The sequence below is a fragment of the Somniosus microcephalus genome, unplaced genomic scaffold (assembly GCF_052327205.1).
Source record: "Somniosus microcephalus isolate GS21.2 unplaced genomic scaffold, FLI_Smic_1.0 unresolved_chr7, whole genome shotgun sequence".
NCBI classification, from domain to species: Eukaryota; Metazoa; Chordata; class Chondrichthyes; order Squaliformes; family Somniosidae; genus Somniosus; species Somniosus microcephalus.
This window is the reverse complement of record NW_028225185.1, coordinates 831,918-1,096,982: the sequence shown is the minus strand read 5'-3', so window position 1 is coordinate 1,096,982 and position 265,065 is coordinate 831,918. Positions and strand designations below refer to the sequence as shown.

Sequence of the window (265,065 nt, the reverse complement as noted above, 5' to 3'; positions counted from 1 at the left end):
GTTTTATCTGTTCTGTTCGTGTTTAGTTAAAGTGTGAAAACACAACTGTCTTTTTCGATCAGGAAAGTTTTTTTTAAATTTACGTGAAGTGATGAAATTACGCCTGATAATGTTTTGCTCCACCTTCCACCTCCCTTTCCACTGACAGCTGTTTAAGTTCATCAAGCAACAACTTTAGTATGAAATTTAAAGATATGGGACATTATTAAATTTAAGTTTCTTAATTTTAAGTTAATATTTCCCCACAGTGAGAGAAGGAAAATTATGATTTGATAAATGGAAGTTATCTTGTAAACTAATTGCATGATAATGTGCAGCATGAACTTGTACTGGTAGTGCTAGATTGAGAGTGTAAGATTGAAACTGGAGAATTACACTACTGAATGAGAACTTGCAAAATGCTCTCAGGCAGTTTAAAAGAGCGGAAACAAAGCTGAAAAAAAAATCAGTCTGAACTCGATGATCTGAAACAAGAAGAAAATAATTTGAACGACCGTTTACTAAATCTCCAGGTAGATTGCCAGACCAAGGAAGAACTGGTTTCAGACTTGGAGAATAAATTAATGAAGTCAAAGCAGAATGAAAATTCTCTTGCCTCCCTTCTAGCTGAGAAGGAAGATGCTTTACTTGAAAAAGTTGACAGGTTAAAGCAGTTTTTGGAAAACATTGAGAAAAGTCAGGCAACAATAGAGACCGTGGAAAAAGAAAAGTTGAATCTTGAGAATAACTTTAAGCAACAGATTATGCTTTAAGAGAGCCTAATAGCTGAGAAAACCACATTAGTGAAAGCACAACTACAGGAAAGAGCACTTCAGGAGAAAGAAATGGAAGAGATTAATGTAGAGCTAGTTACTGCTAAAAATCAGCTTGAAATCAAGCAGGCTGAAGTGGCCAGATTACAGGCAGAGGGCCAAGAGCTCAGGTCAAAGCTTAAATAGCAGCAAGTAAGACCTTGAAGAAGTATTCAGCCATTAGACGACTACAATCTTTCGATACGATACCTGAAAGCCCGAGAAAGGCTTGTATCGGACGGCATGTGTGGCATGATATTGAGATACCGGTATGAGTGTGTAACTGTGATTTGTTACGTATGAAGTAATTACCATCCAGGAATGTATGGTGAATTTACACTGAAGAATGGGTCTCAGACATGCTCAGTTACTTGACAACAGCAAAACATGAAATGGTTAATGTGGCTCAGGAGAGCGAGACAACTTTTAAAGCATTGACACATACTCCATCGAGAAACTATCTAATTGATGAAACAATCAGAATAGAGTTAAACACACTGGTACCTGCTAGAGGGATTGACATTGAAGTTGAAGTGGAGAGTTACATGGAATCTGGATTGGGACAATTGAGGGCTAAGGAGAAATCATGTTTAGTAAGAATTATCCACAAGATGGATACGAGTAAAAGAGATCTGGAGAATCTTTTAAATCCATGATATGTTGATTAGATGTTAAACTGTAATGTCGCTTGAAATGATTGTAAGACTGAATTTAACTGTGACTGTAATAATTGTGTTTTGTAGGTAACAGAGCGTGGGAAAAACCAGTACGAATCCAGTATGAGGTGGTTTTGGTGGTGCCTCCTGTGTCACTACTACTGCAATCACCATGCCCTTGAAGAATCTTGACAAAACACTCCTCAGAAAGATAAGAGGGAGGCCTTGTACAATAGGATGGGGATCAAATTGTGTGTTTCTGTTGATTAAATGTGCTTGCCACCAGGCGGCTGCTGCCCCGCGGGCAAGATGCCTTGCAGGTCGCCGCAGACCGTTTGTACATCTTAAAGGGGCATGTTATATTTAGCTGCTAGATCGGTTTGTACCTTTTCTACTTTTTATAATTTTTCTACCTTTTCACTTTTTAATTTTTACTTGAATGTATTTTTCAAAGCCATAAGCTATGGGGAGCTCCTCCCACTTTTTAAGATGCACTAATTAATTTAAGATCATGAAATCAATTAACTTATTAAAACCAGGCTTTTACTGTGGCCAAGTAAAATCCTGGTTGATGTAAATTTGTGCAGAGCCACTGATCCGGACAGTGGCAAAGCACAGCAGTAATTGATTATATTTTTAATCTCTTTATTTTTATGATTCAATTTTTGAAAGAATCAAAGGGGGGAGTGTTAGGGAATATATATATATATATATATATATATATTTTAATAACATAGATTTTAATGTGATTAAAATCTAATGATTTAAAGAAATCAGATTATGCTTAAGCTGACCACATGCCAAAGGATGGTGTGATGTATCAGATCCAATCACAGCTGGTAACGTCACATCGGCTGACTTAGAAACTGAGAACAATGAAAATGCTGATTTAGCTTAAACTGTGAAAGTGCTGATCTTAGCTTAAAACTGAAGGTGATGATTCTGCTTAACTAGAGAACAAAGGAATAATTGATGTATCAGAGATCCAATCAGTGTGATGTAGTTGAACCAACCATAGCTCTGCATGCATGCTGCTGAGCCAATGGTAATAAAGGGGATGGGTACATCTGCTGCTGTATAAAAACCAGCCATTTTGAATATGATGTTAGTCGGATGAAGGAAGTCAAACAGTGTAAATCAAGTGATGCAATAAATCGACTATTTAAAACTTACCACCAGATTCGCAAACTTTGATTTTAGTGTGTTGACCTCAAATCAGTGTGGTCCACTGAAATTAACTGATCTAACAGGTCCTGAGATTGGGGTGATAATGAGGTGTAGGCTCCTGTGATTGGGGTGATAATGGGGTGTAGGGTCCTGAGATTGGGGTGATAATGAGGTGTAGGCTCCTGTGATTGGGGTGATAATGGGGTGTAGGGTCCTGAGATTGGGGTGATAATGAGGTGTAGGCTCCTGTGATTGGGGTGATAATGGGGTGTAGGGTCCTGAGATTGGGGTGATAATGGGGTGTAGGGTCCTGAGATTGGGGTGATAATGGGGTGTAGGGTCCTGAGATTGGGGTGATAATGAGGTGTAGGCTCCTGTGATTGGGGTGATAATGGGGTGTAGGGTCCTGAGATTGGGGTGATAATGAGGTGTAGGCTCCTGTGATTGGGGTGATAATGGGGTGTAGGGTCCTGAGATTGGGCTGACGATATTATGTGTGTTGCACACGGCAATGGCGGGTACAGATATTCAATCCAACGGCAGCTACACTATATTTTGATTGAATACATGTTGATTGGGGCTGTACTTGCATTTATGAGAGTCTATTTTAAATTTCCTTTGTCCTACTCATTTTTTAATTATATCTCAGCCTGTCTTGTTCCAATTCAGTAGCCATTCTAGACCTGCCAGAGGTTGTGGACAGCCAAAGGGCCTCTAGGGACGAGGAGCAGTGAACTGTCCAAGATTTGGGCATTGACCTTACGTCAAGTCCAGTTCACATTGCAGGAGACAATGTTCTATCTTCCAAGGAGGGGTAGTAACCAATGTCAATCTACTCTGTCATTGCGACTGTTCACTTATCCATTTACTACTTCATAAATCTTTATACCCAACTCATGGTCTAGTGCAGGTTCAGAAGATCATGTGAGACTGTGCAATATAACCAGTGAGGCAAAGTAACGTGATGAGCATCTCAGGGTTCGTACAGCTTACCCAAATACTGGGCAGGTAAACGCAGACTCACCTAGGAGAGTCTGAATAGCTCTTGTTCAATCGCCCCTCCCCAGTGTTCAATTCTCCCACTAATTCAACCTCCTTGGCCCCTCATCCAACGCTCTAGCTCCCATCTACCATCTCCTCACTCTCCCTCTTTGAGTTGCCCCGAGTGTGTCAGTGTGCTCACTCACAGGGATGGGAAATAGCCACCTTCCTCCCAATAAGACGCAAGAGCGAAGATCCAGACACTAACTGATTACTGTGGAGCCCAACCATGTCCGGTGAGGCTTCCATCTGCCCCATGGCCTGAGCTCACCTGCATCCGTGCATATGCCCTGTGACCAGTCCGTATATCGACCGTCTCCGCCTCCTCTGGGGGAATGTTGGCCATGGCTGGAAGCCCCACACTGGAGTCCACCTGTCTGCAGTCAACGTACAGTTCCACAGTGATCATGTCACGCTGGAGCCCGCTGATCCTCAGGATGATGGAGTGAGGCTTCCCGTCCGACAGGTTTGCGTTCTGTAGGTTCACGGACTGGGTTTTCCCATCTTCTCTCAAGTAACGGACAAGCACTGTGTAAAAGTGACAATCATCAGCTTGGAACAGCTGTTCTCTCTTCCCTTTCCCTGTCCCTTCCCTGTCTCTCCTTCTCCCCACCCCACCTTCCCTATCTCCTCCCAATCTCCGCTCCTCTCCTCTCCTCCCCTCCCCATCTCCTACCCATCCCCTCTCCTCACCCTTTTCCCTGTCCCTCCCCTCCCTTTTATCCCTATCACCTCCCTCCCACCTCCTCCCCACCCCTCGTCCCCATCCCTCCCCTGGGAATCAGAGTCCCTGCATCAACTGCGAGGACCTGAGATGCAAATCTTCAGACACAGCGACAGGGCGTTACAATCAGACTCAGTGGGCGTGAAATTCATCTTGGCTGGTAACGCAAAACGGACGAAAGCAAAACATCTGCCCACAATCACCCTGGTAATCCCATCGCCCTGGTAACCCTGAACGCCCTGGTAACCCCCGTCGCCCTGGTAACCCCTATCGCCCTGGTAACCCCTATCGCCCTGGTAACCGCTCTCATGGTGCTGTCACAATGCCTGCCCCCTACCTCTGTTGATTTTTCCCATCACGGCCACCTCCAGGTATCGCATGTTGTCTCTCTTGGCGTAGAAACCCAGCAGAATGCCACCCTGTCTGGGCGGTAGCCTGAACACAGACGTCACGAAGAGTTCATTCACCGTCAAAATCTCCGTGGCCAGTTTCTCCACGACTGTGGCCTCCTGTTTCACATTGTGCGCAGATCCAAAATCAATCACTGCCAGGAAAGAGAGAGGGGGAACAGTCAAAGTCAGAAAGACACTGAATGTTGGAAATCTGAAATAAAAACAGAAAGTTATGGAAATGTACAGCATCTGAACGATAGATGACAATAAAAGTACAGACCCTGACTGAGGTGAACCCAGTCCTACAGGGCTTATTAACCAGAGATAATGTTTCACACAGCACCTCCCTGACCCAAGCCCCCATAGCCTACAGGGGAAAACACCTGAGATTTTCACCAGAAATTGATGCACAAGAGCGGCGGTTAGTGCCAGGATTCCAACAAACACAGAAACAATGCAGTCTCCTCCCATGGATCTATAACCCCCGCCAATCGTCCGGCGCTGCGCCCCCTCGTCCGGCGCTGCGCCCCCTCGTCCGGCGCTGCGCCCCCACGTCCGGCGCTGCGCTCCCTCGTCCGGCGCTGCGCCCCCACGTCCGGCGTTGTGCCCCCACGTCCGGCGCTGTGCCGCTCGTCCGGCGCTGTGCCCCCTCGTCCGGCGCTGTGCCCCCTCACTATATCCCACATGAACGGCAAGTTGGGGAGATCTGACAGGTCATGATTCGCCCGGGGGGGGGGGGGGTCGGGGTCCTGGGTTTAGGATCCAGGGGTCAAGGTTCAGGGTCCCGGGGTTCAGTGTCCCAGGGATCAAGGTTCAGGGTCCCGGGGTTCACACACAGCAAGTAACGGAAAGAATTCCCAAAGTCGGGATGCTCCCACTGAAACTTCCCCAAACAGACAGACTTTAACCAAACTCCGGGGTCCGCGCTCACTCACTCTCTTACCTTGCATCCCCTGCCGGGCGGCACCGAGTCCGCAAAGCGCCAGAAACAGGACGGTGAACAAACCGGGAGCGGGAGCCATGGCCGGGATATCGCTGGGGTAGACTGGGAGATGGAGCCGGGAGTTGGGACCGGGAGCGGGGAGCTGGATGGAGCGGGTGATCCCCGAGCGGCCACTCTGTGTCTGGCTCCGGCTCCCGGGCTCGGTCAGTCTGTCAATCAGCCGCGTCACCCGCAGCCCCAGCCTCCAGAACCCAGGGAGCGGCCCCCAGACTCACTCCTGGTCTGCACCTGGTCTAAACCCGGCCCCCAGACACACTGCTGGTCTAAAGCCGGCCCCCAGACTCACTGCTGGTCTAAACCCGGCCACAGACTCACTCCGGGTGTAAACCCAGCCCACAGACTCACTCCTGGTCTGCACCTGGTCGAAACCCGGCCCCCAGACTCACTGCTGGTCTAAACCCGGCCCCAGACTCACTGCTGGTCTAAACCCGGCCCCCAGACTCACTGCTGGTCTAAACCCGGCCCCCAGACTCACTCCTGGTCTAAACCCGGCCCCCAGATTCACTCCTGGTCTAAACACGGCCCCCAGACTCATTCTGGGTGTAAACCCGGTCTGAACCCAGCCCCCAGACTCACTCCGGGTGTAAACCCGGTCTGAACCCGGCCCCCAGACTCACTGCTGGTCTAAACCCGGCCACCAGACTCACTCCTGGTCTAAACCCGGCCCCCAGACTCACTCACGGTCTAAACCCGGCCCCCAGACTCACTCCCGGTCTAAACCCAGCCACCAGACTCACTCCCGGTCTAAACCCAGCCCCCAGACTCACTGCTGCTCTAAACCCGGCCCCCAGACTCACTCCGGGTCTAAACCCGGCCCCCAGACTCACTGCTGGTCTAAACCCGGCCCCCAGACTCACTGCTGGTCTAAACCCGGCCCCCAGACTCACTCTTGCTCTGCACCCGGCCCCCAGACTCACTCCCGGTCTAAACCCAGCCACCAGACTCACTCCCGGTCTAAACCCAGCCCCCAGACTCACTCCGGGTCTAAACCCGGCCCCCAGACTCACTGCTGGTCTAAACCCGGCCCCCAGACTCACTCCCAGTCTAAACCCAGCCACCAGACTCACTGCTGCTCTAAACCCGGCCCCCAGACTCACTCCCAGTCTAAACCCAGCCACCAGACTCACTGCTGCTCTAAACCCGGCCCCCAGACTCACTCCTGGTCTGCACCTGGTCTAAACCCGGCCCCCAGACACACTGCTGGTCTAAACCCGGCCCCCAGACTCACTGCTGGTCTAAACCCGGCCCCCAGACTCACTGCTGGTCTAAACACAGCCCCCAGACTCACTCCTGGTCCAAACCCGGCCCCCAGACTCACTCCTGGTCTAAACCCGGCCCCCAGACTCACTGCTGGTCTAAACCCGGCCCCCAGACTCACTCCGGGTCCAAACCCGGCCCCCAGACTCACTCCTGGTCGAAACACAGCCCCCAGACTCACTCCTGGTCTAAACCCGGCCCCCAGACTCACTCCTGGTCTAAACCCGGCCCCCAGACTCACTCCTGGTCTAAACACAGCCCCCAGACTCACTCCTGGTCTAAACCCGGCCCCCAGACTCACTCCTGGTCTAAACCCGGCCCCCAGACTCACTGCTGGTCTAAACCCGACCCCAGACTCACTCCGGGTCTAAACCCGGCCCCCAGACTCACTCCTGGTCCAAACCCGGCCCCCAGACTCACTCCGGGTCTAAACCCGGCCCCCAGACTCACTCCGGGTCCAAACCCGGCCCCCAGACCCACTCCGGGTCTAAACCCGGCCCCCAGACTCACTCCTGGTCCAAACCCGGCCCCCAGACTCACTCCGGGTCCAAACCCGGCCCCCAGACTCACTCCGGGTCCAAACGCGGCCCCCAGACTCACTCCGGGTCTAAACCCGGCCCCCAGACTCACTCCTGGTCTAAACCCGGCCCCCAGACTCACTGCTGGTCTAAACCCGGCCCCCAGACTCACTCCGGGTGTAAACCCGGCCCCCAGACTCACTCCGGGTGTAAACCCAGCCCCCAGACTCACTGCTGGTCTAAACCCGGCCCCCAGACTCACTCCGGGTCTAAACCCGGCCCCCAGACTCACTGCTGGTCTAAACCCGGCCCCCAGACTCACTGCTGGTCTAAACCCGGCCCCCAGACTCACTGCTGGTCTGAACCCGGCCCCCAGACTCACTGCTGGTCTAAACCCGGCCCCCAGACTCACTGCTGGTCTAAACCCGGCCCCCAGACTCATTCCAGGTCAAAACCCGGCCCCCAGACTCACTCCTGGTCTGCACCCGGCCCCCAGACTCACTCCTGGTCTAAACCCGGCCCCCAGACTCACTGCTGGTCTAAACCCGGCTCCCAGACTCACTCCTGGTCTAGACCCGGCCCCCAGACTCACTGCTGGTCTAAACCCGGCCCCCAGACTCACTCCGGGTGTAAACCCGGCCCCCAGACTCACTGCTGGTCTAAACCCGGCCCCCAGACTTACGCCGGGTCTAAACCCGGCCCCCAGACTCACTCCGGGTGTAAACCCAGCCCCCAGACTCACTCCTGGTCTAAACCCGGCCCCCAGACTCACTCCCGGTCTAAACCCGGCCCCCAGACTCACTCCGGGTGTAAACCCAGCCCCCAGACTCACTCCTGGTCTAAACCCAGACCCCAGACTCACTCCTGGTCTAAACCCGGCCCCCAGACTCACTGCTGGTCTAAACCCGGCTCCCAAACTCACTGCTGGTCTAAACCCGGCCCCCAGACTCACTGCTGGTCTAAACCCGGCCCCCAGACTCACTGCTGGTCTAAACCCGGTCCCCAGACTCACTCCGGGTGTAAACCCGGCCCCCAGACTCACTCCTGGTCTAAAGCCGGCCCCCAGACTCACTCCTGGTCTAAACCCGGCCCCCAGACTCACTCCGGGTCTAAACCTGGCCCCCAGACTCACTCCGGGTCTAAACCCGGCCCCCAGACTCACTCCTGGTCTGCACCTGGTCTAAACCCGGCCCCCAGACTCACTGCTGGTCTAAACCCAGCCCCCAGACTCACTGCTGGTCTAAACCCGGCCCCCAGACTCACTCCTGGTCTAAACCCGGCCCCCAGAATCACTGCTGGTCTAAGCCCGGCCTCCAGACTCACTCCGGGTCTAAACCCGGCCCCCAGACTCACTGCTGGTCTAAGTCCGGCCCCCAGACTCACTCCTGGTCTAAACCCGGCCCCCAGACTCAGTCCTGGTGTACACCCGGCCCCCAGACTCAGTCCTGGTGTAAACCCGGCCCCCAGTCTCACTGCTGGTGTAAACCCGGCCCCCAGACTCACTGCTGGTCTAAACCCGGCCCCCAGACTCACTGCTGGTCTAAACCCGGCCCCCAGACTCACTCCTGGTCTAAACCCGGCCCCCAGACTCACTCCTGGTCTAAACCCGGCCCCCAGACTCACTGCTGGTTTAAACCCGGCCCCCAGACTCACTCCTGATCTAAACCCGGCCCCCAGACTCACTCCTGGTCTGCATCCGGTCTAAACCCAGCCACCAGACTCACTCCTGGTCTAAACACGGCCCCCAGACTCATTCTGGGTGTAAACCCGGTCTGAACCCGGCCCCCAGACTCACTGCTGGTCTAAACCCGGCCCCCAGACTCACTCACGGTCTAAACCCGGCCCCCAGACTCACTCCCGGTCAAAACCCAGCCACCAGACTCACTCACGGTCTAAACCCGGGCCCAGACTCACTCCCGGTCTAAACCCAGCCACCAGACTCACTCCCGGTCCAAACCCGGCCCCCAGACTCACTCCGGGTCTAAACCCGGCCCCCAGACTCACTCACGGTCTAAACCCGGCCCCCAGACTCACTCCCGGTCTAAACCCAGCCCCCAGACTCACTGCTGGTCTAAACCCGGCCCCCAGACTCACTGCTGGTCTAAACCTGGCTCCCAGACTCACTGCTGGTCTAAACCCGGCCCCCAGACTCACTGCTGATCTAAACCCGGCCCCCAGACTCACTCCCAGTCTAAATCCAGCCACCAGACTCACTCCCGGTCTAAACCCAGCCCCCAGACTCACTCCCGGTCTAAACCCAGCCACCAGACTCACTGCTGGTCTAAACCCGGCCCCCAGACTCACTCCTGGTCTAAACCCGGCCCCCAGACTCACTTCTGGTCTAAACCCGGCCCCCAGACTCACTGCTGGTCTAAACCCGGCTCCCAGACTCACTGCTGGTCTAAACCTGGCCCCCGGACACACTCCTGGTCTAAACCCGGCCCCCAGACTCACTGCTGGTCTAAACCCGGCCCCCAGACTCACTCCTGGTCTAAACCCGGCCCCCAGACTCAGTCCTGGTGTAAACCCGGCCCCCAGACTCACTCCTGGTCTGCACCCGGCCCCCAGACTCACTGCTGGTATAAACCCGGCCCCCAGACTCACTCCTGATCTAAACCCGGCCCCCAGACTCACTCCTGGTCTGCATCCGGTCTAAACCCAGCCACCAGACTCACTCCTGGTCTAAACACGGCCCCCAGACTCATTCTGGGTGTAAACCCGGTCTGAACCCGGCCCCCAGACTCACTGCTGGTCTAAACCCGGCCACCAGACTCACTCCTGGTCTAAACCCGGCCCCCAGACTCACTCACGGTCTAAACCCGGCCCCCAGACTCACTCCCGGTCTAAACCCAGCCACCAGACTCACTCACGGTCTAAACCCGGCCCCCAGACTCACTCCCGGTCTAAACCCAGCCACCAGACTCACTCCCGGTCTAAACCCGGCCCCCAGACTCACTCCGGGTCTAAACCCGGCCCCCAGACTCACTCACGGTCTAAACCCGACCCCAGACTTACTCCCGGTCTAAACCCAGCCCCCAGACTCACTGCTGGTCTAAACCCGGCCCCCAGACTCACTGCTGGTCTAAACCCGGCCCCCAGACTCACTGCTGATCGAAACCCGGCCCCCAGACTCACTCCCGGTCTAAATCCAGCCACCAGACTCACTCCCGGTCTAAACCCAGCCCCCAGACTCACTCCCGGTCTAAACCCAGCCACCAGACTCACTGCTGGTCTAAACCCGGCCCCCAGACTCACTGCTGGTCTAAACCCGGCCCCCTGACTCACTCCTGGTCTAAACCCGGCCCCCAGACTCACTCCTGGTCTAAACCCGGCCCCCAGACTCACTGCTGGTCTAAACCCGGCTCCCAGACTCACTGCTGGTCTAAACCTGGCCCCCGGACTCACTCCTGGTCTAAACCCGGCCCCCAGACTCACTGCTGGTCTAAACCCGGCCCCCAGACTCACTCCTGGTCTAAACCCGGCCCCCAGACTCACTCCAGGTCGAAACCCGGCCCCCAGACTCACTGCTGGTCTAAACCCGGCCCCCAGACTCACTGCTGGTCTAAACCCGGCCCCCAGACTCACTCCTGGTCTAAACCCGGCCCCCAGACTCACTCCTGCTCTGCACCCGGCCCCCAGACTCACTCCGGGTCCAAACCCGGCCCCCAGACTCACTCCGGGTCTAAACCCGGCCCCCAGACTCACTCCGGGTCTAAACCCGGCCCCCAGACTCACTCCTGGTCTAAACCCGGCCCCCAGACTCACTCCGGGTCTGAACCCGGCCCCCAGACTCACTCCGGGTCCAAACCCGGCACCCAGACTCACTCCGGGTCTAAACCCGGCCCCCAGACTCACTCCTGGTCCAAACCCGGCCCCCAGACTCACTCCGGGTCCAAACCCGGCCCCCAGACTCACTCCGGGTCCAAACGCGGCCCCCAGACTCACTCCGGGTCTAAACCCGGCCCCCAGACTCACTCCGGGTCTAAACCCGGCCCCCAGACTCACTCCTGGTCTGCACCCGGACCCCAAACTCACTCCTGGTCTGCACCCGGACCCCAGACTCACTCTGGGTCCAAACTCGGCCCCCAGACTCGCTCCAGGTCAAACCCGGCCCCCAGACTCATTCCATGTCTAAACCCGGCCCCCAGACTCACTGCTGGTCTAAACCCGGCCCCCAGACTCACTCCGGGTGTAAACCCGGCCCCCAGACTCACTGCTGGTCTAAACCCGGCCCCCAGACTTACGCCGGGTCTAAACCCGGCCCCCAGACTCACTCCGGGTGTAAACCCAGCCCCCAGACTCACTGCTGGTCTAAACCCGGCCCCCAGAATCACTCCTGGTCTAAACCCGGCCCCCAGACTCACTCCCGGTCTAAACCCGGCCCCCAGACTCACTCCGGGTGTAAACCCAGCCCCCAGAATCACTCCTGGTCTAAACCCAGACCCCAGACTCACTCCTGGTCTAAACCCGGCCCCCAGACTCACTGCTGGTTTAAACCCGGCTCCCAAACTCACTGCTGGTCTAAACCTGGCCCCCGGACTCACTGCTGGTCTAAACCCGGCCCCCAGACACACTGCTGGTCTAAACCCGGCCCCCAGACTCACTCCTGGTCTAAACCCGGCCCCCAGACTCACTCCTGGTCTAAACCCGGCCGCCAGACTCACTGCTGGTCTAAACCCGGTCCCCAGACTCACTCCGGGTGTAAACCCGGCCCCCAGACTCACTCCTGGTCTAAAGCCGGCACCCAGACTCACTCCTGGTCTAAACCCGGCCCCCAGACTCACTCTTGGTCTAAACCCGGCCCCCAGACTCACTCCGGGTCTAAACCCGGCCCCCAGACTCACTCCGGGTCTAAACCCGGCCCCCAGACTCACTCCTGGTCTGCACCTGGTCTAAACCCGGCCCCCAGACTCACTCATGATCTAAACCCGGCCCCCAGAATCACTGCTGGTCTAAACCCGGCCCCCAGACTCACTCCGGGTCTAAACCCGGCCCCCAGACTCACTGCTGGTCTAAACCCGGCCCCCAGACTCACTCCTGGTCTAAACCCGGCCCCCAGACTCAGTCCTGGTGTAAACCCGGCCCCCAGACTCACTGCTGGTGTAAACCCGGCCCCCAGACTCACTGCTGGTCGAAACCCGGCCCCCAGACTCACTGCTGGTCTAAACCCGGCCCCCAGACTCACTCCTGGTCTGCACCCGGCCCCCAGACTCACTCCTGGTCTAAACACGGCCCCCAGACTCATTCTGGGTGTAAACCCAGTCTGAACGCGGCCCCCAGACTCACTGCTGGTCTAAACCCGGCCACCAGACTCACTCCTGGTCTAAACCCGGCCCCCAGACTCACTCACGGTCTAAACCCGGCCCCCAGACTCACTCCCGGTCTAAACCCAGCCACCAGACTCACTCACGGTCTAAACCCGGCCCCCAGACTCACTCCCGGTCGAAACTCAGCCACCAGACTCACTCCCGGTCTAAACCCGGCCCCCAGACTCACTCCGGGTCTAAACCCGGCCCCCAGACTCACTCACGGTCTAAACCCGGCCCCCAGACTCACTCCCGGTCTAAACCCGGCCCCCAGACTCACTGCTGGTCTAAACCTGGCTCCCAGACTCACTCCCGGTCTAAACCCAGCCCCCAGACTCACTCCCGGTCTAAACCCAGCCACCAGACTCACTGCTGGTCTAAACCCGGCCCCCAGACTCACTCCTGGTCTGCACCTGGTCTAAACCCGGCCCCCAGACTCACTGCCGGTCTAAACCCGGCCCCCAGACTCACTGCTGGTCTAAACCCGGCCCCCAGACTCACTGCTGGTCTAAACCCGGCCCCCTGACTCACTCCTGGTCTAAACCCGGCCCCCAGACTCACTCCTGGTCTAAACCCGGCCCCCAGACTCACTGCTGGTCTAAACCCGGCTCCCAGACTCACTGCTGGTCTAAACCTGGCCCCCGGACTCACTCCTGGTCTAAACCCGGCCCCCAGACTCACTGCTGGTCTAAACCCGGCCCCCAGACTCACTCCTGGTCTAAACCCGGCCCCCAGACTCACTCCGGGTCTAAACCCGGCCCCCAGACTCACTGCTGGTCTAAACCCGGCCCCCAGACTCACTGCTGGTCTAAACCCGGCCCCCAGACTCACTCCTGGTCTAAACCCGGCCCCCAGACTCACTCCTGCTCTGCACCCGGCCCCCAGACTCACTCGGGTCCAAACCCGGCCCCCAGACTCACTCCGGGTCTAAACCCGGCCCCCAGACTCACTCCAGGTCTAAACCCGGCCCCCAGACTCACTCCGGGTCTGAACCCGGCCCCCAGACTCACTCCGGGTCCAAACCCGGCACCCAGACTCACTCCGGGTCTAAACCCGGCCCCCAGACTCACTCCTGGTCCAAACCCGGCCCCCAGACTCACTCCGGGTCCAAACCCGGCCCCCAGACTCACTCCGGGTCCAAACGCGGCCCCCAGACTCACTCCGGGTCTAAACCCGGCCCCCAGACTCACTCCTGGTCTGCACCCGGACCCCAGACTCACTCCTGGTCTGCACCCGGACCCCAGACTCACTCTGGGTCCAAACTCGGCCCCCAGACTCGCTCCAGCTCAAACCCGGCCCCCAGACTCATTCCAGGTCTAAACCCGGCACCCAGACTCATTCCAGGTCTAAACCCAGACCCTAGACTCACTCCGGGTCTAAACCCGGCTCCAGACTCACTCCAGATCTAAACCCGGCCCCCAGACTCAGTCCGGGTCTAAACCTGGCCCCCAGACTCACTCCGGGTCTAAACCCGGCCCCAGACTCACTCCGGGTCTAAACCCGACCCCCAGACTCACTCCGGGTCTAAACCTGGCCCCCAGACTCACTCCGGGTCTAAACCCGGCCCCCAGACTCACACCGGGTCTAAACCCGGCCCTCAGACTCATTCCAGGTCTAAACCCAGCCCCCAGACTCACTCCTGGCCTGCATCTGGTCTAAACTCGGCCCCAGACTCACTCCAGGTCTAAACCCGGCCCCAGACGTACTCCAGATCTAAACCCAGCCCACTAGACTCACTCCTGGCCTGCATCTGGTCTAAACCCGGCCCCAGACTCACTCCAGGTCTAAACCGGGCCCCCAGACTCACTCCTGGTCTGCATCCGGTCTAAACCCGGCCCCCAGACTCACTCCGGGTCTAAACTCGGCCCCCAGACTCGCTCCAGGTCAAACCCGGCCCCCAGACTCACTCCTGGTCTGCATCCGGTCTAAACCCGGCCCCCAGACTCACTCCGGGTCTAAACCCGGCCTCGGACTCACTCCGGGTCTAAACCCGGCCCCGGACTCACTCCGGGTCTAAACCCGGCCCCAGACTCACTCCGGGTCTAAATCCGGCCCCCAGACTCACTCCAGGTCTACACCCGGTCTAAACCTGGCCCCCAGACTCACTCCAGGTCTGCATCCGGTCTAAACCTGGCCCCCAGACTCACTCCAGGTCTGCACCTGGTCTAAACCCGGACCCAGAGCTCAATCCAGGTCTACACCCGGTCTAAACCTGGCCCCCAGACTCACTCCAGGTCTGCACCCGGTCTGAAACTGGCCCCCAGACTCACTCTGGGTCTGCACCTGGTCTAAAACCGGACCCAGTGTGCACTCCAGGTCTGCATCCAGTCTAAACCTGGCCCCCAGACTCACTCCAGGTCTGCACCCAGTCTAAACACGGCCCCCAGACTCACTCCGGGACTACACCCGGTCTAACCCCAGCCCCCAGACTCACTCCGGGTCTGCATCTGGTCTAAACCTGGCCCCCAGACTCACTCCAGGTCTACACCCAGCCCCCAGGCTCACTCCGGGTCTGCATCCGGTCTAAACCCGGCCCCCAGACTCACTCCGGGTCTACGTCCAGACCCAGAGCTCACTCCTGGACTAAACTCCGAGCCCAGAGCTCACTCCCGGATTAAACCCCGAGCCCAGAGCTCACTCCGAGTTTAAACCCCGAGCCCAGAGCTTACTCCGGGTTTAAACCCCTAGCCCAGAGCTCACTCCGGGTTTAAACCCCGAGCCCAGAGCTCACTCCCGGATTAAACCCTGAGCCCCGAGCTCACTCCGGGTTTAAACTCCGAGCCCAGAGCTCACTCCGGGTTTAAACTCCGAGCCCCGAGCTCACTCCGGGTTTAAACCCCGAGCCCAGAGCTCACTCCGAGTTTAAACCCCGAGCCCCGAGCTCACTCCGGGTTTAAACTCCGAGCCCAGAGCTCACTCCGAGTTTAAACCCCGAGCCCCGAGCTCACTCCGGGTTTAAACTCCGAGCCCAGAGCTCACTCCCGGATTAAACCCCGAGCCCAGAGCTCACTCCGAGTTTAAACCCCGAGCCCAGAGCTTACTCCGGGTTTAAACCCCTAGCCCAGAGCTCACTCCGGGTTTAAGCCCAGAGCTCACTCCAGGGTACTGGCACTAGTGGAGGTGATTATTTGCCTGTATAGGTATTCTGTACGGCCCCCCCATGGGTACTGGCACTGACTGCAATCGACCTCTAGGTCACAAAGGGGAAAATTAGCTCTGGTTCCTGCTCCCGATCACTCACTAGTGACCAGTGACCTCCCCTGGAAGGTTCTGTGCAGCTCACACATGAGGACTGGCCTCTTCGGTCAGGTACCAGTGAGGAGCTGGTGCCTAAGGATCTGCACCTCAGTAAGAGGAGAGAGCCGGGTAAGAAACTGTGTGAGCAGCAATTATCAGCCCTGCCCGCCATGTGGTACGGTGTCTGGGACTGGATAATAAGCAGGCTCTGTTACTGGCCCACGCACAATTGATGCAGTCTGTGAGGTTTCACGCCAGTCTGTTATGTGATGATAGCTGACTGGCACTGACTGTGTCTTCCATGTGACATACAGCACTCCTGAACTAAGACAACACCAACTGCAAAAGACAGATGGCATTTTAAGTGAGGAATCCACAAACAGTTTGGTCTTGAAGTTTACTTGTGTTTTATTATTTCTGTACTGTTCATACTTTATGTGTACAAGAGAAAACCTAATCTTTGTCCTAAACAGGCCACGAATTTGGGGACAGGGCCGATTAATGGCAAAAGAATTTCATAAGCTGTCCACGATGGAATAGACATGACTACTACCCCCCTCCCATCTCTGTGGCCAGAGGGTATAGGGTCTTCACTCTCATTTCCTTTTGGTACCAAGGGACAGAACATGACCTTCCAATTATTCTATCAGTGTTTGTTCCTTTCTCGCTCAGGGTGATCTATTTCACTAGTGTGAGTTTTAATTTTCTGCCTTTCATCACCAATCATCCAAAAATAAACTTTCATCTTCTAACGGAGTGTGACAGAGGTGAGTGTTGATAGCATTCGGCTTATGCACACCCTGAGCTATACACCACAACACAAAACAGCCAGTGTGCTGCTGGATTGAAGTATCACAACCTTTCAGCACGTCCGCCTGGATCACGCTTCACCTCGTTCATCTCTGTCACGCTGGGTTCACTTAGTCTTGGCGCCGATCTGTTACTGAAGCACATCATTCACACAGACTGCTGCCAATACAAAGTGGAGACACCCATCATACCTGCGCTTAATTCTGAATTCAACAGTCCTGATCACACACTCAGACTCCATCAGGACCTCCTTGATGGACATAATGTCAAACTCTTGCCAACTTCCCATCACCGGCTCAATCCATTCGTGCGTTGTAAATACAAAAAAATGCCTGGTTTCCTCATCAATAAACAACACATTCCCCAATCCTCTCAATAGTGGCATCCAGCGTGTCCTGTCAACAGGAAGATCAGTCAGACAGATGGATTCCTGGAAAAACTTCTCACTCCCATGATTAGATTATCACATGTTTGGTGACTATTTCTGATCCTCAAGTTGGAATATGTTAGGGCTGAAGAATGGATCAGGTTTCCATTATTTGCTCCTAGTGTCAGCATCAAGCGATCCCAGGGCAGCTACACCACGTGTTAGATGCAGAGTAAAGCTCCCTCTACACTGTCCCATCAAACACTCCCAGGTCAGGGACAGCACGGGTTAGATACAGAGTAAAGCTCCCTCTACACTGTCCCATCAAACACTCCCAGGTCAGGGACAGCACGGGTTAGATACAGAGTAAAGCTCCCTCTACACTGTCCCTTCAAACACTCCCAGGGCAGGTACAACACAGGTTAGATGCAGAGTAAAGCACCCTCTACACTGTCCCATCAAACACTTCCAGGGCAGGTACAGCACGGGTTAGATACAGAGTAAAGTTCCCTTTACACTGTCCCATCAAACACTCCAAGGGCAGGTACAGCACGGGTTTGATGGAGAGTAAAGCTCCCTCTGCGCTGTCCCCATCAAACACTCCCAGGGCAGGTAAAGCACGGGTTAGATACAGAGTAAAGCTCCCTCTACACTGTCCCAACAAACACTCCCAGGGCAGGTACAGCACGGGTTAGATACAGTGTAAAGCTCCCTCTACACTGTCCCATCAAACACTCCCAGGGCAGGTACAGCAAGGGTGAGATACAGAGTAAAGCTCCCTCTACACTGTCCCCATCAAACACTCCCAGGGCAGGTACAACACAGGTTAGATGCAGAGTAAAGCTCCCTCTACACTGTCCCATCAAACACTCCCAGGGCAGGTACAGCACGGGTTAGATACAGAGTAAAGCTCCCTCTACACTGTCCCAACAAACACTCCCAGGGCAGGTACAGCACGGGTTAGATACAGTGTAAAGCTCCCTCTACACTGTCCCATCAAACACTCCCAGGGCAGGTACAGCACGGGTTAGATACAGAGTAAAGCTCCCTCTACACTGTCCCATCAAACACTCCCAGGGCAGGTACAACACAGGTTAGATGCAGAGTAAAGCTCCCTCTACACTGTCCCATCAAACACTCCCAGGGCAGGTACAGCACGGGTTAGATACAGAGTAAAGCTCCCTCTACACTGTCCCATCAAACACTCCCAGGGCAGGTACAGCACGGGTTAGATACAGAGTAAAGCTCCCTCTACACTGTCCCATCAAACACTCCCAGGGCAGGTACAGCAAGGGTGAGATACAGAGTAAAGCTCCCTCTACACTGTCCCCATCAAACACTCCCAGGGCACGTACAACACAGGTTAGATGCAGAGTAAAGCTCCCTCTGCACTGTCCCATCAAACACTCTCAGGGCAGGTACAGCACGGTTTAGATACAGAGTAAAGTTCCCTTTACACTGTCCCATCAAACACTCCCAGGGCAGGTACAGCATGGGTTAGATGCAGAGTAAAGCTCCCCCTATGCTGTCCCCATCAAACACTCCCAGGGCAGGTAAAGCACGGGTTAGATACAGAGTAAAGCTCCCTCTACACTGTCCCAACAAACACTCCCAGGGCAGGTACAGCACGGGTTAGATACAGAGTAAAGCTCCCTCTACACTGTCCCATCAAACACTCCCAGGGCAGGTACAGCATGGGTTAGATACAGATTAAAGCTTCCGCTACACTGTCCCATCAAACACTCCCAGGGCAGATACAGCACGGGGTTAGATACAGAGTAAAGCTCCCTCTACACTGTCCCATCAAACACTCCCAGGGCAGGGACAGCAAGGGTTAGATACAGAGTAAAGCTCCCTCTACACTGTCCCCATCAAACACTCCCAGGGCAGGTACAACACAGGTTAGATGCAGAGTAAAGCACCCTCTACATTGTCGCATCAAACACTTCCAGGGCAGGTACAGCACGGGTTAGATACAGAGTAAAGTTCCCTTTACACTGTCCCATCAAACACTCCCAGGGCAGGTACAGCACGGGTTTGATGCAGAGTAAAGCTCCCTCTGCGCTGTCCCCATCAAACACTCCCAGGGCAGGTAAAGCACGGGTTAGATACAGAGTAAAGCTCCCTCTACACTGTCCCAACAAACACTCCCAGGGCAGGTACAGCACGGGTTAGATACAGTGTAAAGCTCCCTCTACACTGTCCCATCAAACACTCCCAGGGCAGGTACAGCAAGGGTGAGATACAGAGTAAAGCTCCCTCTACACTGTCCCCATCAAACACTCCCAGGGCAGGTACAACACAGGTTAGATGCAGAGTAAAGCTCCCTCTACACTGTCCCATCAAACACTCCCAGGGCAGGTACAGCACGGGTTAGATACAGAGTAAAGCTCCCTCTACACTGTCCCATCAAACACTCCCAGGGCAGGTACAGCACAGGTTAGATACAGAGTAAAGCTCCCTCTACACTGTCCCATCAAACACTCCCAGGGCAGGTACAGCACGGGTTAGATACAGAGTAAAGCTCCCTCTACACTGTCCCATCAAACACTCCCAGGGCAGGTACAGCACGGGGTTAGATGCAAAGTAAAGCTCCCTCTACACTGTCCCATCAGCGAGTGGTCAGTGCTGTGGATGGGATTACATCCATCCTGATTAGGCGCGCATGGACACAGCGGCTTTGTCTCTCCCGAGACTGAGCGTTTTCACCCTCTTTCTGAGTCTCTTCTGGACTCTGCTGATACGGGAATTGAGGGCAGACCTACTGTACAGCCGGCAGACGCTCCTCGACATCGGTTCCGACTGCGTGCGGCTCACACTCGGCGCCATCGATCTGCCTCCCGACATCGCCCGACCCCCGGGACCAGCATGGCGTCCTTCCCCAGCCGGAAGTCGGCGCAGACCACTCAGAGAACGCAAGCAGAAGCGGGGTAAGAGGGCCGGAATCCAAAATAGGCTGAAGAGGGCCCCACACAAACCCGCCCTCCCAAGTATTTTCCTGGCCAACGTCAGGTCACTGGAAAATAAAATGGATGAGATCAAACTTGATCTCTCCTCACAGAAAAGGACAAAGGAATGCTGCGCCATGATCTTCACAGAGACCTGGTTGAACAACGGCATCCCTGACACCACCATTCAGCTAGAAGGACGCACGGTCTTCCGCGCCGACAGAACTGCAGACTCTGGTAAGAGCAAGGGAGGCGGTTTGTGCATTTACACTAACAATGCCTGGTGCACTAACACTGACATAATCGATAGATCCTGTTCGGCTGATTTGGAATTCCTCATGGTAAGGTGCAGACCCTTCTACCTGCCTCGGGAATTCACGGCTGTTATCATCACTGCGGTCTACATCCCACCACACGCCAATGCCAAACTAGCACTGAAGGACCTCTGCAGGGCCATCAGCGAACAACAAACTGCGCACCCAGACGGAGCTTTTATCATCGCGGGGGACTTCAATCACATAAACCTAAAAACTGTACTACCGAAATTCCACCAGAATGTTTCCTGCCCCACAAGAGGGGAGAACACACTGGATCAAGTCTACACGAGCATTGTAGCTGCATATAAGGCCATTCCCTGCCCCCACCTTGGGAAGTCTGACCACCTCTCCCTGTTTCTAGCCCCGGCATACAAACCGCTCATCAAAAGAGTGAGAACATCAGTAAGATCAGTGAAAGTATGGCCAGAGGGGGCAGTCTCGGAGCTTCAGGATTGCTTCGAACGCACTGATTGGGGCATGTTTGCCCATAATGACATCGAGGAATACGCATCCACAGTGCTATTCTACATTAACAGTTGCGTCGAGGTCGTCATGACCCATAAAAATATCAGGACATACCCCAACCAGAAACCCTGGATGAATGGAGAGGTCCGCTCGCTGTTGAAAGCACGCGACGCAGCATTTAAATCTGGCGACGCGGCGGCTTACAGTGCAGCTAGGACCAACCTAAAAAAGGGTATCAGGACTGCCAAAAGGAAACAGACACTGCGGATAGAGGATCATTTCCACAACAACTCGGACCCCCGGCGCATGTGGCAAGGCATCCAGTCCATCACTGACTACAAGAGCAAAAACACCAGCCCCCCGGTTAGCAATGCCTCCCTTCCGGAGGAGCTTAACAACTTCTATGCTCGCTTCGACAGGGACAACAGGGAGCCGGCTACCAAAGCCTTGCCACCTCCGGAAGACCAGGTGCTCACTCTGTCGACCTCCGACGTAAGGGGTGCTCTACGTGGAGTGAACACACGAAAGGCTGCTGGACCGGATAGCATCCCTGGACGGGTACTCAAGGAATGTGCTGATCAGCTAGCTGATGTCTTCACCGCCATCTTCAATCTGTCATTGGCCCAGGCAGTAGTCCCTGCATGCTTCAAGACCGCTACCGTTATTCCTGTGCCAAAACAAATGGCTGTGACGTGCCTGAACGACTATCGACCTGTCGCACTCACACCCATCATAATGAAGTGTTTCGAGAGACTGGTCCTGGCTCACATCAAAGCCAGTGTTCCCGCCTCTCTTGACCAACACCAGTTTGCCTATCGTGCAAACAGATCAACGGAGGATGCAATCACAACTGCTCTACACTCTGCACTGAATCACTTAGATGGTAAAGAGGCCTACATCAGAATGCTGTTCATAGACTACAGCTCAGCATTCAACACTATCGTCCCCAACAAGCTGGCCACCAAACTCCACACTCTTGGCCTGAACACTTCCCTCTGCAACTTGACCCTGGACTTCCTAACAAACAGACCCCAGTCTGTCAAATTAGGTAACCACACCTCCCCCCCCTGACCCTGAACACGGGGGCCCCACAAGGATGTGTGCTGAGCCCCCTCCTCTACTCCCTCTTCACCCACGACTGTGTGGCTGTTCATGGTTCCAACACCATCATCAAGTTTGCGGATGATACCACAGTAGTAGGCCAGATCACCAACAACAATGAGTCAGCCTACAGGGAGGAGGTCCAGCATCTCGTGAAGTGGTGCGCCGATAACAACCTGGCCCTTAACATCAAGAAAACCAAAGAAATCATTGTGGACTTCAGGAAGTCGAAAGGCGGAAGTCACACCCCCATCCACATCAATGGGGCTGTGGTGGAAAGGGTGGACAGCTTTAAGTTCCTCGGAGTCCACATCACGGAAGACCTCTCCTGGTCCCTCAATACCTCCTCTCTGGTGAAGAAGGCCCAGCAGCGCCTATATTTCCTAAGGAGGCTGAAGGAATGTAACCTGTCACCCCTGATCCTCTCTAACTTTTACCGCTGCACAATAGAGAGCATCCTGACGAACTGTATCACAGTATGGTATGGCAGCTGTAGCTCCTATGACCGGAAAGCCCTGCAGCGGGTAGTCAAAACTGCCCAACGCATTACCGGCACCCGGCTACCGACCATCGAGCACATATACCAGAAACGCTGTCTACGGAGGTCACGGACCATCATCAAAGACCCTACCAACCCCAGCCACAATCTGTTCGCCCTCCTGCCATCTGGGAGACGCTACAGATGCATTCGCACCCGAACGACCAGATTTAGGAACAGCTTCTTTCCCAGGGCTGTCATCCTACTGAACTCCACAAATAAACTCTAAAGCCTGCACATCTGCCAATACACTTTATTATGGTTATGTTTATGTTAATGTATTACAAGCCAAATGTATGTTGAATGTTTAAATGTCTTAATCTAAATGTACACTCTCGGGAGCCGCAAGCCTACATTTCGTTGTACTGCACTTGTGCACTAACAATGACAATAAAGTTGATTATATGATTATGATTATTATGACTAGTTTGAGTGGCTACATTTAAGTGTGACTGAATATCTGAAGTTAAACATTTCCTCACCTGTGCAGGTTGTGGAAATGAATTTCTCAGACACAGCAGTAACGGGGATAAGAGGCTTGTTTCAAACCGTACTGCAGAGAGATGTAACACTCCACATTTCAGCTCGGACTCTTGGCCTAGGATCAGTGCAGATTCACTGCTTTAGTAATCTGAGAGTCTGAGGGAATCCCAGCAGTCGAATCAGCACATGTTTCCTTTCCAGTGGCGGGGGGTGGGGAGAACGAGACACAGTGTGATTCATGTCTGTAGGCAGGTCAGGCTTAGACTCAGACACGTCACTGAAATACCAGCCTCTGTACTTCAGGAAGCTCTTAAAGAGTAAAAGTGTAACATATGATCTCAGAAAAGAGCAATGAAGGAATTCACCCTCTCAGGCCAACGGGAACAGGATATCTGCTGCACGCCTCTCCCAATCAGCCTACCTTGGAACAAGCTAAGTAGCAATGGAAACTCAACATTTCAAACCCATTTTAAAAGTATCTTCACCCCTGGTAATCACATCACTTCACCTCAAACTGCTCTCCAACTGTCCCTTCGTCTCCCAAAGGTGCTGACGTCTCCTGGGGGATAGGGTCCACGGCCATTCCTCAGGTGTGAACTGAGTTAGTGGCCCTGATTTTAATTCCCCCTGCCTGACGGAAATTGGGTATGGGTTGGCCGGAAGATGTGGGCAGGTAAGAGTTGGACTGGAAGGTGAGGGCAGGTAAATGACCTGATTCTGTATTTTGATGTGTTTCCGAGATCTCTGCGCTCCTCCAACTCTTGCCTCTTGCACATCCCTGATTTCTATTGTCCTACCATTGGCAGGCGTGTTTTCAGCTGCCCAGGCCCTAAGTTCTGGAATTCACTCCCTAAACCTTTCTTTCCTTTTAAGACACTCCTTAAAACCTAGCTCTTTGACCAAGCTTTTGGTTACCTGGCCTAATATCTCTATGAGGTTCGGTGTCAAATATTTGCTTGATTACGCACCTTTAGTGCCTTGGGGCGTTTTATTTATATTAAAGGCGCTATAAAAATGCATGTTGTTGTTGGTTAAGGGATAAATATTGGCCAGGACAATCTTATCTTCATCAAATAGTGCCATGGGATCCTGAGAGAGCAGACTTGGGCCTCCTTTTAATGCCTCATCTGAAAGACGGCCCCTCCGACAGTGCGGCGCTCCCTCAGTACTGCCCCTCCGACAGTGCTGCGCTCCCTCGGTACTGCCCCTCCGACAGTGCGGCGCTCCCGCAGTACTGCCCCTCCGACAGTGCAGCGCTCCCTCAGTACTGCCCCTCCGAGAGTGTTGCACTCCCTCAGTACTGCCCCTCCGACAGTGCGGCGCTCCCTCAGTACTGCCCCTCCGACAGCGCAGCGCTCCCTCGGTACTGCCCCTCCGACAGCGCGGCGCTCCCTCGGTACTGCCCCTCCGACAGCGCGGCGCTCCCTCGGTACTGCCCCTCCGACAGTGCGGCGCTCCCTCGGTACTGCCCCTCCGACAGTGCGGCGCTCCCTCGGTACTGCCCCTCCGACAGTGCGGCGCTCCCTCGGTACTGCCCCTCCGACAGTGCGGCGCTCCCTCGGTACTGCCCCTCCGACAGTGCGGCGCTCCCTCGGTACTGCCCCTCCGACAGTGCGGCGCTCCCTCGGTACTGCCCCTCCGACAGTGCGGCGCTCCCTCGGTACTGCCCCTCCGACAGTGCGGCGCTCCCTCGGTACTGCCCCTCTGACAGTGCTGCGCTCCCTCGGTACTGCCCCTCCGACAGTGCAGCACTCCCTCGGTACTGCCCTCCGACAGTGCGGCGCTCCCTCAGTACTGCCTCTCCGACAGTGCGGCGCTCCCTCAGTACTGCCCCTCCGACAGTGCGGCGCTCCCTCAGTACTGCCCCTCCGACAGTGCGGCGCTCCCTCAGTACTGCCCCTTCGACAGTGCGGCGCTCCCTCAGTACTGCCCCTCCGACAGTGCAGCACTGTATATAATCTCTGTATATAATACCATACATAATCACTCTAAATAATCTCTTTCTTTATTTGTGGACATCGCTGGCAAGGCCAGCATTTATTGCCCATCCCTAATTGCCCTTGAGAAGGTGGTGATAAGCCGCCTTCTTGAACCGCTGAAGGTGCTCCCACAGTGCTGTTAGGGAGTTCTAGGATTTTGAGCCAATGGCAATGAAGGAACGGCGATATATTTCCAAGTCGGGATAGTGTGTGACTTGGAGGTGGAACTTGGAGGTGGTGGTGTTTCCATGCCCCTGCTGCCCTTGTCCTTCTAGGTGGTAGAGATCGTGGGTTTGGGAGGTGCTGTCGAAGAAGCCTTAGTGAGTTGCTGCAGTGCATCTTGTGGATGATACATACTGCAGACACGGTACGCCGGTGGTGGAGGGAGTGAATGTTTAAGGTGGTGGATGGGGTGCCAATCAAATGGGCTGCTTTGTCCTGGATGGTGTCGAGCTTCTCGAGTGTTGTTGGAGCTGCACTCATCCAGGCAAGTGGAGAGTATTCCATCACACTCCTGACTTGTGCCTTGTAGATGGTGGAAAGGCTTTGGGGAGTCAGGAGATGAGACACTCACCGCAGGATACACAGCCTCTGACCTGCTCTTGTAGCCACAGTATTTATGTGGCTGGTCCAGTTAAGTTTCTGGTCAATGGTGACCCCCAGGATGTTGATGGTGGGGGATTCAGCGATGGTAATGTCGTTGAATGTCAAGGGGTGGTAGTTACACTCTCGCTTATTGGAGATAGTCATTGCCTGGCACTTGTGTGGTATGAATGTTACCTGCCACTTATCAGCCCAAGCCTCAATGTCATCCAAGTCATGCTGCATGCGGGCATAAGAACATAAGAACATAAGAAGTAGGAGCAGGAGTAGGCCATACGGCCCCTCGAGCCTGCTCCGCCATTCAATAGGATCATGGCTGATCCGAACTTAGACTCATGTCCACTTCCCTGCCCTCTCCCCGTAACCCCTAATTCCCTTATCAGCTAGGAAACTGTCTGTCTCCGTTTTAAATTTATTTAATGTCGCAGCTTCCACAACTCTCTGAGGTAGCAAATTCCATAGATTTACGACCCTCTGAGTGAAGAAGTTTCTCCTCATCTCAGTTTTGAAAGGGCAGCCCCTTATTCTAAGATTATGCCCCCTAGTTCTAGTCTCACCCATCAGTGGAAACATCCTCCCCGCATCCACCCGATCAAGCCCCCTCACAATCTTATATGTTTCGATAAGATTGCCTCTCATTCTTCTGAATTCCAATGAGTAGAGGCCCAACCTAGTCAACCTTTCCTCATAAGTCAACCCCCTCATCTTCGGAATCAACCGAGTGAACCTTAGAGTCATAGGCCTAGAAATTCAGTGGGCTTTGCGCCCAGTTACCGCCCAAATAGGGTTTCTGCGCCAGTGTAAGAGGGTGCGCTGATATTCAGCGCTGCGGTAATGGCGGCGGTAGCCGATAGCGCTGCGCCGACACCGATGACATCATCGGTGTGCGCAGTGCCCCGGTTCCGCCCCGCTTCCGGCCCAAACCCCATATTCAGTTGCGGCCGCCTCTTCTGCAGCGGCCGCAAACAGCGCTGGAAAAACGGGGCCGTACTGCTGCGCTACTGGGGCGCTTTTTCGGCGGCCGCCTGCCCGCACCTCCTTCCCCGGCCTCCTCCACCCCCTCCCCGCGGCATTGCCGGCTGCTTTCCGCGAGCCCGGCACTTCTCCGTGGTGCCGGGCTCATTTGCCGGCACAATCCAGCGGCGATCTCGCTGTTGCAGGCACCTCCCCCTTAAGAGAAGGAGGAGGCCTGCAGTACCGCAGCCTGCCGCTCCGCAGCGGGTGGCGCTGCGGCACCTAGCGCGCCGATATTCAGTTTCATCGCCCCAAGCGGGGGCGCCGAAACCCTTGAATAGCGGCCGCCTTCGAGTTGGGGCGCTGAAACTGAATTTCCGGCGGGCGCAAGTGGCTCCGCGCGCAGCGCTAACTTTTGGGCGTTAGCCTGCTGGCGGGCCTTAACTGAATTTCTAGGCCATAGAGTCATAGAGTTATACAGCACAGATAGAGGCCCTTCGGCCCATCGTGTCCGCGCCGGCCATCAAGCCCTGTCTAATCTAATCCCATATTCCAGCATTTGGTCCATAGCCTTGTATGTTATGGCATTTCAAGTGCTTATCCAAATGCTTCTTAAATGTTGTGAGGGTTCCTGCCTCCACAACCCTTTCAGGCAGTGAGTTCCAGACTCCAACCACCCTTTGGGTGAAAAAGTTCTTTCTCAAATCTCCTCTAAACCTCCCGCCCTTTACCTTGAATCTATGCCCCCTAGTTATTGACCCTTCTACTAAGGGAAAAAGCTCCTTAGTATCCATCCTATCTGTAGTGTATGTAACTGTTCTACCTTTAAGAGAACTATTGTATGTAACCGTCCACCTTTAAGAGAACTATTTTAGGTGTGGCACTACTTTATCTTGGCTGCTGTATACTGTAATACCGACGGTGACCACACCGGTATATAAGTGCTGTGTCAGGATTTATTGGGCAGATTCGCCCTGACCTTCGAATAGTAAAGTCCTGTTAAAGTTACTCTTGTAGTCTGTGTATTAATTCGCCATAATACCTACAGACTTTACACTATCTATTCCCCTCATAATTTTGTACACCTCAATCATGTCCCCCCTCAGCCTCCTCTGCTCCAAGGAAAACAAACCCAATCTGCCCAGTCTCTCTTCATAGCTGAAGCGCTCCAGCCCTGGTAACATCCTGGTGAATCTCCTCTGCACCCTCTCCAAAGCGATCACATCCTTCCTGTAGTGTGGCGACCAGAACTGCACACAGTATTCCAGCTGTGGCCTAACCAGTGTTTTATACAGCTCCATCATAACCTCCTTGCTCTTATATTCTATGCCTCGGCTAATGAAGGCAAGTATCCCATATGCCTTTTTTACCACTTTATCCACCTGTTCCGCCGCCTTCAGGGATCTGTGTACTTGCACACCCAGATCCCTCTGACCCTCCGTCTTGCCTAGGGTCTTACCATTCATTGTGTATTCCCTTGCCTTGTTAGTCCCCCCCAAAGTGCATCACCTCGCACTTTTCCAGGTTAAATTCCATTTGTCACTGTTCCGCCCATCTGACCAACCCATCTATATCGTCCTGCAGACTGAGACTACCCTCCTCGCTATTTACCACCCTACCAATTTTTGTATCATCCGCGAACTTACTGATCATACCTTTTACATTCATATCCAAGTCATTAATGTAGACCACAAACAGCAAGGGACCCAGCACCGATCCCTGTGGTACCCCACTGGCCACACGCTTCCAGTCACAAAAACAACCTTCGACCATCACCCTCTGCCTTCTGCCACTGAGCCAGTTTTGTATCCAATGTGCCAAGGCACCCTGGATTCCATGGGCTCTTACCTTCTTGACCAGTCTCCTGTGTGGGACTTTATCGAAGGCCTTACTGAAATCCATGTATACCACATCCACTGCGTTACCCTCATCCACACACCTAGTCACCCCCTCAAAAAATTCAATCAAATTAGTCAGACATGATCTTCCCTTGACAAAGCCATGTTGACTATCCCTGATTAATCCTTGTCTCTCCAAGTGGAGACTAATTTTGTCCCTCAGAATTTTTTCCAATAATTTTCCTACCACTGATGTTAGGCTCACTGGCCTTCTCTGAACTGCCTCGAGAGCAAGTATATCTTTTCTTAAATATGGAAACCAAAACTGTATGCAGTATTCCAGGTGTGGCCTCACCAGTACCCTGTATAACTGCAGCAAGACTTCCCTGCTTTTATACTCCATCCCCCTTGCAATAAAAGCCAAGATTCCATTGGCCTTCCTGATCACCTGCTGCACCTGCATACTAACCTTCGGTGTTTCATGCACCAAGACCCCCAGATGCCTTTGTACTGTAACACTTTGCAGTTTCTCTCCATTTAGATAATAACTTGCTCTTTGATTTTTTCTGCCAAAGTGCATAACCTCACACTTTCCAACATTATATTCCATCTGCCAAATTTTTGCCCACTCACCCAGCCTGTCTATGTCCTTTTGCAGGTTTTTTATGTCCTCCTCACTCACTGCTTTCCCTCCTATCTTTGTATCGTTGGCAAACTTGGATACGTTGCACTCGGTCCCTTCCTCCAAATCGTTAATATAGATTGTAAAGAGTTGGGGTCCCAGCACTGACCCCTGCGGAACACCCCTAGTTACTGATTGCCAGCCCGAAAATGAACCATTTATCCCAACTCATGGACTGCTTCATTATCTGAGGATAATAGCAAAATACTGCGGATGCTGGAAATCTGAAACAACAACAGAAAATGCTGGAAATACTCAGCAGGCCAGGCAGCATCCGTGGAGAGAGAATTCTGATGAAGGGTCCCAGACCTGAAACGTTAACTCTGTTTCTCTCTCCACGGATGCTGCCTGGCCTGCTGAGTATTTCCAGCATTTTCTGTTGTTATTTCATTATCTGAGGAGTTGTGAATGGCACTGAACATTGTGCAGTCATCAGCGAACATCCCCACTTCTGACCTTATGATGGAGGGAAGGTCATTGATGAAGCAGCTGAAGATGGTTGGGCCTAGGTCACTGCCCTGAGGAACTCCTACAAGCCTCCAACAACTGCAACTGTTAGGGAATATATATATATATATATATATATTTTAATAACATAGATTTTAATATGATTAAAATCTAATGATTTAAAGAAATCAGATTATGCTTAAGCTGACCACATGCCAAAGGATGGTGTGATGTATCAGATCCAATCACAGCTGGTAACGTCACATCGGCTGACTTAAAAACTGAGAACAATGAAAATGCTGATTTAGCTTAAACTGTGAAAGTGCTGATCTTAGCTTAAAACTGAAAGTGATGATTCTGCTTAACTAGAGAACAAAGGAATGATTGATGTATCAGAGATCCAATCAGTGTGATGTAGTTGAACCAACCATAGCTCTGCATGCATGCTGCTGAGCCAATGGTAATAAAGGGGGTGGGTACATCTGCTGCTGTATAAAAACCAGCCATTTTGAATATGATGTTAGTCGGATGAAGGAAGTCAAACAGTGTAAATCAAGTGATGCAATAAATCGACTATTTAAAACTTACCACCGGACTCGCAAACTTTAATTTTAGTGTGTTGACCTCAGATCAGTGTGGTCCACTGAAATTAATTACCTCAATCTAAATTTGGCGCTGCGAGCAGGGTTGCTGAAGGAAGAGACTGAATCTAAGACACCAGACCTATATTGGAGGTAAGGACTCCTCGTTATAAAAGTCCTCGGTTGGTTGTCTAGTCATCGCCCCTCCACGCAACTCCGCAAACCTCCCGGGTAGCGGACCCTCCGGGTGGTAAGATGGCTCGAGGTCCAATATAGAGCTCTAACTTACTGACTCGGCTGAAAAGCCTTCGACTTGAGACCCCCAAGTAAAGTAATCGATATTATGGCATCACTCGATAAACCTACAACTATTAAAGGGGGGCGTGCCCCACCTGAGATTTCAGAAGATGAAATTCTGTGGGAGTTGAAAGACTATATAGAATTACAGTTTGACTTACCTAAAACCTGGTTCGAAATCGAACAAAAGTACAGTACCTCCTCCGGACAATGGTCTTTGGATGACATAAAAAGGGTCTGGGGAAAAACGACCCGTATGAAAGATAAAAGACGGATCAGATGGTCCTTGGCACTTATCACAGAATCACAGAAACCCCACAGTGCAGATAGAGGCCATTTCGGCCCATCGAGCCTGCACCGACACATATCCCACCCGATCCCCGTAACCCCTACACCAACACATATCCCACCCTATCCCTGTAACCCCACGTATTTAATCCCCCTAACACTAAGGGTCAATTTATCATAGCCAATCAACCTAACCCGCACATCTTTGGACTGTGGGAGGAAACCGGAGCACCCGGAGAAAACCCACGCAAACACGGGGAGAATGTGCAAACTCCACACAGACAGTCGCCCGAGGCCAGATCCGACGGCGAAATGAGATTAAGACAAACTCCCAACACGATCACGACTTGACCAATGCAAAAGAGCAGAAAGATGCGATTTATGAACAATTGAAAAAGAAAACAAATGAGCTTGAAAAGTCAGAAGTGGAAGTTAAAAAACTTAAAGATGAGCTTGAAAAGTCAAAAGTGGAAGTTAAAAAACTTAAAGATGAAGTTAAGGACTGTAAAAAACAATTGGATAAACAACCGATAGTCCCGGTAGTTGAAGAAAAGGGAAAATGTGTCGGGACCTGGAAGGGTTACCCAGATCTAAATGAAATAAAGGAGGAAGGTCGTGGGAGACAAAGACAAGAAGCAGGTCAAGAGACTGACTCAGAATCCTCTAGTAATGTCAGTGAAAGTGAAGAAGAGAAAACAGGACCCCATTTGGCCCCGTTGAGACAGAAAAGGAAAAGAGTAGAAAAGGAGTATGAGAAGAAAGAAGATGGGGAAGAAAGGGCGAAGTACCAACTCCACCCTTGTGACGGAGTCCAAATTCCGATTGTAATGATACCCAGGAGAGAGGGAAATAAGTTACACAGCAAAGTAAAGACTAGCCTGGGAAATGATGAGCAAGAATTAGATGCCGGATGGGATGCGATCCAACAGTGGTTACAAGTGATTAGCCCTGCAAAAACGGATTGGGGAAAGATCATAAGAAATATGACGTAATTTACTGTTTTCTGCAAGAATGTGCTATTTTGTTTTGTTTTATCTGTTCTGTTCGTGTTTAGTTAAAGTGTGAAAACACAACTGTCTTTTTCGATCAGGAAAGTTTTTTTAAATTTACGTGAAGTGACGCAATTGCGCCTGATAAGGTTTCGCTCCACCTTCTTAAAATCCTGCAAAGGAGTTAACCCTTTCCACTGACAGCTGTTTAAGTTCACCAAGCAACAACTTTAGTATGAAATTTAAAGATATGGGACATTATTAAATTTAAGTTTCTTAATTTGAAGTTAATATATCCCCACAGTGATAGAAGGAAAATTATGATTTGATACATGGAAGTTATCTTGTAAACTAATTGCATGATAATGTACAACATGAACTTGTACTGGTGGTGCTAGATTTAACCGATACGGCTTTACCTACGTGGTGTTCTAAGAAAACTCACTACTGAATGGGCTTCTAGGGCTGGTATTGGTAATACCGTAATGGCACCCCAAGCCCAAGGCACTACTGAATGGGCTCCTAGGGTTGGTATTGGTAATACCGTAATGGCACCCCAAGCCCAAGGCACTACTGAATGGGCTCCTAGGGTTGGTATTGGTAATACCGTAATGGCACCCCAAGCCCAAGGCACTACTGAATGGGCTCCTAGGGTTGGTATTGGTAATACCGTAATGGCACCCCAAGCCCAAGGACGAGAGGTGTACCGAATACAGAATATTGGGGTAGTGAAGGATGGAATGCACATATCCCACATGTAATTAAAGGAAAGTGATTGAGAGTGTAAGATTGAAACAGGAGAATTACACTACTGAATGAGAACTTGCAAAAAGCTCTCAGGCAGTTTAAAAGAGCAGAAACAAAACTGGAAAAAAAAAATCAGTCTGAACTCGATGATCTGAAACCAGAAGAAAATAATTTGAACGACCGTTTACTAAATCTCCAGGTAGATTGCCAGACCAAGGAAGAACTGGTTTCAGACTTGGAGAATAAATTAATGAAGTCAAAGCAGAATGAAAATTCTCTTGCCTCCCTTTTAGCTGAGAAGGAAGATGCTTTACTTGAAAAAGTTGACAGGTTAAAGCAGTTTTCAGAAAACATTGAGAAAAGTCAGGCAACAATAGAGACCGTGGAAAAAGAAAAGTTGAATCTTGAGAATAACTTTAAGCAACAGATTATGCTTTAAGAGAGCCTAATAGCTGAGAAAACCGCATTAGTGAAAGCACAACTACAGGAAAGAGCACTTCAGGAGAAAGAAATGGAAGAGATTAATGTAGAGCTAGTTACTGCTAAAAATCAGCTTGAAATCAAGCAGGCTGAAGTGGCCAGATTACAGGCAGAGGGCCAAGAGCTCAGGTCAAAGCTTAAATAGCAGCAAGTAAGACCCTGAAGAAGTATTCAGCCATTAGACGACTACAATCTTTTGATACGATACCTGAAAGCCCGAGAAAGGCTTGTATCGGATGGCATGTGTGGCATGATATTGAGATACCGGTATGAGTGTGCAAATGTGATTTGTTACGTATGAAGTAATTACCATCCAGGAATGTATGGTGAATTTGCACTGAAGAATGGGTCTCAGGCATGCTCAGTTACTTGACAACAGCAAAACATGACATGGTTAATGTGGCTCAGGAGAGCGAGACAACTTTTAAAGCATTGACACATACTCCATCGAGAAACTATCTAATTAATGAAACAATCAGAATAGAGTTAAACACACTGGTACCTGCTAGAGGGATTGAAATTGAAGTTGAAGTGGAGAGTTACATGGAATCTGGATTGGGACAATTGAGGGCTAAGGAGAAATCATGTTTAGTAAGAATTATCCACAAGATGGATACGAGTAAAAGAGATCTGGAGAATCTTTTAAATCCATGATTTGTTGATTAGATGTTAAACTGTAATGTCGCTTGAAATGATTGTAAGACTGAATTTAACTGTGACTGTAATAATTGTGTTTTGTAGGTAACAGAGCGTGGGAAAAACCAGTACGAATCCAGTATGAGGTGGTTTTAGTGGCGCCTCCTGTGTCACTACTACTGCAATCACCATGCTTTACGGGTCTAACAGGACCTGTCCCATCAACCAACACATTTTTAAGTATGAGCTACACAATTATGTGGCACAATTCAGATACTCGGATATGACATTCCCCTGTTGTTTGTGGGTTTCAGTGAGCTCATGATGTGACTGAACTCCTCCCTAAAGCATTTTTATGTTTTGGAGCAAGACAACTCGAGAATAGATATTGAAATTGACAGCATAGGGGACAACTCACATTGGTGGGATATTGGGCTTAATACATCAGCGCACCCTTAGGTTCGTATTATTTCACATGCTCTGGTAGCTATCCAACTTGTAATGATAATGTATTTGATATATGTAACGTGTGTAGTAAGACTTTGATACATAAGCCAATTGGGTACTCATGCCCATGACTGACAAGCACTAACAAATTAATTGAGCACACCGAAAGAGAAGATCCGAAGTAATGTAGAGGAGACCCCAGGCGGGGTAACATCAGGAAAGATAGAAGAAACAGAGGATGTCCCAGGCGGGGCAGAATTGGAACACCGGAACAGTGAATTGAATTTGAGTAAGGGGTCAGAGGTTGCTCCTCCCCCTCAAAGGAATGGACTGTAAGGAAGGGAGAAATCTTTAAGACTCCCTACTAACTAACGCCCAAGTTGAGAGTGCAATAAGAGCTAGCTAGATTAGTCAAGAGCCGATTGTGAGAAATCAATAAGGATATTTCCTTCTCAAAGAAGGGAACTGTAAGAAATAGCTGTTAGATTCAAAGATGGGTTTTAATTCTTAGACCAGGGACTGACAACAGGCAAGCGGAAAAAGATAGCATATATGCCAGCAAGGTCGAATATCAAGCATCAAAAGACAAATAGAAATGATAAGGGAATGGTAAAATGCAAGGAAACAGGGAGGATAGCACCTGCTAGATAACAAGGAGCCACGAAGCCATAAAATGCCGTTGAAGAATCTTGACAAAACACTCCTCAGAAAGATAAGAGGGAGGCCTTGTACAATAGGATGGGGATCAAATTGTGTGTTTCTGTTGATTAAATGTGCTTGCCACCAGGCGGCTGCTGCCCCGCGGCCAAGACGCCTTGCAGGTCGCCGCAGACCATTTTTGTTAAATCTGTGAGTTGTTCAAGTAATTAATACTCAGACTTAATCAGTAACAATAAAACAGGTCTTTACTGGTTGGAGGTAGGGACTATATGTAGGTCTTTACTTCATGCCCACAGGCGGGAACTGAGGGGAGATCAGTACCCACAGTACTATTTATACCCCTATGGCCAGGAGTGGTACTGCGTATCACTACGCCCAACAAGTAGTGCAGTCCTGTCCATAGGTTCAAAGTAGCACACATATTACATACACAACATTCCTCCCTTCCTAGCTTTACAGTCATCTCCCCATTTAACATAACGTAATAACATATATACATATATAACTTCAGGTTTACATAACAGAATAACATAGATACATAGATAACTTCATGTCAAAACAGATCACAGATTCAGTCTCTGCGGAAAACAGTTCACAGATTCAATCTCTGTGGTGGAGTCGGTTCACGTTGCTGGAGTGACTCATTCAATAGTCCTTCCATGGATTTAACAGTTTGAACTTCCGAACTGAATTGGCTCCGTTCGGAGGGACCACGTGTGTGATCTGGTAGAGGTAATAATGGTTCAGATGGGTCATCTTCTGTTTCGACTTTTCCTTTTCTGCTTCTTGGAGACTCTCTGGGCTCCACTGTCAGCTGCCAGCTGCATGCGCAGTTCCTCCTTCTCTCCCTCCTTTTTCCGTAGTAGAGCCACCTTCTCCCGATGTTCCGTAGACTTTCGGTGCTCCTCCATGATTTCTGTATGGTGGGAGTCGAAGTTACAAGTTGGGCAGGACAGGACATAGTAATATTCGGTGTCGTCCTGATCTAGGCCAACGAGAGGGTCTTCTATTTCCTCCATACCCAGCTGGGCGTTAGCCAGCTTTTGTTCCAAGTCCAGACATCTTTCCTGAAGAGACTTCTTCATGCGTACCTCTTCATCCAGCTTTTTCTGGGCTTTCAGCAAGTCGTTTACTAATGACCTCATTTGAGATTTTACTACTTCAACTTCTTTTGGAGATTGATTGATCGGACTATTCAATCCCTCTACCGGAGCAGCTGTTTCAGCGGTCTGTTGTTCTACGTTGACGTGAGTCAGCGTACTTTTGGCATCCAAGGGCTGCTCTGTTGCAGTCATCTCAGTCTGTGTTGCCACCTCAGCTCTTCCAATAACCTTTGAGAGCTCCGAACCCCTTTCGTTTGAATATTGAAGTTCGTGTTCAAGTTTTTCCCATTTCAGAGTCCTGTCCTTCAGCATATGCAGGAGTTGGCTGACCGTTAACTCCTCTGACGTCAGACGTTTTGTGTGCTCCTGCTCCATTTTCTCCATCAGCTGCTTCTGTTGTCTTTCCAGATTCTCCAACTCTATATCAAAGAACTCTTTCGTTGCATTCAACTCTTGCTCACAACGGCGAAGCATTTGTTCTAATTGCTGTTGTAGTTTGAAATGGAGTTGAGTTCGAGCCCGGTGTCCCTCAGAAATGGGCACATCAGTAGACTTGCCAGACTCAGAATCCACAGTTAAACTATGTTGTTGTTGCTCAGTGGAATTCTGTGCTGAAACTTTGTCTTTTGCACCTGAGTTGGGCTTACCATCATCCGTTCCAGAGTCTGGGCCGACTATCTTCACCGAGTTCTCACTCGTTATTGTTTGTAGGAAATGCCAGTCCATATTCATTTTCCTAATCCACTCCCGTCCTAGTAGTGGAGGACCTCCTTCAGATATCACATATAAGTCCATTATTTGACTGTCTTCGCCCTTGTGGACCACTGCAACCTCTATTTTCCCAATGGGGTACACTCTTTGCCCCGTGTATGTTTCCAATATAATCCCCGTATCCTGTAGGGGAATATGTTGGAATAACTTTCCGTAATCTTTCTTATTTATGACCGTCAATGCCGATCCAGTGTCCAATTCCAGTTTTACTTGGACTCCTTCTATCTGAAGAGTGACCCAAATTGTCTGGAGGTCTGCACCCTTACCAGCGTTGAGTACTCTTAAGCTAGCCAGTTCATTACTGCTAGCATCTGAATCGGACTCCTGTTCGGTCACCTTGTGTACCTTTGCGTATTTTCCTTGCGGTGACTTCTTGTTGCTGGTCTTCTTCGCTGACCTGCATACTCTAGCTATATGTCCAAGCCTACCACAAGTTCTACATTCTTGGTTTTTAAACCAACACTGGTTCTGATCATGCGTTGTCTTTCCACAACGATAACATTTGCCAGAACTCACACCCAATTTGTGTGCACTGAGCTCCGGTGACCGTAGCTGCATTACTGCCGTGCCTCTCGCTGCGGCTTCGTGTGCTGCTGCCATAGTGACCGCCTTCTCAAGCGTCAGCTCATTCTCCTCGAGCAGTCGCTTTTGTGTATCCTGTTTAAATAAACCACACACAAATTTGTCTCGAAGTGCCTCTGTCAGTCCCGTTCCAAACTGACAATATTTCGCTAATTTACGCAATTCCAGCAAATAATCAGCATTGCTTTCATGCTGTAGCTGCCTTCTGTCGTAAAATTTAAATCGTTCCGCTAGCATCAGCGGCGTGGGGTTTAGATGATCTTTCAGGACAGTAACAATCTCATCGAACGTCTTATCCGCCGGTTCATCTGGTGATAACAGGTGTTTCAATTGCCCGTATGTCTTCGCACCCATTAAATTTAATAATGTTAGTGCTTTATCAGCCTCATGAATTTTATTGGCCTTACAATAATTTTTAACTCGTTCAACATATATGGCCCAATCTTCGATGTCACTATCAAAGGTGCTAATATTCCCGTGTTTAGGCATTGTAGTACTTTATCAGATTTGCAATTTCTCAGATTTTTTTTTTTACTGCTATCCAAGATGGCGGCTTCCCGCTCTTGCCGTCGTCCTCCGCCCACAAAATGGCGGTTTTCCCGCGCTTGGCGGTCTTCACCCGTCCCCCAACGCCGTCTCCCTTCAGCCCCCGAGTGCGGCCCTTATCTTCGCCGCGATCGCCCGAGTGCGGCCCTTATCAGCGGATGCGATCGCTGGATCGCGAAGCGGCTCTCGGCTCTTATCAGGAGATGCGATCGCTCTGCTGAAACGCCTCCCGCTCGAAGCGGCTCTCGCGCCCTATTCCTCCAGCTCCCCCAGCCCCGTTCGTGCGGCCAACGCGGTCGACTGCCTGTCGCGTCGCTGCCCGGCTCAGACAACGGCTTACCCACCACCAAGCTGGAGAAGAAGCTGACGGTCGCTGATGGAGGCTCCGAGGTCAGGATGTCTTCCAGTGGGGTGGAGAGGGTGGAAACCTCTCTGCAACGTCCTGGCTGTGGATGAAGCTGCCGTGGAGTGACTGCCGCAGGGTCCGAATCAGACTCGTCGCCAGTGTTAAATCTGTGAGTTGTTCAAGTAATTAATACTCAGACTTAATCAGTAACAATAAAACAGGTCTTTACTGGTTGGAGGTAGGGACTATACGTAGGTCTTTACTTCATGCCCACAGGCGGGAACTGAGGGGAGATCAGTACCCACAGTACTATTTATACCCCTATGGCCAGGAGTGGTACTGCGTATCACTACGCCCAACAAGTAGTGCAGTCCTGTCCATAGGTTCAAAGTAGCACACATATTACATGCACAACAATTTTTACATCTTAAAGGGGCATGTTATATTTAGTTGCTAGATTGTTTTGTACCTTTTTACTTTTTAATTTTTACCTGAATGTATTTTTCAAAGCCATAAGCTGAGGGGAGCTCCTCCCACTTTTTAAGATGCACTAATTAATTTAAGATCATGAAATCAATTAACTTATTAAAACCAGGCTTTTACTGTGGCCAAGTAAAATCCTGGTTGATGTAAATTTGTGCAGAGCCGGACAGTGGCAAAACACAGCAATGATTGATTATATTTTTAATCTGACTCTTTATTTTTATGATTCAATTTTTGAAAGAATCAAAGGGGGGAGTGTTAGGGAATATATATATATATATATATATATTTTAATAACATAGATTTTAATATGATTAAAATCTAATGATTTAAAGAAATCAGATTATGCTTAAGCTGACCACATGCCAAAGGATGGTGTGATGTATCAGATCCAATCACAGCTGGTAACGTCACATCGGCTGACTTAAAAACTGAGAACAATGAAAATGCTGATTTAGCTTAAACTGTGAAAGTGCTGATCTTAGCTTAAAACTGAAAGTGATGATTCTGCTTAACTAGAGAACAAAGGAATGATTGATGTATCAGAGATCCAATCAGTGTGATGTAGTTGAACCAACCATAGCTCTGCATGCATGCTGCTGAGCCAATGGTAATAAAGGGGGTGGGTACATCTGCTGCTGTATAAAAACCAGCCATTTTGAATATGATGTTAGTCGGATGAAGGAAGTCAAACAGTGTAAATCAAGTGATGCAATAAATCGACTATTTAAAACTTACCACCGGACTCGCAAACTTTAATTTTAGTGTGTTGACCTCAGATCAGTGTGGTCCACTGAAATTAATTACCTCAATCTAACATCTTCCTTTGTGCTTGGTATGACTCCAGCCAGTGGAGAGTTTGCCCCCGGACTCCCATCGACTTCAATTTTACTGGGGCTCTTTGATGTCACACTTGGTCAAATGCTGCCTTGATGTCAAGGGCAGTCACTCTCATCTCACCTCTGAAATTCAGCTCTTTTGTCCATGTTTGGACCAAGGCTGTAATGAGGTCTGGAGCCGAGTGGTCCTGGTTGAACCCAAACTGAGCATCGGTAAGCAGATTATTGGTGAGCAAGTGCCACTTGATAGCAATGTCACTGATACCTTCCATCACTTTGCTGATGATTGAGAGTAGATGGGGTGGTAACTGGCCAGATTGGATGTCCTGCTCTTTGTGCACAGGACATACCCGGGCAGCTTTCCACATTGTCGGGTAGATGCCAGTGTTGTAGCTGTACTGGAACAGCTTGGCTAGAGGCGCTAGTTCTGGAGCACAAGTCTTCGGCACGATAGCCGGGATGTTGTCAGGGCCCATAGGGCCAGAAATTCAGTGGGCTTTGCGCCCAGTTACCGCCCAAAGAGGGCTTCTGCGCCAGTAGAGGAGTTTGCGCTGATATTCAGCGCAGCGGTAATGGCGGCGGTAGCCGGTAGCGCTGCACCGGCACCGATGACGTCATCGGTGTGCGCAGTGCCCCGGTTCCGCCCCGCTACCGGCCCGACCCCCATATTTAGTTGCGGCCGCCTCTTCCGCAGCGGCCGCAAACAACGATGTGAAGACCGGGCCGTGCTGCAGCCTTAGTGGCGCTAATTAAGGCGGAGGTGCGGCCGGCTGCTTTTTCGGCGGCCGCCTGCCCGCACCTCCTTCCCCGGCCTCCTCCAGCCCCCCCCCCCCGCGGCATTGCCGGCTGCTTTCCGCGAGCCCGGCACTTCTCCGTGGTGCCAGGCTCATTTGCCGGCACTATCAAGCGGCGAGCTCCCCGTTGCAGGCACCTCCCCCTTAAGAGAAGGAGGAGGCCTGCAGTACCGCAGCCTGCCGCTCCGCAGCGGGTGGCGCAGCGGCACCTACAGCGCTGAAATTCAGTTTCAGCGCCCAAGCGGGGGCGGGCACACCCTGGAATAGCGCCCGGTTCCGACTTGGAGCGCAAAAACTGAATTTCTGACGGGCGCAACTGGCTCCGCGCCCAGCGGTAACTTTTGGGCGCAAGCCAGCTGGCGGGGCCTTACTGAATTTCTAGGCCATAGCCTTTGCTGTATCCAGTGCACTCAGTCGTTTCTTGATATCACATGGAGTGAATCAAATTAGCTGAAGACTGGCTTCTGTGATGGCAGGGACCTCAGGAGGAGGCCGAGATGAATCATCTACTCGGCACTTCTGGCTAAAGGTGGTTGCAAACACTTCAGCCTTATCTTTTGCCCTCGCGTGCTGGGCTCCTCCATCACTGAGGATGGGGATATTCATGGAGCCTCCTCCTCCCCCCGTTAGTTGTTTAATTGTCCACCACCTCACGACTGGATGTGGCAGGGCTGCAGAGCTTTGATCTAATCCGTTGGTTGTGGAATCGTTTAGCTCTGTCTATAGCATGCTGCTTCTGCTGTTTAGCATGCATGTAGTCCTGTGTTGCAGCTTCCCCAGGTTGGCAACTCATTTTTAGGTACTCTTGGTGCTGCTCCTGGCACGCTCTTCTGCACTCTTCATTAGACCAGGGTTGGTCTCCTGGCTTTATGGTAATGGTAGAGTGAGGGATATGCCGGGCCATGAGGTTACAGATTGTGGTGGAATACAATTCTGCTGCTGCTGATGGCCCACAACGCCTCATGGATGCCCAGTTTAGAACTTTTAGATCTGTTCTGAATCTATCCTATTTAGCAAGGTGGTAAAGAAAGAAAGAAAGAAAGAAAGACTTGCATTTATATAGCGCCTTTCACAACCACTTTACAGTCAATGAAGTATTTTTTTGAAGTGTAGTCACTGTTGTAATGTAGTGCCACACATGATGGAGGGTGTCCTCAGCTTGAAGACGAGACTTCATGTCCACAAGGACTGTGCGTTGGTCACTGCTACCAATACTGTCATGGGCAGATGCATCTGTGACAGGTAGATTGGTGAGGATGAGGTCAAGTAGGTTTTTCCCTCGTGTTGGTTCTCTTACCACCTGCCGCAGGTCCAGTCTGGCAGCTATGTCGTTCAGGACTCGGCCAGCTCGGTCAGTGGTGGTGCTACCGAGCCACTCTTGGTGATGGACATTGAAGTTCCCCAACCAGGGTACATTCTGTGCTACCCTCAGTCCTTCTGCCAAGTGATGTTCAGCATGCCGGAGTACTGATTCATCAGCTGAGGGAGGGTGGTAGGTGGTAATCAGCAGGAGGTTTCCTTGCCCATGCTTGACCCGAAGCCATGAGACTTCGTGGGGTCCAGAGTCAAAGTTGAGCACTCCCAGGGCCACCCCCTCCCGACTGTATACCACTGTGCCGCCACCCCTGGTGGGACAGAACAGACCCAGGGATGGTGATGGAGGAGTCTGGGACATTGGCTGAAAGGTATGATTCTGTGAGTATGACTATGTCAGTCTGTTGCTTGACTAGTCGGTGGGACAGCTCTCCCAATTTTGGCACAAGTCCCCAGATGTTAGTGAGGAGGACTTTGCAGAGTCGACTGGGCTGGGTGTGCCGTTGTCGTGCCGGTGCCTAGGTCGATGCTGGGTGGTCCGTCTGGTTTTATTCTTATTATTGTTTCTTGTAGCGGAGGGTAGTTAAGAGTCAACTACTTTACAGTGGGTCTGGAGTCACATATAGGCCAGTCCGGGAAAGGACAGCATTTTTCCTTCCCTATTGGACATTATTGAACCAGATGGGATTTTATGACAATCCGGTAGTTTCATGGTCACCATTACAGATACGAGCTTTTTATTCCAGATTTATTTAATTAATTGAGTTAATTGGTGGGATTTGAACTGATGTTCCGGGATCATTAGTCCCGACCTCTGGATTATTAGTCCAGTAGCATAACGACGATGCTATTCTACCCTAATCGCTAAAGAATTACTGTGAATAATCACAGTAAATAGTTACTGTAAATAGTCACTGTAGAGAATCACAGTAATTAATCAGAGTACTAAATAGTCACAGCAAATATTCACTGTAGAGAATCACTGTAAATAATCACAGTAAATAGTCACTGTAGAGAATCACTGTAGAGAATCATTGTAAATAGTCACTGTAGAGAATCACTGTAGAGAATCATTGTAAATAGTCACTGTAGAGAATCACTGTAGAGAATCATTGTAAATAGTCACTGTAGAGAATCACAGTAATTAATCAGAGTACTAAATAGTCACAGCAAATATTCACTGTAGAGAATCACTGTAAATAATCACAGTAAATAGTCACTGTAGAGAATCACTGTAGAGAATCATTGTAAATAGTCACTGTAGAGAATCGCTGTAGAGAATCATTGTAAATAGTCACTGTAGAGAATCGCTGTAGAGAATCATTGTAAATAGTCACTGTAGAGAATCACTGTAGAGAATCATTGTAAATAGTCACTGTAGAGAATCACAGTAAATAATCACAGTACTAAATAGTCACAGTAAATATTCACTGTAGAGAATCACTGTAAATTATCACAGTAAATAGTCACTGTAGAGAATCATTGTAAATGGTCACTGTAGAGAATCATTGTAAATAGTCACTGTAGAGAACCATTGTAAATAGTCACTGTAGAGAATCATTGTAAATAGTCACGGAGGGAGTGCAGCACTGTCGGAGATGCCGTCTTTCGGATGAGATGTTAAACCGAGGCCGTGTCTGTTCTCTCAGGTGGATGTAAAAGATCCCATGGCAATATTTTGAAGAAGAGTAGGGGAGTTATCCCCGGTGTCCTGGCCAATATTTCGCCCTGAACCAACATAACAAAACAAACAGATTACCTGGTCATTCTCACACTGCTGTTTGTAGGAGTTGCTGTGTGCAAATTGGCTGCCGCGACTCCACTTCAAAAGTACTTCAATGGTTGTAAAGCACTTTGAGACGTCCAGTGAAAGGCGCTATATAAATGCAAGTCTTTCTTTCTTTAAATAGTCACTGTAAATAGTCACTGTAGAGAAACGCAGTAAATAATCACTGTAAATAATCACAGTAAATAGTCGCTGTAAATAGTCACTGTCCAGAATCATTGTAAAGAGTCACAGTAAATAGTCATTGTAGAGAATCACTGTAAATAATCACAGTAAATAGTCACTGTAGTGAATCACAGTAAATAGTCATTGTAGAGAAACACAGTAAATAATCACAGTAAATAATCACAGTAAATAATCACTGTAGAGAATCGCTGTAAATAGTCAAAGTAAATATCACAGTAAATAGTCACTGTAGAGAATCACTGTAAATAGTCACTGTAGAGAATCACTGTAAATAGTCACTGTAGAGAATCACTGTAAATAGTCACTGTAGAGAATCACTGTAAATAATCACTGTAGAGAATCGTTGTAGTCACAGTAAATATCACAGTAGAGAATTGCTGTCGTCACAGTCGTCACAGTAAATAGTCACAGTAAATCGTCACAGTAAATAGTCATAGTAAATAATCACAGTAAATAATCACAGTAAATAGTCACAGTAAATAGTCACAGTAAATAGTCACAGTAAATAATCACAGTAAATAGTCACAGTAAATAGTCACAGTAATTAGTCACAGTAAATAATCACAGTAAATAGTCACAGTAAATAGTCACAGTAATTAGTCACAGTAAATAGTCACTGTAAAAAGTCACTGTAAATAATCACAGTAAATAGTCACTGTAGATAATCACAGTAAATAGTCACTGTAGAGAATCACTGTAAATAGTCATAGTAAATAGTCACTGTAAATAGTCACAGTAAATAGTCACTGTAAATAGTCACCCTATAGAATCACAGTAAATAGTCACTGTAGAGAATCACTGTAAATAGTCACTGCAGAGAATCGTTGTAGTCACAGTGAATATCACAGCAGAGAATCGCTGTAGTCACAGTAGTCACAGTAAATAGTCACAGTAAATCGTCAAAGTAAATCGTCACAGTAAATAATCACTGTAAATAATCACAGTAAATAATCACAGTAAATAGTCACAGTAAATAATCACAGTAAATAGTCACAGTAAATAGTCACAGTAATTAGTCACAGTAAATAGTCACTGTAAAATGTCACTGTAAATAATCAAAGTAAATAGTCACTGTAGATAATCACAGTAAATAGTCACTAGAGAATCACTGTAAATAGTCATAGTAAATAATCACAGTAAATAGTCACAGTAAATAGTCACTGTAGATAATCACAGTAAATAGTCACAGTAAATAGTCACAGTAAATAATCACTCTATAGAATCACAGTAAATAGTCACAATAAATAGTCACTCTATAGAATCACAGTAAATAATCACAGTAAATAGTCACTGTAAATAGTCACTGTAAATAGTCACTCTATAGAATCACAGTAAATAGTCACTGTAAATAGTCACTGTAAATAGTCACCATAGACTCACAGTAAATAGTCACGGTAAATAGTCACTCTATAGAATCACAGTAAATAGTCACAGTAAATAGTCACTGTAAATAGTCACTCTATATAATCACAGTAAATAATCACAGTAAATAGTCACTGTAAATAGTCACTCTATATAATCACAGTAAATAGTCACAGTAAATAGTCACTGTAAATAGTCACTCTATAGAATCACAGTAAATAGTCACAGTAAATAGTTACAGTAAATAGTCACTGTAAATAATCACTCTATAGAATCACAGTAAATAGTCACAATAAATAGTCACTCTATAGAATCACAGTAAATAATCACAGTAAATAGTCACTGTAAATAGTCACTGTAAATAGTCACTCTATAGAATCACAGTAAATAGTCACTGTTAATAGTCACTGTAAATAGTCACTCTATAGAATCACAGTAAATAGTCACTGTAAATAGTCACTGTAAATAGTCACTCTATAGAATCACAGTAAATAGTCACTGTAAATAGTCACTGTAAATAGTCACCATAGACTCACAGTAAATAGTCACGGTAAATAGTCACTCTATAGAATCACAGTAAATAGTCACAGTAAATAGTCACAGTAAATAGTCACCATACACTCACAGTAAATAGTCACAGTAAATAGTCACTCTATAGAATCACAGTAAATAGTCACTTTATAGAATCACAGTAAATAGTCACTGTAAATAGTCACAGTAAATAGTCACCATAGACTCACAGTAAATAGTCACAGTAAATAGTCACTCTATAGAATCACAGTAGTCAATCTATAGAATCACAGTAAATAGTCACAGTAAATAGTCACTCTATAGAATCACAGTAAATAGTCACAGCAAATAGTCACTCTATAGAATCACAGTATATAGTCACTATAGAATCACAGTAAATAGTCACTGTAGAGAGTCACAGTAAATAGTCACTCTATAGAATCACAGTAAATAGTCACAGTAAATAGTCACTGCAGAGAATCGCTGTAAAAAGTCACTGTAGAGAATCACTGTAAATAGTCACAGTAAATAGTTGCTGCAGAGAATCACTGTAAATTGTCACTGTAGAGAATCACTGTAAATTGTCACTGTAGAGAATCACTGTAAATAGTCACTACAGATAATTACTTTAAATAGTCACTGTAGAGAATCATTGTAAATAGTCACTGCAGGGAATCACTGTAAATAGTCACTGTAGAGAATCACTGTAAATAGTCACTGCAGAGAATCATTGTAAATAGTCACTTCAGAGAATCACAGTAAATAGTCACTGTAGAGAATCACAGTAAATAGTCACTTCAGAGAATCACAGTAAATAGTCACTGTAGAGAATCACTGTAAATAGTCACTGCAGAGAATCACAGTAAATAGTCACTGCAGAGAATCACAGTAAATAGTCACTGTAGAGAATCACAGTAAATAGTCACTGCAGAGAATCACAGTAAATAGTCACTGTAGAGAATCACAGTAAACAGTCACTTCAGAGAATCACAGTAAATAGTCACTGTAGAGAATCACTGTAAATAGTCACTGTAGAGAATCACAGTAAATAGTCACTGTAGAGAATCACAGTAAATAGTCACTGTAGAGAATCACAGTAAATAGTCACTGCAGAGAATCATTGTAAATAGTCACTGCAGAGAATCACAGTAAATAGTCACTGCAGAGAATCACTGTAAATAGTCACTGTAGAGAATCACTGTAAATAGTCACTGCAGAGAATCATTTTAAATAGTCACCGCAGAGAATCACTGTAAATAGTCACTGCAGAGAATCATTGTAAATAGTCACTGCAGGGAATCACTGTAAATAGTCACTGCAGAGAATCATTGTAAATAGTCACAGTAGTCACTGCAGAGAATCACTGCAAATAGTCACAGTAAATAGTCACTGCAGAGAATCACTGTAAATAGTCACTGCAGAGAATCACTGTAAATAGTCACTGTAGAGAATCACAGTAAATAGTCACTGCAGAGAATCATTTTAAATAGTCACCGCAGAGAATCACTGTAAATAGTCACTGCAGAGAATCATTGTAAATAGTCACTGCAGAGAATCACTGTAAATAGTCACTGCAGAGAATCATTGTAAATAGTCACAGTAAATAGTCACTGCAGAGAATCACTGCAAATAGTCACAGTAAATAGTCACTGCAGAGAATCATTGTAAATATTCACTGCAGAGAATCACTGTAAATAGTCACTGCAGAGAATCACTGTAAATAGTCACTGTAGAGAATCGCTGTAAATAGTCACTGCAGAGAATCACTGTAAATAGTCACTGCAGAGAATCACAGTAAATAGTCACTGCAGAGAATCACTGTAGTCACTGCAGAGAATCACAGTAGTCACTGCAGAGAATCACTGTAGTCACTGCAGAGAATCACTGTAAATAGTCACTGCAGAGAATCACTGTAAATCGTCACTGCAGAGAATCACAGTAAATAGTCACTGCAGAGAATCACTGTAAATAGTCACTGCAGAGAATCACTGTAAATAGTCACAGTAAATACTCACTGCAGAGAAACATTGTAAATATTCACTGCAGAGAGTCATCGTAAATAGTCACTGTAGAGAATCATTGTAAATAGTCACTGTAGAGAATCACTGTAAATAGTCACTGTAGAGAATCACTGTAAATAGTCACTGTAGAGAATCACTGTAGAGTCACTGCAGAGAATCACTGTAGTCACTGCAGAGAATCGCTGTAAATAGTCCCTGCAGAGAATCGCTGTAAATAGTCACTGTAGAGAATCGCTGTAAATAGTCACTGTAGAGAATCACTGTAGTCACTGCAGGGAATCACTGTAAATAGTCACTGTAGAGAATCACTGCAGAGAGTCACTGTAAATAGTCACTGTAGAGAATCACTGTAAATAGTCACTGCAGAGAATCACTGTAAATAGTCACTGTAGAGAATCACTGTAAATAGTTACTGCAGAGAATCACTGTAAATAGTCACTGCAGAGAATCACTGTAAATAGTCACTGTAGAGAATCACTGTAAATAGTCACTGCAGAGAATCACAGTAAATAGTCACTGTAGAGAATCACTGTAAATAGTCACTGCAGAACATCACTGTAAATAGTCACTGTAGAGAATCACTGTAAATAGTCACTGTAGAGAATCACTGTAAATAGTCACTGCAGAGAATCACTGTAAATAGTCACTGTAGAGAATCACTGTAAATAGTCACTGTAGAGAATCAGTGTAAATAGTCACTGTAGAGAATCACTATAAATAGTCACTGTAGAGAATCACTGTAAATAGTCACTGTAGAGAATCACTGCAGAGAATCACTGTAAATAGTCACTGTAGAGAATCACTGTAAATAGTCACTGCAGAGAATCACTGTAAATAGTCACAGTAGAGAATCACTGTAGTCACTGCAGAGAATCGCTGTAAATAGTCACTGTAGAGAATCGCTGTAAATAGTCACTGCAGAGAATCAGTGTAAATAGTCACTGCAGAGAATCACAGTAAATAGTCACTGTAGAGAATCACTGTAGAGTCACTGCAGAGAATCACAGTAGTCACTGCAGAGAATCACTGTAGTCACTGCAGAGAATCAATGTAAATAGTCACTGCAGAGAATCACTGTAAATAGTCACTGCAGAGAATCACTGTAAATAGTCACTGCAGAGAATCACTGCAAATAGTCACTGCAGAGAATCGCTGTAGTCACTGTAGAGAATCACTGTAAATAGTCACTGCAGAGAATCACTGTAAATAGTCACTGCAGAGAATCACTGTAGAGAATCTCTGTAAATAATCACTGCAGGGAATCACAGTAGTCACTGTAGAGAATCACTGTAAATAGTCACTGCAGAGAATCACTGTAAATAGTCACTGCAGAGAATCACTGTAAATAGTCACTGCAGAGAATCACTGTAAATAGTCACTGTAGAGAATCACTGTAGTCACTGCAGGGAATCACTGTAAATAGTCACTGCAGAGAATCACTGTAAATAGTCACTGCAGAGAATCACTGTAAATAGTCACTGCAGAGAATCACTGTAAATAGTCACTGTAGAGAATCACTGTAGTCACTGCAGGGAATCACTGTAAATAGTCACTGTAGAGAATCACTGCAGAGAGTCACTGTAAATAGTCACTGTAGAGAATCACTGTAAATAGTCACTGCAGAGAATCACTGTAAATAGTCACTGTAGAGAATCACTGTAAATAGTTACTGCAGAGAATCACTGTAAATAGTCACTGCAGAGAATCACTGTAAACAGTCACTGCAGAGAATCACTGTAAATAGTCACTGCAGAGAATCACATTAAATAGTCACTGTAGAGAATCACTGTAAATAGTCACTGCAGAGCATCACTGTAAATAGTCACTGCAGAGAATCACTGTAAATAGTCACTGTAGAGAATCACTGTAAATAGTCACAGTAAATAGTCACTGCAGAGCATCACTGTAAATAGTCACTGTAGAGAATCACTGTAAATAGTCACTGTAGAGAATCACTGTAAATAGTCACTGTAGAGAATCACTGTAAATAGTCACTGCAGAGAATCACAGTAAATAGTCACTGCAGAGAATCCCTGTAAATAGTCACTGTAGAGAATCACTGTAAATAGTCACTGCAGAGAATCACTGTAAATAGTCACTGTAGAGAATCACTGTAAATAGTCACTGTAGAGAATCAGTGTAAATAGTCACTGTAGAGAATCACTATAAATAGTCACTGTAGAGAATCACTGTAAATAGTCACTGTAGAGAATCACTGCAGAGAATCACTGTAAATAGTCACTGTAGAGAATCACTGTAAAAATCACTGCAGAGAATCACTGTAAATAGTCACAGTAGAGAATCACTGTAGTCACTGCAGAGAATTGCTGTAAATAGTCACTGTAGAGAATCGCTGTAAATAGTCACTGCAGAGAATCAGTGTAAATAGTCACTGCAGAGAATCACAGTAAATAGTCACTGTAGAGAATCACTGTCGAGTCACTGCAGAGAATCACAGTAGTCACTGCAGAGAATCAATGTAAATAGTCACTGCAGAGAATCACTGTAAATAGTCACTGCAGAGAATCACTGCAAATAGTCACTGCAGAGAATCGCTGTAGTCACTGTAGAGAATCACTGTAAATAGTCACTGCAGAGAATCACTGTAAATAGTCACTGCAGAGAATCACTGTAGAGAATCACTGTAAATAATCACTGCAGGGAATCACAGTAGTCACTGTAGAGAATCACTGTAAATAGTCACTGCAGAGAATCACTGTAAATAGTCACTGCAGAGAATCACTGTAAATAGTCACTGCAGAGAATCGCTGTAGTCACTGTAGACAATCACTGTAAATAGTCACTGCAGAGAATCACTGTAAATAGTCACTGCAGAGAATCACTGTAAATAGTCACTGCAGAGAATCACTGTAAATAGTCACTGTAGAGAATCACTGTAGTCACTGCAGGGAATCACTGTAAATAGTCACTGTAGAGAATCACTGCAGAGAATCACTGTAAATAGTCACTGCAGAGAATCACTGTAAACAGTCACTGTAGAGAATCACTGTAAATAGTCACTGCAGAGAATCACAGTAAATAGTCACTGTAGAGAATCACTGTAAATAGTCACTGCAGAGCATCACTGTAAATAGTCACTGTAGAGAATCACTGTAAATAGTCACTGTAGAGAATCACTGTAAATAGTCACAGTAAATAGTCACTGCAGAGCATCACTGTAAATAGTCACTGCAGAGAATCACTGTAAATAGTCACTGTAGAGAATCACTGTAAATAGTCACCGTAGAGAATCACTGTAAATAGTCACTGCAGAGAATCACAGTAAATAGTCACTGCAGAGAATCCCTGTAAATAGTCACTGTAGAGAATCACTGTAAATAGTCACTGCAGAGAATCACTGTAAATAGTCACTGTAGAGAATCACTGTAGTCACTGTAGAGAATCAGTGTAAATAGTCACTGTAGAGAATCACTATAAATAGTCACTGTAGAGAATCACTGTAAATAGTCACTGTAGAGAATCACTGCAGAGAATCACTGTAAATAGTCACTGTAGAGAATCACTGTAAATAGTCACTGCAGAGAATCACTGTAAATAGTCACAGTAGAGAATCACTGTAGTCACTGCAGAGAATCGCTGTAAATAGTCACTGTAGAGAATCGCTGTAAATAGTCACTGCAGAGAATCAGTGTAAATAGTCACTGCAGAGAATCACAGTAAATAGTCACTGTAGAGAATCACTGTAGTCACTGCAGAGAATCACAGTAGTCACTGCAGAGAATCACTGTAGTCACTGCAGAGAATCAATGTAAATAGTCACTGCAGAGAATCACTGTAAATAGTCACTGCAGAGAATCACTGTAAATAGTCACTGCAGAGAATCACTGTAAATAGTCATTGCAGAGAATCGCTGTAGTCACTGTAGAGAATCACTGTAAATAGTCACTGCAGAGAATCACTGTAGTCACTGCAGAGAATCACTGTAGTCACTGCAGAGAATCAATGTAAATAGTCACTGTAGAGAATCACTGTAAATAGTCACTGCAGAGAATCACTGTAAATAGTCACTGCAGAGAATCACTGTAGTCACTGCAGAGAATCGCTGTAGTCACTGCAGAGAATCGCTGTAAATAGTCACTGCAGAGAATCACTGTAAATAGTCACTGCAGAGAATCACTGTAAATAGTCACTGCAGAGAATCACTGTAAATAATCACTGTAGAGAATCACTGTAGTCACTGTAGAGAATCACTGTAAATAGTCACTGTAGAGAATCACAGTAAATAGTCACTGCAGAGAATCACTGTAAATAGTCACAGTAGAGAATCACTGTCGTCACTGCAGAGAATCGCTGTAAATTGTCACTGTAGAGAATCACTGTAAATAGTCACTGTAGAGAATCACTGTAAATAGTCACTGTAGAGAATCACTGTAAATAGTCACTGCAGAGAATCACAGTAAATAGTCACTGCAGAGAATCCCTGTAAATAGTCACTGTAGAGAATCACTGTAAATAGTCACTGCAGAGAATCACTGTAAATAGTCACTGTAGAGAATCACTGTAAATAGTCACTGTAGAGAATCAGTGTAAATAGTCACTGTAGAGAATCACTATAAATAGTCACTGTAGAGAATCACTGTAAATAGTCACTGTAGAGAATCACTGCAGAGAATCACTGTAAATAGTCACTGTAGAGAATCACTGTAAAAATCACTGCAGAGAATCACTGTAAATAGTCACAGTAGAGAATCACTGTAGTCACTGCAGAGAATTGCTGTAAATAGTCACTGTAGAGAATCGCTGTAAATAGTCACTGCAGAGAATCAGTGTAAATAGTCACTGCAGAGAATCACAGTAAATAGTCACTGTAGAGAATCACTGTCGAGTCACTGCAGAGAATCACAGTAGTCACTGCAGAGAATCAATGTAAATAGTCACTGCAGAGAATCACTGTAAATAGTCACTGCAGAGAATCACTGCAAATAGTCACTGCAGAGAATCGCTGTAGTCACTGTAGAGAATCACTGTAAATAGTCACTGCAGAGAATCACTGTAAATAGTCACTGCAGAGAATCACTGTAGAGAATCACTGTAAATAATCACTGCAGGGAATCACAGTAGTCACTGTAGAGAATCACTGTAAATAGTCACTGCAGAGAATCACTGTAAATAGTCACTGCAGAGAATCACTGTAAATAGTCACTGCAGAGAATCGCTGTAGTCACTGTAGACAATCACTGTAAATAGTCACTGAAGAGAATCACTGTAAATAGTCACTGCAGAGAATCACTGTAAATAGTCACTGCAGAGAATCACTGTAAATAGTCACTGTAGAGAATCACTGTAGTCACTGCAGGGAATCACTGTAAATAGTCACTGTAGAGAATCACTGCAGAGAATCACTGTAAATAGTCACTGCAGAGAATCACTGTAAACAGTCACTGTAGAGAATCACTGTAAATAGTCACTGCAGAGAATCACAGTAAATAATCACTGTAGAGAATCACTGTAAATAGTCACTGCAGAGCATCACTGTAAATAGTCACTGTAGAGAATCACTGTAAATAGTCACTGTAGAGAATCACTGTAAATAGTCACAGTAAATAGTCACTGCAGAGCATCACTGTAAATAGTCACTGTAGAGAATCACTGTAAATAGTCACTGTAGAGAATCACTGTAAATAGTCACTGTAGAGAATCACTGTAAATAGTCACCGTAGAGAATCACTGTAAATAGTCACTGCAGAGAATCACAGTAAATAGTCACTGCAGAGAATCCCTGTAAATAGTCACTGTAGAGAATCACTGTAAATAGTCACTGCAGAGAATCACTGTAAATAGTCACTGTAGAGAATCACTGTAGTCACTGTAGAGAATCAGTGTAAATAGTCACTGTAGAGAATCACTATAAATAGTCACTGTAGAGAATCACTGTAAATAGTCACTGTAGAGAATCACTGCAGAGAATCACTGTAAATAGTCACTGTAGAGAATCACTGTAAATAGTCACTGCAGAGAATCACTGTAAATAGTCACAGTAGAGAATCACTGTAGTCACTGCAGAGAATCGCTGTAAATAGTCACTGTAGAGAATCGCTGTAAATAGTCACTGCAGAGAATCAGTGTAAATAGTCACTGCAGAGAATCACAGTAAATAGTCACTGTAGAGAATCACTGTAGTCACTGCAGAGAATCACAGTAGTCACTGCAGAGAATCACTGTAGTCACTGCAGAGAATCAATGTAAATAGTCACTGCAGAGAATCACTGTAAATAGTCACTGCAGAGAATCACTGTAAATAGTCACTGCAGAGAATCACTGTAAATAGTCATTGCAGAGAATCGCTGTAGTCACTGTAGAGAATCACTGTAAATAGTCACTGCAGAGAATCACTGTAAATAGTCACTGCAGAGAATCACTGTAGTCACTGCAGAGAATCGCTGTAGTCACTGCAGAGAATCGCTGTAAATAGTCACTGCAGAGAATCACTGTAAATAGTCACTGCAGAGAATCACTGTAAATAGTCACTGCAGAGAATCACTGTAGAGAATCACTGTAGTCACTGTAGAGAATCACTGTAAATAGTCACTGTAGAGAATCACAGTAAATAGTCACTGCAGAGAATCACTGTAAATAGTCACAGTAGAGAATCACTGTCGTCACTGCAGAGAATCGCTGTAAATTGTCACTGTAGAGAATCACTGCAAATAGTCACTGTAGAGAATCACTGTAAATAGTCACTGTAGAGAATCACTGCAGAGAATCACTATAAATAGTCACTGCAGAGAATCACTGTAATAGTCACTGTAGAGAATCATTGTAAATAGTCACTGTAGAGAATCACTGTAAATAGTCACAGTAAATGGTCACTGCAGAGAATCCCTGTAAATAGTCACTGTAGAGAATCACTGTAAATAGTCACTGTAGAGAATCACTGTAAATAGTCACGAGAGAATCACTGTAAACAGTCAATGCAGAGAATCACAGTAAAGTCACTGGAGAATCACTGTAAATAGTCACTGCAGAGAATCACTGTCAATTGTCACTGCAGAGAATCACTGTAGAGAGTCACTGCAGAGAATCACTGTCGTCACTGCAGAGAATTACTGTAGTCACTGCAGAGAATCACTGTAGTCACTGCAGAGAATCACTGTAAATAGTCACTGTAGAGAATCACTGTAAATAGTCACTGCAGAGAAGCACTGTAAATAGTCACTGTAGAGAATCACTGTAAATAGTCACTGTAGAGAATCACTGTAAATAGTCACTGCAGAGAATCACTGTAAATAGTCACTGCAGAGAATCACTGTAGTCACTGCAGAGAATCACTGTAGTCACTGCAGAGAATCGCTGTAGTCACTGCAGAGAATCACTGTAGTCACTGTAGAGAATCACTGCAGAGAACCACTGTAAATAGTCACTGTAGAGAATCACTGTAAATAGTCACTGTAGAGAATCACTGTAACTAGTCACTGCAGAGAATCACTGCAGAGAATCACTGTAAATAGTCACAGTAAATAGTAGCTGCAGAGAATCACTGTAAATAGTCACTGTAGAGAATCATTGTAAATAGTCACTGTAGAGAATCACTGTAAATAGTCACTGCAGAGAATCACTGTAAATAGTCACAGTAAATAGTCTCTGTAGAGAATCACTGTAAATAGTCACTGTAGAGAATCATTGTAAATAGTCACTGTAGAGAATCACTGTAAATAGTCACTGCAGAGAATCACTGTAAATAGTCACTGTAGAGAATCACTGTAAATAGTCACTGTAAATAGTCACTGCAGAGAATCACTGTAAATAGTCACTGTAGAGAATCACTAAATAGTCACTGTAGAGAATCAGTGTAAATATTCACTGTAGAGAATCACTGTAAATAGTCACAGTAAATAGTCACTGCAGAGAATCACTGTAAATAGTCACTGTAGAGAATCACTGCAGAGAATCACTGTAAATAGTCACTGTAGAGAATCACTGTAAATAGTCACTGCAGAAAATCACAGTAAATAGTCACTGCAGAGAATCCCTGTAAATAGTCACTGTAGAGAATCACTGTAAATAGTCACTGCAGAGAATCACTGTAAATAGTCACTGTAGAGAATCACTGTAAATAGTCACTGTAGAGAATCAGTGTAAATAGTCACTGTAGAGAATCACTATAAATAGTCACTGTAGAGAATCACTGTAAATAGTCACTGTAGAGAATCACTGCAGAGAATCACTGTAAATAGTCACTGTAGAGAATCACTGTAAAAATCACTGCAGAGAATCACTGTAAATAGTCACAGTAGAGAATCACTGTAGTCACTGCAGAGAATTGCTGTAAATAGTCACTGTAGAGAATCGCTGTAAATAGTCACTGCAGAGAATCAGTGTAAATAGTCACTGTAGAGAATCACTGTAGTCACTGCAGGGAATCACTGTAAATAGTCACTGTAGAGAATCACTGCAGAGAATCACTGTAAATAGTCACTGCAGAGAATCACTGTAAACAGTCACTGTAGAGAATCACTGTAAATAGTCACTGCAGAGAATCACAGTAAATAGTCACTGTAGAGAATCACTGTAAATAGTCACTGCAGAGCATCACTGTAAATAGTCACTGTAGAGAATCACTGTAAATAGTCACTGTAGAGAATCACTGTAAATAGTCACAGTAAATAGTCACTGCAGAGCATCACTGTAAATAGTCACTGTAGAGAATCACTGTAAATAGTCACTGTAGAGAATCACTGTAAATAGTCACCGTAGAGAATCACTGTAAATAGTCACTGCAGAGAATCACAGTAAATAGTCACTGCAGAGAATCCCTGTAAATAGTCACTGTAGAGAATCACTGTAAATAGTCACTGCAGAGAATCACTGTAAATAGTCACTGTAGAGAATCACTGTAGTCACTGTAGAGAATCAGTGTAAATAGTCACTGTAGAGAATCACTATAAATAGTCACTGTAGAGAATCACTGTAAATAGTCACTGTAGAGAATCACTGCAGAGAATCACTGTAAATAGTCACTGTAGAGAATCACTGTAAATAGTCACTGCAGAGAATCACTGTAAATAGTCACAGTAGAGAATCACTGTAGTCACTGCAGAGAATCGCTGTAAATAGTCACTGTAGAGAATCGCTGTAAATAGTCACTGCAGAGAATCAGTGTAAATAGTCACTGCAGAGAATCACAGTAAATAGTCACTGTAGAGAATCACTGTAGTCACTGCAGAGAATCACAGTAGTCACTGCAGAGAATCACTGTAGTCACTGCAGAGAATCAATGTAATAGTCACTGCAGAGAATCACTGTAAATAGTCACTGCAGAGAATCACTGTAAATAGTCCCTGCAGAGAATCACTGTAAATAGTCATTGCAGAGAATCGCTGTAGTCACTGTAGAGAATCACTGTAAATAGTCACTGCAGAGAATCACTGTAAATAGTCACTGCAGAGAATCACTGTAGTCACTGCAGAGAATCGCTGTAGTCACTGCAGAGAATCGCTGTAAATAGTCACTGCAGAGAATCACTGTAAATAGTCACTGCAGAGAATCACTGTAAATAGTCACTGCAGAGAATCACTGTAAATAATCACTGTAGAGAATCACTGTAGTCACTGTAGAGAATCACTGTAAATAGTCACTGTAGAGAATCACAGTAAATAGTCACTGCAGAGAATCACTGTAAATAGTCACAGTAGAGAATCACTGTAGTCACTGCAGAGAATCGCTGTAAATAGTCACTGTAGAGAATCACTGCAAATAGTCACTGTAGAGAATCACTGTAAATAGTCACTGTAGAGAATCACTGCAGAGAATCACTATAAATAGTCACTGCAGAGAATCACTGTAATAGTCACTGTAGAGAATCATTGTAAATAGTCACTGTAGAGAATCACTGTAAATAGTCACAGTAAATGGTCACTGCAGAGAATCCCTGTAAATAGTCACTGTAGAGAATCACTGTAAATAGTCACTGTAGAGAATCACTGTAAATAGTCACTAGAGAATCACTGTAAACAGTCAATGCAGAGAATCACAGTAAAGTCACTAGAGAATCACTGTAAATAGTCACTGCAGAGAATCACTGTCAATTGTCACTGCAGAGAATCACTGTAGAGAGTCACTGCAGAGAATCACTGTCGTCACTGCAGAGAATTACTGTAGTCACTGCAGAGAATCACTGTAGTCACTGCAGAGAATCACTGTAAATAGTCACTGTAGAGAATCACTGTAAATAGTCACTGTAGAGAATCACTGTAAATAGTCACTGCAGAGAATCACTGTAAATAGTCACTGCAGAGAATCACTGTAGTCACTGCAGAGAATCACTGTAGTCACTGCAGAGAATCGCTGTAGTCACTGCAGAGAATCACTGTAGTCACTGTAGAGAATCACTGCAGAGAACCACTGTAAATAGTCACTGTAGAGAATCACTGTAAATAGTCACTGTAGAGAATCACTGTAACTAGTCACTGTAGAGAATCACTGCAGAGAATCACTGTAAATAGTCACAGTAAATAGTAGCTGCAGAGAATCACTGTAAATAGTCACTGTAGAGAATCATTGTAAATAGTCACTGTAGAGAATCACTGTAAATAGTCACTGCAGAGAATCACTGTAAATAGTCACAGTAAATAGTCTCTGTAGAGAATCACTGTAAATAGTCACTGTAGAGAATCATTGTAAATAGTCACTGTAGAGAATCACTGTAAATAGTCACTGCAGAGAATCACTGTAAATAGTCACTGTAGAGAATCACTGTAAATAGTCACTGTAAATAGTCACTGCAGAGAATCACTGTAAATAGTCACTGTAGAGAATCACTAAATAGTCACTGTAGAGAATCAGTGTAAATATTCACTGTAGAGAATCACTGTAAATAGTCACAGTAAATAGTCACTGCAGAGAATCACTGTAAATAGTCACTGTAGAGAATCACTGCAGAGAATCACTGTAAATAGTCACTGCAGAGAATCACTGTAATAGTCACTGTAGAGAATCATTGTAAATAGTCACGGTAGAGAATCACTGTAGTCACAGTAAATGGTCACTGCAGAGAATCACTGTAATAGTCACTGTAGAGAATCATTGTAAATAGTCACTGTAGAGAATCACTAAATAGTCACTGCAGACAATCACTGCAGAGAATCACTGTAAATAGTCACTGCAGAGAATCACTGTAATAGTCACTGTAGAGAATCATTGTAAATAGTCACTGTAGAGAATCACTGGCCTAGAAATTCAGTGCCCTTAGCGCCGATTTTGCGGCGCTAGAGGGCCTAGCGCTGCAATTGGCGCCGGCGCCGAAATTGCCTGGGGCCCTTCCGCCGCGGTAGACCGGTAGCGCTGCGCCGGCACCGATGACGTCATCGGTGTGCGCAGCGTCCCGGTTGCCATGCCGACGGGCCCCAGCGCCGAAATTCAGTTGCGGCCGCCTCGCCCGTGGCAGCCGCAACTAAGACTCTGGCAACAGAGTCTTACATGACTTTGCGCCGGCGCATTAAAGGCACCGCGGCGGCCGGCCGCTTTCCCGCTTTCCCGCCTGGCCGCAGCTCCCTCCCCGGACTTCCCCCCCCCCCCCGGAACAGAAGCAAGCCCGGCACTTGTCCGAGGTGCCGGGCTCATTTTTAAAAAGATTTTCGCGGGCCGCGGCCGGGTGCAGGCAGCTCCTCCTTAAGGGAAGGAGGAGGCCTGCACTTCCCGAACCTGCCGCACCGCAGCGGGCGCCGCAGCGCCGGAATAGCGCCGATATTCAGCGCGTAGCGCCAGGTTTCAGGCGCAAACAGCTCTCAGCAGCGCCGGCAGCCGTTTGGGCGCAGAACTGGTGAATTTTGGGCCCGACCAGCGCGACTTAGCTCCGGCACTAACTTCCGGCGCTAAAGCCCTGGCTGCGCCAAAACTCAATTTCTAGGCCACTGTAAATAGTCACAGTAAATGGTCACTGCTGAGAATCACTGTAATAGTCACTGTAGAGAATCATTGTAAATAGTCACTGTAGAGAATCCCTGTAAATAGTCACTGTAGAGAATCACTGTAGTCACTAGAGAATCACTGTAAATAGTCACTGCAGAGAATCACAGTAAATAGTCACTGCAGAGAATCACTGTAAATAGTCACTGCAGAGAATCACTGTAGAGAGTCACTGCAGAGAATCACTGTCGTCACTGCAGAGAATTACTGTAGTCACTGCAGAGAATCACTGTAAATAGTCACTGCAGAGAATCACTGTAAATAGTCACTGTAGAGAATCACTGTAAATAGTCACTGCAGAGAATCACTGCAAATAGTCACTGTAGAGAATCACTGTAGAGAATCACTGTAAATAGTCACTGCAGAGAATCACAGTTAATAGTCACTGCAGAGAATCACTGTAAATAGTCACTGCAGAGAATCACTGTAGAGAGTCACTGCAGAGAATCACTGTCGTCACTGCAGAGAATTACTGTAGTCACTGCAGAGAATCACTGTAAATAGTCACTGCAGAGAATCACTGTAAATAGTCACTGTAGAGAATCACTGTAAATAGTCACTGCAGAGAATCACTGCAAATAGTCACTGTAGAGAATCACTGTAGAGAATCACTGTAAATAGTCACTGCAGAGAATCACTGTAAATAGTCACTGCAGAGAATCGCTGTAGTCACTGCAGAGAATCGCTGTAGTCACTGCAGAGAATCACTGTAGTCACTGTAGAGAATCACTGCAGAGAACCACTGTAAATAGTCACTGTAGAGAATCACTGTAAATAGTCACTGTAGAGAATCACTGTAACTAGTCACTGTAGAGAATCACTGCAGAGAATCACTGTAAATAGTCACAGTAAATAGTAGCTGCAGAGAATCACTGTAAATAGTCACTGTAGAGAATCATTGTAAATAGTCACTGTAGAGAATCACTGTAAATAGTCACTGCAGAGAATCACTGTAAATAGTCACAGTAAATAGTCTCTGTAGAGAATCACTGTAAATAGTCACTGTAGAGAATCATTGTAAATAGTCACTGTAGAGAATCACTGTAAATAGTCACTGCAGAGAATCACTGTAAATAGTCACTGTAGAGAATCACTGTAAATAGTCACTGTAAATAGTCACTGCAGAGAATCACTGTAAATAGTCACTGTAGAGAATCACTAAATAGTCACTGTAGAGAATCAGTGTAAATATTCACTGTAGAGAATCACTGTAAATAGTCACAGTAAATAGTCACTGCAGAGAATCACTGTAAATAGTCACTGTAGAGAATCACTGCAGAGAATCACTGTAAATAGTCACTGCAGAGAATCACTGTAATAGTCACTGTAGAGAATCATTGTAAATAGTCACGGTAGAGAATCACTGTAGTCACAGTAAATGGTCACTGCAGAGAATCACTGTAATAGTCACTGTAGAGAATCATTGTAAATAGTCACTGTAGAGAATCACTAAATAGTCACTGCAGACAATCACTGCAGAGAATCACTGTAAATAGTCACTGCAGAGAATCACTGTAATAGTCACTGTAGAGAATCATTGTAAATAGTCACTGTAGAGAATCACTGGCCTAGAAATTCAGTGCCCTTAGCGCCGATTTTGCGGCGCTAGAGGGCCTAGCGCTGCAATTGGCGCCGGCGCCGAAATTGCCTGGGGCCCTTCCGCCGCGGTAGACCGGTAGCGCTGCGCCGGCACCGATGACGTCATCGGTGTGCGCAGCGTCCCGGTTGCCATGCCGACGGGCCCCAGCGCCGAAATTCAGTTGCGGCCGCCTCGCCCGTGGCAGCCGCAACTAAGACTCTGGCAACAGAGTCTTACATGACTTTGCGCCGGCGCATTAAAGGCACCGCGGCGGCCGGCCGCTTTCCCGCTTTCCCGCCTGGCCGCAGCTCCCTCCCCGGACTTCCCCCCCCCCCCCGGAACAGAAGCAAGCCCGGCACTTGTCCGAGGTGCCGGGCTCATTTTTAAAAAGATTTTCGCGGGCCGCGGCCGGGTGCAGGCAGCTCCTCCTTAAGGGAAGGAGGAGGCCTGCACTTCCCGAACCTGCCGCACCGCAGCGGGCGCCGCAGCGCCGGAATAGCGCCGATATTCAGCGCGTAGCGCCAGGTTTCAGGTGCAAACAGCTCTCAGCAGCGCCGGCAGCCGTTTGGGCGCAGAACTGGTGAATTTTGGGCCCGACCAGCGCGACTTAGCTCCGGCACTAACTTCCGGCGCTAAAGCCCTGGCTGCGCCAAAACTCAATTTCTAGGCCACTGTAAATAGTCACAGTAAATGGTCACTGCTGAGAATCACTGTAATAGTCACTGTAGAGAATCATTGTAAATAGTCACTGTAGAGAATCCCTGTAAATAGTCACTGTAGAGAATCACTGTAGTCACTAGAGAATCACTGTAAATAGTCACTGCAGAGAATCACAGTAAATAGTCACTGCAGAGAATCACTGTAAATAGTCACTGCAGAGAATCACTGTAGAGAGTCACTGCAGAGAATCACTGTCGTCACTGCAGAGAATTACTGTAGTCACTGCAGAGAATCACTGTAAATAGTCACTGCAGAGAATCACTGTAAATAGTCACTGTAGAGAATCACTGTAAATAGTCACTGCAGAGAATCACTGCAAATAGTCACTGTAGAGAATCACTGTAGAGAATCACTGTAAATAGTCACTGCAGAGAATCACTGTAAATAGTCACTGCAGAGAATCACAGTAAATAGTCACTGCAGAGAATCCCTGTAAATAGTCACTGTAGAGAATCACTGTAAATAGTCACTGCAGAGAATCACTGTAAATAGTCACTGTAGAGAATCACTGTAGTCACTGTAGAGAATCAGTGTAAATAGTCACTGTAGAGAATCACTATAAATAGTCACTGTAGAGAATCACTGTAAATAGTCACTGTAGAGAATCACTGCAGAGAATCACTGTAAATAGTCACTGTAGAGAATCACTGTAAATAGTCACTGCAGAGAATCACTGTAAATAGTCACAGTAGAGAATCACTGTAGTCACTGCAGAGAATCGCTGTAAATAGTCACTGTAGAGAATCGCTGTAAATAGTCACTGCAGAGAATCAGTGTAAATAGTCACTGCAGAGAATCACAGTAAATAGTCACTGTAGAGAATCACTGTAGTCACTGCAGAGAATCACAGTAGTCACTGCAGAGAATCACTGTAGTCACTGCAGAGAATCAATGTAAATAGTCACTGCAGAGAATCACTGTAAATAGTCACTGCAGAGAATCACTGTAAATAGTCACTGCAGAGAATCACTGTAAATAGTCATTGCAGAGAATCGCTGTAGTCACTGTAGAGAATCACTGTAAATAGTCACTGCAGAGAAACACTGTAAATAGTCACTGCAGAGAATCACTGTAGTCACTGCAGAGAATCGCTGTAGTCACTGCAGAGAATCGCTGTAAATAGTCACTGCAGAGAATCACTGTAAATAGTCACTGCAGAGAATCACTGTAAATAGTCACTGCACAGAATCACTGTAAATAATCACTGTAGAGAATCACTGTAGTCACTGTAGAGAATCACTGTAAATAGTCACTGTAGAGAATCACAGTAAATAGTCACTGCAGAGAATCACTGTAAATAGTCACAGTAGAGAATCACTGTCGTCACTGCAGAGAATCGCTGTAAATTGTCACTGTAGAGAATCACTGCAAATAGTCACTGTAGAGAATCACTGTAAATAGTCACTGTAGAGAATCACTGCAGAGAATCACTATAAATAGTCACTGCAGAGAATCACTGTAATAGTCACTGTAGAGAATCATTGTAAATAGTCACTGTAGAGAATCACTGTAAATAGTCACAGTAAATGGTCACTGCAGAGAATCCCTGTAAATAGTCACTGTAGAGAATCACTGTAAATAGTCACTGTAGAGAATCACTGTAAATAGTCACGAGAGAATCACTGTAAACAGTCAATGCAGAGAATCACAGTAAAGTCACTGGAGAATCACTGTAAATAGTCACTGCAGAGAATCACTGTCAATTGTCACTGCAGAGAATCACTGTAGAGAGTCACTGCAGAGAATCACTGTCGTCACTGCAGAGAATTACTGTAGTCACTGCAGAGAATCACTGTAGTCACTGCAGAGAATCACTGTAAATAGTCACTGTAGAGAATCACTGTAAATAGTCACTGCAGAGAAGCACTGTAAATAGTCACTGTAGAGAATCACTGTAAATAGTCACTGTAGAGAATCACTGTAAATAGTCACTGCAGAGAATCACTGTAAATAGTCACTGCAGAGAATCACTGTAGTCACTGCAGAGAATCACTGTAGTCACTGCAGAGAATCGCTGTAGTCACTGCAGAGAATCACTGTAGTCACTGTAGAGAATCACTGCAGAGAACCACTGTAAATAGTCACTGTAGAGAATCACTGTAAATAGTCACTGTAGAGAATCACTGTAACTAGTCACTGCAGAGAATCACTGCAGAGAATCACTGTAAATAGTCACAGTAAATAGTAGCTGCAGAGAATCACTGTAAATAGTCACTGTAGAGAATCATTGTAAATAGTCACTGTAGAGAATCACTGTAAATAGTCACTGCAGAGAATCACTGTAAATAGTCACAGTAAATAGTCTCTGTAGAGAATCACTGTAAATAGTCACTGTAGAGAATCATTGTAAATAGTCACTGTAGAGAATCACTGTAAATAGTCACTGCAGAGAATCACTGTAAATAGTCACTGTAGAGAATCACTGTAAATAGTCACTGTAAATAGTCACTGCAGAGAATCACTGTAAATAGTCACTGTAGAGAATCACTAAATAGTCACTGTAGAGAATCAGTGTAAATATTCACTGTAGAGAATCACTGTAAATAGTCACAGTAAATAGTCACTGCAGAGAATCACTGTAAATAGTCACTGTAGAGAATCACTGCAGAGAATCACTGTAAATAGTCACTGTAGAGAATCACTGTAAATAGTCACTGCAGAGAATCACAGTAAATAGTCACTGCAGAGAATCCCTGTAAATAGTCACTGTAGAGAATCACTGTAAATAGTCACTGCAGAGAATCACTGTAAATAGTCACTGTAGAGAATCACTGTAAATAGTCACTGTAGAGAATCAGTGTAAATAGTCACTGTAGAGAATCACTATAAATAGTCACTGTAGAGAATCACTGTAAATAGTCACTGTAGAGAATCACTGCAGAGAATCACTGTAAATAGTCACTGTAGAGAATCACTGTAAAAATCACTGCAGAGAATCACTGTAAATAGTCACAGTAGAGAATCACTGTAGTCACTGCAGAGAATTGCTGTAAATAGTCACTGTAGAGAATCGCTGTAAATAGTCACTGCAGAGAATCAGTGTAAATAGTCACTGTAGAGAATCACTGTAGTCACTGCAGGGAATCACTGTAAATAGTCACTGTAGAGAATCACTGCAGAGAATCACTGTAAATAGTCACTGCAGAGAATCACTGTAAACAGTCACTGTAGAGAATCACTGTAAATAGTCACTGCAGAGAATCACAGTAAATAGTCACTGTAGAGAATCACTGTAAATAGTCACTGCAGAGCATCACTGTAAATAGTCACTGTAGAGAATCACTGTAAATAGTCACTGTAGAGAATCACTGTAAATAGTCACAGTAAATAGTCACTGCAGAGCATCACTGTAAATAGTCACTGTAGAGAATCACTGTAAATAGTCACTGTAGAGAATCACTGTAAATAGTCACCGTAGAGAATCACTGTAAATAGTCACTGCAGAGAATCACAGTAAATAGTCACTGCAGAGAATCCCTGTAAATAGTCACTGTAGAGAATCACTGTAAATAGTCACTGCAGAGAATCACTGTAAATAGTCACTGTAGAGAATCACTGTAGTCACTGTAGAGAATCAGTGTAAATAGTCACTGTAGAGAATCACTATAAATAGTCACTGTAGAGAATCACTGTAAATAGTCACTGTAGAGAATCACTGCAGAGAATCACTGTAAATAGTCACTGTAGAGAATCACTGTAAATAGTCACTGCAGAGAATCACTGTAAATAGTCACAGTAGAGAATCACTGTAGTCACTGCAGAGAATCGCTGTAAATAGTCACTGTAGAGAATCGCTGTAAATAGTCACTGCAGAGAATCAGTGTAAATAGTCACTGCAGAGAATCACAGTAAATAGTCACTGTAGAGAATCACTGTAGTCACTGCAGAGAATCACAGTAGTCACTGCAGAGAATCACTGTAGTCACTGCAGAGAATCAATGTAAATAGTCACTGCAGAGAATCACTGTAAATAGTCACTGCAGAGAATCACTGTAAATAGTCCCTGCAGAGAATCACTGTAAATAGTCATTGCAGAGAATCGCTGTAGTCACTGTAGAGAATCACTGTAAATAGTCACTGCAGAGAATCACTGTAAATAGTCACTGCAGAGAATCACTGTAGTCACTGCAGAGAATCGCTGTAGTCACTGCAGAGAATCGCTGTAAATAGTCACTGCAGAGAATCACTGTAAATAGTCACTGCAGAGAATCACTGTAAATAGTCACTGCAGAGAATCACTGTAAATAATCACTGTAGAGAATCACTGTAGTCACTGTAGAGAATCACTGTAAATAGTCACTGTAGAGAATCACAGTAAATAGTCACTGCAGAGAATCACTGTAAATAGTCACAGTAGAGAATCACTGTAGTCACTGCAGAGAATCGCTGTAAATAGTCACTGTAGAGAATCACTGCAAATAGTCACTGTAGAGAATCACTGTAAATAGTCACTGTAGAGAATCACTGCAGAGAATCACTATAAATAGTCACTGCAGAGAATCACTGTAATAGTCACTGTAGAGAATCATTGTAAATAGTCACTGTAGAGAATCACTGTAAATAGTCACAGTAAATGGTCACTGCAGAGAATCCCTGTAAATAGTCACTGTAGAGAATCACTGTAAATAGTCACTGTAGAGAATCACTGTAAATAGTCACTAGAGAATCACTGTAAACAGTCAATGCAGAGAATCACAGTAAAGTCACTAGAGAATCACTGTAAATAGTCACTGCAGAGAATCACTGTCAATTGTCACTGCAGAGAATCACTGTAGAGAGTCACTGCAGAGAATCACTGTCGTCACTGCAGAGAATTACTGTAGTCACTGCAGAGAATCACTGTAGTCACTGCAGAGAATCACTGTAAATAGTCACTGTAGAGAATCACTGTAAATAGTCACTGTAGAGAATCACTGTAAATAGTCACTGCAGAGAATCACTGTAAATAGTCACTGCAGAGAATCACTGTAGTCACTGCAGAGAATCACTGTAGTCACTGCAGAGAATCGCTGTAGTCACTGCAGAGAATCACTGTAGTCACTGTAGAGAATCACTGCAGAGAACCACTGTAAATAGTCACTGTAGAGAATCACTGTAAATAGTCACTGTAGAGAATCACTGTAACTAGTCACTGTAGAGAATCACTGCAGAGAATCACTGTAAATAGTCACAGTAAATAGTAGCTGCAGAGAATCACTGTAAATAGTCACTGTAGAGAATCATTGTAAATAGTCACTGTAGAGAATCACTGTAAATAGTCACTGCAGAGAATCACTGTAAATAGTCACAGTAAATAGTCTCTGTAGAGAATCACTGTAAATAGTCACTGTAGAGAATCATTGTAAATAGTCACTGTAGAGAATCACTGTAAATAGTCACTGCAGAGAATCACTGTAAATAGTCACTGTAGAGAATCACTGTAAATAGTCACTGTAAATAGTCACTGCAGAGAATCACTGTAAATAGTCACTGTAGAGAATCACTAAATAGTCACTGTAGAGAATCAGTGTAAATATTCACTGTAGAGAATCACTGTAAATAGTCACAGTAAATAGTCACTGCAGAGAATCACTGTAAATAGTCACTGTAGAGAATCACTGCAGAGAATCACTGTAAATAGTCACTGCAGAGAATCACTGTAATAGTCACTGTAGAGAATCATTGTAAATAGTCACGGTAGAGAATCACTGTAGTCACAGTAAATGGTCACTGCAGAGAATCACTGTAATAGTCACTGTAGAGAATCATTGTAAATAGTCACTGTAGAGAATCACTAAATAGTCACTGCAGACAATCACTGCAGAGAATCACTGTAAATAGTCACTGCAGAGAATCACTGTAATAGTCACTGTAGAGAATCATTGTAAATAGTCACTGTAGAGAATCACTGGCCTAGAAATTCAGTGCCCTTAGCGCCGATTTTGCGGCGCTAGAGGGCCTAGCGCTGCAATTGGCGCCGGCGCCGAAATTGCCTGGGGCCCTTCCGCCGCGGTAGACCGGTAGCGCTGCGCCGGCACCGATGACGTCATCGGTGTGCGCAGCGTCCCGGTTGCCATGCCGACGGGCCCCAGCGCCGAAATTCAGTTGCGGCCGCCTCGCCCGTGGCAGCCGCAACTAAGACTCTGGCAACAGAGTCTTACATGACTTTGCGCCGGCGCATTAAAGGCACCGCGGCGGCCGGCCGCTTTCCCGCTTTCCCGCCTGGCCGCAGCTCCCTCCCCGGACTTCCCCCCCCCCCCCCCCGGAACAGAAGCAAGCCCGGCACTTGTCCGAGGTGCCGGGCTCATTTTTAAAAAGATTTTCGCGGGCCGCGGCCGGGTGCAGGCAGCTCCTCCTTAAGGGAAGGAGGAGGCCTGCACTTCCCGAACCTGCCGCACCGCAGCGGGCGCCGCAGCGCCGGAATAGCGCCGATATTCAGCGCGTAGCGCCAGGTTTCAGGCGCAAACAGCTCTCAGCAGCGCCGGCAGCCGTTTGGGCGCAGAACTGGTGAATTTTGGGCCCGACCAGCGCGACTTAGCTCCGGCACTAACTTCCGGCGCTAAAGCCCTGGCTGCGCCAAAACTCAATTTCTAGGCCACTGTAAATAGTCACAGTAAATGGTCACTGCTGAGAATCACTGTAATAGTCACTGTAGAGAATCATTGTAAATAGTCACTGTAGAGAATCCCTGTAAATAGTCACTGTAGAGAATCACTGTAGTCACTAGAGAATCACTGTAAATAGTCACTGCAGAGAATCACAGTAAATAGTCACTGCAGAGAATCACTGTAAATAGTCACTGCAGAGAATCACTGTAGAGAGTCACTGCAGAGAATCACTGTCGTCACTGCAGAGAATTACTGTAGTCACTGCAGAGAATCACTGTAAATAGTCACTGCAGAGAATCACTGTAAATAGTCACTGTAGAGAATCACTGTAAATAGTCACTGCAGAGAATCACTGCAAATAGTCACTGTAGAGAATCACTGTAGAGAATCACTGTAAATAGTCACTGCAGAGAATCACAGTTAATAGTCACTGCAGAGAATCACTGTAAATAGTCACTGCAGAGAATCACTGTAGAGAGTCACTGCAGAGAATCACTGTCGTCACTGCAGAGAATTACTGTAGTCACTGCAGAGAATCACTGTAAATAGTCACTGCAGAGAATCACTGTAAATAGTCACTGTAGAGAATCACTGTAAATAGTCACTGCAGAGAATCACTGCAAATAGTCACTGTAGAGAATCACTGTAGAGAATCACTGTAAATAGTCACTGCAGAGAATCACTGTAAATAGTCACTGCAGAGAATCGCTGTAGTCACTGCAGAGAATCACTGTAAATAGTAGCTGCAAAGAATCACTGTAGTCACTGTAGAGAATCACTGTAAATAGTCACTGTAGAGAATCACTGTAAATAGTCACTGTAGAGAATCACTGTAAATAGTCACAGTAAATAGTCACTGCAGAGCATCACTGTAAATAGTCACTGTAGAGAATCACTGTAAATAGTCACTGTAGAGAATCACTGTAAATAGTCACCGTAGAGAATCACTGTAAATAGTCACTGCAGAGAATCACAGTAAATAGTCACTGCAGAGAATCCCTGTAAATAGTCACTGTAGAGAATCACTGTAAATAGTCACTGCAGAGAATCACTGTAAATAGTCACTGTAGAGAATCACTGTAGTCACTGTAGAGAATCAGTGTAAATAGTCACTGTAGAGAATCACTATAAATAGTCACTGTAGAGAATCACTGTAAATAGTCACTGTAGAGAATCACTGCAGAGAATCACTGTAAATAGTCACTGTAGAGAATCACTGTAAATAGTCACTGCAGAGAATCACTGTAAATAGTCACAGTAGAGAATCACTGTAGTCACTGCAGAGAATCGCTGTAAATAGTCACTGTAGAGAATCGCTGTAAATAGTCACTGCAGAGAATCAGTGTAAATAGTCACTGCAGAGAATCACAGTAAATAGTCACTGTAGAGAATCACTGTAGTCACTGCAGAGAATCACAGTAGTCACTGCAGAGAATCACTGTAGTCACTGCAGAGAATCAATGTAAATAGTCACTGCAGAGAATCACTGTAAATAGTCACTGCAGAGAATCACTGTAAATAGTCACTGCAGAGAATCACTGTAAATAGTCATTGCAGAGAATCGCTGTAGTCACTGTAGAGAATCACTGTAAATAGTCACTGCAGAGAATCACTGTAAATAGTCACTGCAGAGAATCACTGTAGTCACTGCAGAGAATCGCTGTAGTCACTGCAGAGAATCGCTGTAAATAGTCACTGCAGAGAATCACTGTAAATAGTCACTGCAGAGAATCACTGTAAATAGTCACTGCAGAGAATCACTGTAAATAATCACTGTAGAGAATCACTGTAGTCACTGTAGAGAATCACTGTAAATAGTCACTGTAGAGAATCACAGTAAATAGTCACTGCAGAGAATCACTGTAAATAGTCACAGTAGAGAATCACTGTCGTCACTGCAGAGAATCGCTGTAAATTGTCACTGTAGAGAATCACTGTAAATAGTCACTGTAGAGAATCACTGTAAATAGTCACTGTAGAGAATCACTGTAAATAGTCACTGCAGAGAATCACAGTAAATAGTCACTGCAGAGAATCCCTGTAAATAGTCACTGTAGAGAATCACTGTAAATAGTCACTGCAGAGAATCACTGTAAATAGTCACTGTAGAGAATCACTGTAAATAGTCACTGTAGAGAATCAGTGTAAATAGTCACTGTAGAGAATCACTATAAATAGTCACTGTAGAGAATCACTGTAAATAGTCACTGTAGAGAATCACTGCAGAGAATCACTGTAAATAGTCACTGTAGAGAATCACTGTAAAAATCACTGCAGAGAATCACTGTAAATAGTCACAGTAGAGAATCACTGTAGTCACTGCAGAGAATTGCTGTAAATAGTCACTGTAGAGAATCGCTGTAAATAGTCACTGCAGAGAATCAGTGTAAATAGTCACTGCAGAGAATCACAGTAAATAGTCACTGTAGAGAATCACTGTCGAGTCACTGCAGAGAATCACAGTAGTCACTGCAGAGAATCAATGTAAATAGTCACTGCAGAGAATCACTGTAAATAGTCACTGCAGAGAATCACTGCAAATAGTCACTGCAGAGAATCGCTGTAGTCACTGTAGAGAATCACTGTAAATAGTCACTGCAGAGAATCACTGTAAATAGTCACTGCAGAGAATCACTGTAGAGAATCACTGTAAATAATCACTGCAGGGAATCACAGTAGTCACTGTAGAGAATCACTGTAAATAGTCACTGCAGAGAATCACTGTAAATAGTCACTGCAGAGAATCACTGTAAATAGTCACTGCAGAGAATCGCTGTAGTCACTGTAGACAATCACTGTAAATAGTCACTGAAGAGAATCACTGTAAATAGTCACTGCAGAGAATCACTGTAAATAGTCACTGCAGAGAATCACTGTAAATAGTCACTGTAGAGAATCACTGTAGTCACTGCAGGGAATCACTGTAAATAGTCACTGTAGAGAATCACTGCAGAGAATCACTGTAAATAGTCACTGCAGAGAATCACTGTAAACAGTCACTGTAGAGAATCACTGTAAATAGTCACTGCAGAGAATCACAGTAAATAATCACTGTAGAGAATCACTGTAAATAGTCACTGCAGAGCATCACTGTAAATAGTCACTGTAGAGAATCACTGTAAATAGTCACTGTAGAGAATCACTGTAAATAGTCACAGTAAATAGTCACTGCAGAGCATCACTGTAAATAGTCACTGTAGAGAATCACTGTAAATAGTCACTGTAGAGAATCACTGTAAATAGTCACCGTAGAGAATCACTGTAAATAGTCACTGCAGAGAATCACAGTAAATAGTCACTGCAGAGAATCCCTGTAAATAGTCACTGTAGAGAATCACTGTAAATAGTCACTGCAGAGAATCACTGTAAATAGTCACTGTAGAGAATCACTGTAGTCACTGTAGAGAATCAGTGTAAATAGTCACTGTAGAGAATCACTATAAATAGTCACTGTAGAGAATCACTGTAAATAGTCACTGTAGAGAATCACTGCAGAGAATCACTGTAAATAGTCACTGTAGAGAATCACTGTAAATAGTCACTGCAGAGAATCACTGTAAATAGTCACAGTAGAGAATCACTGTAGTCACTGCAGAGAATCGCTGTAAATAGTCACTGTAGAGAATCGCTGTAAATAGTCACTGCAGAGAATCAGTGTAAATAGTCACTGCAGAGAATCACAGTAAATAGTCACTGTAGAGAATCACTGTAGTCACTGCAGAGAATCACAGTAGTCACTGCAGAGAATCACTGTAGTCACTGCAGAGAATCAATGTAAATAGTCACTGCAGAGAATCACTGTAAATAGTCACTGCAGAGAATCACTGTAAATAGTCCCTGCAGAGAATCACTGTAAATAGTCATTGCAGAGAATCGCTGTAGTCACTGTAGAGAATCACTGTAAATAGTCACTGCAGAGAATCACTGTAAATAGTCACTGCAGAGAATCACTGTAGTCACTGCAGAGAATCGCTGTAGTCACTGCAGAGAATCGCTGTAAATAGTCACTGCAGAGAATCACTGTAAATAGTCACTGCAGAGAATCACTGTAGTCACTGCAGAGAATCACTGTAAATAATCACTGTAGAGAATCACTGTAGTCACTGTAGAGAATCACTGTAAATAGTCACTGTAGAGAATCACAGTAAATAGTCACTGCAGAGAATCACTGTAAATAGTCACAGTAGAGAATCACTGTAGTCACTGCAGAGAATCGCTGTAAATAGTCACTGTAGAGAATCACTGCAAATAGTCACTGTAGAGAATCACTGTAAATAGTCACTGTAGAGAATCACTGCAGAGAATCACTATAAATAGTCACTGCAGAGAATCACTGTAATAGTCACTGTAGAGAATCATTGTAAATAGTCACTGTAGAGAATCACTGTAAATAGTCACAGTAAATGGTCACTGCAGAGAATCCCTGTAAATAGTCACTGTAGAGAATCACTGTAAATAGTCACTGTAGAGAATCACTGTAAATAGTCACTAGAGAATCACTGTAAACAGTCAATGCAGAGAATCACAGTAAAGTCACTAGAGAATCACTGTAAATAGTCACTGCAGAGAATCACTGTCAATTGTCACTGCAGAGAATCACTGTAGAGAGTCACTGCAGAGAATCACTGTTGTCACTGCAGAGAATTACTGTAGTCACTGCAGAGAATCACTGTAGTCACTGCAGAGAATCACTGTAAATAGTCACTGTAGAGAATCACTGTAAATAGTCACTGCAGAGAAGCACTGTAAATAGTCACTGTAGAGAATCACTGTAAATAGTCACTGTAGAGAATCACTGTAAATAGTCACTGCAGAGAATCACTGTAAATAGTCACTGCAGAGAATCACTGTAGTCACTGCAGAGAATCACTGTAGTCACTGCAGAGAATCGCTGTAGTCACTGCAGAGAATCACTGTAGTCACTGTAGAGAATCACTGCAGAGAACCACTGTAAATAGTCACTGTAGAGAATCACTGTAAATAGTCACTGTAGAGAATCACTGTAACTAGTCACTGTAGAGAATCACTGCAGAGAATCACTGTAAATAGTCACAGTAAATAGTAGCTGCAGAGAATCACTGTAAATAGTCACTGTAGAGAATCATTGTAAATAGTCACTGTAGAGAATCACTGTAAATAGTCACTGCAGAGAATCACTGTAAATAGTCACAGTAAATAGTCTCTGTAGAGAATCACTGTAAATAGTCACTGTAGAGAATCATTGTAAATAGTCACTGTAGAGAATCACTGTAAATAGTCACTGCAGAGAATCACTGTAAATAGTCACTGTAGAGAATCACTGTAAATAGTCACTGTAAATAGTCACTGCAGAGAATCACTGTAAATAGTCACTGTAGAGAATCACTAAATAGTCACTGTAGAGAATCAGTGTAAATATTCACTGTAGAGAATCACTGTAAATAGTCACAGTAAATAGTCACTGCAGAGAATCACTGTAAATAGTCACTGTAGAGAATCACTGCAGAGAATCACTGTAAATAGTCACTGCAGAGAATCACTGTAATAGTCACTGTAGAGAATCATTGTAAATAGTCACGGTAGAGAATCACTGTAGTCACAGTAAATGGTCACTGCAGAGAATCACTGTAATAGTCACTGTAGAGAATCATTGTAAATAGTCACTGTAGAGAATCACTAAATAGTCACTGCAGACAATCACTGCAGAGAATCACTGTAAATAGTCACTGCAGAGAATCACTGTAATAGTCACTGTAGAGAATCATTGTAAATAGTCACTGTAGAGAATCACTGGCCTAGAAATTCAGTGCCCTTAGCGCCGATTTTGCGGCGCTAGAGGGCCTAGCGCTGCAATTGGCGCCGGCGCCGAAATTGCCTGGGGCCCTTCCGCCGCGGTAGACCGGTAGCGCTGCGCCGGCACCGATGACGTCATCGGTGTGCGCAGCGTCCCGGTTGCCATGCCGACGGGCCCCAGCGCCGAAATTCAGTTGCGGCCGCCTCGCCCGTGGCAGCCGCAACTAAGACTCTGGCAACAGAGTCTTACATGACTTTGCGCCGGCGCATTAAAGGCACCGCGGCGGCCGGCCGCTTTCCCGCTTTCCCGCCTGGCCGCAGCTCCCTCCCCGGACTTCCCCCCCCCCCCCCGGAACAGAAGCAAGCCCGGCACTTGTCCGAGGTGCCGGGCTCATTTTTAAAAAGATTTTCGCGGGCCGCGGCCGGGTGCAGGCAGCTCCTCCTTAAGGGAAGGAGGAGGCCTGCACTTCCCGAACCTGCCGCACCGCAGCGGGCGCCGCAGCGCCGGAATAGCGCCGATATTCAGCGCGTAGCGCCAGGTTTCAGGCGCAAACAGCTCTCAGCAGCGCCGGCAGCCGTTTGGGCGCAGAACTGGTGAATTTTGGGCCCGACCAGCGCGACTTAGCTCCGGCACTAACTTCCGGCGCTAAAGCCCTGGCTGCGCCAAAACTCAATTTCTAGGCCACTGTAAATAGTCACAGTAAATGGTCACTGCTGAGAATCACTGTAATAGTCACTGTAGAGAATCATTGTAAATAGTCACTGTAGAGAATCCCTGTAAATAGTCACTGTAGAGAATCACTGTAGTCACTAGAGAATCACTGTAAATAGTCACTGCAGAGAATCACAGTAAATAGTCACTGCAGAGAATCACTGTAAATAGTCACTGCAGAGAATCACTGTAGAGAGTCACTGCAGAGAATCACTGTCGTCACTGCAGAGAATTACTGTAGTCACTGCAGAGAATCACTGTAAATAGTCACTGCAGAGAATCACTGTAAATAGTCACTGTAGAGAATCACTGTAAATAGTCACTGCAGAGAATCACTGCAAATAGTCACTGTAGAGAATCACTGTAGAGAATCACTGTAAATAGTCACTGCAGAGAATCACAGTTAATAGTCACTGCAGAGAATCACTGTAAATAGTCACTGCAGAGAATCACTGTAGAGAGTCACTGCAGAGAATCACTGTCGTCACTGCAGAGAATTACTGTAGTCACTGCAGAGAATCACTGTAAATAGTCACTGCAGAGAATCACTGTAAATAGTCACTGTAGAGAATCACTGTAAATAGTCACTGCAGAGAATCACTGCAAATAGTCACTGTAGAGAATCACTGTAGAGAATCACTGTAAATAGTCACTGCAGAGAATCACTGTAAATAGTCACTGCAGAGAATCGCTGTAGTCACTGCAGAGAATCACTGTAAATAGTAGCTGCAAAGAATCACTGTAGTCACTGTAGAGAATCACTGTAAATAGTCACTGTAGAGAATCATTGTAAATAGTCACTGTAGAGAATCACTGTAAATAGTCACTGCAGAGAATCACTGTAAATAGTCACAGTAAATAGTCACTGCAGAGAATCACTGTAAATAGTCACAGTAAATAGTCTCTGTAGAGAATCACTGTAAATAGTCACTGTAGAGAATCACTGTAAATAGTCACTGTAGAGAATCATTGTAAATAGTCACTGTGGAGAATCACTGTAAATAGTCACTGTAGAGAATCACTGTAAATAGTCACTGCAGAGAATCACTGTAAATAGTCACTGTAGAGAATCACTGTAAATAGTCACTGTAGAGAATCAGTGTAAATATTCACTGTAGAGAATCACCGTAAATAGTCACAGTAAAGTCCCTGCAGAGAATCACTGTAAATAGTCACTGTAGAGAATCACTGCAGAGAATCACTGTAAATAGTCACTGCAGAGAATCACTGTAATAGTCACTGTAGAGAATCATTGTAAATAGTCACGGTAGAGAATCACTGTAAATAGTCACAGTAAATGGTCACTGCAGAGAATCACTGTAATAGTCACTGTAGAGAATCATTGTAAATAGTCACTGTAGAGAATCACTGTAAATAGTCACTGTAGAGAATCACTGCAGAATCACTGTAAATAGTCACTGCAGAGAATCACTGTCATAGTCACTGTAGAGAATCAATGTAAATAGTCACTGTAGAGAATCATTGTAAATAGTCACTGTACAGAATCACTGTAAATAGTCACAGTAAATGGTCACTGCAGAGAATCACTGTAATAGTCACTGTAGAGAGTCATTGTAAATAGTCACTGTAGAGAATCATTGTAAATAGTCACTGTAGAGAATCACTGTAAATAGTCACAGTAAATGGTCACTGCGGAGAATCACTGTAGAAGTCACTGTAGAGAATCATTGTAAATAGTCACTGTAGAGAATCCCTGTAGTCACTGTAGAGAATCACTGTAGTCACTGTAGAGAATCACTGTAAATAGTCACTAGAGAATCACTGTAAATAGTCACTGTAGAGAATCACTGTAAATAGTCACTGCAGAGAATCACTGTAAATAGTCACTGTCGAGAATCACTGTAAATAGTCACTGTAGAGAATCACTGTAAATAGTCACTGCAGAGAATCACTGTAAATAGTCACTGCAGAGAATCGCTGTAGTCACTGCAGAGAATCACTGTAGTCACTATACAGAATCACTGTAAATAGTCACAGTAAATGGTCACTGCAGAGAATCACTGTAATAGTCACTGTAGAGAGTCATTGTAAATAGTCACTGTAGAGAATCACTGTAAATAGTCACAGTAAATGGTCACTGCGGAGAATCACTGTAATAGTCACTGTAGAGAATCATTGTAAATAGTCACTGTAGAGAATCCCTGTAGTCACTGTAGAGAATCACTGTAAATAGTCACTGTAGAGAATCACTGTAAATAGTCACTAGAGAATCACTGTAAATAGTCACTGCAGAGAATCACAGTAAATAGTCACTGCAGAGAATCACTGTAAATAGTCACTGCAGAGAATCACTGTAGAGAGTCACTGCAGAGAATCACTGTCGTCACTGCAGAGAATTACTGTAGTCACTGCAGAGAATCACTGTAAATAGTCACTGCAGAGAATCACTGTAAATAGTCACTGTAGAGAATCACTGTAAATAGTCACTGCAGAGAATCACTGTAAATAGTCACTGTCGAGAATCACTGTAAATAGTCACTGTAGAGAATCACTGTAAATAGTCACTGCAGAGAATCACTGTAAATAGTCACTGCAGAGAATCGCTGTAGTCACTGCAGAGAATCACTGTAAATAGTCACTGTAGCGAATCACTGCAGAGAATCACTGTAAATAGTCACTGTAGAGAATCACTGTAAACAGTCACTGTCGAGAATCACTGTAACTAGTCACTGTAGAGAATCACTGCAGAGAATCATTGTAGTCACTGTAAATAGTAGCTGCAGAGAATCACTGTAAATAGTCACTGTAGAGAATCACTGTAAATAGTCACTGTAGAGAATCATTGTAAATAGTCACTGTAGAGAATCACTGTAAATAGTCACTGCAGAGAATCACTGTAAATAGTCACAGTAAATAGTCACTGCAGAGAATCACTGTAAATAGTCACTGTAGAGAATCATTGTAAATAGTCACTGTAGAGAATCACTGTAAATAGTCACTGCAGAGAATCACTGTAAATAGTCACAGTAAATAGTCTCTATAGAGAATCACTGTAAATAGTCACTGTAGAGAATCATTGTAAATAGTCACTGTAGAGAATCACTGTAGTCACTGCAGAGAATCACTGTAGTCACTGTAGAGAATCACTGTAAATAGTCACTGTAGAGAATCACTGTAAATAGTCACTGCAGAGAATCACTGTAAATAGTCACTGTAGAGAATCACTGCAGAGAATCACTGTAAATAGTCACTGTAATTAGTCACTGTAGAGAATCACAGTAAATAGTCACTGTAGAGAATCGCTGTAAATAAGCAGTAAATTTCTGGGGAATCTGTTGCTAGGGGCGAGTCTGTGTTGCTAAGGGCAGTCCGGGTTGTTTCCGGGTCGGGCCGTTCAGTTCCGGTTGGTGGAGCAGCGATGGCGGCCCCCCTGGAGCTGTTCTGCTGGAAAGGGGACTGGGGCCTGCCGTCCGTGGACAGCGAGAGCCTGACGGTGCTGGTAGGCGGGGGGCCGGAGACAGCGAGAGCCTGTCGGTGCTGGTAGGCGGGGGGCCGGAGACAGCGAGAGCCTGTCGGTGCTGGTAGGCGGGGGGCCGGAGACAGCGAGAGCCTGTCGGTGCTGGTAGGCGGGGGGCCGGGGACAGCGAGAGAGTGACGGTGCTGGTAGGCGGGGGGCCGGGGACAGCGAGAGAGTGACGGTGCTGGTAGGCGGGGGGCCGGGGACAGCGAGAGAGTGACGGTGCTGGTAGGCGGGGGGCCGGGGACAGCGAGAGAGTGACGGTGCTGGTAGGCGGGGGGCCGGGGACAGCGAGAGAGTGACGGTGCTGGTAGGCGGGGGGGCCGGGGACAGCGAGAGAGTGACGGTGCTGGTAGGCGGGGGGCCGGGGACAGCGAGAGAGTGACGGTGTTGGTAGGCGGGGGGCCGGAGACAGCGAGAGAGTGACGGTGTTGGTAGGCGGGGGGGCCGGGGACAGCGAGAGAGTGACGGTGCTGGTAGGCGGGGGGCCGGAGACAGCGAGAGAGTGACGGTGCTGGTAGGCGGGGGGCCGGGGACAGCGAGAGAGTGACGGTGCTGGTAGGCGGGGGGGCTGGGGACAGCGAGAGAGTGACGGTGCTAGTAGGCGGGGGGCCGGGGACAGCGAGAGAGTGACGGTGCTGGTAGGCGGGGGGGCTGGGGACAGCGAGAGAGTGACGGTGCTAGTAGGCGGGGGGCCGGGGACAGCGAGAGCCTGACGGTGCTGGTAGGCGGGGGGCCGGAGACAGCGAGAGAGTGACGGTGCTGGTAGGCGGGGGGCCGGAGACAGCGAGAGAGTGACGGTGCTGGTAGGCGGGGGGCCGGAGACAGCGAGAGAGTGACGGTGCTGGTAGGCGGGGGGCCGGAGACAGCGAGAGAGTGACGGTGCTGGTAGGCGGGGGGCCGGAGACAGCGAGAGAGTGACGGTGCTGGTAGGCGGGGGGCCGGAGACAGCGAGAGAGTGACGGTGCTGGTAGGCGGGGGGGCCGGGGACAGCGAGAGAGTGACGGTGCTAGTAGGCGGGGGGGCCGGGGACAGCGAGAGCCTGACGGTGCTGGTAGGCGGGGGGGCCGGGGACAGCGAGAGAGTGACGGTGCTGGTAGGCGGGGGGGCCGGGGACAGCGAGAGAGTGACGGTGCTGGTAGGCGGGGGGCCGGGGACAGCGAGAGAGTGACGGTGCTGGTAGGCGGGGGGCCGGGGACAGCGAGAGAGTGACGGTGCTGGTAGGCGGGGGGCCGGGGACAGCGAGAGAGTGACGGTGCTGGTAGGCGGGGGGCCGGGGACAGCGAGAGAGTGACGGTGCTGGTAGGCGGGGGGGCCGGGGACAGCGAGAGCCTGACGGTGCTGGTAGGTGGGGGGCCGGGGACAGCGAGAGAGTGACGGTGCTGGTAGGCGGGGGGGCCGGGGACAGCGAGAGCCTGACGGTGCTGGTAGGCGGGGGGGCCGGGGACAGCGAGAGAGTGACGGTGCTGGTAGGCGGGGGGCCGGGGACAGCGAGAGAGTGACGGTGCTGGTAGGCGGGGGGCTGGGGACAGCGAGAGCCTGACGGTGCTAGTAGGCGGGGGGGCCGGGGACAGCGAGAGCCTGACGGTGCTAGTAGGCGGGGGGGCCGGGGACAGCGAGAGAGTGACGGTGCTGGTAGGCGCGGGGCCGGGGACAGCGAGAGAGTGACGGTGCTGGTAGGCGGGGGGCCGGGGACAGCGAGAGAGTGACGGTGCTGGTAGGCGGGGGGCTGGGGACAGCGAGAGCCTGACGGTGCTAGTAGGCGGGGGGGCCGGGGACAGCGAGAGCCTGACGGTGCTGGTAGGCGGGGGGCCGGGGACAGCGAGAGCCTGACGGTGCTAGTAGGCGGGGGGCTGGGGACAGCGAGAGAGTGACGGTGCTGGTAGGCGGGGGGCCGGGGACAGGCAGCGGACACCCATCCCTCGGTCACCTCAGGGCAAAGACCGGCAGCAACTGCAAACTCACAAATATTCCCAATTATATTTGAAGGGATAGAGAATAACAGATACCCGGGAGTGAGTTACAGGCTGGAATCTAATCGAGGGGTTCGGGGGGTTTATATATAGAATAACAGATACCCGGGAGTGAGTTACAGGCTGGAATCTAATCGAGGAGTTCGGGGGTTTATATATAGAATAACTGATACCCGGGAGTGAGTTACAGGCTGGAATCTAATCGAGGGGTTCGGGGGGTTTATATATAGAATAACAGATACCCACGAGTGAGTTACAGGCTGGAATCTAATCGAGGGGTTCGGGGGTTTATATATAGAATAACAGATACCCGGGAGTGAGTTACAGGCTGGAATCTAATCGAGGGGTTCGGGGGGTTTATATATTGAATAACAGATACCTGGGAGTGAGTTACAGGCTGGAATCTAATCGAGGGGTTCGGGTGATTTATATACAGAATGGTGCCGAGTAATAACCTCCCAGAGATGTCGGGGAACATAGGGTCTAATGAGAGGGAGGAACTGAAAGAAATCAGTATTTGTAGGGAAATGGTGTTAGGGAAATTGATGGGATTGAAGGCCGATAAATCCCCAGGGCCTGATAATCTACATCCTAGGGTACTTAAGGAAGTGGCCCTAGAAATAGTAGATGCATTGCTGATCATCTTCCAACATTCGATGGAATCTGGAACAGTACCCATGGATTGGAGGGTAGCTAATGTTACCCCACTATTCAAAAAAGGTGGTAGAGAGAAAACGGGGAATTATAGACCGGTAAGCCTGACATCGGTAGTGGGGAAAATGCTAGAGTCCATTATAAAAGATGTAATAGCAGAGCACTTGGAAAACAGTGACAGGATCGAACAAAGTCAACATGGATTTACAAAAGGTAAATCGTGCTTGACTAAACTACTGGAATTTTTTGAGGATGTAACTGATAGAATAGATAAGGGAGAACCAGTGGATGTGGTGTATTTGGACTTTCAGAAGGCTTTCGATAAGGTTCCGCATAAGAGATTAGCGTGTAAAGTTAAGGCTCATGGGATTGGGGGCAAGGTACTGACTTGGATAGAGAACTGGTTGGCAGACAGGAAGCAAAGAGTTGGAACATAAGAAGTAGGAGCAGGAGTAGGCCATATGGCCCCTCGGGCCTGCTCCGCCATTCAATAGGATCATGGCTGATCGGAACTTAGACTCACGTCCACTTCCCTGCCTTCTCCCCGTAACCCCTTATTCCCTTATCAGCTAGGAAACTGTCTATCTCTGTTTTAAGTTTATTTAATGTCGCAGCTTCCACAACTCTCTGAGGTAGTAAATTCCATAGATCTACTACTCTCTCAGTGAAGAAGTTTCTCCTCATCTCAGTTTTGAAAGGGCAGCCCCTTATTCTAAGATTATGCCCCCTAGTTCTAGTCTCACCCATCAGTGGAAACATCCTCACCGCATCCACCCGATCAAGCCCCCTCACAATCTTATATGTTTTGATAAGATCGCCTCTCATTCTTCTGAATTCCAATGAGTAGAGGCCCAACCTACTCAACCTTTCCTCATAAGTCAACCCCCCATCTCCAGAATCAACCGAGTGAACCTTCTCTGAACTGCCTCGAGAGCAAGTATATCTTTTCTTAAATATGTAAACCAAAACTGTACGCAGTATTCCAGGTGTGGCCTCACCAGTACCCTGTATAACTGCAGCAAGACTTCCCTGCTTTTATACTCCATCCCCCATAAACGGGTCTTTTTCCGAGTGGCAGGCAGTGACTAGTGGGGTACTGCAGGGATCGGTCCTGGGACCCCTGCTATTCACAATATATATTAATGATCTAGACGAGGGAACTAGATGTAATATCTCCAGGTTTGCAGACGACACAAAGCTGGGTGGGCATGTGTGCTGTGAGGATGATGCCGAGAAACTCCAGTATGATTTGGACAGGTTGGGTGATTGGGCAGATGCATGGCAGATGCAGTATAATGTGGATAAATGCGAGGTTATCCACTTTGGTGGCAAAAACAGGAAGGCAGATTATTATCTGAACGGCAATAGATTGGGAGAAGGGGAAGTGCAACGAGACCTGGGTGTCCTTGTGCACCAGTCGCTGAAGGTAAGCATGCAGGTGCAGCAGGTGGTTAAGAAGGCAAATGGTATGTTGGCCTTCGTAACGAGAGGGTTCGAGTACAGGAACAAGGATGTCTTGCTGCAGTTGTACAGGGCCTTGGTGAGACCACACCTTGAGTATTGTGTGCAGTTTGGTCGTCTTATCTGAGGAAGGATGTTCTTGCCATGGAGGGAGTGCAGCGAAGATTCACCAGACTGATACCTGGGATGGCAGGAATGACGTATGAGGAGAGATTGGGTCGATTGGGCTTATACTCGCTGGAGTTTAGAAGAATGAGAGGGGATCTCATTGAAACTTATAAAATTCTAACTGGACTAGACGGATTAGATGCAGGAAGGATGTTTCCGATGGTGGGGGAGTCCAAACCAGGGGTCACAGTCTAAGGATAAGGGGTAAGCCATTTAGGACAGAGATGAGGAGGAATTTCTTCACCCAGAGAGTGGTGAACCTGTGGAATTCTCTACCACAGAAGGCAGTGGAGGCCAATTCATCAAATATATTCAAGAAGGAGTTAGATATATTTCTTAAGGCTAAAGGGATCAAGGGATATGGGGAGAAGGCAGGGACAGGGTACTGAATTTGGATGATCAGCCATGATCTCATTGAATGGCGGAGCAGGCTCGAGGGGCCGAATGGCCTACTCCTGCTCCTATCTTCTATGTATGGGATAGCGACACATTGGTACATTGTTGTGTGATTCATTGATTAGGGCAATGTGTTCTCCTGTACGCCCTGATCCTTTTATCTTCTGTCTGCTCCCCCTCATTAACGAGTGAGGATTTATCGAGTTGATCTGCGTCTCTCTGACCTGTTTGTGAAAGCAGCTGAATCAGTTTTATATCTTGTGGTCGTGCTCTTTTGGCCATGTGCGAACAAACAGGACGAATGGTTTGTGGTTCGTAGTTATATTTTCCAAATCCCATGCCTGATGGGTTGGGGCTGCAGTCGACTGTCTGACTCTGATTCCATTACATCATCTGTCCTTGGTGCTTGGATGGAACTCTGGTTTGGCTCCTGGCTACTCTCACTGAAAGAATTACAGTGAAGCTGTTGTGCATGAGCCAGCTGTTGCTGAAGTGCTGCTGACAATCCCCAGTGAAGGGCGGAGGCCCCGTGGCCGGGCACCTGAATGCAGGGCGATACTCGGCCCGGGGGAGGGGCACTGAGTGCCGTCTTGGGGAGGCTTTGTTTGGGCAAAAGCCAAACGTTCAATATTTCTGCTCACTGCCCCATCAAGCACCGATAGGTCAGTTATAGCATGGGTTGGGAGTAAGCTGTCCATCTGCTCTTTTGGAGTACGTTGTACTGAAGAGTGTTGATTGGTGCCGTACTGAGCCCTACAGACCAGTTCTGCATTGCAAAGGAGAATTCGGTGTTCCATCGCTGTTTACTCCTGTGTTGGCCGCTCTCCCTCCGGCTCCGGGACCGGGATCGGCTCTGGGACCGGCACCCGCTCCGGGATCGGCTGCGGGACCGGCACCCGCTCCGGGATCGGCTGCGGGACCGGCTCCAGGACCGGGACCGGCTCCGGGACCGGCACCCACTCCGGGACCGGCTCCGGGACCGGCTCCGGGACTGGCACCCGCTCCGGGACCGGCTCCGGCACCCGCTCCGGGACCGGCTCCGGCACCCGCTCCGGCTCCCTGACCTGCTCAGGATCACTATCCAGTGACTCCTGCTGGAAAGTTGATTGTGCAAAACTGGGATCAGCTGTGCTGCCTTCCATGTTGGAATAGCTGGCCAATACGCTGTCCCTAAAGCCAAAACCCCAGCACGGTAGGCAGCAGAGCGGGCTGCATGGTGCCCGGGGGTGGGGGGTGGAGGCGGCGGGTTGACTACATCATCCTCCAACACCTCTCCATCGTCGTCCAGCTGGGTAGGACTGCACTCGCCTGGTTCTATTCTTATCTATCCAGTCGTAGCCAGACAATCACCTGCAATGGCTTCTCTTGTTCCCGCACCGTTACCTCTGGAGTCCCCAAGGTTCTATCCTTGGCCCCCTCCTATTTCTCATCTACATGCTGCCACTCGGTGTCATCATCTGAAAAATAGCGTCGGTTTCCCACCTCGCTCGACCCCTCCACGGTCTCTAAATTGTCAGACTGTCTGACATCCAGGATGAGCAGAAATTTCCTCCAACTAAATATCGGGAAGACCGAAGTCATTGTCTCGAACTCCGTTCCCTAGCCACTGACTCACTCTCTCTCTCTCTGTAGCAGCTGTCTGAGGCTGAACCAGACTGTTCGCAACCTTGGTGTAAAATGAGCTTCCGACCACACATCCGCGCCATAACAAGACCGCCTATTTCTACCTCCGTAACATCGTCTATCTCCGCCTCTGCCTCAGCTCATGCGCTGCTGAAACCCTTATCCAGGCCTTTGTTCCTCTAGACTTGACTATTCCAACACACTCCTGGCTGGTCTCCCACATTCTACCCTACGTAAACTTGAGGTCATCCAAAACTCGGCTGCCCGTTTCCTAACTCGCACCAAGTCCTGTTCATCCATCACCCCTGTGCTCACTGACCTACACTGGCTCCCAGTTAAGCAACACCTTGATTTTAAAATTCTCATCCTTGTTTTCAAATCCCTCCATGGCCTCGCCCCTCCCCGTCTCTAATCTCTTCCAGCTCCACAACCCCACGAGCGAATTTGGCTAGGACAAATAAAATTAGAGAGTTAAATGCGTGGCTCAAAGACTGATGTGGGAGAAATGGGTTTTGCTTCCTGGGACACTGGCACCAGTACTGGGGCCGGATCCGGGGAGCTGTTCCGTTGGGACGGGCTTCACTTGGCCAGTGCTGGGACTAGAGTCCTGGCGGATCATATAACTAGGGCTGTAGAGAGGGCTTTAAACTAACTAGTGGGGGGGAGATTCCTAGAGAGCAAACAATAAAAATGACAACAGAGAAGGTCATAGACTTAGGTAGCAGTGGGGAAATTAAAAACCAGAGCGTGTCAGGAAGGGGCAGAAGGTATGGAGTAAAAGGTAAAGTAATAAAAAGGGCAAAAGCAGGAACTAAGTGTCACAAAACATCTTTGAAAGTTCTCCATCTGAATGCACGTAGCATTCGTAACAAAATAGACGAGTTAATGGCACAAATAACTACATATGGGTATGATCTTGTGGCCATTACAGAAACATGGCTGCAGGGTGACAATGCCTGGGAATTAAACATACCAGGTTATTTAACGATCAGGAAGGACAGGCAGGAAGGAAGGGGAGGTGGGGTGGCTATGTTAATAAAGGAAGGAATCACTGTAATACAGAGAAATGATATTGGGTCAAAAGATCAGGATAATGAAACAGTTTGGGTGGAGGTAAGGAATAATAAGGGGAAAAAAACATTCGTGGGCGTAGTCTATAGGCCTCCGAACGGTGGCAACTCTGTTGGACGGAGTATCAATCAGGAAATAGTTGAGGCTTGTAATAAGGGAACATCTATAATTATGGGGGATTTTAACTATCACATTAATTGGACAAATCAAATTGGGCAGGGCTGCCTTGAGGATGAGTTCATTGAGTGTATTAGGGATGGGTTTCTTGAGCAGTATGTAACTGAACCGACCAGGGGGCAAGCAACCTTAGATCTGGTCCTGTGTAACGAGACAGGATTAATTAAAAATGTCCTAGTAAAGGATCCCCTTGGAATGAGTGACCATAACATGGTTGAATTCCATATTCAATTAGAGGGTGAGAAGGTTGGATCTCAAACAAGCGTGCTAAGCTTGAATAAAGGAGACTATGAAGGTATGAGAGCGGAATTGAGTAGAGTGGATTGGGAAAATAGATTAAAGGGTAAGACAATACGTGATCAGTGGTGTACATTTAAGGAGTTATTTTACAACTTCCAAAAAATATATATTCCACTGAGAAGAAAAGGGTGTAAAAGAAAAGACAGCCATCCGTGGCTAAGTAAAGAAATTAAGGATAGTATTCGACTAAAAACAAGGGCATATAAGGTAGCCAAATCTAGTGGGAGGATAGAGGATTGGGAAAACTTTAAAAGACAGCAAAAAGTAACAAAAAGATTGATTTAAGAAAGGGAAGATAGATTATGAAAGTAAATTAGCAAAAAATATAAAAACATCACAGAAACCCCACAGTGCAGATAGAGGCCATTTCGGCCCATCGAGCCTGCACTGACACATATCCCACCTGATCCCTGTAACCCCACGCATTTAATCCCCCTAACACGAAGGGTCAATTTATCACAGCCAATCATCCTAACCCGCACATCTTTGGACTGTGGGAGGAAACCGGAGCACCCGGAGAAAACCCACGCAAACACGGGGAGAACGTGCAAACTCCACACAGACAGTCACCGGATTCGAACCTGTGTCCCTGGCGCTGTGAGGCAACAGTGCTAACCATTATGCCACCGTGCTGCCCCCTATAGTAAGAGTTTTTATAGTTATATAAAAAGAAAAAGAAAAAGGGTGGCTAAAGTAAATGTTGGTCCCTTAGAGGATGAGACCGGGAAATTAATGGTGGGAAATATGGAGATGGCAAAAACACTGAATGAATATTTTATATCAGTCTTTACAGTAGAAGACACTAAGAATATCCCAACACTGGACAAACAGGGGGCTAAAGGGGGGGGAGGAGCTAAACACGATCAAAATCACTAAGGAAGTGGTACTCGGTAAAATAATGGGACTCAAGGCGGATAAATCACCTGGACCTGATGGCTTACATCCTAGGGTCTTGAGGGAAGTGGCGGTCGGGACTGTGGATGCATTGGTAATCATTTTCCAAAACTCCCTGGACTCGGCAAAGGTCCCGGCAGACTGGAAAACTGCTAATGTAACACCCTTATTTAAAAAGGGCAGTAGACAGAAGGCTGGAAACTATAGACCGGTTAGCCTAACATCTGTGGTAGGTAAAATTTTGGAGTTCATTATTAAGGAGACAGTAACAGGATATTTGGATAATCATAATTTAATAGGACAAAGTCAGCATGGTTTTATGAAGGGGAAGTCATGTTTGACAAATTTGCTGGAGTTCTTTGAGGAAGTAACATATAGGGTGGATAAAGGGGAACCAGTGGACGTAGTGTATTTAGACTTCCAAAGGCATTTGACAAGGTGCCACACAAAAGATTATTACTTAAGATAAAAAATCACGGGATTGGGGGTAATATTCTGGCATGGATAGAGGACTGGCTATCTAACAGAAGGCAGAGAGTTGGGATAAATGGTTCATTCTCAGACTGGCAATCAGTAACTAGTGGTGTTCCGCAGGGGTCAGTGCTGGGTCCCCAACTCTTTACAATCTATATTAACGATTTGGAGGAGGGGACCGAGTGTAACATATCAAAGTTTGCAGATGATACTAAGATGGGAGGGAAAGTAGTGAGTGAGGAGGACATAAAAAACCTGCAAGGGGACATAGACAGGCTAAGTAAGTGGGCAGAGATTTGGCAGATGGAATACAATACTGGAAAGTGTGAGGTTATGCACTTTGGCAGGAAAAATCGTAGAGCAAGTTATTATCTTAATGGCAAGAAACTGGAAAGTACTGAAGTACAAAGGGATCTGGGGGTCCTGGTGCACGAAACTCAAAAGGTTAGTATGCAGGTGCAGCAAGTGATTAAGAAGGCCAATGGAATGTTGGCTTTCATTGCTAGGGGGATAGAATATAAAAATAGGGAGGTATTGCTTCAGTTGTACAAGGTATTGGTGAGACCGCACCTGGAATACTGCATACAGTTTTGGTGTCCATACTTAAGAAAAGACATACTTGCTCTCGAGTCAGTACAAAGAAGGTTCACTCGGTTAATCCCGGGGATGAGGGGATGGACATATGAGGAGAGGTTGAGTAGATTGGGACTCTACTCATTGGAGTTCAGAAGAATGAGAGGCGATCTTATTGAAACATATAAGATTGTGAAGGGGTTGGATCGGGTGGATGCGGGGAGGATGTTCCCGATGATGGGTGAAACTAGAACTAGGGGGCATAGTCTTAGAATAAGGGGCTGCTCTTTCAAAACTGAGATGAGGAGGAACTACTTCACTCAGAGGGTGGTAGGTCCATGGAATATGCTGCCCCAAAAAGCTGTCGAAGCTACATCATTACATAAATTTAAAACAGAAATAGACAGTTTCCTAGAAGTAAAGGGAATTAAGGGTTACGGGGAGCGGGCAGGAATTTGGACATGAGTCTAGGTTCGGATCGGTCATGGCCATGTGGGTAGTGGAGCGGGCCCAGGGGCCGTGTAGCCTGATCCTGCTCCTATTTCATGTCTAATTCTGTTAGATTCAGGAGATGGTTCTGTGATAGTGGATTGGCGGTTAGGATCAGATCAGCCATGATCTTATTGAATGGCGGAGCAGGCTCGAGGGGCCGATTGGCCTACTCCTGCTCCTATTTCTTATGTTCTTATATCTGCGCTCCTCCAATTCTGCCCTCTTGAGCATCCCTGATTATAATTGCTCAACCATCGGTGGCCGTGCCTTCAGCTGCCTGGGCCCTAAACTCTGGAATTCCCTGCCTAAACCTCTCCGCCTCGCTACCTCTCTTTCCTCCTTTAAGACGCTCCTTAAAACCTACCTCTTTCACCAAGCTTTTGGTCACCTGCCCTAATCTCTCCTTATGTAGCTCGGTATCAAATGTTTGATAACGCTCCTGTGAAGCGCCTTGGGATTTTTTACTATGTTAAAGGCACTACATAAATACAAGTTGTTATTATTTGTGGTGATCCTGGGTGTAAGAGGGAAAGTTGCCTCTGGTCAGTGATGAATTTGAGCCAACTGGTGTCCGTTACCGGGCAGTGGGGCATCTCTGTCCCAGGAATACATTTACACGTTAACAAGTTTCATTGTAAAGAACTTGAAACAAGGTGATTGAGAGTTGGAACACTCTGTACTTGTTGCTGGGATCTGGGTTTGAATCGACTCCAGGTGGGGAGGGTGAGGATCCTTCTCCTGGCGGAGAAATGATCAGTTTTAGCCCTGGAGGAGACAGATTCCCTCTCCCATTTTAACACAGTTTGAGCACTCTCACTTAGAGAGGCTGAAGAAGGAATGCAGTGTAGAACATAACTCTTTATCTAACCCGGGCTGTACCTGCCCTGGGAGTGTTTGATGGGACAGTGTAGAGGGAGCTTTACTCTGTATCTAACCCGTGCTGTACCTGCCCTGGGAGTGTTTGATGGGGACAGTGTAGAGGGAGCTTTACTCTGTATCTAACCCGTGCTGTACCTGCCCTGGGAGTGTTTGATGGGGACAGTGTAGAGGGAGCTTTACTCTGTATCTAACCCATGCTGTACCTGCCCTGGGAGTGTTTGATGGGACAGTGTAGAGTGAGCTTTACTCTGTATCTAACCCGTGCTGTACCTGCCCTGGGAGTGTTTGATGGGGACAGTGCAGAGGGAGCTTTACTCTGTATCTAACCCGTGCTGTACCTGCCCTGGGAGTGTTTGATGGGACAGTGTAGAGGGAGCTTTACTCTGTATCTAACCCGTGCTGTACCTGCCCTGGGAGTGTTTGATGGGGACAGTGCAGAGGGAGCTTTACTCTGTATCTAACCCGTGCTGTACCTGCCCTGGGAGTGTTTGATGGGACAGTGTAGAGGGAGCTTTACTCTGTATCTAACCCGTGCTGTACCTGCCCTGGGAGTGTTTGATGGGACAGTGTAGAGGGAGCTTTACTCTGTATCTAACCTGTGCTGTACCTGCCCTGGGAGTGTTTGATGGGACAGTGTAGAGGGAGCTTTACTCTGTATCTAACCCGTGCTGTACCTGCCCTGGGAGTGTTTGATGGGACAGTGTAGAGGGAGCTTTACTCTGTATCTAACCCGTGCTGTACCTGCCCTGGGAGTGTTTGATGGGACAGTGTAGAGGGAGCTTTACTCTGTATCTAACCCGTGCTGTACCTGCCCTGGGAGTGTTTGATGGGTCTGTGTAGAGGGAGCTTTACTCTGTAGCTAACCTGTGCTGTACCTGCCCTGGGAGTGTTTGATGGGACAGTGTAGAGGGAGCTTTACTCTGTATCTAACCCGTGCTGTACCTGCCCTGGGAGTGTTTGATGGGGACAGTGCAGAGGGAGCTTTACTCTGTATCTAACCCGTGCTGTACCTGCCCTGGGAGTGTGTGATGGGGACAGTGCAGAGGGAGCTTTACTCTGTATCTAACCCGTGCTGTACCTGCCCTGGGAGTGTTTGATGGGGACAGTGCAGAGGGAGCTTTACTCTGTATCTAACCTGTGCTGTACCTGCCCTGGGAGTGTTTGATGGGACAGTGTAGAGGGAGCTTTACTCTGTATCTAACCCGTGCTGTACCTGCCCTGGGAGTGTTTGATGGGACAGTGTAGAGGGAGCTTTACTCTGTATCTAACCCGTGCTGTACCTGCCCTGGGAGTGTTTGATGGGACAGTGTAGAGGGAGCTTTACTCTGTATCTAACCCGTGCTGTACCTGCCCTGGGAGTGTTTGATGGGTCTGTGTAGAGGGAGCTTTACTCTGTAGCTAACCTGTGCTGTACCTGCCCTGGGAGTGTTTGATGGGACAGTGTAGAGGGAGCTTTACTCTGTATCTAACCCGTGCTGTACCTGCCCTGGGAGTGTTTGATGGGGACAGTGCAGAGGGAGCTTTACTCTGTATCTAACCCGTGCTGTACCTGCCCTGGGAGTGTGTGATGGGGACAGTGCAGAGGGAGCTTTACTCTGTATCTAACCCGTGCTGTACCTGCCCTGGGAGTGTTTGATGGGACAGTGTAGAGGGAGCTTTACTCTGTAGCTAACCCGTGCTGTACCTGCCCTGGGAGTGTTTGATGGGACAGTGTAGAGGGAGCTTTACTCTGTAGCTAACCCGTGCTGTACCTGCCCTGGGAGTGTTTGATGGGACAGTGTAGAGGGAGCTTTACTCTGTAGCTAAACTGTGCTGTACCTGCCCTGGGAGTGTGTGATGGGGACAGTGCAGAGGGAGCTTTACTCTGTATCTAACCCGTGCTGTACCTGCCCTGGGAGTGTTTGATGGGACAGTGCAGAGGGAGCTTTACTCTGTATCTAACCCCGTGCTGTACCTGCCCTGGGAGTGTTTGATGGGACAGTGTAGAGGGAGCTTTACTCTGTATCTAACCCGTGCTGTACCTGCCCTGGGAGTGTTTGATGGGACAGTGTAGAGGGAGCTTTACTCTGTATCTAACCCGTGCTGTACCTGCCCTGGGAGTGTTTGATGGGACAGTGTAGAGGGAGTTTTACTCTGTATCTAACCCGTGCTGTACCTGCCCTGGGAGTGTTTGACGGGACAGTGTAGAGGGAGCTTTACTCTGTATCTAACCCGTGCTGTACCTGCCCTGGAAGTGTTTGATGGTGACGACAGTTTCAGAAAGTAGATTTGACAATTGTTTAACTTTTACTAACTGGATATTTTCTGTGTCAGGCTTATGCCCGATTTTCAGGAGCCCCCCTCAGAGTGCACAAGCTCAGCAACCCCTGGAGAAGCCCCTCGGGTAAGGCTACACGTAGAGCTGGTATGGTTCAAGTCACAATTCTAAATGCAGGCTTTCTCTCTGGGTCCCATGTTCCGTAGGAACAGGAGAAGGCCATTCAGCCCCTCGAGCCTGTTCAGCCATTTAATTAGATCGTGGCAGATCTGTATCTGAACTCCATTTACCCGCCTTGGTTCCACAACCCTTAAATTAGTAACCTTACCTAACAAAAATCTATCTATCTAAGTCAGTTTTGAAATTTTCAATTTACCCCCAGCATCAACAGCTTTTTGTGGGGGAGAGTTCCAGATTTTCCCTATCCTTTGTGTGAAGAAGTGCTTCCTGACATCACCCCTGAACGGCTTCGCTCTAGTTTTAAGATTATGCCTCCTTGTTCTGGACTCCCCCCACCAGATAGGAAATACCTTATCAAATCGTTTAATCATCTCAAACACCTCAATTAGATCACACATTAATCTTGTAAACTCAAGGAAATACAAGCCTAGTCTATGCAACCTTTCCCTCATAATTTAACCTTTTTAGCCCCGATAGTCTGGTGAATCTGCTCTGCACCCCCTCCAAGGCCAATATATCCTTCCTAAGGTGCGTTGCCCAGAACTGAACACAGTGCTCCAGATGGGGTCTAACCTGAGCGTTACACAACTAATATAACTTCCACCCCTTTGCATTCCAGACACTTCCATTAACCTTTTAAATTATTTTTTGTACCTGTCCACTAGCTTTTAGTGATTTCTGCACCTGGACCCCTAAATCTCTGTTCCTAACTTCTCACCATTTAGAAAATACTCTGAGAGAATACTCTGGTACCCGCCAGGGTCCTGTGATGGGGGATGTCCTCAAGGTTGAATAGCTTGTAGGTTGACGTTTGAAGAAGAGCCATCTGGTGTGTGGGGACGTATGAAGCCAAACTGCAAGTGGAGTGAAGGTGAGGAGGGGTATCGGTCTACGTAAGAACACAAGAAATAGGAGCAGGAGTAGACCGTACAGCCCCTCGAGCCTGCTCCACCATTCAATACGATCATGGCTGAACTTGTACATCAACTCCACTTTCCCGCCCTATCCCTACATCCCTCGATTCCCCGAGAGTCCAAAAATCGCTCTCAAGTCTTGAATATACTCAACGACTGAGCATCAACAGCCCTTTGGGGTAGAGAATTTCAAAGATTCACAACCCTCTGAGTGAAGACATTTCTCATCTCGGTCCTAAATGGCTGACCCCTTATCCTGAGACTTTGACCCCTGGTTCTAGACTCTCCAGCCAGGGGAAACTGCCTCTTGGCATTTACCCTGTCAAGCTGTAAGAATTTTCAATGAGATCACCTCTCAATCTTCTAAACCCCGTTCTACTCAATCTCTCCTTGTAGGACAGCCCTCTCATTATCAATCTAGTGAACCTTCGTTGCACCCCCTCTTGGGTTGGGAGACCAAAACTGTGCACAGTACTCCAGGTGTGGTGTCACCAAAGCCCTGTACAATTGCAGCGAGACTTTGTTACTCTTATACTCCAACCCCTTGTAATAAAGGCTAACATACCATTTGCCTTCCTAATTGCTTGCTTTACCTGCATATTAACTTTCTGTGATTTGTTAACCGGGGAAAGTGTCTGTGCTGCTCTCCAGAATCTGTTTCCAGTTCTGTCAGGTTCTGATGAAATAGTAATTGGGGAACTAACTTTTCCCTTCAGATTGAAGCAGCTTAAAAGCTGTTGTGTGGTTGGAAGCCTCCCTGCTCAGTGATATGAGCTGTGAGCTCGAGTTTAACCCTCTGTTCACACTGTGGTGATATCCGCTTTAGCTGGGAGTGCTTCTACCAATTGGTTAGCAGCAGTACAATCACAGAGGTTTGGAAGTGCTGAAAGGAGTCGAAGGGGGCAGCGAATTAGTGAATCCAAGGCAGATTACCATGGGCATCTCGCCTCCAGGGTTGGTGTCTAGTTACTGGGTTTTATTTCTGTTTGATCCAGTTTGTTCAGGATTTGCACTTGGTATAAATGGTGACCCACTTGTAGTGGATTCTCGTCAGAGGTGATCTCGCCCCAGACATCATCAAGACGTCTGCACCAGGTGCCCAGTCTGTCCCACTCGGACATTGCTTCCTCTATTGTGCAGAGTTTCCAAGCCAGTAGTTACCCCACAGTTTGAGCTGCTCTAGATGTGCAGCAGTTGTCCCACATTTGCTGTTTTGCTCAGCGTTAGTGTTGAATTTAGTGAAGTTGAGAACAACTGGATGCTGTTAAACTTGTGTTTCCCTGGTGGGGCCAACTGCTGCAGGCTGGACACAGCTTCTGGAGAGCAGCACAGCCACTTTCCCTGGTTAATGGACACAAGAGCTTGGTGATGTCAGGAAAGGGAATGACAAAGGAAACAATCTGGCCCCAATAGCTCCTTGGGTAAAGGCCTGGTGTAACAAGCCACATAGACAAGGAGGGGCCCAGTGCCCATCCTTGATCTCAGCTGGGGCATTAATAATTGGCCTCAGTGTCCCAGGCTTGTGAGGGGGAAATCAGGCTGCTGGAATGTGAGGGTGGCTGGAGAATGAGTGAGGATCGGATTTGGCTGGACTCTGATTCCTTGCGATTGAATTCTGTTGACCCTCTCACTGTCCAGGCTTTTGCATGAAGAATGGCCCTTTGGGTGAGGGGTCTCCAGCATCAATGCAGTCTGTGCCCTCAGCTTTCACGAGGGGAGAGAGAAATTGGGGCCTAAAATGAACCTGTTTCTTCTGTTTTATTGGCAGGGGTTTTGCCAGCACTGAAGACTGAGAAAGATGTTGTGTCGCAGCCTCTCCAGATCCTTGCGTACCTCAGGAAACAGGTGCACCTCGAATTTTGTTTCTAATTGCATCTCACTGGAGTTTGGTAATTCGTGTTATGATGTTGCTAGACAGATTAGACTTGCAAAGTGTTAACTCCCAACAGAACATTTTTTCACCTAATATTTAAAGCCTTTTAAAACTTTAATTAGTGCGGTTCCTAGCTGGGAATCACAGATAGAACAGCCAACATGCTGTATTACTTTTGTATGTTCCGTTAGCTTTGAAAAAATAAGGTTCATTAGGTTTGGACCTAGGTATTTCTCACTGTGATAGAATGGCTTTCATTCCATGAGCCCAGTGGGAGACTTCGCTTAACACGTGTACAGGTGCTGCAGGCTCCCACGTTAAGTGGTGGGATTTCATTCAAGGTGCTAACTTTGATTAGCAGCTCAGTGAGCCAATCCTCAGGACACAGTCGAGGAGGGAGGGGCGGGCCAGAGAACGATTTGTCTCTCTCTGAACCTAAACGAATAGCCTAGTGCTGACTGTACGACTTCTAACTCTCGAATGAAGAGTCAGGGCCTTCAGAAGAGGGCAGTGGGTGCCTAGATTGATGTTCTTCTGGCTGTGGCACATCCTATGCCATGTTTTGGTGGTGTGGAGAATCTGACAGTACCTCTGCGTGTGGTAACACGGTGCCCTGTACGGTCGAGCTGCAGTATAGAGGGTAACAGCCCCGAATTTCTAACGCCCAGAAATTGCTGGGTAATCAAGTGGGGTTATAGTAAATTTAGCTACAGTGGAACTTGTACAACGATTTAGCAATACTGAAGGGAATGGGCAAGTTCAGCCACCATGGCCTTCTTTGACCTCACAAAGGCCTTCGACACTCAACCGTGAGGGATTATGGAGTGTCCTCCTCAAATTCGGCTGCCCTCAAAAGTTTGTCACCATCCTCCGCCTGCTTCACGACGACATGCAAGCCGTGATCCTGACCAACGGTTCCACCACAGACCCAATTCACGTATGAACCGGGGTCAAGCAAGGCTGTGTCATCGCACCAACGCTCTTCTCAATCTTCCTTGCTGCAATGCTCCATCTCACCCGCAGTAAGCTCCCCACTGGAGTGGAACTAATTTACAGAACAAACAGGAAACTGTCGCACTTCAGCCCAGTTCCAAGGTCGTCCCATCCTCTGTTGTCGAATTACAGTATGCAGACGACGCTTGCGTCTGCGCTCACTCAGAGGTCGAACTCCAAACCATCGTCAACACCTTCACCGAAGCGTACGAAAGCATGGGCCTTACACTAAACATCCGTAAGACAAAACGTCCTCTACCAACCTGCACCCACCGCACAGTACTGCCCCCCGATTATCAAAATCGACGACAAGGCCTTGGACAACGTGGGCCACTTTCCATACCTCGGGAGCCTACTGTCAACAAGGGCAGATGTCGATGACGAAGTCCAACTCTGTGTGCCAGTACAGCCTTCAGTTGCCTGAGGAAGAGAGTGTTTGAAGATCAGGACCTCAAACCCAGCACTAAGCTCATGGTCTGCAGGGCAGCAGTGATACCCACCCTGCTGTATGCCTCAGAGACATGGACCATGTACAGCAGGCACCTCAATGCACTGGAGAGGTACCACCAACGCTGCCTCCGCAAGATCCTGCAAATCCATTGGCAGGATAGGCGCACCAACGTCAGTGTTCTTGCTCAGGCCAACATCCCCAGCATTGAAGCCTTGACCACGCTCGATCAGCTCCGATGGACAGGTCACATCGTCTGCATGCCCGATACGAGACTCCTCAAAAAAGCACTCTACTCGGAGCTCCGGCACAGCAAGAGCCCCAGGTGGGCAGAGCAAACGCTTCAAGGACACCCTCAAAGCCTCCTTGGAAAAGTGCAACATCCCCACCGACACCTGGGAATCACTGGCCCAAGACCGCACAAAGTGGAGGAAGGCGCCGAGCACCTAGAGTCTCTTTGCCGGAAGCCAAGCGCAAACAGCGGAAGGAGCGCATGTTAACTCAAGCACCTCGCCCACCCGCCCCTTCAACCACCATCTGCCCCCCTGTGACAGAGACTGTAGGTCCCGCATTGGACTCATCAGTCACCTGAGAACTCATTTTTAATGTGGAAGCAAGTCATCCTCGGTTCCGAGGGACTGCCTAAGATGATCGGTCACTGCTTCCTTCACTAATGAGAGATGATGCTTTCCCCTCTTTTCTCACTGGGATATGGTTCCAAGCACAAAGCATTCTCCAGCATCTTGGCTAAATTGCCACTTGTAATGTATGAGCCCAGACAGTGAGGATCAGCAAGATATTTAACCAGGGGAGACATCACAATGAAGCCCGATCCTGACACGGCCAAAATCCACACTTGCACCAGCACCAGGGGACACTGGAAGGGCCAGTGGATGTGCCCTTGTACCAGCACCAGGGGACACTGGCGGGGCCAGTGGATGTGCCCTTGCACCAGGGGACACTGGAAGGGCCAGTGGACGTAGTCTTGCACCAGGGGACACTGGAAGGGCCAGTGGACATACCTTACAGCCCATCCTAGCTGAGATCAGGACAGACAGGGCGGTGTGGTCTGGCCTGTGTGACTCAGCTCCAGGCTGCCTGTAACTCACTCCCATCACCAGAAGCCTGGTAAATCTGGTGTAGCACTAGTAACTATGGCAACCTACTCATTACACAAACAGGGCAGGAATGTGAGGCCTTCCACAGGGAATTCCTTCATTACTTAAATACTTCCAAATTGCAGATGGTGATGGGAATCAATCAATGTCAGTTGGGAAGGGGCCATTTTCATATGTCCTGCTTTTGGCTGAAAGCATAACCGTTTAACTGCTTACAGACTCTGAAGTGACTATTTAACTGTTGACAAAATAAAAATATCTATTGAACTGTCGTATATAAACTCACTCCCGGGTATCTATTCTATATATAAACCCCCCGAACCCCTCGATTAGATTCCAGCCTGTAACTCACTCCCGGGTATCTGTTGTATAAACCCCCCGAAGCCCTCGATTAGATTCCAGCCTGTAACTCACTCCCGGGTATCTGTTATTCTATATATAAACCCCCGAACCCCTCGATTAGATTCCAGCCTGTAACTCACTCCCGGGTATCTGTTATTCTATATATAAACCCCCCGAACCCCTCGATTAGATTCCAGCCTGTAACTCACTCCCGGGTATCTGTTATTCAATATATAAACCCCCCCCGAACCCCTCGATTAGACTCCAGCCTGTAACTCACTCCCGGGTATCCGTTATTCAATATATAAACCCCCCCCGAACCCCTCGATTAGACTCCAGCCTGTAACTCACTCCCGGGTATCTGTTATTCAATATATAAACCCCCCCCGAACCCCTCGATTAGACTCCAGCCTGTAACTCACTCCCGGGTATCCGTTATTCAATATATAAACCCCCCCCGAACCCCTCGATTAGATTCCAGCCTGTAACTCACTCCCGGGTATCCGTTATTCAATATATAAACCCCCCGAACCCCTCGATTAGACTCCAGCCTGTAACTCACTCCCGGGTATCTGTTATTCTATATATAAACCCCCCCCGAACCCCTCGATTAGATTCCAGCCTGTAACTCACTCCCGGGTATCTGTTATTCTATATATAAACCCCCGAACCCCTCGATTAGACTCCAGCCTGTAACTCACTCCCGGGTATCTGTTATTCTATATATAAACCCCCCCGAAGCCCTCGATTAGATTCCAGCCTGTAACTCACTCCCGAGTATCTATTCTATATATAAACCCCCGAAGCCCTCGATTAGATTCCAGCCTGTAACTCACTCCCGGGTATCTGTTATTCTATATATAAACCCCCCGAACCCCTCGATTAGATTCCAGCCTGTAACTCACTCCCAGGTATCTGTTATTCTATATATAACCCCCCCCGAACCCCTCGATTAGATACAGCCTGTAACTCACTCCCGGGTATCTGTTCTATATATAAACCCCCCGAACCCCTCGATTAGATTCCAGCCTGTAACTCACTCCCGGGTATCTGTTATTCTGTATATAAACCCCCCGAAGCCCTCGATTAGATTCCAGCCTGTAACTCACTCCCGGGTATCTGTTATTCTATATATAAACCCCCCGAACCCCTCGATTAGATTCCAGCCTGTAACTCACTCCCAGGTATCTGTTATTCTATATATAACCCCCCCCGAACCCCTCGATTAGATACAGCCTGTAACTCACTCCCGGGTATCTGTTATTCTATATATAAACCCCCCGAACCCCTCGATTAGATTCCAGCCTGTAACTCACTCCCGGGTATCTGTTATTCTATATATAAACCCCCCGAACCCCTCGATTAGATTCCAGCCTGTAACTCACTCCCGGGTATCTGTTATTCTATATACGAACCCCCCGATTAGATTGCAGCCTGTAACTCACTCCCGGGTATCTGTTATTCTATATATAAACCCCTCAATTAGATTGCAGCCTGTAACTCACTCCCGGGTATCTGTTCTATATATAAACCCCCCGAACCCCTCGATTAGATTCCAGCCTGTAACTCACTCCCGGGTATCTGTTATTCTATATATAAACCCCCCGAACCCCTCGATTAGATTCCAGCCTGCAACTCACTCCCGGGTATCTGTTATTCTATATATAAACCCCTCGATTAGATTCCAGCCTGTAACTCTCTCTTCGTTATACCATAAACTATTTGGATGCCAAGGGTGTTGCAATAAGCCTGTTGAACTCCTATTTACTGATCTTGCTGTCTCCCTTTCTCTTTCTAGAAGTACAATGCAGACTACGGGCTATCAGCAACACAGGGGGCTGACACACTGGCCTTCAGCTCTCTGATTGAGGAGAAGTTACTCCCCGCGCTGGTGAGTGCTGCACCGTCTCTGATCACCAGTTGCCCTCTGCTTCATTTGTTAATTGGGAGCTCGTATCTGTCTAGAATGTTCTGTGCTGAGCTTAATTTTCGTGTGTTTTTTGGTCAGATCTACATGTTTTGGGTTGACTCCAAGAATTACGTATCGTTCACACGGCCCTGGTACGGAGAGGCCATCCCATTCCCGCTCAACTTCTTCCTCCCAAACCGCATGCACATGCGCTCCCTGGAGCGTCTTCGCCTAATCCGAGGCGGCCAATGGCACGACAATGAGGAGGAGGCAGAGACTGAGGTGAGTGGAACGGCTCCAGCAACTGTGGCTGGTGAGATTCAGGAGAATCGTTTAGGATTGTCTCTGGCACTAATTTACTTGTAAAAACTTTTATAAGTACAAGTAGAAACTTTTTCTTGACTGCACTAAGGTTTTTAGTTACTACACTGGATGTTTGATCCCCGCAGCTCATCCTGTGACCGTCACACATTTGCTCCTTCATTGTCACAAGGTTGCTGATGTAACTGCATCACCGTGTGATACTGAGCCATACAGCCCCCGATTCCGTATCCAGCCTGTGCTGATCTCAGTAACACAGGCTAGATTTGGCCTCTGCATCCCCGGATTAGAGAGAAGAGAAATGAGCCAGAATTCCTGCTCCTGGTCATTGTCCAGTGATCCTTGCTGGGATTGGCCTGGCTCTGGTCACATAACTTGCTGCCACTCACCGTTTAGTGTCACTGCTGAAGAATGACTGGTTTGCTGGAGATGGTAACGCCACTCAGACCAGCTGTCCAGTGAGATTCAGTGCCAGGAGGGAGAGAGATGGGAAGGAGGGAATGGAGAGGAGGAGGAGGGGGGAAAGTGAGGAGGGGGGGGAAGGGAGGGGGTGAGGAGGGGGGGAAGGAAGGGGGTGAGGGGGCGAGGAGGAGGGGGAAGGGGGCGAGGAGAGGAGGAGGAGGGGGGAAGGGGGCGAGGAGAGGAGGAGGGGGGAAGGGGGCGAGGAGAGGAGGAGGGGGGAAGGGGGGCGAGGGGAGGAGGAGGGGGGTAAGGGGGCGAGGGGAGGAGGAGGGGGGTAAGGGGGCGAGGAGAGGAGGGGGGAAGGGGGGCGAGGGGAGGAGGAGGGGGAAGGGGGCGAGGGGAAGGGGGCGAGGGGAGGAGGAGGGGGGAAGGGGGCGAGGGGAGGAGGAGGGGGGTAAGGGGGCGAGGGGAGGAGGAGGGGGGTAAGGGGGCGAGGGGAGGAGGAGGGGGGTAAGGGGGCGAGGGGGCGAAGGGAGGAGGAGGGGGGAAGGGGGCGAGGGGAGGAGGAGGGGGGGAGGGGGCGAGGGGAGGAGGAGGGGGCGAGGGGAGGAGGAGGGGGCGAGGGGAGGAGGAGGGGGGGAAGGGGGCGAGGGGAGGAGGAGGGGGGCGAGGGGAGGAGGAGGGGGGAGGGGGGCGAGGGGAGGAGGAGGGGGGAAGGGGGCGAGGGGAGGAGGAGGGGGGGAAGGGGGGGCGAGGGGAGGAGGAGGGGGGGAAGGGGGGGCGAGGGGAGGAGGGGGGGAAGGGGGAGGAGGAGGGGGGAAGGGGAGGGGGAAGGGGAGGAGGAGGGGGGAAGGGGGCGAGGGGAGGAGGAGGAGGAGGGGGGGAAGGGGAGGAGGAGGGGGGAAGGGGCGAGGGGAGGAGGAGGGGGAAGGGGGCGAGGAGGAGGAGGGGGGGAAGGGGAGGAGGAGGGGGGGGAGGGGGGCGAGGGGAGGAGGAGGGGGGCGAGGGGAGGAGGAGGGGGGGCGAGGGGAGGAGGAGGGGGGGGGAAGGGGGCGAGGGGAGGAGGAGGGGGGGAAGGGGAGGAGGAGGGGGCGAGGGGAGGAGGAGGGGGGAAGGGGGCGAGGGGAGGAGGAGGGGGGGAAGGGGGCGAGGGGAGGAGGAGGGGGGAAGGGGGGGAGGAGGGGGGAAGGGTGAGGGGGGGAGGAGGAGAGGGGAGGAGGGGGGAAGGGGGCGAGGGGAGGAGGGGGGAAGGGGGTGAGGGGAGGAGGAGGAGGGGGGAAGGGGAGGAGGAGGAGGGGGGAAGGGGGTGAGGGGAGGAGGGGGAAGGGGGTGAGGGGAGGAGGGGGAAGGGGGTGAGGGGAGGAGGGGGGAAGGGGGTGAGGGGAGGAGGAGGAGGGGGAAGGGGAGGAGGAGGGGGAAGGAGGAGGAGGGGGGAAGGGGAGGAGAAGGGGGGGGAGGAGGAGGAGGAGGGGGGAAGGGGGTGAGGGGAGGAGGAGGGGGGTGAGGAGGTGAGGTGAGGGGAGGAGGAGGGGGAGAGGAGAGGGGGTGAGTAAAGGGGAGGCGGTGTGGAAAGGGGAGGGGGTGAGGAAAGAGGAGGGGGAAGGAGGAGGAGGGGGGAAAAGGAGGAGAGGGAGAAAAGGGGGGAGGAGGGGGGAAAGGGGGGAGGAGGGGGAAAGGGTGGAGGAGGGGTGGTGGGCCTTCAATAACCGCAAAACTCGAAGTTATAGACTTAAACAAGTTGGCTTTTAATCACTAAGATCAGAGCTAACATCTCAACACGCCGACTGGTTCACAGGAATGAGTCAGACAGATCCTGGGCTCTTTATGTAAGAGAAGTCAGGGGCGGAGCCAAGAGCCAAGACCTGGAACCTCCCAGGTTAGTCGGGAAAGAGGAAGTGAAACTATACACAGTGGGGGAGGGTAATATACATGAGTGCAAAATGAATACAGGATCAAGACAAACAGATTTCATTACAAGGGGGGAGGAGGGGGGAAAAGGAGGGGGGAGGAGGAGGGGGAAAAGGAGGGGGAAAGAGGGAGGAGAGGAGTAGGGGGAAAGGGGGGAGGAGAGGAGGAGGGGGAAAGGGGGGAGGAGAGGGGGGAAAGGGGGGAGGAGGGGAAGGGGAGGAGGGAAAGGGGGGAGGAGAGAAGGGGGAAAGTGGGGAGGAGGTGGGGGATGAGAGAAGGGGAAAGGGGGGAGGAGGTGAGGGAGGAAAGGGGGGAGGAGGTGAGGGAGGGGGTGAGGGGGAGAGGAGAGTGGGTGAGGAAAGGGGAGGGGGTGAGGAGAGGGGAAATGGGGGAGGGGTGAGGAGGAGGGGGGAAAGGGGAGGGGGTGAGGAAAGGGGAGGGGGTGAGGGGAAGGGGAGGGGGTGAGGAGGGAAGGGCAGGGGGTGAGGAGAGGCGGGGAGGGGGTGAGGAGAGGAGGGGGAAGGAGAGGAGAGGAGGAGGGGGGAAAGGAGGAAAGAGGGAGGAGAGGAGGAGGGAGGAGAGGAGGGGGAAAGGGGGGAGGAGAGGAGGAGGGGGAAAGGAGGGAGGAGAGGAGGGGGAAAGGGGGGAGGAGAGGAGGAGGGGAAAGGGAGGAGGAGGGGGAAAGGGGGGAGGAGGGGGAAAGGGGGGAGGAGGGGGAAAGGGGGGGAGGAGAGGAGGATGGGGGAAATGGGAGAGGGGGAAGGGGGGAGGAGGGGAAAGGGGGGAGGAGGGGGAAAGGGGGGAGGAGGGGGGGGAGGGGGAAATGGGAGAGGAGAGGGGGAAGGGGGGAGGAGGGGAAAGGGGGGAGGAGGGGGAAAGGGGGGAGGAGAGGAGGATGGGGGAAATGGGGGAGGGGGTGAGGAGAGGGGGCAGGGGGGAGATGCTGTAGCAGTTCTCACAAATTGACTTTGTTTTCAGATCTACAAAGAGGCGCGCGAATGCCTGACGCTGCTGTCTCAGAGGCTGGGGTCAGACAAATTCTTTTTCGGAGACTCGTAAGTGGTTTAATCTTTCTCTGCCTTGGAGATGGTGAAGGGGCAGTTTTTTCTTGTTATTGATGCTGGTAGAGTGCGAGCCCGGCCACGGGTGGGGACGACGGCATGTGGGGACCCGGGAGGCGGGTGGGCCCGGTCACGGGTTTCTAGGCCTGTCGAGCGCGAGCTAGCCTTACGAGTCTGATTGCGGAGAAGGTGAAAGAGGAGCTTTGAAGGAAAATGGAAATTTAAATGAAAGCGAGACGCACTCTTTCCTCTCTGACTTGTGCCAAATCAAATATTTAAATCTCTGAGTTCCTTAAACATAAAAGGAGCTGTCAGTGCCCAGGCTGGGAAGCTGGGATCTGGCACCGCTCGACCCGCACACCTTTCAGTTGCCAAGAATGTTGTGATTGTGGAGCAGGACCCTACGTGGCTCGGAGTTCAGGAGGGAACGTTGCTGTTCTGGTGGCTTCACCACAAAGTAATTTATGGTTGCATCAAAATCTAATAAAGGCAGAAAAAGCTTTGAGAAGAAATTTTGACCAGCAACTTTTACAATAATGCAGTTTTTTTTGCCTTATCTGTAGTTGGGATTGCTCCCATCCCCCAGGAAACCTCATGCAGTTGGATCGGAAGCTGCTCCCGGGGCCAGCTGGGAATGGGTGAAAGTAACGAATGACTGATTCAGGCCCTACATTCACAACATGAAGCTGCAATTGGATTTGGATGAATTGGCCGATTAATGTGTTGCTGGTTGTACTCCTGCAGTGGGTATTTGCAGGGATACCCCGTGCAGTCTGGTACAACACGGCCCTTTCATCTTTGAGACAAGATCAGAAAGTGAAAGGATGGTGTGCTGTAACTGAGCAAGGAGCTCCTGTCTCTGGGACCCAAGGACAAGTCCAGCTGATTATTTTACAGCCGCTGTTACGTGGCTGCTCATTGCTACCAACGCTTAGTCTGCAACACAACAAGCTAACAACATCTCAAAGGATTGGCCTACCCTCAGAAAAGGGGATTCAGAGCTGGGCTCATCTTCCCATATCGCTCCTGGGTTTTGGTATTGGGAGAGTTAACCTACTTTGTAAAGCTTCATACAGACTCCAGAGCCCACTAACCACTGCCATCCAGGCCCTATTCCACTTCCCATCCCAACTCAGGACTCTGAGGAGAAACACGTATCGAACACAACAGAATTACGTTTTTCCCCTCCTGAAGGTGCTGACTCTCCCTGGGGTACGGGTCCCCTCCCCTCCTGAAGGTGCTGACTCTCACTGGGGTACAGGTCCCCTCCTCTCCTGAAGCTGCAGACTCTAACTGGGGTACAGGTCCCCTCCTCTCCTGAAGGCGCTGACTCTCACTGGGGTACGGGTCCCCTCCTCTCCTGAAGGTGCTGACTCTCACTGGGGTACAGGTCCCCTCCTCTCCTGAAGGCGCTGACTCTCACTGGGGTACGGGTCCCCTCCTCTCCTGATGGTGCTGACTCTCACTGGGGTACGGGTCCCCTCCTCTCCTGAAGGCGCTGACTCTCACTGGGGTACGGGTCCCCTCCTCTCCTGAAGGTGCTGACTCTCACTAGGGTACGGGTCCCCTCCTCTCCTGAAGGTGCTGACTCTCACTGGGGTACGGGTCCCCTCCTCTCCTGAAGGTGCTGACTCTCACTGGGGTACGGGTCCCCTCCTCTCCTGAAGGTGCTGACTCTCACTGGGGTACGGGTCCCCTCCTCTCCTGAAGGTGTTGACTCTCACTGGGGTACGGGTCCCCTCCTCTCCTGAAGGTGCTGACTCTCACTGGGGTACGGGTCCCCTCCTCTCCTGAAGGTGCTGACTCTCACTGGGGTACGGGTCCCCTCCTCTCCTGAAGGTGCTGACTCTCACTGGGATACGGGTCCCCTCTCCTCTCCTGAAGGTGCCGACTCTCACTGGGGTACGGGTCCCCTCCTCTCCTGAAGGTGCTGACTCTCACTGGGGTACGGGTCCCCTCCTCTCCTGAAGGTGCTGACTCTCACTGGGGTACGGGTCCCCTCCTCTCCTGAAGGTGCTGACTCTCACTGGGGTACGGGCCCCCTCCTCTCCTGAAGGTGCTGACTCTCACTGGGGTACAGGTCCACTCCTCTCCTGAAGGTGCTGACTCTCACTGGGGTACGGGTCCCCTCCTCTCCTGAAGGTGCTGACTCTCACTGGGGTACGGGTCCCCTCCTCTCCTGAAGGTGCTGACTCTCACTGGGGTACGGGTCCCCTCCTCTCCTGAAGGTGCTGACTCTCACTGGGGTACGGGTCCCCTCCTCTCCTGAAGGTGTTGACTCTCACTGGGGTACGGGTCCCCTCCTCTCCTGAAGGTGCTGACTCTCACTGGGGTACGGGTCCCCTCCTCTCCTGAGGGTGCTGACTCTCACTGGGGTACGGGTCCCCTCCTCTCCTGAAGGTGCTGACTCTCACTGGGGTATGGGTCCCCCTCCTCTCCTGAAGGTGCTGACTCTCACTGGGGTACAGGTCCACTCCTTTCCTGAAGGTGCTTACTGACTGGGATTTAGTTTGACTTGGACATATATCGGTTGTTCCTTCATCGTCGCTGGGTCAAATTTCTGGGACTCCCTCCCTAACAGCACTGTGGGAGCACCTTCACCACACGGACTGCAAAGGTTCAGAATGGCAGCTCACTATCACCTTTTCAAGGACAATTGGGGCTGGGCAATAAATGCTGGCCTTGCCAGCGACACCCACATGCTGTGAATTAAAAATTAAATGATGAAAAGGCCCGCGGCCCAGCAGGATCAGTAACTTAGCACAGACGGATAGAATGTGGAAGCCTCCTGGTCTCGGTAGCTCGACATTCTGGCATTTCCGGCAGAACGCTAAGTTGATAGGGTTGCATTATTCTCTGGGACAAAATCCGTGTTGTCTGCAATGTGTGCCGTTTCCCCGCAGTCTTTCGTCCATGTATCAGTGCTGAATGACATGTCTTCCATTATGTATTAGGCCCAGCTCCTTAGATGCCATCGTGTTTGGACACTTGGCGCCACTTCTGAAGGCAAAACTGCCCAACAACAAACTGCAGCAACACCTGCGCTCGCTCGACAACCTGTGCACACACTGCACATCCATCCTTGGTCTCTACTTCCCAAACGATGACTCAGGTAATCCAGGATCCACACCCAGGGCCAACTTTGTTGAGGCCTACCGCACTGCCTCATTTGTTGTTTGTGGGATCTTGCTGTACATACATTTGCTGCCACGCTTGCCTATGTAATGGCAATAACTGCCACTTCTTGTAAAGCGCCGTGAGTTGTTGTGAGGACACAAAGGCGCTACACTAATGTACATACTTCCCTGCCTTTCTTTGTTCCTCACATTCTTGTTTTGTTTCAGACTCTGAATGCAGCTCAAAGAAAATTCCCCGGAATAACTCATCAGATTCCGATGAAGATCCTCACAAGAGACGCAACCAGATCCTATCGGTGATGGTGGGGTTCTCAGCCATGATCGGTTACGCCTTCCTTAGTGGCATCCTCTCCATCCAGCGGGTATCGACACACAACGCACTGAGGCAGCCCTCCCCGCTGGAAGATGATGATGTTGAGGGGGTGGTGAGTGAGGGGGCCACGGGGGGCAGTGAGTGAGGGGGCCACTGGGGGCGGTGAGTGAGGGGGGCAGTGAGTCGAGGTGGGCAGTGAGTGGGGGCGGTGAGTGAGTGGGAGGGGGCCACTGGGGGCGGTGAGTGAGGGGGGCGGTGAATGAGTGGGGGTGGGCAGCGAGTGGGGGCGGTGAGTGAGGGGGGCAGGGCAGCGAGTGGGGGCGGTGAGTGAGGGGGCCACTGGGGGCGGTGAGTGAGGGGGCCACTGGGGGCGGTGAGTGAGTGGGGGGGGGGCAGTGAGTGAGGGGGGCGGTGAGTGAGGGGGGCAGTGGGGGTGGTGAGTGAGGGGGGCAGTGAGTGAGGGGGCCACTGGGGGGCGGTGAGTGAGGGGGCCACTGGGGGCGGTGAGTGAGGGGGGCAGTGAGTGAGGGGGCCACTGGGAGCCGTGAGTGAGGGGGGCCGGTGAGTGAGGGGGGGGGTGGGCAGCGAGTGGGGTGGGGGCAGCGAGTGGGGTGGGGGCGGTGAGAGTGGGGGCGGTGAGTGAGGGGGGCAGTGAGTGAGGGGGGCCACGGGGGGCAGAGAGTGAGGGGGCCGGTGAGTGAGGGGGGGTGGGCAGCGAGTGGGGGGGCAGTGGGGGCGGTGAGTGAGGGGGGCAGTAAGTGAGGGGGGCCACGGGGGGCGGTGAGTGAGGAGGGGAGCAGTGAGTGAGCGGGTCGCGGGCGGGGTGGGGTAGCTGCGAGTAGAAGGGACCATTTCTGCTAGCACATTGCCCCCAAGCCTGGGCAAGTGCAAATTGTCCGGCCTGAAGATGAATTATGAGTAGATTCTGGATCGCAATGTTAGCGTTTGTTTTCTGCAAGTCTAGATAAGCTCAGGGTCTTAAACCCTGCAGCACAGATCACGGCCAAGAGAAATAATAGTTCAAAATTCCTCAACTCAAAAAGAATATTGAAATGTTACAGCAGCAGTTTATTAGCACGTAGATTACTGTGGCCATTGGGTGCACTGCAGGAGACACTGAGTGCACTGTGGCCAGTGGGGGGACACTGGGTGCATTGTGGCCAGTGGGGGGGACACTGGGTGCGCTGTGGCCAGTGGGGGGGACACTGGGTGCATTGTGGCCAGTGGGGGGGACACTGGGTGCACTGTGGCCAGTGGGGGGGGGACACTGGGTGCACTGTGGCCAGTGGGGGGACACTGGGTGCACTGTGGCCACTGAGGGGGACACTGGGTGCACTGTGGCCAGTGGGGGGGGGGGACACTGGGTGCACTGTGGCCAGTGGGGGGGGGGACACTGGGTGCACTGTGGCCAGTGGGGGGGGACACTGGGTGCACTGTGGCCAGTGGGGGGGGGACACTGGGTGCACTGTGGCCAGTGGGGGGGGGACACTGGGTGCACTGTGGCCAGTGGGGGGGGACACTGGGTGCACTGTGGCCAGTGGGGGGGGGACACTGGGTGCACTGTGGCCAGTGGGGGGGGACACTGGGTGCACTGTGGCCAGTGGGGGGGGACACTGGGTGCACTGTGGCCAGTGGGGGGGGACACTGGGTGCACTGTGGCCAGTGGGGGGAGACACTGGGTGCACTGTGGCCAGTGGGGGGGACACTGAGTGCACTGTGGCCAGTGGGGGGGACACTGGGTGCGGCTGCACTGTAATACTTAGCTGACGGGCACTACCTCGCTGTTTTGACAATTCATGTCCAGACATCATAAAGTAAAAGTCATTTGCTGATTGTGAGGTTTACTGACTGGAATGGGATACTGTAGCCTTACGGGATTTCTAATTGGCTGTCGTCTGTGTAACGCACAATAAACGCACGGTTTGATTCTGTTTTGGAACTGGGCTAAGTTATGGTGAGGTTTGCGAGCTCGAGCTACCACATGGGAATAAATGTACAAATTCTTAAAAATGAAATATCTCCATCTGATGCTCATTAACTCAAAAGCTTTAGTTTGGGCTGCAACTGCTCTCCCATTCGCTGCTGCCACGAGTTATGGGCCCTGAATATTCTCCATTCTACTGTCTTGTCCCAATCTGCATGTTCCCATGTCCATTGAGATGAAGTAAGATGATCTGTTGGTCCTGGTCTGTGAATGTGCTGTTCAGGAAACAGGTTCTCACTTTCTGAAATGTGTTTCTTTGCATCTTGACCGGTTTCTACCAAGAACGTGTTGAAGTTTCTCAAATAAACCAGTTTGTATCAGGTATTCAGCTTCTGCATCTGCTCGATTTTTCCAGGGGATGATACGTGAACAGGGAGGAGTAGGAGCTGTGTGTGTGTGATTGACCGTGGCGGGGGAATAGTAGGAGCTGTGTGTGGGTGATTGACCGTGGCGGGGGAATAGTACGAGCTGTGTGTGGGTGATTGACCGTGGCGGGGGAATAGTAGGAGCTGTGTGTGTGTGATTGACCGTGGCGGGGGAATAGTAGGAGCTGTGTGCGGGTGATTGACCCTGGCGGGGGAATAGTACGAGCTGTGTGTGGGTGATTGACCGTGGCGGGGGAATAGTACGAGCTGTGTGCAGGTGATTGACCGTGGTGGGGGAATAGTACGAGCTGTGTGCGGGTGATTGACCGTGGTGGGGGAATAGTACGAGCTGTGTGTGTGTGATTGACCCTGGCGTGGGAATAGTACGAGCTGTGTGTGAGTGATTGACTGTGGCGGGGGAATAGTACGAGCTATGTGTGGGTGATTGACCGTGGCGGGAGAATAGTACGAGCTGTGTGTGTGTGATTGACCCTGGCGGGGGAATAGTATGAGCTGTGTGTGTGTGATTGACCCTGGCGGGGGAATAGTACGAGCTGTGTGTGTGATTGACCGTGGCGGGGGAATAGTACGAGCTGTGTGCGGGTGATTGACCCTGGCGGGGGAATAGTACGAGCTGTGTGTGGGTGATTGACCGTGGCGGGGGAATAGTACGAGCTGTGTGTGTGTGATTGACCGTGGCGGGGGAATAGTACGAGCTGTGTGTGTGTGATTGACCCTGGCGGGGGAATAGAACGAGCTGTGTGCGGGTGATTGACCGTGGCGGGGGAATAGTACGAGCTGTGTGTGGGTGATTGACCGTGGCGGGGGAATAGTACGAGCTGTGTGTGGGTGATTGACGGTGGCGGGGGAATAGTACGAGCTGTGTGTGTGTGATTGACCGTGGTGGGGGAATAGTACAAGCTGTGTGTGTGTGATTGACCGTGGTGGGGGAATAGTACGAGCTGTGTGTGTGTGATTGACCCTGGCGGGGGAATAGTACGAGCTGTGTGTGGGTGATTGACCGTGGCGGGGGAATAGTACGAGCTGTGTGCGGGTGATTGACCGTGGCGGGGGAATAGTACGAGCTGTGTGTGGGGGAATAGAACGAGCTGTGTGCGGGTGATTGACCGTGGCGGGGGAATAGAACGGGCTGTGTGTGTGTGATTGATCATGGCGGGGGAATAGTGCGAGCTGTGTGAACAGAAGAAATAGGAGGAGTAGGCCATACAGCATTTTGAGCCTGTTCAGCCATTCAATAAGATCATGGCTGATCTTCAACCTCGACTCCACTTTCCCACCTGATCCCCATATCGCTTGATTCCCCGAGAGTCCAAAAATCAAAACAGCACAGTCTTGAATATGCTCAACAACTCAGCGTTCACAACCCTTTTGAGGTAGAGAATTCCAAAGATTCACCACCCTCTGAGTGAAGAAATTCCTCCTCATCTCGGTCTTAAATGGCTGAGCCCTTATCCGGAGACTGTGACCCCTGGTTCTAGACTCTCCAGCCAGGGGAAAACAAAACAACCCCTCAGAATCTGATATGTTTCAATGAGATCAACTCCTCTTCTTCTAAACTCCAGAGTATAGGCCCAATCGACTCAATTTCCCCTCATAGGTCAACCCTCCCACCCCAGGGATCAGTGTAGTGAACCTTTGTGCACTGCCTCCAAAGCATGCATGCCCTTTCTCAGATAAGGAGACCAAAAGTGTGATCTCACCAAAGCCCTGTACAATTCTTTTTATTGGTTCATGGGATGTGGGCAGTGCTGGCAAGGCCAGCATTTATTGCCCATCCCTAATTGCCTTTGAGAAGGTAGTGGTGAGCTGCTGCAGTCCGTGTGGTGAGGGTACTCCCACAGTGCTTAGGGAGTTCCAGAATTCTGACCCAGCGACGATGAAGGAACAGCGATATGCTTCCAAGTCAGGATGGTGTGTGATTTGGAGGGGTACTTGGAGGCGGTGGTGTTCCCATGCGCCTTGTTCTTCTAGGTGGAAGAGGTCACAAGTTTGGGAGGTGCTGCCGAAGAAGCCTTGGCGAGTTGCTGCAGTGCATCTTGTAGATGGTACACACTGCAGCCACGGTGCGCCGGTGGTGGAGGGAGTGAATGTTTAAGGTGGTGGATGGGGTGCCAATCAAGCGGGCTGCTTTGTCCTGGATGGTGTCGAGCTTCTTGAGTGTTGTTGGAGCTGCATTAATCCAGGCAAGTGGAGAGTATTCCATCACACTCCTGACTTGTGCCCTGTAGATGGTGGAAAGGCTTTGGGGAATCAGGAGGTGAGACACTCACCGCAGAATACCCAGCCTCTGACCTGCTCTTGTTGCCACATTATTTATGTGGCTGGTCCAGTTAAATTTCTGGTTAACGGTGACCCCCAAGGATATTGATGGTGGGGTAATTCGGCGATGGTAATGCTGTTGAATGTCAAGGGGCGGTGGTTAGATTCTCACTTGTTGGAGATGGTGATTGCCTGCCACTTATCAGACCAAGCCTGAACGTTGTCCAGGTCTTGTTGCATGGGGACATGGACTGCTTCATTATCTTGGAGTTACGAATGGCATTGAACACTGTGCAGTCATCGGCGAACATCCCCATTACTCACCTTACATTGAAGCAGCTGAAGATGGCTGGGCCTAGGACACTGCCCTGAGGATCTCCTGCAGCGATGTACAATTGGACCAAGACTTCCTTACTCTTGTGGGTGCAGGGGACGGTACGAGCTGTGTGCGGGTGATTGACCGTGGCGGGGGAATAGAACGAGCTGTGTGTGTGTGTGATTGACCGTGGCGGGGGAATAGAACAAGCTGTGTGTGGGTGATTGACCGTGGCGAGCTGTGTGTGGGTGATTGACCGTGGCAGGGTAATAGAACGAGCTGTGTGCGGGTGATTGACCGTGGCGGGGGAATAGAACGAGCTGTGTGCGGGTGATTGACCGTGGCAGGGGAATAGTACGAGCTGTGTGCGGGTGATTGAGCAGGGCGGGGGGCGGTACGAGATGTGTGCGGGTGATTGACCGTGGCAGGGGAATAGTACGAGCTGTGTGCGGGTGATTGAGCAGGGCGGGGGGCGGTACGAGATGTGTGCGGGTGATTGACCAGGGCAGGGGACAGTACGAGATGTGTGCGGGCGATGACCAGGGCGGGGGGCGGTACGAGCTGTGTGTGAGCGATTGCCCAGGGCAGGGGACGGTACGAGATGTGTGCGGGTGATTGACCAGGGCGGGGGACGGTACGAGCTGTGTGCGGGTGATTGCCCAGGGCAGGGGACGGTACGAGATGCGTGCGGGTGATTGACCAGGGCGGTAGACGGTACGAGATGTGTGCGGGTGATTGCCCAGGGCAGGGGGCGGTACGAGATGTGTGCGGGTGATTGACCAGGGCGGGGGACGGTACGAGATGTGTGCGGGTGATTGCCCAGGGCAGGGGGCGGTACGAGATGCGGGTGAGTGACCAGGGACGGTACGAGATGTGTGCGGGTGATTGACCAGGGCAGGGGACGGTGCGGGTGATTGACCAGGGCGGGGGACGGTACGAGATGTGTGCGGGTGATTGACCAGGGCGGGGGACGGTACGAGCTGTGTGCGGGTGATTGACCAGGGCGAGGGACGGTACGAGATGCGTGCGGGTGATTGACCAGGGCGAGGGACGGTACGAGATGCGTGCGGGTGATTGACCAGGGCGAGGGACGGTACGAGATGTGTGCGGGTGATTGACCAGGGCAGGGGACGGTGCGGGTGATTGACCAGGGCGGGGGACGGTACGAGATGTGTGCGGGTGATTGACCAGGGCGGGGGACGGTACGAGCTGTGTGCGGGTGATTGACCAGGGCGAGGGACGGTACGAGATGCGTGCGGGTGATTGACCAGGGCGAGGGACGGTACGAGATGCGTGCGGGTGATTGACCAGGGCGAGGGACGGTACGAGATGCGTGCGGGTGATTGACCAGGGCAGGGGACGGTGCGGGTGATTGACCAGGGCGGGGGACGGTACGAGATGTGTGCGGGTGATTGACCAGGGCAGGGGACGGTACGAGATGCGTGCGGGTGATTGACCAGGGCGGGGGACGGTACGAGATGCGTGCGGGTGATTGACCAGGGCGAGGGACGGTACGAGATGCGTGCGGGTGATTGACCAGGGCAGGGGACGGTGCGGGTGATTGACCAGGGCGGGGGACGGTACGAGATGCGTGCGGGTGATTGACCAGGGCGGGGGACGGTACGAGATGCGTGCGGGTGATTGACCAGGGCGGGGGGGCGGTACGAGATGCGTGCGGGTGATTGACCAGGGCGAGGGACGGTACGAGATGCGTGCGGGTGATTGACCAGGGCGAGGGACGGTACGAGATGTGTGCGGGTGATTGACCAGGGCGAGGGACGGTACGAGATGTGTGCGGGTGATTGGGCGGGGGACGGTACGAGATGTGTGCGGGTGATTGACCAGGGCGGGGGACGGTACGAGATGTGTGCGGGTGATTGACCAGGGCGGGGGACGGTACGAGATGTGTGCGGGTGATTGACCAGGGCGGGGGGCGGTACGAGATGTGTGCGGGTGATTGACCAGGGCGGGGGACGGTACGAGATGTGTGCGGGTGATTGACCAGGGCGGGGGACGGTACGAGATGTGTGCGGGTGATTGACCAGGGCGGTACGAGATGTGTGCGGGCGATGACGATGACACAGCCTAGTAGTTTTACAACTAAGCACAATCCTTTCCTCACTGGTACTTTCTAGCAGGAATCACTGTACGATGTCACTGGAGGATGTCCCTGCTCGCGAGACTCACTCAGTAACCCAAAATAATAATACTTTTGGTGACTCTAACTGGTGTTTGGCTGAGTTGGGAGTCATGTTCCTGTGAGATTTAGGACCTCACTAGTGTCTGATATAAAAATATTCTTTCATTTACTGACAGGCTAGGTGCCAGTTCTCTAGTATTTAAGGATGATTATAATTTAACCAACCTGCCCCCGCCACACAGTACTGGCCCCCTGATTATCAAAATCCACGATGAGGCCTTGGACAACTTTCCATACCTCGGGAGCCTACTGTCAACAAGGGCAGACGTCGATGATAAAGTCCAACACCGCCTTCAGTGTGCCAGTGCAGCCTGAGAAGGAGAGTTTGAAGACCAGGACCTTAAACCCAGCACTAAGCTCATGGTCTACAGGGCAGCAGTAATACCCGCCCTGCTGTATGCCTCAGAGACATGGACCATGTACAGCAGGCACCTCAATGCACTGGAGAGGTACCACCTCCGCAAGATCCTGCAAATCCATTGGCAGGATAGGCGCACCAACGTCAGTGTTCTCGCTCAGGCCAACATCCCCAGCATCGAAGCTTTGACCACGCTCGATCAGCTCCGATGGACGGGTCACATCGTTCGCATACCCGATACAAGACTCCCAAAACAAGCACTCTACTCAAAGCTCTGACACGGCAAGAGAGCCCCAGGTGGGCGGAGGAAACGCTTCAAGGACACCCTCAAAGCCTCCTTGAAAAAGTGCAACATCCCCACCGACACCTGGGAATCCCTGGCTCAAGACCGCACAAAGTAGAGAAGCATCCGGGAAGGTGCCGAACACCTCGAGTCTCTTTGCTGGGAGCAAGCGGAAGCCAAGTGCAAGGAGCGCACGTCCACCCAAGCACCCCACCCACCCGCCCCTTCAACCACCTGTGACAAGAGACTGTAGGTCCTGCATTGGACTCATCAGTCACCTAAGAACTCATTTTTAATGTGGAAGCAAGTCATCCTCGGTTCCGAGGGACTGCCTAAGAGAGAGCGAATACGCTTCTCAGGCGCATGTTTTTCAGGGACATGAAGTTCTATTTTGAACTGTAGAAAATGTAACAGCAGCTTTGACCAATGAATAAATTGAATGTTCAAGAGCAAAATGTGTCCAAAAAATCCTTTAATTTTCATGATTGGTGCAAGGATGGTGGTGATGGAATACATGTGCACAGTGCCGTTCCAGACTCTTCAGCCCTTCTCTCTCTCCCACACTGGAGAGGAAGTTGGCGAGCAGGCTCATCACTAGCTACAGCACCTTGACCGTGACCACAGCCAGTGTGTGGGTTGTTAATGGGAAGATCTGTTGTCATGTTGGGCATGGGAATTGGATATATCGTCTTAGGTAGAACAAATTATTCTGTTACCAGGCAACTATGTTTAATATGGCCTGCCCCTTTAAGGCCTCACATCCTGAGCTTCATTTGTTGGTTGGAATATGAGTTTCTTCAGTGCTACAGCACCACCACTTGTAGGAGTATATAATTACAGTGTGACAAGTTTACATAGGCAAATTCCATCATAAATGTAGACATAGAATTTATAACAGGAGAAAAGTTGACACAGAAGTGTGGCAAGTGAAATGTTTTCTAGACTGGGTGCATATGGACATAGATTATATTGTGTGAGCATTGGGCCTATTGGCATAAGAACTACAGCTATGTCACTAAGCTGAGGGTGGACTCCATGTGCTGCTAATATCCGCTCTGAGGGAGAGCTCTGTTCAAATGATTTCTCCCTTGATCGCTATGTAGCTCCCCCTGTTTATTCCTTCCTCCTGTTGTACAGCACCTGCCCATAATGATCCCTACCTATTTAGGAGAAAAACACATGGGTACTTATCCAGGCACTGCCCCTGGGGATCAGGAACCAGACATCCTATTCTGGCCCCTGCTCTCCTGGCTGACCTTTCACCCTCCGTAACTTCAGCTCATCCAAAGCTCTGCTGGCCGTATCCTAACTCGCATCAATGCCCTTTCATCCATCACCAGTATTGGCTCCCAGTACGGCAATACCTTTCATTTAAATTTCTCATTCTTGTTTTCAAATTCTCTCTGTGGCTTCGCCCCATCCTATCTCTGTATCCTCCTCCAGTCCTACAACACTCTGCGCTCCTCCAATTCTGGCCTCTTGCGCATCCCTGATTTTAATCGCTCCACCACTGGCAGTCGTGCCTTCCGCTGCCTAGAACCTAAGCTCTGGAATTCCCTCACTAAACCTCTCCCCTCCTTTAAGACACTCCTTAAAACCAAGCTTTTGGTCTCCTGTCCAAATATCTCGGTGTCAAATTTTGTTTGATAATGCTCCGGTGAAGCACCTTGGGATGATTTACTAAGTTAAAGGCGGTCTATAAATGCAAATTGTTGTTGCAGTGCAGACTGGAGGCAAAATCTCAATTGTAACCTTTACAATTTCCCTCTGTAATTTATGCTCCACAGGCCCTTTCCATCTGTATTCCTTGCCACAAAGAACTTGTGCAATGTGAGTTACAGTGTCAAGTGGATTCTGTTCAAACTTCGTCTCAAATTTTGCCAGGAAGGGGTCAGCCTGCCCACTGCTGGTACCCATTCCCAACAGTATTTTTCTCTCCTAAACTCAGCAGGTGAGTTGTAACTTTTTATAAATCACTCTTGCGTCCAAATTCAGCCAACTCCCTCCCCGAGTGAAAGCAAAGCTCAAATCTTGATTTCTGTAATCCCCGCTGTGCTGCTCAGTGGGTACAGGACAGTAGTTGGACGACTCTCTCAATTAGAGTCTAGTAATAAACCACTACTCTTGTCAAATAAACATTAAACGTGGAATGTGAGGAAAGCTCACAATGGTTCAGAGAAGCTAGTTTCTGTTTGCAGTTCTCTCCCTTCCCAGCCTGTGAAAAATCTTAAGCGGCAAACACAGGGCAGGTAATTCGCATTGCGGTGCTGGGCTCGATCCCAGCCCTGACCCTTCAGGCAGTGGGTTTGGTTAATAAAAGAGTGCATCAGCAAAAGTGACCTATACATCGCCGAGAGAATAAACTGAATCGATTGGGCTCGAGCCCTGTGGTAAACCACTGTTTGTATTCCATTGTGTACGTGCCTGGACATGCCTCGGCTGACTCCTCCCACAAGTCCTAGTATAAAGGTGACTGCTCCCCAGCCCTTTGTATTTCTGGACCGGTCGACCACTCGAGGCAGACCTTCATTCTTTTGTTAATAAAAGCCTTTAGTTACTCTCAACTCTCAGTCTTTTATGAGTAATTGATAGCGCATCAATTTTATTAACAAAATTTTTATAATGGAGAAGATCCTCACACCAGCATGCCTGGACTTAGATCATCGGGAGGCGGACTCATCCACCAAGTTTACTCACTGGCTTAAGTGTTTCGAAAAATTCCTGACCGCCTCCGAAGCAATCAAATCGGACGAGGACAAACTGGATGTCCTGACCTCCAAAGTGAACCACCGAGTGTACTCGGTCATCCAAGACGCGACCTCGTACGCGGACGCTATCAAGCTCCTCAAGGACCAGTACACGCGCCCAGTGAACGAAGTGTACGCCAGGCACCTTCTGGGGAGTCGTAAACAACCTGGGGAATCGACCGTGGAATACCTTCAGGCACTGTCTGTGCTTGGCCGGGCCTGTGGTTGTAAGGATGTAAAGGCCGCCGTGTACACAGAGGAACTTATCCGGGACGCTTTTGTAGCGGGCCACAGATCCAATTACACCCGACAGCGACTGTTGGAGCAGAGTGACCTCGACCTCAACAAGGCCTCTGAACTCGCACTATCATTGGATGCAGCCTACCGGGGCATGGATGCCTACTCCTCTGCACCGTGGACGCCGCGGTGAATGACAGCCTGGGACACGGTAGGACCGCCTCATAGCGCCGTGCCACCCCAGCAACGGCCCAACTACCGCAGCAGTGTCCCAAGGCCAGACAGCAGTGCCCCAAGGCCAGAAATGCTACTTCTGTGGCCAGGCAAAACACCCCAGAGCGCGCTGCCCGGCGAAAAACGCGATCTGCTCGGGCTGCGGGAAGAAGGGACACTACGCTAGCGTCTGCAGGGCCAAAGCCACCCCGAACCCCAGCAGCGCCGCGTGTGGGCCATGCGGGCCGCCATCTTGGGCCTCCCCGGCCATGTGCGAACCACCGGTACAGCAGCCATTTTGACGCCTCCAGCCACATGGGGATCATGGACGCCGCCATCTTGGACGACAGCCGGAACGCAGCAGGCCCCCAACACCGCCTCATCTGATACCCGCAGCGACACACCGACCCCTACGCTGGCATCCGTTACACTGGACCAAGCGAGACCGCACCAGCTGGCCAGTTCCACAATGGACATTAAGGTAAATGGTCACGATACAATCTGCCTTTTTGACTCTGGGAGCACGGAGAACTTCATCCACCCCGACACGGTGCGGCGTTGCTCTCTCCCAGTCCTGCCTGCGCACCAGCGGATTTCTATGGCCTCCGAGTCCCAGTCGGCGGACATCGGCGGCTACTGCGTGGTGACACTCGTAGTAGACGGGACTGTGTACGATCATTTTAAACTTCTGGTCCTGCCCGACCTCTGCGCTGCCGTCCTGCTGGGGTTAGATTTTCAGTGCCACCTTAAAAGTGTTACGATGGCGTACGGTGGACCCCTACCCCCACTCACAGTCCGCAGCCAGCAGCTTCCAAATTGCCCGCCGCGCACCAGGTGCAACCTCTCCACACTCAGAGTCACCCCCCCACTACTGTTTGCTAACCTCACCCCCGACTGTAAGCCCATCGCCACAAAGAGCAGGTGATACAGTGCCGGGGACAGGGTTTTCATTAAAACCGAAGTGGAGCGGCTCCTGAAGGAAGGGATTATTGAGGGCAGCACCAGCCCCTGGCGAGCCCAGGTTGTGGTCGTTAAGACCGGCGAGAAGCAGCGCCTGGTCATCGACTACAGCCAGACAATAAATCGCTACACCCTGCTGGACGCCTACCCACTCCCCCGCATAGCTGATATGGTCAACCAGATCGCGCAGTACCGCGTCTTCTCGACCATTGACCTGAAATCAGCGTACCACCAGCTCCCTATCCGCCCTGAGGACCGCCAGTATACTGCCTTTGAGGCAAACGGCCGCCTCTACCACTTCCTTAGGGTTCCCTTTGGCGTCACCAACGGGGTCTCCGTCTTCCAAAGGGAGATGGACCGGATGGTAGATCAAAATGCGTTGCAGGCCACTTTCCCATATCTGGACAATGTGACCATCTGCGGCCGTGACTTGCAGGACCATGACGCAAACCTCGAAAAATTCCTCCGCACCGCCCAACTCCTGAACCTGACATATAACAAGGAGAAGTGTATATTCCGCACAAACCGCCTCGCCATCCTTGGCTGTGTTGTGGAACACGGAGTCATCGGCCCCGACCGGATGCGTCCCCTTATGGAACCCCCACTGCCTCAAGGCCCTGAAGAGGTGCCTAGGGTTTTTCTCCTATTACGCCCAGTGGGTCCCCTACTATGCGGACAAGGCCCGTCCGCTGATCAAGTCCACCTCTTTTCCCTTGACGGCAGAGGCCCGCTTAGCCTTCCACCGTATCAAGGAGGACATTGCCAAAGCCACCATGCACGCAGTGGACGAATCCATCCCCTTCCAGGTGGAAAGCGACGCGTCCGACTTTGCCGCTACCCTCAATCAGGCGGGGAGACCCGTGGCCTTTTCACGAACCCTCCAAGGCCCGGAGACCAGACACTCAGCTGTTGAGAAGGAGGCCCAGGCGATTGTGGAGGCTGTGCGTCATTGGAGGCACTACCTGGCCGGAAAACGATTTACCCTGCTCACTGACCAGCGTTCAGTTGCTTTCATGTTTAACAACAAGCAGAGGGGCAAAATCAAAAATGACAAGATCTTGAGGTGGAGAATCGAACTTTCCACCTACAATTACGAGATCTTGTACCGGCCCGGGAAGCTCAATGAACCCCCGGATGCGCTATCGCGTGGCACCTGCGCCAGCGCGCAGATCGATAGACTGCGGGCCCTCCACAATGACCTCTGCCACCCGGGGGTCACCAGGTTCTTCCACTTCATCAAGGCCCGCAACCTGCCTTACTCTATTGAGGAGGTCAGGACCATGACCAGGAACTGCCAAGTCTGCGCTGAGTGCAAACCGCACTTTTATAGACCAGACAGGGCCCACCTGATAAAAGCCACTCGCCCCTTCGAGCGCCTGAGCGTTGATTTTAAAGGGCCTCTCCCCTCCTCCGACCGCAATGTGTACTTCCTCAATATTATTGATGAGTACTCCCGTTTCCCGTTCTCCATCCCCTGCCCGGACATGACCAGTGCCACGGTCATTAAATGTCTGAACGACCTCTTCACCCTGTTCGGTTTCCCCAGCTATATCCATAGCGACCGGGGCTCATCATTTATGAGCGACGAACTCCGTCAGTACCTGCTAACTAGGGGTATTGCCACAAGCAGGACCACCAGTTACAACCCCCGGGGGAACGGACAAGTGGAAAGAGAAAATGCGACAGTTTGGAAGGCCGCCCTGCTAGCCTTAAAGTCTAGGGGCCTTCCAACCTCCCGCTGGCAGGATGTGCTCCCCGATGCGCTCCACTCTATTCGGTCACTGCTCTGCACTGCCACTAACGCCACCCCTCATGAGAAAATGTTTGTCTTCCCAAGGAAGTCCACATCGGGGACATCGCTACCGCCATGGCTGACGTCCCCAGGGCCGGTCCTACTGAGAAGACACGTGAGGACCCATAAAACGGACCCCCTGGTCGAGAGGGTCGACCTCCTCCACGCCAACCCCCAGTATGCTTACATTGCATACCCGGACGGGCGGGAGGACACAGTCTCCATAAGAGACCTTGCACCCTCGGGGGCCGCAGTAACCCACTACTCACTACCACCACCCCCCCACGATCCGATATCCAGCCCCAGCAGACGGCAGGCCTGGGCCCCGCGACCCGCTCAACATCTACGAGGACGACACGCCTGTGCCACAGCCTACGCAGGACTCGAGGCCGGAAGCTCCACTACCCCTGCCGTCGCCACGCCGATCACAGCGGCAGACAAGACCTCCAGAGAGACTCCAATACCCAGCCCTTTGTATTTCTGGACCGGTCGACCACTCGAGGCAGACCTTCATTCTTTTGTTAATAAAAGCCTTTAGTTACTCTCAACTCTCAGTCTTTTATGAGTAATTGATAGCGCATCAAGCCCCCAGCAGCCCAGGCCTGTGCTTGCTTTTCTCTGTTGGGAATGGGCTCGATTTCCCCAGCAGCCCAGGCCAGTGTTTGCTTTTCTCTGTTGGGAATGGGCTCGATTTCCCCAGCAGTCTAGGCCAGTGCTTGCTTTTCTCTGTTGGGAATGGGCTCGATTTCCCCAGCAGCCCAGGCCTGTGTTTGCTTTTCTCTGTTGGGAATGGGCTCGATTTCCCCAGCAGCCCAGGCCAGTGTTTGCTTTTCTCTGTTGGGAATGGGCTCGATTTCCCCAGCAGTCTAGGCCAGTGCTTGCTTTTCTCTGTTGGGAATGGGCTCGATTTCCCCAGCAGTCTAGGCCAGTGTTTGCTTTTCTCTGTTGGGAATGGGCTCGATTTCCCCAGCAGCCCAGGCCAGTGTTTGCTTTTCTCTGTTGGGAATGGGCTCGAGCCCCCAGCAGTCTAGGCCAGTGTTTGCTTTTCTCTGTTGGGAATGGGCTCGATTTCCCCAGCAGTCTGGGCCAGTGTTTGCTTTTCTCTGTTGGGAATGGGCTCGATTTCCCCAGCAGTCTAGGCCTCTGCTTTTCTCTGTTGGGAATGGGCTCGATTTCCCCAGCAGTCTAGGCCAGTGTTTGCTTTTCTCTGTTGGGAATGGGCTCGATTTCCCCAGCAGTCTGTGCCAGTGTTTGCTTTTCTCTGTTGGGAATGGGCTCGATTTCCCCAGCAGTCTGGGACAGTGTTTGCTTTTCTCTGTTGGGAATGGGCTCGATTTCCCCAGCAGTCTGGGCCAGTGTTTGCTTTTCTCTGTTGGGAATGGGCTCGATTTCCCCAGCAGCCCAGGCCAGTGTTTGCTTTTCTCTGTTGGGAATGGGCTCGATTTCCCCAGCAGTCTGGGCCAGTGTTTGCTTTTCTCTGTTGGGAATGGGCTCGATTTCCCCAGCAGTCTGGGCCAGTGTTTGCTTTCCTCTGTTGGGAATGGGCTCGATTTCCCCAGCAGTCTGGGCGAGTGTGATACGCTTATCAATTACTCCATAAAAGACGATGAATCAGGAAGGCGATGAAAAGGCTTTTATTAACTAGAGAACAGAGCATGCCTCTCGTGGGTGACTGGCTCCAAGAAGGAAGTGAGTCGGCGAAACCCCCACCTTTATACCTGGTCATGTGGGCGGAGTCAGCTGAGGCATGCCTTGGTACACAGCGCCACCCAGAGGTAACAATATACAATAACAGTGGTTTACCACACAGTGTTTGCTTTCACCAGGAGTCTTCCCACCACCCCCCTCCCCCGCCACCTTTCTCCCGTTTTCAGAATTCTTGTTCTACCTGGACAACCTCCCTCTGGCCTCTTACCCTCTCTAGATCTTTTCGTTGCATCTTGCTGGCGTGATATTGGCCGTTTCAATTTCTCTGCTCCCCTCACTCACTCCAACCTACCTCACTCTGAACTTGCAGCACTCCGTTCTCTCAGAACCAACCCCAGCCTCGTCATTAAACCTGCTGACAAGGGTGGCGCTGTTGTTGTTCGGCGAACCGACCTCTACCTAGTGGAGGCTGAACGCCAACTCTCTGACACCTCCTCCTACCTCCCCCTGGACCATGACCCCACGACTGAACATCAGGCCATCGTTTCCAAGACTGTCACTGACCTCATCTCCTCTGGCGATCTTCCCCCCACGGCCGCCAACCTCATAGTCCCCCCAATCCCGCACAGCCCACTTCTACCTCCTTCCCAAGATCCACAAACAGGACTGCCCTGGTAGACCCATCATTTCAGCTTGTTCTTGCCCCACGGAACAGATTTCTTCCTATCTCAACTCTATTTTTTCTCCCCTTGTCTAGTCTCTTCCCCCCCCACCTAAATCTTCGACTCTTCTGACGCCCTCCGCCACTAACAGTTTCCTAGCCCCAACCGCCTCCTTTTCACCATGGACGTACAATCCCTCTACACCTCCACCCTCCACCAGGATGGCCTGAGGGCGCTCCGCTTCTTCCTTGAACAGAGGCCCGACCAGTCTCCATCCACCACCACCCTCCTCCATCTGGCTGAACTTGTTCTCACACTGAACAACTTCCCCTTTGACTCCACTCACTTCCTCCAAATTAAAGGTGTTGCTATGGGAATCCGCATGGGTCCTAGCTATGCCTACCTTTTCGTGGGATATGTGGGACATGCTTTGTTCCAGTCCTACTCAGGTCTCCTCCCTCACCTCTTTTTCCGGTACACTGATGACTGTATCGGTGCCGTTTCCTGCTCTCGTCCTGAACTAGAAAATTTCATTCACGTTGCTTCCAATTTCCACCCTTCCCTCACCTTCACATGGTCCATCTCCGACTCTTCCCTTCCTCGATTTCTCTGTCGATCGCCTGTCCCCAGAAATGGTGACAAACATCCACTATAAGCCCACTGACTCCCACAGCTACCTGGACTACACTTCCTCCCACCCTGCTTCCTGTAAAGATTCTATTCCATTCTCCCAGTTTCTCCATCACATCTGTTCTGACGACACCACCTTCCCTACTAGTGCTTCCGATACGTCTTCCTTTTTCCTCTACCGAGGATTCACCTCTACCATGGTTAACACGGCCCTCGACCGTGTCCGTTCCATTTCCCGCACTTCTGCTCTCATCCCTTCCCCTCCCTCCCAGAACCATGATAGAGTTCCTTTGTCCTCACCAGCCTCCACATTCAACGGATCATCCTCCGCCATTTCCAAACACATCTTCCCCACCCCTTTCAGTATTTCGAAGGGACCGTTCCCTCCGAGACACCCCCAACACCTGCCCTTTTACCTCCTCCCTTCCCACTACCCAGAGCCCCAAACACTCCTTCCAGGTGAAACAGCAATTTACTTGTATTTTTTGCAATTTAGTTTACTGTATTCACTGCTCACGGTGCGGTCTCCTCTACATGGGGGAGACTAAACGCAGATTGGGTGACCATCCTGCGAAACACCTCCGTTCACTCTGTAAACGTGACCCTGAGCTTCCGATCGCCTGTCACTTTAACTCTCCGCTCCACTTCTACTCTGTCCTCCACCTCTTACACTGTTCCAACGACGTTCAATGTAAGCTCGAGGAACAGCACCTCATCTTTCGATCAGGCACTTTAGAGCCTTCTGGACTCAACATCGAGTTCAACAATTTCAGACCATAACCTCGGCCCCTATTTTTCCACATGGCAGTTGGTGATGTTTCTGCCATTCCCATTTACACCTCTTGTTGGCTCATCTTTTGTTTCTTTACTTGTCCCATTACCATCTCATACAAAAAGAAAATACTGCAGATGCTGGAAATCTGAAATAAAAACAGAAAATGTTGGGAATACTCAGCAGGTCAGGCAGTATCTGTGGAGAAACAGAGTTAACGTTTCAGGTCGATGACCTGTCAGAACTGGCTAGACCTGCTGAGTATCTCCAGCATTTTCTGTTTATTTCTCATTACCATCTCCTTTTGCTTTGTAATATCATCCCTTTTGTCATTTAATCTCTCCTGCCTCCCCGCCCCCCTTTTCCTGCCTCTGTACTTGCTTAAAATCTGTTATATCTCTAACTTTATCCAGTTCTGACAAAAGGTCATCGACCTGAAACGTTAACTCCGTTTCTCTCTCCGCATATGCTGCCTGACCTGCTGGGAATGGGAATGGGCCCGAGGCCTCAGCAGCCCAGACCAGTGCCTGCTTTTACCTGCTGGGAATGGGCCCGAGGCCTCAGCAGCCCAGACCAGTGCCTGCTTTTACCTGCTGGGAATGGGCCCCAGCAGCCCAGGCCTGTATCTGCTTTTACCGGCTGGGAATGGGCCCCAGCAGCCCAGGCCTGTATCTGCTTTTCAGAATCACAGAAACCCCACAGTGCAGATAGAGGCCATTTCGGCCCATCGAGCCTGCACCGACACATATCCCACCCGATCCCCGTAACCCCTACACCAACACATATCCCACCCTATCCCCGTAACCCCACGTATTTAATCCCCCTAACACTAAGGGTCAATTTATCATAGCCAATCAACCTAACCCGCACATCTTTGGACCTGCTGGGAATGGCCCCGAGGCCCCTGGGTAATCTCACTGTCCCCGAGGGGGTGCCGGCACCTTAAGGGGAGGGTGGAAGAGAGTCGAGGCAGGAGGTTGGTGGAGAGTTATGGAGAAGTTAAACAGTAAGTGTGGATAAAGTGTCAGCTCCGTGCCACAGTTTGGCGGATTGCAGCGTCAGTGAGCAGTGAATCCCCGACAATCTGCACCGCGGGAGGGGCGTTTCTCAAAGATCTGAGGAGGAGTCCGTGGAGGAACAGCGCACATCGAGTAACTAAAGCAAATCTAAAGAAATGTTTCTGTACGTTATCGCGGGGGTTGCTACCAAAATTAACTCCATCAAGGCAAGCGTAAGCACGCAAAGATGTGGAGGAGGAGAGCTGTCTGAGCTACACACACAATAAATGTATCATAGAATCATTCGGCCCACCGTGCCTGTGCCAGCTCTCTGGTACAGCTATCCAATTAGTCCCACTCCCTCCCCATAGCCCTGCAAATTCCTCTTTTTCAATTATTTATCCAATTCCCTTTTTGAAAATTACTATTGAATCTGCATTTCATATCTAGCATAAAAAGGGGGAAAAAATCCAAAAATGTAACAACATTTGACACAAACCTGTGCTCGCTGGGCTTATCTCACTGCGAGTTGTTAATAAAGTTATTTTTTGGGGGGGAAAAGGTTAAATTTTTTCAGTCTTTTAAATATAAATACACGTGCACCAATGGTCGAAAATGCACGCAATGGTTTCACTTATTTTGAGGATTTTGGGGTCTAGCTGGCTGCAGTTACTCATCCTGTTCATCACTGCAGGCCAAGCCTGTGGAGACTGATCAGATCCACCAGCATTTCAGTGTGAGCCATGAACGTATGAAAGAGAGAAAATGAGAGACAGAGAGGGGGCAGAGGACAGAGGGAAGGAGAGAGATAGGGACAGAGAGACAAACAAAGTGTGACAGGGGAAAAGAGTGTCCATGTGTGCAGATTGAGGAAGGCGTTTGATCTTGGGCTTGTCAAAGATACCACACAGAAACCGCTGGCAGGGGAGGGGAACAATGATGGAGGAGGGGTCAGTCACCCCTAGGGCTGTTCTTTCATGCACCCATTCAAGACTTGTGTTGGCTGAAGCCCATGAGCAGATTTCATTTCAAACCCCCTCCACCAGTGGCAGGGCTTCAGGGCAGAAACACAAGTGCAGATTGACAAAATTAATTTAAAATTCCAGAGGACCCTGATGGAGTTGTCGACCAGCTCCTGACGCACCTTAGTGGAGAACCCGATTCTGGCATCATGTGAACAGAAACTGCAGCATTACCTGGGTGTTTGGCATCAGTCAGCATGTTCCCCGTCTTGCTCTCGAGTCTTTTATCAGCCTTGTTGGTTTCATTAAAAAAATTAACGACCCTTCTCTGGTAGCACCAGTTGGGTCCATTGTGTCACAGTACATCGCACTGCACACACAAACCACCGAGGTCCCCCCAAAACACGGCATCACACGGTTTACCAGCTAAAAATGCAAGAGAAACACAAACTGTTACAGTAGCTTTTCATCCCATTTTCACCTCTCCTGAAGGTGCCGACTCTTACTGGAGTACAGTTCCATGGGCACTAGCTGCCCTCCAGCGCCTCCCCTACGAAAGGAGAAAATAGAAGAACATCTAGAAACCAAAAATATAATAATGAATAGTCAACATGGATTTCAAAAGGGAAAGTCTTGCTTGACCAACCTCATTGAATTTTTTGAAGAGGTAACAGAGAGAATAGACAAGGGTAATGCAGTAGATGTAATTTATCTAGATTTTCAAAAGGCCTTCGATAAGGTGCCCCATAATAGACTGATGGACAAGGTCAGAGAATGTGGAGTCAGGGGACAAGTAGCAGAATGGATTGCTGGCTGGCTTCAAAACAGAAAGCAGAGAGTAGGGGTAAAGGGTAGCTATTCACAGTGGCAGAAGGTAGGTAGTGGTGTTCCACAAGGATCAGTGCTGGGACCACTGCTGTTCACAATTTACATTAACGATTTAGACTTAGAAATCAAAACACCATTTCTAAATTTGCAGATGACACCGAATTGGGGAGGAGTCAATACCGAGGAGGGCATTAATAAACTTGCAGAAAGGGCATATACTTGGCAAATGAAGTTCAACACAGATAAATGTGAGGTATTACATTTTGGTAGGAAGAATAGGGAGGTCACATCACTTGGAGGGTGCGAGTCTAGGTGGGGTAGAGGAACAAAGGGATCTCGGAGTACTAATACACAAATCACTAAAAGTTGCGGCACAGGTTAGCAAGGCCATAAAAAAAGCAAACCGAGCACTCGGGTTTATTTCTAGAGGGATAGAATTGAAAAGTTATGCTAAACCTGTATCGAACCTTGGTTAGACCACACTTAAGAGTACTGCGTACAGTTCTGGTCACCATATTATAAAAAGGATATCGAGGCACTGGAGAGGGTGCAGAGAAATTTACAAGGATGATACCAGAAATGCGAGGGTATACATAATCAGGAAAGGATGAACAGGCTGGGTCTATTTTCTCTTGAAAAAAGGCTGAGGGGTGACCTAATAGAGGTCTTTAAAATTATGAAAATTTTTGATAAAGTAGATACAGAGAGAATGTTTCCACTTGTGGGGAAGAGCATAACTAGAGGCCATCAATATAAGATAGTCACCAAGAAATCTAATAGGGAAGTCAGAAGAAACTTCTTTACCCAAAGAATGGTCAGAATGTGGAACTCGCTACCACAGGGAGTGGTTGAAGTGAATAGTATAGATGCATTTAAGGGGAGGCTAGACAAGCATATGAGGGAGAAGGGAATAGAGGGTTATGCTGATAGATTTAAATGAGGAAAGACGGGAGGAGGCTTGTGTGGAGCATAAACGCCGGCACGGACTGTTTCTGTGCCAAATATCCTATGTCATCATCCACGTGCCCATTCTTTTATGCATTGGAATAGACAGTGAATGTCAGCAAAGTGTCTCAGCTACACGATCACTTTCCCGGCGGAACTGCCAATTGTGATCAGAGCAGGAAGCCCAGAGGTACTGAACCCAATCGCACTGTCCCTACTCCTTCGCCAGTGGAGAACAGCTAACACAGCACAATGTTAAAATATTCAGTTGCTCAGACTTTATTGCAAGACTGCAACATATGGCTTCTGACAGTAGAGGGCAGGATGTACGTTTGTAACTGAGAGGATAAACATAGCTGTCATCCACCCTGTAATTGGCAACTGACCCCAGGGTTGGATTTATGCTCGGACTAATTTGAAGGCAGCAGAATGTGACCGTCCCAACATAAACACCAATTTATTGATTGCTTGCAGCAGCCAACCCTTGGGGTAAGATCAGTCAGCCCTAGGTACTATTCTATGATTTGAGCGGACTGAAAATATCCACGCGTTGACTCCATTTAAGTGACAACATTTCACCTGTGACTGGATTGCCAGACTGTTTCCTTAATCATTAACAAAATAAAAAGCAAGTCAAAACATCATAGTGTCAAACAATATAACCAGAGAAGAGATAGCAAGATTGGAAATGTTGCTTTTAAAGTTTCCATTTTCTTCCCATCTCTCCTGATGGCTCCAATTCTTGCTGGGCTCCATTGACACTTGACACCCTACGGTGCCTCTTCATGTGAAAGCCTGGACAGTCAGTGTCAGCAGTCTATTCAACTGTAGGCTCATCACAACTGAGCCCGAACTGGTCCTCATGCGCAGGTTGCAATAGAAGTCACTGGCCACAGTCCCCCTGTATTGCCTACCTGCAAATGTAGCAAGTTTTAAGAACAGCTCCGACATTCTCAGTGGTCATGAGACTATTTGTAACTGTGGATAGTACATGGCCTTGAGACTGCCAGTTTGATTGACGATGGATATTGCGGCCAGTGGGAGAGGCGCCTATCAAGCGAGCTGCTCTGTCCTGGATGTTGTTGAGCTTCTTGAGTGTTGGTGCAGCTGCACCCATCTAGGCAAGCGGAGAGTATTCCATCACACTCCTGACGTGAGCCTTGCAGGTGCTGGAGAGGATTTGAGGGTCAGGAGGTGAGCCACTCACTGCAGAATACCCAGCCATGTCCTGCTCTTGTAACCATGGTGTTCACATCCAGTTAAACTTTTGGTCAGTAGCAACTTCCAAGTTGCTGATGGCGGGGCACTTGGCAATGGTGATGCCACGGAAGGACAGGGGAAGGTGATTGGGACTTTAATTGTTGGAGCTAGTTTTTACTTGGTATTTATGTGAAGCAAAGGACAAGTCCATGCTTGGATATTATCCAGGTCTTGCTGCAGGCTGGCACGAGTTGCTTCATTATCAGAGGAGTTGTGAATGGAGCTGAACACTGGAGAATTGTAAGTGAACAACCAGACTCCTGCCCTTACAGTGGAGGGAAGTTCATTGATGAAGCAGCTGAAGATGGTTGGCTGAGGACACTGCCCTGAGGAACTTCTGCAGCAATGTCCTGCAGTTGAAACAATTGGCCTCCAACAGGTACGATCATCTTCATTTGTGGCAGGTAGGACTCCAGCTACTGAGAATTTTTCCCTTAACCTCCAATGACCTCCGTTTCACTTGATGCCACACTCAGTTGAATGTACAAAATGGCAGCTAAAATTTCAGTAATGAACGAACCCTAGCAGACGACAGTTGGGACATTGTGCTGGAGCGCATGATTTCAACCTACAATAAATTAAAAGTTGATTTGAAATTAATCTCAGGGCATACCACACCTCTGTCTACCTGTGCAGATGGAACCCAGAATCAAGGGAGGATGTTGGAGAAACTGTAATGAGGAGGCACAATCCTTCATGTTTTCTCATCACATCCAAACATCCCACCTCATGTAGAAACTGCCATATGACAACCATAAAATCACAAAGTACCCCAGACTTGGGAAACAACCACAACCTCCTGGGTCTCCCCAAAGTGACCCCCACTGGATCCGCACATGCCCAAGGTCATGGGTTTCATCCTAACTGCATTCTATTGAAGTGACAGGAGGAACCTCCCTCCAACCTGATCATGTGGATTAAAGCACAATGCAAGACCACCCAGAAAAACAGGTGTTCCCTGAGGTTGAATAAAGAGAAAATATTTTCCTTGTCCTGAACCATTACCAGTGGCTGGCCAGTATATCAACAGCACCCTCCACACAAGTTTCCTAGCAAGCACCTGGTGTCCACCGCACCCACCCACCCAATCAGGGTAATCATCAAAGTCCTTGTAGCAATCCACACCCACCCCACCGGGGCAGCAGAGACTTTCATGCAGCTGCCACTGACTGGAATGATTCCCCAGGCCCATCTATAACTTCAGCCACTCAGTAATGCTCACTCACTACCAGAATGCTCCATATGTTAACATGTTGTGGCCAAAAAACAACCTTAATAAAAGGGGATAAAAAGTCTCAATTAATTACCATCCCATTTCCTTGAAGACTCACGAGTACAAGTTGTCTGGACCAGGTATTCTGTTGAAGTTAAGATTATCGGACATGTACTTGACCATGCTGTCGAGCTCCATCTCCTGCTCCTGGAAATTCAGTATGTGTCTCCGGTCACCACCTCTCTTCTTGATACAGACAGATTTGAACAACTATTTCATTATTTCTTTGTCCGAGTCTAATGTCCCACCACAAACATTTTTAATACGAGCCTTCGTCTTCTTACTTAACCACGTTGGGTTTGTTGCCCTTTAATCTGTTTCAATTTGGCAGGAATAAATTTTGATTGAAAGCCACGTGAACGTTAGATACCCTCCACTTCCCACAAAATGTTTTACAGCCTTTATTTGTGCTCTAATTAACATTTAAAAAATCATTTTGCTTTCCTTTGAAGTTTGCTTTTTAAAGTTCAATATTTCTGTACTGCTGTCCATATTGCCCGCAATTAAGTTTTAATATACTCGCTGAACCCGAGATGCTCCCAAACTTCCACCATATGTACCATCATTTCAGAATAGTTATCGACCACAGTCTTCAACAAACTGAGGAAGGGGACCTCAGCAGCATCTCGAGAAATAAGCACAGGTGAGAATACAAAATAGGGCTAGATCTGGTCCACCCAGCCTGTCCAATCGAGACATGGTGCAGCCTACGTGCATCAGCCCACCCCTCAGTCATGGAAAAAAGTAAAACCTTATGCCAAGCTAGACAAAAACTCTTGGGAAATTCCTCTCAACCCACCCGAAGATGATCAAGTAAGCACCAGGAGACCACATAAATTGATAAACACTGGCCGCACCTACCTTCCAAAACTCCAGGTGTCTTCCACTCGCAGAAACTCGTCCGGCTTCCTTTTGAAGGTCCGTCACAAATCCATACTCAGCGCATCAATTCTTGCCAACTTTGGCCCCATCAGCCACAGGCTTCCCACTGTTTGTTCTGCAGCCGTACTGACTTTTTAAAGTCTCTATACACATCACAAGCGGAGAAACGGGTCTGCGCTACAACAAACATGTCAGCCATGAGAAACAAAGAGAAGTCGAGATAATAAATAGCAAAAGTGATGTCAGGGAATATACAAAGAGATACAAGGACATAAAAGTAGATGAGAGACATGGGGGGGGGGGGGAGGAGACAGAAAGAAGGGACAGATTCAAGTAACACATGAAACAAACCACTCCAACAGGCAAATTATGCATAAAGATAGAGAGACAGAGATGGCAGCGAGGCAGAGCAGCTCAAAGAAAAACAAAGAGACAGAGAGCAAATCGTAATATCGGAGACATAGGCAACGCAGAACATGCAGCTATCAATAGAGCATCTGGAACACACATCAGACAAAAAGGAATCTATTGGGAGTCTCTCCAAATTATCATGAACACCACCATGGGGAATCCTCCAGGAACATATTAAGAGTCTTGCAAATAGTGCACACTTGCTGCAAGTGTCTCACTTATTTTCTGTAACTGTCCCCATCACTATTTATTGATAAATTCACTATTATTAAACAGCACCTCCCCCAACTCACCACGAGCAATATTTGCTTAAAATATTTGGAAATACAAAGTAATTGTAATGAAACAAGGCAAATAGAAACATAAAAGTTAGTAGAAATAACAGAAGATAAAAGATACCGATAGAGGTAGAACTGGGTGTGATGGTTAACTGCGTTATGACACCCAGTTCTGCCGCTGGATTCCAAGGCTGCTGCTGTACTTTCTGACATCAGGTTCTGATGAGTGAACATTTCTTTCCTTCAGGTCAAATGAAGCCATTCTGTTCAGCTCCCAGCAATGCCGAGGTGCCTCTGGTCCCGATTCCATCAAACTCCCAGCTACCCACTCTGGCAAATCTCAACACACTGTTCGATCCTGATCACAGCTTTTTATTCTAATATCTGGTTCAACACCGGTATGGCATTTCTCCAACGCCACCACATTGCCCACTCGCCAAGCTTTCTCTCAAGGATGGATTTCTTCAATCAGTTCTCTTCCTGCAGCTGAAGGTGGTGATTCTGGGCTGTAGTCAGGTCCGAAAGGGGAGAGTGCCCAGAGCTCATCCACCTGTTTTTCAGGTGTAAGGCCGCCAGCTTTCAAATAACTAATTGGAAAATCCAGCCTTCAATGGCTGCAGGCTTCACACCATGGAGTATCCCAATGTGGTCCCTACCTCACGCCCACATGTACTTTCCAGCTGGACTGACTGAATAGTGATCAGCAGCAGCTGTACCCCGCACACCGCTACTAGCCCAAGAGTGCCAAGATCAACTGCCCAGGCGGAGATCAGCAAACTCTATGCATTAATCCTGGGACCTTCCTTTGGTCCGTATGGCTCAGAACCACAGCAGGTAGCACACTGAACCCTCGGGCAGGAGAAATAATGAGATGATGGTGGAGCAACTGGTTACAATAGACAGGTTGTCTTATACACCTCGCAAAAGGCAAAAAAAAAACACGGATTTGTGACAAAAGATTTTATACAGGTGATCAGGGCAGTTTAAACCTCTTCTATACACACAGCACATTCCAACAATTGCCTACAACTGCTTGCCAGGAAATATTACACATACAACAGGGTCTGGATAAAACGGCACATCAGAAACAGCCCACCTGCACTCATTTGTACCACAGCCTGTCATTTTAATTGTTTACTCAGTAACTGAGTATAAATAGAAATAGAAGACAAATCTTTACCATAAAATGTAATTAGAAGTACAGGTGTTACTGTATCTGATTACAGGTGCTGGGGTAGTTTATATCCTGATCAAGGACTCTACATTAATATGGAATGTTTCAGTACCGGGGAATTTTCTGTGTGCAATTCCTCAGTGAAATCTTAAGAACTAACTCCCACAGGCCAGGATTTTTAGAACAGAACAGATCCTCTGCCCCAAGCATGTGCTGCTGCAAGAGGAAGGAGGGAGTGGAGTGCCGGCAACCTGGGCAAGTGTTTCATTAGGGATATGTTTGTACGCTCATCTTCCCACAAGGAGTTTTCCTATTTGACACCACATTTGGGGAGGTGGGGGGAGGAGGATAACGGTTATGTAGCGTCAACTGACTTCTGGGTGATCAATAATGACTCACACATAATCAACTGCTTTCCACCCTTGCAACACAAGGCTACAGATAGCAATGAGGTACAACTGCACACCCAGCCACAGCTGGCCAGGTGCAACTGCACACCCAGCCACAGCTGGCCAGGTGCAACTGCACATCCCAGTCACAGCTGGCCAGGTGCAACTGCACACCCAGTCACAGCTGGCCAGGTACAACTGCACACCCAGCCACAGCTGGCCAGGTACAACTGCACACCCAGCCACAGCTGGCCAGGTACAACTGCACACCCAACCACAGCTGGCCAGGTACAACTGCACACCCAGTCACAGCTGGCCACGTACAACTGCACATCCAGTCACAGCTGGCCAGGTGTAACTGCGCAACCCAGTCACAGCTGGCCAGGTGCAACTGCACACCCAGTCACAGCTGGCCAGGTACAACTGCACACCCAGTCACAGCTGGCCAGGTACAACTGCACATCCCAGTCACAGCTGGCCAGGTACAACTGCACACCCAGCCACAGCTGGCCAGGTACAACTGCACACCCAACCACAGCTGGCCAGGTACAACTGCACACCCAGTCACAGCTGGCCAGGTATAACTGCACACCCAGTCACAGCTGGCCAGGTACAACTGCACACCCATTCACAGCTGGCCAGGTGCAACTGCACACCCAGTCAGGTATCTGTAGAAGAATACAACTCATGCCAAAGCATTTTCCAACAAGCCCTGAAGAATGTCTGGAAGCCACAAACTGCTGTAATTGCTTTTGATCTTTGGCGATGTTCTATTGCTACCTTGTTTAGGGGTGGAGGACAGACAGATGATTAACAATCAACCTCCACCACAACCTGTGCCTCAGGTGAGACTTGGATTTGCATCTTAAAATACAGAATTTAAAAATTAAATTGACTTAGAAAATCCACTTGAGTTCATCACAAATTTATGACACATAACTTAAAATATTCTTAGTTACTATAGCTTAACATGCTTCCTGCAACACGGGGTTCAGGCCACTGAAGCATGGCTGCACACCTCGGGCACAGGAGGCATCAGGGTATATGCCTCGGGGGCACGGGGGATGGGCAGGGTCAGGGTACACATCTCAGGGGGCCGGGGGGGTGGGGGGGGGGGGGGGGGGGAGTTCCGGGATCCTGGTGCCAGACCAGAACTGGCGAAATCCTTCACATATCAGTAACTAGCACAAAGTGAAGCTTACAATAAGCGACCCATTCTCCTTCTCCCAAACCAGTCATAGCTCGATTCAGAGACCACTGCAAGAGGTTGACAGAAGCAGAATATGAGCAGGCCTGGGTAGAGCACAGCACGGTAGGTCTGATCAAATCCGGTAAAATGATTTTTGTTGGGGGGGGGGGGGGGGGAAAGAGGTGGGGATGGCTATGATTTCTTATTGTGCCCATCTGGATGAGGTAACTGAAGAATACTACAGCATTGCCAGTACACCTCAAGTGAAAACCCTTCCTTTACACTGCCCCATTAGGCACAGCATAGATTAGATAGAGTAACACTCCTAAATTTGTCACATTCAGTACTCCTAGCTCAGGTACAGCGTGTGTTAGATGCAGCGTAAAGCTCCCACTACACTGTCCAAACAGTAGGAAATCATAGAAATATCACAATTAAAATCCTTTGCCATTTGTGTAATATAACTTGTGTATTTGCTCTGTGGTCAATGAGCAAGAGCAGCACGGGGTAGATGAGAAGACCGAGCTTGCTCATTCCTCCAATTCAACGTGTCTGGTGTTATCCTTTGTAACCAGTCTTCCAAGGGTACAAGCTGTGTAAAAGACAGGGCACTTCATACAAATCGAATGTTTATCATAACCAAGAGAATCCTCAGCCATATATAGGCTGTGTTTGCTGCATGCCGTTGCTAGAGTCTATTTTAGTGTTTTTGCTCATTTCCCGCCCCCTTATCCTGACGGCACCAGCTCTTGCTGGGGTCTGGATCTATCGGCCTCTGGTTCCTCTGCCAGGCAACAATCTTCATATGTGAACCTAGACAGCAAGTGTCAGCACGGTAGTTGACAGTAGAGAGTGTCAGAACTGAGCCCAATCCTGCTCTCATCTGATCTGCAGAGGGAATCACTGCATGGTGATGAGGAGCAGGAAGTGTGGCTCTGGGTGAAACTGGAAACGGGAGGAATCTACCTCATTTGATTTAAACACACAAGACTCTGGGCTGCATGCAGTGCTGACATGGAATGGTGAAACGGTGATGCTATTACAAGGAGGCAGGCAGCAGATGAGAAGTCTGTACTGGCCACAGCGGTGCACCTCCTGGTCGCATTAGCATGAATACATCACAAAGGACACGTCTTAACTATTGGTGCAATTAAGGAACCAAACTTGAACTGAATCCAGACAGATGCAAGACCAGCTTGCCATAACTTTGTGTGGACAGCTACATTTTTGTTACTGCACTTGGGTAAGATATCGGATCTAAATTGTTATACGCCATAGTCATGGAAGTTACAATGTCACACCAGCATCCGGTAACTCAGTGTTCAGTCCAGTAGAAGCACTATTTTCTTTTTGGAGTCCCCACATTGTCCGGTGAAAGGTGATGTGAGTTATAATTAAATCATCAGATGATGTTATGTATTGTAACCTGTTGAAACCTTTTGCAGGCCCAAGCTACAGGGTGAGAGGAGGAAGATTGCTAGGTCTTATAAAGAATCTGTAAAGCTTCAACTCACAGTCATGCATGATCCAATAGAATCTAAATGAAAATCACTGTGGCTGATGGTTAAACATTCCTCTTTTACAAGAAGCTAGACCCCAGAACTGTGCTCCTCGCAGTGAGGCATTCATGGTATTTCAGGCTTTGGGACAAGCAGAGTGTGCGGACTCACTGGAGCTCTACTGCAGGGGTAATGGACACTATCCGGCCAAACATCTTTTCAAGTCTATCCTTGAATCTGGAATTCCACATATCAAAAGTGAAGGAGAAAGAGCTCAGTCCCTCCCACTGCCATGTCTTGCAGAGGTGGAAGGGACAAGCGGCAGTGAACAATCGGATTGTTAAAAGGTACAAGGCAATGGGCTGCTTTCAAACTGTCCATCCTCAGTCTGCTCTGTAAGTTCACTACGCCTTGTAACACCTTTACCTGGCCATGTAGAAACTTCATTCAGATAAAAAAAAGCAGCACATGATGTTGGACTATATTATTTGATTGGATAGTTAAAACAGATCTCAGAATTTTCACCTCTAGTTTAGGCTAAGTTGTTCCACGATATAGTGACATCTAGCAATAGTAGAACAGGGCTTAAATTCCCTTTAACAAAACAAAGAGTAAAATAAAAATCACTCAGAGCGTCTATTGCTCAGGTAGAAATCTAAAAACAGTTTGAAGATTCTTGTCCTGATAAACCGGTTACACAGGAAATCCAAAGTCAGAGCAAGCAAATCCTGATCCAATTCCGCACTGGGAATTGAACTAGAACCACATGATCCGTTGCTGGGCTATTTGCTGCAAATCCTAATCAGAAGACCAAATAAATACATTGTGCAGAGACAAGGGGGGCAAGTTCCGCAAACATCTCCATCGTGATTGTAGTGTGAATTTTTCATGACCGTGCTTTTACGCACATGGTAAATAAGCAATAAGATAAAACTTATATAAAAATAAAGTTATGTTGTATCAGTCTGACGTGACTGCAGAGGTCCCCAGATTCAATTGATCAGTTTACAAGTCTGACATAATTGGGTAGGTGAAGGGAACAAAGGGAGGAAGGCAGCCAGTGTCAGTTAACGGATCCTGGGTCGGTGATGGGCATGGTGTGCAGAACCTCGTCCAGGAGCTGCAGTGCCCGGTGGAGGTGGACCTCGATCCAGCAGGGTGTGTGTTTGATGCTCTGCCGTGGATAGTCTGGTCCCCAACCCTTTACAAAGCTCAGCCGGAGGATGCAGAGACGCCTCAGGTCATCAACTCCAATCCCCGCAGCTGCAGAAAGACCTGAAACAATAAAGAGGCTTCAGCAGTGCAGGATGTCGGCAACAGTGGAAGACAAAGCACAAAGCCACAAAGACCCTCACATCAGGCAGTGGAGTGCGACAGGCTGGTGCTACATGCAAGATGACACAACCTCGCTACGTAAGTCACGACACAACCATCTGATCTTGTTAAAGTTGTCTGCAAAGGTGCTTCACTTGAAGAAGGAACCCGAGTGGTTGATTCACAGTCAGAGAACTGCTTGTAAGCACCAAACAGACAATTTTTTCCCCAAATGGAGACAAGCAAAATCCTATTCATATTTCATTTGCAGAGTGGGACAGTGGGGTTGGGGGGGGAGGGGGGGGAAGAGAAAGAGAAGGTTGAAATGCTGTAAGTTTAGCTAAACCAAGTTATTCATATTGTAATTAGAATAGCCTCAGAGGCTTAAAGATAAAGGTGACACCTTAATATTCATCTCTGTCCTTCACAACACAAGTTCGAACAGTTTACACCGGAGGAATCGAATGGTGTGCTTCCCACTGTCAAAGGCACATTGCTTCACAGCTGTCAATCTTCACATTCAAGCTTTGGTGATCAGTTAAAAAAAAATTTTTTTACAGCATTAAAATTTGCTATTTCCCCATTACTCAGCAGAGAGGTATACAGTGTGGCTACGGGTGACCTCCCTGTCCTTATCTGTGAGATAGCATCGCATTTCAGGACAGCGTTGAAACTGGCAAGACTATGAATCACAAAGATAGACGGTGTTGTGCAGAACCAAGCTGGCACTGACATCGCCAATGGAGAATACTCTGAGCGCACGTGACCACACACTCCCCACTAAGCGGAGCATTGGAGAAGGATTTCCCCAGCCTTAGTTTCACATAAAAGGGCTATTAAAGGATTGGCTGGAATAAGTGGGTTTGCATACCATGGTTGTCCAATCCCCATAACAGTACCAAACTGGCATTGTAAATGTCAATTTATTACAGATGGTCCTTTTAAGGATACCTTGCCACTTTAGAAGCTGGTAGAGGGAAATGTCCAAAGACCTTGGTACTCTGCTATTTAATCCCCTGCCCCCCACATGCCATTTTGCTTTAGGGTGGCACAGATGAACTGGCATCAGTACCTAACTGAATATAGAGTATGAGACATTGATGTAAAGAACAAACAATCTTGCATTTATACAGAACCTCTCACAACTTTAGGTCGTCCCAAAGTGCTTCACAGCCAATGAAGTACTTTTTTTTTTTAAGTTTAGTCACTGTAGGGAAACTTGGCAGCCAATTTGTGCACAGCAAGCTCCCACAAACAGCAATGAGGTATATGACCAGAAAAATCTGTTTTTTATTGATGTTGGTTGAGGGATAAATATTGGCCCCAGGACACCGGGGAGAACTCCCCTGCTCTTCTTCAAATAGTGGCCGTGGGATCTTTTACATCCACCCGAGAGGGCAGACGGGGCCTCGGTTTAAATTCTCAGCCGGAAGATGTAGATTTTGGGAATTATTTTGTGATGACTCTGCAGAGACAGACTATAAGTGCGAGGCCGAATGGGCCCCGAATGTACTCCTACTTACTAACAGCAGGTGCGATGCCTCCCACAGACCCAGGGCCCGGAATGTTCCCTGCCACGGCTGCGGCCTGCGCTGCCGCTGCTGCTTGTGCGGTAGCTGCTTGTTGCTGCATCTGCCGGTGACACTGACGTAAATCAAACACCTGCATAGAAAAAAAGGACAGTGAAAAGCAAGAACATAAGAAATAGGAGCAGGAGTCGGCCATTCGGCTCTTCGAGCCTGCTCCGCCATTTCATAAGTTCATGGCTGATCTTTTACCTCAACTAGCCCCATATACCTTGGATTTCCTTACTACCCAAAAATCTATCGATCTCTGTCTTGAATATACTCCACAACCATTTCAAACAATAAATATACTGCTCCTTACCTTGAAGTGTGAAGTGGACAGGAGCAGGTGAAAGAGGAGCTCAGGGGAATATGCTGAAGGTATGGCTGAAGAGAGATGGGTGTTCAGACGGCTTCTGAAGGCAAGGAGGGAGGTAACAAGGTAAAGTGGAGTTGGCAGAGGATTATGGGGCAGGGCATAATGGATTGGATTGGTCTCCGAGACACAGGAAACAAACAGTAACTGGGGACATGTGTTTGGAGGATGATGACAGGAGTGTCTGGCTGAAGATCACTTAAATAGGACAGAGAAAGTCTGTGCAGCGATAACCTGGAAACTTTATGCTACAACAAGGGGCGCCCGACGCCGGGAGGCCGAAGGGGCGCCCGACGCCGGGAGGCCGAAGGGGCGCCCGACGCCGGGAGGCCGAAGGGGCGCCCGATGCCGGGAGGCCGAAGGGGCGCCAGACTCCAAGGCTGCACGTTGATCTGTTACGTTTACCATTCAGGACACTTTCCATTACATTTTTTAAAAGTTTTGCCGCATTAAGGTGAGGAACGTTGATGCTGGCTGTTGGAATTTTTCACATTTCAGTGTCAGCATCAATCACTCCCGGGTCAGACAGAGTGTATCCAGATGCAGAGTTTCTGCTCTAGCCTTCAGAGAGCACTCCAAATCCCAACAGTGTAGCAATATTTCCTGTCTCGACACCACTCACCCTGTGGTGTCGAGTGAGACTGCCGATTAGCTTGCACTTTGGGGCTGTTTTGTGCTGTGGGCGCATGAAGAGAAACTGCATTGAGATTGCCCAAGCTTTCACATAGGAATCTTGCAGCCAGAGAGGGAGACTCATCTCCTGGCTGGCCTGAGAGGCGAGAGGTCACTGTCTAACCCACTGCGCCATCCAGCGATGCTCATTATGTCAGCTCCCATAGGCTATGAACTAAAGCTAGACTGTATGTGTAAAATAGCGGAGACATCAGGCGCTGTAACAATGAACCCTGTTACTGTCAGCATATGCGTAGAAATACTTTGCCGTATTACAATACCCTCCTGAGCTCTTCAAACTGGCACACACACACACACACACACACACACACACACACACATTGATGGGCTGTGTAGTTCAGACTAAACTGCTAATCATGGTAACACAGAAGCTAACACAGTTTCAATAGATTAGATTGTTTCACCATCCCTGAACATCTCCTATGTCTCAGCCATTCTCTTAAATAACTTTCAACTATGGAGAGATTGAGTAGACTAGACCTATATTCCCTACAGTTTAGAAGAATGAGAGATGATCTAATTGAAACATATAAAATTCTTAAGGGGCTTCACAGGGTTAATGCTGGGAAAATGTTTCCCCTGGTTGGGGAATCTAGAACACGGGGTCACAGTCTCAGAATAAGGGGTCGGCCATTTAGGACTGAGAGGAGGAGGAATTTCTTCACTCCGAGGGTGGTGAACCTGTGGAATTCTCTACCCCAGAGGGCTGTAGATGCGGAGTCTTAGTAAGTAGCAACAAAAACCTTTTAGAATGGGTTTGGCTAAAATTAATATAGAACGGTAATAACTTGCATTTATATATTACCTTTAATAATGGAAAAAAAGGGATCAAAAGCTCTTCACAGACAAAAATCAGACAAGGAGCCAAAGGAGGTCTTCGGATAGTGAGCAAAAGCTTGGAGAGAATTCCAGGACCTGGGGCACGGCCGCCAATGGTGGCGTGAACGGAGGGTGGGGGGGGGAGAAATGCACTAAAGGCCAGAATCAGAGGGAGAGTTCTGGGGTTGAGGGGGGTAGAGCTGGAGGGGGTTAGAGAGATAACATAAGAACATAAGAAATAGGAGCACTTAAAACCGGCGGGTTCAGCAGAGGCGGGACCACATCAACAGCAGAGGAGAGAGGTAAAAAGTAATCAGAGTGTGACGTCACCAGGGAGCAGGTAAGTGATTGGTTGGTGAGTATTTCTCTTTTTTAAACTTAAACTCTGTAGTTTATAGTTACTAGGGTCTTTTCTGGTGTAGCAGGGACTGTTGGTAGACTATACAAGCGCCTTAGAGATATTTTTAATTGGTGATAGTAAATTAATTTAAATTAAGTAAAGGGAAGGTCATGCCAGGTGAGCCCAGCCCCGTGATATGCTCCTCTTGCTCTATGTGGGAATTCAGGGACACTGCCGGTGCCCCTGATGACCACGTGTGCCAGAGATGCATCCATCTGCAGCTACGAGCAAACCGCATTGAGGCGCTGGAGCTGCGGGTGGATGGGTTGTTGAGCATTCACGATGCTGAGAGGTTCGTGGATAACACGTTTAGTGAGTTGGTCACACCGCAGGGAAGGGCTGCACAGGAAGATAGGAAATGGGTGACCACCAGGAGGAGCAATAGAAGCAGGCAGGTAGTGCAGGAGACCCCTGTGACCATTCCCCTCTCAAACAGGTATGCCGCTTTGGATACTGTTGAGGGGGATGACTCACCAGGGGAAGGCAGCAGCAGCCAACTTCCTGGCACTGGGGGTGCTCCTGCTGCCCAGGAAGGGGGGAAAAAGAGTGGGAGAGCAATAGTGGTAGGGGATTCTATAGTAAGGGGAACAGATAGGCGTTTCTGTGGCCGTAGACGTGAATCCAGGATGGTTTGTTGCCTCCCTGGTGCCAGGGTCAAGGATATCACTGAGCGGCTGCAGGGCATTCTGGAGGGGGAGGGTGAACAGCCAGAGGTCGTGGTCCACATTGGTACCAACGACATAGGTAAAAAGAGGGATGAGGTCCTGCAGCAAGAATTTAGGGAGCTAGGTGAAGGATTAAAGAGCAGGACCTCAAAGGTTGTAATCTCTGGATTACTCCCGGTGCCACGTGCTAGTGAGTATAGGAATGGGAAGATAGAACAGATGAATGCGTGGCTAAAGGGATGGTGCAGGAGGGAGGGCTTTAGTTTCCTGGATCACTGGGTCTGCTTCTGGGAAAGGTGGGACTTGTACAAGTCGGACGGTTTACACCTGAACCAGAGGGGAACCAATATCCTTGCGGGGAGGTTTGCTAGCACTGCTGGGGGGGGTTTAAACTAACTTGGCAGGGGGATGGGGTACAGAGTGGAGCTATAGCAGGGGGTGATTTACAGCCAAATACAGAGAAAAAAACAAGGCAGAGCAAATATGCGAAGGCAAAAGGGAATATGGCAGGGCTGGAAGGCATTTATTTTAATGCAAGGAGTCCTGCAAATAAGGTGGACGAACTGAAGTTGTTGTTGAATACATGGGAGTACGATATTGTTGCTATCACGGAGACATGGTTGAGGGAGGGTCAGGACTGGCAGCTCAATATTCCGGGGTATAGAATCTTCAGGCGAGACAGAGGGGGGTGTAAAAGGGGAGGGGGTGTTGCAATATTAATTAAGGAGTCAATTACTGCTGTAAGGAGGGATGATATATTAGCGGGTTCCTCTAATGAGGCCATATGGGTAGAACTTAAAAACAAAAAGGGGGCAAGCACTTTGCTGGGAGTGTACTATAGGCCCCCAAACAGTCAGGGGGAGATAGAGGAACAGATATGTAGGCAAATCTCAGAAAAGTGCGAAAATAATAGGGTAATAATAGTGGGGGATTTCAACTTCCCCAATATAAATTGGGATAGTCAGAGTGTGAAAGGCTTAGAGGGTGCAGAATTCTTAAAGTGCATCCAGGAGAGCTTTTTGAGCCAACATGTAGAAAGTCCTACAAGAGAGGGGGCGATACTGGACCTAATTCTGGGGAATGTAGCCGGGCAAGTGGTGGAAGTGTCAGTAGGAGAGCATTTTGGCGATAGTGACCATAATTCGGTGAGATTTAAGGTGGTCATGGAAAAAGACAAAGACGGCCCGGAAATAAGGGTTCTAAATTGGGGGAAGGCCGATTTTAATATGATAAGGCAGGATCTGGCCAAAGTGGACTGGGAGCAGCTACTTATAGGAAAATCCACATCAAGACAGTGGGAGACTTTCAGAAGGGAAATAGAGAGAGTACAACGCCAACATGTTCCTGTAAAGGTCAAGGGTGGGACCAACAAGCAAAGGGAACCTTGGATGACAAGGGATATACAAAAATGCATTAGAAATAAAAGGGGGGCTTTTGGCAGTTACAAAAGACTAAAGACGGAAGAAGCCCTAGAGGAGTATAAAAAGTGCAGGGGCATACTTAAAAAAGAAATTAGGAGGGCGAGGAGGGGCCATGAAATAACACTGGCGAGCAAAATAAAGGAAAATCCTAAGATGTTTTATAAGTATATTAAGGGCAAGAGGATAACCAGGGAAAGGGTAGGGCCCATTAGGGACCAAAGTGGCAATCTGTGTGTAGAACCAGATGATGTAGGCGGGGTTTTAAATGAATTTTTTGCATCTGTGTTCACTATGGAGAGAGACGATGCAGACACAGAAATCGGGCAAGGGGACTGTGACATACTTGAACATATTAGCATCGAGAGGGAGGAGGTGCTAGCGGTTTTAGCAGGCCAAAAAGTGGATAAATCCCCAGGCCCGGACGAGATGTATCCCAGGCTGCTGTGGGAGGCAAAGGAGGAGATTGCAGGGGCTCTGACACAAATTTTCAGAACCTCTCTGGCCACAGGGGATGTACCAGAGGACTGGAGAACAGCTAATGTAGTACCACTATACAAGAAGGGTAGCAGGGATAAACCAGGGAATTACAGGCCAGTGAGCCTAACATCTGTGGTAGGGAAATTATTGGAAAAAATTCTGAGGGACAAAATTAATCTCCACTTGGAGAGGCAAGGATTAATCGGGGATAGTCAGCATGGCTTTGTCAAGGGTAAATCATGTCTGACAAATCTGATTGAATTTTTCGAGGGGGTGACTAGGGGGGTGGATGAGGGAAATGCTGTGGATGTGGTTTACATGGACTTCAGTAAAGCTTTTGACAAAGTCCCACATAGGAGACTGGTCAAGAAGGTAAGAGCCCATGGGATCCAGGGTGCCTTGGCGCGTTGGATCCTAAACTGGCTGAGTGGCAGGAGGCAGAGGGTGATGGTCGAAGGATGCTTTTGTGACTGGAAGCCTGTGTCCAGTGGGGTACCTCAGGGATCGGTGCTGGGTCCCTTGTTGTTTGTGATCTACATAAATGATTTGGATGAGAATGTAAAAGGTATGATCAGTAAGTTCGCAGATGACACGAAAATTGGTGGGGTGGTAAATTGCGAGGAGGAAAGCCTCAGGCTACAGGACGATATAAACGGGTTGGTCAGATGGGCGGAAAAGTGGCAAATGGAATTTAACCCTGAAAAGTGCGAGGTGATGCATTTTGGACGGACAAATAAGGCAAGGGAATACACAATGAGTGGTAGGACCCTAGGAAGTACAGAGGGTCAGAGGGACCTTGGTGTACATGTACATAGATCTCTGAAGGCAGCGGAACAGGTAGATAAGGTGGTTAAAAAGGCATATGGGATACTTGCCTTCATTAGCCGAGGCATAGAATATAAGAGCAGGGAGGTTATGATGGAGCTGTACAAAACGCTGGTGAGGCCACAGCTGGAGTACTGTGTGCAGTTCTGGTCGCCTCACTATAGGAAGGATGTGATTGCTTTGGAGAGGGTGCAGAGAAGATTCACCAGGATGTTACCTGGGATGGAGCGCCTCAGCTATGAAGAAAGACTAAACAGGCTGGGGTTGTTTTCCTTAGAGCAAAGAAGGCTGAGGGGGGACCTGATTGAGGTGTACAAAATGATGAGGGGCATAGATAGGGTAGATAAAGAGGAACTTTTCCCCTTAGTAGGGGGGTCAATAACAAGGGGGCATAGATTCAGGGTAAGGGGCAGGAGATTTAGAGGGGATTTGAGGAGGAACTTTTTCACCCAGAGGGTGGTTGGAATCTGGAACTCACTGCCTGAAAGGGTGGTAGAGGCAGGAACCCTCACAACATTCAAGAAGCATTTGGATGAGCACTTGAAATGCCATTGCATACAAGGCTATGGACCAAATGCTGGAAAATGGGATTAGACAGGACAGGGGTGGATGGGCGGCGCGGACACGATGGGCCGAAGGGCCTCTTTCTGTGCTGTAAAACTCTATGACTCTATGAGTAGGCCAATCGGCCCCTCGAGCCTGCTCCGCCATTCAACAAGATCATGGCTGATCTGATCCTAACCGCCAATCCACTATCACAGAACCATCTCCTGAATCTAACAGAATTAGACACGAAATAGGAGCAGGATCAGGCTACACGGCCCCTGGGCCCGCTCCGCTACCCACAGGGCCATGACCGATCCGAACCTAGACTCATGTCCAAATTCCTGTCTGCTCCCCATAACCCTTAATTCCCTTTACTTCTGGGAAACTGTCTATTTCTGTGTTAAATTTATGTAATGATGTAGCTTCTACAGCTTTTTGGGGCAGCACATTCCATGGACCTACCACCCTCTGAGTGAAGTTGTTCCTCCTCATCTCAGTTTTGAAAGAGCAGTCCCTTATTCTAAGACTATGCCCGCTAGTTCTAGTTTCACCCATCATCGGGAACATCCTCCCCGCATCCACCCGATCCAACCCCGTCACAATCTTATATGTTTCAATAAGATCGCCTCTCATTCTTCTGAACTCCAATGAGTAGAGTCCCAATCTACTCAACCTCTCCTCATATGTCCATCCCCTCATCCCCGGGATTAACCGAGTGAACCTTCTTTGTACTGACTCGAGAGCAAGTATGTCTTTTCTTAAGTATGGACACCAAAGCTGTATGCAGTATTCCAGGTGCGGTCTCACCAATACCTTGTACAACTGAAGCAATACCTCCCTATTTTTATATTCTATCCCCCTAGCAATGAAAGCCAACATTCCATTGGCCTTCTTAATCACTTGCTGCACCTGCATACTAACCTTTTGAGTTTCGTGCACCAGGACCCCCAGATCCCTTTGTACTTCAGTACTTTCCAGTTTCTTGCCATTAAGATAATAACTTGCTCTACGATTTTTCCTGCCAAAGTGCATAACCTCACACTTTCCAGTATTGTCTTCCATCTGCCAAATCTCTGCCCACTTACTTAGCCTGTCTATGTCCCCTTGCAGGTTTTTTATGTCCTCCTCACTCACTACTTTCCCTCCCATCTTAGTATCATCTGCAAACTGTGATATGTTACACTCGGTCCCCTCCTCCAAATCGTTAATATAGATTGTAAAGAGTTGGGGACCCAGCACTGACCCCTGTGGAACACCACTAGTTACTGATTGCCAGTCCGAGAATGAACCATTTATCCCAACTCTCTGCCTTCTGTTAGATAGCCAATCCTCTATCCATGCCAGAATATTACCCCCAATCCCGTGATTTTTTATCTTAAGCAATAATCTTGTGTGGCACCTTGTCAAATGTCTTTTGGAAGTCTAAATACACTACGTCCACTGGTTCTCCTTTATCCACCCTATATGTTACTTCCTCAAAGAACTCCAGCAAATTTGTCAAACATGACTTCCCCTTCATAAAACCATGCTGACTTTGTCCTATTAAATTATGATTATCCAAATGTCCTGTTACTGTCTCCTTAATAATGGACTCCAATATTTTACCTACCACAGATGTTAGGCTAACCAGTCTATAGTTTCCAGCCTTCTGTCTACTGCCCTTTTTAAATAAGGGCGTTACATTAGCAGTTTTCCAGTCTGCCGGGACCTTTGCTGATTCCACGGAGTTTTGGAAAATTATTACCAATGCATCCACAATCCCTACCGCCACTTCCCTCAAGACCCTAGGATGTAAGCCATCAGGTCCAGGTGATTTATCTGCCTTGAGTCCCATTATTTTACCGAGTACCACTTCCTTAGTGATTTTGATCGTGTTTAGCTCCTCCCACCCTATAGCCCCCTGTTTGTCCAGTGTTGGGATATTCTTAGTGTCTTCTACTGTAAAGACTGATACAAAATATTCATTGTGTTTTTGCCATCTCCATATTTCCCACCATTAATTTCCCGGTCTCATCCTCTAAGGGACCAACATTTACTTTAGCCACCCTTTTTCTTTTTATATAACTATAAAAACTCTTACTATCTGTTTTTATATTTTTTGCTAATTTACTTTCATAATCTATCTTCCCTTTCTTAATCAATCTTTTTGTTACTTTTTGCTGTCTTTTAAAGTTTTCCCAATCCTCTATCCTCCCACTAGATTTGGCTACCTTATATGCCCTTGTTTTTAGTCGAATACTATCCTTAATTTCTTTACTTAGCCACGGATGGCTGTCTTTTCTTTTATACCCTTTTCTTCTCAGTGGAATATTTTTTTTTTGGAAGTTGTAAAATAACTCCTTAAATGTACACCACTGATCATGTATCGTCTTACCCTTTAATCTATTTTCCCAATCCACTTTACTCAATTCCGCTCTCATACCTTCATAGTCTCCTTTATTCAAGCTTAGCACGCTTGTTTGAGATCCAACCTTCTCACCCTCTAATTGAATATGGAATTCAACCATGTTATGGTCACTCATTCCAAGGGGATCCTTTACTAGGACATTTTTAATTAATCCTGTCTCGTTACACAGGACCAGATCTAAGGTTGCTTGCCCCCTGGTCGGTTCAGTTACATACTGCTCAAGAAACCCATCCCTAATACACTCAATGAACTCATCCTCAAGGCAGCCCTGCCCAATTTGATTTGTCCAATTAATATGATAGTTAAAATCCCCCATAATTATAGATGTTCCCTTATTACAAGGCTCAACTATTTCCTGATTGATACTCCGTCCAACAGAGTTGCAACTGTTCGGAGGCCTATAGACTACGCCCACTCGTGTTTTTTTTCCCCTTATTATTCCTTACCTCCACCCAAACTGTTTCATTATCCTGATCTTTTGACCCAATATCATTTCTCTGTATTACAGTGGTTCCTTCTTTTATTAAGAGCCACCCCACCTTCCCTTCCTTCCTGCCTGTCCTTCCTGATCGTTAAATAACCTGGTATGTTTAATTCCCAGGCATTGTCACCCTGCAGCCATGTTTCTGTAATGGCCACAAGATCATACCCATATGTAGTTATTTGTGCCATTAACTCGTCTATTTTGTTACGAATGCTACGTGCATTCAGATAGAGAACTTTCAAATATGTTTTGTGACACTTAGTTCCTGCTTTTGCCCTTTCTATTACTTCACCTTTAATCCATACCTTCTGCCCCTTCCTGACGCACTCTGGTTTTTAATTTCCCCACTGCTACCTAAGTCTATGACCTTCTCTGTTGTCATGTTTATTATTTGCTTTCTAGGAACCTCCCTCCCACTAGTTAGTTTAAAGCCCTCTCTACAGCCCTAGTTATATGATCCGCCAGGACTCTAGTCCCAGCACTGGCCAAGTGAAGCCCGTCCCAACGGAACAGCTCCCTCCGGCCCCAGTACTGGTGCCAGTGTCCCAGGAAGCAAAGCCCATTTCTCCCACATCAGTCTTTGAGCCACGCATTTAACTCTCTAATTTTATTTGTCCTAGCCAAATTCGCTCATGGCTCAGGTAATAATCCAGAGATTATTACCCTTGAGGTTCTGTTTTTTAATTTGACCCCTAGCTGCTCATACTCCTTTAACAGAACCGGCTTCCTAGTCCTATCTACGTCGTTTGTACCAACATGGACCACGACAACTGGATCCACCCCCTCCCACTGCAAGTTTCTTTCCAGCCCAGAGGCGATGTCCTTAACCCTGGCACCGGGTAGGCAACACAGCCTTCGGAACTCTCGCTCTCGGCTGCAGAGAACTCTATCTATCCCCCTAATAATACTATCCCCTACCACTACAACTTTTCTATTTACTTCCCCCTCTTGAATGGCCCCCCGTTCCACGGTGCTGTGGCCAGGTTGCTCATCCTCCCTGCAGTCCCTGCTCCTGTCCCCACAGGGAGTAAGAACCTCGAACCTGTTGGTCAAGAGCAAGGGCTGCGGCTCCTCCAGCTCTACCTCCTGGATAGGGAGGGACAAGGCCATGAAGTGATATAAACATGAGGATAAGAATTTTAAATTGGAGGTATTGGGGTAATCAGGAGCCAATGTAGGTCAGCAAGGACATGGGTGATGGGTGAGCGGGACAGGATACGGACAGCAGAGATTTGCATGAACTGAAGTTTACAGAGAATGGAGAATTAGAATAAAATGAAGAATTTAAGAAGTTAAAAAGTTTGGATCCTTGGACACATTCTGGTGTGTGAGTCATTTAATATTTAAATCAGCTATAGGACATTTATAAAAAAAATCAAAAACAAGCAAATTAAGCCTAAGCTTTGTCATAGCTGCTGTATGCGCAAGAACCTGGGCGCCTCGCCCTCCCTTCCATCTCCTTTGGCACCACAGAATCACAGAAACCCCACAGTGCAGATAGAGGCCATTTCGGCCCATCGAGCCTGCACCGACACATATCCCACCTGATCCCCGTAACCCCACATATTTAATCCCCCTAACACTAAGGGTCAATTTATCATAGCCAATCAACCTAACCCGCACATCTTTGGACTGTGGGAGTGATGCGCCATCAATTACTCAAAAGACTGAAGTTGAGCGAGTAACAACCAGGCTTTTATTAACTAAAGAATGAAGGTCTTGTCTCGAGTGGTCGACCCGTCCAGAATACTAAGGGACTGGGAGGTAGTCACTTATATACCTGGAATAGTGGGAGGAGTCAGCCGAGGCATGTCCAGACCTGTACCTAGTGGAATACACATACAGACACAGACAGGTATGACAGTGGTTTACCACATTCACCCCTTGTTTAAAAATGAGTCCGGCGGGGTGAAGTGTATTTAAAAGTTCGTGTATTGGAGTCTCTCCGGAGGTCTTGTCTGCCGCTGTGATCGACGTGGCGACGGCAGGGGTGGTGGAGCTTCCGGCGTCGCGTCCCGTGTAGGCTGGGGCCCTGGAGTGTAGTCCTCGTGGGTGACGGGCTCAGGCGTGCCGGCTGCTGGGGTTGGATATCGGGTCGTGGGGGGGGGGTGGTAATGGGTAGTGGGTTACAGCGGTCCCCGAGGGTGCGAGGTCTCGTATGGAGACTGTGTCCTCCCGCCCGTCCGGGTACGCAATGTAAGCGTACTGGGGGTTGGCGTGGAGGAGGTCGACCCTCTCGACCAGGGGGTCCGTTTTATTGGCCCTCACGTGTCTTCTCAGTAGTACCGGCCCTGGGGACGTCAGCCATGGCGGTAGCGATGTCCCCGATGTGGACTTCCTTGGGAAGACAAACATTTTCTCGTGAGGGGTGGCATTGGTGGCAGTGCAGAGAAGTGACCGAATCGAGTGGAGCGCATCGGGGAGCACCTCCTGCCAGCGGGAGGTCGGAAGGCCCCTAGACTTTAAGGCTAGTAGGGCGGCCTTCCAAACAGTTGCATTCTCTCTTTCCACCTGTCCGTTCCCCCGGGGGTTGTAACTGGTGGTCCTGCTTGTGGCTATACCCCTAGCGAGCAGGTACTGGCGGAGTTCGTCGCTCATAAACGATGAGCCCCGGTCGCTATGGATATAGCTGGGGAAACCGAACAGGGTGAAGAGGCTGTTCAGAGATTTAATGACCGTGGCACTGGTCATGTCCGGGCAGGGGATAGCGAACGGGAACCGGGAGTACTCGTCAATGATGTTGAGGAAGTACACATTGCGGTCGGTGGAGGGGAGAGGCCCTTTGAAATCGACGCTCAGGCGTTCGAAAGGGCGAGTGGCTTTTATCAGGTGGGCTCTGTCTGGTCTATAAAAGTGCGGTTTGCACTCAGCGCAGACTTGGCAGTTCTTGGTCATGGTCCTGACCTCCTCGATGGAGTAAGGCAGGTTGCGGGCCTTGATGAAGTGGAAGAACCTGGTGACCCCCGGGTGGCAGAGGTCATTGTGGAGGGCCCTCAGCCTATCGATCTGCGCGCTGGCGCAGGTGCCACGCGATAGGGCATCTGGGGGTTCATTGAGCTTCCCAGGCCGGTACAAGATCTCGTAATTGTAGGTGGAAAGTTCGATTCTCCACCTCAAGATCTTGTCATTTTTGATTTTGCCCCTCTGCTTGTTGTTGAACATAAAAGCAACTGAACGCTGGTCAGTGAGCAGGGTAAATCGTTTTCCGGCCAGGTAGTGCCTCCAATGACGCACAGCCTCCACGATAGCCTGGGCCTCCTTCTCGACCGCGGAGTGTCTGGTCTCTGGGCCCTGGAGGGTTCGTGAGAAGAATGCCACAGGTCTCCCCGCCTGATTAAGGGTGGCGGCCAGAGCGAAGTCGGACGCATCGCTTTCCACCTGGAAGGGGATGGATTCGTCCACTGCGTGCATGGTGGCTTTGGCAATGTCTTCCTTGATACGGTGGAAGGCTAAGCGGGCCTCTGCCGTCACGGGAAAAGAGGTGGACTTGATCAGCGGACGGGCTTTGTCTGCATAGTAGGGGACCCACTGAGCGTAGTAGGAAAAAAACCCTAGGCACCTCTTCAGAGCTTTTAGGCAGTGGGGCAGTGGGAGTTCCATAAGGGGACGCATCCGGTCCGGGTCGGGACCGATGACCCCGTGTTCTACAACACAGCCAAGGATGGCGAGGCGGTCTGTGCGGAATATGCACTTCTCCTTGTTATATGTCAGGTTCAGGAGTTGGGCGGTGCGGAGGAATTTCTCGAGGTTTGCGTCATGGTCCTGCAAGTCATGGCCGCAGATGGTCACATTATCTAGGTAAGGGAAAGTGGCCTGCAGCTCGTTTTGATCGACCATCCGGTCCATCTCCCTTTGGAAGACGGAGACCCCGTTGGTAACGCCGAAGGGAACCCTAAGGAAGTGATAGAGGCGGCCGTTTGCCTCAAAAGCAGTATACTGGCGGTCTTCAGGGCTGATGGGGAGCTGGTGGTACGCTGATTTCAGGTCAATGGTCGAAAAGACGCGGTACTGCGCGATCTGGTTGACCATGTCAGCTATGCGGGGGAGTGGGTAGGCGTCCAGCAGGGTGTAGCGGTTTATTGTTTGGCTGTAGTCGATGACCAGGCGTTGTTTCTCGCCGGTCTTAACGACCACAACCTGGGCTCGCCAGGGGCTGGAGCTGCCCTCAATAATCCCCTCCTTCAGGAGCCGTTCCACTTCGGTTTTGATGAAAACCCTGTCCCCGGCACTGTATCGCCTGCTCTTTGTGGCGATGGGCTTACAGTCGGGGGTGAGGTTAGCAAACAGTGGGGGGGGTGGGACTCTGAGTGTGGAGAGGTTGCATCTGGTGCGCGGCGGGCAATTTGGAGGCTGCTGGCTGCGGACTGTGAGTGGGGGGAGGGGGCCACCGTATGCCATCGTAACGCTTTTGAGGTGGCACTGGAAATCCAACCCCAGTAGAACGGCAGCGCAGAGGTCGGGCAGGACCAGGAGTTTAAAATTATTGAACACAGTCCCGTCTACTACTAGTGTCACCACGCAGTAGCCGCCAATGTCCGCTGATTGGGACTCGGAGGCCATAGAAATCCGCTGGTGCGCAGGCAGGACTGGGAGAGAGCAACGCCGCACCGTGTCGGGGTGGATGAAGCTCTCTGTGCTCCCGGAGTCAAAAAGGCAGTTTATTGCATGGCCGTTTACCTTAACGTCCATTTTGGACCGAGCTAGCTGGTGCGGTCTCGTTTGGTCCAGCGTCACAGAGGCCAGCGTAGGGGTCGGTGTGTTGCTGCGAGTATCAGATGGGGGGGGGTTGGCAGTCTGCTGCGTCCCGGCTGGTGTCCAAGATGGTGGTGTCCATGATTCCCATGTGGCTGGAGTCGTCCAAGATGGCTGCTGCTGCGGTGGTTCGCACATGGCTGGGGTTGCCCAAGATGGCGGCTCGCACGGCCCACACGCGGCGCTGCTGGCGTTCGGGGTGGCTTTGGCCTTGCAGACGCTGGCGTAGTGTCCCTTTTTCCCGCAGCCCGAGCAGGTCGCATTCTTCGCCGGGCAGCGCGCTCTGGGGTGTTTGGCCTGGCCACAGAAGTAGCATTTCTGGCCTTGGGATACTGCTGTCTGGCTTTGGGACACTGCTGCGGTAGTTGGGCCGTTGTTGGGCTGTGGCTGGGGTGGCACGGTGCTATGGGGCTGTCCTACCGTGTCCCAGGTTGTCGTTCCCCGCGGCGTCCACGGTGCAGAGGAGTAGGCATCCATGCCCCGGAAGGCTGCGTCCAGCGTTAGTGCGATGTCGGAGGCTTTGTCGAGGGTGAGGTCACTCTGCTCCAGCAGTCGCTGTCGGGTGTAGTTGGACCTGTGGCCCGCTACGAAGGCATCCCGGATCAGTTCCTCCGTGTACTTAGTGGGCGTTACCGCCTTACACCCACAGGCCCGGCCAAGCACGGACAGTGCTTGGAGGTATTCCTCAGTCGATTCCCCAGGTTGTTGCTTGCGACTCCCCAGAAGGTGCCTAGCATATACTTCGTTCACAGGGCGCGTGTACTGGGTCTTGAGGAGCTGGAGGGCGGCTGTGTACGAGGTCGCGTCCCGGATGACTGAGTACACTCGGTGGTTCACCTTGGAGAACAGGACAGACAGTTTGTCCGCATCCGTTTCGACCGCAGTGGAGGCAGTCAGGAATGTCTCGAAGCACGTGAGCCAGTGAGCAAACTTGGTGGAAGCGTCCGCTTCCCGACTGTCCAGGTCCAGGCATGCTGGTGTGAGGATCTTCTCCATTATAAAAAATTTAGTTAATAAAATTGATGCGCCATCAATTACTCAAAAGACTGAAGTTGAGAGAGTAACAACCAGGCTTTTATTAACTAAAGAATGAAGGTCTTGTCTCGAGTGGTCGACCCGTCCAGAATACTAAGGGACTGGGAGGTAGTCACTTATATACCTGGAATAGTGGGAGGAGTCAGCCGAGGCATGTCCAGACCTGTACCTAGTGGAATACACATACAGACACAGACAGGTATGACAGTGGTTTACCACAGGGAGGAAACCGGAGCACCCGGAGGAAACCCACGCAAACACGGGGAGAATGTGCAAACTCCACACAGACAGTCGCCCGAGGCCGGATTCGAACCCGGGTCCCTGGTGCTGTGAGGCAACAGTGCTAACCACTATGCCACCGTGTCAGTCCTCCGACTCAGCAACATGGCTGACATGGAGAACGGAGTGACTGCATTCCATGCTGGTCTCAATAGGAAATGAAAAATTCATCCTCACCTTGATGTATGCACCTGGGTAAATTTTATGTACAGCATCTCCGGGCGCCCGGCCTGCCTCTCGGTCCAGGTAGTAGCTTTGCACAAACACAGCATGGTCACTGAGGCATCGCATCCAGACATCACCCTCACCCCGACACTCCAGCTGGATGCCCTTCCCAATGTGCAACCTGCAACACCACAAACAAGCTCAGAAGCTGTTCTTTAATTCCCATCTATAGCCTCACCTCTGCACTTTTAAACACATTGCATGCACTCGCACTGGTCATAGCCGGACATAAAGGGGGATCGGATGGTGCAGAGGGTAATACAGAGCTCATTCACTTGAGAACTGTGCTAGAATCCAGGACAAAAGTGAAGTGATCTCGCTGACAACCCCTTCTTCACTCCTGCAGCCCAGGGGAAAATTAGAAGCAAAATTAATCTGGGCATTCTCAATGCGGAATGGTTGCATCGTGGTAATATTGCTGGACTGGACAAGTACTGGACTACAGAGGCCTGGACTAATAATCTGGTGACAAGAATTCAAATCTCACTACGGCAGCTGGAGAATTTAAATTCAGTTAATTAAATAAAAATCTGGAATAAAAAGCTAGCATCAGTAATGGTGACCATGAAACTATCAGTGATTGTCGTAAAAACCCATCTGGTTCACTAATGTCCTTTAGGGAAGGAAATCTGCCGTCCTTACCTGGTTTGGCCTATATGTGACTCCAGACCCACAGCAATGTGGTTGACTCTTAACTGCCCTGTGAAATGGCCTAGCGAGTCACTCAAGGGTAATTAGGGATGGTCAATAAATGCTGGCCTGGCCAGCGATGCCCACGTCCCTCGAACGAATAAAAAAAATCCAGTTCTTAGTATGTGCCAGTCCACAGCACAATACTGCAAAAATACAGTATTCAATCGTCAGTCCTCTCAGAGAGGGTTGTGTGAGAAATAGAAGTGGCCTAGAGTCCTCGAAGGGTGTAGTGAGCATTTTCCATATCCTGGATTATGTGCATATAATGCAGTGATTTGGGTAAAGCTGCAGTGCTAGACTGGCCTCACTCGTTTTTATCCCCTTCTCCCCATTTGCTCCTTTCTAAAAAACGTGCTGTGCCTTGGGAAGGTATATTTTCCACAGGTGCCAGATGTGTAGTCATTTGTGACGTGCAAACCTAGACAGTGAACATTGACAGGCCATGTATCTGTGTGTAGGGGGGGGGGGCATCACAGCTGAGCTCCATCCTATCCTGAGCCATGTCCACACACATGCACTTTCCTAGATGGAGTCCCTGCATAGTGAGCAAGAGCAAGAATCCTGGCCGACTTTTCTCCTCTCCAGTGCAGGCTATTCTGGCGGGGTCAGCATCGTCAGCAAGGAATGGCGATGGAACTTGGGACCCACTGCTCTCCATGGCTTAGCACCACACTTGGTGGCTCATTTACCCACTGAGGTATGGGAGGAATCCAAGAGTAAAAGTTTCTGCTTTAGGAACATCCACGGTGGCACAGGCTCACAGCTCGCAAGTCAAACTCTCGGGGCACAAACTTAAAAGCTTGAGGCAAAGATCCTGAGACATTGCTTCTGATATCCAGCCCAAGCAGAAACAGGCAGCAGGCTGGGAACAAATATCTTCCATCATCTCAAGGGAGCACAATATTTGTGAGGGCAGAGGAGTGAAAGAGTATAAACGGCTGTTGGACAGCAACAGCACCAGTCAGCCACACAGTCTCTTACACCAGGTTTTACAGTATCGTCCTTCACACTAACCTGGCCTTCTCACTGGCATCAGTCCTATGTACATTTGAAAGCTGGCCAAGGCAGAAACGATCTCCTCCTGATGGATCCACATAGCCATCGACTGTCACTATCGGGCAGCTAGAGGGAACTTTGAACATCTCCCCCACCTGCACGTCCATCTCGAAGTATGTGATCGAACACCAGAACTCAGGTCCTGCAGAAGAGGAGACAGATGGGGCAGACAGAGCAAGGAAGAAGTGAGCAAAGTAATGGCAAGAGAAAAAACTTATCAGAACAGAGCCGACACTTGTACAAACACCATTACTACACACAGAGTACAGGAAACGTTGTGCTATCCGGCACCGACGGGACCGAGCTGTTGCCATCCCATCAAAACTGCCGGACAAACCAGCGCTAATGTTGAAACATACGGAGATTTTGAGCTCCGTATCTGGCAACAAACCCTGTTGCTTAGCAACAGCTTCTAAACAGTCGGCCGTACCTTGCAAGCGTCTCTGTAGCTTAGCAACAGCTTCAGCGAGACCTTGCAGAGCCTGACTGGTGAAAAAAAAGCAACGAAAAGAAAAAAAAAAAACTAACGAAACGGCTCCTGATTTTTGCCGGTGGCTCGAGCATTCCGGACAGTTAACCTCCGGATAAACCAAAGTTTCCTGTACTGTGCACCGTTCTGGTCTCCATATTATAAAAGGGATAGAGGCACTGGAGAAGGTGCAATTTTTTTTTTTACTACTGTAGAATGATGCCAGAACCGAGAGGTTATTACCTAGCAAGAAAGATTGAACATGCTGGGGCTCTTTTCTATAGAAAAGAGAAGACTGAAGGGTAACCTGATAGAGGTCTTTAAGATTATGAAAACGTTGGGATAGGATAGATGTAGAGAAGATGTTTCCACTTGTGGGGTAGACCAGCACTAGGAGTTATAAATATAAGATAGTGACTAATAAATCCAATAGGGAATTCAGGAGACACGTCTTTACCCAGAGAGTGGTGAGAATGTGGAACTCACTGCCACAAGGAGTAGTTGAGGCGAATAGTATCGATGCATTTAAGGGGAAGCTAGGTAAGAACATGAGGAAGAAAGGAATAGAAAGATCTGCTGATAGGGTTAGATGAAGAGGGGTGGGAGGAGGCTCGTGTGGACGGCATGAACCAGTTGGGCCAAATGGCCTGTTTCTGTGCTGTTGACTCGATATAATTCTATGTACATTTGGAAAGGTCATTACCTGGATGGTTGGAAATTGGCTGCTGATAGGATGCCCCATTGTGATGTGAAGACCCTGGAGGCACAAATTAACTGTGTTATAAAGCCCAGCAATAAGAACAAAAATCAGATGCGCTCCACTGAGTTTAACAGGTATTCTCAGCACTTGGTTAAGATATATCAAAGAGTTCATTCTGAATTAGATGCTTTTCAGTATGAAATTCATATAAATGCAAATAATAACCTTTAACAACACAACTGATAGGCTTCTGATGAAAAGTGAATGTCATGCAAATGAATTAAAACTAAATACAGTAAACAGGGGGTGATTATCAAAAGCCCTCGAGAAGGTTACAGATCTGGAACCTCCCCTCCACACAGTATGATTGAGGCTACTGCTTTATTGACCCCAGCTTTGTTCTGCACCTAACCTTGCTCCTTCTCCAGCCCTCACCATCCCACTGTCGTCTGGCCCACCATAGCTCCTTCCTCAGCCCGGTCCCACTTAGCGTTTATGGCATGCCTATCTTCAGCACTTTGGCAGTATGGCCTTCCTCGTTGTCCCCCCAGCCCCCACCCCGCTCCTCACAGCCTCCCCCCCACCCCCGCTTGCTCACTGCCTCCATCTCCCCCTCTCCTCGCGCTCACTGTCTGTCTGTCTCTGTGCCTTCCCATGATTTCTCTAACCTATTGCAGCTTTCTCCCATGATCGACCTCCCTCCAATTCCTGGCCTCCCTGATGTTCATCTCTCTGATCTGTGTCAACTGATCTTTCTCTTGCTGGATCCGTCTCTGTTGCCCCAATCTTTTTCTCGCTCTCTAGTGGTCTGACTTGTTTTTCCCATGACCTTTGTCTGTGAACTCCTGATTTCTGTTATCCATGATCTTTCTTTCCTGCTGATTTCTGCCTCTATATTTGCTTACTGCTCTTCTTTATTTCTAGAAATCTTGCTGGCTCCCAGATGTTTGTCCCTGCCAGTGAATGCTAAAAATAAGTTCCAATTCTCAGCTTGGAGTTGAAGAGTGGGGAAAGGTGCTGGGGTGAGGGAAAGGCCAGGCTAAAGAAGACAGGAAAGGGGAAAAAGGAGAAAGTTAATTCAACAAGCAGACGGAGCAACACTGATGGTGTGACGTGGCTGAAAGAGCAGATGTGACAAATAAGGGCAGCGGACAAGATAGAATAGCAGTGGGACGTAGTGAGGGGGTTCTATAGTAGCATGCAACATGGGGGGATGCACTATAGAAGATGCAGACACCAGCAGGTGTGGCAAGGAGGAGTGGGATGGGAGGTGACGGAGTGAAGGCAGAGAGTACGACAAGCTCTGTGACTGAGGAAGCAAATGTGGGACAAGGTGGTTGTGGCACTTGCACATTTACATTTACATTTTATTTTGTTGCTGCCATTTCCCGCCTTGGTCCTCGCCCCAAACTATCCAGATTCCTCCCCCAGTCACTGACCATACCCGCTACCAACAAAATAGAAAGAAAGGAAAGACAACACAAAATAAAACCACAAAAGCAAACAGAGACACAGAAGCAAAAGATCACACACAGGTGATAAAAGAACACTAGTGTGCGGTCCTCCATTTCACACTCCCTTGTATTACTTCCCTCACTGCTCACATTGGCCACTTCAATAGTCCTGATGTGAATCCACCCAGCTGCAGCATTAGGGCATCCTCCCATTGCATTACACCTGGCTAACTTAGTCTTCACTCCAAATAATCAATAACTTACTAAATTAATAAAATTACTCCATAACTAAATTTCTCACTTAATTATTATTTACTCACTAAATAAACCTTTACTTTCTCTAACCCCCCCCCCCCGGTTATGGCCCCCACCTTCACGCCCTCAAGTCCGCACCGTGCAGGTGTATCTGGCACAAAAAAATTGGTTTTGCCATCCCACAGATCTAGTTCGATCATATCAAGCGCTCGCTCTCCTCTGCCAAAACTGCACACTACTCCAGGATCGTCCAAGAGAGCAAAGATAATCTCCAGCTTTTCTCCATCAACGGTCTCCTTAAAACCTCCACCCCCTCCCCTGCACCAACACCTCCAATAAATGCGAGGAGCTCGTGGATTAAGACTGAGACCATCAGATAGTTGCCTCTGCTGCTTTCCCCCTTCCTCTTGCCCACCAGGTCAAACCTTCCCCAGGCTCCCCACTGTCCGACCCTAATCCTGCATTGTAGAACAGGAGGAGGCTATTCAGCCCCTCGAGCCTGTTCTGCCATTCAATGAGATCATGGCTGATCTGTGACCTAACTCCTTCTCTAGTTTCTCTCCCATCATAGGAAGAACAGAGGATCAGAGGGACCTTGGTGTGCATGTACATAGATCCCTGAAGGCAGGAGGACAGGTAGATAAGGTGGTTAAAAAGGCATATGGGATACTTATATTCTATGCCTCGGCTAATGAAGGCAAGAGCAGGGAGGTTATGATGGAACTGTACAAAACGCTAGTTAGGCCACAGCTGGAATACTGTGTGCAGTTCTGGTCGCCACACTATAGGAAGGATGTGATTGCATTGGAGAGGGTGCAGAGGAGATTCACCAGGAGGTTACCTGGGCTGGAGCGCTTCAGCTATGAAGAGAGACTGGATAGGCTGGGGTTGTTTTCCTTAGAGCAGAGAAGGCTGAGGGGGGACCTGATTGAGGTGTACAAAATTATGAAGGACATAGATAGGGTAGATAGAAAGGAACTTTTCCCTAGTAGAGGGGTCAATAACCGGGGGGGGGGCATAGTTTCAAGGTAAGGGGCAGGAGGTTTAGAGGGGATTGGAGGAAGAACTTTTTCACCCAGAGGGTGGTTGGAATCTGGAACTCACTGCTTGAAAGGGTGGTAGAGGCAGGAACCCTCACAACATTCAAGAAGCATTTAGATGAGCACTTGAAACGCCATAGCATACAAGGCTACGGACCAAGTGCTGGAAAATGGGATTAGAATAGACAGGGCTTGATGGCCGGCGCGGACACGATGGGCCGAAGGGCCTCTTTCTGTGCTGTATAACTCGATGACTCTCCGAGCTCATCCTGTCCATGAGACCCACCTCCTGCTCTCTCCACCCTATTCCCACTAAGCTGCTGACCACCCAACTTCCCTTCCTGGCCCCCACGTTAGCTGATACTGTAAACGGTGCCCTCTCTCTACTGTCCCGCTCCCTTTCAAAACAGCCGTCATCACTCCCCTCCTCAAAAAAACTCTTTTCTTCTTAGGCAGTCCCTCGGAACCGAGGATGACTTGCTTCCACATGAAAAAGTGAGTTCGCAGGTGACTGAGTCCAATGCGGGACCTATAGTCTCTGTCACAGGTGGGGCAGATGGTGGTTGAAGGGGTGGGTAGGAGGGGTGCTTGGGTTAACCTACCCTTCACCCCACTGTCCTTGCAAACTACCGCCCCATCTCCTACCTTACTCTCCTCTCCGAAGATCTCGAATGTGGTGTCGCCTCCAAATCAGTGCCAGTGCACTATATAAATGCAAGTCTCTTTCTTTATTGGCTTCTGGACCCAAACGCTTCAAATTTAAAATTTTAATCTTGTGTTTAAATCCCTTCATGGCCTTGCCTCTCCCCATCTCTAACCTTCTCCAGCACTGCATCCCCACCCCGGAACACTCTACGTTCCTTTGACGCTAGCCCTTTGTGCATCCTCTCCCCCTTTGCGCCATTGGCAGCCATGTCCTCAGCCTTCTACCCCCTATACTCTGGAATATCCTCCCTAAGCCCTTACACCTCCCTCTTCTCCTTTAAGACTCTCCTTAAAACCCATCTATTTCCCTCCCCTAATATCTCCATCTTTTTCCTATGTTAAAGGCATTCCATAAATGCAAGTTATTGTTGTTACATGCAGTTACCACACTTGAACATATACAATACGTCTTTTCATCAAATCACTTTCTTACACTAATAATAAAAAGTCCATCAATTTCATTTATAAGGTCACCACACTTTTTATTACAAACCTGCCCATTTTGCCCATGCAACTGCAATGGAGATCAACTAAGGATATACATATATATACTTTGAATGATTTTAAAAAGACAGGATAAAATGTACTCACCGTTATGCGTCGTGCGCGGTTGTGAGGTTGAGACAGTGTGACGCAAGAGAAATGGTATCACAGCCGATTGGGACGTCTGACCTGAAGGGCACATGATCATGTGACTGTATGTATTTTAAAACAATTTATTAACGAGTAGTGTACGTTTATAGCCAAATAATTCACATGGTAGTTACGAACAGTTACTTTCCCAATATTCCCTTCCTTCCTGCAGGTAATGTGCCCATCTTCAGCATGATCACCCAGATCACAGCATACAAGTGTAAGGAAAGGGTTATCGTGCTCCTGCTTTCTCTTTACTGTATATTGTAGTAATAGTAACCGTTAAACTTCTCTGCCTAACAGGCAAAGGCTAAGTCAAGTTAAAGTACCATTGGGCTATTGAGCCAGGGCTGACCTTAAAGCAACGGTCAGTTTGGTTATTTTAGTCAACCTACTGATAGGACCTGCCAGTGCACACCGATTCAGATATTTCAGAGAACTGTTATCAGTTGATAACAAGCGCAGGCAAAGCAGTTAGTTCTGCAAAGGAAACATCTGGGTTGACTGGTACGAAATCAAAGACAGACTTATAATTAATAGTTAGACTTGGCGGAATAGCAATTATATGTAACAAGAGTGAAACTATCGATAAGATAACAAAGTAGAGGAATAAAAGATAAAACTAAAGTTACTAATAAAAGGATGTCAACTGAATTCTCCTGATATGGAGTTATAATTATGCAATGTAGAATTGTGGGTCGTCAGGTGGAGGGAGTAAGTTAAATGTATAAAATTAGATGTCTGTAATGAGTATTTGAATTTGTAAAGGCCCAAGATACTGAGCTCAGAAATGTAACACGTTTGAATCCCCAACCAAACCCAGGTCTATTTGTAAGTATTACCATTTTAGGTGTATGTTTACGTACTATGACAGACACTGTATGCTTAATAAGTGCGTGATACCCGATATTCCATGGATTGATTTGAGCAGTAAATTATATAAGAACACCTCTCCTCGGACACAAGGAAATGCAGGTAGCTCCACTGCGCCACCAGCTGCCACCCGAGATAAAAACACCCCATGAGCCTAATAGAGGCAAGAGTGCAACAAGAGGCTGGGAAAGGAGAAATCAGGTGTGTCCGGCCACCTTGGGGATACACTGCCTATCCATGCCCAGATAGATAGTCCTACAATCTGTCTGAGTGTACCTCGTCTCTCTCTCACACACACACACCGCAGGATGTACTTACAGTAATGGCTAGGGTGGTGGAGTGGCGGCTGGTGATGCCCATGTCCATTTTGCTGGGGGACTATGTTTGGTGTATAAGCAGTTGTGCTGCTACCTGTCCAAGTCGCTGTAGCATCTGTGGAAGGGGAAAAATATCTTTAATACTGTTGTAACTGAATATCACACCTCCAGAATTACAGCTTTCTGTTCACTATTTCATAAAACAAGTGAGAAAACAAAGGCTTAACGAGTGAATCAAATGAAAAATACTGCGGATGCTGGAAATCTCAAATAAGAACAGAAAATGCTGGAAATACTCAGCAGGTCAGGCAGCATCTACGGAGAGAGAAACAGAGTAACGTTTCGGCTCAATAACCATTTGTCAAAACTGATAAAAAGGTAATTGAGCCAAAACATTAACTCGGTTTCCCTCTCCACAGGTGCTGCCTGACCTGCTGAGTGTTGCCAGCATTTTCTGTTTTTACTTAAGAATGAATGCCTGGACAAAGCTCGGATCACTGCAGCTGCCATGTGCTGCCTCAGAAGGCATGAACAAATCTGCTCCTGAAAGAGTTGGCTCACAATTAACAAATCATCAGAACTGTAAATTCCAACTGTTGGCACATTTCAAAATCTAGAGAAACAGTCTTTTACTGTCAACGGCTTTTCAGTTGCATGGCATTTCCACATTTATAAAGAGCCCTATGAAGCTACAGCCACTTACTGTGGTACGGCTGTTTCGGTGGTGGGTATCCGTTTTGCTGAGATAGATGAGGTGGGGCAGGAGGAGGAGGAGGAGGAGGGGGGGTTGGGGGAGGTGCCATCTGCTGCAGCGGTGGGGCAATCTGTAACAAGCTCTCACTGTGATTCATGGGAATGAGAGAACTGTTGGCAGCTGAGAGAAAAAGAGAGTTAAAGAATTAAGTTTATATTTAGTAATTCTTCAATCAAAATACTTGAAATGCTTTATACCCATTCACACTGATCCCATGGAGGAGGGAGAGAAAAAGGATACAGAGACATAGACAGAGGAGAGCGAGCGGGGAGGCGGAGGGCAAGAGAAGACGGCGAGAAAGAGAGACACACAGACAGTGAGAGAGTGAGAGACAGAAGAGAGAAAGACAGCGAGACAGAGAGATACACACAGAGAGGCAGACAGAGAGGAGAGTGAGAGAGTTCCAGTCCCAATGTACCATTTTAGAACATTTCTTCTTTTGGAAACAAACATAACAGAAATATCCCATAATAAGGTGCACAGGAGAGAGTCTGGACCGAACGTTTATACCATTTTAAGTCCCAGTGCCATTAACTTCAATGGTACAAAGCTACAGAATCTATCCAACTGTAAAGCCAGCATAAGCAATCTGCCAGAAAATCCGACACAGACATCAGCAATAAGCATTACATTCAGAACCTCAGCTGGCTCTGGTTTTCCAGACGCAGCCGGTCTAGACGGCTCGCTATGGAGGCTCTCAGCAGCTACGTAGCTGTGACATACCAAGTTATCACACAAACTAGACAGAGCCTTTATAAAGCATTGCTGCAGGATTTTCACCCATGCCATTTAACCCATTAGCACTGGAGCCAAATAGTTTGGGAATTATTCACAGAGTTGAGTGTTTGGTAAAACATGCTGTACTCACGAGGAGGCGACATAGGAATGTTGGGATAGCTGTGCACAGTTGCTCTGGGCGTCTCTGGTAAGGGAAGTATTGGTGGTGGTAGAGGCTGGGCGTAGCTCTCAGAGGGTGGTCGTGTGCTAGTTGGATGTTTCACTGACTGAAGCCCATGTTCTTCAGAATGTGGCATGACTTGTGGTCCATCCAGCTGCACACACTCGTGGACAAATTCATCCTTCACCAAACGGCTGGGTGGAGCTAACACACACACAGGAACAACTCAGATTACATTCAGTTGGTGATCAGACTAATGATAAAACCAGAAGGAAACAATCCCCCATGACTGAAGACACGTGTGACAAATTGGAGTTCTGTCACAATTTAAAGCACAACAGTATCAGTATTTTTGGGGGGCGGCTAACCACTTCATACGAGTTGTGTTGCCGGCCCACTGCTGAATTGGGTATAATCCACATCCTGTATGTGTGACTCATGGCACTCCACAGTGGACATGTGTACAAGGTGCATGTCTGGATGACTTCACCAGGTTAATGCATTTTAATTACAAAGCCATCAGCATTCACCTCATCAGAAGCGCGTCCTGAGAACCTCCTGTATAATTATCACTGACTGTGGAAGATTGGTAGTTTGTCACCTTGCCTGGTCGGAGGTGGAGGGGCTGGTGACGGGGGCATGGGGTTCTGGCCTTGTGAGTAACGGCTGTATTTGTTTCTGTAAACACAATTTCCAGTCCTAACGCTTGAACTCAAGTAATCCAACTAGTTATCAAAGTAGGGGGGAGGGGGGGGGCAAGAGTCCAAAAGGGTGTCCCTCGAGGAGGATTGACGGCCAACTCAATGCCCAGGCAAAGATGTGTCTTGAGTCACTGATGTAGCAGTGAGACACCACAAATCGTCAAGTGTAAGAGTTACAGTCCCGGTGCAGTGTGATCAGTAGAGTTAGTGGCCTATTGCTTCTTGTTATTTTCATACCAGAGGAGGAAACTGCTTTTAAAAGTTCTGTAAACTCGTACTAACTTTCAATGACAGATTCCTTCCTGCCACTGCCCAGTCGTTGTAAAAGCATAGAAATTTACAGCACAGAAGGAGTCCATGCCAGCTGACAAAGAGCTGTACACCTTAATCCCACATTCCAGCATTTGGTCTGTAGCCCTGTAGGTTACGGCACTTAAAAAGTGCATATCCAAGTACAGGAAACTTTGTTATCCGGAGGCGAACCGTCCGGCAAGCTCGAGCCACCGGCAAAAATCAGGAGCCGTTTTTTATTCTTTTCGTTTCGTTTCTTTGCTTTTTTTTGAACAGTCAAGCTCTGCAACGTCTGTAGCTAAGCAACAGCTTCAGCTAGAGACGCTGGCCGACTGTTTAGAGGCTGTTGCTAAGCAACAGGGTTTGTTGATTCATACGGAGATGAAAATCTCCGTATGTTTCAACATTAGCTCTGGAGTGTCCGGCAGTTTTGAGGGAACGGCAGCAGTTCGGTCCCGTCGGTGCCGGAGAGCACAACGTTTCCTGTACTTTTTAAATGTGATGAGGGTTTCTGCCTCTACCAGCCGTTCAGGCAGTGAGCTCCAGACCCCCACCACCCTCTGGGTGAAAAAAGATCTCCTCAAAATCCCCTCTAAATCTCCGACCAATTGCTTTAAATCTATGCCTCCTGGTTATCGAGCCTTCTGCTCAGGGAAAAAGGTCCTTCCTATCCACTCTATCTAGGCCCCTCATAATTTTATATACCTCAATTAAATCTCCCCTCAGCCTCCTCTGTTGCAAAGAAAACAACCCCAGTCTATCCAATCTTTCCTCATAGCTAAAATTCACCAGCACAGGCAACATCCCCGTAAATCTCCTCTGCACCCTCTGTAGTGCAATCACATCTTTCCTGTAATGTGGTGTCTAGAACTGCACACAGTATTCTAGCTGAGGCCTAACTAGTGTTTTATACAGGTCAAGCATAACCTCCCTGCTCTTGTATTCTATGCCTCGGTTAATAAAGGCAAGTATCCCGTATGCCTTCTTAACCACCTTATCCTGAAGGTGCTGACTCTCACTGGGGTACGGGTCCCCTCCTCTCCTGAAGGTGCTGACTCTCACTGGGGTACGGGCCCCCTCCTCTCCTGAAGGTGCTGACTCTCACTGGGGTACGGGTCCCCTCCTCTCCTGAAGGTGCTGACTCTCACTGGGGTACGGGTCCACTCCTCTCCTGAAGGTGCTGACTCTCACTGGGGTACGGGTCCCCTCCTCTCCTGAAGGTGCTGACTCTCACTGGGGTACGGGTCCCCTCCTCTCCTGAAGGTGCTGACTCTCACTGGGGTATGGGTCCCCCTCCTCTCCTGAAGGTGCTGACTCTCACTGGGGTACGGGTCCCCCTCCTCTCCTGAAGGTGCTGACTCTCACTGGGGTACGGGTCCCCTCCTCTCCTGAAGGTGCTGACTCTCACTGGGGTACGGGTCCCCCCCTCTCCTGAAGGTGCCGACTCTCACTGGGGTACGGGTCCCCTCCTCTCCTGAAGGTGCTGACTCTCACTGGGGTACGGGTCCCCTCCTCTCCTGAAGGTGCTGACTCTCACAGGGGTACGGGTCCCCTCCTCTCCTGAAGGTGCTGACTCTCACTGGGGTACGGGTCCCCCTCCTCTCCTGAAGGTGCTGACACTCACTGGGGTACCGGTCCCCTCCTCTCCTGAAGGTGCTGACTCTCACTGGGGTATGGGTCCCCTCCTCTCCTGAAGGTGCTGACTCTCACTGGGGTACGGGTCCCCTCCTCTCCTGATGGTGCTGACTCTCACTGGGGTACGGGTCCCCTCCTCTCCTGAAGGTGCTGACTCTCACTGGGGTACGGGTCCCCTCCTCTCCTGATGGTGCTGACTCTCACTGGGGTACGGGTCCCCTCCTCTCCTGATGGTGCTGACTCTCACTGGGGTACAGGTCCCCTCCTCTCCTGAAGGTGCTGACTCTCACTGGGGTATGGGTCCCCTCCTCTCCTGAAGGTGCTGACTCTCACTGGGGTATGGGTCCCCTCCTCTCCTGAAGGTGCTGACTCTCACTGGGGTACGGGTCCCCTCCTCTCCTGATGGTGCTGACTCTCACTGGGGTACGGGTCCCCTCCTCTCCTGATGGTGCTGACTCTCACTGGGGTACAGGTCCCCTCCTCTCCTGAAGGTGCTGACTCTCACTGGGGTATGGGTCCCCTCCTCTCCTGAAGGTGCTGACTCTCACTGGGGTATGGGTCCCCTCCTCTCCTGAAGGTGCTGACTCTCACTGGGGTACGGGTCCCCTCCTCTCCTGAAGGTGCTGACTCTCACTGGGGTACGGGTCCCCTCCTCTCCTGATGGTGCTGACTCTCACTGGGGTACAGGTCCCCTCCTCTCCTGAAGGTGCTGACTCTCACTGGGGTACGGGTCCCCTCCTCTCCTGAAGGCGCTGACTCTCACTGGGGTACGGGTCCCCTCCTCTCCTGAAGGTGCTGACTCTCACTGGGGTACGGGTCCCCTCCTCTCCTGATGGTGCTGACTCTCACTGGGGTACGGGTCCCCTCCTCTCCTGATGGTGCTGACTCTCACTGGGGTACGGGTCCCCTCCTCTCCTGAAGGTGCTGACTCTCACTGGGGTACGGGTCCCCTCCTCTCCTGATGGTGCGGACTCTCACTGGGGTACAGGTCCCCTCCTCTCCTGAAGGTGCTGACTCTCACTGGGGTACGGGTCCCCTCCTCTCCTGATGGTGCGGACTCTCACTAGGGTACGGGTCCCCTCCTCTCCTGAAGGTGCTGACTCTCACTGGGGTACGGGTCCCCTCCTCTCCTGAAGGTGCGGACTCTCACTGGATGATTGTAGCTGCCCCCAGCACCTCATGTGTGAGCCTAGACACTTACTGTACATTACTCTTCTGAAGTGATTTAACGTAAGAGAACTGCACCTCTCTGGACAAAAACAGACCACCCACGTTTATTTAGATTACTGCTTTGAATTCACCATCATTTTCTGGGATTTTTGATGTTGTTTTGATGGAAAAGAATGAATTATGTTTAAGTGTTGTATTTTAAAACAAAAAGTGAATTTGTACAGGTTTAAAAAGCCACTGGCTGCAGACATTGAAGATGTGCATTAAAGTTAGATGAGCCAATTTGTGGAACATTGCTGCTCACAGTCCACTCAGAACAAAGACAACGAAAGAGTCAACTGACGCATCACAGACTCATTAAGCCATAATGGCCCGTCTCTATTCAGTTTGAGAATAGCTGAAGATCGTATCTTAAAACCCATACCTCGGGAGAACGAGAAATAGCCAGTTTTATTAACAGGCCCATTGGCAAATCACTGAATGGGGAAGCCAGAAGGACAGACTTCTCATTTGTATATGACCTCCTCTCATTTAAGCTTTTCAGTCCACCTTGGGAAAGATTGGAGTAGTGCACAATCACAAGGGGTTCTTATTGTTACACCCCCAGGTTACGCTATCGTACAACATAGTTATCGGGCAGCACAGGTCCACTGCGCAGACTGCTATACCCAAGAGAATATTCAAGGCAGACCCGAACCTGTAGCATTCACTTCCTGGTACCCATTACACTCGATAATTATAAATAATTTCACATGGAGAAAATGTCTCCTTGCTAACCAACCATTTCTGGCTAGCAACAACTGTTATTGCATTTGGTGTCCTTTGATTTGCGAGGTCATTTCAGGCGGTTAAATAGAAATCCATAGAAGTTACAACACGGAAATAGGCTATTACCCCCCAACCTGCCTGTGTCTCATTTACCCTCTGCCCAGCCATGAATCTAGGTTTACTGAGCAATAATCCACTGCACAGAGATTCCACTGTCAGTAAAGACACAGTGCAAGCCTCCTCAGTACAGCAACAGGGCTTTGAAGAGGTGGGTGTCTCAATAATGAAAGTAAGGACACAGTTAAACATTTTCAGGATCAGACAAGTAATTTGAAATACTAACCTGTGTTCTGGAGACTGAGACCTGTAGAAGAGAAAAACAAAGACTGTTTAATGTTTGCCGTGCTCAGGAGGAAGAGACAACACAGCAGCGAGAGGGGGGAGGAGAGCAGTTGCGTGCCTCTAGTTACCCAGCATCTTTTTGTGGGTAACTGCAGAAAAGCACCGCTGTGAGCCACGAACAGAGACGGTCAATGGCCTATCCATCTCACTGGACTTCAAGCAGCTACCGATGGGCAGAAAGCAAAAATAATAACATTACTGAGCTGAAAGTCAATCTCTCAAAACTGTTTTCTCTGGGTAGGGCTGAATAAAATTTATGGCACTGAAGTTTAAAAACCATTTCAAGCAATTGTTAGAAAACACATCATTAGAATCCCTGACTGAGAATCAACTGAGGAACTAATTCCACAGCTAACCAGCTGCTCCACGTGCCCCTGACATTGCAAATGACTGGGATTCTCCTCCAGTGGGAACACCCTGGTGCCCTCCTGCACACTGTTCGAGGCCAACCGTGGCTGGTTGGACCTGGCATCCCATAAAAGCTACTGGGAGGGGGAAGCGTGCATTGCCAAACTTATCCCAGCCAAGGTGGTCTCTTTCGTTTCCCTTACTTACAATTCACATTTCCTTCCTAAAAACATGCTGGTTCTCACCCTATCACTAAGAAAGGTAAACCCTCTTACCCCTTCAAATATTACATACTGCTCTTTTACATCTACAGCCGATAAAATTCCCCCTCAGAGAGTTCTGGCCCATCCCATGGTCACCACTATGATTTTTAGTGTGCTTATTTCATTGGTGACCTTGTTCCGTATTCACACTTCTGGAAGTCTGCCCTTGAACACTTTGATGAATCATCTGCATCACCTGGGAAACTCCAAAGCCTTTGCTGGGTCTAGCACCAGGCATTTTTAAACAATCCATAGCCATGGCTATCCAATTCTCTCTCAAATCACTATCTGTGCTGTGGTGTCTCATCAGCTTGGCGGTTCCCCACCTCCTCCACTCGAACCCAATCTGATCTACTCTTTCAGTGATGATTTCACTCTACATTCATCAAAATTCTGTACAATCTTTTGCTCTGGCTCATTCTCAGAAGCTGAAAGCTGTGAAACTCTCATTTACCTTACATTCCTCCTACAAGCTTCAAGTTTTTAAAATCCAAACTAAATGATTGCTTCTCGACTTATCTGGTCTTCTGACTTATTTATTAAAGCGTTGAATGCTTAGAGCGAGACATTTTCATAAAATGAGAGCATCAGTGTGTCCCCAACAATTTTCTTTCCAAATGCACAAACTCACTGGAGACACTTGAAGGATACCAGCGCTGGAACATTTATGGGATGGGAGCGAATGAGAACGGAGGCCAACAATCTTAAAACTCTTGTGCATTTCTGCTCATCAAGAAATCTGCTAAAATTAATAATAAACACTTCACCACTCACCAATCCCGGGCGATACGACCCTCTCGTAATGGTATGGGTTGACACAGACACTGTCATACTTTAAGTCAAATGCAAACTGGCAGAACTTGGCATGTTTCAGCTCGTTCTTGTGCAAGTCCGGCCATCGCCAGAGTCGGGCATAGATCACATGCGGAAAACCTTTCCTTCCAGCGACCTGAAATACAGGCACATTTAGAATTTTCTCAACTCCTAATGTATTTACCATAATAATGCTTTAAGACATTTACAGCAGGGCTGAACCATTAATTCACCAAGAGGGGTAAACCCAGCACCTTCAGTATAAACCTTGCACTAAGATTGTATTATACTGATGGTTCTAGTCATCTTGGCTCTCTGCTAATGCACGTGCAGTTTCTGAGAATTACTCTTTATTTGTTGTCCGCCAAATCGTCTTCAATATCTGCAGGTCTGAATGAATCTTCCAGTACAGCAAAGAGAATCAACTTGCATTTTTATAGTGCCCGATCTCATCCTCAAAACACCCCAAAGTGCTTGACAATCAATTCATTCCTAAGGATGTGCACAATGTCAGATGTGCTATCCTTCAGAAAATAGCATCTTACAGAAGAGAGAGACCCCATTTGGCCAATCGTGCCGGCTCTTTGAAAGAGCGATCCAATACGTTCCACTCCTCCGTTCTTTTCCCATAGCCCTGCAAACTTCTCCTTTTTCAAGTATTTATCCAGTTCCCTTTTAAAGGTGCTATTGAATCTGCTTCCACCACATTTTCAGGTGGTGCATTATGTAATTATGATGATATAGGCAGCCAATTTACACACAGCAAAGTCCCACAAACTTAAATGAGATGACTGACCAGTAAATGTGTTTCTGATGGTGTTGGCCAAGCAAGAAGTGAACACGTGGACAATTCCCAGCTCTTCTTCAAATAGAATCAAGGGATCACTTACATCTACCCGAAAAGGCAGGTGTGGCTCGGTTTAATGTCTTGTCAGAAAGACAGCACTCCCTCACTAGAGCACTGAGGTATCAGCCTAGATTATAAGTTCAAATCTTGGATTAATCCAGCAACCTTCCAACTCGGGTGAGAATCATAACTGCTGAGCCGAGCTGCCACGGTTCGAGATCCCGCAGCACTAAGTGAAGAGGAACAGAGAGCTCTTCCAACGTCTCGGCCAACATTCCTCCCAGAGAAAGAACCAACTTGCATTTAGATGCATTCAGGACATCTCAAAGGGCTATATAGAGCTTATCTATTTTGAAGTGAAGTCACTGTTGTATTGTAGGCTCACCTAAAAATAAATTAACTGGTAATCTATCAAAAAATAAAAAGTAACTGATGATTCATTCCATCACTATTTATAGGATCTCGCTATACACCGTGGCAAATGGCCAGAAGCCAAATGTTGCCCGTTGAATCACACCCCAGCAAGAGTCAGCACCTTCAGAAATATAGCAAGTGTTGACAATAATGCAAAAATTGGCTGAAGAAATACGGATCTCAACAATGCGAAGGAGCTGATCAACATCAATCGATAGCCATTAACTACGGGCTGTTTAAGAAATAATTCTATTTTAATTGTGTGCATGTTAATCCAGCTCCTATGTGCGGTCAGGCTCAGTAATTCTCCCAAAAAGCGCCCTGGGTTACTGACTATCTCTACTGATGTTTAATCCAGCTCACTCAGTAACCCCTCCCAGCCACCAGTCTTGATAGATGGGAGGGGAGATCAGCGTCGCTTCCGCAGACGCAGTTCACAAGCCCAGGAATGAGGAAGGGAGCTGAGTGAGAAGAGTAACATCCCCACGTGGAAAGTGATTTCACAGCAAACGGTTATAGTTGGCAGCTGTCACAGGCCTGATGGAAGATTGCCTGCCTGCCCTTTGAAGAGAACTTAGGAACAGGAGGCCATTCAGCCTCACGAGCCTGTTCCGCCATTCAATTAGATCATGGCTGATCTGTGTCCTAACTCTATCTACCCGCCTTGGTTCTGTAACTCTTAATACCCTTACCAAACAAAAATTTATCACTCTCCAATTTGAAATTTTCAATTGAACCCCAGCCTCAACAGCTTTTTGGGGAGAGAGATCTAGATTTCTACTACCCTTTGTGTGAAGAAGTGCTTCCTGATGTCAACCTTGAATGGGCCGGCTCTAATTTTAAGGTTATGTCCCCTTGTTCTGGACTCCCCGACCAGAGGAAAGAGTTTCTCTCGATCTACCCTCTCCAATCCTTTAATAATCTTAAACACCTCGATTAGGTCACCCCTTAATCTTCTATATTCACAGGAATGCAAGCCTAGCCTCTGCAATCCGTCCTCATAATTTAACCCATTTAGCCCCAGTATCACCCCGGTGAACTGCACTGCACCCCCCCCTGGTGAACTGCACTGCACCCCCCCTGGTGAACTGCACTGCACCCCCCCCCCCCCCTGGTGAACTGCACTGCACCCCCCCTGGTGAACTGCACTGCACCCCCCCCTGGTGAACTGCACCACACCTGGTGAACTGCACTGCACCCCCCCCGGTGAACTGCACCGCACCCCCCCCTGGTGAACTGCACCGCACCTGGTGAACTGCACTGCACCCCCCCTGGTGAACTGCACTGCACCCCCCCCTGGTGAACTGCACTGCACCCCCCCTGGTGAACTGCACTGCACCCCCCCTGGTGAACTGCACTGCACCCCCCCCCCCTGGTGAACTGCACTGCACCCCCCCTGGTGAACTGCACCGCACCTGGTGAACTGCACTGCACCCCCCCCTGGTGAACTGCACTGCACCGCCCCTGGTGAACAGCACCGCACCTGGTGAACTGCACTGCACCCCCCCCTGGTGAACTGCACTGCACCGCCCCTGGTGAACTGCACCGCACCTGGTGAACTGCACCGCACCTGGTGAACTGCACTGCACCCCCCCCCCTGGTGAACTGCACCGCACCTGGTGAACTGCACCGCACCCCCCCCTGGTGAACTGCACTGCACCCCCCCCCCCTGGTGAACTGCACTGCACCCCCCCTGGTGAACTGCACCGCACCCCCCCCCCTGGTGAACTGCACCGCACCTGGTGAACTGCACTGCACCCCCCCCCCCTGGTGAACTGCACTGCACCCCCCCTGGTGAACTGCACCGCACCTGGTGAACTGCACTGCACCCCCCCCCTGGTGAACTGCACTGCACCCCCCCTGGTGAACTGCACCGTCCCTGGTGAACTGCACTGCACCCCCCCCCCTGGTGAACTGCACCGCACCTGGTGAACTGCACTGCACCCCCCCCCTGGTGAACTGCACCGTCCCTGGTGAACTGCACTGCACCGCCCCTGGTGAACTGCACTGCACCCCCCCTGGTGAACTGCACTGCACCACCCCCCCCCCCCCGGTGAACTGCACTGCACCCCCCCCTGGTGAACTGCACTGCACCCCCCCTGGTGAACTGCACTGCACCCCCCCTGGTGAACTGCACTGCACCCCCCCTGGTGAACTGCACTGCACCCCCCCCCCCGGTGAACTGCACTGCACCCCCCCTGGTGAACTGCACTGCACCCCCCCTGGTGAACTGCACCCCCCCTGGTGAACTGCACTGCACCCCCCCTGGTGAACTGCACTGCACCACCCCCCCCCCCCGCCCCCGGTGAACTGCACTGCACCCCCCCCTGGTGAACTGCACTGCACCCCCCCTGGTGAACTGCACTGCACCCCCCCCCAGTGAACTGCACTGCACCCCCCCTGGTGAACTGCACTGCACCCCCCCCCCCGGTGAACTGCACTGCACCCCCCCCCGGTGAACTGCACTGCACCCCCCCCCCCCCGGTGAACTGCACTGCACCCCCCCTGGTGAACTGCACCCCCCCCCCCCCCCCGGTGAACTGCACTGCACCCCCCCTGGTGAACTGCACCCCCCCTGGTGAACTGCACTGCACCCCCCCTGGTGAACTGCACTGCACCCCCCCTGGTGAACTGCACCCCCCCCCCGGTGAACTGCACTGCACCCCCCCTGGTGAACTGCACCCCCCCTGGTGAACTGCACTGCACCCCCCCTGGTGAACTGCACCCCCCCCCCCCCCCCCCCGGTGAACTGCACTGCACCCCCCCTGGTGAACTGCACTGCACCCCCTCCAAAGCCAATACAGTAGACTCTTGGTGCCCAGAACTGAATGCAGGGCTCCAGGTGGGCTCTAACCAGAGTTCTGTACAGTTGTAACATTACTTCCACCCCTTTGGAGATAAAAGGCCAACAATTCCGTTAGTCTTTTAAATTATTTTTGACCCTGTCCACCAGTTTTTAGTGATTTCTGTACCTGGACCCCTCAATCTCTCGGCTCCTCCACAGTTCCCAGCTTCTCACCATTCTCACCTGTCTTTCTTAGGTCCAAAGTGGATGACCTCGCACTTTCCTACACTGAACTCCATCTACTACCGTTTTGTCCACTTAATCAGTCAATATCCCTTTGCAACTTTCTGCTCCATCTACACTAGTTACTGTGCCACCTAACTTCGTGTCGTCAGCAAACTTTGATATCCAGCTCTCTATTCCTTCATCCAAATCATTTATAAACATAGTGAAAAGCTGTGGCCCCAGTACAGATCCCTGGGGGACACCAGCAGTCACACCCTGCCAATGTGAAGACATACCCGTTATCCCTACTCTCTGTCTTCTACTTTCTAACCAATTCCCTATCTAAGCCAACAGGTTGCCTCCAATTCCATGCGCTCAGTTTTGATAACAGTCTCTTATATGGAACCTTGTCGAATGCCTTCCGGAAGAAAATGGTTAAAATAAAAAAAAATGACATGTTTGAATCTGCACTCAGTGTTTAGGAGTGACCATAGAGTACACAATATAAACAGAAAATGCTGGAAATACTCAGGTCAGGCAACATCTGTAGAGAGAGAGAAAGAGAGTTATAATATACAAGATGGGAGAAGGAGGAGCCAGAACTTTTCCTTCACTTGTTTTGTAAACACATCCTTTTGAAGACATGGTCACGTTTATTTTAGATGCAGGTGACATATTTCCTAAATTAAGAAAAATGGGGTAACGAATCTTCTAAAAAGAGAATGCGCGAAGCGAGAGAGATCTGGCCGTTGGGAAGCAGCTGGCTGTCATCGACACCGTGTTTGAGAGATGAGGCCAACTGTAAGGAAATGACAGCCTTCATCAGAGATTACATCAACGGGAGAGCAGCAGCAAGAGACTGCGTCAAGCTCACTACATTCAAATATCTAGGTCAGCCGTTATCAAAAATGGAGACCTCTTCAGGTTGATCAAGGGGAGGGATGTCAGGACTGGGAATGTCAAATTTATTATCATCCACAGCCAATTCACATTCCAATCCATTGCAGAGTAATGCGATTTTTAAACCTGCCATCAAGCACTACCAGGTTAGGTACAACACAAGTTAGGTACACTGCGGTATCACTGCACTTGCAGGTCAGGTACGGCATGTGTTAGATACACTGCCCTCCCAGGTTAGGTACAACACAGGTTAGGTACAACACAGGTTGGATACAACACAGGTTGGATACAACACAGGTTGGATACAACACAGGTTGGATACAACACAGGTTGGATACAACACAGGTTGGATACAACACAGGTTGGATACAACACAGGTTGGATACAACACAGGTTGGATACAACACAGGTTGGATACAACACAGGTTAGATACAACACAGGTTAGATACAACACAGGTTAGATACAACACAGGTTAGATACACTGCCCTCCCAGGTTAGGTACGGCAGGAGTTAGATACAGAGTGAAGCTCCATCCACTCTGCCTGCATAAAGTATCTCAACTCAAACCCCTAAAGAGCACCTCCAACTACACTGATGTAAAATGTCAGTTCCCCCAGAAACTATCCCCAAGGACTCAGACGCAGATCATTCAGCACCACATTGCTGTGGCCTCAGTCACCAGGAGTTGGGTCAAGACTGTCCAAAGCTAAACACGAGTAGATGCGAATACAACAGTTGGGACAGGGGTGCAATGCTGGGTCTGACGCACTCCTAAACTGCCACAGACCTGAGAAGGTGCGGAGTCCTCAATGCTGCACATATCAATAGCAGCGTTACTCAGTATTACAGTTGTGCAATAGCCCATTACAAAATCTACCTGCCTGGTTTTATCTCAGCAATAAGAGACAGAAAGAGGAAATTTAAAAAACAAAGTTGGTTTCTCCCTTCAATTGTGCGACCTCGTGATCCTTTCCTGGGTAGCATCTTGATCAAGAGGTAGCCCTCCCTTTGAAGGGCAGACATGATGTTAATTCGATTTGAGGCAACTAACTTCTTAAACTGATCACAGGGCAGGTCAGCTGACCCTCCGGACCGGGGGGGAGCTTGGCGTTTTTCTTGATGTTACAGAAAACACAAGAGGACCAATTTTTAACTTTGGCCCCTTAATTTTTTAATAGACACACAACTATATGACACATTTCACAGGCACCCATCAGCATTAATGACAGCAGGAAATGAGCTTTAGAAAATTCAGAAGTTCCTTGGTGATTAAGTGACATGGGTCAAAGGGAAAATCCTTCCGGTGGCTGAAGTCATACAACGGAAGATGGTTGTGGTTGTCAAAGGCCAATCATTGCAGCCCCAGGACTTTCTGTCAGGGAAGTAACCTTGGTCCAAGCATCTTCATCAGATTCATCACTGCCCTTCCCTCCATCATACGGTGAGGAGTGGGGCTGTTCACTGGTGATTCCAGTGTTCAGCTCCATTCACAACTCCTCTGATAATGAAGCAGCCCATGCCAGCCTACAGCAGGATGTGAACAATATCCAGACTTGGGCTGACAAGTGGCAGGTAACATTTGTGTCACGTGAATGCTGGGTAATGACCCCCTGGAACAAGAGCAAGGTCAGCCATCTACCTTTGTCTTTCCAACAGCACCACCATTAATCAGAACTGGACTAATCAGAGCAGGACGGAGGTTGGGTACTCTGCGATGAGTGGCTCACCTCCTGACCAATGTTCCCCCTAATCGGGAGGTCCCGCACAGGCCGCTAACCAGCGGCTGCCGCTTGAAGATACCGCGCACCTCGACCACAAATTAGAGGGAACATTACAAACCTCTCCACCGTCTGCAAGCATCAAGTCAGGAGTGTGATGGAACACTTGCCACATCAACACTGAAGTTTGCCACCATCCAGCTAGTTCTAACTGTTTGATTTCATTGGCCCAGTATATACAATCTACAGGATGCACTGCAGCAATCATCTAAAGTTATTTTAACAGCACCTCCCTCTCCTGTGACCTCTCCTACTGGGAAGAACAGTAACAGCAATGTCATGGGAACACAATCATCTCCAAGTCATACACCATCCCGAATTGTGACATGCCATTACTCCACTGTTGCCGGGTCAATATCCTGAAATTCCCTACTATGGCCCATTGTGGGAGCACTATCGCCATGAGGACTGCAGCAGTTCAATAAGAAGGCCTGCCAACTTCCCCACCACCATCTTACAAGGGCAGCTAGGAGTGGGCAATAACTGTGGCCTTGCCAGCCTCACCCACCTCCCAAGGATTGTTGTTTAGCCAATGATGGACTGAGCCATTCAGACCAGTCGTTCCCAGATTCCATTCTCAGCCTGTGTTGAGTTCGCTGATCTAAGCTAAGGTGATAGTTAGAGTGCTCCAATTGTCTGCAGTGCCCATGGGTTAATGAGAGGAAAGCTGGGATTGCTATCCTGCTGGAAAGTATGTGTACTTGCAAGTGTTGAGCAAGAACAGGATCAGGCTTGACTGATGCCCCTCGTCATCAAATATGCTTTTGACATTCTTTGTCTTGGTTGATACCTGAAGGAATGGCCACTTGGGCAAGGTAATGGAGGGCAGCAGTGCTCACAGAACCCAGAGTCGAGTAAGAAGCAGCACATTCAGGGCACAAGGGGAGAAAAGAGAAAGGAAAAATAAAGATTTCATTTATCTCAACTTTTCAAAGTTCATTAAATTTATACAATCAGAAACCAAAAATCACCGTATTTGTTGTATCACATTTAAAAGTGGCAAATGGACATTGTCAGGGTACATAAACACAACAGAAGATAATAAAACTCCGGAAAATAGGCAAGGGATTCAACTAGCTTCAAGCAAATCAGCATGGCAAGAGTTAACAATGACATGAAGAAGAAAAAGATCCCAGCTGATTATTTCAGCATGTTAATGACAGGGAACTTCGGGCCCGAACATTCCTTCAGCCAGTCTCCACTCTGAAATGTGACACCCGCTCTTCATCTTCACTGACCCCAGTCACCCTGCTCAGGGCTTTTTGTTTATTCCATTGTGGTGAAATGTCAAAACTTATCGAGTCACGCCGGCTGCACTGGCGCCACTGTGCAATGTACACCGGCTCCATCCCATCAGCACATTTTATCAAGAGAACAAAACCCCCACACAGACACTGCTCCCACTGTTCACAAGCACAATCTTACTAGCATATTTTATCAGGGCCACACCGAACACATGCAAACAAAAATCTACTTGGACTCGACGCTGGGAAGATCCCATCTTTCCTGGAGATTCCATGTCGATGGAAGATGCAGCACATCTTTATAATAAATTAAAATACCATGATTGCAAGGACAAGGGTAAATCACAATTACCAATCTTTAAGAGCAGTTTAATGCTTGCAGTCTCTTTCTTCCTTCATCATTATTCACCTTTTGCTAAATTCCTCTCTCCATCCCCCCACCCCGCCCTCCTTCCCCCTCCCTCCTCCCCCCGCCCCTCCCCCCTCGCCCTCCTCCCCGCCCCTCCTCCTCCTGCCCCTCCTCCCCCCTTCTCCATCCTCCCCCCTTGTCCCTCCTCCCCCTCCCCCTCCCCCCTTGTCCCTCCTCCCCCTCGTCCCTCCTCCCCCTCCCCCCTTGTCCCTCCTCCCCCTCCCCCCTTGTCCCTCCTCCCCCTCCCCCCCGTCCCTCCTCCCCCCCCGTCCCTCCTCCCCCTCCCCCCTTGTCCCTCCTCCCCCTCCCCCCCGTCCCTCCTCCCCCTCCCCCCTTGTCCCTCCTCCCCCCTTGTCCCTCCTCCTCCTCCTCCCCCTCCCCCCTTGTCCCTCCTCCCCCTCCCCCCTTGTCCCTCCTCCTCCTCCCCCTCGTCCCCCCTCCCCCCCTCCCCCTCCCCCCCTCCCCCTCCCCCTCCCCCCTTGTCCCTCCTCCCCCTCCCCCCTTGTCCCTCCTCCCCCTCCCCCCTTGTCCCTCCTCCCCCGTCCCTCCTCCCTTCCCCCGTCCCTCCTCCCCCGTCCCTCCTCCCCCCGTCCCTCCACCCCCTCCCCCCATCCCCGTCCCTCCTCCCCCTCCCCTCCTCCCCCTCCCCCCTTCCCTCCTCCCCCTCCCCCCGTCCCTCCTCCCCTCCCCCCCGTCCCTCCTCCCCCTCCCCCCCTCCTCCTCCCTTGTCCCTCCTCCCCCCTTCCCCCCTGTCCCTCCTCCCTCCTTGTCCCTCCTCCCCCCCTGTCCCTCCTCACCCCCTTCCCCCGTCCCTCCTCCCCCCTTCCCCCCCCTTCCCCCTTATCCCTCCTCCCCCCTTCCCCCCCCTTCCCCCTTATCCCTCCTCCCCCCTTCCCCCGTCCCTCCTCCCCCTCCCCCCCCTCCTCCTCCCCCCCGTCCCTCCTCCCCCCTTGTCCCTCCTCCCCCCGTCTCTCCTCCCCCCTTCCCCCTTGTCCCTCCTCCCCCCTTCCCCCGTCCCTCCTCCCCCCTTCCCCCCCGTCCCTCCTCCCCCCTTGTCCCTCCATCCCCGTCCCTCCTCCCCCTCCCCTCCTCCCCCGTCCCTCCTCCCCCCCGTCCCTCCTCCCCTCCCCCCTTCCCCCCCCTTCCCCCGTCCCTCCTCCCCCCCTCCTCCTCCCCCCCTCCTCCTCCCCCCGTCCCTCCTCCCTCCTTGTCCCTCCTCCACCCTTCCCCCGTCCCTCCTTCCCCCGTCCCTCCTCCCTCCTTCCCCGTCCCTCCTCCCCTTCCCCCCCTCCCCCTTCCCCCGTCCCTCCTCCCCCCTTCCCCCCGTCCCTCCTCCCCCCTTCCCCCCGTCCCTCCCCCCCTCCCCTCCTCCCTTCCCCCGTCCCTCCTCCCCCCCGTCCCTCCTCCCCTCCCCCCTTCCCCCCCCTTCCCCCGTCCCTCCTCCCCCCCTCCTCCTCCCCCCGTCCCTCCTCCCTCCTTGTCCCTCCTCCACCCTTCCCCCGTCCCTCCTTCCCCCGTCCCTCCTTCCCCCGTCCCTCCTCCCTCCTTCCCCGTCCCTCCTCCCCTTCCCCCCCTCCCCCTTCCCCCGTCCCTCCTCCCCCCTTCCCCCCGTCCCTCCTCCCCCCTTCCCCCCCTGTCCCTCCCCCCCTCCCCTTCCCCCTCCCCCGTCCCTCTTCCCCCTGTCCCTCCTCCCCCTCCCCCCCGTCCCTCTTCCCCGTCCCTCCTCCCCCTCCCCCCCCTGTCCCTCTTCCCCCTGTCCCTCCTCCCCCTCCCCTCCTCCCCTCCCCCCCCCCGTCCCCCCGTCCCTCCCCCCTTCCCCCGTCCCTCCTCCCCCTCCTCCTCCCCCCCTCCTCCTCCCCCCGTCCCTCCTCCCCCCTCCCTCCTTGTCCCTCCTCCCCCCTTCCCCCGTCCCTCCTTCCCCCGTCCCTCCTCCCTCCTTCCCCCCTCCCCCTTCCCCCTGTCCCTCCTCCCCCCCCCTTCCCCCCTGTCCCCCCCCTGTCCCTCCCCCCCTTCCCCCGTCCCTCCTCCCCTTCCCCCTCCCCCGTCCCTCTTCCCCCTGTCCCTCCTCCCCTTCCCCCCCGTCCCTCTTCCCCCTGTCCCTCCTCCGCCTCCCCCCCGTCCCTCTTCCCCGTCCCTCCTCCCCCTCCCCCCCCTGTCCCTCTTCCCCCTGTCCCTCCTCCCCCTCCCCCCCTGTCCCTCCTCCCCCCTTCCCCCGTCCCTCCTCCCCTTCCCCCTCCCCGTCCCTCTTCCCCCTGTCCCTCCTCCCCCCCGTCCCTCTTCCCCCTGTCCCTCCTCCCCCCCGTCCCTCTTCCCCCTGTCCCTCCTCCCCCCTTTCCCCCGTCCCCCGTCCCTCTTCCCCCCTGTCCCTCTTCCCCCTCCCCCCGTCCCTCTTCCCCCTCCCTCTTCCCCCGTCCCCCTGTCCCTCTTCCCCCTCCCCCCATCCCTCTTCCCCCCCTCCCTCTTCCCCCCCTCCCCCCTCCCCCCGTCCCTCTTCCCCCCTTTCCCTCCTCCCCGTCCCTCCTCCCCCTCCCTCCTCCCCGCCCCTCCCCCCTCCTGCCCCTCCCCCCGTCCCTCCTCCCCCGTCCCTCCTCCCCCCGTCCCTCTTCCCCCTCCCTCCTCCCCGCCCCTCCCCCATCCTGCCCCTCCTCCCCCGTCCCTCCTCCCCCGTCCCTCCTCCCCCTCCCCCTTCCCCGTCCCTCCTCCCCCTCCCCCCTTTCCCCCGTCCCCTGTCCCTCTTCCCCCCTGTCCCTCTTCCCCGTCCCTCTTCCCCCTCCCCCCGTCCCTCTTCCCCCTCTCTTCCCCCGTCCCTCTTCCCCCTCCCCCTGTCCCTCTTCCCCCTTCCCCGTCCCCCCTTCCCTCTTCCCCCTGTCCCTCTTCCCCCTCCCCATTTTCCCTCCTCCCCGTCCCTCCCCCCTTCCCCGTCCCTCCTCCCCCCCCCCTCCTGCCCCTCCCCCCCGTCCCTCCTCCCCCCTCCTGCCCCTCCCCCGTCCCTCCTCCCCCCTCCTGCCCCTCCCCCGTCCCTCCTCCCCCCTCCCCCCTGCCCCTCCCCCCTGCCCTCCTGCCCCTCCTCCCCCCGCCCTCCTCCGCCCCTCCCCCCTCCTGCCCCCCTCCTCCCCCCCCGCCCTCCTTCCCCCCTCCTCCCTCCCCCCCCGCCCTCCTTCCCCCCTCCATATTTCTTTCGCCTCCGCTTTTGGCTCCTCCACCCCCCTTTTCCCCCCCTTCCTCTCACCAGTTTCCCGCTCCCGTTCTCCCTCTTTCTCAGCATCTTCCCATCTGAGAAATACCCCTTTGTAAAGCAACTTTCTTCCCTTCTCACCTGGATTTTATCCAATTTATCTAAAAAGTGGCCCAATATCATTCTTGTCCTACTCTCTTCGCGCGACCCTTTAAGCTCCATCTGCACTCCACTGTGGGGAATCACGTTCGGGCAAGGCTTTACCTACAGTGCAGAGGACGACGGTTCTGAACCTGTGTGTATGGAGCGAAGGCACTGTGGGGAATCACGTTAGGGCAAGGCTTTACCTACAGTGCAGAGGACGACTGTTCTGAACCTGTGTGTATGGAGCGAAGGCACTGTGGGGAATCACGTTAGGGCAAGGCTTTACCTACAGTGCAGAGGACGACTGTTCTGAACCGGTGTGTATGGAGCGAAGGCACTGTGGGGAATCACATTCGGGCAAGGCTTTACCTACAGTGCAGAGGACGACTGTTCTGAACCTGTGTGTATGGAGCGAAGGCACTGTGGGGAATCACGTTCGGGCAAGGCTTTACCTACAGTGCAGAGGACGACTGTTCTGAACCTGTGTGTATGGAGCGAAGGCACTGTGGGGAATCACGTTCGGGCAAGGCTTTACCTACAGTGCAGAGGACGACGGTTCTGAACCTGTGTGTATGGAGCGAAGGCACTGTGGGGAATCACGTTAGGGCAAGGCTTTACCTACAGTGCAGAGGACGACTGTTCTGAACCTGTGTGTATGGAGCGAAGGCACTGTGGGGAATCACGTTAGGGCAAGGCTTTACCTACAGTGCAGAGGACGACTGTTCTGAACCGGTGTGTATGGAGAGAAGGCACTGTGGGGAATCACGTTCGGGCAAGGCTTTACCTACAGTGCAGAGGACGACTGTTCTGAACCTGTGTGTATGGAGCGAAGGCACTGTGGGGAATCACGTTAGGGCAAGGCTTTACCTACAGTGCAGAGGACGACTGTTCTGAACCGGTGTGTATGGAGAGAAGGCACTGTGGGGAATCACGTTCGGGCAAGGCTTTACCTACAGTGCAGAGGACGACTGTTCTGAACCTGTGTGTATGGAGAGAAGGCACTGTGGGGAATCACGTTCGGGCAAGGCTTCACCTACAGTGCAGAGGACGACTGTTCTGAACCTGTGTGTATGGAGAGAAGGCACTGTGGGGAATCACGTTAGGGCAAGGCTTTACCTACAGTGCAGAGGACGACGGTTCTGAACCTGTGTGTATGGAGAGAAGGCACTGTGGGGAATCACGTTAGGGCAAGGCTTTACCTACAGTGCAGAGGACGACTGTTCTGAACCTGTGTGTATGGAGCGAAGGCACTGTGGGGAATCACGTTCGGGCAAGGCTTTACCTACAGTGCAGAGGACGACGGTTCTGAACCTGTGTGTATGGAGAGAAGGCACTGTGGGGAATCACGTTAGGGCAAGGCTTTACCTACAGTGCAGAGGACGACTGTTCTGAACCTGTGTGTATGGAGAGAAGGCACTGTGGGGAATCACGTTAGGGCAAGGCTTTACCTACAGTGCAGAGGACGACTGTTCTGAACCTGTGTGTATGGAGAGAAGGCACTGTGGGGAATCACGTTCGGGCAAGGCTTTACCTACAGTGCAGAGGACGACTGTTCTGAACCTGTGTGTATGGAGAGAAGGCACTGTGGGGAATCACGTTCGGGCAAGGCTTTACCTACAGTGCAGAGGACGACTGTTCTGAACCTGTGTGTATGGAGAGAAGGCACTGTGGGGAATCACGTTAGGGCAAGGCTTTACCTACAGTGCAGAGGACGACGGTTCTGAACCTGTGTGTATGGAGAGAAGGCACTGTGGGGAATCACGTTCGGGCAAGGCTTTACCTACAGTGCAGAGGACGACGGTTCTGAACCTGTGTGTATGGAGCGAAGGCACTGTGGGGAATCACGTTCGGGCAAGGCTTTACCTACAGTGCAGAGGACGACTGTTCTAAACCTGTGTGTATGGAGCGAAGGCACTGTGGGGAATCACGTTCGGGCAAGGCTTTACCTACAGTGCAGAGGACGACTGTTCTGAACCGGTGTGTATGGAGCGAAGGCACTGTGGGGAATCACGTTCGGGCAAGGCTTTACCTACAGTGCAGAGGACGACTGTTCTGAACCGGTGTGTATGGAGAGAAGGCACTGTGGGGCAGGCTCGATGTACCAGCTGCTCTTTTTCTGCCCATCATAGAATCATACTGAGAATGAAAGGTTCATCATTGGGAAGAAAGGTGCAAGATATTGGCATTTTCTTACTGGAACAGAATAGGTTAAGGGGAAATTGAAGAGGCGTTCAAAGTTATGAAAGGTTTTGCATGGGTAAACAGTGAATTTTTTTCAGCTGATTTGCTAGTCGACAGTGAGGCATAAATGCATCACTAGAGGAATGGGGAGAAGGAGTGAAGAAATTTATCACACAAAAGTTATGAAATGCTTCACCACAAGCGGCTATTCAAGCAGAAGACTATGCAATTCCCTTTTGAGTGATGCTTTAGATATTAGAAAAGGAAGAATATGGAGAAAGGGCAGCTCCAATTGAAGAGCTAGCACCAGAACAAAGACAATTACTCAAAATAACAACAGAAAATGCTGGAAAAACTCAGCAGGTCAGGCAACATCCGTGGAGAGAAATGAGAGTTAACGTTTCGGGTCGAAACCCCTTTTCAAAACAATGTCTTGCACAAATGCCAGTATCTTGCACCTTTCTTCCCAATGATGAACCTTTCTGTTGTTATTTCGGATTTCCAGCATCTGCAGTATTTTGCCAAAGACAATTACTCACCTGGTGAGTGCGTCTCACTGCAGTGGATGCTGCAGTTACTCACCAAGACGTCAGGGGAAGGCAATTTTTACACTATCAATGTTTCATTCTCAGAACTGGCACCCAATCAAGACACAGATTACTCTGCTTTCATGTGCCATTGTAACTTGGCACAGAAATAAATAGTGAGCAGCCCACGTCATCAGGACTGCAGAAGTGAGGGAGCTGCTTTGACGAGGCTACAACTTTACTGCTTTTTCACTTCCATTCGGGTCATTGAACCTGAAACTCCCTTTAATCCCACCAGATCCATGCTGCCTTTTGAAAAGCTTTGTGTTCTGTCAGCTCCTCCCTGAAGGACTGGACGCCACACTGCTCCAGACAAAACAGTCTTCCCCTCTCAGCTGGTTCCCAACACAAGGCCGGCGGAATTGATTCCACTCTCACATGCAACAAGCTGGGGGGGGCGGGGGGGGGAAACCGTGCCCAGCTACAAAAATCTCCTGATACAAGGTCAGAACAGTAAAAACCACAAGCAAGCTTAACCCTCCAGTCATACAGACCAGAGAATGCCGTTTGTCATATTAGGCATAGCTAAACCCCAGTAAAATGCACTATTTTCCTTAGTAAAGGTTAAACTTGGATCAGGACTTGGCACCAGGAGAAGTAAATAGGAATTGCATTTCCCATTGCAAGCCTGGTTCCAGGTGTCCACCTTAAGCTTCCTATGGGGAGGAGGGAACTGGTGAAGCAGAAACTATCTCAGCACTAATCCAGACACACTGCAGAGCTGCAAACACGTTGCACATTTTATGGTCTCAAATGCCACAAATTCTAAAGCAATTCACTTGACTCACTTACCAATCAATGAAGGGTTTGCTCAGCTGACTTCACTAAACCACAGTTCTGATCAATTTTCACAACAAACAGTCTGTCTCCAGTGCAAGGACTGTGGGGCTGACGGAGCGTCGATCAGCTCAGGGACTGTGGGGCTGACGGAGCGTCGATCAGTGCAGGGACTGTGGGGCTGAGGGAGCGTCGATCAGCTCAGGGACTGTGGGGCTGAGGGAGCTTCGATCAGTGCAGGGACTGTGGGGCTGACGGAGCTTCGATCAGTGCAGGGACTGTGGGGCTGACGGAGCGTCGATCAGTGCAGGGACTGTGGGGCTGACGGAGCTTCGATCAGTGCAGGGACTGTGGGGCTGAGGGAGCTTCGATCAGTGCAGGGACTGTGGGGCTGACGGAGCTTCGATCAGTGCAGGGACTGTGGGGCTGAGGGAGCGTCGATCAGTGCAGGGACTGTGGGGCTGACGGAGCTTCGATCAGTGCAGGGACTGTGGGGCTGAGGGAGCTTCGATCAGTGCAGGGACTGTGGGGTGAGGGAGCTTCGATCAGTGCAGGGACTGTGGGGCTGACGGAGCTTCGATCAGTGCAGGGACTGTGGGGCTGACGGAGCTTCGATCAGTTCAGGGACTGTGGGGCTGACGGAGCGTCGATCAGTGCAGGGACTGTGGGGCTGACGGAGCTTCGATCAGTGCAGGGACTGTGGGGCTGAGGGAGCGTCGATCAGTGCAGGGACTGTGGGGCTGAGGGAGCTTCGATCAGTGCAGGGACTGTGGGGCTGACGGAGCTTCGATCAGTGCAGGGACTGTGGGGCTGACGGAGCTTCGATCAGTGCAGGGACTGTGGGGCTGACGGAGCTTCGATCAGTGCAGGGACTTTGGGGCTGAGGGAGCTTCGATCAGTGCAGGGACTGTGGGGCTGACGGAGCTTCGATCAGTGCCGGGACTGTGGGGTGACGGAGCTTCGATCAGTGCAGGGACTGTGGGGCTGACGGAGCTTCGATCAGTGCAGGGACTGTGGGGCTGAGGGAGCTTCGATCAGTTCAGGGACTGTGGGGCTGATGGAGCTTCGATCAGTGCAGGGACTGTGGGGCTGACGGAGCTTCGATCAGTGCAGGGACTGTGGGGCTGACGGAGCTTCGATCAGTGCAGGGACTGTGGGGCTGAGGGAGCTTCGATCAGCTCAGGGACTGTGGGGCTGAGGGAGCTTCGATCAGTGCAGGGACTGTGGGGCTGAGGGAGCTTCGATCAGTGCAGGGACTGTGGGGCTGACGGAGCTTCGATCAGTTCAGGGACTGTGGGGCTGAGGGAGCTTCGATCAGTGCAGGGACTGTGGGGCTGACGGAGCTTCGATCAGTGCAGGGACTGTGGGGCTGACGGAGCTTCGATCAGTGCAGGGACTGTGGGGCTGACGGAGCTTCGATCAGTTCAGGGACTGTGGGGCTGACGGAGCTTCGATCAGTTCAGGGGCTGTGGGGCTGACGGAGCTTCGATCAGTTCAGGGACTGTGGGGCTGACGGAGCTTCGATCAGTGCAGGGACTGTGGGGCTGACGGAGCTTCGATCAGTGCAGGGACTGTGGGGCTGACGGAGCTTCGATCAGTGCCGGGACTGTGGGGCTGACGGAGCGTCGATCAGTTCAGGGACTGTGGGGCTGACGGAGCTTCGATCAGTGCAGGGACTGTGGGGCTGACGGAGCTTCGATCAGTGCAGGGACTGTGGGGCTGACGGAGCTTCGATCAGTGCAGGGACTGTGGGGCTGACGGAGCGTCGATCAGTTCAGGGACTGTGGGGCTGACGGAGCTTCGATCAGTTCAGGGACTGTGGGGCTGACGGAGCTTCGATCAGTGCAGGGACTGTGGGGCTGACGGAGCTTCGATCAGTGCAGGGACTGTGGGGCTGACGGAGCTTCGATCAGTGCAGGGACTGTGGGGCTGACGGAGCGTCGATCAGTTCAGGGACTGTGGGGCTGACGGAGCGTCGATCAGTTCAGGGACTGTGGGGCTGACGGAGCTTCGATCAGTTCAGGGACTGTGGGGCTGACGGAGCTTCGATCAGTGCAGGGACTGTGGGGCTGACGGAGCTTCGATCAGTGCAGGGACTGTGGGGCTGACGGAGCTTCGATCAGTTCAGGGACTGTGGGGCTGACGGAGCGTCGATCAGTGCAGGGACTGTGGGGCTGACGGAGCTTCGATCAGTTCAGGGACTGTGGGGCTGACGGAGCTTCGATCAGTGCAGGGACTGTGGGGCTGACGGAGCTTCGATCAGTGCAGGGACTGTGGGGCTGACGGAGCGTCGATCAGTGCAGGGACTGTGGGGCTGACGGAGCTTCGATCAGTTCAGGGACTGTGGGGCTGACGGAGCTTCGATCAGTGCAGGGACTGTGGGGCTGACGGAGCTTCGATCAGTGCAGTGACTGTGGGGCTGACGGAGCTTCGATCAGTGCAGGGACTGTGGGGCTGACGGAGCTTCGATCAGTGCAGGGACTGTGGGGCTGACGGAGCGTCGATCAGTGCAGGGACTGTGGGGCTGAGCTTCGATCAGTGCAGGGACTGTGGGGCTGACGGAGCGTCGATCAGTGCAGGGACTGTGGGGCTGACGGAGCTTCGATCAGTTCAGGGACTGTGGGGCTGACGGAGCTTCGATCAGTTCAGGGACTGTGGGGCTGACGGAGCTTCGATCAGTGCAGGGACTGTGGGGCTGACGGAGCTTCGATCAGTGCAGGGACTGTGGGGCTGACGGAGCTTCGATCAGTGCTGGGACTGTGGGGCTGACGGAGCTTCGATCAGTTCAGGGACTGTGGGGCTGACGGAGCTTCGATCAGTTCAGGGACTGTGGGGCTGACGGAGCGTCGATCAGTGCAGGGAGTGTGGGGCTGAGCTTCAATCAGTTCAGGGACTGTGGGGCTGATGGAGCTTCGATCAGTGCAGGGACTGTGGGGCTGACGGAGCTTCGATCAGTGCAGGGACTGTGGGGCAGACGGAGCGTCGATCAGTGCAGGGACTGTTGGGCTGAGCTTCAATCAGTTCAGGGACTGTGGGGCTGACGGAGCTTCGATCAGTGCAGGGACTGTGGGGCTGACGGAGCTTCGATCAGTGCAGGGACTGTGGGGCTGACGGAGCGTCGATCAGTGCAGGGACTGTGGGGCTGAGCTTCGATCAGTGCAGGGACTGTGGGGCTGACGGAGCGTCGATCAGTGCAGGGACTGTGGGGCTGACGGAGCTTCGATCAGTTCAGGGACTGTGGGGCTGACGGAGCTTCGATCAGTTCAGGGACTGTGGGGCTGACGGAGCTTCGATCAGTGCAGGGACTGTGGGGCTGACGGAGCTTCGATCAGTGCAGGGACTGTGGGGCTGACGGAGCTTCGATCAGTGCTGGGACTGTGGGGCTGACGGAGCTTCGATCAGTTCAGGGACTGTGGGGCTGACGGAGCTTCGATCAGTGCAGGGACTGTGGGGCTGACGGAGCTTCGATCAGTGCAGGGACTGTGGGGCTGACGGAGCTTCGATCAGTGCAGGGACTGTGGGGCGGACGGAGCGTCGATCAGTGCAGGGACTGTGGGGTGACGGAGCTTCGATCAGTTCAGGGACTGTGGGGCTGACGGAGCTTCGATCAGTGCAGGGACTGTGGGGCTGACGGAGCTTCGATCAGTTCAGGGACTGTGGGGCTGACGGAGCTTCGATCAGTGCAGGGACTGTGGGGCTGACGGAGCTTCGATCAGTTCAGGGACTGTGGGGCTGACGGAGCTTCGATCAGTGCAGGGACTGTGGGGCTGACGGAGCTTCGATCAGTGCAGGGACTGTGGGGCTGACGGAGCTTCGATCAGTTCAGGGACTGTGGGGCTGACGGCACGTCGATCAGTGCAGGGACTGTGGGGCTGACGGAGCTTCGATCAGTGCAGGGACTGTGGGGCTGAGCTTCGATCAGTGCAGGGACTGTGGGGCTGACGGAGCTTCGATCAGTTCAGGGACTGTGGGGCTGACGGAGCGTCGATCAGTGCAGGGACTGTGGGGCTGACGGAGCTTCGATCAGTGCAGGGACTGTGGGGCTGACGGAGCTTCGATCAGTTCAGGGACTGTGGGGCTGTCGGAGCTTCGATCAGTGCAGGGACTGTGGGGCTGACGGAGCTTCGATCAGTGCAGGGACTGTGGGGCTGACGGAGCTTCGATCAGTGCAGGGACTGTGGGGCTGTCGGAGCTTCGATCAGTGCAGGGACTGTGGGGCTGACGGAGCTTCGATCAGTGCAGGGACTGTGGGGCTGACGGAGCTTCGATCAGTGCAGGGACTGTGGGGCTGACGGAGCTTCGATCAGTGCAGGGACTGTGGGGCTGACGGAGCTTCGATCAGTTCAGGGACTGTGGGGCTGACGGAGCTTCGATCAGTGCAGGGACTGTGGGGCTGACGGAGCTTCGATCAGTGCAGGGACTGTGGGGCTGACGGAGCTTCGATCAGTGCAGGGACTGTGGGGCTGACGGAGCTTCGATCAGTGCAGGGACTGTGCGGCTGACGGAGCTTCGATCAGTGCAGGGACTGTGGGGCTGACGGAGCTTCGATCAGTGCAGGGACTGTGGGGCTGAGGGAGCTTCGATCAGTGCAGGGACTGTGGGGCTGAGGGAGCTTCGATCAGTGCAGGGACTGTGGGGCTGACGGAGCTTCGATCAGTGCAGGGACTGTGGGGCTGACGGAGCGTCGATCAGTGCAGGGACTGTGGGGCTGACGGAGCTTCGATCAGTGCAGGGACTGTGGGGCTGACGGAGCTTCGATCAGTGCAGGGACTGTGGGGCTGAGCTTCGATCAGTTCAGGGACTGTGGGGCTGACGGAGCTTCGACCAGTGCAGGGACTGTGGGGCTGACGGAGCTTCGATCAGTGCAGGGACTGTGGGGCTGACGGAGCTTCGATCAGTGCAGGGACTGTGGGGCTGACGGAGCTTCGATCAGTGCAGGGACTGTGGGGCTGACGGAGCTTCGATCAGTGCAGGGACTGTGGGGCTGACGGAGCTTCGATCAGTTCAGGGACTGTGGGGCTGACGGAGCTTCGATCAGTTCAGGGACTGTGGGGCTGACGGAGCTTCGATCAGTGCAGGGACTGTGGGGCTGACGGAGCTTCGATCAGTGCAGGGACTGTGGGGCTGACGGAGCGTCGATCAGTGCAAGGACTGTGGGGCTGACGGAGCTTCGATCAGTGCAGGGACTGTGGGGCTGACGGAGCTTCGATCAGTTCAGGGACTGTGGGGCTGACGGAGCTTCGATCAGTGCAGGGACTGTGGGGCTGAGGGAGCTTCGATCAGTGCAGGGACTGTGGGGCTGACGGAGCGTCGATCAGTGCAGGGACTGTGGGGCTGACGGAGCTTCGATCAGTGCCGGGACTGTGGGGCTGACGGAGCTTCGATCAGTGCAGGGACTTTGGGGCTGACGGAGCTTCGATCAGTGCAGGGACTGTGGGGCTGACGGAGCGTCGATCAGTGCAGGGACTGTGGGGCTGATGGAGCGTCGATCAGTGCAGGGACTGTGGGGCTGACGGAGCTTCGATCAGTGCAGGGACTGTGGGGCTGACGGAGCTTCGATCAGTTCAGGGACTGTGGGGCTGACGGAGCTTCGATCAGTGCAGGGACTGTGGGGCTGACGGAGCGTCGATCAGTGCAGGGACTGTGGGGCTGACGGAGCTTCGATCAGTTCAGGGACTGTGGGGCTGAGGGAGCTTCGATCAGTTCAGGGACTGTGGGGCTGACGGAGCTTCGATCAGTTCAGGGACTGTGGGGCTGAGGGAGCTTCGATCAGTGCAGGGACTGTGGGGCTGACGGAGCTTCGATCAGTTCAGGGACTGTGGGGCTGAGGGAGCTTCGATCTGTGCAGGGACTGTGGGGCTGAGCTTCGATCAGTGCAGGGACTGTGGGGCTGACGGAGCTTCGATCAGTGCAGGGACTGTGGGGCTGAGGGAGCTTCGATCAGTTCAGGGACTGTGGGGCTGACGGAGCTTCGATCAGTGCAGGGACTGTGGGGCTGAGGGAGCTTCGATCAGTGCAGGGACTGTGGGGTGAGGGAGCTTCGATCAGTGCAGGGACTGTGGGGCTGACGGAGCTTCGATCAGTGCAGGGACTGTGGGGCTGAGCTTCGATCAGTGCAGGGACTGTGGGGCTGACGGAGCTTCGATCAGTGCAGGGACTGTGGGGCTGAGCTTCGATCAGTTCAGGGACTGTGGGGCTGACGGAGCTTCGATCAGTGCAGGGACTGTGGGGCTGACGGAGCTTCGATCAGTGCAGGGACTGTGGGGCTGAGGGAGCTTCGATCAGTTCAGGGACTGTGGGGCTGACGGAGCTTCGATCAGTGCAGGGACTGTGGGGTGAGGGAGCTTCGATCAGTGCAGGGACTGTGGGGCTGAGCTTCGATCAGTTCAGGGACTGTCGGGCTGACGGAGCTTCGATCAGTGCAAGTGGGGCTGACGGAGCTTCGATCAGTGCAAGTGGGGAGCAGTAACCATTGCTTCACATAGTACTGGGCTGGCACTGTAAATTTCTTTACTTTGAAGTAGGTTTGAAAATGGCTTATCCCCATGGATCAGAGCCAGGATCAGTCAGTAACAGCAGCAAGGGAAAGTCTCAATGGGAGCATTTAATGGTGTGAACACTCATCTTCACAAATGTATTGTACATTTACTGAGAGCGAGTTATAATGAGCAACATTCCTCAAAATAATTCCTGGCACCTAATGTTCAAAGTCTGAGATTTGATCTTGCTTATTCACATCTCCAGCGGGCACTGACTGCTGTCAGGCTACAGGTCCACAGCACTGGGCACTCTCCAGCCTAAAAAAGGGTATCAGGACTGCCAAAAGGAAACAGACACTGCGGATAGAGGATCATTTCCACAACAACTCGGACCCTGGCGCATGTGGCAAGGCATCCAATCCATCACTGACTACAAGAGCAAAAACACCAGCCCCCCGGTTAGCGATGCCTCCCTTCCGGAGGAGCTTAACAACTTCTACGCTCGCTTCGACAGGGACAACAGGGAGCCGGCTACCAAAGCCTTGCCACCTCCGGGAGACCAGTGCTCACTCTGTCGACCTCCGACGTAAGGGGTGTTCTACGCGGAGTGAACACACGAAAGGCTGCTGGACCGGATAGCATCCCTGTACGGGTACTCAAGGAATGTGCTGATCAGCTAGCTGATGTCTTTACTGCCATCTTCAATCTGTCATTGGCCCAGGCAGTAGTCCCTACATGCTTCAAGACCGCTACCATTATTCCTGTGCCAAAACAAACGGCTGTGACGTGCCTGAACGACTATCGACCTGTCGCACTCACACCCATCATAATGAAGCGTTTCGAGAGACTGGTCCTGGCTCACATCAAAGCCAGTGTTCCCGCCTCTCTTGACCAACACCAGTTTGCCAATCGTGCAAACAGATCAACGGAGGATGCAATCACAACTGCTCTACACTCTGCACTGAATCACTTAGATGGTAAAGAGACCTACATCAGAATGCTGTTCATAGACTACAGCTCAGCATTCAACACTATCGTCCCCAACAAGCTGGCCACCAAACTCCACACTCTTGGCCTGAACACTTCCCTCTGCAACTTGACCCTGGACTTCCTAACAAACAGACCCCAGTCTGTCAAATTAGGTAACCACACCTCCCCCCCCTGACCCTGAACACGGGGGCCCCACAAGGATGTGTGCTGAGCCCCCTCCTCTACTCCCTCTTCACCCACGACTGTGTGGCTGTTCATGGTTCCAACACCATCATCAAGTTTGCGGATGATACCACGGTAGTAGGCCAGATCACCAACAACGATGAGTCAGCCTACAGGGAGGAAGTCCAGCATCTCGTGAAGTGGTGCGCCGATAACAACCTGGCCCTTAACATCAAGAAAACAAAAGAAATCATTGTGGACTTCAGGAAGTCGAAAGGCGGAAGTCACACCCCCATCCACATCAACGGGGCTGTGGTGGAAAGGGTGGACAGCTTTAAGTTCCTCGGAGTCCACATCACGGAAGACCTCTCCTGGTCCCTCAATACCTCCTCTCTGGTGAAGAAGGCCGAGCAGCGCCTATATTTCCTAAGGAGGCTGAAGGAATGTAACCTGTCACCCCTGATCCTCTCTAACTTTTACCGCTGCACAATAGAGAGCATCCTGACGAACTGTATCACAGTATGGTACGGCAGCTGTAGCTACTATGACCGGAAAGCCCTGCAGCGGGTAGTCAAAACTGCCCAACGCATTACCGGCACCCGGCTACCGACCATCGAGCACATATACCAGAAACGCTGTTTACGGAGGTCACGGACCATCATCAAAGACCCTACCCACCCCAGCCACAGTCTGTTCGCCCTCCTGCCATCTGGGAGACGCTACAGATGCATTCGCACCCGAACGACCAGATTCAGGAACAGCTTCTTTCCCAGGGCTGTCATCCTACTGAACTCCACAAATAAACTCTAAAGCCTGCACATCTGCCAATGCACTTTATTATGTTTATGTTTATGTTAATGTATTACAAGCCAAATGTATGTTGAATGTTTAAATGTCTTAATCTAAATGTACACTCTCGGGAGCCGCAAGCCTACATTTCGTTGTACTGCACTTGTGCACTAACAATGACAATAAAGTTGATATGGTTATTATATTATTATATATTATATTAATGCAGGCTGCTCTCTCATGGACTGAACTAGCATGATCAAACCAAACTGTGGATCAAAAAACAGCAACACACATTCAACAATAAGCCTGAAGATAAAAGCTTTTTTAAACCACTCATTTTAATAAACAACCAATTTTGTCAGAATATAGGGGGTTCATCCATAACAATTGGGTTTTTGTAAAAGGGGGAAATGAATGCATTGAGGGAGAAGATTCACTTTCAATAACACCAGGAAAAGGTTTAACAACAGTTTGAGAGGGAGAAATATCCTAGTTGAACACAACCAGTCTCCTGCAACACTTGGTTTTCTGAAACACACAGCAACAGGAATCTCTTCCCAACAAGAGTCAATCGCAGACTGCTCCTCATAGTCCGAGCAACAGAGAGAAGCATCACGTCTTAAAAAAAAGTCAGGTTTTGAAAAAGTCCACAGTTTTTAAAACTCATCACAGGTTTGAAGACATAAGTGAGGTAAATGGCGATTCCTGGGGTTGAGACGTGCCCGATGGTGGTAGTCTGGGACCAAGACATCACCATTGTTGTTGACCCTGAAGGCAACAAATAAAGGTGCAATACAACTGCATGTTGCCATCAGGGTCGTTATATAGCACCTTTATTGTAGAGCGTCTCGCCAGTGTGCATACAAGAACGGTACAAGTGCGCATTTTGTCCAGCACACTTTAAAAAAAAAGGCATTACACTTGTGCTGGATTTCCTATTTATGAAATCACAAGCGAACAGAAAGGTAATTATAATAATAATTTATGGTTCTATGATTCTATGCACTGTATCAATCAGCAAAGAGCGAGCAGCAATTAAGCCCAAAGAAAACGCAAGAAGCTGCAAATCAAAGTTGGGCAGCCAGCAATATAAAAGCTGAACCTGTAAAACCAATCCAAAAATTGGGAAGTTCGTCTGAGCTGCTAGACTGAATTTTCCTAGTAATATTTATACCACAAGAAACCCTTAATAAAATTAACTCTGAATAAAATATTTATTCTTACTCATTAGAGTTATGGTGATGTCAATACCTGGATAATGTTTTGAGAAAGGCCTTCTCGTGTTGGAAGCCTGTGACTCAACTTAAAGTACTTGGCTGGAGTGAGAACTATTGAGGTAGGCTTTGCTCAGGGGCAGATTAAGAATTCTTGGGGCTCTGGGCACCAAGATCATGTGATGCCTCTCCGTATTACACCCCACAATCCATTAAGAGACAAGTGTGTAGCAAAACGCATGAAGAAATAGGCTCCAGGGAAAATTGAGGATGGTCCCCATGAAACCACTTTTAAGATAATGAAAACAACTGGAATTTTCTTAGACTCATACAGCACAGAAGGCAGCCATTCGACCTATCGTGCCTCTACCGGCTCTTTGAAAGAGTTATCCAATTCCTCCCACTCCCCTGCTGTTTGCCCACAGCCCTGCAAATGTTTTCCTTCTCAAGTATTTATCCAATTCCATTTTGAGAGTTATTATTTAATCTGCTTCCAACCTTTCAGGCAGCACGTTCCAGAAAATAACTCTGTGCAAATAATTCTCATCTCCCCTCTGGTTCTTTTGCCGATTGGGTCATCCCGACCACTGGGAGCTCACTCAACTCAGACCAGAGATCAAAGCCAAGACCTACTAGTCACCATGGCTCAGTATTAGACTGGGCCGTCCCTGGACCCGCTCAGTATTAGGCTGGGCCGTCCCTGGACCCGCTCAATATTAGACTGGGCCGTCCCTGGACCCACTCAGTATTAGACTGGGCCGTCCCTGGACCCGCTCAATATTAGACTGGGCCGTCCCTGGACCCGCTCAGTATTAGACTGGGCCGTCCCTTTACTCGCTCAGTATTAGACTGGGCCGTCCCTTTACCCGCTCAGTATTAGACTGGGCCGTCCCTGGACCAGCTCAGTATTAGACTGGGCCGTCCCTGGACCCGCTCAGTATTAGACTGGGCCGTCCCCGGACCCGCTCAGTATTAGACTGGGCCGTCCCCGGACCCGCTCAGTATTAGACTGGGCCGTCCCTGGACCCGCTCAGTATTAGACTGGGCCGTCCCCGGACCCGCTCAGTATTAGACTGGGCCGTCCCTGGACCCGCTCAGTATTAGACTGGGCCGTCCCTGGACCCGCTCAGTATTACACTGGGCCGTCCCTGGACCCGCTCAGTATTAGACTGGGCCGTCCCTTTACCCGCTCAGTATTAGACTGGGCCGTCCCTCGACCCGCTCAGTATTAGACTGGGCCGTCCCTCGACCCGCTCAGTATTAGACTGGGCCGTCCCTCGACCCGCTCAGTATTAGACTGGGCCGTCCCCGGACCCGCTCAGTATTACACTGGGCCGTCCCTGGACCCGCTCAGTATTAGACTGGGCCGTCCCTGGACCCGCTCAGTATTAGACTGGGCCGTCCCTTTACCCGCTCAGTATTAGACTGGGCCGTCCCCGGACCCGCTCAGTATTAGACTGGGCCGTCCCTGGACCCGCTCAGTATTAGACTGGGCCGTCCCTTTACCCGCTCAGTATTAGACTGGGCCGTCCCCGGACCCGCTCAGTATTAGACTGGGCCGTCCCCGGACCCGCTCAGTATTAGACTGGGCCGTCCCCGGACCCGCTCAGTATTACACTGGGCCGTCCCTGGACCCGCTCAGTATTAGACTGGGCCGTCCCCGGACCCGCTCAGTATTACACTGGGCCGTCCCTGGACCCGCTCAGTATTACACTGGGCCGTCCCTGGACCCGCTCAGTATTAGACTGGGCCGTCCCCGGACCCGCTCAGTATTAGACTGGGCCGTCCCCGGACCAGCTCAGTATTAGACTGGGCCGTCCCCGGACCCGCTCAGTATTACACTGGGCCGTCCCCGGACCCGCTCAGTATTAGACTGGGCCGTCCCTGGACCCGCTCAGTATTAGACTGGGCCGTCCCCGGACCCGCTCAGTATTAGACTGGGCCGTCCCTGGACCCGCTCAGTATTAGACTGGGCCGTCCCTGGACCCGCTCAGTATTAGGCTGGGCCGTCCCTGGACCCGCTCAGTATTAGACTGGGCCGTCCCTTTACCCGCTCAGTATTAGACTGGGCCGTCCCTGGACCCGCTCAGTATTAGACTGGGCCGTCCCTGGACCCGCTCAGTATTAGACTGGGCCGTCCCCGGACCCGCTCAGTATTAGACTGGGCCGTCCCCGGACCCGCTCAGTATTAGACTGGGCCGTCCCCGGACCCGCTCAGTATTAGACTGGGCCGTCCCTTTACCTGCTCAGTATTAGACTGGGCCGTCCCTTTACCTGCTCAGTATTAGACTGGGCCGTCCCTTTACTCGCTCAGTATTAGACTGGGCCGTCCCTTTACCCGCTCAGTATTAGACTGGGCCGTCCCTGGACCCGCTCAGTATTAGACTGGGCCGTCCCTGGACCCGCTCAGTATTAGACTGGGCCGTCCCCGGACCCGCTCAGTATTAGACTGGGCCGTCCCTGGACCCACTCAGTATTAGACTGGGCCGTCCCCGGACCCGCTCAGTATTACACTGGGCCGTCCCTGGACCCGCTCAGTATTAGACTGGGCCGTCCCTGGACCCGCTCAGTATTAGACTGGGCCGTCCCTTTACCCGCTCAGTATTACACTGGGCCGTCCCTGGACCCGCTCAGTATTAGACTGGGCCGTCCCTCGACCCGCTCAGTATTAAACTGGGCCGTCCCTGGACCCGCTCAGTATTAGACTGGGCCGTCCCCGGACCCGCTCAGTATTAGACTGGGCCGTCCCTGGACCCGCTCAGTATTAGACTGGGCCGTCCCTGGACCCGCTCAGTATTAGACTGGGCCGTCCCTGGACCCGCTCAGTATTAGACTGGGCCGTCCCCGGACCCGCTCAGTATTAGACTGGGCCGTCCCTGGACCCACTCAGTATTAGACTGGGCCGTCCCTTTACCCGCTCAGTATTAGACTGGGCCGTCCCCGGACCCGCTCAGTATTAGACTGGGCCGTCCCTGGACCCGCTCAGTATTAGACTGGGCCGTCCCTGGACCCGCTCAGTATTAGACTGGGCCGTCCCCGGACCAGCTCAGTATTAGACTGGGCCGGCCCCGGACCCGCTCAGTATTACACTGGGCCGTCCCCGGACCCGCTCAGTATTACACTGGGCCGTCCCTGGACCCGCTCAGTATTAGACTGGGCCGTCCCCGGACCCGCTCAGTATTAGACTGGGCCGTCCCTGGACCCGCTCAGTATTAGACTGGGCCGTCCCTTTACCCGCTCAGTATTAGACTGGGCCGTCCCCGGACCCGCTCAGTATTAGACTGGGCCGTCCCTGGACCCGCTCAGTATTAGACTGGGCCGTCCCTGGACCCGCTCAGTATTAGGCTGGGCCGTCCCTGGACCCGCTCAGTATTACACTGGGCCGTCCCTGGACCCGCTCAGTATTAGACTGGGCCGTCCCTGGACCCGCTCAGTATTAGACTGGGCCGTCCCTGGACCCGCTCAGTATTAGACTGGGCCGTCCCTGGACCCCTCAGTATTAGACTGGGCCGTCCCTGGACCCGCTCAGTATTAGACTGGGCCGTCCCTGGACCCGCTCAGTATTAGACTGGGCCGTCCCTGGACCCGCTCAGTATTAGACTGGGCCGTCCCTTTACCCGCTCAGTATTAGACTGGGCCGTCCCTTTACCCGCTCAGTATTAGACTGGGCCGTCCCTGGACCCGCTCAGTATTAGACTGGGCCGTCCCTTTACCCGCTCAGTATTAGACTGGGCCATCCCTGGACCCGCTCAGTATTACACTGGGCTGTTCCTTTATCTGCGCAGCCAGACTGGGTAGTCCTGTTACCCGCTCAGCCATCAAGGGAGCTACTGCAGTTTTTCATAAACTGTTCTGCCAGTCAGAAGGCATGTGCTGAACCAATAATGGCCATTTTAACCAAATACACAATGGTACAACCCATCGAGAATGGGGGAACCAACAAATCCGCCAATACAACTGAGGGAGCGGTTGTTGAAGGTTTAGAATGCTGGCCAGAATGTGCGAAGTTTGTTAGTGATCAATCATTGCTGAAATAAATGTAAATACATACAATCAGATTGTTCTAATTTGAATACGCGGTGAAGCAATCATATCCTCCCCAAAAAGAACAACCGAGGAGGTGGCAAGCTGCTTATTCTCAAGCCTTTGATGCTCTACAACTAGTGTGAGGTAGCCAACAACACCCACCTAAACCAAATATTAAGGGGTTTGGCATCTTTGAAACGGAATAAAACCCCAGGCCCGGATGAAATGTATCCCAGACTGTTAAGAGAAGCAAGTGAGGAAATAGCAGAGGCTCTGACCATCATTTTCCAAACCTCTCCAGCTACAGGTGTGGTGCTAGAGGACTGCCAACGTGGTACCGTTGTTTAAAAAGGGAGAAAGGGATAGACCGAGTAATTACAGGCCAGTCAGCCTAACCTCGGTGGTGGGGAAATTAGTGGAAAAAATTCTGAGGGATAAGATAAATCTTCATTTAGAGACACGGATTAACCAGAGACAGTCAGCATGGATCTGTCAAGGGAAGGTTGTGTCTGACTAACTTGATTGAATTTCTTGAGGAGGTAACGAGGAGGGTCGATAAGGGTAGTACGTTTGATGTAGTCTATAAGGATTTTAGCAAGGCTTTTGATAACATCCCGAATGGCAGACTGGTCACTAAAGTAAAAGCTCATGGGATCCAAGGCAAAGTGGCAAGTTGGATCTAAAATTGGCAGGAAGTAGAGGGTAATGGTCGAAGGGTGTTTTTGTGACTGGAAGGCTGTTTCCAGTGGGGTTCCGCAGGGCTCAGTACTGGGTCCTTTGCTTTTTGTGGTATATGTCAATGATTTGGACTTGAATATAGGAAGTATGATTAAGAAGTTTGCAGATGATACAAAAATTGGCCGTGTGGTTGATAATGAAGAAGAAAGCTGCAGACTGCAGGAAGATATCAATGGACCAGTCAGGTGGGCAGAACAGTGGCAAATGGAATCAATTTGGAGAAGTGGGAGGTAATGCATTTGGGTAGGGCTAACAAGGCAAGGAATACATTATATAAGATAGGACACTGAGAAGTGCAGAGGATCAGAGGGACCTTAGGAGTACATGTCCACAGATCCCTGAAGGTAGCAGGATAGGTGGTTAAGGTGGCATACTTGCCCAGACACAAAAGGAATCAAGGGGTATGGGGAGAGAGCAGGAAGATGGTATTGAGATAGAGGATCAGCCATGATCATATTGAATGGCGGAGCAGGCTCGAAGGGCTGAATGGCCGACTCCTGCTCTTATTTTTCCAAGTTTTCTATTAGCCGAGGCATAGAATATAAGAGCAGGGAGGTTATGCTTGAACTGTATAAAACATTAGTTAGGCCGTAGCTAGAAAACTGCGTGCAGTTCTGGTCACCACATCACAGGAAGGATGTGATTGCACTAGAGGGGGTGCAGAGGAGATTTACGAGGATGTTGCCTGGGCTGGGGAATTTTAGCTATGAGGAATAATTGGATAGGCTGGGGTTGTTTTCTTTGGAACAGGGGAGGCTGAGGGGAGACCTAATTGAGGTATATATGTGAGTTCATGAATTTCACAGAAACCCCACAGTGCAGATAGAGGCCATTTCGGCCCATCGAGCCTGCACCGACACATATCCCACCCGATCTCCGTAACCCCTACACAAACACATATCCCACCCTATCCCCGTAACCCCACGTATTTAATCCCCCTAACACTAAGGGTCAATTTATCATAGCCAATCAACCTAACCCGCACATCTTTGGACTGTGGGAGGAAACCGGAGCACCCGGAGGAAACCCACGCAAACACGGGGAGAATGTGCAAACTCCACACAGTGCGCCAGTAGTGCTTCTCCGCCATGTTTTAGTGCCTCGGCGGGGATTCCATCTGCTCCTGAGGCCTTGTTGTTCTTCAGTTGTCGGATGGCCTTTTCAACCTCATGCCGGGCTGGGGTTGTGCCGAGATGGTGGCGGGTAGCGTGCTGCGGGATGGAGTTGAGGACACTCGCGTCGAAGACAGAGTCGCGGTTAAGGAGATCTTCATAGTGCTCCTTCCAGCGGGCACTGACTGCCTCTCTGTCCTTGATGAGTACCTCACCGTTCTTGGCCCGCAGTGGGGTAGGACCTTGGGTGCTTGGGCCGTAGATGGTCTTGACTGCGCTAAAGAATCCACGCACGTCATGGTTGTCGCTAGCTGCTGGATCTCGTGCGCTTTCTCCACCCACCATCTGTTCTTTAGGTCGTGAGTTTTTTGTTGGACCTCGGCCTTCAGGCGTCTGTAGAGCTGCTTTCTTGCTCTCGAGTTGTGTTGCCGTTTCCAGATCAGAAATGCCTTGCGCTTGCGGCTTATTAGCTCCTGGATCTCCTGGTCGTTCTCGTCGAACCAGTCTTGGTGTTTCCTGGTCGAGTGACCGAGCGTCTCTTCACAGGTGCTGATTATGGTGCTCATGGTCTACAGGGCAGCAGTGATACCCACCCTCCTGTATGCCTCAGAGACATGGACCATGTACAGCAGGCACCTCAAAGCACTGGAGAGGTACCACCAACGCTGCCTCCGCAAGATCCTGCAAATCCATTGGCAGGATAGGCGCACCAACGTCAGTGTTCTGGCTCAGGCCAACATGCCCAGCATTGAAGCTTTGACCATGCTCGATCAGCTCCGATGGACGGGTCACATTGTCCACATGCCCGATACGAGACTCCCAAAACAAGCACTCTACTCAGAGCTCCGGCACGGCAAGAGAGCCCCAGGTGGGCAGAGGAAACGCTTCAAGGACACCCTCAAAGCCTCCTTGAAAAAGTGTAACATCCCCACCGACACCTGGGAATCCCTGGCCCAAGACCGCACAAAGTGGAGGAGAAGCATCCGTGAAGGCGCCGAACACCTCGAGTCTCTTCGCCGGGAGCAAGCGGAAGCCAAGCGCAGGCAGCACATGTTAACCCAAGCACCCACCCCATCAACCACCATCTGCCCCACCTGTGACAGAGACTGTGGGTCCCGCATTGGACTCAGCAGTCACCTGAGAACTAATTTTTCATGTGAAAGCAAGTCATCCTCGGTTCAGCCTAAGAAGAAGTAGAAGGAGTATAAAATTATGAGGGGCCTAGATAGAGTGGATAGGAAGGACCTATTTCCCTTAGGCTCAATAACTAGGGAGCATAGATGTAAAGCAATTGGTCAGAGGTCTAGAGGGGATTTGAGGAGAAATTTTATCACCCAGAGGGTGGTGGGGGTCTGGAACTCACTGCCTGAAAAGGATGTTAGAGGCAGAGGACCCTCATCGCATTAAAATAGTACTTGGATATGCACTTGAAGTGCTGTAGCCAACAAGGCTTCGGAACAAGTGCTGCAAAGTGGGATTCGGGAGGATAGCTCCTTGTCGGCCGGCACGGACAAGACGGGTCGAATGGCCTCCTTCTGTGCTGTAAATTTCTATGATTCTATAAAGATCGGGGACCTGTAAGCGTGGGGAATGTACAGTCATCCAAAACACAGCAAGATTACACCAATTCTGATGAAAGGTCATTGGCCTGCAACATTAACTTTGCTTCTCTCTCCACAGATGCTGCCTGACCTGCTGAGTATTTCCAGCATTTTCTGTTTTTATTACACAAGATTACTGCTGTGACAGGGGTATGAGGGTTACTGGGACATCAACAGATCGGTCTGATTCATTTGGGATTAGGAAGTCCATGATTCAGGTGGTCATGCATGGATTTGGGGCCAGATTACCGTTCTTCATCCCAAACTTTATATGTTCATCTATTCTATAAAATGCATAAGCAAAACGATAGCCAAATAGTAAACTTTAGACTTCAGTGCTATGACAAAAACAAACCTTTCATCTTGCATTAAACAGGAAAAATATCTGAACATCTTCTTTAACAGAATAAATGTATTTTGAAATAATGTGGAAGCCATCTTTCCTTATTAAACTTCAGACGGAAACTGGAACCAAGCTGTCCATAAAATGTAGCTAAGTTCATTGATCGACAGACTAGCCAAAATGCAGTAGTTTTGTCCTAGAGGTAATCAGATTACACAAAATCAAACCATTAATAGATAGGATGAGGTGTGAATGGCATCTTGTCAAGTGATTCTATGCACAGGACACACTATTGTGTCTTTGAACTTGACTGACTGATGGCTCTTTATTTAACAACTTGCATTTATACACGCCTTAACCTGGAAAAATATTCCCATGTGCTTTATTGAATCCAAAGGGTTTAAGGAGGGTCTCAAAAGCAGTTGAGGGAGGTGGAAGACCCTCCTCGATCTGTCTGCAGCCTTTGACACAGTTAACCACACCATCCTCCTCCAACGCCTCTCCTCCGTCATCCAGCTGGGTGGGACTGCACTTGCCTGGTTCCATTCTCATCATTCCAGTGGTAGACAGAGAATCACCTGCAATGGCTTATCTAATCCACTCCTGCATCGTTACCTCTGGTGTCCCCCAAGGATCTATCCTTGGCTCTCTCCTATTGCTCATCTACATGCTGCCCCTCAGTGACATCTTCCGAAAACACAGCGTCACTTTCCACATGTACGCTGACGACACCCAGCTCTGCCTCACCATCACCTCTCTCGACTCCTCCACCGTCTCTAAATTGTCAAACTGCTTGACCGACATCCAGTACTGGATCAGCAGAAATTTCCTCCAACTAAACATTGGGAAGACCGAAGCCAGTGTCTTTGGACCCCAGCACAAATTCCATTCCCTAGCCACCAACTCCATCCCTCTCCCTGGCAACTGTCTGAGGCTAAACCAGACTGTTCGCAACCTTGGTGTTGTAGATAATCCAGAGAGGAGCTTCCGACCACATATCCGCGCCATCATTAAGACCGCATATTTCCACCTCCGTAACATCTCCTGACTCCGCCCCTACCTCAACTCATCTACTGCTGAAACCCTCATCCAGGCCTTTTGTTACCTCCAGACTTGACTAATCCAACGCACTCCTGGCCAGCCTCCCATCTTCTACCCTCCATAAATTCGAGCTCGTCCAAAACTCGGCTGCCCGTGTCCTAACTCGCACCAAGTGCTCGGTGACCTACATTGACTCCCAGTTAAGCAACGCCCCGATTATAAAATTCTCATCCTTGTTTTCAAATCCTTCCATGGCCTCGCCCCTCCCCATCTCTGTAACCTCCTCCAACCCTCCGAGATAGCTGCGCTCCTCCAATTCTGGCCTCTTGCGCATCCCCGATTGTAATTGCTCCACCATCGGTGGTCATGCCTTCAGCTGCCTGGGCTCTAAGCTCTGGAATTCCCACCCTAAACCTCTCCCACCTCTCTTTCCTCCTTTAAGACGTTCCTTAAAACCTACCTCGCATCTGCCCTAATATCTCATGTGGCTCGGTGTCAAATTTTGTTTGCTAACATCCTGCGAAACACCATGGGACATTTTACTACATTAAAGGCACTATATAAATGCAGGTTGTTGTTGCTGTAGGTCAGCAAAGACAAGAATGATGGGTGAGCAGGACTTGGTGCAGCACGGGACAAGTGCAGCAGAGTTTTGGATGAGTTAAGTTAAGTGCGTGTGGAGGGTGGGAGGATGGCCAGGAGATTATTGGAACAATCGAGTCTGAAGCAATATTCCTCCTAATATTTTTTTGGGTGTGCGGCCCCTTTAAGGGGCTGCACAGCCCATTCACCGTTTTGTGCATATATTAGAAGCGCCGGTCCTGGGCTGCGCGGGACCGGCATAGAGCTGTGCGGCCGTGCAGCTTAGAGGGAACGTTGGTCTGGAAGTAAGAAAGGCATGGATGAGAAGATGGACTGAGGCAGGTAACGTTATGGAATGAGAAGTAGTCAGTCTTTGTGATGGAGAGGATATGGGGTTGGAAATAGGACACCAACATTGCAAACAGTCTGTTTCAACCTAAGACAGTGGCTGAGAAGGGAAATTGCACCATGGTCAGTCAGACAGAATGTCATTTGTGACTTTGATTAGAGCTGTTCTGTTGCAGGGGTGGAAAGCGGATTGGAGAGATGGGCACAGATTTGGGAGGAAACAACACGTTCACAGACATTTGCATGGAAAGAGGCTGGAGACAGGACAGTAGCTTGCAAGGCCAGATGGGTCGAGGGTTTTTTTTTTTTTTTGTGAGGGGGGTGATAGAATTGTACAGCTTAAAAGAGGCCATTTGGCCCACCATGCCTGTGCAGGCTCTTTGAAAGAGCTATCCGGTTATTCCCATTCCCACTCTCTTTCCCCAGAGCCCTGCAAATTTCACCCCTTCAAGTTTATATTCAATTCCCTTTTGAAAGTTATTATTGAATCTGCTTCCACCACCCTTTCAGGCAGCGCATTCCAGATCATAACAACTCACCGCGTAAAAATGTTTTTCTTCATGTCACCTCTGGTTCTTTTGCCAATTACCTTAAATCTGTGTCCTCTGGTTACTGAAACTTCTGCCACTTAGTCTATCAAAACCCTTCATGATTTTGAACATCTCTATCAAATCTCTCCTTAACCTTCTCTGCTCCAAGGAGAACAACCCCTGTTTCTCTAGTCTCTCCACATAACTGAAGTCTTTCATCCCTGGTACCATTCTAGTAAATCTCCTCCGCACCCTCTCTAAGGCCTTGACATCAATGTTCCCTTTAAGCTGCACAGCGCTCTGCTGGTCCTGCACAGCAGGTGAGCCGGCTTTTAAATAGAAAAATCGCACAAGCGCGGAATTTTTACTGGCCCGCACAGCCCGTTAAAGGGGCCACGCGGGCCCAAAAAAATTAGATGGAACATTGCTCGACATCCTTCCAAAAGTGTGGTGCACAGATTTGAACACAATACTCCAGCTGGGGCCTAACCAGTGTTTCATAAAGGTTTAGCACAACTTCCTTGCTTTTGTACTCTTATGCCTCTATTAATAAAGCCAATGATCTTATGCTTTATTAACAGCCTTCTCAACTTGTCCTGCCACCTTCAAAGATTTGTGTGCTTACACCCCCCGGTCTCGCTGCTCCTGCACCCACTATAAAACTGTGCCATTTGGTTTATATTGCCTCTCCTCAATCCCCCTACCAAAATTAATCACGTCACACTTCTCTACCTTAAATTGCATCTGCCATGTGTCTGCTCATTTCACCCATCTGTCTATGTCTTTCTGAAATCTGTTACTATCCTCCTCACTGTTTACTAGTTTTGTGTCATCTGCAAACTTTGAAATTATGCCCCATTTACCCAAGTCCAGTTCATTAATATACATCAAAAAGAGCAGTGGTCCTAGCACTGAACCTTGGGGAACACCAGTGTATACCTCCCTCCAGTCTGGAAAAACAACCGTTCACCACTACTCTCCGCCTTCTGTCCCTGAGCCAATTACATATCCACACCTCTGATGAGAGGTTTTGAAATGGAGGGAAACCGGTAACCATTTACATCAGCCAGGAAGGGAAATGTGGTCAGCTGTTTAGTGGGAATGGGGTCAAGGGAACAGGAGGTGGACAAGATGAGCTTGGAGAGGGCACGAGGGGAGATAGGAGAGAAACAGAGAAGAACGCAGGATCAGGACTAGGGGTTGGAGTAGGCTGTGACTACGACATTTTGTGCTGGGGGGCTCATACCCAGTCAGAAAAGGGTTAAATTAATTTTGAGTAGGATCTTTATAGCTAGAAAACAGCCTTTCATCCATCAGTCTGGGCTGTAGGAAATTCAGGTTCCAGAGGTGGAAGGATAGGATATTAACTTAGTACAGTACTCAACTCTCTAAAATAGATTTAAAATATTCAGACATGTCGATAGATTGTGCATAAAAGTTAAAAAGCAGACACCGTTAGAAAAGAACAGATCCTTCAAGCTCTTCACCAGCCAAACAAAAAGCAAATCTCAAGCGAAGTGGTGGGTAGAGAATCCTAAAGCAGAGAAAGACCTTGAACCAACAGCAAAACAAACTCACAGGTTACGCCAGCAGAGCAAACTAGCACTGAAACCAGAGCCGTGCTATTGTGCAGTGCTGATGGACACATTTCTGCTGTTACACAGCTTTCATGAGAACAGGGCAACTGTTTATGCGAGAAAAGATTTGAAAGGTTTTAAAACGTTTTGAATAGTTTGATTCGCAGCTTTACTGTAACCATCTCCTACCAGTAGTCAAAGAGGCTGGTTACAAGTAACTGAGTATGCTCCATATGACTAACAACTTATCACACAGTCAAGTCATGGAAGAACAATTATAAAAATATTGCATCCTACAGTGTCTCTCGGACACTCTCCTGCTACAATCAGGAACTGAGGTATCTGGGCTAAGGATGTAGCAAAATCAACAACAGCATTCCTCCATTTGGAGAGAGATGGGGGTGATGTTACTTCAAGCTACCCTTTGTAGTACTCCTCAAGAACAGGAGAGCACACGCGTGTACAAGAGAGAGACAGAGATACAGAGAATGAGCGACAGAGCACGAGCAAGATTACAGGAGGATTTGATAGAAGTGTTTAAAATTATGAAGGGATTGGACAGAGTAGATAGGAACAAACTGTTGAGTGGTCGAGGGGTCTCGAATAGGGGATAAAGATACCAGACTGAATGGTAAGAGATTATGGACAGAAAGCAGGAAAACCATTTATTTAAAAATACACCAAGGGTTGAGTCCATGCACTACGAGATAAATGATTGAAGTAGAGACCATGTTAACATTTAAAGAATTAGGTTAGATAGGCAGTTGAAGGAGGACAATGCCCCTGTCCAGTAAAGGGGGGGGGCGGTGGTGTTCGCTGGATGAGACCAAAGTCCAATTCCATTGGTTCCGACAGACTTTAGAAGATGTCATGGCTGTGTTTGAAGAGCATGGTGTTCTACCAGTGTTCAGTATCAACATTCCTCTTAACTAATACGACCAAATTCGGATCAATTGGTCATTCAGCTCATGGTTGCTGTGGGGAATTGCTGGCCCAGAATGGCTGCTTTAAAGCCACCACACCTTTCAAAGTAATGTTGTGAAGCACGGAGGTATTTTAAGTGAACGATATATAGTTATAAAATCCACAGTTCAGATTTGTACTTACTTGTAGTCGCCCATCTAGGGTCCGCTGGATTGTTACGCATTTGCTGGGATGTGCTCCATTGGTTGTAATGGCAGTAATCAGCGAATCCAACTCGTCTTTCTTTTCTTTGAGCTTCTTCACTAAACTCTCAATGGCACGCTTAGCAAAGGTCTCATTCTCCCCACCTTGCCGATGGCACATCAGGCTGTGCACGATGCTCAGGCACGCATCATTGCTGGTGGGAGGATTCAAAGACATAGTGCAGCTTGCCCCTGTAGCAAGCCAGAAAACGAATATTGCTTAGACAGTTCTAGAAAACAGTCGCACCCATTAGTTAAACTAGACAGTCTACGTATCAGTTTGGCTCAGTCAGTAGCATTCTTGCCTCGAGTCAGAAAGTTGCAAGTTCAAACAACAACAACAACTTGCATTTATATAGCACCTTTAACGTAGTAAAACGTCCCATGGCACTTTACAGCAGTGTAAATCAGAGAAAAACAATTGACACCAAACCAAAGAAGGAGACAGTAGGACAGGCGACCAAAAGCTTGGTCAAAGAGCTAGATTTCCAGAAGCATCTTAAAGGAGAGGCGGAGAGGTTTATGGAGGGAATTCCAGAGTTTAGGGTCTAGGCAGCTGAAGGCACGGCCGCCAATGGTGGGGTGAAGAAAGCCGGAGATGCACAAATGGTCAGAATTGGAGAGCGCAGAGTTCTTGGAGGGTTGTAGGGCTGGAGGAGATTATAGAGATAGGGAAGGGAGAGGGCATGGAGTTATCCATGGGGGACTCGAGAGGTAACGGTGCAGGAGCAGGAGGAGAAGCCATTGCAGGTGATTCTCTGGCTGTGACTGGATAGATAAGAATGCAACCAGGCGAGGACAGCCCCACCCAGCTGGACAACAGAGGAAAGGCGTTGGAGGAGGATGGTGTGGTCAACCGTGTCAAAGGCTGCAGACAGGTCGAGAAAGATGAAGAGCAACAGTCACATAGGGTACATTTGTGACTTTGATTAGGGCCGTTTCAGTGCTGTGGCAGGGGCGGAAACCTGATTAGAGAGGTTCAAAAATGGAGTTGCAGGAAAAATGGTAATAGGTTTGAGGTGGCAACAACACATTGAAGGATCTTGGAGAGGAAGGGGAGATTGGAGATAGGGTGGTAGTTTGCAAGCTATGGGGTGATGGGTGTTTTTTATTTAGAGGGGTGAAGAGTTTTTTTTTTTTTTATAAAGAGGGGTGATGATGGCTGTTTTGAAAGGGAGCAGGACAGAACCAGAGAAGGGAACCGTTTACAATATCAGCTAACATGGGGGACAGGAATGGAAGCTGGGTGGGTACCTATGGTGGTATTTTCAGAATGATGGTGCTGCATATATTAGCTCGAACATACTGAACTATGCTGGGGGATCAGTTTTGTCACGCCAGAGTTTGAATAGTTTGGCTCAACTCAACTTTACGATGACTTGGACGACGGCACTTATGAAACCATATCCCAGCTAGAGGTCAGTGCCTTTAGGAAAGGAGGGGGTGTGAGGGGAAAATTGGCAAGAGAAAGACATTAATAGACCAAAAGCAAAATACATTAAAATCACAACTTCAGACACCATGACAGCAACAACTAGGAAGATAGTGAAGAAAACAGACGTGGGCGGAAGGAGCAAGGTCTCTGCTTCCATTTGCTGGACACTAGAAATGAGGTGCGGCCTCAGACGACTGGGGAGGTACAAACGTGCTACTCAAACATGTATGCTGAGAGGGGTTCCTTACAGGATAGGTCACGGACTCAGAAATACTTTAATATACAAGATTAAAGAAATGACAATATTACAATACAAGTGGCAACCTTCAACACATAAATCGCTGAAAATAAAATAAAGGAAAATATGGACAAGAGTAAGATAGACAAATGACGTTTTGGGGGAAAAAGTTGGCTATCACTGGCTTGTAAACAATCCTCCCTAGGACCGTTGTTGCTAATTTATGGAACGGTCAGTTACCATTTCATTTCAACAGAAAGAATTGTTAGGTCTCATTACTCACAGCACTACTCCCAGATAGCACGTAGCAGGGACCAAACCAACAGCTACTTAAAATCAACCCACCGAAATACATTCGGAATAAGAACATAAGAAATAGGAGCAGAAGTCGGCCATTTGGCCCTTCGAGCCTGCTCCGTCATTCAATAAGATCATGGCTGATCTTCTACCTCCTCTCCACTTTCCTGCACTATCCCCATATCCCTCGATTCCCTTAATATTCAAAAATCTATCGATCTCTGTCTTTAATATACTCAACGACTGAGCCTCCGCAGCCCTCTGGGGTAGAGAATTCCAAAGATTCACCGCCCTCTGAGTGAAGAGATTTCTCCTCATCTCAGTCCGAAATGGCCGACCCCTTATTCGGAGACTGTGACCCCTAGTTCTAGACTCCCCAGCCAGGGGGAACATCCTCCCTGCATGTCAGAATTTTGTATGTTTCAATGAGATCACCTCTCATTCTTCTAAACTCCAGAGAGTATAGGCCTAGTCTACGCAATCTCTCCTCATGGGACAACTCCCCCATTCCAGGAACCAGTCTGGTGAACCTTTGGTGCACTCCCTCTATGGCAAGTATATCCTTCCTTAGGTAAGGAGGCCAAAACTGTACACAATACTCCAGGTGTGGTCTCACCAGGGCCCTATATAATTGCAGTAAGACGCCTTTACTCTTATACTCAAATCCTCTTGTAATAAAGGCCAACACACCATTTGCCTTCCTAATTGCTTGCTGTACCTGCATGTTAACTTTCAGTGATTCGTGTACAAGGACACCCAGGTCCATCTGAACACCAACATTTCCCAATCTCTCGCCATTTAAAAAATACTCTGCTTTTCTATTTTTCCTACCAAAGTGGATAACTTCACATTTCTCCACATTATATTCCATCTGCCATGTTCTTGCCCACTCACTTAGCCTGTCTATATCCCCTTGAAGCCTCCTTGCATCCTCCTCACAACTTACATTCCCACCCAGCTCTGTATCATCAGCAAACTTGGATAGATTACATTTGGTCCCCTCATCCAAATCATTGATGTAGATTGTGAATAGCTAAGGCCCAAGCACTGATGAAGACAGACACAAAGTATTTGTTTAATTCCTCTGCCATTTCCTTATTCTCCATTATAATTTCTCCTGTCTCAGCCTGCAAGGGGCCCACATTTACTTTCGCTAATGTTTTCCTTTTTACATACCTATAGAAGCTTTTGCAGTCTGTTTTTATGTCTCTCGCTAGTTTACTCTCATTCTATTTTCCCTTTCTTTATCAATTTCTCAGTTCTCCTCTGCCGAATTCTAAAATCCTCCCAATCCTCAGGCTTACTACTCTTTTTGGCAACATTATAAGCCTCTTCCTTTGATCTAATACTATCTTTAACTTCTCTTGTTAGCCACAGTTGGACCATTTTTCCTGTGGGGTTTCTGTGCCTTAAAAGGAATGTATATTATGTATTAATTCTTTAAATGCTAGCCATTGCTTGAATCCAGGAACAAACCACCGACTCCCAGAACAAACCAACTAATGTGGCTCACTTAAGCTGCTTTTATGCCACATTAGTGTTCTAGACATCGTTACCTCTGGTGTCCCCCAAGGATCTATCCTTGGCCCCCTCCTATTTCTCATCCACATGTTGCCCCTTGGCGACATCATCAGAAAACACAGCGTTAGTTTCCACATGTACGCTGACAACACCCAGCTCTACCTCACTGCCACTTCTCTCAAGTCCTCCACGGTATCTAAATTTTCAGACTGCCTGCCCGACATCCAGTTCTGGATGAGCAGAAATTTTCTCCAATTAAATATTGGGAAGACTGGAGCCATGTTTTCGTTGTCCGCCACAAACTCCGTTCCCTAGCCACTGACTCCATCCCTCTCCCTAACATCTCTCGGAGGTTAAACCACACTGTTCACAACCGTGGTGCCATATTTGACCCTGAAATGAGCTTCCAACCACATATACGCGGCATAACTAAGACCGTCTATTTCCACCTCGGTAACATCACCCATCTCCGCCCTTGCCCCCTCAGCTTACCTGCTATTCAAGAAAGGAGGGAGAGAAAAAACCGGGAGCTACAGGCCAGTTAGCCTGACATCAGTCGTCGGGAAAATGCTGGAATCCATTGTTAAGGAAGTGGTATCAGGGCACTTAGAGAATCATAACATGATTAGGCAGAGTCAACATGGTTTTATGAAAGGGAAATCGTTTTTGACAAATGTATTAAGAGTTTTTTGAGGATGTAACTAGCAAGGTAGATAAAGGGGAACCAGTGGATGTAGTATATTTGGATTTCCAAAAGGCATTCGATAAGGTGCCACATAAAAGGTTATTACACAAGATTAGGGCTCATAGGATTTGGGGGTAATAGAAACATAGAAGATAGGAGCAGGAGTAGGCCATTCGCCCCTCGAGCCTGCTCCGCCATTCAATGAGATCATGGCTGATCATCCAAATTCAGTACCCTGTCCCTGCCTTCTCCCCATACCCCTTGATCCCTTTAGCCTTGAGAAATATATCCAACTCCTTCTTGAATATATTTAATGAATTGGCCTCTACTGCCTTCTGTGGTAGAGAATTCCACAGGTTCACCACTCTCTGGGTGAAGAAATTCCTCCTCATCTCAGTCCTAAATGGCTTACCCCTTATCCTTAGACTGTGACCCCTGGTTCTGGACTCCCCGACCATCGGGAACATCCTTCCTGCATCTAGTCTGTCCAGTCCTGTTAGAATTTTATAAGTTTCGATCAGATCCCCTCTCATTCTTCTAAACTCCAGCGAGTATAAGCCCAATCAATCCAATCTCTCCTCATACGTCATTCCTGCCATCCCAGGTATCAGCCTGGTGAATCTTCGCTGCACTCCCTCCATGGCAAGAACATCCTTCCTCAGATATGGCGACCAAAACTGCACACAATACTCAAGGTGTGGTCTCACCAAGGCCCTGTACAACTGCAGCAAGACATCCTTGTTCCTGTACTCAAACCCTCTCGCTACAAAGGCCAACATACCTTCTTAACCGCCTGCTGCACCTGCATGCTTACCTTCAGCGACTGGTGCACAATAACACCCAGGTCTCGTTGCACTTCCCCTTCTCCCAATCTATTGCCATTCAGATAATAATCTACCTTCCTGTTTTTGCTACCAAGGTGGATAACCTCACTATTATCCACGTTATATTGCATCTGCCATGCTTCTGCCCAAATCATCCTGGAGTTTCTCGGCATCCTCCTCACAGCACACACGCCCACCCAGCTTTGTGTCATCTGCAAATTTGGAGATATTACATCTAGTTCCCTTGTCAAGATCATTAATATATATTGTGAATAGCTGGGGTCCAAGGACCCAACTAGTCACTGCCTGCCACTTGGAAAAAGACCTGTTCATTCCAACTCTTTGCGTTCTCTGCCAACCAGTTCTCTATCCAAGTCAGTACCTTGCCCCCAATCCCATGTGCCTTAACTTTACACGCTAATCTCTTATGTGGGACCTTATCGAAAGCCTTCTGAAAGTCCAAATACACCACATCCACTGGTTCTCCCTTATCTATTTTACCAGTTACATCCTCAAAAAATTCCAGAAGATTAGTCAAGCACGATTTACCCTTTGTAAATGCATGTTGACTTTGTCCGATCCTGTCACTGTTTTCCAAATGCTCTGCTATTACATCTTTTATAATGGACTCTAGCATATTCCCCACTACCGATGTCAGGCTTACCGGTCTGTAATTCCCCGTTTTCTCCCTACCACCTTTTTTGAATAGTGGGGTAACATTAGCTACCCTCCAATCCATGGGTACTGTTCCAGATTCCATCGAATGTTGGAAGATGATCAGCAATGCATCTACTATTTCTAGGGCCACTTCCTTAAGTAACCTAGGATGTAGATTATCAGCCTTCAATCCCATCAATTTCCTTAACACCATTTCCCTACAAATACTGATTTCTTTCAGTTCCTCCCTTTCATCAGACCCTATGTTCCCCGACATTTCTGGGAGGGTATTTGTGTCCTCCTTTGTGAAGACAGAACCAAAATATGTATTTAATTGGTCTGCCATTTCTTTGTTCCCCATTATAAATTCCCCTGATTCTGACTGCAAGGGACCTACGCTTGACTTCACCAATCTTTTTCTCTTCACATATCTATAAAAGCTTTTACAGTCAGTTTTTATGTTCCCTGCAAGCTTACTCTCATATTCTATTTTCCCTTTCTTAATTAATCCCTTTGTCCTCCTTTGTTGAATCCTAAACTGCTCCCAATCCTCAGGTTTACTGCTTTTTCTGGCCATTTGAAATGTCCTCTCCTTGAATCTTATGCTATCACTAATTTCCCTTGTTAGTCATGATTGAGTCACCTTTTTTGTTTTATTTTTATGCCAAACTGGGATGAACAAATTCTGTAGTTCATCCATGCGGTCTTTGAATGTTTGCCATTGCCTATCCACCGTCAACCCTTTGAGTGACATTCCCCAATCAATCCTACCCAACGCACGCCTCAGACCATCGTAGTTTCCTTCATTTAAATTCAGGACCCTAATCTCTGAGTCAACAACTTCATTCTCCATCTTAATGAAGAATTCTATCATATTATGATCGTTCCGACCCAAGGGGCCTCGTACAACAAGATTGTTAATTAATCCTTTCTCGTTACATAATACCCAGTCTAAGATGGCCTGATCTCTGGTTGGTTCCTCGACATATTGGTCCAGGAAACCATCCCGTAAACACTCCAGGAATTCCTCCTCCACAATATTGTTACTAATTTGGTTAGCCCAATTTATATGTAGATTAAAGTCACCCATGATGACTGCTGTGCCCTTATTGCACGCTTCTCTAATTTCCCTTTAAATGCCATCCCCAACCTCCGCATTACTGTTTGGAGGTCTATATACCACTCCCATTAATGTAATATAGTAGCATGGATAAAGGATTGGTTAACAGACAGAAAACAGAGAGTAGGGATAAACGGATCTTTTTCAGGTTGGCAGGCTGTAACTAGTGGGGTGCCACAAGGATCAGTGTTGGGGCCTCAGCTATTTACAATCTATATTAATGACCCAGATGAAGGGACCGAGTGTAATGTATCCAAGTTTGCTGATGATACAAAGCTAGGTGGGACAGTAAGCTGTGAGGAGAACACAAGAGTCTGCAAAGGGATATAGATAGACTGAGTGAGTGGGCAGTAAGGTGGCAGATGGAGTATAATGTAGGGAAATGTGAGGTTATTCACTTTGGTAGGAAGAATAGAAAAACAGAATATTTTTTAAATGGTGAGAAACTTTCAAATGTTGGTGCTCAGAGAGATTTGGGTGTCCTCGTGCAAGAAACACAGAAAGCTAGCATGCAGGTACAGCAAGCATTAAGGAAGGCAAATGGCATGTTGGCCTTTATTGCAAGGGCGTTGGAGTATAAGAGTGAGGAAGTCTTGCTACAATTGTACAGGGCCTTGGTGAGACCACACCTGGAGTACTGCGCACAGTTTTGGTCTCCTTATCTAAGGAAGGATATACAGGAGGCGGTGTAATAAAGGTTCTCTAGATTGATTCCTGGGATGAGAGGGCTGTCCTATGAGGAGAGATTGTGTAGATTGGGTCGATACTCTCTGGAGTTTAGAAGAATGAGAGGTGATCTCATTGAAACATACAAGATTCTGAAGGGGATTGACAGGGTAGATGCTGAGAGGTTGTTTCCCCTGGCTGGAGTGTCTAGAACTAGGGGGCATAGTTTCAGGATAACGGGTCGGCCATTTAAGACCGAGATGGAGGAATTTCTTCACTCAGAGGGTTGTGAATCTCTGCCCCCGAGGGCTGTGAATGCTGAGTCGTTGAGTATATTCAAGGTTGAGATAGATAGATTTTTGGAATCAAGGGCTATGGAGATGGGGCGGGAAAGTGGAGTTGAGGTCGATGATCAGCCATGATCTTATTGAATGGTGGAGCAAGCTCGAGGGGCCATAAGGTCTACTCCTGTTCTTATTTCTTATGTTCTTATCCGCTGCTGAACTCTCATCCATGCCTTTATTACCTCTAGACTTGACTATTCCAACGCACTCCTGGCCGGCCTCCCATGTTCTACTCTACGTAAGCTTGAGGTCATCCAAAACACGGCTGCCCGTGTCCTAACTCGCACCAAGTCGCGTTCACCCAACGCCCCTGTGCTCACTGACCTACATTGGCTCCCGGCAAAGCAACGCCTTGATTTCAAAATTCTCATCCTTGTTTTCAAATCCCTCCATGGCCTCGCCTCTCCCTATCTCTAATCTCCTCCAGCTCCACAACACCAACCCCCCCCACCCCCGCCGAGATATCGGTGCTCCTCTAATTCTGCCATCTTGAGCATCCCTGATTATGAATCGCTCAACCACTGGCGGCTCTGCCTTCAGCTACCGAGGCCCCGAGCTCTGGAATTCCCTCCCTAAACCCCTCTGCCTCTCTATCCTCCTTTAAGACGCTCCTTAAAACCTTCCTCTTTCTAGTTTCTCCTTATGTGGCTCGGTGTCAAATTTTTTGTCTTACAATACTTCTGTGAAGCGCCTTGGGACGTTTTACTACATTAAAGATGCTATATAAATGCAAGTTGTTGTTGTCTTATACTGCTGGTAGCACCAAAGTAAGCTTGCTGGAACTGCCATCCGCCAGTCCTCTGGCACTACACCTTTTTCTAACGAATTATTAAATATGTGTAATAGTGCCTCTGCTATCTCTTCCCTAGATTCTTTTAAAATATGCGGATGCAATCCATCCGGGCCAGGGGTCTTGAGTTTGATTAGTTTATTTAATATTTCTCCTCTATTTTATCCCAAGGATATTCCAGGAATGAGCAGATTTCACCAATTTGGTGAAATGCACAAACTATTTTTGTGCAACATTTCTCACAACTACTTTACAGCACTGGCCATTTTACAATTAAAGCTGTGTGGCCTCCATTACAACGAACAGGCCCGCTCTCCCTTAGCACTACCTACATAAAAAATAGGAGCAGGGGCAGGCCATTCAGCCCCTCGAGCCTGCTCCGCCATTTAATGAGATCATGGCTGATCCGATTTTGGCCTCAACTCCACTTTCCTGCCCGTTCCCCATAACCCTCGACTCCCTGTTGCTCAAATCTCTGTCAATCTCTGCCTTGAATATATTCAATGACTCCGCCTCCACAGCTCTCTGGGGTAAGGAATTCCAAAGATTCACGACCTTCTGAGAAGAAATTCTTCCTCATCTCCGTCTTAAATGGGCGACCCCTTATTCTGAGACCATGCCCCCTCGTTCTAGATTCCCCCACGAGGGGAAACATCCTTTCAGCATCTACCCTGTCCAACCCCCTCAGAATCTTATGTTTCAATAAGATCCCCTCTCATTCTTCTAAACTCCAATGAGTATCGGCCCAACCTGCTCAACCTTTCCTCATAAGACAACCCCTTCATCTCCGGAATCAACCGAGTGAACCTTCTCTGAACTGCCTCCAATGCAAGTATATCCCTCCTTAAATAAGGGGATCAAAACTGTACGCAATACTCTAGGTGTGGTCTCACCAGCGCCCTGTACAGTTGTAGCAAGACTTCCCTACTTTTATACTCTATCGCCCTTGAAATAAAGACCAACATTCCATTTGCCTTCCGAATTACTTGCTGCACCTGCATGTTAACTTTTTGTGTTTCATGTACGAGGACACCCAAATCCTTCTGTACCGCCGCATTCTGTAGTCTTTCTCCATTTAAATAATATTTTTCTTTTCTATTCTTCCTACCAAAGTGGATAACCTCACATTTTCCCACATTATACTCCATCTGCCAAATTCGTGCCCACTCACTGAACCTCTCCATATCCCTTTGCAGACTCTGTGTCCTCCTCACAACTTGCTTTCCCACCTATCTTTGTATCGTCCGCAAATTTGGCTACAGTACGCTCGGTCCCTTCATCCAAGTCATTAACATAGATTGAAAATAGTTGAGGCCCCAGCACTGATCCCTGTGGCACCCCACTAGTTAGTTTGCCAACCTGATTTTCTAAATGCCCTGCTACTACTTCCTTAATAATGGATTTGAGCATTTTGCCAATGACAGATGTTAGGCTAACTGGCCTATAGTTTCCCGCTTTCGGTCTCCCTCCTTTTTTGAATAAGGGCGTTACACTTGTAGAAGCTCTTACCGTCAGTTTTTATATTTCTTGCTCGTTTACTCTCATAAGCTATTTTCGTCCTCTTTATTTTTTTTTAGTCATCCTTTGCTGGTTTCTAAAATTTTCCCAATCTTCTGGCCTACCACTAATCTTTGCAACATTGTATGCCTTTTCTTTCAATTTGATACCATCCTTAACTTCCTTGGTAAGCCATGGTTGTTCATCCTTCTCTTCAAGTCTTTCTTTCTCACTGAAATATATCTTTGTTGAGAGACGTGAAATATCTCTTTAAATGTCTGCCACTGCTTTTCTACCGTCTTACCTTATAATCTATTTTCCCAGTCCACTTTAGCCAACTCTCGCATACCTTTGTAATTGCCTTTATTTAAGTTTAATACTCTAGTTTCGGACCCAAGTTTCTCACCTTCAAACTGAATGTGGAATTCTATCATGTTATGATCACTCTTCCCTAGAGGATCCTTTACTATGAGATCATTAATTAATCCTGTTTCATTACACATTACCAGATCTAAAATAGCCTGTTCTCTGGTCAGTTCCACAACGTATTGTTCCAAGAAACTGTCCCGAATACACTATGAACTCGTCCTCAAGGCTGCTTTTGCCAATTTGATTTGTCCAATCTATATGAAGATTAAGATCGCCCGTGATTATTGCAGTACCTTTCTTACAAGCCCCCATTATTTCTTGATTTATACTCTGTCTTATAGTGTAGCTACTGTTAGGAGGTCTATAGACTACACCCACCAGTGTCTTCTTTCCCTTACTATTTCTTACCTCCACCCAAATTTTTTCTACATCTGGAACTTCCGAGCCAAGATCATTTCTCACTATTGCACTGATCGCATCCTTTATTAACAGAGCTACCCCACCTCCTTTTCCTTTCTGTCTATCCTTCCAGAATGTCAAATACCCCTGAATATTCAGTTCCCAGCCTTGGTCACATTGCAACCACATCTCTGTGATGGCTATTAGATCATACTCATTTATTTATATTTGTGCCATCAATTCATCTATCTATCTTGTTACGAATGCTGCGTGCATTCAGATAAAGAGCCTTTAATTTTGTCTTATCATTTTTCCCTACTCTGACCTTATTTGCTGGTGCACTCTTATGTTTCTACGCTCTGTCCCTTCCTGTCACACTCTGGTTTGCATTGCCCATATCGCTACCCTGCACTATTGCCCTGTCCTTTCACTTTAACTTTCTAAATTTCCCCTCGCTTGAACCCTCCCCCCAACTATTTAGTTTAAAGCCCTATCTACAGCCCTAGTTATTCGATTCACCAGGACACTGGTCCCAGCACGGTTCAAGTGAAGGCCATCCCAACGGAACAGCTCCCTCTTTCCCCAATACTGGTGCCAGTGCCCCATGAATTGAAACCCAATTCTCCCACACCAATCCTTGAGCCACGCATTCAACTCTCTGATCTTATTGACCCTATGCCAATTTGCTCGTAGCTCAGGTAGTAATCCAGAGATTATTACCTTTGTGGTGCTGCTTTTAAATTTAGACCCTAGCTGCTCATACTCCCTCAGCAGAACCTCTTTCTTAGTCTTACCTATGTCGTTGGTACCTACGTGGACCATGACAACTCGATCCTTCCCCTCCTACTCCAAGTTCCTCTCCAGCCCTGAGGAGATGTCCTTAACCCTGACAGGCAACACAGCCTTCGGGACTCACGCTCTCGGCTGCAGAGAACAGTATCTATCCCAACTATACTGTCTCCTACCACTACGACATTCCTTTTTACACCCCCCACTTGAATGGCCCCCTGTACCATGGTGCCGTGGTCAGTTTGCTCATCCTCCCTGCAGTCCCTGCTCTCATCCACACAGGTTGCAAGAACCTTCGTAACTGTTGGACAAGTGCAAGGGCTGAGGCTCCTCCAATGCTACCTCTTGGATCCCCATACCTGCCTCACTCACAGTCACACACTCCTGTCCCTGACCACGGGCCAAATCTGAAGTATTTAACCCAAGGGGTGTGACTGCCTCCTGGAACAAATTGTCCAGGTAACTTTCTCCCTCCCTGATGTATCGCAACTCCTTTGAACTGTTACAACTCATGTCGTGCAATTATGAACAAAACCTAGAAACTGGGTTTGGGGCAATGGTGGGGGTTAGGCCAAAACATTTTTTATTCATTCACGGGATGTGGGCGTCACCGGCAAAGCCAGCATTTATTGCCCATCCCTAATTGCCCTCGAGTCACCTTCTTGAATACAAATGAGCGGCTTGTTAGGCCATTTCAGAGGGCAGTTAAGAGTCAATCACATTGCTGTGGGTCTGGAGTCACATATAGGGTAAGTACAGCAGATTTCCTTCCCTAAAGGACATTAGTGAACCAGATGGTTTTTACGACAATCCGGTAGTTTCATGATACTGATTGATATATGATACATTACTGATACTAGATTTTTATTCCAGATTTATTTAACTGAATTTAAATTCCCCAGCTGCCGTGGTGGGATTTGAACTCGCGTCTCCGGATCATTAGTCCAGGCCTCTGGATTACTAGCCCAGTGACATAACCACTATGTTACCGTACCCATATGAATGAAAGTTATTGTTTCCAAAGTCTGACAGGGATAGGTACACAATAGCAAAAATGCATTTGACAGAGCTTACCACAGACTTCTGGCAACAGATTATGCAAACAGAACTGCTGAAATCAGTTCCTGGTCCAAATAACATGCAAGTAACAGTTCAGCATTGAATTACTGCATCTCGATGTCAGATTTGAAAATTATACATACTGCAAATACCTGTGCTACCAAAATCCTAATGTTATTCCTGTATTATCTTCAGTTGCTCACTCTTATCTTTTCACCTACATTATCCACAGCAAAAAAAAAGAAAAAATCATCCAGTGGACATAACATTTGACTTGAACTTCTGGCTGCTAACACTATAAAGCAATTTAATTCTTAAACTACATCCTTAGGCCTCCAAATTCAACTGCTGCTTTGAACCGTGCTGCCAGCAGCTTGGCCAAAGGACAGAATAATCCCTGGCCATGGAATGTCTGCAATGTCTGGCTCATTTCACAATACGTCTGCAAATCCCATTGTAAACATCCCAGACTATGGGACACCAGTATTGTCACATGTTCAAAATTATCCAGGAGCCTGCATATACCAGCAAGGAGTTAAAGGACACAGAAAAGAAGGATGGGAGAGACCATCTGGTCCATGAAGCCCACTCCGAGCAGCCACGTACACTCTGACCCACCCCAGACAGACAGAATGTAGCCACGTACACTCTGACCCACCCCAGACAGACAGAATGCAGCCACGTACACACTGACCCACCCGACAGACAGAATGCAGCCACGTACACACTGACCCATCCCACAGACAGAATGCAGCCACGTACACACTGACCCACCCCAGACAGACAGAATGCAGCCACGTACACACTGACCCACCCCAGACAGAATGCAGCCACGTACACTCTGACCCACCCCAGACAGACAGAATGCAGCCACGTACACAATGACCCACCCCAGACAGACAGAATGCAGCCACGTACACACTGACCCACCCCAGACAGACAGAATGCAGCCACAGACACACTGACCCACCCCAGACAGACAGAATGCAGCCACGTACACACTGACCCACCCCAGACAGACAGAATGCAGCCACGTACACACTGACCCACCCCAGACAGAATGCAGCCACGTAGTGACCCACCCCAGACAGAATGCAGCCACGTACAGTGACCCACCCCAGACAGAATGCAGCCACGTACAGTGACCCACCCCAGACAGAATGCAGCCACGTACACACTGACCCACCCCAGACAGAATGCAGCCACGTACACAGTGACCCACCCGACAGAATGCAGCCACGTACACACTGACCCACCCGACAGAATGCAGCCACGTACACAGTGACCCACCCCAGACAGAATGCAGCCACGTACACACTGACCCACCCCAGACAGAATGCAGCCACGTACACACTGACCCACCCCAGACAGACAGAATGCAGCCACGTACACACTGACCCACCCCAGACAGACAGAATGCGCAGTGCACACTGACCCACCCCAGACAGACAGAATGCAGCCACATACACACTGACCCACCCCAGACAGACAGAATGCACAGTGCACACTGACCCACCCCAGACAGACAGAATGCAGCCACATACACACTGACCCACCCCAGACAGACAGAATGCAGCCACATACACACTGACCCACCCCAGACAGACAGAATGCACAGTGCACACTGACCCACCCCAGACAGACAGAATGCAGCCACGTACACACTGACCCACCCCCTAACTATGCAACCTCCTGGGAGAGGCAAGAAAAAAAAAGGCAAATTTAGGAAAAGCTTTGGAGAAATTCCTCTCCGACTCCGAGCCAATCAAGGAGTCAGCTAACCCACAAGTTACCCTCGAACTGGAAATGTCCTCCTCTCTCTGGACCCTGTCTAGCTCCGCCCTAAAGGGTTGCAGGGAATCCACACTCGCTGCGCTTTCAGAGGGTGATGACTGTGGAAAAAAATGACTTCTGATGTCTTACCGAACTCTTTGCCCAAGAATTTTATGCATATGCCTTGAAGCTCTACATCACCATCCATTTTAAATAACCTATCTAACTGGATAGAATCTAAATCCTTTCATGTTAAAAACATGCATAGGTTAATGAAGGACAGCCAGCACAGATCTGTTAAGGGCAAGTCATGTTTGACAAATAATTGGATAGGTAAAGGGAATGCAGCAGATAGTGTCTATGGCAGAAGTGCCAAACTCAATTTACACGCTGGGCTTGGTCTGGCCTCCTGGTACTTGGCGTGGACCACATTCAATTATTTGGCGACATTGGTGTAGAAATGAGTATGCGTCTGGTTTGTTTTTTGTGCGTGCAGTACACCAATTTCTAGGAACAAAGTCCTGCACCTAATCTGCGCGGCAGAATATTAAATCCCATATTCACAAAATATACTGAAAATATATTACAAAAAAAATCACTTTTTAGGCGAACCTGGCAACTGCTTGAAATCAACATTGGATCAATCTGCAAAGAAGGGCCCTGCATCTCTTTAAACAGATGCAAAAATCCCACAGCACTATTCATACAAGAAGGATTTCTGCTTGTGTCTCGGTTAATGTTCTCTCAACCGAGACCATCAAAAGATATTACAGTAACTAGTATTTCAGCTCATTTGCTGTTTGTGGGGCCTCAACGTCAGCAATCTGGCTGCTGTGAAAGCCTGTGTGACAGTGACTGGACTTCAAAAAACATCCATTGTCGGTGACGTGCTTTGGGATGGTGCCAGTAAGGCGCTACAGTCAGCCTATTTTATACAGGTGTAGTAAGGAGCTACAGTCAGCCTATTTTATACGGGTGTAGTAAGGAGCTACAGTCAGTCTATTTTATACAGGTGTAGTAAGGAGCTACAGTCAGCCTATTTTATACGGGTGTAGTAAGGCGCTACAGTCAGCCTATTTTATACGGGTGTAGTAAGGCGCTACAGTCAGCCTATTTTATACGGGTGTAGTAAGGCGCTAGTCAACCTATTTTATACGGGTGTAGTAAGGCGCTACAGTCAGCCTATTTTATACGGGTGTAGTAAGGAGCTACAGTCAGTCTATTTTATACAGGTGTAGTAAGGAGCTACAGTCAACCTATTTTATACGGGTGTAGTAAGGAGCTACAGTCAACCTATTTTATACGGGTGTAGTAAGGAGCTACAGTCAGCCTATTTTATACGGGTGTAGTAAGGAGCTACAGTCAGCCTATTTTATACGGGTGTAGTAAGGCGCTACAGTCAGCCTATTTTATACGGGTGTAGTAAGGCGCTACAGTCAGCCTATTTTATACGGGTGTAGTAAGGAGCTACAGTCAACCTATTTTATACGGGTGTAGTAAGGAGCTACAGTCAGCCTATTTTATACGGGTGTAGTAAGGAGCTACAGTCAGCCTATTTTATACGGGTGTAGTAAGCAGCTACAGTCAGCCTATTTTATACGGGTGTAGTAAGGAGCTACAGTCAACCTATTTTATACGGGTGTAGTAAGGAGCTACAGTCAGCCTATTTTATACGGGTGTAGTAAGGAGCTACAGTCAACCTATTTTATACGGGTGTAGTAAGGAGCTACAGTCAACCTATTTTATACGGGTGTAGTAAGGAGCTACAGTCAACCTATTTTATACAGGTGTAGTAAGGAGCTACAGTCAACCTATTTTATACGGGTGTAGTAAGGAGCTACAGTCAGCCTATTTTATACGGGTGTAGTAAGGAGCTACAGTCAACCTATTTTATACAGGTGTAGTAAGGAGCTACAGTCAACCTATTTTATACGGGTGTAGTAAGGAGCTACAGTCAGCCTATTTTATACAGGTGTAGTAAGGAGCTACAGTCAACCTATTTTATACAGGTGTAGTAAGGAGCTACAGTCAGCCTATTTTATACAGGTGTAGTAAGGAGCTACAGTCAACCTATTTTATACGGGTGTAGTAAGGAGCTACAGTCAGCCTATTTTATACAGGTGTAGTAAGGAGCTAGTCAACCTATTTTATACGGGTGTAGTAAGGAGCTACAGTCAACCTATTTTATACGGGTGTAGTAAGGAGCTACAGTCAGCCTATTTTATACGGGTGTAGTAAGGAGCTACAGTCAGCCTATTTTATACGGGTGTAGTAAGGAGCTACAGTCAACCTATTTTATACGGGTGTAGTAAGGAGCTACAGTCAACCTATTTTATACGGGTGTAGTAAAGAGCTACAGTCAAACGGTTTTATACGGGTGTAGTAAAGAGCTACAGTCAAACGGTTTTATACGGGTGTAGTAAAGAGCTACAGTCAAACGGTTTTATACGGGTGTAGTAAAGAGCTACAGTCAAACGGTTTTATACGGGTGTAGTAAAGAGCTACAGTCAAACGGTTTTATACGGGTGTAGTAAAGAGCTACAGTCAAATGGTTTTATACGGGTGTAGTAAGGAGCTACAGTCAGCCTATTTTATACGGGTGTAGTAAGGAGCTACAGTCAGTCTATTTTATACAGGTGTAGTAAGGAGCTACAGTCAGCCTATTTTATACGGGTGTAGTAAGGCGCTACAGTCAGCCTATTTTATACGGGTGTAGTAAGGCGCTACAGTCAGCCTATTTTATACGGGTGTAGTAAGGCGCTAGTCAACCTATTTTATACGGGTGTAGTAAGGCGCTACAGTCAGCCTATTTTATACGGGTGTAGTAAGGAGCTACAGTCAGTCTATTTTATACAGGTGTAGTAAGGAGCTACAGTCAACCTATTTTATACGGGTGTAGTAAGGAGCTACAGTCAACCTATTTTATACGGGTGTAGTAAGGAGCTACAGTCAGCCTATTTTATACGGGTGTAGTAAGGAGCTACAGTCAGCCTATTTTATACGGGTGTAGTAAGGCGCTACAGTCAGCCTATTTTATACGGGTGTAGTAAGGCGCTACAGTCAGCCTATTTTATACGGGTGTAGTAAGGAGCTACAGTCAACCTATTTTATACGGGTGTAGTAAGGAGCTACAGTCAGCCTATTTTATACGGGTGTAGTAAGGAGCTACAGTCAGCCTATTTTATACGGGTGTAGTAAGCAGCTACAGTCAGCCTATTTTATACGGGTGTAGTAAGGAGCTACAGTCAACCTATTTTATACGGGTGTAGTAAGGAGCTACAGTCAGCCTATTTTATACGGGTGTAGTAAGGAGCTACAGTCAACCTATTTTATACGGGTGTAGTAAGGAGCTACAGTCAACCTATTTTATACGGGTGTAGTAAGGAGCTACAGTCAACCTATTTTATACAGGTGTAGTAAGGAGCTACAGTCAACCTATTTTATACGGGTGTAGTAAGGAGCTACAGTCAGCCTATTTTATACGGGTGTAGTAAGGAGCTACAGTCAACCTATTTTATACAGGTGTAGTAAGGAGCTACAGTCAACCTATTTTATACGGGTGTAGTAAGGAGCTACAGTCAGCCTATTTTATACAGGTGTAGTAAGGAGCTACAGTCAACCTATTTTATACAGGTGTAGTAAGGAGCTACAGTCAGCCTATTTTATACAGGTGTAGTAAGGAGCTACAGTCAACCTATTTTATACGGGTGTAGTAAGGAGCTACAGTCAGCCTATTTTATACAGGTGTAGTAAGGAGCTAGTCAACCTATTTTATACGGGTGTAGTAAGGAGCTACAGTCAACCTATTTTATACGGGTGTAGTAAGGAGCTACAGTCAGCCTATTTTATACGGGTGTAGTAAGGAGCTACAGTCAGCCTATTTTATACGGGTGTAGTAAGGAGCTACAGTCAACCTATTTTATACGGGTGTAGTAAGGAGCTACAGTCAACCTATTTTATACGGGTGTAGTAAAGAGCTACAGTCAAACGGTTTTATACGGGTGTAGTAAAGAGCTACAGTCAAACGGTTTTATACGGGTGTAGTAAAGAGCTACAGTCAAACGGTTTTATACGGGTGTAGTAAAGAGCTACAGTCAAACGGTTTTATACGGGTGTAGTAAAGAGCTACAGTCAAACGGTTTTATACGGGTGTAGTAAAGAGCTACAGTCAAATGGTTTTATACGGGTGTAGTAAGGAGCTACAGTCAAACTGCTTTATATGGACAGCATTGTTACACTGAATAATTATTCAGCTCTTCAATGTATTTTCAATCATCCCCATCTCTCTCGCAGCAAACTCTCTGCCTAAAATATAAAAATATAAATACTTCAAAATCATTTTTCTGAAACTCTACTTCAAAAATGTCTAAAATTCATGCTTCAGAGTGTTTGAAAATCATTTGGAAAAAAGATAGTCAGCCTGAGGACAAACCTGCTTCAACTTATTGCAATGACGGAATCACGTTAATGCAGGCTGCAATTTCTCCAGTACATACACACATTGCAGCATCCTGGGAATTCCATGCACCAGTGTTGCTCTTAACTCTCCAAGTGACATATTTTGGAGAAAAACAAATTCAACCCTATGTTTCTGAGAGAGAATGAACCCCTAAAATATTACTGAAGGTCCTCAGGCTCAAAAGACAATTTTATAGGTAAATTTAAACTCCCTGGCTGGAGAGTCTACAAGTAGGGGGCAAAGTCTCAGGATAAGATGTCGGCCATTGAGGACTGAGATGAGGAGGAATTTCTTCACTCAGAGGGCGGTGAATCTTTGGGATTCTCTGCCCCAGAGGGCTGTGGATGCTGAGTCACGAGTATATTGAGGACTGAGATGAGGAGGAATTTCTTCACTCAGAGGGCGGTGAATCTTTGGGATTCTCTGCCCCAGAGGGCTGTGGAGGCTCAGTCGTTGAGTATATTCAAGGCTGAGATCGAGAGATTTTTGGACTCTGGGGGAATCGAGGGATCTGGGGATCGGGCGGGAAAGTAAAGTTGAGGTCGAAGATCAGTCATGATCTTACTGAACGGTGGAGCAGGCTCGAGGGGCTGTACGCCCTACTCCTGCTCTTATGAAATATGCAATTTCTGTGTCTTTATTGCATTACAAACCTTATTTATACTGGAAACTTCAATTACTGAGAAAAAATGGCAGCCAAATGAATTCCGCTATTATTTTTAAGCAATTTGATTAGCTTGTTTTTTTCCCCCCTTGCTCATAGTTAAGAGATGTAGGATTGGTCACTGCCTTATGAAAACTGAGCAAAACAGGTAAATATATGACACAAAAATCATTATATATACATGTGTGACACAGGAAATGTGATGCTTGAAGTGTGACAGGCAAGAACTTTTATAATATTTTTAAAATAACGGCAGTTAGAAGTGTGAATCACTACAGAGTATTGACAAAGACTTGACCGGAGAGGAAAGGGGCAAGAGATAACAAATTACAAGCTGTATTTCTAGCATGTTGAGTGGCCAACATCAGCCAAATACCTGGCTGCACCAGGCTGATCGGAGCCAGTCACTGCCTCAATTTACACTCAGGTTGAATATAATTACAGGGATGGTTAGTGTCGCTCCCCATTGCCTTGTTTGAACAGTGAATGAAACCTGATCAGTTACTAATTATAGTTCATTAGAATATATACCAGACAAAACAAAATGTGAAAATGTAAGAAGTAAAATCCTCATAAACAGCTGCTTTGCCAAGAAATTTGATGCTTGGATCAGATTTTTTTTTTTTTTTTTTTTTTTTAAAACACAGGCTCCAGTATGAAAAATGATCAAATGCAATGTTTGTTCTTTATCTCATTTAATCATTCATTTTGTAGCTAATTTCCATAAAAAATAAAGCCTTGGATTATAATTGCTAATCTAGGAATTCAGGATTCAGATAGAGTCCCTTAATAGTGCAGCAATTATCAACAACTTGTATTTATATAGCGCCTTTAACGTAGCAAAACGTCCCAAGGGATATTAAAAGACAAAAAAAATTGACACCGAGCCACATAAGGAGAAATTAGGGCAGGTGATCAAAAGCTTGGTCAAAGAGGGAGGTTTTAAGGAGCTTCTTAAAGGAAGAAAGGTTTAGGGAGGGAATTCCAAAGCTAGGGACCAGGCAACCGAAGGCATGGCCACCAATGTTTGAGCGATTATAATCAGGAATGCTCAAAAGGGCAGAATTAGAGGAGCGCAGATATCACGGGGGGGTTGTCAGGCTGAAGGAGATTACAGAGATAGGGAGGGGCGAGGCCACGGAGGGATTTAAAAACAAGGATGAGAATTTTGAAATCGAGGTGTTGCTTAATGGGGAGCCAATGTAGGTCAGCGAGCACAGGGGTGATGGCTGAACGGGACTTGGTGCGAGTTAGGACACGGGGCAGTGAGCACGGGGTGATGGGTGAACGGGACTTGGTGCGAGTTAGGACACGGGGCAGTGAGCACAGGGGTGATGGGTGAACGGGACTTGGTGCGAGTTAGGACACGGGGCAGTGAGCACAGGGGTGATGGGCGAACGGGACTTGGTGCGAGTTAGGACACGGGGCAGTGAGCACAGGGGTGATGGGCGAACGGGACTGGGTGCGAGTTAGGACAGGGGGTGACGGGTGAACGGGACTTGGTGCGAGTTAGGACACGGGCAGTGAGCACAGGGGGTGATGGGTGAACGGGACTTGGTGCGAGTTAGGACACGGGCAGCCGAGTTTTGGATCACCTCAAGTTTATGTAGGGTAGAAAATGGGAGGCCGGCCAGGGGTGTGTTGGAATAGTCAAGTCTGGAGGTAACAAAGGCATGAATGAGGGTTTCAGCAGCAGGTTTTTTAAATATTCGTTCCTGGGATGTGGGCGTCACTGGTAAGGCCAGCATTTATTGCCCATCCCTAGTTGCCCTTGAGAAGGTGGTGGCGAGCCGCCTTCTTAAGCCACTGCAGTCCGTGTGGTGAAGGTATTCCCACAGTGCCGTTAGGGATGAAGGAACGGCGATATACTTCCAAGTCAGGATGGTGTATGGCTTTGGAGGGGAACATGGAGGTGGTGGTGTTCCCGTGCGCCTGCTGCCCTTGTCCTTCTAGGTGGTAGAGGTCGCGGGTTTGGGAGGTGCTGCGGTGCATCTTGTAGCTGGTACACACTGCAGCCACGGTACGCCGGTGGTGGAGGGAGTGAATGTTTAAGGTGGTGGAGTGGGTGCCAATCAAGCGGGCTGCTTTGTCTTGGATGGTGTCGAGCTTCTTGAGTGTTGTTGGAGCGGCTCTCATCCAGGCAAGTGGAGAGTATTCCATCACACTCCTGACTTGTGCCTTGTAGATGGTGGAAAGGCTTTGGGGAGTCAGGAGGTGAGACAGTCGTCGCAGAATACCCAGCCTCTGACCTGCTCTTGTTGCCACAGTATTTACAGTATGTGGCTGGTTCAGTTAAGTTTCTGGTCAATGGTGACCCCCCAAGATATTGATGGTGGGGGATTCGATGATGGTAATGCCGTTGAATGTCAAGGGGCGGTGGTTAGACGCTCGCTTGTTGGAAATAGTCATTGCCTGGCACTTGTGTGACGCAAATGTTACCTGCCACTTGTCAGCCCAAGCCTGAACGTTGTCCAAGTCTTGCTGCATGCAGGCATGGACTGCTTCATTATCTGAGGAGTTGCAAATGGCACTGAACACTGTGCAGTCATCAGCGAACATCCCCATTTCTGACCTTATGATGGAGGGACGGTCTTTGATGAAGCAGCTGAAGATGGTTGGGCCTAAGACACTGTCCTGAGGAACTCCTGTAGCGATGTCCTGGGAACTGTGATGATTGACCTCCAACCACCACAACCAATATCCTTTGTACTAGGTATGACTCCAGCCAGTTTTCGGATGATGTCACCAAGGGGCAACATGTAGATGAGAAATAGGAGGGGGCCAAGGATAGATCCTTGGGGGACACCAGAGGTAACAATGCGGGAGCGGGAAGAGAAACCGTTGCAGGAATGTATTGCGTGGGGCAGCCCAGATCCACAGACTCAGGAGAGACAAGTTCAGTCTGAAAGCTGTTGAAAGGGGATACAGATCCCTCCCCAACAAAGGATACCATATCCTCCAGCACAGGAACAACAATCAAAGGAAAAGTTGAACTCACCTGCCTGTTCGTTTTGAGGAATGAAAGGCAGGCAACAAAAATCCAGTTTTCGAAGGCTCCACTTTCAGTGTTCTGTCCTGGACACATGCACCAACTTTTGATGACATGCCCTACTCCTGCCCAGTATTGGACTAGACAAACACAGAGCTGTATTACAGGGGTTCCTGGTGGTAGCCTGGGAGCAGGCTGTGCACATGACCTCCAGGCCGCAAGGGTCAGGTAAAGAAAATGCATTTACAGGAAGGGTAAAATTATCCAGAAAAAAACCATTTGAAAAAGTACTTGAATCTGCCAACATCCTGGTATATGCCTCCAGAAAAACAACAACTTGCATTTCTATAGCCGTGCTGTACATTCTAAATCATTTTAAGTTAAATTTTATAGAATCTTAAAAGCAGAGAAGGGGGCCATTCGGCCCATCATGCCTGTGCCGGCTCTTTGAAAAAGCTGTCCAATTTAGTCCCACACCCCAGCTTTGTCCCCACAACTCTGCAAATTAGTGCTTTTCAAGTACATGTCCAATTGCCTTCTGAAAGTTCCTATGGAATCGGATTCCACTACCCTTTCAGGTAGTGCGTTCCAGATCATAACAACCCTCTGTGTGAAATAATTCCTCCATTTCCCCTCTGGTTCTTTTGCTAATTATTTTAAATCTATGACCTCTGGTACCGACCCACTTGCCATGGGAAACAGTTTCCACCTACGTGCTCTTATCAAAATCCCTCATCATTTTGAATACCTCTATTAGGTCTCCCATTAACAAGAGTTGGGATTACACACTTGGAGGCCCATTTATTCAAAATACTTAGAAGGCTCCCAATGCCTGTGGAGCCATACCTCAGGATGAGTGAAGAGCTTGAGAAAGGCTGGAAAGAAGAATAAACTGCAGGAGAGATTTCTTTTTTTTAAAAATAAGATTCAAAAAAAGTGTGTGTTAGCAGATCGCTCAATTTGTGGGAAGCAACCATGTCTTTGGAGACACAATCCCAGAATACTCAACTTGTCGATAGAAATAGCACATCCTCAGGACGTCCCAAAACGCTTCACTGCTGTAATGTCGGTAAACACAGCAGACAATTTGCATACAACAAGGTCCCACAAACAGCAATGATAAATGATCAGATAATTTGTTTTAATATTATTGGCCAGGACAGCAGGAAAGCTCCTCGAAGTAGTGTCATGGGATCTTTCATGGCTATTTGAGCAGGGGGAAATGTGGCCTCAGTTTCAAGTCTCATCCGAAAGACAACGTCTCCGACAGTGCAGCACTCCCTCAGTACTGCACTGAAGTGTCAACCTAGATTACGTGCTCAACTCTCTGGAAAGGGGCTTGAACCCGTAATCCTCTTGACTCAGAAGCGAGAACGCTACCACTGGCCCAAGGCTGACACACAGGTTTACAATCTCCAGGAACTATACAAGTCTCTGTACATCAGCAGTCACTCTTCATACAGCGAGGACTGCGAGTGATGGGAACAAATTGGAGCCAAACATCTTTAAACTTGTGACCTTGACAGTTAGTGCTACTGCTGGTGCTGTCGCACAAAAGTTAAACTCCTTCCACTAGCATTTACACAGAAGCTAGTAATAACTGAGGCAGCACCTGTCGGATCCGATATGCTGCAATCAGTAGCAATTTTGACATTTGCATCCTGTAATTGGAAATGGAACGGAGGATGGGAAAGAAAAAGATTGATTGCTTTAGTATGGAAAGAAGAGTGGTCCAACCTCTGTTCCAATAATAAGCAGCTGTGCTTTAAGAAAAGCTGTTGGTTTCTTGTTTAAAGATAAATCATAATTGAAAGTAATTAAAGATTGAATCATCCCACAAGTGCTTTGCATTTCTAGAGACTGCCCCATGGTTGCTGCCAAAGATATGACTTGCTTGCTCGACTGATCAGGTTCAAACGCACATCAGATGATACAAGACTAACTCATCCACCCTGTGAGAAAATAGCCTCCACTCAGTGTGTTCCCCAACGATACAGCTTAGATTGGAAACTTCCCCTATGCGGAAATCACAGCTGTGCACAAAAATAACAGTTTAACAAAACACGTTTGAATTCCAGACTTGACCGACTTTCACATTGTGGCGATTTGCCAATTGCAGCAGGGACACCGAGTACAGCTGAGTGTCTCAGAGACGGGTGGCTTGATAAAACAGGCAGACAGTGAGGATTAAAGTAATCTTATGCAAATTAAATAAGAGCAACTCACAGGCAGCCAGCGGGAACAGCGAGGCGGCTAATGGAATTCCCCTTTTAAAGATGTAGTTTAATTAGTACATCAGCAGCAAGACAGATAATGAGTACTTTTGACAACTACTGGAGACAGGGCCAACAGGTCCTCGTTAAGACAATAGGAGACTGTTTTGAATCATTTAGAATACACTGCAGTATTAGCAAACTAAAGAAAACAGGCTACAAGTGAGCAAAGTTTAGATAAAATAATAAAACAAAAAGCAGGAGATGTGGCAGCAGAGCGGAGACACAATGGGGTGCAATGTGCCAGAAGGACCACAACAGGTTACCATCGGGAAAGTGCCTTTCTTTAGCAACATTTATTCAGTAATTTGTTGCATCTGCTACATTATTAACAGTTAAGTCAGTTACAACATTACCTGTTCAATTTTGGGACATAGCGTTGAATCCAGGTCAAGCTGAAAATGTCTTTTTCCTCAACTGTAAGGTTGCCGAGAGAAATGAGTTTGGGCTCCCTACGCAGTTCCTTGTGGGCGACTGTCCAAAGCACAAAACTACCCATAATTCAACTCTAAATTGGCAGTCTCACTCGAAGATCGGAATTGGAGGCAACCTCGTGATATGGATTGGTAATTGGTGGGGAGGTAGGAGACAGAGTGGGGATAAAGGGAATGTTCTCTGATTGGCGGGATGTAACTAGTGGTGTTCCCCAGGGATCTGTACTGGGGCCTCAGCTTTTCACCACATATATCAATGACTTGGATAAAGGAAGAGAGTTGTAGAACCAAGTTTGCAGATGATACTAAGTTAGGAGGCACGGTAAAGTGTGTAGATGAGAGCAGGAAGTTACAAAGAAACAGACAGACCAAGCGTGTGGGCAAAACTGTGGCGGATGGAATTCAAAGAGAAGTGTAAGATCACCCACTGTGCAACCGAGAAAGACAAATCAGAATATTTTCTTGACGACGAAAGATTACGAATTGTGGAGGAGCAAAGGACAGAGGCACAAAAGTGCTAATGGGAGGTCAGCCTTTATCTGGGGCTGGAATACAATGGGGAGGAAATGATGCTTCAGTACAGAGCCTTGGTCAGACCCCATCTGGAGGACTGCACTCATGGGCACTGCACCTCAGGAAAGATATTGGCCTTGGACGGGGTGCAGCGGAGATTCACCAGAATGATTCTGGGTACATAAAGGGTTAAATTATGACGACGGGTTGCATAAACGTGGCTTGTAATCCCATGAGTTTCTATGGTTGAGGTGTAATCTAATTGAGATATTTAAAATGAGAGAGAGATTCTATAAGGGAGTTACTATTTCCTCGAGTGGGGGAATCCAGGACAAGGGGGTATAATCTTAAAATTAGCACTAGGTCACTCCGGAGGGAAGTCAGGAAGCACTTTTCCACACAAAGGGCAGTGGAAATCTGGAACTCTCTCCCCAAAAAGGCTGTGGATGCTGGGAGACAACTGAAATTGTCAAGACTGAGCTTGATAGATTTTTGTGAGGTAATGCTATCAAGGGATGTGGATTAAAGGTGGGAAAATAGGTTTGAGATACAGATCAACCATGATCGAATTGAATGGCAGAACAGGCTCACGGGGATGAATGGCCTCCCCCTGTTCTTATGTTCAAGAACAGTCATACTGATGCAAGTAGATTTATTCTCAACAGATCGTTTGGATAGACTAACAGCAGCTTCACCTTACAGAAATGCTACTGTCTGACCTGGAAATGCCTGGAGTGGAAAAACATTCCACTGATCTTGAAGGAGGGACACAACATCCCCAAAAAAATCTATAAATGATAAGAATTCTTGTCATTTTTTTGGAAATGAAGATGATGTAATTTTAAAAAAACACTGGGTACCGATGAATTTATGAGAATCCAATTGGAAACGTTTCTGAGAGTGATAGGCTACAAGTTCTGAATAATAATAGCTGAAGCCGCCTGGATAATAACATGACATCCTCCACCCTTCCAGTCAGGCTTAAGAATTCCTCCCCAAATTCATCAGAACTTGGTCTTACACGAGACAAAGAATATTAAATTAATCACATTTCCCTCCCCACCCCACTTGATTTGACGGCAAGACTCAGTATTTAACAACTGAAACTTCAAGATTATCAGATTTCATTACAATACAAACACGTGATGGGCAGGGGAAGTCTTTGTGACCAGTGCGAAGAGAATATTCGGCAATGTTTCCTGTACAGTTCATAGATCACGCAAGCCTCCACTTTACCTGACATCACAAGTAAATAAGAATAAGAACTCAAGATGTAACAAACAAAACAAATAGTATAAAAATCACTTCTCACTGATGAGAACCCGGGTGCCTCCTTTAGAGACCCACTGATTGTTGCAGTATTTCCTGTTTGCACGGTGAATGCCAAACAGCAGAGGCAATCCTATCAGGTGAGGGGGGGGGGGGGGACATTATTCTTTCTGCTGACAAGCTTCTGGTTATTTGTCTGGAGTATTCTGTACTCATTACATTTCACAATAGGGACCATGTATTTTCCTCAATGTTTTCTGCTAGCAGTGTAATGGTTCTGTGGAAATGCCACAAATACCAGGCCACAAGTCTGCAGCGATGAATCCCAAGATGGCAATTTCCCCTGTCCCTTGCCTCATGCCACACAACTTCCCTGGCACAATAAAGTAGGAATTTAGTGCTAAAAAGATAAATTATAGAACCTGAATTAAATGACTGAATTAAGAGTAGACTGTACATTGGAGGGGGGGGTGCGGGGAAAGAGAGAAAGAGTCTGGGTGACCCGCCCTCTGACATTCTCCCTCCCCACATGTAGCCAAATCTCTGACTGTCACACACCTCCCAACAACAGCACAGTTGGGATCAATAACTCAGGGTCTGGAGAATCACATGCTAGCCCACACCGAGTTACAACAACTGGCATTTATATAGTCCCGTTGACACAGAACAAAAGGACACCGAGCTAAAGGAGGAGGTATTAGGAGGGACAACCAAACTCCTGGAGTAAAAGAGGGACTTGGAGTTGGAGAGCCAAAGGGAGGGAATACCAAATTGTGGGGCCCAGGCACCTGAAAGCACACAAGCCAATGGTGTGACAAAGCGTGGGTAATTCAGAGGATAGAGTCAGAGACATGGAGAGTTCAGCAGTGGGATCATACGACTGGACTAAATTGGAATCACTTGGGATAGTAATCATAGAAATTTACAGCACAGAATGAGGCCATTCGGCCCATCGTGTCCGTGCCGGCCGACAAAGAGCGATCCACCCTATCCCACTTTCCAGCTCTTGGTCCGTGGCCCTGTAGGTTTCGGCACTTCAAGCGCTTATCCAAGTGCTTTTTAAATGTGACGAGGGTTTCTGCCTCTACCACCCTTTCAGGCAGTGAGTTCCAGACCCCCACCACCCTCTGGGTGAAAAAACTTCACCTCAACTCCCCTCTAATCCTCCGACCAATTACTTTAAATCTATGCCCCCTGGTTATTGAGCTTTCTGCCAAGGGAAATAGGTCCTTTCTATCCACTCTATTTAGGCCCCTCATAATTTTATACACCTCAATTAGGTCTCCCCTCAGCCTCCTCTGTTCCAAAGAAAACAACCCCAGCCGATCCAATCATTCCTCATAGCTAAAATTCCCCAGCCCGGTCAACATCCTCGTAAATCTCCTCTGCAACCCTCTCTAGTGCAATCACATCCTTCCTGTAATGTGGTGACTAGAACTGCACGCAGTCCTCTAGCTGCGGTCTAACTAGTGTTTTATACAGTTCAAGCATAGCCTCCCTGCTCTTATATTCTATGCCTTAGCTAATAAAGGCAAGTATCCTGTATGCCTTCTTAACAAACTTATCTCACTCCAAGGTCCCTCTGATCCTCTGCACTTCTCAGTGTCCTACTACCATTTATTGTGCACTCCCTTGCCTTGTTAGCCCTCCCCAAATGCATTACCTCACAGAATCACAGAAACCCCACAGTGCAGATAGAGGCCATTTCGGCCCATCGAGCCTGCACCGACACATATCCCACCCGATCCCCGTAACCCCTACACAACACATATCCCACTCTATCCCCATAACCCCACGTATTTAATCCCCCTAACACCAAGGGTCAATTTATCATAGCCAATCAACCTAACCCGCACATCTTTAGACTGTGGGGGGAAACCGGAGCACCCGGAGGAAACCCACGCAAACACGGGGAGAATGTGCAAACTCCACACAGACAGTCGCCCGAGGCCGGATTCGAACCCGGGTCCCTGGCGCTGTGAGGCAACAGTGCTAACCACTATGCCACCGTGCCCTCTCCGGATTTAATTCCATTTGCCACTGTTCTACCCACCTGACCAGTCCATTGATATAAGAACATAAGAAATAGGAGCAGGAGTAGGCCATACGGCCCCTCGGGCCTGCTCCGCCATTCAACAGGATCATGGCTGATCTGAATCTAGACTCACGTCCACTTCCCTGCCCTCTCCCCGTAACCCCTAATTCCCTTATCTGCTAGGACAATGTCTATCTCCATTTTAAATTTATTTAATGTTGCAGCTTCCACAGCTCTCTGGGGTAGCAAATTCCATAGATTTACTACCCTCTGAGTGAAGAAGTTTCTCCTCATCTCAGTTTTGAAAGGGCAGCCCCTTATTCTAAGATTATGCCCCCTAGTCTCACCCATCAGTGGAAACATCCTCACCGCATCCACCCAATCAAGCCCCCTCACAATCTTATATGTTTCGATAAGATCGCCTCTCATTCTTCTGAACTCCAATGAGTAGAGGCCCAACCTATTCAACCTTTCCTCATACGTCAACCCCCTCATCTCTGGAATTAACCGAGTGAACCTTCTCTGAACCGCTTCGAGAGCAAGTATATCTTTTCTTAAATATGGAAACCAAAACTGCACGCAGTATTCCAGGTGTGGCCTCACCAATACCCTGTATAACTGCAGCAAGACTTCCCTGTTTTTATACTCCATCCCCCTTGCAATAAAAGCCAAGATTCCATTGGCCTTCCTGATCACCTGCTGTACCTGCATACTAACTTTTTGTGTTTCATGTACCAGGACCCCCAGATCCCTTTGTACTGTAGCACTTTGCAGTTTCTCTCCATTTAGATAATAACTTGCTCTTTGATTTTTTCTGCCAAAGTGCATAACCTCACACTTTCCAACATTATATTGCATCTGCCAAATCTCTGCCCACTCACTTAGCCTGTCTATGTCCTTTTGCAGGTTTTTTATGTCCTCCTCACTCACTGCTTTCCCTCCCATCTTTGTATCGTCGGCAAACTTGGATATGTTGCACTCGGTCCCTTCCTCCAAATCGTTAATATAGATTGTAAAGAGTTGGGGTCCCAGCACTGATCCCTGTGGGACACCACTAGTTACTGATTGCCAGCCCGGGAACGAACCATTTATCCCAACTCTGTTTTCTGTCTGCAGTCTGCAGCTTTCTTCTTCATTATCAACCACATGGCCAATTTTTGTATCATCTGCAAACTTCTTAATCATACTTCCTACATTCAAGTCCAAATCATTGACATATACCACAAAAAGCAAAAGGACCCAGTCTATCCCTTTCTCCCTTTTTAAACAAGGGCACCACATTAGCAGTCCTCCAGTCCTCTGGCACCACACCTGTAGCCAGAGAGGATTGGAAAATGATGGTCAGAGCCTCTGTTATTTCCTCTTACTTCTCTTAACAGTCTGGGATAGATTGATCCACTTTCAAAGATGCTAAGCCCCTTAATACTTCCTCTTTCACTATGTTTATTTCATCTAATATTTCACACTCCTCCTCCGATTGCAATGTCTGCATCGTCCCTCTCTTTTGTGAAAACAGATGCAAAGTATTCATTAAGAACCATACCCATGTCTCCCACCTCCACACACAGGTTACCTTTATGGTCCCCAATAGGCCCTACTCTTACCTTAGTTATCCTCTTACTCTTAAATATATTTATAAAACATCTTTGGGTTTTCCTTGATTTTACTTGCCAATATTTTTCATGCCCTCTCTTTGCCTTCCTAATTTTCTTTTTAATTTCACCCCTGCACTTTCTATACTCCTCTAGGCTTTCTGCAGTATTGAGTCCTCGATATCTGTCATAAGCTTCCCTTTTTTCCCTTTATCCTACCCTGTATGCCCCTCATCATCCAGGGGGCTCTAGATTTGTTAGTCTCACCCTTTTTCTTTAAGGGAACATACTTGCTCTGAACCCTCACTATCTCCTCCCTGAATGCCTCCCACTGCTCTGACACTGATTTACCTTCAAGTTTCTGTCTCCAGTCCACTTTGGCTAAATCACCTCTCAGCTTAGTAAAATTAGCTTTTCCCCAATTGAGAACTTTTATTCCTGGTCTGTCCTTGTCCTTTTCCATAACTACCCTAAATCTAACTGAATTATGATCACTACCACCAATATGCTCTCCCTCTGATACCCTTTCCACCTGCCCAGCTTCATTCCCTAGAACTATGTCCAGAACCGCCCCCTCTCTTGTTGGGCTTGTTATGTACTGGCTAAAAACGTTCTCCTGAATGCATTTTAAGAACACCCTCAGGTAGCTGACAGATCCTTTATTTTAACTCCGTCCCGTCCTCTATCTGATAAGAGATTTTAGCACAACTGTTCATGGAGCTAAGATTTCTTTCTCGATTCCCTTTTCATGATTTGTATTCTCTGTAGCAGAATGTTTCTCATGTGAGGTTCATGTTTTCTATTTCTAGCTCCCTCTCTTTAGTCAGGGACAGGTCCCCTTCACTCTTCTGGGGGTTTTTTCTCCATCTACAGCTTGAAAAAGGAAAAGATTCAGGCCAATTTCCCCCACAATAAACAATTCCCTTTCTTTCAGATTGTATTTATTTCTCTTAAAATATCGTGCTTTTCCTTCTCTCTCAAACAGTTTCCGTTTGAGCAGAGGCTTTTCAGCATTGTGTCAGTGCCAGCTCCACAGTGGAACACTCTCTCATCCTTTTTGTTGCCCTTTCTCCAAATTCCTCTTCAAGAATTTATCCACTTCCCTCTGGAATGGGATTCAATAGCCACTTACAGCAATGCATTCTATATTCTAAAAACCCACTGCATCAAAAATGTCTTTTAATCCCCTCCTTTATGCTACATTCACATAGATCTACACAGAAATTACAACATGGAAATGGTATCTGGCCCAACCAGTCTGGGTTGGCATTTATCCATCACACAAGTCTGAATCCCCTGTGCACACTCACCTAACCTATTCTTCAATGTTACTGTGGTCTCTGCTTCAGTCACTAATCTGGTAGTGTATTCCAGACTCTCAACCCTGTGTGAAAAGGTTTACCCTGCTCTCTGTCCTAAATCTCTTAACATTTCATCTTGCATCTTAGTCTCTTCATTCCAGACCCCTTCATTACTGCAGTTTGTTTCTATGTCCCATTCCTTTATAATTTTATAAACACCTCTATCAAATCCCCCTGTAATCTCTGTTCCAACGCAAACAGCCCCAATGTTTCAAGCCTTTCTTCCTGTTTGTATTTCCTTATACCAGACAGCATCTCGTGAATCCCTGAAATGAGCTTCCGACCACATAACCGCGCCATCACTAAGACCGCCTATTAACACCTCCATAACATCGCCTGACTCCACCCCTGCCTCAGCTCATCTGCTGCTGAAACCCTCATCCATACCTGTTACCTCTAGACTTGACTATTCCAACGCATTCCCGGCCGGCCTCCCACGTTCTACCCTACTTAAACTTGAGGTGAGCCAAAACTCGGCTGCTGTGTCCTAACTCGAGCCAAGCCCCACGCTCACCCATCACCCCTGAGCTCGCTGACCTACATTGGCTCCCAGCTAAGTTTTAAAATTCTCATTCTTGTTTTCAAATCCCTCCTTATCTCTGTAATCTCCCCCAGCCCTATAACCCTCCAAGATATCTGCACCCCTCCAATTCTGGCCTCTTAAGCATCCCAGAATTTAATCGCTCCACCATTGGCAGCCGTGCCTTCAGCTGCCAAGGCCCTAAGCTCTGGTATTCTCTCCCTAAACCTCTCCGCCTCTCCTCCCTCCTTTAACACACTCCTTAAAAATTACCTCTTAACCATGCGTCTGCCCCAATATCTCATGCGGCTTGATGTCAAATTTTGTTCGATAACGCTCCTGTGCAGCACCTTGGGACATTTTATACTATATAGCGCCTTTAAAGTAATAAGTGCTGTTATTGAATCTTTGCTGTACCCTTTATTGCCTCAACATCCTTCAGATAGCGTGGAGCCCAAAACAGCATACAGAACTCCACCTAAGGTTTTACAGAGATGCAACATTACATCTCCACTACTGTATTCTATACCTCATCATGAAACCCAATATATCATTTTCTTTAAATGACCTTATCCACTTGAGGTGTTGCTTTTAGTCTTGTGAACCTGAATCCCCAAATCCCACTGCTCACCCAACCACCGCCCGCACCCCAGTCATTTATTTTGACAAAAATGAACCATCGTACATTTACTGACATTAAATTCAATCTGCCACTTTTTTGCCCATTCCATCATCGTATCAGTATCCCCTTACAGCTTGCTTTGGTCTGCAAATCTGGACACCGCTCCCTCTAGCCTTCTATCTGAATCATTGATGTACAGTGAACAGGAGCAGTCCCAGAGCAGAACCCTGTGAGACACTGCAACCCACTTTCATTTACTCTTAACCTTCTCTGTTCTTGCAAATACGGCCCGTTTCCCAAGGACTCTCATCAGAATCACTCCAGTGAGCGTCCCCATTCGGCCCCTGACACTTCTGGCTCCTCAACTCTTCAGTTAATTTTTCCAAGTGCTCTTTTTAACTTTCTGGAACTCTATTCCCCCCAAAAGGCTGGGGATGCTGGGGGTCAATTGAGATTTTCAAGACTGTGATTCAGATTTTTGTCAGATAAGTCTGTCAAGGGATATGGAACAAAGGGAGGCAAATGGAGGAGAGATACAGAAACGCTATGATCGAATTAAATGGCAGAACAGGCTTGAGGGGCTGAATGGCCTCCTCTTCTCCTATGTTCCATCACTGAAGTTTTAGGAGAATTTTTTTTTTTATTCATTGATGGGATGTGGGCATCGCTGGCTAGGCCTGCATTTAGTGCCCATCCCTAACTGCCCTTGAGAAGATGGTGGTGAGCCGCCTTCTTGAACCGCTGCAGTCCATATGGTGCAGGTACACCCACAATGCTGTTAGGGAGTTCCAGGATTTTGGCCCAGCGACAGTGAAGGAACGGCGATACAGGTCCAAGTCAGGATGGTGTGTGGCTTGGAGGGGAACCTGTAGGTGATGTTCCCATGCGTCTGCTGCCCTTGTCCTTCTAAGTGGTAGAGGTTGCGGGTTTGGGAGGTGCTGTTGAAGAAGCCTTGGCGAGTTGCTGCAGTGCATCTTGTAGATGGTACACACTGCAGCCACAGTGCGCCGGTGGTGGAGGGAGTGAATGTTTAAGGTGGTGGAAGGGGTGCCAATCAAGCGGGCTGCTTTATCCTGAATGGTGTCGAGCTTCTTGAGTGTTGTTGGAGCTGCACTCATCCAGGCAAGTGGAGAGTATTCCATCACACTCCTGACTTGTGCCTTGTAGATGGTGGAGAGGCTTTGGGGAGTCAGGAGGTGAGTCACTCACCGCAGAATTCCCAGCCTCTGGCCTGCTCTTGTAGCCACAGTATTTATATGGCTGGTCCAGTTCAGTTTCTGATCAATGGTAACCCCCAGGATGTTGATAGTGGGGGATTCAGCGATGGTAATGCCATTGAATGTCATGGGGAGATGGTTAGAGTCTCGCTTGTTGGAGATGGTCATTGCCTGGCACTTGTGTGGTGCAAATGTTACTTGTCAGTCCAAGTGTGAATGTTGTCCAGGTCTTGCTGCATATGGACACGGACTGCGTCAGTATCTGTCCGACGAGTCTGGAATGGTGCTGAACAGTGTGCAATCATCAGCGAACATCCCCACTTCTGACCTTATGATGGATGAATACTATACACAAATGCAACTCTGCAGTGCAACCACCTGGCTGTTAGCACTTTAAGAAGTTAACCCATCACCAGGTGGAAGTCCCAATATAGCACTGCTGCCAGTTCATGACTGGATGGGTGTCTTTCTACATGATTATTTCTGGTGACACCACGATGGCCACATCCTGTGTCGTGTGGATCTGACAGCCCCTCTCATGAACTACATGCAAATGAACCCTGTGAATTCATAACATACTAATATCTTAGACACCCAAAAACTGCACCCATTCTATCCACCGTAACTGTTTCCCATGCAATCCTGACTATTTGCAGCATTGCTTTAAATCTCATTTTATTTCCATCTCGTATTTCTCATTGAGATCCACATTTCACCTCGTGCTAATTTCCTTTTACACTTCCAGCTCCACTTTCTGATCCAAACGAGATATATGCGCTGATGTCCTGGCTGTTCACCTCGGCTTCCCTGAATTGTCCCACTTGGATCCCCTGCAGCAAAAAACATGCTCAGCTTCATCTCACAAAACTCATAAGCGATCTTTAATCGCTCTGTCGATAGAACGTGACAATTTTTCTGGCTACTAATCAGGGCTCTTAACACACAGCCCTTCCCTATTTTGAACAATGACAAACTACTCTAAAATTCACCCACTCTCTTAGACTTTGTCTTCACCTCCATTGTTAATTCCAGAGCAGTATCTCCTTTATCATTGCAGGGCTCTTCTGACCAGTCTCTTACAAAACACCCTGCAATAAATCACAATGTAAACCAACTCCATCTCATCAGACATTATAAGTCAGCCAAATGCCTCTGAGAATTCTTTACTACATCTCTCCAGTCCAACTGCTGCTTTAACTCGTCTGACCCTTCCAGCCGTGTCAGTAAAGTGATGTTGTTCTAGCCGCATGGAAAGTTTCACAACTCACTCCCTTCTATCAGCTCTTGGTTCCCACGTTTAGTCACATCTGATTTTTGATAGGCGAGGGGATGAGAGGGGATTGGAGGGGGCGGGAGGGGGAGGAGTTGGGCGACTGGGGGGGTTGCGCAATAGGGTGTGATGGGGTTGGGGACATGAAGGGGCTGGGTTCATGAAGGGGCTGGGTTGAGGTGGCTTGGGGGGTGATGGGGTTGGGTGATGAGGGTGTGAGGGGGGTTGGGGGGGGGGAGTGAGGGGGCGTCGGGCTGCGCGGGGGGCGAGGGAGTGTTACATAGAAACATAGAAGAGAGGAGCAGGAGTAGGCCATTCGGCCCCTCGAGCCTGCTCCGCCATTCAATGAGATCATGGCTGATCATCCAAATTCAGTACTCTGTCCCTGCCTTCTCCCCATATCCCTTGATCCCTTTAGCCTTAAGAAATATATCCAACTCCTTCTTGAATATATTTAATGAACTGGCCTCTACTGCCTTCTGTGGTAGAGAATTCCACAGGTTCACCACTCTCTGGGTGAAGAAATTCCCCCTCATCTCAGTCCGAAATGGCTTACCCCTTATCCTTAGACTGTGACCCCTGGTTCTGGACTCCCCGGCCATTGGGAACATCCTTCCTGCATCTAGTCTGTCTAGTCCTGTCAGAATTTTATAAGTTTCAATGAGATCCCCTCTCATTCTTCTAAACTCCAGTGAGTACAAGCCCAATCGACACAATCTCTCCTCATACGTCATTCCTGCCATCCCAGGTATCAGCCTGGTGAATCTTCGCTGCACTCCCTCCATGGCAAGAACATCCTTCCTCAGATAAGGCGACCAAAACTGCACACAATACTCAAGGTGTGGTCTCACCAAGGCCCTGTACAACTGCAGCAAGACATCCTTGTTCCTGTACTCAAACCCCTCTCACTACGAAGGCCAACATGCCATTTGCCTTCTTAACCGCCTGCTGCACCTGCATGCTTACCTTCAGCGACTGGTGCACAAGGACACCCATGTCTCGTTGCACTTCCCCTTTTCCCAATCTATTGCCATTCAGATAATAATCTGCCTTCCTGTTTTTGCCACCAAAGTGGATAACCTCGCATTTATCCACGTTATATTGCATCTGCCATGCTTTTGCCCAATCACCCAACCTGTCCAAATCATACTGGAGTTTCTCGGCATCCTCCTCACAGCACACGCGCCCACCCAGCTTTGTGTCGTCTGCAAATTTGGAGATATTACATCTAGTTCCCTTGTCTAGATCATTAATATATATTGTGAATAGCTGGGGCCCAAGGACCGATCCCTGCGGTACCCAACTAGTCACTGCTTGCCACTCGGAAAAAGACCCGTTTATTCCAACTCTTTGCTTTCTGTCTGCCAACCAGTTCTCTATCCAAGTCAATACCTTGCCCCCAATCCCATGTGCACGCTAATCTCTTATGCGGGACCTTATCGAAAGCCTTCTGAAAGTCCAAATACACCACATCCACTGGTTCTCCCTTATCAATTTTACCAGTTACATCCTCAAAAAATTCCAGTAGATTAGTCAAGCACGATTTACCTTTTGTAAATCCATGCTGACTTTGTCCGATCCTGTCACTGTTTTCCAAGTGCTCTGCTATTACATCTTTTATAATGGACTCTAGCATTTTCCCCACTACCAATGTCAGGCTTACCGGTCTGTAATTCCCCGCTTTCTCTCTACCACCGTTTTTGAATAGTGGGGTAACATTAGCTACCCTCCAATCCATGGGTACTGTTCCAGATTCCATCGAATGCTGGAAGATGATCAGCAAAGCATCAACTATTTCTACGGCCACTTCCTTAAGTACCCTGGGATGTAGATTATCAGGCCCTGGGGATTTATCGGCCTTCAATCCCATCAATTTCCCTAACACCATTTCCCTACAAATACTGATTTCTTTCAGTTCCTCCCTTTCATCAGACCCTATGCTCCCCGACATCTCTGGGAGGTTATTTGTGTCCTCCTTTGTGAAGATAGAACCAAAATATGTATTTAATTGGTCTGCCATTTCTTTGTTCCCCATTATAAATTTCCCTGATTCTGACTGCAAGGGACCTACGCTTGGCTTCACCAATCTTTTTCTCTTCACATATCTATAAAAGCTTTTACAGTCAGTTTTTATGTTCCCTGCAAGTTTACTCTCATATTCTATTTTCCCCTTCTTAATTAATCCCTTTGTCCTCCTTTGTTGAATCCTAAACTGCTCCCAATCCTCAGGTTTACTGCTTTTTCTGGCCAATTTATATGTCCTCTCCTTGGATCTTATGCTATCCCTAATTTCCCTTGCTAGCCACAGTTGAGTCACCTTTTTTGTTTTATTTTTATGCCAAACTGGGATGAACAACTTCATGCGGTCTTTGCGGGGGGGGGGGGGGTGCGAGTGAGAGGGGGCGGGACGGGTGGGGGGCGCGGGGGAGGGGGCTCGGGGGGGCGGGGTTGAGGTGTGAGGAGGGTGAGGGGGTGTTGAGGTTGAGGGGTGTGAGGGGGTGTCGGGTTGGGGGGGTTGGGTTGAGGGGTTGAGGTTGAGGGGGTGTTGGGTTGAGGGGTGTTGAGGGGGGGTTGAGGTTGAGGGGTGTTGGGTTGAGGGGATGTCAGGGTGTTGGGTTGAGGGGGTGTGAGGGGTGTCGGTGTTGAAGGGGGGTTGGGTTGAGGGGGGGTTGAGGGGTGTCGGTGTTGAGGGGGGGGGGTTAAGGGGTGGGGGGTGTTGAGGTTGAGGGGGTGTTGAGGGGGTGTCGGTGTTGAGGGGGGGTTGAGGGGGTGTTGGGTTGAGGGGGGGTTGATGTTGAGGGGGGGTTGAGGGGTGTTGAGGTTGAGGGGGTGTTGAGGTGTCGGTGTTGAGGGGGGGGTTGAGGGTTGAGGGGGTGTTGGGTTGAGGGGTGTTGAGGTTGAGGGTTGAGGGGGTGTCGGTGTTGAGGGGGGGTTGAGGGGTGGGGGGTGTTGAGGTTGAGGGGGTGTTGAGGGGGTGTCGGTGTTGAGGGGGGGTTGAGGGGGTGTTGATGTTGAGGGGGGGTTGAGGGGTGTTGAGGTTGAGGGGGTGTTGAGGTGTCGGTGTTGAGGGGGGGGTTGAGGGGTGAGGGGGTGTTGGGTTGAGGGGTGAGGGGGTGTTGGGTTGAGGGGTGAGGGGGTGTTGGGTTGAGGGGTGTTGAGGTTGAGGGTTGAGGGGGTGTCGGTGTTGGGGGGGGGGGTTGATGTTTTGCGGCTCTCTGCTCTCGGGGTCTCCTCCCGGGTCTCCGGTTCACCTCTCGGGCCCTGCACGGACCCCCGGCGGCCCGGGGAATGGGAGGTCAGAGAGCCTCCCCGCCCCGGTATCGATCACAATCGAGTCTGAACTCCCGGCTTAAAATCCGTGACTCAGATAAAGACAGGGAAACACTGAAGACAGGCGGGTACAGCACGGAGCCGCCCCCAGGCCGCGCTTTGCTCACCGACACCAGCCGCCCGCTCCCACCGATACCGATTCCAGTCGCTCCGCCGCCTCGCGCTTCACAACAACAACAATGAGCGTCTGCGCCCGCGTGCGGCGCCCGCCCGCTCCGCCAATCCGCGCCCACCTCTCAGCGCTCCTTCGGCTCCTGGCCAATGCACGATCGGCACTCAGGCGGCTTTGGCCAATTGCGGTGAGGCTTACACCCGGGGTGCGACCGTTACGTCACGCGCGCGGCCGCTGATTGACGGCTCGAAGGGGCGGGGTCGACGCGTACCGGCAAGATCGTCCAATCAGCTGCCGGAGATCAAGGAGGCGTGTCGGTAAGGAGTGCAGGAAATAGTGATCACGTGTTTCGCTGGCTCAATGCGCAAAGCAAGATCCCACTGACAGCAATGAGCTAAATGACCAGAAAATCTGTTAAAATGATGCTGATTGAGGAACAAATATCGGCCTGTTCTCCGAATAGTGCCGTGGGATCATTTACATCCACTTGAGAGGAGCAGGGTCTCATCCAAAAGACGGCACCTCGGGCAGTGCAGCATGTGCACAGGCACATCAGGCACGTCCAAAGATGTGCGGGTTAGGTTGATTGGCTATGATAAATTGACCCTTAGTGTTAGGGGGATTAAATACGTGGGGTTACAGGGATAGGGTGGGATATGTGTTGGTGTAGGGGTTACGGGGATCGGGTGGGATATGTGTCGGTGCAGGCTCGATGGGCCGAAATGGCCTCTATCTGCACTGTGGGGTTTCTGTGATTCTGTGATCTCTAGCTACATGTATATCTATACTAGCTGGAGTGCCCGGCGGTTTTTTGAGGGCATGTTGTTGTTGGAAGAGAGAGAGAGAGACTGGGGAGAGTAGAGAGAGAGAGACTGGGGGGAAGAGAGAGAGAGAGACTGGGGGGAAGAGAGAGAGAGACTGGGGGGAAGAGAGAGAGAGACGGGGGAAAACATAGAAACATAGAAGATAGGAGCAGGAGTAGGCCATTCGGCCCTTCGAGCCTGCTCCACCATTCAACGAGATCATGGCTGATCATCCAAACCCTAGCACCCGGTCCCTACACCAACAGCCATCCCACCCAAGCCCTATCCCCGTAACCCCACGTATTTAATCCCCCCCAACACTAAGGGTCAATTTTTATCATGGCCAATCAACCTAACCTGCACATCTTTGGACTGGGGGGAAGAGAGAGAGAGACTGGGGGGAGTAGAGAGGGAGACTGGGGGGAAGAGAGAGAGAGACTGGAGAGAGAGAGAGACTGGGGGCTAAGCAAAAGGAAAAATATCTGTCATATTGGGCAGAAACAACAAAAACCCAAAACAAACTCAATTGCTACTTGGCCCTAAACAGACAATACAACATGGCTGATTACCTGACCATGGTAAAGGATAGCAAACTGAGAAAAACCTTGACAATGTACAGACTTAGTGAACATAGCCTGGCGATCGAAAAAGGTAGACACAGGCAGACCCGGCTACCAAGAGAGGACAGGATATGCTCTCACTGCAGTCAGGGAGTGGTGGAGACAGAGATGCACTTCCTCACAGCTTGTAGAAAATATCAGGGCATAAGGGAGAATTTCTACCCAAAATTCACAAAAATATGCCCGGAATTCAGAAATTTGAATGACAACCAAAAACTCCCATACCTACTAGGGGAAGAGAGAAATTGTGTAACCTTAGCGGCACACTATGTTACAGCTTGCCATAAACAGAGGGACAACCAGTAAATATAAGAAAAGAGTATATACAAATTATATGAATGTATATTTATACACTCAGGGATATATGTTTATACACTGTATGGCTAGATCTGTATTTATGTGTTCAACCATGAATGTTTTTCGATGCTTTGGCAACATAAGATGTACCTTGTCATGCCAATAAAGCGATTTGAATTGAATTGAATTGAATTTACTGGGGGGAGAGAGAGAGAGAGAGAGACTGGGGGGAGTAGAGAGAGAGACTGGGGGAGTAGAGAGAGAGACTGGGGGGAGAGAGAGAGAGAGAGAGACTGGGGGAGTAAAGGGAGAGACTGGGGGAGTAGAGAGAGAGACTGGGGGGAGAGAGAGAGAGAGAGAGACTGGGGGAGTAAAGGGAGAGACTGGGGGGAGTAGAGAGAGAGACTGGGGGAGAGAGAGAGAGAGAGAGACTGGGGGAGTAAAGGGAGAGACTGGGGGGAGTAGAGAGAGAGACTGGGGGGAGAGAGAGAGAGAGAGACTGGGGGAAGAGAGAGAGAGAGACTGGGGGGAAGAGAGAGAGAGACTGGGGGGAAGAGAGAGAGAGACTGGGGGGAAGAGAGAGAGAGACTGGGGGGAAGAGAGAGAGAGACTGGGGGAAGAGAGAGAGCAACTGGGGGGAAGAGAGAGAGAGAGACTGGGGGGAAGAGAGAGACTGGGGGAAGAGAGAGAGAGAGACTGGGGGGAAGAGAGAGAGCAACTGGGGGGGAAGAGAGAGAGAGAGACTGGGGGGAAGAGAGAGAGAGACTGGGGGAAGAGAGAGAGAGACTGGGGAAGAGAGAGAGAGAGACTGGGGCGAACAGAGAGAGACTGGGGGGGAGAGAGAGAGAGAGACTGGGGGGAAGAGAGAGAGAGAGACTGGGGGGAAGAGAGAGAGAGACTGGGGGAAGAGAGAGAGAGACTGGGGGGAAGAGAGAGAGAGACTGGGGGAAGAGAGAGAGCAACTGGGGGGAAGAGAGAGAGACTGGGGGGAAGAGAGAGAGAGACTGGGGGAAGAGAGAGAGAGACTGGGAAGAGAGAGAGAGAGACTGGGGGCGAACAGAGAGAGAGAGACTGGGGGAAGAGAGAGACTGGGGGGAAGAGAGAGACTGGGGGGAAGAGAGAGAGAGACTGGGGGAAGAGAGAGAGAGAGACTGGGGGAAGAGAGAGAGAGACTGGGGAGAGAGAGAGAGAGACTGGGGCGAACAGAGAGAGAGAGACTGGGGGGAAGAGAGAGAGAGAGACTGGGGGGAAGAGAGAGAGAGACGGGGGAAGAGAGAGAGACGGGGGAAGAGAGAGAGAGAGACGGGGAAGAGAGAGAGAGAGATGGGGAAGAGAGAGGGAGAGACGGGGAAGAGAGAGAGAGAGAGACTGGTGGAAGAGAGAGAGAGAGGCTGGGGGAAGAGAGAGAGACTGGGGGGAAGAGAGAGAGAGAGCGAGTGGGGGAAGAGAGAGCGAGTGGGGGAAGAGAGAGAGAGACTGGGGGGAAGGAGAGAGACTGGGGGGAAGAGAGAGACTGGGGGGAAGAGAGAGACTGGGGGAAGAGAGAGAGAGACGGGGGAAGAGAGAGAGAGAGAGACAGAGACGGGGGAAGAGAGAGAGAGACGGGGAAGAGAGAGAGAGAGACAGGGGAAGAGAGAGAGAGAGAGAGACGGGATGAGAGACGGGGAAGAGAGAGGGAGAGACAGGGGAAGAGAGAGAGATGGGGGAAGAGAGAGAGGAGACGGGGAAAAGAGAGAGAGAGACAGGGGAAGAGAGAGAGAGACGGGGGAAGAGAGAGAGACGGGGGAAGAAGAGAGAGAGAGAGAGACGGGGAAGAGAGAGGGAGACGGGGAAGAGTGAGAGAGAGACGGGGGAAGAGAGAGAGAGAGACGGGGGAAGAGAGAGAGAGAAACGGGGGAAGAGAGAGAGAGAAACGGGGGAAGAGAGAGAGAGAAACGGGGGAAGAGAGAGAGGAGAAACGGGGGAAGAGAGAGAGAGAATGGGGAAGAGAGAGAGAGAGAGACGGGGAAGAGAGAGAGAGAGAGACGGGGAAGAGAGAGAGACGGGGGAGAGAGAGAGAGACGGGGAAGAGAGAGAGAGAGACGGGGGAAGAAGAGAGAGAGAGAGAGAGAGACGGGGAAGAGAGAGAGAGAGATGGGGGAAGAGAGAGAGAGAGACGGGGAAGAGAGAGAGAGAGATGGGGGAAGAGAGAGAGAGAGACGGGGGAAGAGAGAGAGAGAGACGGGGGAAGAGAGAGAGAGAGACGGGGGGTATTGATTTCTTTGTGGTGATCGCGCTATCAATTACTCATAAAAGACTGAGAGTTAAGAGAGTAACTAAAGGCTTTTATTAGCAAAGAACAGAGCATGCCTCTCGTGGTTGACTGGGTTCCAAGAAAGCAGGGGGCTGCAGGTCAATCACCTTTATACCTGGGCCTGTGTGGGTGAGCCAGCCGAGACATGCTGAGGCATGCATAGGTACAACAGTGTGTAACAACAACAACAACAACAGTGGTTTACCCACATTCACCCCTTGTTTAAAATTGAGTCCGGTGGGGTGAAGTGTACTAAAGGTTCGTGTAAGTAAGTCTATCAGGTGGCCTTGTATGCCGTCTGATCGTCGTGGTGGCGGCGGTGATGGTGCAGCATCCAACGTTGAGTCTGGCGTCTCATTGAGTGGTTGGGTGGTCAATGACGGGTCCTGGGGCTGCGGCATGCCGTCTAGCGGGATTGGGTTGTGGGTAGTGGGTGGATGGCAATGGTAGTGTTTCAGGGGCACCCAAAGGTGCGAGATCTCGTGTGGGGCTGTGTCCTCCCGCCTGTCCGGGTACGCTACGTAAACGTACTGGGGGTAGGCGTGGGTAGTGGTGGATGGCGAGGGGGGTGTTTCGGGAGCACCCGAAGGTGCGAGGTCTCGTTTGGAGACTGTGTCCTCCCGCCCGTCCGGGTACACCACGTAAGCATACTGAGGGTTGGCATGGAGGAGGCTCACCCTCTCGACCAGGGGGTCCGTCTTATGGGACCTCACGTGCTTCCGCAGTAGGACGGGTCCTGGAGAAGTCAGCCATGTCGGTAACGAGATCCCCGATGTGGACTTCCTGGGGAAGGAGAACATTCTCTCGTGAGGGGTAGCATTGGTGGCTGTACAGAGCAGTGACCGAATGGAATGGAGCGCTGCAGGGAGGACTTCCTGCCAGCAAGAGGTCGGAAGGCCCTTAGATTTCAAGTTTAAAAGGACTGCCTTCCAGACCGTCGCATTCTCCCTTTCCACCTGGCCATTCCCCCAGGGGTTATAGCTGGTGGTCCTGCTTGTAGCGATACCTCTCGAGAGCAGGTACTGCCGGAGTTCGTCGCTCATAAAGGATGAGCCCCTGTCGCTATGAATATAGCTTGGGAAACCGAACAAGGCGAAGAGGTCATTCAGACATTTAATGACCGTGGTACTGGTCATGTCTGAGCAAGGGATGGCAAACGGGAAACGGGAGTACTCATCAATTATGTTGAGGAAGTACACATTGCGGTCGGAGGAGGGGAGGGGCCCTTTAAAATCGACGCTCAGCCGTTCAAAGGGGCGCGTGGCTTTGATCAGGCTTGCTCTGTCTGGCCTATAAAAATGCGGTTTGCACTCGGCACAGATTTGGCAGTTCCTGGTCATGGTCCTGACCTCCTCGATGGAGTAGGGCAGGTTACGGGATTTGATGAAGTGAAAAAACCTGGTGACCCCCGGGTGGCAGAGGTCATTGTGGAGGGTCTTCAGTCTATCGACCTGCGCGTTGGCGCATGTACCACGTGATAGGGCATCTGGGGCTCCCCCAGCCGCGTGGGGATCGGGACCGTGGGCGCCGCCATTTTGTCCGCCATCTTGGACGACCGCATCGGACGACCGGGTGGAGAGGCTGCAAATGGTGCGCGGCGGGCGATTTAAAAGCTGCTGGCTGCAGACTGTGAGTGGGGGGAGGGGTCCGTCGTACGCTAATGTGACACTCTTAAGGTTGCACTGAAAATCCAACCCCAGTAGAACGGCAGCGCAAAGATGGGGCAGGACCAGGAGTTTAAAATTTTTGTATTCTGTGCCCCTTACTGAAAGGGTCACTACACAGTAGCCACCGACGTCCGCTGACTGGGCTTTGGAAGCCAAAGAGATCCGATGTCGCGTCGGCAGGACCGGGAGAGAGTAACTGCGCACCGTGTCGGGGTGGATAAAGCTTTCCGTGCTCCCGCTGTCAAAAAGGCAGGTAGTGGCGCGGCCGTTTACCTTAATGTCCATCATGGACCTGGACAGTTGATGAGGGAGAGATTGGTCCAGCGTCACGGAGGCCAGCGTATGGTCGAGCGAGTCGATGTGGTCGTCAGATGAGGCGGTGGTTGAGTCCGGGTCCCCCGTGGTTGAAGTTGGAGACGTCCGAGATGGCGGACAAAATGGTGGCGCCCATGGTCCCGATCCCCACGCGGCTGGGGGAGCCCAAGATGGCGGACAAGATGGCTGCCCCCACGGTTCGCACGCGGCGCTGCTGGCGTTAGCGGTTTTACCTTTGCAGGAGCTGACATCGTGTCCTTTCTTCCCGCAGCCGGAGCAGGTAGCGTTTCTCGCCGGGCAGCGTGCTCTGGGGTGTTTTGCCTGGCCACAAAAATAACATTTCTGTGCCTTGGACATCGCAGCAGCAGTTGAAGGTGGCGGTCCCATGACCCAAGGTTGTGGCGTCCACGTTGCGGAGCGGTTAGGGGAGAAGGCATCCATATTCCTGTGGGCCGCGTCGAGCGAGAGCGCGAGGGACACTGCCTTTCTCAGGTCCATTTCTCCCTTTTCCAACAGTCTCTGCCGGGAGTAGTCGGACCTTAGACCCGCAACGAAAGCATCTCGGATCAGTCCCTCCGTGTGTGCTGCGGCTGATGCTTCTTTGCAATCGCAGTCTCGGCCGAGTATCCATAGTGCCCGTAGGAAGGCCTCCACCGATTCCCCGGGCTGCTGTCTGCGGGATCTTAAGAGGTGCCGGGCATAGACCGTATTTACCGGGCGTGCGTATTGCCCTTTTAGCAGACCGATAGCCGCCGTGTAGGTTGTCGCGTCCTGGATTATTGTATAAACTTGGTGGCTCACCTTTGAGGCCAGGATTTCCAACTTGTTTTCGTCCAGGGTCACAGTTGAGGCTTGCAGGTAGGCCTCGAAGCAACGCAGCCAATGCGCGAATTTGGTAGCCAAACCCGCTTCTTGGGGGTCTAGGTCCAGGCATGTTGGTCTGAGGGCTCGCAGCAGCTCCTGCTGCTCAGCGTTTGGTGCAGCAGCCTGCTGCTCAGCGTTTGGTGCAGCAGCCTGCTGTTCAGCAAATGTCGACATTTTGTTTTTGCTAATAAAATTGATGCGCTATCAATTACTCATAAAAGACTGAGAGTTAAGAGAGTAACTAAAGGCTTTTATTAGCAAAGAACAGAGCATGCCTCTCGTGGTTGACTGGGTTCCAAGAAAGCAGGGGGCTGCAGGTCAATCACCTTTATACCTGGGCCTGTGTGGGTGGAGCCAGCCGAGACATGTTGAGGCATGCATAGGTACAACAGTGTGTAACAACAACAACAACAACAGTGGTTTACCACAGTGGGTTCAATGACGAGACATTTATGAAAGAGAATGTCTTTTAATCTAAAGTCTGTTCAACTCTTTTTAACAGCCTTACAGGAGACACCTAGAAATCCATCTAAAACAAAACTAAAACTAAACTGCTTGTCTCTGTCACATGCCCTCTGCTGGTCAGGCATAAGTAATCAATCAGGCAAATATGCTGGTGAGGCATCATAATCAAACAGCAAATACCATCACTATTTGCTGATATCATTACAGGGGGAAGAGAGAGAGAGACGGGGAAGAGAGAGAGACGGGGGAAGAGAGAGAGAGAGAGACGGGGAAGAGAGAGAGAGAGAGAGACGGGGAAGAGAGAGAGAGAGACGGGGGAAGAGAGAGAGAGACGGGGAAGAGAGAGAGAGACGGGGAAGAGAGAGAGAGAGACGGGGGAAGAGAGAGAGAGAGACGGGGAAGAGAGAGAGAGACAGGGGAAGAGAGAGAGAGAGACGGGGAAGAGAGAGAGAGACGGGGAAGAGAGAGAGAGAGACGGGGGAAGAGAGAGAGAGAGAGACGGGGAAGAGAGAGAGAGACGGGGGAAGAGAGAGAGAGAGAGAGACAAAAACGAGCACTAAACTTCTAAATCACCTCAAATCTAGCTCCCCAGACACCCTTCATTCAAAGCCTTTCAGACCCAAGAGCTAAACCCAGAAAAGAGTCCCCTGAGTCAGCTGCTACTGAAACTAAGTACTCAGCCGGACCCTGACCAGCCCCAGACCAACACAGCCGTCCAAACACCAATCCGAGTGAACCAAATCATTAAAAAATGCAAAGAAACCTACCTGGAACATTGGAACAAAATAACCGAAAGCCAAAGCAGATTAGAATGTTACCGGGCCCTAAAAAGAGAATATAAACTGGCAGACTACCTCACGACCATCAGAGACACAAAACAGAGACAGACCCTCACCAGGTACAGACTAAGCGACCACCAACTGGAAATTGAAAAAGGCAGATACAAGAAATCCTGGCAGCCTAGAGAGAATAGAATATGCGATCAATGTCTGGCTGGCGAGGTTGAAACAGAAATGCATTTCCTCCTAAAATGCGAAAAATTCAACACATCAAGAAACATATTATTCAACAAGCTAAGCCAAACAACCCCAGATTTCAAGGAATTGGATGATCTGTCAAAATTGAGATTAGTCCTAGGAGAAGGAGACAGACCATACTTGGGGCTAAATATGTAACAACATGTCACAACCTGAGGACTGTTTAAAAGTAAGACTGTTTAAAATTAATATTGAACGTACCAAATGAAGTAGAAAGACTGTTTAAAATTAATATTGTTTAAAAGTAATATTGTATATACCCAACAAATGTCAATCGATTGACACCTACAGAATGTTGGAAAACTGTACCTTTTTGCTATGTAAGCTTTGGCAATATGGTTCTCTGTAAACTTTCATGCCAATAAAGCATTTGAACTGAACTGAACTGAGAGAGAGAGAGACGGGAAGAGAGAGAGAGACGGGGGAAGAGAGAGAGAGAGACGGGGAAGAGAGAGAGAGACGGGGGAAGAGAGAGAGAGAGACGGGGGAAGAGAGAGAGAGACGGGGAAGAGAGAGAGAGAGACGGGGAAGAGAGAGAGAGACGGGGGAGAGAGAGACGGGGGAAGAGAGAGAGAGAGAGACGGGGAAGAGAGAGAGAGATGGGGAAGAGAGAGAGAGAGACGGGAAGAGAGAGAGAGACGGGGGAAGAGAGAGAGAGAGACGGGGAAGAGAGAGAGAGACGGGGGAAGAGAGAGAGAGAGACGGGGAAGAGAGAGAGAGAAACGGGGAAGAGAGAGAGAGAAACGGGGAAGAGAGAGAGAGAGAGAGACGGGGAAGAGAGAGAGAGAGAGACGGGAGAGAGAGAGAGAGAGACGGGAAGAGAGAGAGAGAGACGGGGGAAGAGAGAGAGAGAGAGACGGGGAAGAGAGAGAGAGAGAGACGGGGAAGAGAGAGAGAGAGACGGGGAAGAGAGAGAGAGAGACGGGGAAGAGAGAGAGAGACGGGGGAAGAGAGAGAGAGAGAGACGGGGGAAGAGAGAGAGAGAGAGACGGGGGAAGAGAGAGAGAGACGGGGGAGAGAGAGAGAGAGACGGGGGAAGAGAGAGAGAGACGGGGGAAGAGAGAGAGAGAGAGACGGGAAGAGAGAGAGAGACGGGGGAGAGAGAGAGAGACGGGGGAAGAGAGAGAGAGAGAGACGGGGAAGAGAGAGAGAGACGGGGGAAGAGAGAGAGAGAGACGGGAGAGAGAGAGACACGGGGGAAGAGAGAGAGACAGAGAGACGGGGGAAGAGAGAGAGAGAGAGACGGGGAAGAGAGAGAGAGAGAGACGGGGAAGAGAGAGAGAGACTGGGGGGAGAGAGAGAGAGAGACGGGGGAAGAGAGAGAGAGACGGGGGAAGAGAGAGAGAGAGAGACGGGAGAGAGAGAGAGACGGGGGAGAGAGAGAGAGACGGGGGAAGAGAGAGAGAGAGAGACGGGGAAGAGAGAGAGAGACGGGGGAAGAGAGAGAGAGAGACGGGAGAGAGAGAGACACGGGGGAAGAGAGAGAGACAGAGAGACGGGGGAAGAGAGAGAGAGAGAGACGGGGAAGAGAGAGAGAGACTGGGGGGAGAGAGAGAGAGAGACGGGGGAAGAGAGAGAGAGAGAGACGGGGAAGAGAGAGAGAGACGGGGAAGAGAGAGAGACAGAGAGACGGGGGAAGAGAGAGAGAGAGAGACGGGGAAGAGAGAGAGAGACTGGGGGAGAGAGAGAGAGAGACGGGGAAGAGAGAGACGGGGGAGAGAGAGAGAGAGACGGGAAGAGAGAGAGAGAGAGACGAGGAAGAGAGAGAGAGAGAGACGGGGGAAGAGAGAGAGAGAGAGACGTGGGAAGAGAGAGAGAGAGAGACGGGGAAGAGAGAGAGAGACGGGGGAAGAGAGAGAGAGACGGGGGAAGAGAGAGAGAGACGGGGGAAGAGAGAGAGAGAGAGACGGGGGAGAGAGAGAGAGAGACGGGTAGAGAGAGAGAGACGGGGGAGAGAGAGAGAGAGAGACGGGGGAGAGAGAGAGAGAGACGGGGGAGAGAGAGAGAGAGACGGGGGAGAGAGAGAGAGAGACGGGGGAAGAGAGAGAGAGAGAGACGGAGGAGAGAGAGAGAGAGACGGAGGAGAGAGAGAGAGAGACGGGGGAAGAGAGAGAGAGAGACGGGGGGAGAGAGAGAGAGAGAGACGGGGGAAGAGAGAGAGAGAGAGAGACGGGGAAGAGAGAGAGAGAGAGAGACGGGGAAGAGAGAGAGAGACGGGGAAGAGAGAGAGAGAGAGACGGGGGAAGAGAGAGAGAGAGAGAGAGACGGGGAAGAGAGAGAGAGACGGGGAAGAGAGAGAGAGACGGGGAAGAGAGAGAGAGAGACGGGGAAGAGAGAGAGAGAGAGAGACGGGAGAGAGAGAGAGAGAGAGAGAGACGGGGAAGAGAGAGAGAGAGAGACGGGGAAGAGAGAGAGAGACGGGGGAAGAGAGAGAGAGACGGGGAAGAGAGAGAGAGAGACGGGGGAAGAGAGAGAGAGAGAGAGAGGGAAGAGAGAGAGAGAGAGACGGGGGAAGAGAGAGAGAGAGAGAGAGAGGGAAGAGAGAGAGAGAGACGGGGAAGAGAGGAGAGAGAGAGAGAGGGAAGAGAGAGAGAGAGAGACAGGGAAGAGAGAGAGAGACGGGGAAGAGAGAGAGAGAGACGGGGGAAGAGAGAGAGAGAGAGAGACGGGGGAAGAGAGAGAGAGAGAGAGAGAGAGAGGGAAGAGAGAGAGAGACGGGGAAGAGAGAGAGAGAGAGAGAGGGAAGAGAGAGAGAGAGAGACGGGAAGAGAGAGAGAGAGAAGGTGATAATATGTGGGGACCTAAATGCAAGGACCGGTTGTGAACTGACTTCATAGACCCACAGGGAAACAACCATGTGTTTGGCCAGACCCCTTTAGATGTCACACCAGCCATCGCAAATCGGAACAACCTTGATCGTGAAATAAATAAAAGCGGTAGGGAGGTAGTGCAACTCTGCCGAGCCTTAGGCCTGTACATAGTTAATGGTAGGTTCAGAGGGGACTCCCTAGGGAGACTCACATACTCCTCAACTCTTGGGTCTAGTGTGGTGGACTATACAATCACTGACCTGGACCCCTGCGATATCAACGCATTCACTGTCAGGCAGCAATCCCCCTCTCAGACCATAACCAAATAAATGTGTACCTTAAACTTTCTGCCCAAACTACAGACACAAAAAAGGAACACAGTAAGCTACATAAAATAAACCAGACATACAGATGGGCCCCAGACAGTGGAGATAAATTCATCACAGCACTAAATTCACCTGATCTCACAAGTAAAATTTCAAAATTTAAAGAAAATCTATATGAGATCACCAGAGATGGTGTAACACGGCCATAGAGGATATAAATATGATCTTCCATGAGGCAGCTGTAAAAGCCGACCTCGTGAAACAGAAGAGGAAGCATCACAAAAGACAAATAAAAATATGAAATGGTTTGACCACGAATGCAAAAATGCCAGAAAAGACCTGAGAAAAATATCAAACCAAAAGCATCGGCAACCAAACAATCCGGACCTACGTACTAGATACAATGAAACCCTCAAAAGATATAAACACACCATTAGGAACAAAACACAAAACTATACCCACAAAATACTCGAAGAAATTGAAAACTCCACCAATCCAAAACAATTCTGGGAAATGTGGAATAACCTGAGTACAACACAATTGCAAGCATTACCAATCCAAGATGGCGACATCTGGAGAACACATTTTGAAAACCTCTACAAAGACATCCCAAAAAACAAAACAAACCCAAGTCAACATCAGGTCACAGAAAAACTCCACACATTAGAAGAAACAATTAAAGACAACCAAAACCCTCTAGACTCCCCAATCACATGGAAAGAACTGGCCACAAAAACAAAATCTCTCCACCTAAAGAAAGCCTGTGGCCCAGACAACATCAAAAATGAAATGCTAAAGTTCAGCAATATGGAGATGCAGGGTGCGATACTCAAACTATTCAACATCATATTACGCTCAGGCTGTTTTCCCGATATCTGGTGCCAAGGACTAATCTCCCCCATATATAAAAGTGGAAACAAATCAGACCCAAATAACTACCGCGGCATCTGTGTCAACAGTTGTCTAGGGAAGTTATTCTGCAGTATTCTAAATAGTAGATTACTTGATTTTCTTAACAAACATAATATCCTCAGAAAAAACCAAATAGGCTTTCTTCCAAAACACCGCACCGCCGACCATATCTATACCCTTCACACCCTCATTGAAAAACATAAACACCAAACAAAAAATGGGAAAATATTCGCCTGTTTCATCGACTTCAAGAAAGCCTTTGACTCTATATGGCACGAAGGGCTCTATTATAAACTTCTTCAGTGTGGAATAGGGGGCAAAGTCTATGACCTTATTAAATCAATGTATCTGAAAAACAAATGCGGGGTCAAAATTGGAGACAAACGCACCGATTTCTTCACCCAGAGAAGAGGCGTCCGGCAGGGCTGCAATTTGAGCCCGACCCTGTTCAACATATACATAAATGAATTAGCAGACATGCTGGAGCAAAGCGAGTCACCAGGTCTCCGTCTCCTGGATGGAGAAGTGAAGTCCCTGTTCTATGCGGATGACCTGGTTCTGCTGTCTCCCACAGAACAGGGATTACAGCAACAACTAGACCTACTCGACAAATACTGCCAAAATTGGGCTCTAACAGTAAATCTAAAGAAAACCAACATCATGATTTTTCAGAAAAGACCCAGATGTCAGGAAAACAAATACCAGTTTACCCTCAGTGATACCACTATAGGACACACTATGAGCTACACCTACCTTGGTCTAACTATTACAGCATCAGGGAGCTTCAGCATAGCAGTGAATGCACTAAAAGAAAAAGCCCGAAGAGCCCTATATGCAATAAAAAGAAAATTCTACAACATCCAAATCCCAATCAAAATCTGGCTCAAAATTTTTGACAGCATAATCCTGCCCATTGCACTGTACGGTAGTGAAGTATGGGGCCCGCTAAATCACCAAAGCTACACTAAATGGGAAAAACACACAATAGAAGCCCTACATGCAGAATTCTGCTGAAGCATCCTTCGCACCCAAAGAAAAACGCCAACAAATGCATGCAGAGCCGAACTAGGCAGATACCCACTGATAATAAACATCCAAAAACGAGCACTAAACTTCCTAAATCACCTCAAATCTAGCTCCCCAGACACCCTTCATTTCAAAGCCTTTCAGACCCAAGAGCTAAACCCAGAAAAGAGTCCCCTGAGTCAGCTGCTACTGAAACTAAGTACTCAGCCGGACCCTGACCAGCCCCAGACCAACACAGCCGTCCAAACACCAATCCGAGTGAACCAAATCATTAAAAAATGCAAAGAAACCTACCTGGAACATTGGAACAAAATAACCGAAAGCCAAAGCAGATTAGAATGTTACCGGGCCCTAAAAAGAGAATATAAACTGGCAGACTACCTCACGACCATCAGAGACACAAAACAGAGACAGACCCTCACCAGGTACAGACTAAGCGACCACCAACTGGAAATTGAAAAAGGCAGATACAAGAAATCCTGGCAGCCTAGAGAGAATAGAATATGCGATCAATGTCTGGCTGGCGAGGTTGAAACAGAAATGCATTTCCTCCTAAAATGCAAAAAATTCAACACATCAAGAAACATATTATTCAACAAGCTAAGCCAAACAACCCCAGATTTCAAGGAATTGGATGATCTGTCAAAATTGAGATTAGTCCTAGGAGAAGGAGACAGACCATACCTTGGGGCTAAATATGTAACAACATGTCACAACCTGAGGACTGTTTAAAAGTAAGACTGTTTAAAATTAATATTGAACGTACCAAATGAAGTAGAAAGACTGTTTAAAATTAATATTGTTTAAAAGTAATATTGTATATACCCAACAAATGTCAAATCGATTGACACCTACAGAATGTTGGAAAACTGTACCTTTTTGCTATGTAAGCTTTGGCAATATGGTTCTCTGTAAACTTTCATGCCAATAAAGCATTTGAACTGAACTGAACTGAAACTGAGAGAGAGAGAGGGAAGAGAGAGAGAGAGAGACAGGGAAGAGAGAGAGAGATGGGGAAGAGAGAGAGAGAGACGGGGGAAGAGAGAGAGAGAGATGGGGAAGAGAGAGAGAGAGAGAGACGGGGAAGAGAGAGAGAGAGACGGGGGAAGAGAGAGAGAGAGAGACGGGGAAGAGAGAGAGAGAGAGACGGGGAAGAGAGAGAGAGAGAGAGACGGGGAAGAGAGAGAGAGAGAGACGGGGAAGAGAGAGAGAGACGGGGGAAGAGAGAGAGAGAGAGAGAGAGGGAAGAGAGAGAGAGAGAGACGGGGGAAGAGAGAGAGAGAGAGAGACGGGGAAGAGAGAGAGACGGGGGAAGAGAGAGAGAGACGGGGAAGAGAGAGAGAGAGAGAGACGGGGAAGAGAGAGAGAGAGACGGGGGAAGAGAGAGAGAGAGAGAGACGGGGGAAGAGAGAGACGGGGGAGAGAGAGAGAGAGACGGGGGAAGAGAGAGAGACGGGGAAGAGAGAGAGAGAGAGAGACGGGGGAAGAGAGAGAGAGAGAGACGGGGGAAGAGAGAGAGACGGGGGAAGAGAGAGAGAGACGGGGAAGAGAGAGAGAGAGAGAGACGGGGGAAGAGAGAGAGAGAGAGACGGGGGAAGAGAGAGAGATGGGGAAGAGAGAGAGAGAGAGACGGGGAAGAGAGAGAGAGAGAGAGACGGGGGAAGAGAGAGAGAGAGAGAGACGGGGGAAGAGAGAGAGACGGGGGAAGAGAGAGAGAGAGACGGGGAAGAGAGAGAGAGAGACGGGGGAAGAGAGAGAGAGAGACGGGGGAAGAGAGAGAGAGACGGGGAAGAGAGAGAGAGACGGGGAAGAGAGAGAGAGACGGGGAAGAGAGAGAGAGACGGGGAAGAGAGAGAGAGACGGGGGAAGAGAGAGAGAGAGAGACGGGGGAAGAGAGAGAGACGGGGAAGAGAGAGAGAGAGACGGGGGAAGAGAGAGAGAGACGGGGAAGAGAGAGAGAGACGGGGGAAGAGAGAGAGAGAGACGGGGAAGAGAGAGAGAGAGAGACGGGGGAAGAGAGAGAGAGAGACGGGGGAAGAGAGAGAGAGAGACGGGGGAAGAGAGAGAGAGAGACGGGGAAGAGAGAGAGAGAGAGACGGGGGAAGAGAGAGAGAGAGACGGGGGAAGAGAGAGAGAGAGACGGGGGAAGAGAGAGAGAGAGACGGGGAAGAGAGAGAGAGAGACGGGGAAGAGAGAGAGAGAGACGGGGGAAGAGAGAGAGAGAGACGGGGGAAGAGAGAGAGAGACGGGGAAGAGAGAGAGAGAGACGGGGAAGAGAGAGAGAGAGACGGGGGAAGAGAGAGAGACAGAGAGACGGGGAAGAGAGAGAGAGAGAGAGAGAGAGAGACGGGGAAGAGAGAGAGAGACGGGGGAAAGAGAGAGAGAGAGACGGGGAAGAGAGAGAGAGAGACGGGGGAGAGAGAGAGACGGGGGAAGAGAGAGAGAGAGACGGGGGAAGAGAGAGAGAGAGACGGGGAAGAGAGAGAGAGAGAGACGGGGAAGAGAGAGAGAGAGACGGGGGAAGAGAGAGAGAGAGACGGGGGAAGAGAGAGAGACAGAGAGACGGGGAAGAGAGAGAGAGAGACGGGGAAGAGAGAGAGAGACGGGGGAAGAGAGAGAGAGAGACGGGGGGAGAGAGAGACGGGGAAGAGAGAGAGAGACGGGGGAAGAGAGAGAGAGAGACGGGGAAGAGAGAGAGAGAGAGACGGGGAAGAGAGAGAGAGAGAGAGAGAGACGGGGGAAGAGAGAGAGACGGGGGAAGAGAGAGAGAGAGAGACGGGGAAGAGAGAGAGAGAGAGAGACGGGGAGAAAGAGAGAGAGACGGGGAAGAGAGAGAGAGAGAGAGAGAGACGGGGAAGAGAGAGAGAGAGAGAGACGGGAGAGAGAGAGAGAAATAGACGGGGAAGAGAGAGAGAGAGACGGGAGAGAGAGAGAGAGAGAGACGGGGAAGAGAGAGAGAGAGAGAGACGGGAGAGAGAGAGAGAGATAGACGGGGAAGAGAGAGAGAGAGAGACGGGAGAGAGAGAGAGAGACAGGGAAGAGAGAGAGAGACGGGGAAGAGAGAGAAACGGGGAAGAGAGAGAAACGGGGAAGAGAGAGAAACGGGGAAGAGAGAGAAGTGGGGAAGAGAGAGAAGCGGGGAAGAGAGAGAGAGACGGGGAAAAGAGAGAGAGACGGGAGAGAGAGAGAGAGAGGCGGGAGAGAGAGAGAGAGACGGGAGAGAGAGAGAGAGAGAGAGAGACGGGAGAGAGAAAGAGAGACGGGGGAGAGAGAGAGAGACGGGGAGAGAGAGAGATGGGGAAGAGAGAGAGAGAGAGAGAGACGGGGGAAGAGAGAGAGAGAGACGGGGGGATATGATGTAATTAAATCAATGTATACAAACAATAAATGTGCAGTTAAAATTGGAGACAAACAAACAAAATACTTCCCACAGGGGCGTGGTGTGACGCAGGGCTCGCCCATCTCACCGACACTCTTTAATATTTACATAAATGAATTGGCAAAACTACTTGAACAATCTACAGCACCCGGCCTCACCCTATATGAATCCAAGGTTAAATTCCTCCTCTATGCAGATGACCTGGTTCTGCTGTCACCAACTAAGGAGGGTCTACAGCAGAACCTGGATCTGCTGGAGTCGTTCTGTCAGACCTGGGCCCTGACAATAAACCCCCAAAAAACCAAAGTCCTTGTGTTCCAGCAAAGATCCAGACATCAGGGACCCAAAATAAATTTCACACTAGGAACAACTAAAATTGAACAAACCACTAACTACACATACTTGGGCTTAAAAATCAGTTCTACGGG

General features: G+C 49.1%; 3 protein-coding genes across 6 annotated transcripts; 1 reads left to right on the top strand and 2 right to left on the bottom strand.

Annotated features, from left to right (window-relative positions):
* Positions 1-3,851: 3,851 nt before the first annotated feature.
* LOC147086342 (thrombospondin-3a-like) lies at positions 3,852-6,043 on the bottom strand. The gene is made up of 3 exons (XM_085978406.1): positions 5,715-6,043; positions 4,717-4,923; positions 3,852-4,183 (listed from the first exon to the last, which is right to left on the bottom strand). Exons 1-3 carry the CDS (start codon positions 5,791-5,793, stop codon positions 3,867-3,869), a joined length of 603 nt encoding a protein of 200 aa, XP_085834532.1. The 5' UTR covers positions 5,794-6,043; the 3' UTR covers positions 3,852-3,866.
* Positions 6,044-78,027: 71,984 nt separating this feature from the next.
* Positions 78,028-114,713, top strand: LOC147086341 (metaxin-1-like). 4 transcript variants are annotated; one of them, XM_085978402.1, is made up of 9 exons: positions 78,028-78,147; positions 91,614-91,683; positions 94,420-94,496; positions 99,224-99,316; positions 99,434-99,616; positions 102,944-103,020; positions 105,981-106,138; positions 106,371-106,588; positions 113,738-114,713. In XM_085978402.1, the coding sequence occupies exons 1-9, from the start codon at positions 78,067-78,069 to the stop codon at positions 113,762-113,764; spliced, it is 984 nt and encodes a 327-aa protein (XP_085834528.1). In that variant the 5' UTR covers positions 78,028-78,066; the 3' UTR covers positions 113,765-114,713. The 4 variants fall into 4 exon arrangements, with proteins under 4 accessions (XP_085834528.1, XP_085834527.1, XP_085834529.1 ...); XM_085978401.1 differs by lacking the exon at positions 113,738-114,713 and having other exon boundaries at positions 106,371-106,642; XM_085978403.1 differs by lacking the exons at positions 78,028-78,147; positions 113,738-114,713 and adding an exon at positions 80,911-81,005 and having other exon boundaries at positions 106,371-106,642.
* Positions 114,714-132,704: 17,991 nt separating this feature from the next.
* smad10a (SMAD family member 10a) lies at positions 132,705-248,013 on the bottom strand. The gene is made up of 13 exons (XM_085978400.1): positions 247,819-248,013; positions 208,642-208,892; positions 170,493-170,667; positions 169,049-169,069; positions 164,111-164,344; positions 163,192-163,362; positions 162,490-162,603; positions 161,257-161,337; positions 157,215-157,268; positions 156,001-156,184; positions 154,246-154,414; positions 138,848-138,986; positions 132,705-137,285 (listed from the first exon to the last, which is right to left on the bottom strand). The coding sequence occupies exons 2-13, from the start codon at positions 208,876-208,878 to the stop codon at positions 137,074-137,076; spliced, it is 1,791 nt and encodes a 596-aa protein (XP_085834526.1). The 5' UTR covers positions 208,879-208,892; positions 247,819-248,013; the 3' UTR covers positions 132,705-137,073.
* Between the last annotated feature and the right edge of the window lie 17,052 nt (positions 248,014-265,065).

Coding starts and splice junctions, on each gene's coding strand:
- LOC147086342 (XM_085978406.1), bottom strand. CDS start 5,793: ATGGCTCCCGCTCCCGGTTTGTTCACCGTCCTGTTTCTGGCGCTTTGC. Junction 4,924..5,714: donor CGCCCGGCAGGGGATGCAAG/GTAAGAGAGTGA, acceptor CTTTCCTGGCAG/TGATTGATTTTGGATCTGCG. Junction 4,184..4,716: donor GATGGGAAAAATCAACAGAG/GTAGGGGGCAGG, acceptor ACTTTTACACAG/TGCTTGTCCGTTACTTGAGA.
- LOC147086341 (XM_085978401.1), top strand. CDS start 78,067: ATGGCGGCCCCCCTGGAGCTGTTCTGCTGGAAAGGGGACTGGGGCCTG. Junction 99,317..99,433: donor AGAAGTTACTCCCCGCGCTG/GTGAGTGCTGCA, acceptor TTTTTTGGTCAG/ATCTACATGTTTTGGGTTGA. Junction 99,617..102,943: donor AGGAGGAGGCAGAGACTGAG/GTGAGTGGAACG, acceptor CTTTGTTTTCAG/ATCTACAAAGAGGCGCGCGA.
- smad10a (XM_085978400.1), bottom strand. CDS start 208,878: ATGTCTTTGAATCCTCCCACCAGCAATGATGCGTGCCTGAGCATCGTG. Junction 169,070..170,492: donor GGTCGTATCGCCCGGGATTG/GTGAGTGGTGAA, acceptor TCTCTTCTACAG/GTCTCAGTCTCCAGAACACA. Junction 162,604..163,191: donor ACCGAAACAGCCGTACCACA/GTAAGTGGCTGT, acceptor CCCCTTCCACAG/ATGCTACAGCGACTTGGACA.